Genomic DNA, 220,830 nt, shown 5'->3' with positions numbered 1-220,830 from the left:
CGAAGGAGAAAGAAGCCTGCTGAAAGAGGACAAGATGGATTTCAGCTTTGTGTAATAATCCTCGGGGTCAATCATTAAAATATGACCCCAATTGCAAAAAAGTCAAAATCCTGCATAAAACATAAACTTTTTGTTTTATGGTGTTCTTATGTTTATGTTTTAAACATTTATAGCATTCATAATTGAACATTAGAATAAAATGCAAAACAGCAGTCTAAAGTGAGACATTGTACAATTTTAAGAAAAATCCATCCATCCATTCGCTCCCGCTTATCCTTTTCATGTCACGAGGGGTGCTGGAGCCTATCCCAGCTGTCATAGGGCGAGAGGCATGGTACACCCGGCATGTCTTTGGACGGTGGGAGGAAGCCAGAGTACCTGGAGGGAACCCACGCAAACACAGGGAAAACATGCAAACTCCACACAGAAAGACCCTGGCCTAATGGTGGAATTGAACTCAGCACCTTCTTGCGGTGCGGCAACAGTGCTAACGCACCTATTTCAAGAAAAAATGCAGTCATTTTCAATTTGACACATCATTTACAGCACATTGTATGATGACTAGATTTTGTGAATCTGGAGAAATCTCTGTGTGCAAGGGACAAGGCTGAAAATCTATACTGGACACCAATGATTTTCAGGCCACACTGCATTTAAAATATATATGGAAATCACTGCACGAGCTCAGAACACTTCAAGACATCACTGTCTGTGAAAACAGTTTACTGTGCCATCCACAAATGCAGGTTCAATTATGTAAAGAATGCCAAATATGATAAAGACAACTTTGAGAGCAACTTTGGAAACCAGGAACTTCTGATTTAACCAGAATATCCATCTTTTGCTTTTTGCACAGACTGTCTACCTGCATGCAAACAAAACCAGCTCAAATATGATTAGCCGAGAAAATGTTTGGTGCCAAAAACTTGCTCTTTGCCTGAAAATTGCGCACGCTCATATGCACACATCTGCATTTGGTATAGTAAAGAGATTTTGTTCACATCTATCTGTAACTGGAACCGTTATAATCACAGACTGCACAGACTGTAAACGCATGAACTCTAACTCACTCAACAGCTTTTATTGGAGTTTTCAACCCATCCCACTTTCCTCATCAGCAGATGGAGTTTGCACAGCTGCTCTTACCATTAAAACTACTGTTCTTGACATGTAAGTTTCAAAGTTTGATGTAAATTTGATGTAAATTTACTTGCTAATTTTTGAGTTAATTGGAATTTATGAATCAATTTTCAAGCTTATTTAGAAAATTGCTCAGATGCAGTTTATCATAGAGCTTCAGGTAAACATGTTTCATTCGCGTTCCTGTCTCCTTCATCATTATACAAATTGGCTAACAAGTAATTCTAATGTCTTTCCTTGTTGGATTTCCGCTTCTCCCCCTTTTTTCTATATTCCTGAGGAATCGATGTCTTGATGGATAACAAGCATGGCACATCTCACCTTCCTCTTTAGGGAAGGGTGACAGAATCAGTCCCAGCGCTGCCATTTCCATCTACCAGCCCTCGAACACACGCTGACACACAGTGAGGTGTGGTCAGGGCACACACACAGCATAGCTGCAATCTATAAGAGCCCTGAGCCTTAGGCGACCTTGAGACACTCCACTCACGCTGGCCTTGCCAATAGCATAAGTGGAGGTGTGTCTGTGTGCATGTGCGTATATTTGTATATGTGTTAAGCACGTCTCACCTGCATACATTCATTTCTCGTGCACTTACTCCCCCTTACCTCTTTGATATAAAACTCTTCTAGCTGATGTACATGCTAATTCTCTTCATATGGTATTTAAAGTGGGAGTCAAACACTTGAACAAGGTCTCCCCCTCTCCATCCCACCCCCCTTCTCTTCCCTTTCCTCTCTCAGGCCCGCAGGGACATTAGCATTATCGATGAGCTCACCCCATCACCTCAGACACGGGCTCTTAAAAGAGAATAATTTCATGCAAATGAGATATTGATGAGCTAATGATTAATTGGCTGCCTGACTGTGTTAATATGCAATAGCTGTCGTGTAATATGCATTTCTAATGACTCTGTCTCAGAGTGTTCAAACAAATGGGCGACTTTGATCATTGGGGTACTCAGAGGCTTTCCAGCATGTTAGCTGTGGGATAAAGCTTTGCCAGAGGGGTTTGTGCAAACTGCCATGGGAATGCAGCCATGGAGAAAGGGGAAGTTCTCTTTCTTTGAGTGGTGGAAAATTAAGTTGTAGAGCTTGATTGATGTAAGAACGACTGTCCTCGAAAGTGTATGGACAACCCCGACCACATTCATTCATTCCATACTCCAGCTATATCACAGATTTTACAAACGCTTTCTCGAAATCTGAAAATTTACAATTTACCCAAAAGGAGAGAATATGAAGCAAACCCTCTTTCAGATTTTTCCACTATTTTGTTAGCAGTTATTAAACTGCAAGTTTACAGTAAAAATAGAAATATGATACTGACACTGGCTACACTGCACTTTCTATTGCCGTACAAAGTAAATCAGTGCAGTACTGGCCATTCCACATTAAAAGTGCCAAAACTGAAGCAAAATGTATTGTTTGTGTACATGGATACAGCTTGTTCTACATTTCATGGCAGGTGACATTTAAAACTAATTAATTTTAATTGACAGTACATTTTGTGTGAGCACCGTGTATGCTGGTGAAAAATAAAAAATAAAATAATGCTTTGAAAAGGGGTGATTGTGGTGTTTTAGCACAAACTGACGTGCAAATTTCCATTTTAAACTGCACCCTGGTTTTATATTAAAGCAGGTTTTCATGGATAATGCCAAGTAGTTCTTTCGATGTCTATGTGACATAAAACTGTGAATAAAAAAAATGCTAAGTGTAGAAAGAAAGTGTAAAAAAGTGTATGAAGGCAAAATTTTATAAACCATTTTCACAGAACCTAAAATTTAAAAAAAATCCACATATTTAAAGAAGAAAACTGGTAACCCTGTTTGGTTGCATGTTGGTGAACTATGAACTAAAATACCACTCTTATATCTGATCTTTAAGCCTGTTGGATTAATAATACGAGCATGAACTAACCCAAACTGTGAATTATTCATACCAAAATGAATTTCCAGACTACTCCATCCCATCCCCTCATTTGATCTACCACAGATCAACAGCCACTAATGAAGAGGGTTTTAAAAAATCCTGAATAGATGTGTGCGAGGTTACTGACACACATCTATTCACCTTTCAATAGCAAGTGCCATGGTTCCTGAGAATATTATGTCAGGTCAATTTGTGTGTGCTTGTGTGTGTGTAAATTGCTGCAATGACCCATGAGTGGGCCTAATCACACTCACTGCCGTTGCCCTTGGGGACCTGCATGGATCTGTCCAATTGTCATTCAGGCGCTTGCCTGGTCTGTTTTTCGGTTAGGAGCAGAAAAGGGTGTGTATGCATTTCACCAACTGCAATACGGCAAAAAAGGATTCAGGTAACGTGGTTAATGTAAGACCTAAAGACAGGTGGTGAGACAGGGCTGGACAGGCAGTGGAACAGGCAAACATGTGGCCAGACCTGTCAACAGAGATAGGCCTGCTGACACCTGCAAGTGTGTGTGTTTCTGTGTATGCGTGTGTCCAGAATGGCAGTTGATGGCTGCCACTCAGACAACTAATCTGCCATCAGCTGAGTGACAGGGGACTGTGCTGTTGCCCTGTCCTGCTCATTTAATCACCAAGTGTCCAACGAGGTTTCCTACATTGTTAGCTGTAAACATCTCAGGATGTGCACTCAGAGAGGGTGTGTGTATGTGTTTGTCAATGTTCAACTTAATAATGCTGTAATGGCTCTGAGTTCAGGTCATTGTGCTACAACTTTGAGTGTTTACGGGATGTTTGGCTGTGTGGGATGTGTGCTTTTGTGTGCGCATGGTTTTCCTGCCAAAGCTCCCATTGGTTACTGTTTGGCAAATTTGCCTTTGGGGACACCCCAGTCAATATTTTTGGTTCTGTGTGCCTGTCGTTTTTCAGATCAATTAAAAAGAAGCTAATGAAAATCTAAATCATCACCTGAAGGTAGCCAATGGCTTTGAGATTGCAGTTCAGCTGTTGAATTCCCTCTTTTGTTCTCCACACGGACTTCAAAGCAACCAAAATGAAGCATGAATGGTCAGTACTAGTCAGCACAAGGGGAGTACAAATGGAAACCAGAAAGCTTTCGATACCAAAAGTCTTGTTTTGCTTTGAGATTTTAAAAATCTGGAAATTACTTAATTAATAATCTGCATATATCTATTTAAGCAACGGTTTTAGAGAAGGGCAAAAACTTGCATTAAATGAGTGATCAGCAACTGACACTAAAAATGTACATTGTGGCTGTTTTATTCATTGTTGTTATTATATCACAAGCTGGTGTGTGTCATTGTCTTCTACACGTTATAAAGGATCAATGGTATCTCCCCCAGCAAAGGTATCTCCCACGCTGCCACTGTAAAAGCACATAGGGAGTGCTGGACATCATCAGCGCTGAAAAATCTGAACAGTGTTGGACAGATAAGAGCAGCAGTGAGTTTCCCAGCTGTGATATATCCTCTGGTCAGACAGCACTCCTATTTCCCCTCTTTCATAAATGGGCATTTTTATTGAATTTACTCACTGATAAATAAATGGACTGCCACAGACTCGTCTAAGCCTGCCCCGAGGAGGATACTTGGCAGGAGTTTACACAGTCAGCTTTCTTTCTCACTCTTTCTTTCTCTTGTGATAGTGATTTTGTTAGAGATCAGAGAGAGTCGCGTATTGATAGATATTGAGAAAGGCAGACAGACACAGAAATATCGATAAATGTTGGATATATGTGAAAACAATCTCAGAGCACATTAGCTTTTTGAAGGAGCTGCAAAACAACAGATACTACATATGGACCCATGGAGTAGAACAACAAGTCCTCCAGCCTGAACAGCCATGTGTCACAGGTCTTTGGAAAGGTCTTTGAAAGGAAAATGAGATACTAGATTACAAAATGGGAACTGAAAGGTTCATAACATCAAAAGATATATATATATATATTCCCAGTCCAGCCCTGTATGCAGCTCATCTGCAGTTTGGTGTTACCTATATCTTCCTACTCGGAAGGCAGAATTTCCGAGTTCCGAGTACAATCAAAAGCACCACGACTGCAGTTTTCGTGTTGGATGTAAAATAGTGCACGTGACACTGTGACGTAGGCTAGAATCATGGTGGCAGTCAACGACAGTCCAGGCATGGGATTTCTCTCGTGGAAATATGCAGATTATTTTTTCCTTTCTATTGGTAGGTGGCACACTGCACTTGTGGCAAGTAAGCAAGCTAGAAGACTGGCAATCTTGCTGGGTATCCAGTTACGGAAGCAACACATTAACAAGAGAATTCTGAGTAAAACCAAAGTTACATCCCTAGTAACTAGTTACTCTGAAAGTAACGAGTAACTTGAAGTAACTGAGTTACTTTTGATAGAAGTAACTAGTGATGTAACTAAGTTACTAAATTAAAGTAACTTACCCAACACTGGTACTAACACTATGGCACAGTGAAACTGTATTATTATCACAGTCAATTTTTGTCCTTAAACGAATCCCTTTAATCTTACAGATATACAGCACTACAGTATTGATACTGATTAAAACTAAAATGGCCAATCAGTTTCAATGCTAATAACACCAAATGCTGGAGAGCCACAAAGCTGGAACGACTGCCAACCTGGTTGGTGTGTCCAAATCAAGAACTCAAGCTTGATAATTTTGCGCTGAAACCACAGTAAACCTTATTTCATGACATGTTTGGACACCTGATGTTTGTGCAAATAAGTGCTTGACACACAGTCAAATGTCCATGTGTCGGTCAGGTCTGATCAAGCCAGAGATCCATTAGGTTAGTATGCAAATGTATGTATATTAGGGTCATTGATCGGTGTGAGCGGGCCATTTTTAAAGCTTGGTGATGCTAATGAGGAAAGAAGGGTTGGCATGACCTGTCTGGGTCTAACTCAATACAGTGTCACATTACAGCACAACTCAATCACTTACATTTCTGAGTGGACCAGGTAATAATGTCACTTCCTATTGGACCAGAGAGCATCACAAGATGACTCTGACCTCTACAAACCTATGGAGTGATGGTGATGTCACAGCTTCAACTGGGTATAAATCTACTTTAATGTTTCCCTTCATATTGGGACTCAGATACTTGTAGATACCAAATGTCAGTGGATCGCCTCAGTTATTCTGAATCTGTTCCAAGAAGCATTTTGCAATTATGGAAATAGGGGCATAACACAGAAGCAATGTTTTTGTAGTAGAAATTTGACATGATCAAATCAGGAGATTGTGTTATATTTTGTTATTGCTATAAAATCAGTTCAACATAGATCAAAGGATCAAAATTTAATTTCTATATTATATTTTTAAATGAAAATGTAATTCCATTTTACTCTAAGTATTAACAAAATATTTAGTTCATCAACATGAACTTATCTAGGAAGTAATTAAATAATGATTTTAAGAAGTTAAATAACTGCAGAGAGTGACGATTTGCCTGAAAAATAGTTCACAATGAAACTTTTAACTGGAACCCTGCATAAAAACTTGCGATATTAAATTTTATTAAATTTTTAAAAATTTAAGGTTTTATAAGGCAGGGCTGCTCATCTTATAAAGGGAAATAGGAGCCAGTGGGCCAGTTCCTGGACACTTAATGCAGTTTTGTGTGTGTGTGTGTGTGTGTGTGTGTGTGTGTGTGTGTGTGTGTGTGTGTGTGTGTGTGTGTGTGTGTGTGTGTGTGTGTGTGTGTGTGTGTGCGTGCGCGCGCGCGTGTGTGTGTGTGTTTCCTGGCTTTCCCTCAATTTTATCATTATGATCATCATCAGGTCTCATGCAGCGTATGCACAAAGCTGATGTTTTCACTGCAGATGATTCTGGGCGAAACCCATCTGTAAAATCCACTCCAAAGTTCATTAAGTGATGAGTGGCAACATCAATTTATCTGGTGCATGGAGCACCATAGTAAATGGTTGAGCATTACATGGATTGTACTATAGGGCTATGGGACTGCATTTGTAGGACAGTTATGAGGAAGCTACTGAAGATGTCCAAAACATCAGGCAGCATGGACAGATGCCCAAAGTTAGTTCTCCATAAACAGCAGTGCTAATGAAATCCTGGGTTGCAGCTCCTGAGATTTTCAGCTGTGTTACTGACTAACTGTTGTCAAATATAAACAAAGTGAAATACTCTGATGAAACCCTGCATGACACTTGACCACCTGAAAAAGATGCTGCTTATATTCCAGGCTGAAGCAACCAAACATGACTCGTCCTCCATCACATCATACTGGACAGGACACTGTGGAATTTATGTTCAAGTTTGTGGATTTACTGGTCTTAGAAATGGTGACGTTAAACTAGAAGCTGATTACTATTGAGCCTTAGATGCTGGAGTCAGACATGCTCTATGAAAAAAATGCTAAAAGTCTAAGCACTGCATCTATCACGTCTCAGCTCTGTGTGTTCCATTGTCTAGTTTCTAAGATCTCAGTTACATTGAAGAAATTATGGATATTTCTCAAACAAAACAAGCATCAGGGTTAAAATTTTGTCTTTTTTGTTATCTGCTGAACAAACTGGGGTAACAGGGGTAACTGGATACTGAGAGGGAGGCTGTTCATCATTGCAATATAGATACAACTAACTACACTTGCACATCTACAGTTATGTGCAAAAGAATATACACTGTTGCTCCTTTCATTGGTAAATAGCAGCTCGACGCTGCTAAGCAGTTTGAACAAATATGGATTGTTTAGAAGGACATGGCTGCACAGCTGGACAAACCACATGTTTCTGGAATAATATCCTTTGCACTGATGAAACCAAAGTTGATATGTTTGACCAGAAAACACAGCACCACTTTTAAAGAAAACCAAACTTAGAAGATCAGCACAAACACCTTATTACAGCTATCAAGCACAGGAGCTGGTGATGCCCTGGGCACCTGAGTCTGGACACTTAGTCCAGAAATCAACATGTCTGAAATGCTGTAGTGGGACCTTAAGAGGCTTAAATAAATCAATTAATATTACAAAGAGGGCTACTGAATCAGGGGTTCTACTTTTCTCACTTTAGGTTCTATTTTTAAGCACAACTGCAAACAGTGAAAACAGGATCATCCAGGGAAAACTTAGGTATGTGCAGAGAAAGCACGCAAACTTCACACCGAAGCCCCACAGCTGGCCAGCTCAAACAATGAACTTTCTTACTCTGTTGCAAAAAGGTGCTATCACTACACCATAGTTAGCTGATAATGAAAAATACGTGTTAAAAATGATGTGCACTTTAGTTTATTGTAAAATGTACTTAGAAAATACTGGTATTTTGCTTTTGCAGAGCTAAAATTGTGTTGAATCTAACAGAAGCACTTTTCAGTTACTTTAAACCTATCTAAAATCACTAGGATGGAGTGCATCCGTTCTGAAAAATGTCACTTTTGTCATTCACAGAGATTTATGATTTCAAAAGAGACAGAGCATGTACTCATGCCTAGATTTTCTTACCTAATGCTGTTAGCAAGACAAATTACAAAGCCCACAATTCTGGGACAGAAACCAGAAGTTACTGATGAGGTAAAAACTCTCTGTGGACAGGGAACCTTATATCAGCCATACATACAGTATGTATACTGTGTCAGAATCTATTGTGGGTGAGGGGCCTATGTGTACGTGCACATGTGTATGTGTATGTGTGAGGCTATACCATCCGCAATAACGAGCTTTGACAGCTCCCACACCCCTCAGTGCAGTGTGTGTCTATGGGCTCATTCAGAGTGACAGTGTAGATTAGGGGTGTAATCCTCGCAGAGCTACAGGGGATCTATCAGTACCCTGGGCCCCAGACACACACACATATGCACACAGACACACACACAGACACACACACATATGCACACAGACACACACACAAACACACACACATGCACACAGACACAGACACACACACACACTGCAAAATTAATTGAAATGTTAATGGAGATGAAGACTCAATTCTTAATTGCTTGGTGCTGGATTAGGACAAGATCGTTTATGAAGAGACATTAAATCAGGATCCAGGCAATCTTGGTTGTAAAAAGGTTCCAGGCATGTGCAGGGGGGTCATAAACGAGTGCTGGTTATCACAACACACAAACTGTGACTGACACAGTGTTTTTGTTTCCAGGTCATGTTAGCAAATTGAATGGGATGATTAGTTAACGATATGTACTCAAAGAAAGTTCACTGTATTTGTCTTTTTTTTTCCCAAAATGAAATATCTGAGGTGGCAGAAAAATAAAAGCAGTGTTTTGAGTTTTCCCCGGATGTGTCGAGGAAAAACACTTAGAGGGAAGCTTTGATCTTGGTTTTAATTAGCTCCTATTCCCCTCTAGTATTCCTCTTTTCTGTATTTGCAAGAAAGCGTACGAACAATGCTCACAACGAACGCTCTTCTGCCGATATCAGCATTTTACTTAACTTTCCCTCTTAACTTGTTTTTTTTCTCTCTTTACTTCTCAAAGTGTACCCCCACTCCCTGAAAATGTCATCACGGGTAGGAACAGCAAAAAAAAAAGTTATTCTTTACTCAGTCCATCGCATCCTACTCATTCTCTTTGCCTTTAAGATGTATCAAATATACCAAGTACATAATAAATTTATCATGTGGATGTTTCTAAATCAATATTAATTTCAGGCCTTTCATGAAGGCAAATCAATAGCGGCATCACTAAGAGGCTCCTTTGCATGTTGAGCACCTTGTCTCTGCCAGTGAATGGAGATGTGATGAGAGGTGAGAGAGCAACCATGGTGGTGCCAGCGGGGAGGCCCAAACTCACTCATTATCTCCCCTCAATTAGACCTTCTCGCTTTGCCACCGTGGGCCTCCACAGAGCCAGTGTGTGTGTGTGTGTGTGTGTGTGTGTGTGTGTGTGTGTGTGTGTGTGTGTGTGTGTGTGTGTGTGTTTCTATGTGCTTTTCACCCCGCTGAGTTCATCATACAGACAACTGAAGAGTGTTTCCGCTGAAAATCTCTCTCACTGATCACTTAGACATAATTGGACAGGCCAACTTTTTCTCTCTCTCTCTTCCTCTCACTGTGTGTGTGTGTGTGCGTGTGTGTGCGTGCGTGTGTGTGCGCGTGTGTGTGTGTGTGCCCCACAAATAGCAATACATAGCTTTAGAGGGATTTGCTTGCATGGCGCAGTAGCAGCAGTAGCACAACCAACAAATGTTGAGTTCAGCCCTGCTGCATTTAGGCCTTTTTTAAAAACAAAACAAACAAACAGAGAAAAACGATTAAGTATTCATATCAAGTTGATGACACACACATAATAATATCCTAACCATAACATTATAAACCAAATGCAAAAAATGGACATAACCACCACCTACTGATGAGTAAAGTTCCATCTTGAAGACTGCAGCTGAGTGTTTTTGCCGTTGCTAACAAGATTTGGTAAGTGTGGGGTGGATCTGATTCCTGGGGTCACTGCAGGCTTGTGACTCGTTAATCACAACAAAGGCCTGCACAAAAGCATACCCTGCTTTATTGTCTTTTTTTACTATAATATTGACCATAAGTTTAAAAAAAGTATCATGTTGCATTCATTACAGCTTGAAACTAGCAACTGAGACCATGAAATAATGAGGACGGTGCTTACTGAGGCTAAGGTCTGATTTGACTAGAGGAATCACCCCCTCCTGGCTTTTAGAAAGAATGCAGGTTTCAACCATTTCCACATTGGCTTCACTTTTAAGTCCAGGAAGCTACGTTCATTTGGATCTTAATGCAGGTTAACAACCTGCATAAAATTGAAACAAAGAATAGCAGGCTATAGAAGAGGATAGCTACTGCCTTTGTGTGTATAGAGCTGCAAAAAATCCTGTTGGAGATGACAGACAAAGAGGAGACAGTATGCACGATACAAAACTCCCAAATTACAAATTGGCTTGCAGGTTTGGGGCTTTTTTGCATACTGTAAAAAGAAAGGATGTTAACAGATGCCTAAGTATACATTAAGTACTCAGTAAGTAGTATCCTTAAGGAGGGTACAGTACTATCAAACTGTTCTTCTGGATCCTTTGCCTGAATAGTCCAGCACCAGAGACGAAGGGGTCACTTGATCTGTTTTGTTTGGTTATTAATTTACACATTACAGTCACAAAGTCAACTGATTCAGAAAGGGCAAGAAACACATGGTGTCAGATGTTTCTAACTTTCAGACTAGCCAGTTTTTTTAAAAAGATGTTTCCATCTTTTCGTATTCCTTAATTTTTTAGTGCCACTGCAGATAATCTTAACCCCTTATGGGCGTAGCGTTTTCGGTGCGAGAAATGCTTCGTCACTCATCCAAGTGACTTCTTCAGTCTCAGTCTCCATTCCTTACCTGGATGATTGCGCATGCATCAAGACATCGTAACCTCTTATGTTTCTGCCACCTATAGTTTTTCTCAGATTCATGTAACTATTAAACATGTTTTGCATTGCTTTTTTCAACATTATTGTGCTTACATGCAGTTTTAGACTTACACTGTCAGACCTGCATCAGGTCGATGTATCCACATCGTCCAATAAAAATTAATACATTTCCATAATATTCCTTCATAGTTTATATATATTTATATACATATTAACACGCTTAAATTCAAACTGTTCTGTTGTGAGACATTGCAGGTCTCATTCTGTACTTGCGCAAGCTGTGCATGTGTGATTTGGGGCTGTAATGTATCCCAGCAGCACTCTGGTTCAATTGTTAGGCTGAGTGAGAGTGTCTGTAGCACAGCAGAGGGACTCCAATCCAACATTTATGAGGTCTGTGTGTCTGTGTGCAACTCTCTGGCCTCTTGTAGTCTCAAAACACAGGTTATAACACGGGAAGAGTTACACACATGGCTGTTAGTGCTCTTGAAAGCACATTTGCCAGACCTGCTTTACAACATGCACTTAAAAAAACACAAAAAACCCCAGACAGATGCACACACAGACACTGCGGGGATAGCAAGAACAGTGAGCTGGACTCTAACGAACTAATCAGTCCGTGCGTCGTTGTATACCTGTCTTTGTGTGTGTGGATAGGGACAGAAATAAATGGGCCGAGGTCAATTTGTGGAATGGAGAGTTTTGCAGAGGGAGCATCAGGAGACAGAAAGTGAGAGAAGGCAATGGATAAAACGTGAGAAGTTGAAGTGTGTATAATCTTTGAGCAAAGTGAGGAGTAGCTGCAGAAGTTTTGTCTCTCCATCAGTAGTCCAGTTCCTAGTCCCTTGGTGCGCCTTTCTACCCCCCAGAGGGCCTGTTGTTTAGGGCTGCAGAGCCACCTAGGCCTTGATGAATTTCTCCCCGTCAACAAATTAAGAGTTGCTATTGTTGCTGTGACAACAAGGCATCCCGGCCGCCGTGGGGAGCACCATGGAGACCAGTGACAGAACTCCAGAAGTCTCCTAATCATCCCCAGCTGTCAGGAAGCACCTGGCCTGACACCTCTGCTTAAAACCTGTCTCCCAGGCATAAGATAATTACAAGTGCCAGCAGAGAAAGAGAGAGAAGGCAGGGAGAAGGAGAACTGGTGGGAGAGGAGAGAAAGAGAGAATTCTTTCTTATAAGTGGCTGTGTGAGGAATGGAGTGCAGGAGCTTTTTTATACAAGTTCTCATTGAAGTAGTGGAAGTGTTCAAAGGCAGAAGTGGAGTTGAGTGTGGGGAGGTGTCTGGGGTGTCTCCCCTCTTCCCTACAGAGAAGGCCTGGGAGGAGGTCCCTAGATAGCGCTGTGGGGGACAGGTGAGGGACGGAGCTGTCACTGGGCCCACATTCACATACATTTAAAAGACAGGGACTGTTTGACTGGTCCAGTACAAATGCTTCACGGATTGCACCACATTTGGGAACTAGCTCCTTTTTTCAATATTGTTTAAGAAAAGTTACACTAAAGTTGTAGAAGCTCTGGTGTGCTGTACATACAGGATAGTTTCAGGGGTAAATAGAGTAATGACTTGGAGAAAGTGTGCACAGAGCTTACAAAACAAAAACCTCGCTGCTGACATGCCAAACTGCCTCTCTGTTTCTGACAAAAAGGAAAAACACACTGAGGAACAGCAGCGCATTTCACCCACACGTACACACTCACACGGAGACACGTGCACGCTTACGTTTCATTACAGCCTCTCATTTCTCAAGCAGCGGGGCCTTCCTTCAGAATAACACTCCTGTCATCCCAGCCACAGGAGGCTAAATTATTCAAATACTCTAATTCTTCCCTTCTTCCTCCCACCCACCCTCTCTCTCTTTCCAGCACTCTGCCACTCATAATTTGTCTTTTCATTGTTGCCAATTTAGAGGCAATCCCTCCCATTAATGATGCCAACTGTTCTAAATGGTGTCGGAGCTGAGTGAACGCAGGAGAAGGAGGAGGAGGAGGAGGGAGATGTCAGCGAGAAGGAAGCAGTGCACGTGTGGCAAGGACAATGCTTGGGATTTTACAAGCTGCTGTGCAGATATAAATGGATGATATACCGACTTCTACCCATCTCTCTCTCCTGCCCTCCCACACGCTCTGATTGTTAAACAGCCTTTGTTTTATTAACTGTTTAAATGTACATATGTGGCTTTATTTGCCTGTCACTAGTAAGCATATTTTGGGAGATTATGAAATATATCTACATCTGTTTTCTGTGCAAGCTGTACTCGGATGCATAAAACTCCGGAATATATTTTCACTACGAATCAATTAGATCATATACTTTTATGGTTGTGCCTTTGTATTGGCAAGTGGCGAGCTATCTAGAAGCCACTTCCTTTTTTGTATCGACTGAATGAAAAGCACAATAAAACTGAATACATCAGCAGGGACATTGATGATGCAGCAAAATGGTACTTAGAAAATTGTTATTGTCTTTTTATGTGTTCTCCGGAGACTCGCTGCATCTACAGAAATATATAGAAAATTACATTTGAATCATGAATATTTGAAGTTGAGAAATAATTTATTCACTTTCATCAATCAGTGTTATGAACAGAAGAAATGATGTCAATATTTCATCTTTGAAAAATTATGCTAAGATAGATGGTACCGTCTCTCAAAGCTGAATCTGCACGTTTAAGGACAAAAAACAAGCAAAAAAAGCAAAATAACACACTTGAAAGTGAACTGCATTGTTCTCAGATTTTTTTTATTTTCAGATACATACATATATATATATATATATATATATATATATATATATATATATATATATGTATGTATGTATAGAAAAATATAATTTTTATCTCCAGCAGGTGACGTATGGAACATCTGACCTTGTCTAAATAAATCAAAATTATAGTAAATAAATTACTTGTTGGCTGAAGGATGATGGATCAATGTATGAAGCTCATTAATGTTTTTTTCATAATACCGCTCTTCAGTATTCACCTGTGAAATATTACGATATTCTTTGTTACAAACACCACATATTAATTTTGAGTTTGTTTTTTAAGACATATTGCAGTTGCTACACTTTTTTTTTTCTCTTCACGCTGAGACCAAGGCAGAAGTATTTTCAAATCGTGCTCAGACGTGACCAAAAGATCACAATCAGAGTAAATAAAGAGCGAAGGTGTAGATACAGGAAGAGAGAGAGACAGAGCGAGAGAGAAAGTGTGAGGAAATATTGATTGGTATGAGAAAGATGAGGCAGAGACAGAGAGAGTGGGTGAGAGAGGCTTGGTACAGCTGTGTGATGGAACTGGGTTGCTATCTTAAATGAGGAATCCCATATGAAGGTCTGGATTAACCAAATTTAATCCCTCATCAAACAGACAATAACAGTGCAGCCTAATCCCCCCCAATTCTCAGATTAGTGCGCTCCTGCTCTCGTCTTGGCAGCGCAGTGGGGACCGGTGCCGGCCCGTTGAGCTCTCCTCCACAATGACCTCTGGATGAGAACAGGCTTACAAGCTGTACGCCTGAAGCTTCATCGCAGCGACTGGTAGTCAACAAAGTTTCACCAGATGAACGGTTATAGGGAGACTTTCACAAGAGATGGGAGGGTGAAAGACAGGACATTTAGGAGTTTACCTAAAAATTTTTTAAAGAGAGCTGTTCTCAAAGTGTGCAAAGAGGTTTGTACAAAATGTTAGGTTATGGAACATGATTAACAGCAAATTATATTAAATAAAGCTCATAAAAAGGTGTTTCATTGCAAGTGACTTTGAGGACCTTGATTGTACTACAAAACCTGTAATTAGAGGTTGAGATATGGGGGGATGTAATTACCTCCAAGAGCGAGGACCCTGGAGTAAACAAATATGTTCGTCAAGCAAATAAAGGATTACTGCGTATGTGCTCACTTCACTTCTTAACCCATCTGATTCATCTGGGAAATGCAAAGCACAACATAAGGCAAGAGGATGAGAGAGACGGAGAGAAACAGTGAAAACAAGAAAAGAGAGAACGGACCAAAACTGCTGACGCCCGCTCTTCTGTGCCGGCTGGATGAGTCTTTTCCTCAGATAAAACATAAATAGGCAAATTCTCGTTGGGAATATGTGTTTAGTTGAGAAATATTTATTTATGTTTTTGTTTACTTTTACTTTGAAATTTGTGAAGTACCCCCAAACAATTTGATCCCACGTTTTCGCTTATTTATACATTCATATGCTCCAGAATAATTTAAAGGAGTTGACCATATTTGAAGCTTGAAGATAATAATGCAAGGCTCAAGTCAAGGGCTTGTTAACTAGTTTAGTTTTGCTGATGAAATCTTCCACCACAAGTTCAAGCACACAGCTTATATTTTGATTTAAACCTCTGTTGACTGTCTCCAGCATTTTCTGTCGCTCGTGCAAATGCTGAGTTTTAGTTTCTCTCTTCTAATTAAGGTAATTGTGATTGAAGTGTGGCCTGTTTTACTGTAGCCTTGAGGCAGAAAAGGTTGTGTTTTTGCAGCGCTAAGCTGATAGTTGGTGGAGGTTGGTGGAGGTACCAGGTCAAGCCTGAGACCCTCCACCACCAGGAGACAGAGAATGGAATCTCAGATGACCTGTGGACAATAAAGATGCGGAAAGACAAACTGAGACATCTCTGTCAACAAGCTGGCGTACCTGAGAGGGAAACATGAAGAAGCAGAGCACATGGATGCTGTTTGAAATAAGATCTCATACTGTACAGATAAGACAGCAGATATACTGCTAGTTACTATTGTATAGCAAAAAATAAACAATAAAAATAAGCATCATGCTTAATTTTTATATTACCTCCAAACTGATGATGTGTCTTTGAACTACAATGTCAGCCTTTCCTTTTTTTTCTCTGTCTTCCATTTGTACCCATGTACAGTTATGTGTGTTTTTCCTTTTAATGTTCAAATGGTGTGCCTTACATTTTAAGGAATTTTCACTGGAATTTGAATAAATAACCAGCTAGCTCTACCAGCATTAAACTGTTTTTCATGGAAGTACCTGTAATCCACAACAACAGTCAGAATGTGAGCTAAAAACCTGCATAAAGTGATGTCACTTCTTTGTTTACTGGCACTGTTTCATTCTGTGTGTGTGTGTGTGTGTGTGTGTGTGTGTGTGTGTGTGTGTGTGTGTGTGTGTGTGTGTGTGTGTGTGTGTGTGTGTGTGTGTGTGTAAGCATTCTTTGGAGCAGGACCAGTGCAGTAGTTATGGAGCTCAAGCGGCCAAATGTTGTACCGCTGCCAAAAACAGTAAAGCAGCCCCCACTGATATCAGTTATTAATATTTAACTGTCCACTATTAAAGTTTAAGGCAGTTGAGATGGAGCTGGGGGGAAAAGAGGCTACTTCATGATCACTGTCCGCACAGCACTGTAAACATGTTCACTAAAAAACCCCTGACAGTGTTACAGTGTGGATTTAGGTAGTGGGAGGCAAAAGTGCACAAGGCTGTAGCTGTTCTGTGTGTGTGTATGTGTGTGTGTGTGTGTGTGTGTGCATACAGTATGTGAGGATAAGACACTGGACATGATTAATGCATTTATTTCTTGCATGATCCTGATTGTAAAAAGTCTTAGCATGACAAGCAGAGGAATATAAGCACGCTGGCAAACCGGGGGCCACCGTCAACAGCGTGCATGTCTTGTAATACAAATGAATAGATGCGGTGAGCAAAAGTCATGTTCAGAGGTTACAGTCTTGGCTGCTGATGGTCATATTTACTGTCCTCAGTCATCAGGGTGCAGCGAGCCTCGTGCCATTTCCTTTGTCATAAAACACCTTTAGATTTACTTTTATTTGTCACCGTAAACCTGCGCCAGAAAACAAATAAAAACGCCATATGGTTTATTGTGTTTTATATTCAGGACACAGCAATAAATACATGGCTGAATATAAAAACATATATGAAAATATAACACATCTGACAGACGTGTGTGCATATTACACATTGATCAAAAATGGTTTTCAGAGCTATTTCTCAATAAATGTTTCTTTTGGTGTAAATTCATTTTAGAGAATCGTGTTAGTCTACTGTATACAGAGTGAAAATAATTTTGTAAAACTTGTTGCCCCCGTCACAACATGCTGTTTTTAGTTTTTAGAGGGTTTTTTTTTTTTGTCTTCTGAGGGGCTCGAGCGTGACCTCCTCTTGACGTACCGAGGTAAACAAGTCAAACCAAGGTTAAAACAGGAAGAAATGCAGCGTGAGATTCAGCGATGTTCCAACTTGCTCATGAAGAGGTTCTAAAAAAGAATAGGCTGGCTGGCTAAAAGTGAGCATGAAAAATACCCCACCTCCACGTTGACCCATATCATCCATTATGTGTGGTGATTATGAGAATAGAACTGCCTTATGGGTAGCCACAGTTCCAGGAACCAATAGCTCACTGTCAGGCTGTGTTTTAACCGTAGGGTGACCAGGTTTGTTACAGTTTGCTTTATTGAAGCCTCACTGAAGTCACAGCAGACGTGGTTAATCTGATTGCGTGGCTGAACTGCTGGATCAGTCGGTGACCTGCTTCAATTTATATTCAGATAAATGGACCAACAATTGTACCACACACAGGCATCTTCAAAGAGGTCATGACCACAAAGAGAGCACAGCTGTACATGGGGCCTGCGCATGATGCTGGATCATACACGCGCTCTTTTCTCTCATATAAATCAAGGGCTTGAAATAAAAGGTGTGTCTCTCCCTAAACTGCTTTATGTCACAGTGCTTCTCATGCATAATGCATTCATTCAAATGGCAATGGTCTGCTTTAAGAAATAACAGGAGAACCTAAATCTTTGCAAAAATTAGGCTTTTAATGAAATTTCCATGAATGCAAATGCAGGCCAGGTTTCAGCGTAATTCTGCCCAGGAATTAAACTAAGTTGGCCCGGTTTATCTTAATAGCTGATCTCGGCCCAGTGGGGCTGGTATTAAGTCTGTCGGTCGCAGCACAGTGCTCAACGCAATCACAGCTTTGCCTTCTCTTGCGTAGCTTCCTCCAGTGACCAGCACAGAATTTACATGTGCGTGGACATGCACTCACACACACATACGCACTCACCCCGGCGCATACACAATTGCACACACACACGCCTCACTGGATTCCAATATGATGTTCTTCCATTGATATTACGGATGTAATTATGCTGTGTTGATTATTAAAAGAGATTTGTCTGTGGACTATACAGTATTGTTTAGGAAGCGACGATCAGTTTCAGCCACAGTTCAAACTTCTGTTTTTGTGTTTAATTATTTTAGTTGTCATTAATTAATAAAATGTTTACGGTGGTTTGGGAATTTTACCTTTCTTAAGTTAGTACCAGTATATCGTCTTTTTTCTTTATATTTTATGTAAAATCTTAAAATGAAAATGAGCGGACAACAAAGGTAATTGATTTCAGATTCATCACAGGACTGTATTCATGCTAAATATTAGTGTAATTATGGAGCTTGCGTGTGCGCACGTCTAAACTGCTGCTTTAGTTATGTGACATTTACTCAAAATAAGTGGGATCAGAACTTCAGTATCAGACCATTTGAATTCAAACTGATTAGAATATTAAGGTGTGCAAGACAGACAAATGTCTCACTGATTAATGCACTGAGATCACAGTTTGTGGTCTGTGATGGTAAGCGTGAGCATGTGTGCACGTGTGTGTGATCTGCATGTATATACAGTCATTTCGCTCCATCTACTCGCACAGATCCTTCACAGGTTTTCCGTCTTTGTTGTCCACGAGTATTGTCCTTCACAGTTTTCACTGAGTGCATGAAGTGGATCTCTGTGCTGACATAAAGTGTCGTAATGGTTCTCCTCACTGAGCCATTGTGTGTTTGGTATATAGCTTCCAGTGAGAAGTGAAAAACCACTGGTGCCTTTACTCTATTCTAGCACAAAGTGACTCGGAGTAACTGCCAATGATAACTAGTAATTACATCCATTTAAAATGTGCATTATTTTACCCCTGTACTGAATAAACTAGTGAGGCAGAAAATTGTCCAGTTTTATCCTCTCTCTTATAAACACGCATTTTTCAAAGGAGGCATTTATTTTTGACAGGTTTTATCCTTGAGTGAGGCTAAACATTCTTCAGGAGTTTTCATACTAATATTCACTGTGACAGACTGACAGACACCAGGACAGACATACATTTAGTCACAGTAAAGTACCATGGGTCAAAATTAATGTCTCCAGTTCACTAAAGTGACTCTTACTCTGAGCCATTGAACTTTGATAGAGGATTCATCTTTTGAACTTGAGGCATTTTGACAAAAAATATTATTTGCACCAGTCCACAAAGAGAACATGATTTCCTGGGTGGAAATGTACTTGAATGGACATGTGCTGTCTATTCACTGAGGGAACTTTCTCTTAATACCAGTCTGGCTCTGTCCCTATATGTGTGGACTCATTGTATGCATGTGGCACAAAGAGTGATAGGAGTCTTTAGAAAAGAGCGAAGCTCTCCACAGATTAGACTCCATTAGCATTTAAGGTACTGTCATAAATTCCTCCCAAAGTGAAGGGGAGAGGCAGGACAAATGAAGTAGGATTAATAGGGGCCCGAGCCTGACCGATAGTGGGGATTGTGAGGCAGGGTCACCTTGGGATAGAGGGGCAGGGTGGCAAATGTGTACGGGGGAGACTAGTAGAGGTAAAGTTAAGATGGACTTAGACATACAAGACTGACATATGAAATGTTCTGAACAGCTGAATTTTGATAAAAGAAGAAAGAGCATGGAAGGTAAAAGGTAAAAGGAGGAGATATGAGTTAACAGTGCAGAGGAACAGAGCCAGAGTTTGTTAGGTCTCTGACCTTCCCTGCAGCTGACCCCCCAGATAGGTAATGAGGTCAACATAAGGAGACAGATAGCTGCTATGTGTCAGGAGGGATGAAGGTGAGGGTGAACGGCTGTAAATGCACACTTGTTAGTGCTTTCTTACTTATCAACAGCCCAACTTGTTCCCATGTGTTCAAAACAAGTTTCAAAAGTTGATCTTTGTAAGTCTAGAACCTAAAGTTTTATGTAAACCTACAATATTATTAGCCTCACTTAGTAGCAATAACAAAAACATAGAGCTGTCACCATTCTATGCACAGATACACAGATTCTCACTAACTGATATCATGCATTTAGTTGTTGGCATGTTGTTACATAGAGTTACATACACAAAGGGTGCAATGTGGAAGAGTAATGTTTGTATAATAACAAATTTAATTTAAGAATCAGATGGCTGTTGATATTAATTTGGTCGTTAGGGTTTGTTTTTTTTTGAGTATGTTGCACATTGTGCAAATATTTCATGTGTTAAACTGCTGATTGTTTATGTGGATCTGATGAAGATGACCTTAGCTTAGTAGTGTCTGTATGCTAATGCTAACATGAAAATTGATATATTGCTGAAAACTTACTTTTTTTTTCATAATTTCTGTTAGTTCGTTTCGTCGAACTATTTTGAGACGGTCCCTAACTGCAGCTTTTCCTGTCTTCTGCGGTGTTTGGCGCTACATCAGCCAAACTTTCCTCGGTGATCTAACGTGAAATCCTCGACAACCACAGTACCTTATTAAACCAAGGTAGGCTACACAGCTGTGTTTGGAGCCTTAATAATCTAGTTGTGCTACTTTAGTTATTTTGTAGTGACATACCACAATCACCTGGAAAACCAAGACTAAATAAGAATTTTACATCTGGGATTCCAACAATGTGACAAAGAGTGATTTTCAGTAACTGCAGTAAGGTATGTCTGACTGTTGGTTTTTATGACTTTATAGCGGCAGTGATGTATCTCTGGTGGTCTGGGGAACTCGTGGCCAGTGAAGTACGTTTGCTCTTGTTTTACTTGTACACGACCGCAGCTACAGAAAACGCTTTGGGCGCAAAAAGGAGCTGCTATAGGTTCCATGAGTAAAGTCAGGTCAGCATCACCATTTTAAGTCTAAAAATAGTTGAACGCACTTTGTGTCACTGCAGCTTAAAACCACACTGATGAAAGGAGTCCAAGTTCAGAGTTCATTTGTGGTCCAAAACAAAATGCTGAAAGACACTTAACCTTTCAGACAAGGTCAGAGGAACAGCAAAGATGGAGGCCTGCAGTAGAAAGCAGGAAGGCAGCCACGTTTTACAGGTTTACATCTCCATAGTTTTGGCGCTGACCAAGTCAGGTCTGGAGCCATGAAACTAATGAAACACCAATTTGTTCTCTGGAAAATAGCATCTCTATTCCTGGAAGATTCTTTCTTATTCATGCTTAATGAGCATCAGTAAGAATATACTGCAGATTCTTGGCAACTTCTAAACAACTTTATCCTTTCCTTTTTTTTCCGTTGGCTACAAACAATTTCAGTTTCCAAGTTTGAAAGTTCTAAAAGAACCAATATGGTTATGCAATCGGACACCTATTTGTGCTTGTGGATCTTATATCAAATTTCTAAGTAGACTAAAACTATATTTTAATGCATTTTTTTTAAATTCTTTACTCTCAAACAAGGATCAGCAAAAAAAAATAATCCTGAAACACATGCAAACAGATGAATAATAGAGTACATATCTGTAGTATGGTATGTCTTAATGATAGAGGTTAGATCCTGACAAAACTATTGACTTACACATTCAGTTACCAGATTTCCATTCTGGCTCCAGATTGTCCAGAAAGGAAAGCCAGCAACCTAGATAAAGAAAAAAAAAAAGAAAAGACGTCCTCAGTGTATTGAACTTTCTTCATAGTCAGGACCCCAGCTCACAGTTATTAATATACTAGGTCTTTTTTAGTGTTACTTGCCCAAAGCACCCAAAGCATAAACACATATAAACAGCCTGAGATGTGGGGCAAATTTTATGTACAACACTTTTCCTATCACACAAACACACTCACAGACTGCAAATTTTTCTGGCATAGCTTTGTTGCAGTATTGTGTTTAAAGTTGTATTTATATTTTTCTAATATTATAGTTTGATCTTGTCTTGATGCATGCTCAGTCATCTAGGTAAGTAGATCCCAAAAAGTGGATTCTCTTCATCAACGTAGCGTGAAACAGCTAGTTTCATCTTCTTTATAAGCTCTTTCTTTTTATAGTCGCTCTGCTGCCAGTAGATGTGTTTCTGTTTGTGATTGGCCAGATGCTTCCAGCAAGGATGCCTTTCATATTAAGGCACTTGCAGCCAGATTGGAAAACCCCGGATTTACTTATAGACTTGATAATGAATGTTCATGTAACCGTTTAGCCTCACTGCCGATGTAAACCCAGGTAAAGAAAATCTATCCTCGGTATGTTGAACTTGCTTCATAGTACAGCGCATTTCTGCACATGGTACCATTCTGTGTTGGCCACTAGATGTTGAAGCTTCTAAAAAAAGTAGTCTTTCCTTTTTCATTGATTGTAGATGCTCTGAAGTAAAGATGACTTGACTCTTTTTGAAGTTAGGTGTAATTCTGCAGTAAGCCAAAGTTGTTTTAAGGCCTTTAAATACATCGTCTCTCTTTTTCCTGTTGCTTTGTTAAGCAAAACAAAAAAAATAGTTGTCTGTCTCTGGGAGCTAAATTGAAACGAAGAAAAGAAGACAACACATGTTGTGCTGTACAATATTGATTTGACAAGCTATGATTAAACTCTACTTACTGGGTTCCCATCCATTTTAGGTTGCAACTGAAACCACAATTAGACTAGATGCTGAATCACTGACTTGCAGCAAGTCTGTAACAAAGTTTCCCCCCTTCTCTGATCTGCAGTTTGAATTGACTTTCAGCCAGCCAAGGAGGTGAGGGTGAATGTCTGCCTTTATGCAGCTTAACTCCCAACCTTTACAGTAGCAGGGACAAGGTGACTTACAGGTAATCTATAAGAATAAGGAGCCAGGCAGGCGCCCTGGGCTTTTATTAGATCTCCAATACTCCCCGGCCCCAACCCCAGTCCCAGGCTCGGCCCCAGATTGGCACTTGCTGGCTCCACCTAGAGAAGGGCTACGTCGCAAATTACTCCAGACAGCCACAATGACATCCACCTAAAAACCACCTTTCCTTTAACAGGGCGGCTAGGGCGGCAGAGGATAGAAGATGTCAGTGTCTCCTCGTATTCAACTGTGGAGAAAGTGAAAGAAAGGCAGAGAAGGAGTAGAGGGGTCTATCTGTCAGATCTTAAGGAGTTTTCTAACAGTACATTGACCTTGAGTGGTTGCCATTGATTTCCAGTAACGCCTCCCAAACTGCGTTGCGAACCCCGTCGAGCACTGCGGGACCCTGATTGGGAACAGATTTCCCAAATTCCGATAGCGTGCCACCTGCCCAGGATGATGGATAGTCCTCCTGTATCCCATCAATCCTCACCTGCTGCCGAGGAGGTGACACCTGGGCCAGATTTATCATCATATACGACATCAAGGCTAGGAGCCAATCAGGGAGAGGTATACTAAACTGAGGCCCCTCCCCCACGGAGGGCTCCATTATGTTTGAAACAGATTTATTCCTGCAAAGTAAAAAGAGGAGGAGAGAAAGGAAGAAGAGAAGAGAGGGAAAGGGCAGAGAGATGACTCTCTGGGATAAACAGACGTAGAGTAAATGATGCTTTAAGGGCGTAGTATGCTATTGAGTATTGCACATTCTTAAACTTGAGGGAATCACCAAAATGAAGGATCTGAGGCAGCTATATAAGACTTTTAAAACAGCTTACCAAAATAAAAGTTTCTTTTCTTTTTAAAAAGCATCATCTTCAGTGGTTTACAGCTGTTTCTGTACAACCGTGGTATAGATTCACTTTAAGTCTTCAAATTCTGAGGAATGGCCCTTTAAAAATAAAGCCAGCAGACACTGATCCTGTCATTGCTGTCGTGTAGCCTACTAATATTGATATGTGTGATACGTGAAATGTTTTTGTCAGTATCGCTTTAGGACCAACTAAAACACGGTTTATCGCATGATGAACTGATCTAATTCCATCGCTCAGAAATGGTCATCGAAGCAGAAGAGGTGATCACGGGACCATGAATGCGCTAATCCAATTAATATCCTCCTGTTCCTGCCACTGATTTTACGACTAGTTAAAAACCTTCTGCTGCTTTTATGGCTATTAGAAGCTAAGTGTGAGCTATCTTCTACTCCACTCTGTTTTTTTCTCCCCACCAGCATTTGGTGACCCTAAAAATTAAGAGCCTGTAGGGAGCGGAGGGTTCAACAGAGGCCAACCACCTCTGGTTCACTGCAACAGAAATCTAAAAAACTATCCAGAATGAGACCTGACAGTTGTGATAATGGTCCTTGAATTGCCAGGAGTTTTCGCCTCTACAATTAACCTACCCTCTCCCTCCCCACCCCCAACCCTTTCTTTGCCCTCTTCTGCTCTATAAACCCCTCGTCCTTTTCCATCCTTCCCTCCCTTTTACTTGGCGGAGCTACAGCGGTTTCTCCAAGGCTCACCAGGCACAGTGCTTTAGCCCTGTGTAATCCTGCCAACCCTATTCCATTAGCCACGCGGACTAAAGAGCTTAACAACACAGCCCCATCGCAGTAGAGGGAAAGAGAGAGAGAGAAAAAAAAACAACACAACACAAATTCCTCAGAATACATGGCTGCTCAGTCAGTATTTACACTTTCTCTCTCTCCGCACGCCTTGCCATACCTCTTCCTCTGTCCCTTCATCTCCATGTTGCAAAGAAGCCCAGAATGGATTAGAGATGGCATCAATGGGATGAGACGTATTACCAATCGATTTGGAAAGAGCGTGGTGTGTTCTTATGAGTGGAAAACTTTGGATCTGGCCATTGTGCTGATGCCAAATGCAGCTGATTTGAAGATGAAGTTGTGGCTCTCTCACTCTCTCTCCCTCTATTGCACTCTTCTGTCTCATTTCATCCAAAGCTACTGTTTCTGTTTAATCACTGAAGTCACTAAGAACTGTTTTGTGGTTCCACTGTATTGCCAAGGAGAAACGTGTTTGGTTTAAGAGGCTGTAAAGTAGCTTTGTACTGTTCTAAGGAGAAAGGAGGATAAACAAGCAGATTGGGAGAAACCTGATCAGTATTAATGGCGAAGGTTTAGTCTTTTGTCTTTCACTGACGCTTTGTACCTGACAGCCAAAAACGCCATTCTACTGATTAGATGGCTCTACTGAAAGAGTAAGACAGGCACGAGTCTCAGTCATGCTCGTGTGTTTTTTCTTCTTCTGTAGGATGATTGTGAACATTAAAATTTATTTAAGTTATGTCAAATCATTCTTAAACGTTATAACACATAAACACTTATCAGATGAGGGTCCTCCACCCCCAGCTCAGAGATTATCGCGGTACGGCTGATAGCAGCATTGGATGAGGGGCTGTAGGAAACAGGGGGGACCACCGAGGGGTCTGGGCAGGTTGTCAGCTAAGGGCAGAGGGTGTGGGGAACAGGGGCAGAAGCTGCTGCCATATTTCTTCATGAAGGCGACAGTGACAGAGGAGCGACAAAACGAATGGCCTGTCAAAAGAAATGAGAACAAATAGTTCTTGCACTACATAGTAAGAAGACCCTTCAAGCATCAAGGGCTGGTTTGTTTGGAGGCAGAAACCAGAACCCAGACTACAACTAGCATAACTGCTGGCTATTTTGAATCCTGAGTCTTACTATAGTAATGCTCAACAGTGATGAGGCCTTTAGCAGTGAATTAAACGTTTAGAAGTTTTTTTTAGTCAAATTACATGGATGATATCTCGGCACCAGAGTCGGAAAACAAGTGCAAATATGAAACTTATGATGGCTGAACTTTCTTATGTTTGGCCAACATCTATTGCTCCTGTTTCTGAAGCCTCTGGTGTCTCGGAGATGTGCACAAGTATCCATTACTTTTGGTGCTGTGGTACAGTAGCAGCAGCAGCAAAAACATCAACACTTTATCTATTATTTAAAAAAAAAAAAAAGTCAAAATATGCTCTGAAAAGGGCAACGTGGTTGTTAACATTTGGTTTATAAAAAAAGGGTCCTATGCTCCAACCCTGACAGGCCCTGTTTGTGTGGCGTTTGTGTGTTTTCTACATGCCCGTGTGGGTTTTCTGTATGCATGTGTAAGTGTACAGGACCGACAGGACATTCATCTTTCAGATTATTCTCCATCACCTAAGATAAAGTGGTCCTCTAAATACTGAAACATCTAATTCAGCCTGATCTTCTGTCAGAAATGGTGACCCATTAACTCTGAACAATCTTCAATGATAAACAGAGTTAAACTGAATATGCCTTTGGTGTAAAGTGGATAAAAATAAAGTGGATAAAAAATATATCAGCCCTGCGTCAAATTGACAACCTGTCCAGGGTCTGCCGGCCAAAAATATATATTTGAAAATTTGCGATAATGATACAACTGACGCGAGATAAAATACTTTACAACTCCACAACTTTATTAGTGCAAAAAATAAATGAAAGGCAAACCAGTTCCACACCTCTGAAGTTGCAGCATTTTTACAAACCAATTCTGGTTCATCTGTTTCATTCAACAATCCGCTTTCGCCTTTCTCATTCTGCGTCGCCGCCATGCTTTTTTCGCCATGTGGGTATGACTACAAAGGCACTGCGCATGCGCGTTTTACCCATATTCTATCGCGATATTTGATTTTCTTATCATTGCCTAACATTATACCGGTATTACCGTGAACGGTATGACATGGCCCAGCCCTAGTTGGATGGATCGATTTTTATGTCAAATAAAGAAAGATTTGACCAAGTACAGAAGATAAAAAAAGAACTCGGAATGAAACAATGAAACAGGAATATTTAAATGTACATGTCATATATAAATGTGTCTGAAAGACGGATGCCTGGTGTACATGTGAATGTTCTATGCCAATATTAATCAGCTCTTAGTCAAATTTGATCATTTTTGCCCCCTCCCCAAAAACGATACATTTATTTACTTCTGTCAGACCACATTTCCTGGTTTGTAAGTAATGATCTACCTGGACCGCTGGACATGAAAAGGTGGGCCCTCCATTAGAGATTTAGTGTTCTGACCATGACCTTTTTTGTGTCACTGTCTGAACAATGTTTGCTGGACTCTTGAATTAATAATTAGTAATTTGATAAAGCGTCAGTTTGTGCATATTGCACATTATCTATTTGGCACAACAAACTGTCCTTTGAATGTGCTGTCACTCCATTTTCTATTTGTCTTTATGTCTTTCTCCCCTCATAACATGACTGTCTTTTGCCAAATTGCAGCTTCTCTCCTGGCTGTTTTTTTTTTTAAATATATATTCTTTCCTCCGTCTGCCTCTCGCCACTTCTTTTTCTGTTTCATCATTAGGCTGTCCCACGTTGAGAGGAGAGTAATCTGAACTATGTGTCCCAGGGGCCCATTCCTTTACTTCCTGCTGTAGGAATAAGCGACCTATTGATTAGTTATCAGCCCGTACTTGGGCTGCGATCTCTCTCGCCCTCAGATATCCCCTAGATATATGACACTCCTGACAGCCTGAGAGGTGGGTGAGGAGGCAGGGGGTGAGCAGTGGCGAGGGTTTCCTCCTGCCTGCCTGCCAACACTTTACTCAACAAAATGCCTTCTTGACCGCGTAGATGCCAATTGCAGCCCACTTCTCTTCTTGCGAAGGGATTTTCAACATCATGCCAGGGAAAGATTATTCAATCTTTCAAATTGTACAGCCAGCAAGAGGTCCAGCAGGATTTTATGCTCTGTGTTAACTATGAGCACCCATTTTTGCCATTTTCTCATAGGAATAAACTCTGAAACTGTAATCAGAGTTTTAAAATGAAAATGGTGCGGCTTACTGAGAAAGAAACTTATATAAGCTCAGAGTAAGTACACCATTCGCATGTGGATAATTGCCTGTGAGGGATTTCAATACAAATTGAGGCTCAGGAAGCGGATAAGCAACAGGAAGGGTGTCTCTGCTCCTGTGTAAGCATCCAAATCTACTGTGAGTGTGCAAAGAACCATGACTAACTCTGACTAAGTCTGTTTGTGCGTTTTTAGGGAAAGCTTAAAGATACTTTCCTCTCTTCTTCATCTCGCTTCTTCTAGCTGTCATAACCTCCTTTTTCCCTCTCTAAAAATAAGTAAATAAATCATCTGTCGCTCTTAGGATCTCTTTCTGTTTGAGTGTTAAGTGTATGTATTACTCGCCACATGCTCCCACATTTTCCAGTCATTTCCCTGAAGTGTTAATTGTGAGTGTTTGTGAGCGTCATCAGAGTTTACAGAGCACCTGTTCCACTGGGTTCTCCAGACAGACACAACATGTCAAACCCTCCATTTAGCAGGGAGATTAAAGCTTATCACTGCCCTCCCCCTGCTCCCTCGCTCCTCCCGTCTCTTCCTCAAAACCACATCTGATAAACATCTCATTTCCACACTCAATATTGCCATAATCAAAAGCCCACCTATTACATGAGGCTTGTTCATCATCTCGCCTCACTCGCCCTCAGTCCAGTAACGGTCAACCCTTTTCCCCCCTCCGTTCCCCTTCCCCATCCCTGCCCTCCCCCAGAGAAGAGAATATCCCAGTGGAAGTGCATTTGTCTCGTGGCATTAATCTAGTGGAGATGTAAAGGATTGCTGTATGAGGCCATGGTGCACTGTGGGCTGTATTGTCTCTGCAGCTTCCTCTGTGACAGAGTGCAGAATAACGCAGAAGGATGTGAGTTTAGTTTGCCTGCACACTCACACACACTCCTCCGCTCCAAATTATTCTTCAATTTCTGGGGGACGGATGAGGGGATTATCACAGCGAATTTAAAATTAATATTTGCATTCATCTGCAATAATCTTAAATCACACTGTACGCAGAGGTGTTTATATTCTCATCTCTCTTTTTTTGTCTGAATCTTTAAATACTCTCTAGAAGAGTCTCTCTGGAGAAAAGAGGTTTGTGTGGGAAGACTTGGGTCATGTGATCTGTTGTATCTGTAATGTACTTCACATCTGTCTGTTATGGCTGCTCCCTGATGTACACAGAGGTCTGTGTACATCAGCCTCTTGGAAGCTGTCTGTATGTGTGTGCGTGCAAGACTGAGAGTACCACTGCAGCCTGTAGTCATCTTCTTTCTTTTCTTTATATTTGTGACTAAGCTTTTGTTTTGTTTTTTTCCAGTTAGATTTACCATAGTTACCATGGCACATAGCGTTTACTTCCACATTCTGGTCCTTATATATCAGCACTTAATTTCTTTTTTCTAACTTTACACTATTCTTTTATATAATCTAACTCAGGGTGGCACAGTGGCTAGCACTGGCACCACAGAGCAAGATGGGTTCAAATCCAATCTGGGGGTCTTTGTGTGTGCAGTTTGCGTATGTGGGTTCTGTGCGGGCTTCCCCCCACAGTCCAAAGATGTGCAGGAGGTTAGGGCAACTGGTGATTCTAAGTTGACCACGTGTGAGTGAATACTTGTTTTTCTCTATGTTTTGGTCCTGCAACAGATTGGCCTGTCCAGGGCGTACCCCACCTTTCACGTTGTGATAGCTAGGATAGGCTCCAGCACCCCGCCCTACCCCCTTGATCCTGAATTGGAGAAGCAGAACAAACTGTGCTTTAATATCAGGGATATACAGTATATGCATGGAACAAGTGCAACATTTTACAGAATTTTAATTAGTTTAAATTATTTATGTTTACATTGCCAACCAGCTTAATCTTTAAACAGTCTATCAGCACCATGGTAACATCATTACAGCACTTTTGTCTGACAAAAATAAATATATATTTAATTTACACTGATGTAAAACACAGAAAATCCTCACATTTCAGGCGTCGTCAGTGACCGTTCTGGGCTCTGCTGCTTAATAATGAACTTAAAGAAATGATTATTTATTTAAAAATGTTTTTTTAATTATTTTTCTTTCAATTCTTTCTACACACACATGCACACTTTGAGTGTGCATGTGTGTGAAGATGAGGAGGGGGGGGGGGGGGGAAGGAGGACTCTTTGCAACTCATCTATGTATGATGGCACAGTTGCACTCTGACTAATGGGGAAACTCTTTATGTATATGAGTCACATTAATAACAACACGGAGTGGACAGTGTGGACATTAATAACAGTGTACAGTTGCAGAGAGCATATAGCGCAGTACATATACTAGAACAGCCACATCAATAATAACTCATAATCTCCAACTAGAACATGAATCATCATGCCATGTGGACACTGGAAGTCACACAGGCAAACCCTGTGTTCATGTAAACACCTAAAAATAGAAAATCACAGTCATTTGCCGCAAAAGGCTAAAATTGTCCCAGTGTGTCTCTCTCAGTTCAGCAGACTATTAGAAACCATTAGCTTTAAGGGGAAATGAATAGCTCATGCACACTGTATTGTTTTTGTTATTTACCTGCTTCTCCACATGCTGGGTGATGCACGGTGGGGCTAGTTAATGAGGCCAATAATGTAGCAGTGTGTGCCTAATGAGAGAAGATGAGCCCAGGTTCCATACAATTCACATTTAATTTTTGTGTATCTGTGTGTAAACATTATTACATTCCTGAACCAGGACTGTTGAATCCACAATTAACTACTTCACAGAAAACCTGCTACGTCCGGCGTCACGTATTTGTGTGCTGAAAAAGCCTTTAAAAATCATCAGCGCACAGACTGCGCTGTCGGCACACTACCGATATCCTACTCAAACTGCACTTGACATTTTGCTGTTTTTTTTTAACATATATGATAGAAGTGTATCCCATGTTGCACAGAGCCAGAGAGCTGATGAGACCGCTTAGACGACGCCTGTGATGTCCACCTGCTGTGAGAGACAATAACCAGATGTGAAGAGGAGAGTTTGACACATGCAAGTCTGCTCATTGTGGCTAATTACCAGGCTGAAGCATCTTTCTGTCAGCCACAGAGCCACACAGAAAGGGTGCTACAGTACACGCTGCTTTTTTCCCCCCCCCTAATCAAATTCATCCACCCGGGTGAAGCCGAAACTCGTGTTTACTTGTGCTGGATTCTCAAAAATCTTCACCGCCATCTGAGTTCAAACAGCAGAAATAGACTGAAGAAAAACAACAAAGCAACCTCACTTATATCAGGATGCCCTGTCTGTCTTGATATAACAAACTCACTTGTTGAGGGCCTGCTTCTTCACGATCAACCTGGAATATTTTTTTAGCTTATCAAATCCCCGCACTAACCAACAGTTATAGCAGCTATCTGCTTCCTGAGCAGGTAAGTGAATTGAAAGGGTTGTAAAAGTCTGATTAACTCAGGGCTGGGGAGCTGGGTAGTCAGATAGTGGGTGGGGAAATGGCGACCGAGACCGTTCTGTCAGATGTTCCTCTTTGCAAATGTGCCACCGTGTTTCTGTGATGTGGAAGCTTATTATCTTATTAAGCATTCTTTTATTTCCCCCTATAAAACACTGGCAAAGGGAAGCGTGGAGCTCTTCTTGCTTCTCCTTGTAATAGCTTCTCACGGCTCCTCATTCTATTACAAAAGATACAACGGTTAGTTAAGACCCCACGAAACATTTCATTTTCTTTCCCTCTAATTAAATGTGTCTCAGATGAGCCCACTGAGCCCACTTGTCGGGTTGTCCTCCATTTGGAGTGCCACCAGAGTTTAATATATGGCATTAAACAGGGATTGAGGATGAAAATGAAGCCTACCTCCCATTGGGAATGTAATGGATGATTAGAAGACATAATCTTAGTAATACAGAAATCCTTTAGTTTCTGTCATTTTATTTAAGTTACTGTCTTTTAAATGTGGTAATGACTTTGGCTATTTTTGGCACAGTTAAAATTTCAACACTGAGGTTATAAAATTCATATTTTGAAAATGCATAGAGTGCATGTAATGAGTTTCTCCCCCCCAAATTTCTCATTTAAATGAATATACTGCAGGGGTTTTGTACATGGTTTTTCTATGTGTTGTGTGAAAATGATGTTTTTGCATGATATTTTGGAGACACAACTAGCCTCGTCTTCTCCAAATAGGTACAGCTGAGCAAGCATATAAGCAAACCATTTCTACTGTAGCAAAGCACGAAACAACCACATGAACATTATCTGTAAATGCAGAACGGGAAGGAACCTCAGAGGCAAACAAAAGGTTAACGTGCTGAAAATAAAAAGTGAGGTCTATTGCAACATGCACATAAGTCATACTGTAATGAGGATGTTTTAAATAGATGTAACAATTAGTAAAGTCACTGTACCAGTAAATCATAAGGAAGTCCTGGAGCACTGGCTATCAGTTACCCAGAATGCCTCAGTGTTCTCCTGGGGTTAAACTCTGAAAGGTCAGACGTTGTCTCATTTACAGTTTCTGTAGCTTCCAAATGTAGGCGACGGACAATTAACACGAAGCTGGGTTGTAAACGTTAGGCTGCGACAATGGCATTTGTAACACACACAAAAATGTTTTGTAAAAGCCTCCGAGAGTTCAATGTTTCATTCTTTAATGTATTTAAAGCTATTGATGAGGTTTAAGCATTTCATGCTCTCAGTGGGACACTTAAACTTTGACTGGAAGGAGACACTTGTGTTCATTTTATCTGCACTTAATTCATTTGGAGAAACATTTCTAGTAGGAGCCAATCCTGTAGTGTGTTTTTATTATTCTATAGTCAAACATGGGATTACGGTATAACGTTTAAATTCATGTGCTCTTAACTTCCCTCTCCACTTACACTGTGTGCAAAGCAATCTTTTATGATATACACTTATGTGGACCCCCTGTATTGTGTGTGTGTGTGATGTAACAAAGACGGCAGTAAACTTCGTGTGTATGAAACTCCAAAGGGAGGCAGAAAGTGATGCACACAGGACTATTAGCCCTCAGTAATGCAGTTGATGCATTGGCTCTAGTCTTCTTGGCAGCACTGTATGCCTCCTGGTCCGGGGACCAGGAGGCATACAGTGCTACCAGGGCCAACCTGAGACGAGGCATCAAGACTGCCAAGCAGCAGCACAGGAGGCGTATCGAGGCCAGGTTTGAGAACAACACAAACCCAAGGCAGGTCTGGGAGGGCATCAGGGCTATCACGGACTACAAAAGAAGAACACCATCACCCTCAGCCGACAGTTCTACTCTGGCTGAGGATCTAAATCTCTTTTATGCCCGTTTTGACAGGGAGAACACCGACCCTGTCCTGTCCCCTCTCCCCTCAACCGACCCTGCTCCGGTCCTGAGCACTCATGAGCTGAGGCGTGTGTTCCGGAGCATTAACACCAGGAAGGCGGCCGGGCCGGATGGAGTGCTGGGCCGGGTGCTAAAAGACTGTGCTGCGGACCTGGCGGACGTCTTCACCTCTATATATAACACCTCGTTGTCCTGTTCACTGGTACCATCCTGTTTCAAAGCAGCAACCATCGTTCCCATCCCAAAACAGTCAAATGTCACATGTCTGAACGATTTCAGACCTGTGGCACTCACCCCCATTCCCGCCAAATGCCTGGAGAGACTGGTCATTAAACACATCAGAGCTGCTTTTCCACCATCCCTGGACTCGCACCAGTTTGCATACAGGGAGAACCGGTCAACCGAGGATGCGATCGCCACAGTGCTGCACACATTACTGAAGCACTTGGAACACAGGAACACCTATGCACGGCTCCTCTTTGTAGACTACAGCTCGGCTTTTAATACCATCCGGCCATACAAACTCCGTCCCAAACTCCACCAACTGGGACTTAACTCCTCTCTGTGCAACTGGATTGTGGACTTCCTCACTAACCGTAGACAGAGTGTCAGAGTGGGTAAGAACACCTCTTCCACCCTTGTGGTCAACACCGGTGCCCCTCAGGGGTGTGTTCTGAGCCCTCTGCTATACACTCTCTTCACCCATGACTGTATTTCCTCCTGCGCGTCCAATCTCATTGTTAAGTTTGCAGATGACACTACAGTGCTCGGACTTATATCCAACAATGATGAGACAAACTATAGGACAGAGGTGCAACAACTAGAGTCATGGTGCCATGACAATAACTTGGTCTTAAACACCAAAAAGACCAAGGAGATCATTGTAGATTTCCGGAAGAGAGGTCATAACAACCATCTGCCTCTCTTCATTGGCAGTGAGGCGGTGGAGAGGGTGAGCAGTTTTAAATTCTTGGGGGTAACTGTGACCGAGGACCTGTCCTGGGGCAACCATATCACCTCAGTTGTACGGAAGGCCCAACAGCGCCTCTACTACCTGAGGAGACTGCGGAGTGCACACATTCCCAGATCTCTGATGTTGAACTTCTACAACTGTGCCATCAGCAGCGTTCTGACGTATGGATTTCTAGTGTGGTTCCCCAGCTGCACCAAGGCCGATCAGCAAGCACTCCAGCGGGTGGTGAAAGAAGCTGGCAGAATTATTGGAACAAGTCTGCCAGAGATCAGTAATATCTTCCCCACTCGCTGTCTGAGGAGGGTGCACAGTATCCTGCGGGACCAACATCACCCTGCGCGCCACCTTTTCCATCTGCTGCCCTCAGGGAGAAGGTACAGGTCTATACAGGCCAGAACATCCAGACTGGCCAACAGCCTGTATCCACAGGCTGTGAGGCTCCTGAACTCTCTGCCCCCCTCTCACGGACAATAACCATATCCAACTTCTTAATAGCAATGAACTGGTCTGCATTGGTGCATCATATCTTTATTCTCTTCCCCCTCCTGCCCCCCCCCTCTTTCTTAAATAGATAACTATCATATCTGATATCATATCTCACAGTACAATAATATTGAATGGGTTGCATTGTTGTATTTTGTCATGTTTCTCAGGTCTTTGTCTGAATTTCTACGAACATTATTGCTAAGGATTGTCTTATTGCATTGGAGTCACACTGGGTTAAATATGTACACTTGGGTTTTAAGGGGTATTTATTATTTTCTTCTTTTTTTGGGGGTTGTATGGAAGCCCCAAACGCAATTTCATTGTTCTTGACAATGACAATAAATAAATAAATACTAAATACTAACCCTTGAGACTCCAGGCAGATAAATCCTGGTTTAAGAGATCTGGCAAACCCAGAGCTCACGCAGCAACTTGTGTCTACTGTTGCATCAACTACAGATCTGCCCAGACTCGTATATGACTGGAGCAGCTCTCTGTAACCACACATATTTTGAGCATTCAAGCTTATCTTAAATGCAAAATTCTAATTTTTATTCACTGCCTCATTTTGAACTTTCTTACAACCCTTGATTGTAAGATCGTTTTCTACATAGCTACTATTCTATAGGACACTGAGAGGGTGTAATGCCATTACAGTGGTTCAAAGACCTAAAAATGGCTTCACCTTAAACATAAAAGCAAATATTCATTGTTGTTAATTTAATGTTTGCTTCCTGTACGGTCCTGCCAGTCTGAAATTTACACTCAAGCAGCAAAAGCATGTAGCAGCATCAGATGGGACATCTCATCTAGCTAATATTTATTCAAAAGCATCAGAAGGGCCCCTGATGTGTGCTGTAATGAATAAAACACGATGTTTATCCTTCCTGTTTAACGTTAAGTCCCCATGAACAGTCACGGGGACCAAGAGAATATTTACTTGTGTTGGGACACCGGGGAGTTGGATTATCTGCTGGCGGCTTTGTAGTTTTCTGAAGTTTCCCCGTGTGACATGTTCCAGGGAGAGTGCTCTTATTTACTCTCCGGTCCTGTGTGTATAGCCCTGCTCATTGTTTGTTCTTATGTGCCACCACTCCTGAGGACTGCGCTTCAGGAGAGAAAGAGGCGTACAAAGAGATAGAGAAAGGCCCGCTAATGCTGTGATCATTACATGGGAGGACACAGATGAAGATGTTGTCATTGCAGACTGTTTCACAAGAAAAGGATTTGATATTGACTTGCATTTAGTGTAAATGCTTTATCGCTTGACATGTATAAGAAAATGGGTTTACACCGCCTGATAAGAGTCGCCTGCAGTATCTTTTTGCACCGAATGGTGGCGACATTGGGTTTCCAAACAGTGTAGACGAGCCAGACCCGTGCCGTGCTCTTTTCAAACTGTTTCGCCTTCTTACTCAACCTCCCGATTCGTGTCATCTATTTCTGCGATTAGACTAAGAAAAGAGTGTGAACAATTAACGTGACGCTCATTTTGCAAATGTTTTTTTTTTCCATACAATTACTTTGTGTTTGAGCTGAGAGTTAAAACGGTAGGTAGTGTGTAAGAAGAGTTGGAGATTTATTCGCTTATTAACAAGAAACCTGTGAAATAAATGGGATAAATAACTAATTCAAAAGTCTATACAAGGTTTTACATGCGGCCAGGGTCAAGAAGGTTTGTCTAATTAGTGTTTAAGAAGAGAGGCTGTAATAAATCTGACATAATTCGACTTGAAATATTTAAGTTGGTTAAGTGAAAAAATGAAAAAATAACTTAAATGTCAAAAATGCGCTACAGACCAGTTTAATTTATCGTTAAACTCTTAAGCGTAATTTGTTTTCTTTTGCTTGCTTTATTTTCATACGCATGCTAGAAAAAAACATTAAAATGAATATCAGGTTTCGTGTGTAAATTTGTGTATGGACTTGGACGGTCCGAAAACTTCGTTTCTTTACTATTATGCTAATTACGTCCCGGGATCGCGCTGCTCATTGGCTGAGTCTCAGTCAATTTCATATTTCAGTCCTGACGTCAGGGCGCCTATAAAACTAAGCAATGCTTTTTAACTCGTCGGCTGACTGATCCCTTAGAAAAAAAAAATCTATCAATCCTTGGGTGGAGTTTTTTCCCCCGTCTCCACAAGGCAACTATTTGCCCGGGACACGAACGTGAACCTCCTCAAATTGGCGCACTAATCCTAAAAGGAGCCATGAAGTGTTAAACGGTAGAAACGGAGAGAGCGGCGCTCAGATACCCGCACGCTGGGAGAGAGGGAGGAAACAGCGCTGCTCCAATGCGTCTGTGCAACACAGACTGAAGAGAGAGAGAAAAAAAAAAAAACTTATCGACTCACAAAACCTGAACCTGCGCTGCGCAATTAGTGCGAGAAAATTCACTTTTTCCTCCGGTTTTGAAGAAAATAAATAAAGAAATCAAGCTGGCTCAGTGCGTGTCTCAGCAGCCCACTTTGACAGGTGCTCCTCACCCCCTTTGGAGGACTGTCAACAGCAAGAGGATGGCATCAGAGCTGGCAATGAGCAACTCCGACCTGCCCACCAGTCCCCTGGCCATGGAATATGTTAATGACTTCGATCTGATGAAGTTTGAAGTGAAAAAGGAGCCGGTGGAGCCCGATCGCAGCATCAACCAGTGCAGCCGCCTGGTCGCCGGGGGATCCCTATCTTCCACCCCGATGAGCACGCCTTGCAGCTCGGTTCCCCCTTCTCCAAGCTTCTCGGCGCCCAGTCCGGGATCAGGGAGCGAACAGAAGGCGCACTTGGAGGATTTCTACTGGATGACCGGGTACCAACAGCAGTTGAACCCCGAAGCTCTGGGTTTTAGCCCGGAGGACGCCGTAGAGGCGCTGATCAGCAGCAGTCATCAGCTCCAGACCTTCGATGGCTATGCCAGAGGGCAGCAGTTCGGCGGCGCAGCCGGCGCGGGGGGCGCAATGGCCGGGGAGGAGATGGGATCAGCGGCCGCAGTGGTGTCCGCGGTTATCGCTGCAGCCGCAGCTCAGAACGGGGCTCCCCACCACCACCACCATCATCACCACCACCACCACACAGGGGCACACCACCCCTCCTCCGGGTCTCAGTCCAGCGGCGGCCCGGGGGGAAACCACCAACACCTGCGCTTGGAAGACCGGTTCACGGACGAGCAGCTGGTGACCATGTCGGTGCGGGAACTGAACCGGCAGCTGCGGGGGGTCAGCAAGGAAGAGGTGATCCGTCTGAAACAGAAGAGGAGGACGCTAAAGAACAGAGGCTATGCCCAGTCCTGTCGGTACAAGCGGGTCCAGCAGCGGCACGTTCTGGAGGGAGAGAAGACGCAACTCATGCAGCAGGTGGACCACCTCAAGCAGGAGATCTCCCGGCTGGCCAGGGAGAGGGACGCCTACAAGGAGAAATACGAGAAGCTGATCAGCACCGGCTTCAGAGAAAACGGAGGATCCAGCAGCGACAACAACCCTTCTTCCCCGGAGTTTTTCATGTGAGTCCCGGCGCTGAAAAGTTTTAATAAGCGAACCTCACCAAAAAAAAAAGAAAAAGAAAAGAAAAAGAGTTTGCGCGCAGCTAAAATAGGTTTTGTGTGATTGTGTTGAAGCTGCTTTTAGTTAAAGACTAAACCAGTTTTTCCCAATTTGTGTCATTTTAAAAGTATATTGTTTCAGAAACCCAGATTTGTTTTGTTTTGTTTGTTTTTTACTTTCTAAAGAATACAAATTAGGAAAGGACTCTGGTTAAAAATACAGTACCCATACATTTTTTTAAAAGGATTTTTCTCCACTTTGTGATGTTTGCCTTTATAGACACTGCATAAACTTACCATCCTGCTGCGACCCATCGCATAGCCTTCCTCCTGCGCCTCATCCATCCTGTTCCCTTTAAACCCATATTTGTTTTGTGAATTAAAACAAAGAACTTTTCAGACTCAACAGCTTTATTTGATGTGATTTTGATTTTGTTTGGTTGTTTAAAGTCACTCTGTTTTAATATGCTTTACTTCATTTCATGTCATTCATCCTGTCTGGTGAAAAATATCCAAACTGCGCCAAAGTTTGGAGAGACTTGTGTGAGTTAAATGAAGCCATGCATGCTGGTCATGTACGGATTGTTTGTTTGTTTTTTCTTCTTTTTCTGTTTTTGTTTTTTTGTTTTTTTATTCTACCTTTTTGTGAACTTGTGTATAATTGTATTATACCGTGACTGCATTGCTCAGTTTCACTATCATTTTGATTTTTTTTAAATATGTAAAACAAGTGAACAGGGCTATTTATGCGCCTCTTTTCTTTAATGAAAGTTCACCGCGTTTTCGACCCTTTCAACATTTTATTGGCTTCTTTTGGAGCCTTGTGTGTGGGGGGGGGGGAGTGAAAGGGGACTTCATGTAAAGCAACAATGTGCTCAGTATTGATTTTTTCTGTTAGGCAATATGGCATCAAGATGAGCAGCATCTGCATATTTATTATAAGCAATAATTATAACATTTCCAACACTAGCACTAAAATTATTGCGATCAACAAGTGGAGCTGAAGATAAAAACAAAGCAGATTTCCTGAAAATATGTGGAGGACGGGCTACTTTATGCAACAAATGATCTTTGTCTTGTAGAAGTTCACTGTTCATGTGTTTTCCTTTCATTTAAGGAGGCTGATTAAGTTCACTCGGAGCCCTATGGGTCTTTTTTCCTCTTTATTTTCTGATAAACACACTGTGAACTGTTTGGAAATTGAAGTTTAAGGTTCCCCCGGTGTTGCAGAATATTTAAGGAAAAGCATCAAGCAGCCATTCGTCTTTTTGTGACGCCCTGATTATCTGTTCTGTTAGAAACTGAACAGGACAGGTAAAAGGCACACGCCCTGTTCACTTTAAAAAGCTGAATCTAATGTTACCATTCGTCAATAAACCTCCATGAATGGAAACAAATGCACCTTCCTGATGATGTTCGTTTTTGTTCTGTTCAGTTTTACTGCTTGTTTGTCTCTGTGTCTTTGATGCGACGCCACACACTGAGGCTTGTAACGAATCCGAATTTCCTCTGCGGGATTGCAATAACAAAAGCATCTCTTTCATAAACGTGTTGTTTGCTTGGAAGCCGTGTAATTATCGCAGCTCCCAAACATCAAGTAGACTGCGTATATTCCAACTTTGTGATCTGGTTCAGTTTATCCATGTGTTTTCCTCTAAATGCGGTTTTATCTTTTTTAATTTTTATTATTTTTAAATTATCTTGGCAAATAATTTTAAGGGGTTTCTTTTAATGGCTTTTGCTTTTTTTTTTGCTTTTTTTCTTTGCTTTTTTTCTTTTTTTTTTTTTTTTTAGAAAAAAATGACGGCCTTCACCTGTTGCGTATTTAAAGACAAAATCTTCTTGTTCTTTTTAAGCGTGTGTGAAAATGAAAAAATAGCGCTCAGTTTTTCTTATATAATTTTTCGTTTTTCGCCCTGTGGCCTGATATCTGTGCTGCAGGTCACCTGCAAACGCTCAGTTAATGATTGATTTTAGAGTAAACTTGCACTTTTCACTCGGTACATGTGCACTTGTTGAACATTGCCTGTGGAAGGGTTTTAATTCAGATCGACCGCAGATAAAGCGCTGCGTGGCAAACGTGATGCATTTAGTCGTGTGTGCAGGCAAATGTGCGATTGAACACAAACATGTCGCAATTTTTTTCTCTGACGTGTCATTTGCCAGTCCACAATAATTCCGCAGTTTTGCATATTTTTCTTTTCTTTTTGGAAATCAAATCACGCCTCATATTTTTAACCAAACACATTTTTTTTGAAATGCCTCACTTTCATTTCTCTGAAAAAAAAATCCCTCGACTTATGACATAAAAATGCTGAAAAGATTGAATTAAAGGCACAGGAGACACCCGGGGGGTAATTTGATTTGCTAGCGAGTGACAGGTCTTGTAGCCCTCCAACCTGCCGGCAAATGTGGCCTGGGACGCCTTTCCTTCCCGATGAAGTCGGTGCATCCCTAAGGAGTATGGCTGCTATAAAAGCTGCATGGGGTCTGGTTCAGGCTCCCATACAAGGTCACTACAATGCATACTGCTGGAAATCTTTGTGGTTGTGTGTGTGTGCATGTGTGTGTGTGTGTTTGCGCATGGGTGTATGTAGAGAAGTGCTACTGGGTTGTCCCTCTGAGGGACCTTTTGACAGAGTGTGTGCAGACTAGGAAAAGTGTCCATCTCGTGGAAACCTTAAAATGCACCACAGTGGTGAATTTTTCAGTGTCGGGCTGAAAACAAAGACTGTGGACTGTGTATTTGGTTCTAAGTCTCACTTGTACAACAGTGACACTGTCACCTGGCTCATATGGATTCCATGAAAGCCTGGAGTGAGGGACAAGATGGCAAAGCATGATCCACTCATGCCTGAAGGAAGGATTTTCTCTGTGATTAAAAGAGAGTGAGAGACAGGGATGGGGCCCAAGGAGGAGAGAGAGAGAGAGAGAGCAATACAGAGGAGAGGGAGGAGAGAGAGAGAGAGAGAGAGAGAGAGAGATATGCTGGCTGTCTTCCTGCTCCTTTCAGATGATAAACGATCAGAGATGCATCCTAGCTGAGAGGAGACGGCCTTTTAGTGAGCATGTGTCCACTAATTTATGGCCCTCCTATCTGATTAGGTCAATATAGTGTGCTATTTAATTACATTTGTGTTATAACCTAGAACTGGAGATACTATACTTCTTTCATGTCACCCCTTTCTTATGTGAGCCTGATAGGATTAGCGAGGTTTCCTCTGGACTTTGCTCAGGACGGCTCTACCTGTTTGTACAACAACAGTTTTGTGAATTTGTTAAGTAGCAGATCGAGGGCCGCTTTTGTGTCACGGTTCGCAGGCTTCTAGGGTTTGTGCTCCGGCATCAATGCGTAAGAAGGATAAAACGGAAAATTGCTGATCGTTGTAGGGCTGTGGAAATTGTGTGGGATGCCGGTTGTTTGTGGGTGTGTTTTGACCTCTAGACACACCGAGGGGCTGCGGGATTTAGTAGTACTGATTCACTTCCTGTTTTGGAGGAGGACAGAATGCACAGGAAACAACAATTCAGGGCTTCCTTCTCACTTCTCAGCAGCCGTAATCACTGCTTCTTTCGCTGTGTTTTGCTTCCTCTGTTATTTGCACAGCATGAAAAAGTGTGTACACGCACCATATAGACACTCCACGTTATTAATCTTATCAGTATGAACTGTAATTCTGTTCTCTGGCCCAGCATATTGACTTCTTCACTGTGATCATTTGCAGTCTGTCCAATGATTAGGTTATTAAAGATAATGTAGTTGTCTGCTGTCACAATATTGGACTCTCTTTCAGGTCAACTATGGGAAATCACTCTGAAATTTATCAGTATTGACATTTAAATCATCATCATGTACTTTGCTTTAATGTCTCAGAATTAATAGGACAAAAGGATATGCACAGTGGTTAGTGTCTGTTCGTGTGAGTGCTCAATAACCTGCCTGCATTGTCTTTTATGTGACCTTGTTGCGGAAGCGTGTATGTATGCTTTAAGTAAATCTGTAAGAATGAGTCGTTGTGTCATGAAATTCAGATATTTGTAGTCTTCATTGTGTAATGCTAAAAATAAGAAGCTATGCATTTAATCTTTTTTTGTAGTAAAATAAAATTGCAATTAATTTAAGAACAACACAGTTAAAGTTCAAGCCCTTGCAGTAGATCTTTACAGTTGTACCTGTGTTTGTTTTTCATAATGTAAAAATATATGTTATCATTTCATTCAGAGCTATCACCAACCACTGACTTAAAACAAACAAAAAAGCTGCTCTTTTACTAAAATAATGTTAGGATTGCATGTCTCTGCATGTCTCATTCATTCAGCACAGCAACACGGCAGTTTTTACGTGTGCACGTTCATTCTCTGTCATTCCCCTGCGAACGCTTCCTTCCCAAGCGTGGCAAACCCCTGAAAAGGGTTAAAAACATTTTCGCATTCACAAGAGGAAACAATTTCAATCTCTCCTACTCATTCCGCATCTGCATCACTCCACACGATAAACATTTACATTTAAAGTGATTTAAATCGGCTGCCTTTATGCTCCTCTGTGGTCCGTCCATCATCTAGACCCGCAGTGCCCGAGCTTCTCTTCCTCTCTCACCCTCTCGCAGTGTCCTGAGTTATGTCATTTATTTAAAAAGCTTAATAATTTAACTTGTCCGTCCTGTCACAGCTATGCATGTGGTAAAAAAGCAACGGCTGTAAAACGTTGGTGGTGTTTCCTGTGAATGTTTCTGATTGGCTTTGCATGCTTGTATTTTTTTCCACAGGCCAAATACAATCATGGGCAGAGTGACTGAAATGTGATTGTGTGGATCCAAATCTACAGTGTTGCGCGTTAAATTGAGACAGCTTTAAATGCAGAGATGCAAAAGAATGTGCTTATAGACACTGGAGTAGATTTGCATTTGCTTATGGAGGAAGCTGTCCTCAGAATGCATAACTAAAGGGCAATAGATGAAAGCTAATTATGATTTAATTATAGGGGATCACAATATTCTGACTTGCAGATAAACATAACTGAGGCTGTGTTGATGTTTTCAACAGTGAGTTGAGTTTCAGGGCACAGAGTCAGTGAAGTGGTGTGTTTTGGACCGCGGCGAACGTGGTTTCGGGGAGGGGGGGTGTTTGACAAGTGAGTGCATTATGCGACTGTGTGGGTGGGTGTGTGAGAAGCTGTCTGTGTGCATGTTTAGGTCTGGCTATGCATGAGTTTGTTTTATGCAGGGTGGAGCTGGAGCCGAGCCCGACCCCTGTGTGTTTTACCTGCATCTCAATGAAGCAAGAGGTGATTTACCCTTCTGCTGCAGCCACTTCTCTGTCTGTCTCTCTCTCCCTGTCAGTCCAGCAGACATTGATCTCTTTGCCAAGCAAGGTGACCGACAGTGTTTTCAGCTCTTCCAAACTCTCTGCTTTCCCTTTCATTTGTACCTGGGAAAGGCCTTGACCCCACACGTTGCCGCTATGTGTGTTGCCTTCTGCACATGGACCTCCCTTGTACAAAGCCCTGTTTGCATGTGTGTGTCAGTGCGTGTCTGTTTGAGTTGGAAAGTGGACGTGCATGTCGACGCTATGTGTCTACGTGTTTCTGACCCTGTGCCTAACCAGCTCTGTGTTTACTTTCATGAACAGGTGCATGCAGTTCTTTGCAGATTCACCCAGATGTACAGCAGTTTATTTAAACTGCTGTACATCTGGGAGTCTCTCCATACTTTGGTGCTTTTTAAGGTCTTCTCTGTGCTGCAGGTCTATAACTGGGAGCTGCTTCATACCCGAACGCGTCAGAGTTCATTTGGTGCCAGTGTGAATCGGATTACAGGGAAATGAATGGCTTTCATTGTTGCTTAAAGATGGATTGAGGGGCATTAAACATCCTTCTTTTGCCTCATTTCTCACTCTCAGAAGCAAAAAGTTTTTTTTTAGTTTTTTTTTAGTGTGATTCATTACTCAGGTTTCCTTTATTCACCCTCATCGCTGCCGTGTCTTCATATAATGTCCACAGGTGTGCAGATCATGCATGCATATGTTTGCAAAAATACGCAAATACCCTGCTGTGGGACACCTATAAACACTGATGAATGTAAGCATGACCTAATGTAGGATTTTATCGTTTATGATACATCTAATTATATTCTAATGAAATTATTTGCAAAAAAAGAAGCCTAAATTTGGATAGTTTTATGAAGAATGGAGTAGAAATTAAATTATAGGAGATTACAAAATAGTTTGAAAAATATTATAACAATGTGAACTGCAGTGATTTCCTTTTTGTATTAAACTGTTCTGTGCATACAGTTTTTTTTTTTGTATATGTTATTAAAATAATTAAGTTACGTCTCATTGTCAGCATATTTGAATGCATCGGTCTGTATCCATGGTTTAGTAAACGAGCTGGATAAAAACTGCTTGAATTTAAACCTTTTATTCAAATCTACTCCTGATGTTTAACTGATCAAAATATCCCTGCATTTAACACATTAAATACAAATAAAAAAACTAATATGAATAAAAATTAGCTCAGAATCACTTGATATTATTTTAGTAACATAACAGGTTGGTTTTGGGGAACTGTACGAGCACCTCATATTCATTATTCAGTCACAGCATTACCGGTTTTCTAAGCCGACTGAAATTACCCCTGACTTTTACAGTCATTGCCAGTTTTGGGAACTAGATAGCCATTACTTAATGTCGGAAATATGTTGTGTTTACATCAGTGTGCACTTCTGTTTCATCAAAAAAGTGTGTTAATGTTTCGTCCTGTTTTGTTTTTTGCAGGACGTCAAGAAAATTCCTCCATCTGTGATAGAGAGCTGTGCCCTCTCGGCCCCGCCACCCTGGAGTCTGAGGTAACTTGATGCTCATCTTTGACACTTTCAACAAAAACAACATCTTTAAAACATTTTTTGCTGTTTTTGATGCAAGGTGAAAATAAAATTTAAATTTAAATTTTAATGATTGGTGGCACTGGAGACTAAATCCTCCTGCAGATATAAACTAAATACAGACCATGTTCTTACTAAGATTTTAATGATACAGCTTTCAGTAGCCATTAAATATCCGCAGCAATAATTAGTTATTGTCCAAATTCTAGAGTTATACAAAAAGGTCTCAGGATTAATCTCCTTTACTCACAGGTTTCAGCACAAAACAAAATAGATTTAAAATGAAAAGAAATGCATCAAGTAAAACATTAATTATAAACAATAACCATACTAGAGAGCTGCTTATGCATTGTTTTAACTCCTGAAAGCTCTTTATGTTTTATTACATTATTGTAGAGAAGTAGAAAAGTTGAAAGCTACTATAATATTTCTGTTACCTGCTTTGTGCTCTTAATTGAAGCACTTTAAATACAGACAGGATCTCCTGATAAAAACTATTGAAACTTCAAATCTTTAGATCTGATCAGTATTTTGATAATCAATATTTCAGTTCATCTAAAAGGTTCATCTTTGCATCAGATATTAGGTAAAATGATTTGCTTTAACAAGGAAAGCAGACACCTGCTGATTATCATTATTTCTCACTTCACAACCAAACTCATCACTCTCTCACAGCATCCATTGCATGCAATGTTTGGCATCACTGTGTTGGGGCTCTGACAGTGCTGCTTGAATGACGGAGGGGTGACATGCACCGAACTCATGGGATGAGACCAAAACCTTTCACCTCTGTCTTGACCCCCTGACTTCCTGTGTCCCCCTCTGCTCACTCTGCAGAGACAGACACTATACAGTATTTTTGTTTTGTTTTGTTTTATTTCTGGCAGATACACAGATGGAGGGATGTGGGATTGATGGAGTGAGTGAGGGATAGCGAAGACTAGATTTTATACTGTGACACTTGTAGTAGGAAAACAGAGGCTATAAAAGCAAAAAAAAAAGGAAGGATGGATGAAAGGAACTGAGAAAAACTTAAGACTGAAGGTAAGAAACTGTGGAAAGTGTGGCGCCTGCTTTTGAATGCAGACACACACGCCGGGACGAGAGGACAGAAGGAGGTTAGGAGGCGAGGTAAGGGAGGAACGCATGGCGGGAGGGCTCCTGGTCGTGGATGCAGACAGACAGGCAGGGAAACCAGAGGAAGGCGGTGACCTTCTCTGCTGCTGGAGGATCGAAGGCTTTATTTAAAGGCCTGGTCAATGCTGGGTGCTGCTGAGGTATCAGCCTCGCAGCCAGGCGACTCATCACCACTGTAATACAACTCTCTAATGCTAACCCCCCCTCCCACTCTCTCTCTCACTCACACACACACACACACACACACACACACACACACACGCACACGCACAGGACGGGACACTCTCTGGACACCTCAGGTTTTACCCTGTACAATCAGGAGGCTGGACAGAGGAAACTACCGCATCAGCATCAGCTAATTTTACCATGCAGCAGGCAGCACACTCTACTTTCTTCATGTGCTCAGCATTGTGAAGCGCACGCCAGCTTTGCTTTTGACACACTCTCCATCACCGCCTGTTATTTTGCTCTTGACTGATAACGGCCGATGTGAACATTTTTAAATGTGAAAGCATGGCCGTAGCGTGGATGCAGGCGGGGAAAGAGTTAAAAGCTGACAGAATGCAGCCTGCTAAGGCAGGACTCGTGCATCTGTTGGTGTGAGCGGAGCACGTGTTTGCGTTTGCGCATGTGTGTGTGGCTGCAGCGCGAGGACACCTGCGTGCTTCAGCACTTTCTGGCTGTCGGGAGCTCTGAGGTCACAGGCAGAGGGAGTGGAGAGGGCACATTAGAGTAAGCTTCAGAGCCCCCACCCACACACCACGCCTCTGCCGTTTCTTCCCTCCCACCACTTCAACCCTCACTTTTCCTCCTTCTTCCCCCTGTTATCCCCTCTCCCCGTCATCCCTCCTCCTCTCCTCTTCCCGCTCACTCCGGCTCGCCTTCTCCTCATGGTGACGGGGTGAGTCAGCCACTCGGGGGGGAGGGGCCGCATAGGGGCAAGGTGCCTCTGTGGCTGACAGCAGGCAGGTCAGGTTTTTGTAGACATGGCAGAGGAGGAAGGACACGTGTGCACGCGGAAGCTTTAAGGTGCGAGTTTACGGTGAGGTAGTGAGCACATCTTTAAATGGACATATGGGGTGCATACGTAAAAACCCGAAAAGCTTTTGCAAAAGATGGTGGATATTACCAGTAAGGTTATAAAATAAGGTTGGCTGTTTATGAGAAAAATTAAATCGGTACATGGGCACAAAAAGTGATATGTTGTATCTCCTGATAACTATTCAATATTTTGCAGCACATATAGTAAAACCTGAAATCAAATCACCTTTTTCAGCTTCTCAGAAAACATTCTGGAGGAAATCTGTATTGAATTTTAAATTTAGATTAAGCACAACTTAATTTAAAGTTCAGGTGATTAACAGTGCAGTTCACTGTATGCCCCAACACTGAAGTGTCATTTATGAAACACTGAAGTTGTGTTGCACTCATTTGTCATCAGCAGCAAACGGGATTTTTTTTTTCCATCCACAGTTTGACACACTTCACTATCCTTCACTGCCTTGGATATATATAACTACTAGCTGCCTATAGTGAGACTCATTACAGTGTTAGAGTTTCGGTAGTGACACAGACGTCATCGCTCCATCCAGAAAATCCAAATGACAGTGAGGATATGAACAGGATGTATGCTCATTATTAGGCCTGGTCTGAAAAGAGAAGGGACCAAGTGGAACTGGGTCGGTGTTAGAAATAACAAAAAGACGAGAAATTTCACTCCGTGCAGTTGTAAAGACACACAAGACGAACACAGAATAGCCGTGTTTTAGATTCGGATTGTTTTTTCTAAAGCGTGTTTTTATTTCTAAGCCACAGATTAGATGCTACTTGATCAGGATAAAGTTTCACCCCCGAGCCAAACCTCTGAACATCAAGCCACTTTTCTTTTCAACTAACATTAATATATGAATTTTTTCTCCTTTGTTTCAGCTGTTTAAGCCTGATTTGTGTTGTTTTATTCAAACATAATTAGTTGTAAAGCTGTTACTGCTGCACGCATGTTTGTGTTTGAGCCTCAGAGCCACTGTTGTCCTCTGGTTGTTACTGTGTGTTCACAGCATGATTGAGAGTGGAACTTGCGATGAGCCGGAGGTTAGTGTGATATAATGTATTCCCCTGAATCACCGCAGCCAGCAGCCCAGGGCCTTCCTCTTGCCCGCAGCCTCCTTTTGCTTACACACACACCTTCCACACTCCCCTCGCATCACCGTCCTCTCCCTTTCTTCCCTGCGGTGACTACCCAGTGTTAGCTGCTTAGCACTGCACGCAGTGTCTAATTGAATTCCAACGCTTAGGCGTTAGCTCCTGATGCTATGTTAACACAGCACAATACTAACAATCCTCAGGACGTGTTCAACACTCTTCTTTTAATGAGAAAATTAGTGCTAAGCTCATTTTGGCAACACATGATTTATTCAAAGCTCCAAACTGTGTCTTCTGTATCCCCTAAAGGATCATTTTTATAGCCATCAGCAAATCAGCACTTCATATACACACATCGAGAACATGCAGAATATGTCTTGTGGATACGCCGCTGGTACACTTGTGTGTGCGTCTCCTCCTGCTTCTCATGCTTCCACTTGAGTGTATCCATTGTCGCTTATATAAATGTGTCTGCTGGTCTTTCTGCATCCATATTGCTGGCGATGCCGCCCATCCCCTCTCCCTGACACCTTCACTGTTATTCCCTGGCTCTCAAACATTAGCTCTGGGCTTTAATGGCACATATTTCCTGGGCCCGGCTGAAACGGGATGCATCTTCTCCTTGTTAGCTTGATAAATAACCAGGCTGCTGCGAAAGTGCTGAATTTTAGCTTTCAGCCTCTATTTTCTGCTGGATGACATTAATTTTAAGTGCTGAGAAGGAGCTAACTAATACAGACAAATAAATAAGGAGGTGGGAGGGAAGGTGCAGAGGTGCTGGAGTCAGTGCTGTCCCTCCCTTCCCCCCCTTTACCTGTTTACACACAGGCATTCATAGACGCAATATGCAAACCTGCAAAAATATACCATACACACAAATGGTGCAAAGTCAAGCAAGCGCACACACTCGGTTTCTCAATAGGCGCCTCTGTTGTTGCCCAAACTGTAAAATCAGCTTGTCCTGTTATAAGCACAGCTCCGGCAAAGTCAAATGTTTGACATATTGGAAGCAGATAGTTGGTCAGTCAATCAGTAAGGAAGATTGGCTTCATTCATCTCTATTTATTATTTGCATTTCTTATTTTCTCTTTCAGTGTTACTGATTTTTTTTGCAATATGGTGGGAAAGCTCCATCTGGAGCACAATGATCTGGATTAAACTGTATTTATGTGTATTCAGAGACAACAAAGCAGAATAATTAAGTAGTAATTTTTTTTAATTTTCTTTTTTAGAAAAGACCCCCAAAAATGGTTTCTAGCTTTAGTAGTTGGTACCGATGAGTTTTAAACTGTATCTTTTTATATCCCCTCTTGCTCTCTCAATTCCCATTATTAATGGATTGATCTGTACTGTTTGTTTTCATGATTGTTCTCTTGACATACAGCTATACACCTCAGTGTCAGTTGAACCTTTGTTAGCTATACCTGGTTTGCTCCTGAGAAGGTTAGAATAAAAGGTTAAAGATGAATCTAGTCATGTTTTACTTTTATCCTGATGCCTGTCCATTTTTTCTTCTTTTTTTTGCCGTCCTTTATTCTTTATAATTATTTTTAGCATTACATTTCCAGTTTTGCAATTTATGATGCAAAACTTCACTTTTGGAAAAACACACAACACAGGCATGGCATAAAGGTGTTTTACACCTGATTTATAAACAAAAAGCAAAGAGACATCAACCAAACACATGAGCCAGAAAAGCTTTAACGTGCAAAATTATTCGCATGTATTATATGTTTATCTTAAATGTTTTACTAGGAGGTTTTTTTCCCCCCCAAAATCGGTTTAAGCTGAGCACACACACACACACACATACACACATGCACACACCATGAAGTGGCTGTGGCTTAGACACCTCATACATTATTTTAACAATGTATAGTGCAGTGAATAAAAAGGTCAGTGGTTGGGAACTAGCTTCATGTAACAATAAGATGCATGGACAGAGCGCTGCAGACCCTTCAGTCAGCATCTTGCAGCTGAGCGCTGTGAGGATGACACACATGCAAACTGGAGTGACAGATTCAACTCTAGGCTGTGTGTGTGTGTGTGTGTGTGTGTGTGTGTGTTCACCTAGTGTTGATGGGTGGCCACAATGAAACACTTTAAAACAATAAAGATGTGTGGGCTGTCAATGCTGATTGCACAAATTTCCCTTTTGCCCTTTGTATCACTTTGATAAATGTCTTTTATTATGGCATTTTAAAGCAAAAGAGGAGCAAAGATTTAGGGTTTTTTTTAAATATATTTATTTATTTATTGTTAAGTGGTGCTTTTATTAGACCATTTCTATTTTTGTCACTATCAAAACACACTCTGTCCCTCTCTAGATGCAATGCAAGCAGTGCATGTTTCTGTTTGCAACGCAGGGCCTAATCTTAAGGGTGTATTTATCACATGCTGTCATGTTGTGGTCACATGACCACACGAACCACTGCCAGCAATTAAGGCTGATAAATCACTCATTTACAGCGAGCGAAGGAGGGACAGAGTTGGGTAAAGCGGAAACAAGAGAGTGATAAGAGAGAGGCAGAGGAATAATGGATCGCCTGTACCACTTCACAGAGATTTTCCTCTTTCATTTCTTTAACAGCATTGAATGTTTTTGTGTTCGGGCGTTGTATAAACTCTTGCCAGTGAGGCTCATTGACTCATACAGGCAGAGACAAAGAGGCAGATGGTAGTTTGTGGGGTTTACTGTAATTCTGACCTGACTGCACTGCTTTATTTATTTGTGTTCATGTGTGCAGCTGTGTGCATGCCTGCACGAGCAAATGCAATAGTGTCATGACAGAGAAAGAGATTCAGAGAGCACGAACGCAGAACTGTCAGTTCACCCATAGTTAAAACTTTGGCATGCTTTGATTTTTACATCTTTGTGACCTCACCTTATAGAAATTGTGCACATAAGCTCAAGCTTAGGTCTGTTCCTGGATGTGAATGTGCTCTAAGCTGCGTAGCATCTGTATAAGTTACATCAGAAAGTGTGTTTCAGCAGCAAGGGTCAGCGCTATGCTGACAGTCAGCCTGCGCACTCACTTGAAAAGGCTGATTAAAGATTCATGACAAAACAAAATAAAAGAAGAAACAGCCCTCTTTTAATGGGCTGAAGATAGGAGAGGAGAAGAAGAGAGGAGACAAGCTGTGGTTTCTCTGCCGACAGTCGGAGCTCTCATTCATTAAAGACAGCAATCGCTAATTGGCTAAAGTCTTTACAATGTGACCATTGAGAGTCAGTTGAGTCTGTCAGGTTTCCTGCTACAGAGTGAGTGTTGCAGCAGAAGATTAGGATTCAGCAGTTGCTGTGTGTGAGTGTGTGACTATGTTTTTGTTGTTTAAAGAGTTACAACTTTTTCAAATCAACTGCCTGTTTGTGTACTGTGCAGAAAGACCTCTATGGTATAGTGTGCGTTTGTGTGTATGTGTTAACGCTGCATTCAACAGAGGCAGGGAGGGCCCTGCTGTCTGTGGCTTTACCAGTAGAGTGATTCTGAAAGCTGGTTCCTGCGACAAAAGTAGCTCTTCTGGGGAGAAAAATAATCTGTGTACACATTAACTGTACCAGAATACAAAGTCAACACTGAGTGTGTGTTTGGGGGTGTGCGTGTGTTTGTACTTGTGCAGTAAGTAAAGTATTGCCAAAGACTGTGAAGCATACTAAAATCTTCCAAAGCAGAGGACAGATATGTGAGTCGCTTCATTCTCTTTGACTTGTTTTCTAGTTTTGGCAGAAATGCCTTTTAATATGTTTATATTACCGTGGTTTTATACCATAATGTTTGTGTGTGTGTGTGTGCGTGTGTGTGTGTGTGTGTGTGTGTGCGTGTGTGTGTGTGTGTGTGTGTGTGTGTGTGTGTGTGTGTGTGTGTGTGTGTGTGTGTGTTTTTTCAAATATATATTAATAAAATGACTGAACGTAGGCGGAAGGATTAGCATGTGCAGGGGATTTCTTGTGCTTTAAACACCAACATCCTCCACATTTCACATCATATACATATAAATCCACGCACGCGCACACACTCGAGCATACTCGTGTGACATAGGAAGAGTGCTGACCGCTTTCTCACTCTCTTCGTCTTCCTCATCTGCTCTGGTTCAAGGTTGAGACACATTTGAGTACAAAAAGGGGAGGAGACGCAAGGGAAGGAGGAGCCAACGGGCTAGAGAGGCACAAGCACGCTCACTTTTGGCACGTTTGAACATATTGTCCTACCTATATAAACCACCACCTCTCCACTGCCCTCTTTTTACATTCAAACGCTACTATGTGAAAGTGCTAGTGACCTCTTTGTCTTCTCAGAGGTTATTTACCTCTTATATACCTCCGTGTGAAGTCTTAGAGGCGCTTTATTCATAATTAGTGCGTAATAAAGAAATAAATGAATGTAAGGGAAGTTCAAACTTGCATCTCTGACCGTGTTTCCCTGATCCGGATAGGTGCAGCAGTGTATCCTATACTGTATATTTTATGTGGTTTTATCTCGAGTGAATTAAAGGGCTTGTAAAGAGTGGAACGTTATTAGCGTCAGACCACCTGGGGTGAACATCTGCAGTCTCAAACGGCAGACCCAACATACATCACTGTTCCTCCTCTCCATATTCACTGTCAAATATGTGCACGCACACACACACGCGCACACACACACGTGCGCACATGCACACAGCTCTCCTTTCAGATGACTCGTGTTTTGGTGACATACACATGCAGTTGCCCATTTCTGCAGCGATGCATGCTGTTTATTAAAGAACCTACACTGTCACAAGTTAAATGCATGTTCTGTGCCTCTCGTCAGCCAGAGGTCAAAGGTCAGCAAGTTCACGTCAGAGCCTAGCTCACAAATGGTCAAACTTTAGGTTCATTCGCGGAGCTCTGAAGCACTCTTCTGCGTTATTCTGCAGAGTGTTTGCATTAAACCTTTTTATTTGTTTATCTTATTTTTGTTGTGTTATTCCTACAGTAACTAATCTCCTTTGAATAATTAGATGTTCGTTTCATGTTCTATTAGGACTGTTTTTCTTCACGTCTCTGCTCGAACACTATATTTTCATCTTCAAAGTGAAAGCTAAAATAGGGCGATCATTGCAATTTAATTACTACAAATCCCTTTGTGAATTTGCTCTTGTGTTTGTTTACATGCATAGATTTGCCAGCTTCTGCACTTTTGTGCGCGTTTGTGTATGCTTCAGTGGATGCCTTTACGTTCCTGTGTCGTTCCGTATATGCCCCTTTATTTTTAGTGTGTGTGAGTGTGTGCAAATGAGGTCGCAGTGGGGTTTATTTAAATAGATATGATGGTGTTTTATTCCCAATCAGAGGAATCTCCTGTCGCATTTCAGTCTCTTCATAATAACCTCCAGCATTGCTCCACAACCCCCTGACACACATGCACATGTGCACATACACACACACACACACACACAGTATTGCAGATGCTGCAGTTTTTTCTCTCTCTGGGGTAAAAGGCTTTGATAAATGAAAATAAATACTTTTCTTCATATGAGTAACAGGAAGGGAAAGAAGCAAATAGCTGAAATGACAGGAGGCCTCTGACAGTTTGATGCCTCAGTACAAGCAAATATATGACAAAGAAACATTTTCCAGAAGTGTGTATGAGTGTGTGTGTGACACACTGTGTGAGTGTGATGCAGTTGAGCACTAAAACACAGGTGCACCCCTTAGTCACTGAAATAAAAGAGAAAGGGAAAGTGATTCAGGGATGTGGGCCGAGGAGAAGGGAGATTCAGCAACTGGCATGTAGGCTGACATGTTAATTGAGTAACAGTAAGAGGGGAAAACACAGCACAACACATGATTTAGAGGAAACCGGTTCTCCTCTTCAGTTTGTTTCTCTCACTGCAAGGTCATGTAGGAGCCTCCCGATTTCTCTCTCTCCACCTTTGTTTCCCTCTGCTCCTCCGGACCTCATTTCATTCAACACTCCCGAACCTCCGACAGCTCCATAACTATAACTCTCTCCTCGCCGTCTTCTCCTCCTCTCTTCTCTTCATCCACAGCTAAATGACTCTGTCAGAAATAAAGAACGCTTATCTTATCTACTGCCTCCACTCTGCTGTCTCTTTCCCTGCCAGTGTCACACACAAAAATAGGCACACACAAAGAAAAAAATAACATCGAATGGGCAAAAAATAAAACAGCCAAAAATTTTTAAATGCACTTTGAACAATTTTTAATATTTTATGAAGCATCTTAATTATTCCTCTGAGATGGAAGTTTCACTCTTGTTCAGCAGCATTCAGCTGGTTGCACTGACTCAGTTTTCACCCGCATGCCAGAAAGAAAGATTTACAGCCCACAGTGTGGCAGACAGGTAGATGGAGGCTTGACAGAGGACAGGTGTCCACTCATTCTGTTCTGCACAATGAGTGGAAACCCCACTCCAACACACACACACACACACACACACACACACACACACACACACACACACACACACACTCTTCCTCTTCTTCTTTTCCTGTCACTCCCTTCTTCTCTCTTCCCCGTGGTGTGGAGTAGAGAGAGGGATCTACAGCTATATGCAGCCTGTGGAGGGCTTACTGTCTGTTTTTGTCTTTGTGTGTGTGTGTGTGTGTGTGTGTGTGTGTGTGTGTGTGTGTGTGTGTGTGTGTGTGTGTGTGTGTGTGTGTGTGTGTGTGTGTGTGTGTGTGTGTGTGTGTGTGTGTAAGCCACCTACCAGCCACTCAGTAGGGGGCCACATAGGGCTGAGGATAGAAAGAAAGATGAGGGGGTGGGAAAGAGTGTGATAAGGATAAAACTCTCAGCAAGAACAAACACATGGTAACAAACAGAGAGAGAGAGAGACACACACACACACACACAGCTCAGCACGTGCTCCAGCAATCTGTTAGGTCTCCCTGAGCACTCCATCACTAATAGTCACGATACAGAGTGCAACATGGATTTTAATCAGCATGTATTGTGATGACTTTGCCTTTCTGTTGCCTAAAAATGCGCACACAGACACAAAGTTGGCCTACAAACAGTCTATAGTTCAGAGGGATCAAAGGTTATGAGTATGCATCGACTGGTGCGCACGTATGTCGAGGTTATGCATATGTTTATTGAACCTCGTCCAGTTCGGCCACCTTAGTCGAGTAAATTAGCTTCGTGTGCTCTATATTATTCAGGATCGTCCTTTGTTCGCTGTTCTGGGAGCTTGTGCAGCAAGAAAACGACAGAGGAAAGGAAAGAATGAAAGGGAACACGCTCGCACCAAACAAACAGCAGATAAGTCTGTATGCAAGGATGTGTGAGAGACGGAGAGATGAAAAGAGTGATAATTCCTCTGCTACCCTGAGGCCTCTTGCAGCCTCGCGGGCTCCCTATAGGTCCCCTGACACATGCCTGAGCAGAAAGCTGGGGCCCGCTAATTGGCCCCTGTGATAACACCAGAGACAAAGGTAAAGTGTGTGTGGAGACGTTTTCATATTACAGCAGTGCTGAAAGCTCACATTTTCTACAAGTAATACATTGTTGGTTTGTTATTCTGCTTTGAAGGGTGTTTGATTTGTAAGCTCTGAGTACATTTAAGATCTGCTAGCTTACTGAAGTCGGAAGGCACCGAACGACAATTAAAGCATATACACTAGTTCAAAGCGCAGCTCCAGCCTTTAAACGGCTTGTTTCTCTAATTGTTTCATTATCTCAGTATGCTTATTAAATGTGCGATAATTGTTAATTACCACATGAGGATTTGTAAAGGATTTGTCTTGAGTATCAAAACAAATTAATTAAACTGAACACATTTAAAACAACAGCAATGATAACAGCAGGTGCAGTGTTTGTGTGTCTGTGTGTGTCTGTGTTATTTTAGATGCTGCGCTTGTTTGTTTGAATCTCTGTTTAATTGAGATTCATAGGAGGAATTTAAATAAGATTCAAATGAGATTCATAGCTAAGTGTAGCAGCACAGGTAATATGCAGATTGGTTTAATGATGATTCAGTGTATCTTGCAGTCTAACGAGAGTTAGATTAGACCATTGGAAGACGTTGGCTGAAATCATTACTGTGGTTGGAGGGAAAAGCAGTGGAAGAAAAGGAACTGTTGTTAAAAGGCATTTAAATGTAAATGGAATTAAAGTAGTCTGAAAGGCAGATTTCTCAAAGATATTCTGTAATGTGATTTAGGGAAATCCATGCTTAAATACAGCGTGTGTCAGAAAGCAACAAAAAAGCAGTTTATATCTAAATGCCTTTAAAAACAAAAAGCAGTTTCAAAATGAATACAGTCTGTAAAAGAAAAAATAAGACTTGGATCATGTAAAATTTCAGGCTGTGAAGCTGTGCATGGTTTTTGTTTTGTTTTGTCTAAATTGTTGTCAGGGATAAATTCCTCTGGTTGTTTATCTGACAGCAAAGACACTGAAGGCTACTGTACATCTGATTTCATACACTTACCAGTTTAATCTGTGTAACATCCAGATGCTCACGACAGCTGGGACATTATAACTAAATAAAACGTGGCTCCTGAGCTTGCACATACAGGCATGCACACACGTCAACACTTATTCCTCGGTTGCCTTCCAGACATGCGCAACGAGTTGTTTCTTTTCCCTTCTCCTGCTGTACATACGCCTGGACAGATGTGCACTGCTGGATACTTTATATTTATCTATAGTGGGCTCACCATAATTAAATTGATGGGAAAAGGCGTTACTAGTGTGTGTGTGTGTGTGTGTGTGTGTGTGTGTGTGTGTGTGTGTAAAGGAATATATCTGACTCTGTGATCGGCACAAATACTCATAATTCTCTTCTATGGGATGTAATCAAATGCATTCACTATTATATATACGTAATCTTGAACTTTAATATAACAAATATCAAATGTATTGTATTAATTACTAAATAATATTCATGATATTACACTGAGACAGTGTGACACTTGTGTGACCATTTTCACAAAGTAAACAGTATAATAACAAAAAAATATATAGATATTGACACCATTTGCTTATCTAAGTGTTCATTCTGGTTCATCTTGCTTGCTTAACCACAGATTTTAAATAGGAGGCTAATGCAAAAGAAGTAAGCACTTAGATGCTGAAGGACTAAATAAGGAAACAAGTATTCTGAGGGACTGGTTAAGGCACAGCAGTAGGCATGAGACTCTCTCTGCTGTACAACTGCAGTATTGATATATGCTGCAGAGCCTGAGCTTACCGTCCCACTTTATTTCAATTAGCTCACAGGAAGCAGGAAATAACCTGCAAATCAATTGTCATTTCTATGGGACTGGGGCTGGAGGCTGAGATTCACTTTGTCCACCAATAAAAGATGATGTAGCCGTGAAGAAGATTAAAGGGAATTTCCTCTTCACATACCCTCACGCCGTTGTACAGTATATCATTAGCGTGTGATGTGTAGTGCTTCAAGGTTGTTATGGTTTTTCTCTGAAGTGCGGAAATTATTTTTCATGGTACAGATTCTCTAAAATAGCCTGGCCTCCTCAAATAGTAAGTGATCTTTTACATAACCCAGAGTGCTACTCTACAGCCAAAACATGTTGCAAGTCAAAATGCAAATGTTGCTCGATTGCACTTTGGTCTTTTGAGCATCGTTAAGAAGATGTTTCAACACAGGACTTCTCCGGGGCCTGGGGGCCCAATTTAAAGAATGTATATAATAACCAGTGTTGGGCAAGTTATTTTGAAAAAGTTTTTTTACTGTAACAACCACAAACACATTTAATGAATCATATTTCATAACTTTAAATGCAAATATAAATTGCCAAATCATATGCACAAGTTTTGCAAACAAAGTTATTTGCAGCCACCTTTTACCCTTTTTTAAGTAACCATTTCAAACTATTTACAGAACAACCAGCTGTTCTGCATTCAATAAGATGCCACACAAATTATTTGTGCCACTCCAAAAAAATAATTTCTGACCACTATAAAGGAGAACATCACAGCCTGATACCTGCAGGTCGATCACTGCAGCAGGTGTATCACTCCTTTTTCTACCTGGAGACAGCAGTCGCCTCATTGTTCTGACACACAACACAAAACTATCCACAACACTACACACTAACTACACAAGACAACACATTAACTACACACTCCAAACACGCTAAACGTCACAAATCTCTCACATCTCAAAACTCGCTCTCTTTTTTTTCTGCTCTCTCTCTCTCGCCATCACTCCTAAAACTTCCCCCTCTTTCTAAACAACCAAATGTCATGTTGCCATATCATTGTTTTGATTGATCGACATGGTACATTTTTCCACCAACATGACAGGGCTGGGGGTTTTTTGCTCATAAGCAGAGAGTGCTTGCTAGCACTGTCCTTAGACAGTAAACGTGACAAAAGTATTCAGGAAAAACATGCATATATTGTTTATCATGACTCTGGTTTTACGTGGCCTATCAACACAATTTAAAAACTGGTTTATATCACCTTGTTGCTTTGTCATCTTGAAGTGGTCATGTGATTGGCTTACCACGACTACTTTATTCTTCCTCAGTCAAACAGCAGCACTCATGTGATTGTTTTGCCCCTGTGCTCGAAAGTGATCGTCGGGCAGAAAGTGATTGCCGCACACGGGAGCGCGCGCAGCTGCTTAAAGCTGTAGCGCCCAGATTACTTACAGCTACTTCCGTGCAACTGATATGAACGCAGCTTCAACCGTCTGTTTGTTGAAAAATAGTAACGCGACCACACAGCATTTTCTTGTTAGTAACGGTAACGGCGTTGTAACGATTGGAATAGTAATTAGTTAGATTAGTCGTTACTGAAAAAAGTAACGCCATTTGTAACGCTGTTATTCCCATCACTGATAATAACAATATGAAAGATTAAAGTGCTACTTTCAGTGCAACTCTTATTTTTACACTGCTCAGTGGAAGCTCTGACCACTTGCCTTCTTGTTTTTAAATTCACCGTAGACTTCAAACTTGCAGATGAAACCTCTCCTTTCTTGTCAAGGATTACCGCTGGTTGGAGTTGGGTTTCTATCTATGATCCGAGACCAAAAAGCAGAGTTTAGTGAAGAGTTTTATAGTGCCAAGCCCGAAGCCAGCTCATAAGGTGAGGAGTGTTGTGTTTTTTTAAGCAGTCACTGTGTTGTACATTGTGTATTTATCTATCTGACTGTCAACTTGCAGTTAGAACCTTAGAATATTTGCACACCCCATAGGAGCTCCACCACTTATGGGGGTTATGCAAGTCTGTGGGTCATTCTCAGAGATGGGCAGTAATGTAATCCAATTACTTTTTTCAAGTAACAAGTAAAGTAAGAGATTACTATTGCAAAAAAGGTAATTAGATTACTGTTACTTTCCCAGCACTCTGCGTTACTGCGTTACTAAAACCGTGATTTTTTTGATGATGTCTCATGACAGTGACGTAAGCAAGTGCAACGTTGGTGACAACAGCTGTGTGCAGATCAACAATGGATAATATATCGAGTGCGGGAGAGAGTATGAGCGTGCAGCGTTTAAAGCGTGGAAGTACTGACCTTATTTTAAGTTTGATTCCATAAAAAGTGACAAAAACATTAGCATCCGTTGTGCTTTGGAAGAAAACTTCTTTTTACAGTGAAAAAAAACCCCTAAACTTCCAAGCAAGCGCCGAGTGCGCTACGACGTAATGGGAAATTCACAGAGAAACTCGCGGATTCTTCACCTGCACCAGGGTAAACCTCCGCCTAGCCTACTCCTGCTTTACTGGTGAAAATAGAGCAAAAGGACCACTGAGTCTTTGACTTTATTTATTTTCTGCTGTGTTTTACTTGCATCTATTTGAAAGAGTGAGTGTAAACACAAAAAAAATTATTTTATGTGCTGGAATGTGCAGAAAATAGGTTTAAATATTAAACAAATTTCTTCCGGTCAGAGAATGTTGCATATAATTAAATTTTTGCTTGATGCATAAAGTTAAAAGATTAAAACTGATAAAACAAGTTTTAAAAAGAGACTTTTCCATTTGATTACATTTTGTATGATGGATTATGTAGAAAAAGTAGAATTGGGTTGTAAATAATGTTTTTAAAAAGTAACTAAGTAACTAATTACTACTGAAAATAAGTAATCAGTAAAGTAACAGGATTACCTTTCGGGAAGTAATCAGTAATTAGTTACTGATTACTTTTTTCAAGTAACTTGACCAACACTGCCCATTCTTGAAAGCGCAGCTGGAAGAGATCCAGCGCTGACCAGTGAGAGAACCTTGAAGGTGGAATTTAAAGTGGATGTGATTCGGTTTTTTGTTAATAGGCAGAGTTTTGAAACTTTATGATTGCACCTCTTCCCAGTGAGAAATGGCAAAGGGTTGAAAGTTGTTTTTTTCAACATGGGGTATTCAGTAGAAATACACCACTAACATTTCATCCCAGTAGCTTTCTCATTCATAAAAACATTTTTGTTTTTATGATATAAAGACAATCTATCTTTGTGATGGATAGTAGCGCTTACATTAAATCAGACTTGGAATCACACCACCAAATGAATGATGAATGCTGACGTGTGCTTTTAATGACCAAGCACAAAACTGTGCAGTGACAGAAAGCGGAGGAGCAGGAAACTGAATATGCTCCGTGAAACACACTGGAAAGCTTTTAGCGACGGAGGTGGGGAAAGGGAGGTCAGTATGGATTTGCAGCTGAGCAAGATATAGAAGGTTATATGGTGTATGATCATATCAGAAAACACAGTTATGTATGCACCCCACTTTACACCGTGTCACACACACAAACCAGAAAACACTGGGACGCACCACCGAGTGATTTGTTTCTGTTGTTGGTGCAGTGGACTGAAGCTATGGAGGTAGTAACTGTTTGATGGTAGGCTTTATGGAGACACTATATAATGCCTGTGACAGTTTATTCAGTGCATGTCAGGATGCGGGGATTTGTGACACTACAATGGTTGGAACACTCCTGCAGCCTTATGCACTTATGCACCCTCCATTCACAGCTCCAGTGGGAAAAATGAGGGAAGGATATGTGAATCTGTTTGCATGTTAAATGCTGTAGAACCGTGCGCTGTGCGACGCTGAAACAAGGCTGTATTTCTAAAATAAAACAAGCACTAAAGTCAGATGCTGTGGAAAATGACAGAAATATCTCTTATTTCATTTAAGTTTCTGATTTGAATGGAACATAATATCCATCCCTCTGACACACTCGAGTAGACATAAATGTCTGAAACAGTTTAAAGAGAGATTTTTTTCCTCTGCTTTTCAGCTCCGGTGGCAGGCGATTGCAAACCAGACAAGATCGTTAGACGGTACATTTTCTTTAGAGGAAAAAAAAACATCTCCCTTTTTTTTCTTTTTTTTTTTGCACTAACTTTTTGTCCAGCTAGTTATTCCCAAAGGTCCATTAGCAGAGTTCTCATTGGTTCTACTCTTGGCTGGATGCTATTAGCCCTGTGATTGGGTATTGAATTAGCCTGCTGATTTTGTATTGAAGGAGTGAAGACTGATGAGAGGATTTGGCTAAGCTTTCTTTTCTAAACCTCATTACTCACACTCAAAGAGAGCAGAACTGGAAGACACACACAGAGACACACACACCACTCACAAAGACATGTACACACAGAGGTTTCTTTCCTACTTAAATTCACGCTTTTCTATCGAAGCTTTAACAGTTTAAACCACGGCCTGCTCTCTGTTGCCTCCAGGTAGAGGAGGATTTCTTTTTTTCAAAAATACACCTGCATTGCTTTCTAAACTCACCTTTCACATCTGCTGTAGATAAAACAGAGTCAAAACCACCAAACTAATGTGTCGTGCATGTATGAGCAAGTGCTGCAGAGGCTCGAGACACTGGGAGACAACCTGTCAGCACTGAAAAGAAAGCCTTCAACGGCCCAAGAGAGTGCTGCATGCAATTGGAGGCTGCTAAGGAGAGCGATGTGTGAAAGACTTTGTGCTGATTTATGCTGTGTTTCATCCCACAATAAAGATTATGGATGATGATATTGATTTAGCCGGGGCTATGGCCATGACTGGACTCGGGCTCTCAGGTTGGAAAGAAGAGAGAATTTAGCTCATTAACATTCTCAGACATAGTGAGGAAGCCTTCTGTCGGTGATTGTGTGCAGATGAATGTCTGTGTCTGTGTGTGTGCACGAGACTTAGATCATCCTCTGTATTAGCGGCACGACTCTTCCCTCCTTTAGTGTTTGTGAAAGTGATGAACCCCATCCTGTCCTCCTCTTTCCTGAGCCCGAGAGTGAGCAGCAGGCGTTCCCAGTAGCACGGCGCAGCAAACCAGGAGGGAGGGATGAAGTTATTGACTCCACTTTGATTTAACCTCTCCTGCCTGATCCTCAGAAGCTCGCAGACACATGCAGATTTGGGAATTCTCAGAATACCAGCTGCCTTCTAAGAGATGAGCATGTTAAAGATGCCATTCAGAATATACTACTGGCTTCAGATCCTTTTTATTTTGATGAAAGTGGCTATACCACAGTGTAGAAATCAAGACACTGCTTTGAAAAATTTACAAGTATACACGTTTGTAGCTAATAATCAAAAGTGGCAATGCTTTATTGTGCAAATTCTTTTAATTTATAACATTTTACTTTGTTGACAAATGCATAAATAAATGTTTATATTTACTTACAATTACATTATGTTTACTTAGTCATTCAGAAAGTGTTTAGGATGTCACCATTTCAGAAGTTATATTATTTATAGCGATGGGGAAGTCACCTCAAATATAGACTCAGTTACCTGTTTTATTGCTTTGCAGTGAAACAAAATCCTTGAAATATCTGTTTCATTACTTTTGTTAGGTTGATGTTTAACAACTCCAAAGCCTCTGTTGTTATGTTGTAAAAATAGAAAACACTATATTACAGTACATCCAGGTCAGGGTAGCGACAAGCAGGGGTTAAAATGGGCCAGAATGGGCACCTCCAGTTAATGAGCAATTAAATAAGGAACACGCTCCATTCTCTCTCTTTTTAAGCAATTATTTTTCCCATGCTGCACTGCTACAGCTGATCTCATCTGCCAAATCCCATTTTAAACCCCTGGAAATAGGCTAATACAGACTGGTTTCAAGTTGAAGGAAAACCAACACAAAGTGGACACTGTCAAACAGCCAGTGCAGCAAGTCTGTACTGCAGGGATGAAAACCTTCCAGAAGGCATTCGCTCATTTGCTGTGGTAGTAGAAAAGCCATAAAGTTTTTTGTTGAAAAACGTGCTGGGGGACTAGAGAAGCAGAAAGTAACTGAAGCAAGTGCTCTTGAGCAAATTAGCTTGTACAAGTCTGGTGTAAACGTGTTTCGTAACTTGCACATATATACTGTACACTATGCTTGTAAGTATGTATGTTTCTCTGCACGTGTTGGCTCGGCTAAATGCTTCTGCACAGTGCTTAAATATCCGCAATTTGAGACCATTTCAGACTGAAACAACAGCTAATAATTAGGAGTAATATCACTGAGTGCTGCTATGCTGAACACTGTTAGAGTTGTTGAACAGGACAATGGCGCCAAAGTGCACTTCTCTTTAATTAATTACCCGCTTTTGTTTCTGGAGGCAATACACAAACACACACACATGCACACACATGCACAGACACTCAGAAAGAGGCAAGAGTTTGGTTTTTAGAGGAAAAAGGAGGAAACGAGGGAGAGAGGAAGAGGGTAATATCAGCAGGCTATCTATCCTCTCTTCCACTGTGCATCCCAATCCTCTTTGGAAATAACAAATGCATAAAGGAGCCACAACACAAATATATCTGCCTGGCTCAGATAGATAGTGCTATGCTAGAGTTTAATACCCTTATGTAAACCAGTAACAATCAAGCCCTAACACACACCCCCACATCACCACTAAGGGGACAATAAGGAACACGCTCCATTCTCTCTCTCCAGATATGAACAGTGAGGAGTGATTGTGTGTTTGTGTGTAAGAAAGAGAGAGAGAGCGAGAGACCAAGCTGGGTTTTTTTTTCCTTCAGCAGATAGTGAACAATGCCGTAGCCCAGATTGGTTGGCTCCCCGATGCTTCTTGTGGTGGTTGTTGTTTCAGAAGCAGAGTGATATACGCCCTGACCTCAGAGACCACAGCACGTCTGAAACTCTATTTCATTCATCCCTCACCATCCACTCTTTTGATATCTCACTTTATCCCTCTGTGCCAATTTGTTTTTATACTTTGCCTCCTCTCTCATCCTCCTGCTTCTCCCTCTCTCTTTTTTTTTTCCTCCTCGCTAAAACTGACAATTCAGTAGACAAAGAGAGGAGTGACGCTAAAACCGAGGAGCCCATTTGTCTAAAAATGTTGCACTGACAAGCAATCTAAACCAAGGAAAATACTTGAGGACTTACACATTTATCAAATTAATTTGTGTAAAATATACTGCACCTATGGCAGGTTTACTTACTTTGGGATGTTCGTGGAGGGGAAAAAAAAGTGATCTGACAACTGTAATATATCTTGACTTCCTAAATAAAATATGAGACAATTTTGCATCATTTCCTGACAACTCACATGCACATTTTGACCAAGAGGGAGAAAAACAACACAGTGTCTCTAGAGGTGGATCAATATGATTAGTATGCCACGCATGTATGTGTGAGTCTAAGTGTGTGAGTGGGGGGTGGTATAGACAGGACTTACAATAGCAAAGGTTAATATCATATATCAACTGCCATCTGCATACAGCTCCGAGGGAGAAAAACACTCTTTGTCTCTCTGCTTGTAGGGTTGATCACTCTAGGATTATTGCCGGTTGACATTTCACACTTGAAAAATTTGGACAGTTTCTTGTAGGGCTGTGGAGAGGGCAGCCATCGCAGTTCTGCAGTTTAATGCCACGTATTGTCCAAGAAAAAGTCATTGTTAACTCATTTGTTAACACTGTTCCTAACAACCATTTTTGGCAGACTAAGAGCTAAAGGAAACTACTTTTCTTGTATTGCATTATCAAAACTTTGCAGAGGCTTTCTAATGCTTGCAGCCTCTGCATACAATCAAAGCATTTTCTACAGTTTCTGTCAAACAATAACAAGTTGCAGTGCGCAACTGGCCGTGGTCTCAAAGATGTAAAGAATCTCTCTTTTCACTGCAAGCTCAGCGAGACATGAGCAACATCTGTAAGCCAAGCACACGCCGAAAGTGAAACCCAATGCAGACGCAGACAGACAGAGAAGTCTGGATCGCATATATGTGTGTGCGCGCATTGCCGTTAATGTGTCTGCATGTGTGAAAGCATGCCTTGAAGTTTTCCCTGATCGTCAGCCTTAATGCTGCACTCCCTTGCCATATAGGACCCTGCTAGGAAACCATCAAATATTTATACAACATTATCCACGATCCTATAGGCTGTAAGTACAGCAAACACTCTGGAGTAGCATTACATATGTTCGGTATTCAAGCTCCGGCCTTGGTTTGGAGCCGTTACAGATTCACTTTGGCTTTCATCCACCACCAGGTTTTCTTCGGGGACCCTTGGCTGGTTATGCTGAGGACCCACTGGGTAAATTACACAGTGACAGTCACAAATACAGTTTATAGCTCTCACTGCTGGATTTGTGACAGCTTTTTTTTCTTTTTTGATCTAGTGATTCAAAAACAGGATGGCTGAGAAATAAAGAGGGACAAAGCGAGAGCGTATTAATTCTACATCCCAGACGCTGAATGGCTGCTGCTATTCTGAAGGTTGTTTTATGGAGCAGAAACAGCCACATCTTTGTGTTGTTTTCTCCTTGATTGATTGCAGTGGCCCGAGGCTCCTCGGAGCACGCTGGATTTTGTCTGAGTATTTACTAGAATGTTGGGAGGATAAAAATCACAACCCTAGACATCACACTACAGAGGCAGAGTGGCAAATACAAACAGAGAGGCAGAGGAAGCCCACACAGACAGATAAAGGGGAGCGCAGGAGAAAAGATGCAACATACGGCGCACTTGCAGCACGTGTCGCTGCAAGCATCCTGCTTCTGTTCTGCGATTAAAGAAATTTAGAGCACTTTTCTTTAAACCATTAGTTCAGAAAGCTATTACCGGTAAATATATCCGTCTTCAAATAATATATGAATCATGCTTTCCTGAAATTGAACCATTTGCAAATAAATTAGATTTAAAGGCCTCGTTGTTCACAGCAAGTATCTATAGCTGGAGAATTACAACCTATGACTTTATCAGGTGGTGGAGCATTTTGATCCGTGGCCCCGCCAGAAGCATCAGTGGGCCAGTTGCTGTACTGTAAGTTACCCCGTTGTGTTATTAGTGCGTTTGCGAAATAGTGAATTCGTAGAACTCCAGAGGTCAAAAGGTGATGCCGAATGCCAGCCACAACAGCAATGAGGGGGGCCGTCTGATTTCAGTCAACGATCTGTGCTGATTGTTGAGTCTAAATGAAAGGACAGTTATTTCAGCAACACAAAAGAACCATAAATGTCAGCAGAAGCATAAAAGAAACCTTATATTTGTGACTAACAAACCACAGCTTACCTTTCATCATCTTCTTTGATCTTTTTCCCATTTACCAGGTCAACAGTGTTTGTTATCTTCAAGTTCTTCTATGCAGATAAAAAAAATGCTGTGACAGTCACAGTGCTTTCAAATAGGTGCATCTAGAAGACACTGGGAGAATATATGTGACAAACATGCATTATAAAATATAAATAGAAGATGGAAAAGATGTTTATTTTAACCAGGACAACTGTACTTACTTTCAAATATAAGAAATGTAGGATTATTCCATCCATATTCACTCAGATTGACTCATCATTGACACTCATTATAAACATCTTCTGGAAATTTCATGTTTTATGTTTCGTGACAATTACAGACATGCAAAATTCTCCACGACAGCTCAGGCTGATACGCCAACACTTATTCTACATCCAGTTGGTTTCTGTGTGCATATACAGTAGGTGATGAAAGAGGGAGGTGGCCTGTTGGAGCTAAACTGGCACTCAGTGTGCAGGCTGTGATATGCTGTGGACAGGACAGCCCTTGGCTCTGTCTGTCAGCGGGTGAAGCCCCTGTGTGCAGCAGGGTGGATGAAGCTCTTTAGGGTTCCCCGCTGTTGGAGGCCTGTCATGATGACAGAGACAGGCTGACACAGAGGGGCAGAGAGAGGCTGCAGCCCTCCAGTTTTCTCTTTTTATACCCATCCATTCATGTTTCTCTGGTCTTCTCGTGCAGCGTCCAACAGTCTCTCGCCTTCCCCGCTTTGTCTCGGAAGCTGCGATGGAAACAAACTGTGGGTGTTGTGAAATTAGTAATGTTTGTTTTTCATTACTTCCTGCTCTAACTGATGTGGTTATACTAAAAAACTTATTTCATGCCGTCTCCGTTCGTATCGTACTCATCCTACGCTTAATTCAAATCAAAGTGATCTGTAACTAGTTCTGTTTCATTTTTTTGTTCCACGTTATGAAACGTTTTGTGAAACTAAGTGTTGCACTTTTATAAAAGACAGAAAAAAAATTCTGAAAATCTTAGAAAAGTGCACAAAGAAACTGCGCGTAAAGTGTGTCAGCCCCAGATGCTATACTGGCGTCAGCATTAAATGCATGTGCGTGAGTTTGTGTGTGTTTCCATTGTATGTCAAGCAGTGTGATTTACTGTGGGAGGGGAGCTGATTGCGTAATCTTACAAACATCAAAATGGTGCTGCTCAGATGAGGATCTGCCCACACTGCAGATTACTGCTCAGATTAACACAGGATGAACACTGGGAGGGTGTCAGAGGAAACAACCCCAATTTCTACATCTCAGTGTTTCCTCAGTGTCTCAATGTGTCATTGAAAATTTATTCTGAAATGTGTCAATATGTTTTGTGCGCTACTATAGCTGTTTGTGTGTGTGTGTGTGTATGTGCACGTGTGTTTGTATCGCTGCTCCTGTCTGTCTGTGGTGTGAGGGAACACACACACACGCTCACACACCTCCTCCTATAGCCTGAGGGGTCTAGCAGCTTATTATGAGTCCTTAGTGGGAGAGTGAAGAGAGAACAAGAGGCCGACTACACTTAAGTGGCAGCACAGAGCACAGACAGGGAGATTTACTTCTCTTATTCCAGCACACAAAGATTTAAAGGAGCTCAGTATGTGATTAAGAGAAACTACTTCTATAATACAAAAATGCTTGAATGTCTGCTGGCGAATGTAATGATTAAGAGTGTGTGTGTGTGTGTGTGTGTGTGTGTGTGTGTGTGTGTGTGTGTGTGTGGTAACATTTCCTCCAAGAGGCTGAATATTAGTGGGAATCTGCAAACAGCTGCATTTGTGGCTGCTGTGATTGTTTCCATTTGATGAATGCCAAATTTCTCTCTGCTCGTGTCTTTTTTCCGGTCTGGCCCCTGTCTGCTGTCTTTTCTCCCCATCCCCATTCTGTCAGCAGCCACGCTGAGAGTGTGTGTATATGTGTGTGTGTGTGTGTGTGTGTGTGTGTGTGTGTGTGTGTGTGTGTGTGTGTGTCCATTCCCACTCTGTCAGGTTTATTTCTGTTATGTTTCTTAATTAGCTAATAAAGGTCATGGCATCTCTCAGTCGGGGGGGCCGGCGCATGCAAATGAGCCAGAAGGTCAGATGGATTAGTGACCGCCTCACACCGGCCAAATATAGACACAACCGTGCTGCCATACAAATACCTGCAGCTATTAAAGCATCGTGCCTGTACCAACACGGTCCCAGACACACATACTGATATAAATCTGACTGGTTTACTCAACTGTGTTTATAAGTAGACAGCGTTAGTGCGGATGTAGTCTTGGCAACTGTAAGTGTTTGGGGGTTTATTTTGTTTGTTTTTTTCTAGGTCACTGTGTTTCACCAGAAAAACAGTGATCCTTAAACAAACTATTTAGATATTTATTTAGCAATGACACCATGTGGCAGTGCAGCTTGGAACAGGCATCAAGAAGTGCAAGAAGTCTTCTGCAAAGTTTGTTTGTAATACTGAACATTTCTAACATTACATGTCACAATCAGCATCCCTTACTATGTCACATTAATGCTAAATGTGCATTGTATCATAGGAATTCTTATAGTCGCGGTTTATAACGTTTGCGTAAAACTGGATCTTTGCTGCTTCTATTTGCCCAGCAGTCAGGTGGTTCTTTAACCATGGCACAAGTTTTCCCAGCTAAACTATTTGAACATTTTTGCACTGGAAGATACAAACTATTATTTTTCTAGCCCATTTGACCGGAAACAGGTTTTGTTCCACAATTTAAAAAAAAAACTTAGTGGTATTTTTAGTTATAATAATGGATTGGATTTATATAGCGCTTTTCAAGGCACCCAAAGCGCTTTACAATACCACTATTCATTCACACACTGGTGGAGGCAGCTACAGTTGTAGCCACAGCTGCCCTGGGTCAGACTGACAGAAGTGAGGCTGCCATATCGCGCCATCGGCCCCTCTGGCCAACACCAGTAGGGTAAAGTGTCTTGCCCAAGGACACAACGACCAGGACAGAGAGCCCAGGGATCGAACCGGCGACCTTCCGGTTACAGATGCGATTCCCAACCCCCTGAGCCACGGTCACCCAGTTATATACATAAATGCTTAAATGCTTTCATTTGTGTGTGTGTGTGTATGTGTGTGTGTGTGTGTGTGTGTTATCATTTCATTCTGATGCACAAGATAAGCACGTGCTTACTGCTTTTACTTGAAAGCGCCTCTCTCGCGCTCTCTCTCTCCTTAACAGTGGAGTGCTCTCGTGATGCACTTGTCTTCATAACATGTGGTGCATGAATGCTTGCGTAGATAAGATAAGAGAGGAGGTGCAGATGCTGACACAGTCGGCGCTGTAGTGTTGCAGTGGATCTGTTACACCTCTAGGTCTATCACCTTTCGCAGCAGAGCTCGTCTCAGTGTCCTTTAGCCCTAAATCACCGGGCTGTCTCAATGTGTGAAAGCTCTCTCTCTCTCTCTCTCTCTGTCCCCCCTCAGGTCTGTAACTCATCCTGTCTGTCTCGTCGCTCTCTTCCTCCCTCTCGCTCTGCCTTTCCCATAAGTCACTGGGTTTCTCTTCATTTCTAACCTGCTCGCTCACTGCTCCCTCATAGCCATTCATAGTTATATCTTTGTACCACTTGGCTCCTCTTTCTCTTTTCCTTGCTCTCGCTCGTCTCGACGAAATTTTCATATCCGCTGAAGATCTGAAAAGACTCTTGTTGTGCACTTCCTCCAAATCCCGCCATTCATCTCTTTCTCTCCTGTGGGAGGTTGTCTGGCTGCCTGCCTGACTTACAGCAAGCTGAGTGATGGACATGAGCCGAGACCCAGTGCATTACGCTCCTCTGCAGCAAAGCACAACAGAGACCAGACACTACTGTATAATACTGTGCTGAATACAGAACGACGCACACAGGAGGATGATAGACAAAAACTGAACTCAAGTAGTGAAGGAGTGATAAACAACTTGTCACTCTGAGGGGAAGAAGGGTGGTGGGATCTTAGGTCTTTGAGCTCATTATGTTAATGAGCCAAGATAAACGCAGCGCGAGAAGAAACTCTAATAACAGAGATGAGTATTAATGCCAAACTTTCACACGCATGATGAAAACAGATGTGAGAAAGAACACCTACTATCTTGAGTTGCAGGCTGTTTGGCCTGCAGCATTAAAAGTGCAGCTAAGAGAGTCAAACTGTCAGCATCATATCTTGTGCTGAGCAGACCTTTGTAGGAGATGATAGAGAGAATGGGACTTTCTTTGTTTATATCCTTTCCTCCTTCACCACCACCTCCTCCTCCTCCTTTTCTTTCCCTCGGCGTTTATCCCAAATCCAGCTGTTGTTTCCAACACATCCTCCGAGCCTTAGCTGCCCTAAAGTTAAGAAACAAAACACATTCATTCTGCAACACCTCCTGCAACATACACATATCCAGTATAAAGAATGCACTGCTCCAGGACTGCATATTACAGACGCTCCATCGAACCCTTCTCACTCTTTAAAAGTCCAGCATTTTTTTGACGCTCTCCGCGATATTAGATCCCCCTGAATATTTTAACAACCCTTGCTTCCCGTTTGTCATTTCGCTCCCTTTTTATCTTTGAATATGCCAGTTATTTCACACCCGTGACCCCTACTCCCTTAAACCAGAAGTCATTCTTTCCCCAAAGCCCTCTCTGACTTTGTCTCTCTTCTCTTTTCCTTCTCATGATTTTCAAAATTCAAGCGTGTCTCCCCGTCTTCTAAACGTGTCTGTACACCCTCGGGGCGCGTAAGATTTAAAGCCATTTTCTGAGGAGTTGAAAAAGGTCCGATCCATAATCACCAAAAGTACCTCTGCCTTCTGCAGAATTACAATAGCAAGCATTTAAATGACCGACATCCATATCTGTATCTCCCGTATATCACTGCCCGTCATGACTCATATACTGCGGGCCGAGCCGAACCACACGCTTGGTTTCAGTTTCACGTTAATATCCTTCAGATTAAGTGGTGGGGTGGCCACTCCATCGCTGCGCAGCATGTTCTCTTCTTGTTTTCCATGCAGACACAATGGAATATAATTAGTCGATAGCTGCTTTGCACTCAGGCCTCTGCATGTTGCTAATAAATGCTAACAACAGAGAGTGAAGCCATATGTCATTTGCTGCATTAGCCACTGTACAGTTTTGTCAGGGAGACTGCTTGCAAGTACATTACATACATTAGCAACATTTCCAGTCTCTATCAGTCCTCTGATTACAATAAATGCTCCCTCGCATTGTAACGATGGGCTTCACAATAATGGGCCATAAATTAATACAGTGCTCAGCAGTAAATACTATTATGCTGTTAGTGTTTACAGCATACCCATGTATATGTAACTGAATCGGTGGATAATCACTATTCACAGAGGCGGTCCTTCCAACACAGCAGACACTTACTGTCCATTTGCTGGGACAGTGCCCCTAAATGTCACTGATTTCAACAAGGGACTGATAAGTGCATCACAAGCTGAGCCTTACGACTGTTATGATACACCAGCAGTACACCGGATCTCTTTTTTTTTTTTAATCTTACAGAACAGGGGGCAGCTGTGAAAAGCTTGTTAAGGTATAATTCACTGCTCTGTCTGTGTCATTTGGGCCTTGTATTATCACTGAGATCATTCCCACACGCACAGGAGCGCGGAAGCCCTGTGAGTGAATGGCAAGCAAGCAAGCATGTATGTGTGTTGGGGGTGCTTCCATATGAAATGTACACGAGGGTGAATCTCAGTGGTGTTAATGGCTTTTTAAATGTCAGGGAAAGTCAGGGAATGATAAAAGAGAGATCTGTTATCCATGTCCTCATGATCACCACGGAGCACGCCGCTGTTCTCACCTCGCTGAGGAGCCTTCAGCTTGTGTGTGTGTGCGTGTGTGCAGGAGTAGTCCAACTTCAATCCCTGCTGATGCCAGCATGATTTATGCACCAATCAGATTAGCTCTGAGAGAGAGGGCGAGACAGTGCGAGAAAGGGAGTGGGACATTAGATATTCGGCGACTTTCTGGTTTATAGTGATTTTCGTTGGGTATTTGGCCGAATACAGACTTTGAACAGCTAAAAATCAATTCATTAATAAATTTTTATTCTTCTGCTCGCATTGCTGTGCATTCATCACTGTGTTAATTTTTTGCTCAATACAGATGGATACAGTAAAGACGAGGTATTGTGCCTGGAGGAAAGTATTTATGCTTTTGTGCTGAGTAACGACCCAGCTGAATTGGGGGGGAAATTAAATCAGTAGGTTTATTGTTCATAAAATATATCTATATCCAGATGTAAAATTAAATGACTTAGAAGAAGCTACATTCAGCTGATCCCTTATTCGTAAGAGGTAGCTCCACATGTGTGATTTGCCGATCTTTTTATGCAGGAAGGCCAGCCTGATTCAACTTGGAATCAAACCAGAGAACCTTTGCTTAATAATATCTTAAAGGGTCCATAACAGATAATTGTTTCATAACTTTTTAAGTGCTCTAGGTTTATGGTGGACATTCAGGTGAAAGAAGCTCAAAAAGATTTTACAGAAATGGTAATAATGAGTGCAAAATGACATACACGGGAAAAAGTAAGTGTAAATAAAGGAGTCTAAATGATGGTCAAAGTTAAAATACAATTTTTAAAAGCTAAAATAAAATTTCTTGGTTTGTTTTATTGAATAGTGTTTCACTTTTAACTTTATGAAACAAAACATATTTTTACAATGTTGCAAACTGATAAATAAATGATAAATCCATCATTCAGGCATAAAAAAGACACATGAAACTTCAGTTTGGAATTTTAAAATTTTAGTTGTAGATCTTTTCAGTTTTAAGTACACAAATAAACACATAAAACACAAATAAAGGTAGAAAGTAGTGCAGTAGCCTTCTGCTGTCGATGCAACAGATTTAATGCATCATTAGGGCCACCATTGTTTCCTTTCTCCCCTCGCTCTGGCTCTTTCATGGAGACAAAATCAGTTTTCGCTCAGTATCTCGAATCCTCATTAAAATCAACACAAACCATGCTCTCTAAAATTAAATCTTTGTATACGTGTGTGTGTGTGTGTGTGTGTGTGTGTGTGTGTGTGTGTGTGTGTGTGTGTGTGTGTGTGTGCGGTTTGCACAGCACCCTGGCCTGCTCTAACAGAGGGTTGAGTGATGTCACAGCAGACTGCATTTTAATAGAGAGGGAAGCAATTAGAGAGGGGACAGGCCGAGAGGTGGAGAGATGGAGAGGCTGTCTGTGTGACACGCAGTGCGCTCAGTTCACACACACACTCATTACTAAGGATGAGTTAATTAATTGCACAGTGATTCACGGTACTTGTAATTAATCTCGTAGATATGTGAGTGTGTTTTTGAGAGGTGACTCTTCTCCCTTCCATTTATAATTTACACACACACACACACACACACACACACACACACACACACACACACACACACACACACACACACACAGAGGTACAGACAAGTCTTCCTTAAGGCTACAACACAAAAATTCTATTATCTGCTTATTAGAGTTGTTGTTATTATTGATTATATTGTTCTTAAATATATTTATGGCCAATAAAACCTATTCAATCAGTGAGCTGACATATTTTGATACTTGACACAGGGTTTGGTATGATTTGTTACTTTTCTAATTGTTTAGTAACTTAAAACCTATGCACTTTCTTTTTCTAGTGTTTTCAAAATAGTGTATACCTCTCACTGTGTAATAAATGCTGAAAAAAAACATAATAAGACATTTTATATGTAATTAAAGGAGTCGGATATGTCTGAATAGAAGGTTTCCAGAAATGCTGTCTTTGTTTTTTTTGGTTAAAATACTTTTCAATCACGTATCTGATATTGCTGTGCTGCTGCTTTCACACAAAGTATCTTTGCAGTTTGTATATCAAGTTGTTGTGATGCAAAGCTTTAGGATTTAGAGGGAAAATAATTTACAATACCCCACGAGGCAGTATAAGGATGAACATGAATAGTTCAAACACGAGGTTGCAGTTGTTTTGAAACCTAAAGTAAGTCAAAAGTTGAACTGTTGTGTTGAGTTTTCCGTTGTAGATTGTCGTGATATCACATCGTGCAGTGATTGAAAGAGAGCAAAGCATCATGTTATCATTTATTTACCTTGTAGCGCTCGCCTTCATCGTGTCCCTGCAGAAATAGCCCTCACAGTCCTGTCCCTCTCTCTTTTTTCATTTCTTGGGAGGAGATTATACAGTTAAGAAATTAACTGTATTAATCTTGCTCTCGTCTCTACCCATGATCCTTTGCATTCATCAGCAGGAGTGGGAGTGGTGGAGCAATCGCATTTGGAAATTAAACAAATAAAAAAAGTTGAAGATAGCTGAGTGAGTGATGAAGCCAGCCAATTGCTAGCAGCATAAATCTCCCCCTGTCACCACCCCACCTCTGCCTACACACATTTGGATATTGTTATGATTTTACCGTGTTTGCATATATGAGCCTAATTTATTAGAATCAAACACCATCAAGATTATTTACAAGCAACTGCTGGTCTGCTGCCAATAAGCCCATTAAGTGCATTGTTGGAGAGTGGTTATATGATCAAATACACAATAGTAATTGTGAGTGGAGAGAGGCCAGAGTGATTCTCAATGAGGTGATTATCTGCGTGCAGGTTATTGTGCTATTTCAGCATGACATGTAAATCTGCATCGTTCCATCAATCACAGAGCCGGCTGTCAGCAGAGTGATGTGTGAAAATGACAATGACAACCCCAAAGGATGAAGATGGAAAAATCTGAATGACTAGTGCTCAAAAACGAATTCATTTTTATGTTTCAAAGAAAGACAAGAGTTTTCTATACTGGATACAAACTGGGTTCCAGTGTCTTTGTCCTTCTGTTGGCCATTTATTAGTACATCACAATGTAACTTGTAAAAATGCATGCAAAAAAAAAACGCTACGAAATACAGAAACACACCGACCAGCTGTGATGGCAATGCTTCAAGGGGGCAACAAACAAATGATATAACAATAGCTGAGACATGCTTGTTACTATGGCTGTTTTGGTGGTGTTGAGGTTATGTACATATTTGTTTTTCTTAGCTTTAATGGCATGATTCATATATTGGTTTAGTTTAAGTAGTTTTTTTATAGGGACAAGTCTGTTACATGAACCAGGCAGTATACCACAGCCTAAAGCAGTTTGCACTGCCCGATTGTCTCGCTTGTCTTTAAGAGCCATTTAAAGATATGATATTTTTAAATGACCCCTGTGCTTATTTAATAGGTAACTAGTAAACAAATCAAGTAAATTATGCGGTTCCTAAGAGTAGCTAAAAAAGTAAAAGCCTGTTCCACAGTTAAATATGCAATAGTAAACGAGCTAATAATAATAATAATAAACCATTCCTAACAGCAATGAATAATACAAAAGAAAAATCAGTAACTTCCAAAAGTTGTATAGACTAATTATTAGTTTTAAAGTTTGTTGATTACAGTATGATGTTCATTTTGCAAATTATGGTCATACGTTGAGTAAAACACATTATATTGAAGTGGGGTATGCTTTAGGGTGGGGCTCCTCTAAGATTGACCACATGAGGAAAAAAAATATAAGCTCGGCTGTTCACAAATCAATGAGTGACATCACAGTGACTGTGACCATCTTTTATATACAGACTGTCACACTTTTTGTCTTTTTGTATTTTGGTGCTTTTGGTTTTTTTGACTGTTGTTGAGCTCAGCTTTCAGGGTTCTCATGCCCACCACTATAGTGCATTACATGTATTTAGCTACAAGGAGATATGAAGGTATTATTGGTGGAAGTCTGTAATATTGTTTTATTAGTCCTTGGATCACATAGTTTCTCGGCATGTGTGAGAAATGTTACCATTTAGAAGACTGCTAAAGAAAACGTTATAATAAAACAACATCTTTTTTTTCCTTTTCCTTTTTTTTTTAAATAAACTAAAAGTTGTAAGAATAGTTAACCGGCTCCCAGCAACTTGAACAAACCTAATGTATTTTTCTTACCCATTTGGGTTTCCAAAAATATTTTGCACTGTTGAGCTGCTTCAGTCATATTCCCATGACTGTACACCAACAACAGGCACTCACACATACAAACACACACACAGCAAGTGAGAAAAAAGTGACATAAAGCAGGGGTCTGGGGCTAAGTAAGCAGTACACCAGGTTATGCGTCATTTACCGCGGCTCAATAACAACCTTTCTCTCTGCCCGACACACCTGGTCACACAAAATGACACATGCTGTCCTTTGAGAATGCTCACAGACACACACACTAAGCATATCTTTTTTCACCCCATGGCGGCCTTAACCAGACACATTACATCCCCACTCAACTATCTGCTCGTGACAGATGTATTTATGTAATGGTTTTGATAGGTATTGATCCACACGGCGGAGCCAGTTAAGAAAGCGAGAAAAATGAGATTTTAAAATCAACATGGCTGAGGGGGGTGTTTGGTGGAGATGATAGCTAAACAAGAAGATGAGTGACATGAGTGAGAGAGAAAAAAATCATGTCAAAAGTAAAGCGAGGAAAGTCGTGCCAGCGAAACCTTCAGAGGAAGACGCTCAGGTGGAAAGCGCTCACGAATTTGATTCACAAAAAGAAAGCTCTAAGAAACATGCACAGTGTCTCTGCAAGTGTGTGTGTGTTTGCAATGGCATGATCGTGTGTGTGTGTGTGTGTGTGTGTGTGTGTGTGTGTGTGTGTGTGTGTGTGTGTGTGTGTGTGTGTGTGTGTGTGTGTGTGTGTGTGTGTGTGTGTGACCTTGGCTTGGCCCGGTGGTAAAGTGGGGCGTCAAGAGAGTCAGTGTGTGAGCAGTCAAGCGTTCTCCCTCAGATTAGCAGGCTTTATTACTGCCACCAACCACTGGCCTGACAAATCCTCTTATTTCATTTTACCTTCCTCTACCTCTGCCTTGTTCTTTTCCTCTCACTCTTTTATTTCACCTAAAACCTCCTCCCTCTCTTTCCTTCCAGCCCTGCATACGCTAGCTTTGCATGCTTCACCTTGCACCTCTCCTGGCTCCCTCGCAAGTTTTCCCTCACAGCATAACAGCCCTATTTTCTATTTCCTCCCTCTTTTCTCCTCATTGTCTTTCCGTCTTCCGCACGGCTCTGCTGAAAGCTACACATTTCTTTTTCTACCTTTCTCCACTCCACCTCTTGCTCTGCTCCTCCCTCTATCTCCTTCCCACTCCCTGGCTCTCTATAGTGTGATGAATCTGTAGACAGGGGCTAATAATTGTACTTCAGCCCAAGTGCTCATTTTTCTTTGTGTTTGAAAGCTGTGACAGGCAGGAGCTCCTTTTTCTTTTTTTTTTCCCCTCCACCCCCCTGTCCCTTGTCTCCCCCTTTCTCTTTCCCTTTTCTTCCTATCCTCACACAATGGGTGAGTAAAATAACTCAGGGTTTACAAGGTCATGCTGTCTAGCGGTGAGGACTCGCTGGGGATTTGGGAGTGGAAGGATTTCCTCAAAGGTGCCGTGTTGAGACTTCAATAAAAAACAGAAAGTTATAGATTGCACAAGCAGATCTACAGGGGGAAATAAGTGCATTTGATAGTGAACAAGCTCAGTAAACTTGGATTCAAATGTTACCATGACTATGAGTCTTCATGGAAGAATAAATGATGAACTGAAGCATTGCCATGGATTAAAAACATCTACTTTTGCATGCATGTTACACATATTTTTTTTTAATCATTTAAAAGAGAACTCACCTTAAAATGCTCCACTTCCTGCCATATGTGGCAGTTGCATGATCTTTACAATGCATTCTTTTAATAATAATAATAATAATAATAATGTGCCCAAAAAATAACTCTTTTTTTTACTGCTTTTTATTCATTTCATCTCAGAAATCAATGGTACAGTAATGGCATGGAGAGACTGGGGGAAAAATGTCTGTTTTTGTAATACTGAAACAGAATTAAAGTATTTCTTTAAGAATCTGCAAACAAGACATAAAAAACATTTTGACAGGCAAATTTTTATATTAAAGTGGGCTAATTAAGTGGAAAGGAGCCTGGGGAAATAATCTTTTAATTTTAAAATATATATAATTTAAGACTCTATCAAAAAAGCAGCCTGCAAGCAATCCAAATCGTGAGATATTGAAAGAAAATCGTATTTCCATTGACTCTGCTGTGGTACTTTATGAAAACTGATCAACAGTTTTCATCCTAATGCCATCCTCAAAAGAGAGAGATTAAAAGAGAGCAGTGGGGAGGGAGGATAACACAGAGTAAGACTTTATTGCCTGCTGTAGTTAGATGGTAAATTTCCTCCTGGCAGATATTTATTGGGTTAGTTGAGTCTAGAGAGAGCTTTAACATTGATTGTGATCATTAAATATATCCGCTCGAAATGGCAACATGGCATTCCTTCGGTCGATGGAGCCAATAGGAGCAGAACAAAGGCATAATCAAATCAATCCTCTCATAATTATTCTTTGAGAGGTGAAATTAATCACAAGAAGAAATAAAAACAATAATGGAAAATGAAATGATCAGTCGTAAACAATTACTGCCCAAATTGAAATGAACTCAGTGAAGGGGGAAAAAACTCAACTGTAAATCCGACTAATTAAAATAACATTCTAATGTATATCGGTTATTTGCTTTACACGGGCTTTCAGTTATTACATTGTTGGGTGTCGTTATTCTAAGAATTGGAATAAAGAGAAAAAGAAATGAAGGGAAACAGACTGTGACTGTGTGTGTGTGCGTCTGTGTGTGTCGAGCCTTAACTGTTGGGTCAAAGGATCAAGGTCCTCCTCTTGCGAGAGTCGTGCTTCTCCTTCTTCTCTGCTCGCTGAGAGGAAGTGTAGCATATTGATTAGCTATCAGATGATTCCGATAGGGCCCGATCGATAAGACTTTGCATGAAAGCCAGGCAGGACCCTCCCACTTCACTCAGGCACACACCCACTGATCTGCCACTGCAGTGCACACCCGCATACAAGTCTAGTTGTTTGTAATTCTCCTGAAGATTCTCCTTTGAGTTCTGAATCTGGCCCTTCTGTCAAAGGCTTTCTTATATGCTCAGCTTACATAGAATTGCGACTGATAGACTAAGCCTGCACTTTTAGTCGAGAGCGGCGATATCTGTAGGCCACAAATGGTCTACGTTACATGATCGCACGTGTATAAAGTGCTTTAGCTGGTGTCAGACTGTGATAATATAAAATTTGCAGCACTTCTGAGATGTATCAGTCAAACTGATGTGTTTCCAGCATACAGCCTTCATCATTAGTACCAGTTTCTTGATATATAGTCATAAACAGCATTATGGTTATTTTATTCTGAGTTTCTCCTCCAGCAGAGAGGTTGGGGAAAGCGGGCTAACATTACAGAAGTCCCAGGTGTAGAATTACACTCTTTAAGATCATTTCAGGAGGCTATAAGAGCCTACAATAACATAACTATTTGAACAAGTCAGAATCCCTTTGAATAAGATTATATTTCAGTAGTGGTGAAGTGTGAGAACAAGAAGTGAGACCTAATTTTTAGAGACCCAATAGAGCAAAAAAAAAAAACCCAAACAATTTTAATAAACCACATATGAAGTCAACAAAGACAAAACAACGGAACACATCAGGACAGACAAACTAAATCAAAATAAAACAGAGGGAAACTAAACAGCTGACGTGCTTAACACACTGGCGAGTACGTCTGCTCACGACTTGATCAGTCACACACTCGGGAAGGGAAAACGTCTCTCACAGAGGCTCATGTCAGCACATACACAAAATGCTCTGTAACTGATTGGCAAGTAGGCGAATTCTCATGTTTGCCAAAGTATGACCATGAAAGGGCCTGAGCCTTATCAGCACCATGGACAGCAGCTGGGAACATCCTTTATTAGTGTTCAACTCCTCGTCTGTTTATGACAGATTTCTGTATTTTTAGTTTTTTCAGACACAAACAATTTTTAAACACACGTTATTTATACCGTTTGTTCAATCTGATGCAAAATAAAGAGGCAAAAAGATTCTGGACAGTTTAATAAAATGTTGTTTTGCTTGCTGTACTGTGCATGCGGGTTGCTGACTGTTCCTGCTCTGTGTGTGTGTGCATGTGAGTGTTTGTACTGCATCTCTGTTCCAGGTGTGTGCAGTGCTGTGAAAGGACAGCGATAAGACACCTGTACTCTGGGTACAGAACAGATTATAACAGCAGTATCAGTTTCTGTGCAGGGCACAGCATGTTTCTGAATGTTCTGTCTGTTCCTGTGCTTTTTTTTTTTTTTCTTCTCTTCAGTATGTCTGCCAGGAAGGGAAGAAAAGAAACAATACGTGAACAATGTGTGAGAGTAAATTATATTAAGTATAACTGTGGTGCTGTGTCATTCTGATGATTCTCTACAGAAGGAAACACAATGAGGATTCATGTGTGAGGGTGCTGGTCAAACGTACGATTGCATTGATTGATCTGTTCTTTGAATACATGATGAGTGCATTTCCTGTTCTGTCAGAGGGGAAAAAATACTGTAAAAACAGCTTTTAACTCTGTGATGTTCATACCTGGTTAGTACACTCTGGAAAACTGGAAACTGTCGTACTTAGACTTGTTGCGTACTTCTCAGCTCCCCACACAAATATCCCACCTAATGGTCTTCAGACTTCTATAGAAGGAATTCACATATTTCTGTACAACAGATTTTTATTGACTTGTTTCTCTTTGTGTGTGTTTTTTGCAGATATCATGACACTGGAATGCTGTTTCAAGACCAACCTACGGCATCCGGACTGCCATAAAGCACAATGTCTCAAAAGCGTCCCACCCCCTGTGGCTTCAGGGCAACCAATCCACAGCAAATCCAAAGCCGGAGTTCAATACTAAAGCGGATGATTTAAACAAAAAAAAAAAAAAAGAAAAAAAAAGGGAGAACTGAAGAAATTAAAGATCCTGGACTCTGTAAATAAAATTCTCCACCTTCTGTATTTGTCATTCAAATGGACAAAGATTAACCCGTAAATATCTCCAAATTGTAACTTACCAGAGCATAGATTGTCAATACTTAGGTTGAGTAAAATAGCAGAAAAAAATATGATGTCCACCCCCCTTTAGCACATGGCCAGAAATCAGGATGTTGTAAATACTGTACAGAAAACAAATAGGGACGTTGATAAGAAATATAAGTATTGCAAAATTGTGTACATAGCCATTAGAATCACACCTCTACTGGGTTTGTAATTCAATAAGTTTCACATGCCCATTACTATTTATTTCTTCTTGCCCAAAAAGATTTAGCACAACGATTAGCAAGCGCTCTGTATCAGAATAGGAAACATAAACACCAACATAGAACTAGACAAGAGGATATTGAACTTAGAGACATTAATTGGGAAGACATTATATTTGCTGATAGCCCACTATTGCTGGAATCAGATGCATATGCCGTAGAGTGTATGCTTACTAGTTAAACCTTGTATTGTTATCAAAACAGGTCATTTGCATTTTGTTTACATCTAATTTAAGTAGACGTTTGAGAAAAAAAGGACTTTAGAGCTTAAAAAGGTTACAGAGAGAAACAGACAAAGAACAAACTGTGACAGGTTCGGCTCAGATCTTCACCTTTCCCCCCACTCCCGGTTTTAAAATACTACAGCAGAGCTTAACTTCACTTAAACTTTAACTAATTCAATAGATTGTATATGAAATCCCCTCCTGTGCTGTATATTTAGTGTTTTAGACGCTGTAGTGATGTGACATATCCAGATGGGCTTCCATGGTTTGGCAGCTCTTACAGTTAGTCCACACCTAACGAAACATCAGCTGTTTCCTTTCTGATTCCTCTTTGGCTAGTTGCCCTCCTCTTCCTCTTCGTCTTCTGTCCATTAGAGGGCCTGTATGCCCACTGACCTCTCTGCGACCAGGCGCTCGCTCAGCTCCCACAGGCTCGTAGCACTGCTCGGATCCTGGGCCTGGGCGGATGTCTGGCAGCGGAAGCAGTTGTTGAAGTACATGCCGCCCAGCCCTTCCAGCTCCGGTGCTACCGCACAGTACACTGTGGTGGCCGCCCCTTGTTGCTGTGGACAGACAAAAAAAAAAAAAAAAAAGAAGAAGAAGAAGAATCAGTGGACGAATCACGACGCTGAGACAGCAAGGCGGCGTCGGCCTGCAGGAGCAGACAAAATATGGAGAACTCGTCTAACGACACGCAGACTTTAGGATGTGTGCTGTATGGAGGAAAAGACAGAGGACATAAAGCAGACTCTGACCACATTCCTTTGTCCTCTGTGAGACCCACACACACATAGACAGACACACGCATACACACACAGACAAAAAGAGACAGCAGGACTGTGTCTACAGGGGGGGAAAAAAGACTCGTGCACACACCGTCTCTCCCCTCTCCCTGCATCCCGATGACTGGGTCATATAACTCCTTACTGTATATATATTTATATACATATATTTATTTATTTATTTCTCAGCCAGGTGTGTATAGGACATCTCGCTATGTGGGACCGTGTGAATGCTACAGATGTATAGACTCACAGAGGATAAGGCGGGAACAAAAATATTACACCAGCTCCTGTCTGGATGGGAGTCACCAGGGAAACTACAGCTCTGATGTGCGATGTGTGAACAGCAGGTTTCAATGCCATGATTATCAATATGTATATTTTTCACGTGATGTTTATTAATATTCAAGTGCTGGAAAATACAAGTACAACTAAGTATTTAAATCAAAAGTTTTTTGGTTGTTGCGTACAACACACAAACACGTCGCACGGTTTTCCCTCCAGTTCTTTCTCAGTAATTCTCTCAAGGCAAGTTTAAACCTGAAGATCACTCAGCCCGGAAAACTCACTCTGTTACACGTCGTCTCAAGCCGAGACGCGCTGTAAAAGTGAAACAGTATTTTTACGCAACCTGCTAAGTTCTCTAATACACCCCATCCCATCAGTCAGTAATTAGCAAGGATATTCACGGAGAGAGATTTCTGTGACATTTGAAAATGAAAGCTGAAACTGCGGCAGAATAAACACGTCAGAGAGAATTACACACATAACCCGACCGCTCAAAGAGGGATCTTTCATGCTGCAGCTCCAGCTAAAAGCTGCTGTGACAGCTTCCCTGCAAACTCCAGGGCTGGAGACGACTTCTATGCGGCCACATGAAATGGCTCGCCTCTTTATCTCCTGATGTGAGGGAGCGAGAGTGAGACGGGGGTGGGGGCAGAAAGAATGAGAGGGAACACTGATGTGATGACTGAAGGCTAGTGTTTAGCACAGAGCACTGGCACACACTGAGACAACCACGTATATGCAGTAGTCAAACGCGGGCAACACACACAAACGTACACACATGCGTAATGGAGGCACATTACAGGCCAACTGTTTGAACAGATTCCCAAAGCACAGGCCAGCACACTAAAAGTGGCAAGATCCTATGTCATCTAAAGCTTTCACAGCCTAGTACAAAAATATGCACCAAAATGCAAATGCTACGAACACAAAAACACACACGCATAAAGCAGATTCCAGGAAATGTTTCTCTCATCGACACACGCAAACCAAAACGGGCACCCACACACAACTCCCTCTAAGCTCTGAGTAAAGTTCCACCAGGAGGAGCCCTGGTGTGTAACGTCGCAGAAGCAGATTGAGCGTGTTTGAAGTGCTCCGTGATGAGAGAGCTCGTAAACAGCAGATGAAAAAGGCAGCATCTCTCTGTGTGCCGCTGTCTGTCTCACCTGCCAGTGAGGCGATAACTTCATCCACATCACATGTCGCCATATCAAAGACCGACAAATGCCAAGCAGTGTCTCTGAGTTGCAGGTTCACACGCACTCAGTTCAACTCATCTCTCTCACTTAGGGCATCTGATTTAGCTCGCCTGAAAGCCAAATGCCTTTTAAACTTCACTGAAGATTTCAGCGCCGCCGGCTCTGACTCCCTGACACCACCTTGAACTTGGCTGACTTTCAGACAAGTTTGTTTGCGTCCAATTACCAGACAGTTGGGTTTAAATATTGATATAAAAAAAACAACTTTCATGTTCAGAATCCAGATTTATGTGGCTGAAATCTGAAAGGTATTTCTATTCTTTAGAAAAAGCTTCTCTGCTGGCTGCCACGCATGCAGTTAGTGACAAACGGAGCAGTACATGGGCTGTTTGTGCGGTGTGCCCAGCAATGTGCTATCTTATTGGTGTTTAGCTCATCCCCCTCGCCACTTGACCTTGTGACCTCTGTAAAAGATAAGGCTGATGAGATTAGGCATTAACATGCTCAACCACCCACCACAGCCATTTATCACTGTGTGTGTGCGCGTGTGTGTGTTTGCAGATACCAGGCAAGTAGGTGGCGGGCAAGGATTTCGCTACACTTACAGTTACACGCTGCCTGAACACAAGAGCGTATCTGCGCACAAGCACGAACAGATACACATATGAACAACCCGCACGGAAGGTAATGTCACTAAACCAGTGTGCATCGAACACATCTGTGCCGTCCAAAGATGATTTCTAATCCGAGTTAAACTGTAGATTAAGTCTGTAAATTAAGCTGTCTACAAAATGATGGGTGTGTGTCTTTCTATACTGTGCACCTTAATGTGAAGCATTACCTTGACTACAGTAGTTTTATTATCAGAGACATCTATGGTACCCAGAGCTACAACGTCTGCCCAGAGAAGCTGACTTGACACTGACTTAAGCTCCAAAAAATAAGACTTGTCCTTGGATACTCTTTCGGAATTGGCCTCTTCAGGCATTTTAGTCCAAAAAATAAAAAGTGAGACAAGTATAGGAATGCAGTTACAAATCTAACTTTAAATGCTTTGAGAGGGAAACTCTTTAAATCCTTTAGACGACCATCTTGCAATTCCACTTTAGACTTAAGCATGACTTCTTTGGATGACTTCAGACTTCACTTTCACATTCCCGAAAACAAAACTAGCTCTGTTACCACCACACTGATTCTAGGAGGGAGGGAGGGAGAGAGGAAGGGGACAGACAAGGAGGATCCAAACCAACCAAAACATCTCCAAACCGAAAATTTTTCTCTATGCTAAAAATAAAATGCAAAGATCTCAGCAATATGATAAACCAATGCCAAGTGCAGAAGCAGGTTTTATAGATTACGTGTGTGTAGATCTTCCTTTGTGGGTAATAAAAATAAACATAAACACTGAGGAAAGACTTACAAAACACCCTGCAATAAGCTGACTGCTGATAAGTGGCAATAAGCCTGTACTTAGCCTGGGATTCAACACTACGGTTCTGGAACTGCTCTGGGACCAGATCCAAGTCTTCCAATCTCAGCATTGACTCAATACCCAAGGACCTCATGGACTTGCAATAGAAATGTCCTTGTATAGTGTTACGCAATAACCCGTTGTTGAGAACATCTTACTGAGCGTATCAAAAGCAAAAAGGGTACGTGGGGGAGATGTGATGTTGAATTAACAGTATTGTTACTTTGCCGTGTTCTGTTTTGTGTCTTCATCGTCCGAGTTGTATAAGCTTTCTCTGACCCTGTGCATGTGACCCTTTGACCCCCACATCTGTAGTTACGTCATTGACCTCTCCCTCTGACCTGGATGTAAATAACCCAGTACTGTAGAGCAGTCTGTTTTTGGCCCATCCCTGTACATACAAACCTGTAAATACTAATGGCTATGCATGCTGAACACCTAGCAATTCTTTCAGGTACTTTTATAATCCCCAAATTCTCATATGGCATGTGCTATAAAAAATAATATAAAAAAAGTAGAAAAAGTAAAAGATTCAAATAAAAAAAAGTTTAAAATAAATGCGTTGGTAATATTGTCAGGCAATATCCTCTCTTGGACAGTGTGTGTAGAGTCTTCCTGTTTTCTTACTCCTGTGGGTGGTTCTCTCCCTTTGCCTGTCCTGTGTTTCTGCTCACCATCTGTGTCAGTTGTTGTCAGTTGGCATTTGTACAGCAGCGAGGGTTGAGGCAGAGAATAGAAGAGAGGAGGAGTGTCCACCAGCTGACCTCTGTGATGGCACTCCAATTCAGCAGCAGTGCTAAGTTTTGGCAAAGCGCTTTGCGCCTGGGACACAATTTAAAAAGTTTGTGCCTGGCCCGAAGCACACATACTGTACAGCATACTGTAAATCAGTGTTTGCAGTGTGAAGGCCCTCTATATATGTGCAAAGGTACAAATTTTTTTTTCCTAAGTTTAATAATCTGGAGAACCTACTATTTTTAGCCCATTTTAGACAGTCGCATTTTAGGAAAACTGACATGTTTTCTGTCCTCATTTGTAACTAGTAAAACATCTGGATTCTAAAGACAAGTACTTTGAGAAAAGTCGTTTTTAACCATCCAGTGTCATAAGGCTACGGCACTCAATTGGAAAAGTATTTCCTGGCTTGTAGTCTTAGTAAAGAGGAGGAGTGCAGTTTTTGCCTCAGCCCTCTGCCACGCCTCGTGGAGTAACTATCCTGAAAAGTGGGACTCCAAACTGATTGTGATTCTGTTCCAGGAATGTTTTTCTTTTTTTTCCACCCTGAACCTGTGATGTTTAAAATAGATGGAGGTGTCTGATTTTTAATCTGTGCTAAAGATATTTTACATTTAATAAATAACCATTGAAATCAAAGCTTGGTTTTTGTGCAGTTTATGTGTGTACGACGGTGTGCGTTCAGAGCCATCTTTGCCCTCAGCTGTAGTAACCTCTGCGAGCTGACAGCTCAGCTGAGCGTGCCCGGCCCAGCTGTAGAGGGAATCCTGGGTAATGCGGTCCCCACAGATAAACAAGCTGCCCTTCTATTCAGCTTGAGCACTCAACCAAGATGAGAAGAGATTAGCACCTAAAACACCCCAGTGCACACTTCAGAAAGCACCCTGACACTCACAACCATGAATCCGAGGTGGCCTCCGTCACCCTGACTGAGGTAACGTTAGATAACCAAAAGTCAAAAGTGCTCTGTTCTTTAAAAAAAAAAAAAACATAAAGAAAACTCTATTATGTATAAACTGAGAGCCTGGTTAGATCCCCAGAGAAGATCAGATCTTCGCATCATGGTTCGTTCCAGTGACTAGTGTACTTCTGGTCATCTGTATGCACTAAACGCTATTTCATAATGTCGATTAGCGCACAGGCTGATGGCTAATACTCACCTACAGGCATCGTGCTCCCCTGAGGGGCATTAAGGATTGGATGGAGGGACCGGCTTCCCCCCTCCCTGCTTCACATTCCCTTCCTTTATCCTACCTCCTCATTCTCTGTGTCTATCTGCCTTACCCCCTGCTTCTTTCTCAGCCCTATCTTCTCCATCAACCGTGTGTAGATCCTTATTCCCCTGCAACTTCATCCTCCTCCATCCCCATAACTCACTGAAGTGGGCGTACAGACCCACTGTAACTGAGGCCTCACGGGTAAATGGTCATAGTAGGACCTCTTGGAGGTAAAAGGATCTCTTTCCCTGGAGCCCTGAATCACAGATGAGCACTGTCAACGGTCTTTCTTTCTGTAATACAGTGAAGCATGTGAAGGCAAACAGAAAAAGGAGCAGAGGGGTAAACTGCAGGAGTGACAGAACACAACACAAAGCGCAGCAAAACCCCCAATGCCTCTGCACTATTTCTCTCTCCTTTTTCTCCACGGCCCTCCCTTTACCCCTTTTGCGCCAGATAAGATCAACCAAGTGTCAGTCATCAACAGCCTCCTGTCACACAGTGATTGTTCAACTGTTATATGCTTGTGTAAATGTGCAGTCCAACGCGACATCGCTGCATACATTTAATGCTCCCATGTTCAAGGGAACAATAGAAGAGGAGGTAAGAAACGAAGTGCAGGGAATGCAAAGGACAAGGAGGGGAGGGGAGGGCATAAAGAAGTAAGGAGAGACCGGTATGAGTAGGAAACGAAGCAGGAGGAGGAGATGAAGGAGCTAGGACACAATGCATCCAAGGGGAAAACGACGGGGAGTCAGAAGGACTTGCGCAGCGACTGTGAAACTATCTCATTTTTATCTTGTGAGAGGACTTCCGAAGTGATCCGCACAACCTAATTATTTTCCCCTAATAAAAGCAACATATGCTAAGACAATAAAAGGCCTTATTGGACACCTATTCATTAAAAAGGAGCAGTAAAAGGTGTAGGACTCTGGCGCAGGGATTAGCTTTTAACAGGGGTTTTTCTCTGGCTCGAAATAGCCTTAGTCTTCCTTTAGCATGTCCATATGGGTGCATTGCCCACCATAAAAAAATCTGAATTATACATGAAGAGGCCTGGCCGCTTTATTGGCTGTGATCTTCCTTTTCACTCTCACCTAATTGCATCAGTGCATGATACCTGCAACTCTGGACTCAATCCCTCTGTGATTTCGCCTACTGCACATGAGTGCGACAAGGCATGCAGATGCACTTTAATGTGAGGAACTGCGCAGAAATAAAGTACATATAGCTAAAGACAACCAGCCAGATAAGCTGTAATTCACACAAGTTTGTTAAGTTGGTAATAAGTTAGTTGGCATAACGCATGCTAGTGAGTCACGTCTGACAGTTTGACACAGTGAAGCCATAATTCCATATGGTCAACGTACTGTAAGTGTCAGTATGTTTCTATTATGAGCAGAGCAATGCTGTCTGTCCGTATGTGATTGTGTGATGAGCTGGTGTAACAGGGCCACACACAGGTGTGTGTATGCTCACCTTCCCACTGATGCACCAGCTAATTGGTCTCCTGCGGCAACCTGACATATTCACACACTCCAACGCACGCACACATACACGCAATGTAGCTTGCAATAGTCATACTCACGTGTGAACTGACTGTGCAAATGCGCACATGTGTGTGAACACAACTATGCATGTGTCTACATTCACAGGCAGCCTGCAGAGTGGACCTCCACATCAACTCATTATCACAGTGCTGACTGAGTGAAGAATGACACCTGAGCAGATACTGCTTATAATGTACGCTCTCCTGCTTAAAAGTACAGCAAAAGAAAATGAAAACCACAGACTACAACACTATACGGTAAAACATACAAGTCAAGATACTCCTCAACAAAAAGAAGGCAACTGCCCTCTAACACATAAAAGACAATGCAAGCCAGTAGCAGCAGCTAATTTTCCAGTCATCCCTAAAATCCAGTACGACAACACAGAAATCCCAAATCTTACTGTAACAGTGTTCTGTGTTGTCGTGTTTGTTTATCCTTCGAATCAAAATGAGAATTAGAATACTTGAATATTCCCTGATTCTGAGTCTAAATATTATGTTATCTTGCTGTCAAACTCGAATTAACCTTAAATCTCCTTCGACTGTGGCTTAAAGAAAAATCATCTGGACCTATTGTCTGTCTTGTTCAGTTAGTCATTTCCTCTAACCGATTCTCCAACCACCCCCTTCCCTTGTGGTGGAGGTAGAGAGAGAGGGATGTTCTGTTTTAAATAAGAAGGCAGCACTGGCCCATTAAACTCTGATAGTAATGATATTAATTTGGCAGGAACGTGTCATTTTCACAGGAGAGCAACTAGCTGAACTGTCATTATACACACACACACACACACACACACACACACACACACACACACACACACACACACACAGAGGGAAAGCATTGTCTCATTCACACTGTGTCTGCACACACACACACACACACACGTGCACAAACTCCTCCTGTGTGTCTCACACACACACACACACACACACACACACACACACACAAACCAAGAACATGTCACAGGAGAGCAGCTAGCAGTAACATTATGAGAGAGTCAGAGAGATCTGCTAATGGGATAGATTAGCGTGCCCTTGGTCACAACGGCTACAATTGAGCAACTGGAGCTGTGACTTATATCCATGTCCCCCATCGACTCCATGCACCCTCTTTACTCTTACACTTTCCTCATTTTCTCATCCACTGATGACTTCTTCATCTTCTTTTTTTCTTCCTTGTCTTCTTCTTTTTCATCCTTCCCGTTCCCGTTCTTCTTCTTCTACTTCCTCCTCTTTTTCCTCTCTCAGCTTCACATTTTACTCGGCCTACTTTGCATTCCCGGGTTCACGAGGTTCATGGAGTTCATGACCGCCTAGCGGAAACTTGTCAAACACAAAGGCTGCAGTGTCTAGGGAAGAATGGCAGAGGTGTTTGTGTTGCAACCTGACTGAAAAGCATGAGATATTATCAAAATTGTCTTATTGCATTAATGATTTTGCTAATTGAGCATAATGAGCACAGAGGGATGGCAATCTTTAAGTGTTAGCAGTGTGCCACTCTCTCGACCCATCAGCCTGTCTGATGAATTGGCTTTTGAGGACAAAGGTCACTTTTGGGGGGGGCTTCTGGTAGCCATGATACCTGATATCCCCTGCAATACTTCCTGTTCAGTCTATTGGTCATTGTTGGCAAAATAAAAATTTAATTAAATTAAAAAGTTGATGCTAGCTGATGGTTTCAAGGCTGTTTTTTTTTTTTTTAATGTAATCATGCTTTTACTGTCTTATCGGTCAGTAGAAGACGGACTAGAATCAGAGTATAAACAGAAACTGGAAAGCGTCTGGTACCCAGAAGCAAACACAGAGAAGCTGCACTTTTCTTGGAAAAGGATGGCAGTGTTGTTTGTATTGTAACCAGGCTGAGAAATAGGGACACACAGCAAAATTTAAAAAGGCATCATTTTTAAGGAAGCCTCGTGACTACAGAGGAGCTTACTAATCAGCGTGTGAATTACATTGCTGGGAATCTTGAAGTGTTAGCCATTTAGTGAATGAGAAGCTATCACAATCTACAATATTACATTCAAATACTTTATTATTATTACATGGCAATTATTACTGATAGTATTCATCTTCTCCTCATTTGATGGGCTTTTATTCAAAAAACAAAATATGTGGAAGTTTTATCTGTGAATATGTATATACTCTACATGCATTCACTGGATACTTTATTAGTACAGCTCTTCAAGGGGGGAGAAAAGTGATTTTGACTTTAAATGTGGTAGAGTTGTTGCTGCCAGACAGACTGCTATGAGTATTTCAGAAATTGCGGATCTACTGAGATTTTTCCACAATCATCTCCAGGGTTTACAAAAAGAGAGACTCTGAAAACTTCACCTGGTCTAATGACTCCTGATTTCTTCTGGAACACTGCGAACACTATAGCCTACCTGTGTATTCTCGTGGACCACGTCCATCACTTTCTGACCACAGTGTATCCCTCCTCTGAAACAGAGCTCAAATCATTTCAGACGTGTTTCATTAATGTTACAGTCAGGTCACTGTACTCAAGTGACCACCTCGGTCAACAGATCTCAATTCAATGGAGCACCTTTGCGATGTGGTGGAACTGGAGAGTCAATTTGCAGATGTGCAGCTGACAAATATGCAGCAACTGTGTGAAGCTGCCATTTCAACATGTTTGAATATTTGCAGCACGTTGTTGAATCCACGCCACAAAGAATTAAAGCAGTTCTGAAGCTAAAAGGGGTTCAATTCAGTGCTGGCAAGGTGTACCTAATGAAGTGGTTGGTGAGTATTTATGCTTTTATAGCAGCGCAAGCCTACAATCATTCTGCAGCAGCTAAGCAGACCTGTCCAGCACCTGTCTCGATAACACCGCTAAATATACTCTCTCTCTCACACACACTTTTTTGCACACACACACACACACACACAACCACAGAGTGTCTGGAACACACAGGTCAGGCACACATGCCTGCATACACTCAAACACGCAGTGACCCTTAAAGCAGCAAACACACTACAGAGGGATTGTGTGTGCATTGTGCTACTTAAAAGAATCATATTTACCTATTTTTACTGGTATGTTGATCCATGTGCATGGGTGTGTGTTTGTAAGGCAGGGTGAGAGTGTGCATGTGTGCATGCCAATATGTTCTTGAGAGAGAGACAGAGAGTGTGTGTATGTGTGTGTGGGTGCCTTCTGCGTGTCCACGCTGACCCCATCTCGGCACTCCTGACCGGTTGAATGCAGGCTGCATAAATTAGTGCTGATGCTCTGCGATGTAATTATGCTGCTGTCAGGATGGCCCCTCTACTCAAATTCATTTTAATAAAGTTGGTCTCCAAGGTTACCAACCCGGGGTCACCTTCGGTGTCATTCCCTATGGATCGCATTCTGAAAGTCTCAGGCCGGAGTACAGTAACACCTTCACACTCGTGGCCCCAGCATCACAACACAAACACACCTCTCACTGAATCGCTCAGGGCAGAGAAAGACAGGAAGCAGAGAATAAGAAAGAGGAAACAAGAAGCGCAGAAGAGACAAAGAGGAGGATCAAAGTGTAGTAATGTCATATAGAAAATACAAGGAACACAGAGGGAGGGTTGTAGGCTGAAATGAGTAGGTGGGAGCGTGAAGGAATAAAAATGAGATGAAAGGAATAAAAGGAGAGAAGGGACAAGGGTAGAGGGACAAGGAGAGGGCAAGGGAGTGTCTCTCTTGGGCAGATGGCGGGGTGTATTCTCATTTGTCCTGTTACGGTGTGTGTGTGCCAACACTAACCTCCAGGGCAGCACAGAACACGCTCTCAATTAGCCAACAACACAGACTTGCACATACAGCCAGGAGAGAGGGAGGCACAGCTTTGTCTTGACACAAGAAATAGTTAAACATACAGAAACAGTGGACACAGCTACAACAGCAGCCCATCGAGAACCCACATAAATTAAACATATTTCTAATTACCTCAAACGCCATTTTATCATTAACATAATAGTCTGAGTATGATCTGTTTTCTCTTAGCTTATGAGAGAAGACGATGATGCACCATTTGCAGTACAAAAGAAGTGGACGCATTTTGAAATTCAGTGCTGGAGAAATTCACAGATATCCTCTAAGGCTGTAACTATATATTATTTATCATAATATTTATCATAATTTGGTTTTCATTGTAGATTGTTATTTCATCCTCATATTTCAGGAAGGATTTGCTTTTGAAATCATCATTTGCAAAGGTTGATGGGCTGAGTTGTTCTTCTTCTACAATGATATTAATTCGAAAGGTTATTAACGTACACACATTTATGTTTAAGCTGTGTACAAAGACCAGTAACAATAATAATTGTGTCAGTTTAATTTTATAGTAGCAAAGAGATAAGGTGAATATAGTTTTGCTGCCACGCTCTGTATTATTAGCTTTTACCATCTCTGTTTGACGTTGTATGAGAATATTGACACTTCAGTGAGAGACTGGCCACGTTCACACAAACACTCTCCCTGCACTTTCATACACTGTGTGAGATGGTGTAACCTAGCAGTGTGGGCCGGGGTGACTTTGACTGCCTGTTTAATAGTTACAGCATCACGCTTTGTTAGCTGCAGGTAATTTATGGTTGAACTGGCCTGATAGTCTGATACGATCGAATGCCCTGACTGTCGTTACCAGCCAGCCCCAAAGACACAGAAGAAGCCTCTATCTAAGCGCAGGTAAGAGAGAGACACAGAGGGAAAGAAATGAAGACGGCAGACTGCGGGGTGACTTGAACTGTTGCTACAAGAAGAAGAAATCAGGATTTACCCTGCAGAGAAATAAAAAAGTAAAAATGAGCATGACAAAAGCATACCGGGGAATAAGTAATGCGGATAAAAGGCGTCGACGGGCGGGGGCGCGGGGGAATTAAAGAGTTGCAGAGCAGTTAAGTTCTCAGCTTTCTCTCTTGAGGTGTGCTGAGAATGAGATTGCATTAAATACTGACGGTCTATTCATCTGAACCGCACCAAGAAGGAACATTTAGTTAATTGAATGATTAATAAATTCAGCTCAGTCACACATTTCACTCGGGTGTTTGCTTTGGATAAAAATGTCTGCCAAATGGGAGGAGTCATTACCAGCAGCAGCAGCAAGGCTGGCATTGTTTTCACCTTTAGCGTCTGTGTGCTTTTTTGTTTCTTTGCCTGGTCCTGGAGGCACACTGTGGAAGGACCTATGACAAAGATGGTTTTGTGCTTTGAAAGGAGACTTTCTTTACAACCGTGCAAAACGATTCACCGCGATTTACACGTGTGACGTTCAGAGTAAAGTTTGGTGGCTCTTGGTGGTCAGATTAAAGCCTGTTGTGCACGGCTGTAAGAAGGATTTGGAAATTAGTGAGGTCCAGTATCATATTTAAGGTCTAACACCTGCACTTCAATGATCTGCTGCAATCCAGCTTTCACTGGTTAGCCGAATGTGTAAACCACTACACTACAAAACTATGAAATATGAAAAAATAGCAAAATAGTACACAGAATTATTCCCTCACTTGAAATACAAATATCACAAGGTGAAAAGGTTGGTTACTACTAGAGCATCACACTGATTCATGCCAATTTTTACGGTATTGTTTAGAAGGAAAATTTCCGAAGTCCAAACCTCAGTGACCCCCGTCAGCATACTGTTGGGGAAAGGGTCCCAGAAATATAACCTTTTACACCTCTGCTCTACATCCTTTTTCATTTGTGATGTATTTGTATGACACGCATTTATCTAATAAGAGTATAAACATACACAGCATCATAAAATGGGCTCATACTCATCCCTTTATCTTGACTTGTACGAAGCATAAATATAACTCAAACAAGTTTGACCCCAGCAGTACAGTGACTGCTCCTTGTGCTCTGGTGGTCTGTCTGTCTCCCTCTCGGTTTCATCAGTACGAGACGTTGTTTCGGCATGCAAAGTTTCCTGTTGCTGGATCATCGTTACGTCTGTCTGTGAGACACAGGCTCTTCAGCTCAAACCGAAGCCCAAATGGGAAACCGACCTGCACCTGTCTCTCTAATATGAACGGGCATACGGCTCTCCACGCCCACTTTGCTACACCTGTTTCTCCTAATAAAGACAGGCAGAGACCCTTGCTCTACATACACCTTTCCCTCACCCCCTCTCCTAATCCAGTTAGGCAGGAACATCCTCGCCCTCTCCCCTCCGACACTCCTCCTTCTCCGGGATCGGCAACTATAATCTAGTCTGTCAGGCCGACCAGGTCCGGGACTGCCATTCTCCTTTCATCTGCCATCTTCAAACAGAATGAGCAAGCTTTCATATCACTGTTTGAGTGACAGGTAGGGGAGTCAGGTGGAGACAGGCCCGTGATATGGACAGGCACTTTGTCCTGTTTAAATACACTAATGGAGGATAAGAGGCCTGTCATAGAGACGGGTGGAGATAGGATGGGACAGAAGACACAGACACTTGTCTAAAGGATGATTTGTAAATGCAGTGAAGGGGATGTGCAGTGTGTTACATCAGATCACAGAGGATGAGGTAGAGGGCAAACACCTCTGGTCTCACCTTACTTTGGGTTCATTTCACTTTTAGAAGACAGTCTGAATTTCCAAAACAAAATTCAAGTTTTTTGCCTTTAGAGAAGAAAAAAGAAAGCTTGTTGGTTAGTCACAATACAACTGACTAATGTTGGCAAACAAAAGGAGTCCAAGAACAGTGCTTCTCTTATTCCTGCATGGACTACTCCAATTTCAGTGTTACATTACCGCACAAATCACTGGTGAACACACACAAGCACACACACAAACACTCATCTGAATCACAGCTTACACACTCAGCCTTTTGGATGGATGGTACCTGCATACAGGAGGAGGGGGCACACAAATAGGATTCGAAAGTGGTATGGGGGTGTGCAGCGGCAGTGGGGTGGGGTGGGACTGAGTCCATAAATAGGATTGTGTAGGAAGCAGGGCGAGCTAAATAGGATTGTAATGTACAGGAAAGGATGTATAAATAGGATATGAGAGTCAGAGCTGTGTTCTCACTAGTTTTGCGTCCCTGTGGTATAAGAGTTCTGTAGGACTGGCTTGCAGCATGTATGTATGCGTGTGTGTGTGTGTGTGTGTGTGTGTGTGTGTGTGTGTGTGTGTGTGTGAGAGAGAGAGAGAGAGCGTTTGTGTGTGTGAGAGAGAGAGAGAGCGTTTGTGTGTGTGAGCAAGTAAAGGCTATTAATGTGGAGGCTAATCTTAAGGCACCTGTCTCCTCAGGCAGAGTATGACCTCCACTAGCCAGGTTCACCCATGTTTGTCCTCCCATCTCATTTCTCACTTCCTCCCCCTCTCTCCCTCTCCTCAATCTTCACCTCCCTTTCTTTTTGCCCAAGCCACTACTCATATAATATAAAAGCACCGCTGACTTATTTGAACAGGTAAACTGTTCAACTCATGCTGAGTGTGTGCTGTTCCCTTCCAAGAGAGGTCGACAGTCAAATCTGTCTACCTCTGTCTGCGGCTTTCTCTCTCTCTCTCTGTTTTTGGGGTCAGTGGGCTTTGGGAGCTGTCAGCGCAGTCCTGGTGTCTGGTGCTTGACAAACTAAGGTTAAAGGTCAGGGGTCAAGAGTTAGAGGCCAGGACGTGACCCTAAAGACAAACAGCGTGGGGAGAGGGTCATACCCTCGAAAGAGCTTGTCATTCTCCACGCAGGGGGTGATGTAGCGTGAGCATACATAGACTGTGTGCATAAAAATGTGGATCTCCGCTGTTTACATGTTGATGCCCTCTCTCTTTGTAGACACACACACCTGTCCTTAAAGCGCCGTCTGTGACATACGCTGTGACGTGACGTGCGATATGTGTCATGTTTGCATGGCCTGCTTAGCCTGTTTATGGGTCCTTGTCAGTATTGCTCCTCTCCTTCACTTATGGTTACTTTACAAACCTGTTTACACAGCCAAGGTCACAATGGACCGCTATGAAAACATCATCTTCTATATAAGCCAAGGCAACAATGCATAAGAAACTGACAATGACACAGGCAGTCACACAAGGTGAGTAATACTCTCACAGTCATATCATCATATTTTAAGCGCATGGCGAGTGTGTGTGTGTGTGTGTGTGTGTGTGTGTGTGTGTGTGTGTGTGTGTGTGTGTGTGTGTGTGTATTTGTGTGCAAGGCACAAGAGAGCACACTGCCTCCTCAGATGGGTAATGGATGGTCGGACTGAAAGAGACTGAGGGGAATTAAGATAAACACACTCTGATAAAACCAACCTGCCTGGCTGCACTGCTGTCTGCTTACCATGAATTAAAACATATCACATGTGCTGCGTGCACATGCACGCATGCAGGCGTGTGCACATAAACACTGATACACTGAACCTACCTTCATGCATGCAAACACACTCATGGTTCACACTTAGGATTTGATGATGGATTTATACACAAAGGCATGCTTAAACAGTAGAATAAATGTTTGGACAGTGGTGGCTCTTTGAGTAATTGACCTATGAATCACACACAAGAGATCTTGTAAATTATGAATACAAATAAACTCTCCATATATCAAACTCCTATTATAAATTCTTAAGCAGATTTAAACAGAAATGTATCTGCTTAGACAAGGGCATTTATTTGTGGCTCCGAGGTGTCCTGCATACAGATTATGCAGCCTAACCCGGTAACAATCATCCTGAGTTCATTGCCAAGCTTGAGACGGAGAAAGAATAAAATTGGTCACAAAGCTGAACAAATGAATATGTCTCTGCTATCGAGCACTTATTAGTGCAGTCTCTTTCCATATTAAGGCATAGAACACAGCCTGTCAGTGTGCCATATAGTTTTATTAGGTATCAATACAGTTTTGGTTCACTGAAAACGTCCCAAAAGAAAACAGTAATGCCCATCGGTCTCATATGCAAGGAGAGAGTTGCAGCCAAAAGTTGTTATAGCCACACACTCCCTAGTGAAAATATGCTTCATACATGCACGAACACTTTCCAAGTTTATGCACCAATGATTTAAGTACATAATGAAGTGTGACATATCAAGCAAAGGTGCTAATGGGGTGTGAAGTCATTAGTGAACTCTCTCTCTCACACGCACAAAAAAACCTTGCATGTTCATAACAACAGATCTGTTCTTTCAGTCTACACTTGTGAGGTGTAATAAGCCTGTTAAGCAATCCCGACTCCTGGGTAATATTAGCGAACTGCACTTTTACTGCGCGGCCTCTCAAAAACAGATTTCCACGGCACGAATGTATCACACACGTTTGTGTTAAAACAAGCTTTATTGTGTGCACAAATTAGGTGGAATGTGTGGGTGAGAGAAATAAGAGCCGACGCAGTTTGCAGGGTTTCTCTCGTGTAGCTGGCACTCGTGCACCTGACAGTCGCAGGCTTCTAACAAACACGTGTGTGTGTTAAGCTGACATAACTGACATAGTGTTGTCTGACATACTCCACATTTACAGCTGGAACATGAATGAGAGAGGAAGAGAAAGAGAGAGGAAGGGGGAGAGACTCTAAAAGCTTGTCAGTCCCTCTTAATTATTCTAATTGCTGAGCTCAAGCATCATGCCAAGACTTAGGCATTCCCCTGGCACAACAACAGAAGCCCCCCTATCACACATGCACGTCAACACACACAGACACACACACACACGCATGATTCAGCCACCGGATTGCCTTGAAACCTCTCCTCGCTCCTCATTTTGTCCTCTCCCCCTCATCTCCATACAGAACTCACCCATCTCTCTCGTTTCCTCAGCTCCCTCTATCAGCATTCCTCCACCCTCAGAGCACTCTCTTATTCCTCCACTCCTCCTCCTCTCCTCCCATCACAACAGACCCTTCTGCTTCCTCTCCCCAACCACTCCTCTCCTCCACCCCTCCGTTCCTCCGACTGGATTAAAAGTACTTTTCATTACCCGTGCGGGAGATATGGCACTTAAAAATCACCCCATTATCATTTTTCACCCAGCAAACAGCACACACTCTCACAGAGACATAATTACCACACCCTGTCATACCAGGGAGATGGAGGCTGCTGATTTCCAGCCAGGCCGTGTGTGTCACTCTGTGTGTATGTGTGAGAGTGTGTGTGTGTGTGTGTGTGTGTGTAAGAAACTGCTGCCTGTCCGCCTGCCTGCCTGCTTCTCTTATTGATATTAAAAGCGCTGCATAAACGAGTGTTTAAAATGGCTGTCAGAGGGGGAGAGAGAGAGGATCCACTCCAATCACAAACTGCAGCACACATCACTGGATCTCTTTCCCAGCCTGGCACATGGTAATGGCCTGGAATAACAGAATACTGCTGGATGATTCCCATTCCCACTTTTCCAAGTCGTGTGAGGCTACAGCGGAGGCAGCTGGAGTGTGAGTCGGTGAGTGATAGAGCTGGCTTTAACCAGTCAACACTTAACACATAATGAATTGGGAGTCATATGATGAATTGGATTTGTTAATACCTGAAGTGCTTAAATTGTGAAGCTGGAGAGGGACGAGGGACTAGACTCATTCACACAAATACTCATTTAGGAAGAGGGTCCGCATGTAAGAGTTACACCGGTTCTGCAGGGGCCATGCCTTCACTTACAGCAATCACAAGAGGGTGTAAAGTATATACATGTTTAAAACACTCCCCGCACCACTAACACATTCATCACAGTGACAACGCTGCATGGCGGCCTCCCAATATCACTCCGCAGGGGCCTGGCGTTGGCCTGTCAGAGGAATGGGTGTCTATAATTATGCCTGTAGATAAAGTAGGAATAAACGTAGGTCCTGCATGATTAACTGGGTGGCTGTTTGATCACATTTGACTAATTTGTGGCATAAATCTTCAGGCAGGCACCCCTGCTAGAAACCATTAGCCATGACACTGATACCCCTGATACTCACACACACGCAGGAGCAAAACTTATGCGGTACCTTTTAGAGGAGCTACAAAAACCTCTCAGTGTCACTGTGTTGGTGGAGAAAACAAAATACAGACGCTCGCTAACAGTTTCTGTTAACATAAACTCCAAATCTCTATCAGCATGAGGTCAAGGGGGGGGACTGGGGGTGTTGTTGCAGCTGATGGTACACCGATGCACTATGGAGAGAGAAATGCAGGTGTACTAGATTATAATATTAAGCAAACATGAGCTCTGAGGTCTAATTATGACACAGGGGAGGTTAGAGTGCGAGAGAGGGAGACGTTCATTGCTGTGTGGTGAAGTGGATGCTGAAGCCAGCAGAACCAGCCTGGTCATTTGTAAACAGGTAACGATGCAGACCAGGTGTATGAGCATATGTACCAATGAGCAGGGGAGGAGATTGGGGGGGGAGATGGAGGAAGAGAGTGGGAGGAGAAGAGGGAGGATCTAATTAGGGTGAATTTACAGTGCCCCGTGCCAAACAGCTAAAATGGCCAACTGGGCACAGAGATTTATTACTGGGTTAAATTAGGTTGTCTGGTGAGGGTTGGTAAGACCACCTGCAGCTGTCAGTTGTCACAGTGATTATTATAACTGTGGGGAAAGAAAATAGTGAAGCAACATCAGTTACACAAACACACAACAAGTGCAGCTCGTGCAGAGGAACTAATATTCTTCTGGGTTTAGGACAATATCAATTAAATAAAGTGAGTGATTAATAATGATGCCTGAACCCATTTAGCATGAATCAATGAACCTCTGGACATAAGGTTTCCAGAGCAAGGAGCCTTTGCCTCCATTTGCATCAGTATCCTTGATCAAATCTGCAAGGTAAACAGGTTTAAAACCTGATGGGGGAAATTAAACTTGCAGATTGAGCCTGACTCGCCCTCCCCAGGCTTGTCTGGAGCTCGGGGCTGGAGTTTGGGTCTCTGAATTTGACTAGCTGCTGAGAGCAAGGACGTGGCACAGGCAAGCCAGCCCTGAGCGGCCATACTTTCATGGTCGGTTTCCATTTAAATATCTGACTGACAGGGAACATGGCACCATTAAGGCATCCCGAGGGCCCAGCACGAGAGGAGGAAATGGGCAGATAAAACCCCCCCAGGGGAGAGGAGGGGGTGAGCGAAGGGCCACGCTGCCTACAAAGCCTTTAACAGCGGGATGTGCTCTTAAAACTGTATAGGCACCACTCCATTCATCCAATCCTCTCTCCATCTGCACCCAAAACAACCTTGTCTCTCTGGTACAAAAGCAGGATTTATCTAGCATGACTTACAGCCCCTACCTGACTTTCTTCCTCTGCCGGCAGTAAGAGGTCATTTAGCATGTGTGAGTGTGTCTGTGTGTTCACATAAAACAGCATAAGCCCCCACAGCAGATTCTCAAACATCGAATCCACACAGTGCTGCACCTAAATGGCACGAGACCACAACATTAACACAACGTTAACATGTTGCACACAAGGTTCAGTAGACCAGGGGGATGGCGTTGTCTTTCGCTTGGTCTGGAACTTCTTTTTTCATTGACTATAACGAATGTTTGTGTATCGCTTGTGCAACAACCAGCACTAGCAGCACTCCAGCAGTTTGGTAATTTCCTGACCTTGAAACTGGCTTTCTGCTCTGTGGTATGTTGCCAAATGTACACAGGTGGGAAGTTTAATCAACCTGCAGCACAGTTGTTCCTATTTTGGTGAAACGAGTGTCTTCGGCAGATAGAGGCCTCAAAATACATCTGTTTCTAACACGTCAATCTGCTGCCACCCACTTTAGTGATTTTTGTCAACAACAGGAAATGAATACCACAGCAATGACTGGAAAATGCTTGAACTGCACCATCCAGACAACAACAAGCAAATATTTCTGTCTGTTGAGCAGCTGTCGTCATGCTTCACCATGATTGGCAGAGCCGTTTCAGATCCGATGATGTGACTTTATATTTAACTTCACTGAGCCCTTTTGTACATTGTGCTGCTGCACTTATGGTACATGAGCTATAGCTGTGCTGCATGGAGGCCCCATACATCTGCAGACCAACAACTTTAAAGCAGTAGGCAGTTAAAATAGTTCAGATAGTCTCGCCTTTGTTGTTTTGGATCTCTGTCTGGATTCAAAATGATCGAATCTTGGCTACAACAGTGGTGCTGATTAAGCTGAGCTTCAGTTCATTGGGTCAAGAACCTTAATTGTGGATACTTCCAGACCTGGAGGTTAAGTGGCTGTCACAGTGGGTGAAACACAGCAGCGAGTGGCTCTGACACAAATGAGCTAAGCCAGAAAGCCAGAAGGCCGACCGGCTAGGCAAGACAGCCGCATCATGAAGACACTTATCCAGACTGAGAGAGAAAGAGAGGAAGAGATAGAGTCTGCCAGTGATACACTTTCACCCATTCACTTTCCACAATTCAGCTTTCAGATGGTGGACTCTCACCCCTCCTTCCTCCCTCCGTGCCACTGTCCATACTGCCTGGCCCAATAAGGGTCAAGTCCCTGCTTTCCTCTTAAGGAGCTCATTTGCATCCCCCCGGCAAACAGCCAGTCAGGGCTTGTTCAAAGAGCCCCCTAATCCAATCAGATTGCCCAACTGTGAGGCCTTATCGCCACAGACACCAGCATCTGCAGAAACAACATCACAGGGCATCACGGAGCTGCTGGTTACGACTGGTGGAGACAGAGAGTCAGGGGGAAGTAGGCATCACACGGCTTCAGCACGGCTCGAAGTTAGTAGGGAGTGACAGTCGGAGAGCGGGAAAGGCTTAAGCATTTCCCATGTTATAACGGCTGCCGCAGGAACGGCAGAGATGCATATTGGGTGTGAAATACAAATTAGACTGGTACAATTTCATCTTTATCTACTGTGGAGCATATAGCGTGGAAACTATGTGTTTAATATGGTAGATAAATGCCAAAAAAAACATATTGCAACAAACCTTTATGAGTATATTTCAGGTTCAATAGCAAAACAACAATAAACTAAAGTTAAATAATTAGAAAAAAAAAGTTCAGATGAATTATTTGAAAAAGAAGGCACCTTGAAAACACACAAAAGGCCCAATATAGAACAAATGAATGGGTATAAGAACTGTTCTATACCCTTCATGCCCCAGGGAGGCAGAAAAACCTTGCTTGTGTAGGTTAATGTCTAACTTTCAACACATATATACACAGAGCTGTATCGTCAGTACAACTGCAGCCACAGGAGTAAAAACACAGCTTGCTCATTCAGTATTACAAGCTACAGAGGTGATCTGAGCTAAGGCAGTGACTTTGCATCCAGAGACACATGGCGGGGGACACAAAGGTACAAGGGGATGGAGAAACCAACTTGGCCGTCCTTGCACACAATCCCACAGAGACCCGAGTCTCATCCGTCTCTCCTTCTCCTGCATTTCTGCTCCCAGTAATTTTTTTGTTCTTCCAGCTCTCCCCTCATCTCTGCCCTCCTCCTCTCTTGTTCCTTCCTCCCTTCCCACTTCTTGCAGTGCACTCCCAGGCACCTAACCTCTATTGTCTCACCCTCACGCGTGCTCTCGACCCCACTAGTGTCACTATTAGCAGCATCATACTAGGATCACATGGCTGCTGAGGTATGGAGGCTGAGTCAATGGAGCATGACACACAAAGACATCCCATCGCCACCGCTTCCTCCTACTCCCTTCTCTTAATAATTCTTTCTCCCGCCCTTTCCCATCCCTTCCTGATCATTACCTTGGAATACAGCCAGATTGGATTTAACCAGAGAGAGCGACTGTTTCTATCCTGAGCAAAAGCTCATGAAACTCAAAAGTAAAAAATAAATAGATGAACATAATGTATCCTGAGCCATCATTTTAAAAACAGAGGCAACATTATCAGTTAACAAAACCCCAGTTTGTCAGTTATGTGACCTGCTCTTTGTCCCAGTCTTGGCAGACTATTAGGCCTGGAGCAAGGAGTCAGAGAGGTGAGACAGGTGAGAGTAGGAGGCAGAGGTGGATCTATAACAGCTCTCCAAACTGAGTGCTGCTCCAGGAGAGGCAGCTATGGATTCAACCCATCCCTCTCTTTTCTCTTACCCTCTCCTTTTGTGTCCAAGTGTACAAGGCTGCATGTGTGAAGCGTGTTTGCGAGAGGCAAAGAGTGTATGTGTGTGTGCGTCTGCAGCCTGTGCATGTGATAAGCCTGTGGTAGTAGTGGTCCTGTGAGGGACCTAAGGCCCTGTTCTCCTGATTAGTCATTTATCAGGCCTGGCAGCCAAGACCCACCATAATCACTCTTCTCTTACCCCCTCCTCCTTTTTCTTTGCTGATCTCCCTCTATCCCTCCAGATCTCCCCTGTATCCACCCCTACAACAATGCCTTCCATCCCCCAACCAAAGTGTACATGGCGGTGCATGTACACATATATCCAACCTCTACCTGCCTCTATCCAAGCTGACCCATTCCACCAACCTCACCCTCTTGTCACTCCTTTCTGTCCTCTTGTCACAAGCTGCCTCTCCTTCATAAGACCAATCCAATTTCCCCTCTTGTCTCACTGCATGTAGTGCATGAGCTAAAGAGCCAAGCTGCAGTTAAAGACAAAATTTCCAATTTGTCTGTAGGAATTTTGTGAGCTGGAGCTGCTTAACGTTGAGGAAAGAATAGAGGGGTACATGATGAGAGGAAGATGGGAGGGCATGTGTCTACCAGAGCGGCAGGAGGACCTCCCTATCAACCAGTGCCACACTCCCTCATCCCGCCATGTCAACAGACAGGGATTAGGGCACCGGATGCATTGAGGATGGCAAAATAAGCTAATGCAGTTAACCAGCAACGTCTTCTCAACCTGTCTTCCTTCTGCCTGGGAGAAATTGGAAAAGCTGTCTAACCAAAGAGAAGGAATGTAATCTGGACTATGCAGACCAGAGGATACGGCCACATGAAAGACTAGCCTTCCTGCTTCCCGTGCCTCTTTTCTCTTTCCTTAAACCTTCCTTACCATCATTCCTACTCGCTTTTTTCCTGTTTCGTTTAGAAAGTGAAGGATGTAGAAAGAGGAGGGGGGGGGATGCAGACAGAAAAATGAACATGTGCAGAGGAGGCTGAACTGAAGACAGGGTTAAAAGACAGAAAATAAGGAAATTTCACAAAGCTGAGGATAAAAGGGGGTGTACAGATATTGAAAAGAAAACAACGTAAGTGTACGTGTGTGTTATTGGAGTGCATGACAGCTGTTTGAACCCCCAGGGAGAGAACAGCTGGGGCTCAACCACGAACACACACTTCTTAACATATCCCACTTCATTTCTTCTTAACCATCTCCATATCCCTCCTTCCCCAGACTCATCTTTTCCTCCCGCTTCTTCTCCTATCCATTTAATTTTGAATCTCCTCCGTCACTGGTCTTACATTTTTCATTTTTTTCCCTCTTTGTATCTATTTGTGTCTCACAAGCAGCCTATTATTATTTAGAAGACTTCTTTGTCTTTGTGTAAAACTGTGTGTAAAGCCAGTGAAATGCAGCAGAATGGTGTTGTATGCCTTCAATAATGTAAGAAAAACTCTTCAAGAATAACATTAACGAACAAGTCCTTGCTGACATCTTTTCCAGGTTAAAAAAAATCATTTTGAGATCTTTATTAAATCTATATGTAAACAAAACTGGCATTGGATTAAGAGAATTTAAACAGAGGGTGTCACGCTCCAATTACAAACCAGGCTTTTAACCACACCTCTCCCCCGCTGACTGTGTCCCTTTATAGAGCAGTCTGTGTAATAGCAGCTCTCTTATAAAACACAGCGCCGTGTCACACACACATTACTCAGCCCACCGCCCCTTTAAATGATCCAAAGATGTATGAGGCCATCTGTGGGCTGCAATTAAATACCAACCCCTTTAATTCAGCTGCATGCTACATTACCGCCCTCTGTCCAAAACCCTGTAGACCAGTCATACAACTGGGTAAAGTTACACAAACTACGCTGCACAAATTGTCAATATTAACATGTCATTTTGAGCTTCAAAGTCTTTTTTTCCCTTGTAATTCATATGAATCTGAATTTTTTCTTTTTTAAATATGTTTGATAGCAGCAGCAAATAGAGGAGAGGACATGAGGAACATGATGGGCAATGACTTTACAAAGACTCTTTGTATGCACTGCAAAGCAGAAGGCACCTTGTCTGAAGGGGTGATCGCAAATCCACATATTTAGTGAGTAACAGCTGCAAAACTGTAAAGTCAAAGTGAACAACGTTTGGTTCTGTGGGTGTGAGAGAACAGCTATCTGAAATCCTTTTGATTATTATCAGTCTAGAGCAGGGGTAGGCAACTCCAGGCCTCGAGTGCCGGTGTCCTGCAGGTTTTAGATATGTCCATGATCCATCACAGCTGATTTAAAGAGCTAAATGACTCCTCAGCATTTCTGAAGTTCTCCAGAGGCCTGGTAATGAACTAATCATTTGATTCAGGTGTGTTAACCCAGGGCGCGATCTAAAACCTGCAGGACACCGGCCCTCGAGGCCTGGAGTTGCCTACCCCTGGTCTAGAGTGCATTTTGAAAAAGGACCATCACATGTTGACAAAAAATAAAACCATGAATCAGTGACTTTATTAAATCTGATGCAAAAGTGTGAAGCACAACAAATCCCGCATCCAGTTTAAGCTGCAGTAGTAGTTCTGTAGGTGGTGCTTTCTGTGTTTTGCCAGTCTACAACAGTGCCAGAAGACTATTCTGCTCATTTTCAGAAAAAGTCAGCCAAGTTTAAATGACTAATCATTGCTGATGTTTCCTACTACACATATGAGCGTGTTACCCATCAATCAGTTTTCTTCCAAAGCTTCTTCACTTCAGTCTTCCACATGCAATCAGTGAAGGAGGTTCATGAAATTAGTCTGCTGTTGAACACATGCTCCATGTTTCTTATTTCATATTACTCCTGATTGCCTTTCATTGTCAGACCCATAAAAGTCTCCCTCTCCTCCTCCCGTATCTCATCTGGCTTGCTACAAATTTGAAAAGACCATTCCTCGACTATCTGGCTGTCTCTCCTTCATTTTTCTCTCTTTCTTCCTCACAATGTATTCCTCGGCTAAATTGTCTCTCACCGCATTGCCATTCCTCGTCCATTGAGTGCACTGGCCTTGTCTCTGAGCGCTAATTGTCTCATTCTGAGGACTTAAGGATGCTAGATGAGCGCTAGATGTGTTAAAGAGACGGACTGTAAAACCAGTGTGTGAATGGCAAATTACATCCTTGGCCTTTCTATGGTTGGCAAAGGCACTTAATAAGCTCTCAATGTGTTCAACAGCTAGGTGAATAGTTCACTGGCTTCACAGTTGAATTTGAATAGCTCTGAAAGATGCTGCACAGAGAGCACACTCCCGAATGTATGTTTGTGTGTAGGTGTGCGCGTGTAGTAAGGCGCTGTTTGTATTCTCGATGCAGTCGACCTCGCGTTCTTCTCAGTGACAGGATCGGGGTAGATCAGTGCTCACTTACAGAACAACTCACCTGAGGAAAAACTCCCCTCTCGGCACGTCGCCCTTTTCTCTTTCTGCCTTTCTCCTCCTTCGTTCTTTCTCGCCTTCTCTCTCTGACTCTTCTGTCTCTGACCCAGACAGAGATCCCCCCAAGCTACTGTACTCAGCTCTCCCTCTCCCCTTTCTTTCTCGGTTTTTCGTTCTCTAACCCTATCTGTCTCTTTTTATATCATGCTCTCTGTAAAGATACCCTGTGGGAGGGCAGTATGCAATAAACACAACCGCACACTCTGACTGTACACACTGACATGTATACGAGTGAGCACTCACACACAAACACTTGCTTGGACACATGCAGTATATGCATCACTTGTAACACTACTTTGCACCACACTTTTCACTTAGACTGGTGACAATAATAAAAGACTCTCTCACTCTTTCCCCCTTGTCCCTCCAACTACAAACGCACACGCCTGCGCACACACACAGATGAGAACGCCACCAAATGCTCTATTTTCTGCCGTTGTGTGGTGATTTATGAAAGGTGTTTCTCACAGCAGGCAGATCGTGCTGTTTGGAATGCTTTATTTCATAAATCTATTCTCCATTCTCCTCTCTCTGCATCCCCTCCTTTGCCTCGTCTCTCATATTTCCTCTTTTCTCCCCTGTGCAGGACTCCCTCGGTCTTTGTTGACACATACAGTATAGTGTATGTGTGTGATTGTATGTGTGTACAAGTGATTGTATGGATAGGGAGGGGAAAGAGAGACATAAGTAGGCTTTGTCTGCAGTCGGGGTAATGATGCAGGAACAACCAAAGCCCCTGCAAAAACCCTGTTCTCCTGGGGTCTCCCTCTCTGCCTCTCGCTCGGGCTCTGACCTTACTCTCTCTCTCTTTGCTTTCTGACTCCCACACACACTCACGCATCCACACACATGCGGGTATGCCTACCACAGAGCCAAGCAGCGTTAAGTTGTGTAAACAAAAGTGAGACATCACTGAGATCCAACTCCCCAGTGAAGCTGCAAATCTAGTAAACACAAACATTAATAACTTGACTTCATATAGCACCTTGATCTCACACACACACACGCACACACACACACACACACACACACACACACACACACACACACACACACAAAAGACAGGAATGGTTAAGAAGTTAAGAAAACAATAAAGGGGTTTTATGTGTGGGAAATACGAAACATGTGAACACACAGAAAGTGAAGTGGTGTGTGTTAATCCTCCCAGGTCTAAGTTTTGTTTAAAAATGTCATAGTTTTTAGTGTGTAAGAATGTTTTTTTACCCCTTTAAATGAACTGTTCACTTATAATTCGTGCTTGCATTTAACTTGTGGGAAATGGTGTTACTGGCATAAAAAGCATTTAGAGAATGCAAACATCTTCTCCGTCTTTCTGGGCAGTATTTACATTTTAGGGAATCATATAGTTTTTTTCTATGTATTCTTAAACATACTTTAAGAAGTTTGTCACATGGTAAAAACAAGTGTAAAGTATGTTTTTGGTTTTTTTTACCCTGTGTAAATCCATTTTAGTATACTTAAATTATTTCTTTAATTTTTTAATTTATTCATTTCATTGTTTAGTAAATTTGTTAAGATTTTTAGTAGTAAATATCAAGTGAAAAACGTTTTCGATCACATGTTTATTTTGTTTTTCAAAAATATTATACTTCTTCAGAGACACTGTACACATATTCAAATGATTACGTGTTTAAATGGTCATAACCTGTTACTGTAATTTAACATACTTCATCATTCCATCCCATCGTTTCCTTTATATGTTATCAACACAAACAATAAAAGTAAAAAAACATTATCACCTTAACCTTTAGATCAATCAATTGACTGTGAAGGAGAGGTCAAAGGTCAACTGTGGCATGATGTTTTAAATCTTTATATAATTCTGTTATATGTTGACAATAAACACCACATTTCAAAGAAACCTACTTTCTAAGATATAAGACTGTTTTCTGTTAATATTTAACCAATAAATCTTTAAGTTGACCTTCAAGACAGATTATGAACAAAACCTTTTGAGCTACTGTGTTTGCAGACATAATAATGACACACACATGTTACCAAAAACAGAGTTTTCTTGGCGTGGGTAATGAATAATATGTCAGAGATGTTACTGGGGATTTGTGCTTCAGCGAGAAATCTACACTGTGGCTATGTTGTACCTGCAAACCTCTTTGAAACCCTACGCTGCAAGTTACAGCATAACCTGACGCATATTCGGTTTGGCTCGTTCTTGCTTTTTATCAGTGAGAGAAACAATCATCATCTCAGTATAAGGAATAATATTCATAACATCAATAAAAGGACTCACAAATGTCAGCAGCAAATTCCTGGAGGGAGACTGCTGAAACTATCAGAATGGACATGAGGGAATGTGAAAAGAAGTGGAAAAACTGGAGAGAAAAATATGTCTGTGCCTGAATTAAAAATGACCATAACAAAGAGCAGGGACCCAGGAAGGAAAAAGCCCCATCATTTTTATTTATTTATGTTCCACATATAAATAGTGGGACATAATCACATGGCAATTAACACATAATGCACCAGCAAAAGCATAAATGCCGGCAACAGTGTCGGCCACTTAACTAAGTTACATCGTAAGTTCTACAAAGATTCTCGCAGAAGTCTAAATCAGGCCTAACTAACCTTACTCACTCAACCTATTCTCGAGGATATGTTCCAAAGCTAGGTTTACAGTGACAGTCAAAGAAAGTTTTCACAGGACTCTATGCAGCTTTATCAGCTTCCATTATGGTTGTGGAGGGATTTTGCCCCACTCTTTGAGGTTTGTAGGCATTTGTTTTTGCACAGGTCTCTTAAGATCTCACCACAGTGTTTCAATCAGGTTGAGATATGGTCCTGACTGGCACATTGCAAAACCTTGATTTCTTGACTGTAAAATCAAAGGACCCTTCACCGCTGTGCTTGATACTTGATATGAGGTGATTGTGTGCTGTGTTTGGTTTTTCCCAGACATGGTGCTTTGTGTTTCGGCTAAACGTCTCCACTTTGTTCATCCTTCCAAATGACATCGTTCCAGAAGTCTTGTAGTTTGTAGTAACTTTGGACACCAAATCTGTGCTCCCATATTCTTTTTAGAGAGAAGTGGCTTTCTCCTGGCTACCATTTCAAACATGCCATACTTGCCCAGTCTTTTTCTGACTTTACTGTCATGAAATAAAACATGCAAACTGAGATATGGAGTCTGAGATGTAGCTCTTTTTTCTAGGAATCATTCATTGGGGTGAAATTTCTGGAATGTCCCCTCCTAAAAAGACCGGCAGCTGTCTTGAATGTTTTTCACTTGTGAATAATCATTTTAACTTGAACCTTTATAGACTTGATCACACTTACTGATGATCAGTTAATCAAGTGCATTTGATTAGCAGCACCTAGCTGCTACTTACTATCTTCCTATGGAAGCAATAAAGGTATACTTGTGTTTTTTTTTTCCATTCTCGAACAGCCAAATTCATCATGTTTTTACTCATTTCACAAAATCACAAAATCTACTAAATACACAGAGAAATAAAGTAATAATCAGACTAACTAGCAAAAAGAAAGCAACATCAGACAGAGTATCCAAGACATGTATTGTTCCTCTCTATGTAAATCCACATACGTTTGTCTACATATTTCTGGTGCCTTTTTAAGAATGAGCACTTAGTGTATTATAAATAATGACCAAACTACTTAGATAGTTTTTATTTTGGTGTGCAGCTTGAGTCTGACACCAGTATTAATGGGTAATTTGTTTGTATTAGAGAATTTAAGACAGTTAAGACTAAAACCTGTCCATCTATATGTGGGCACAGGGTTGTGAGTGCCTGTGGGTCATCAGACAGCAGCAATGGTAAACATTGGGGGAAACACTACTTAAATGCACCACTCTACATCTGCTGCAGCAGAAATGTGTGAGAAGAAGAAGAAGAAAGAGGAGGAGAGGAAAGAAGAGAGAGAGCGAGATGGGGGCCACAGAGTAGATAAGGCAGTCTTGTTCCTTATTTATGTCTTATTATAGCTACAGCGGGGCCAGGCCACAGACACAGTCACCGGGGACACAATGATGAACTACTCGACAAGACAGCCTGCTCACTCCTGGGAAGACACACTCCCTCTATTCCCCACTCCTCCACTCCTTTGCTTTCTTCTTTAACACTCCCTTCTCCTTCCCTCTCCTTCTCCTGCTTGTTTTTAACCCTTTTCCTGTGTTGCTTTCAACAACCTCATTCTGTCTCTGTCCCCACCCCGCCCCCGTCCACAACCCTTTCGACTACATCCTGAATTATCTCAGCTCGTCTTCTGCTTTCCCATCATCCAATTCCTGGAGCGCACGGAGCACAGAGGCTTGCACAGTAGTGTAAACAGGGAGTAACCCAAAGGTGCTGCAGTCGAGTGGAACAGCAGGCAGGTGAAATAATTAAGACATCCCTTTTCTCCCTCATGCGCACACAGAGTACCTCTTTCCTGCAACACTTCCTCTGTTGTTTCTAATCCTCTCTCCCTCCCTTTCTCTCTCTCGTGGGGTGACCTGCAGAGGTGGATGTGACTGAGCTCATTACCTGCCTTAATGAGAAGACAGCACCACAGAGACAGCAGCTGCAACTTACCTGAACGCTGCAGACACACGCTCACAGGAGAGTGCATGTTAATACCTGCTACTAACTACTGACACAAGCAAATACACTTGATAACGCCTGAGCGAGACAAAGACTGAAAGTGAGAGTTAGTGAGATGAAGGAGGGAAATGTGTAGAGTCTCCAAGGCTTGCTGTTGATAATGCCTGACTCTCTGCTGTATCTTAGCTGTTGTTTTATAGAATTACCCTTGTACTAACATGCTCTTCCTGTGAGTAAAGCTCTTTTTTTTTTTTTTTTTTTTGCCTGGTTCAGGAAAATTAATGTCTATGAGCGCAATACAATCCATCATAGGCTGAAAGCAGAGGTCATTCAGGAAATGATAGCAGGCAAGATAGGCTTCTCCTTCATGTACACACACATACACACAGTCGAAGAAAAAGAGTGTGTGTAAGGAGTAGAGAGAAGCACGGGGGGCATAGGATCCTTCAATGGCTAAACCTTTTTCCCATTTTACTCTTTGACTTTGCTAAGTTGCAGAAAGTAAGAAAGGTGTGTACTCAAGGATGAAGATTCTGGGTATTGTTTAAATGTTTTTGCTAGTGTCGTTACAACACTGGTATTTTGGTACCAACACAAAACAGCCCGTGTTTGATGTGTCAACCTGTAATAGCACATGCCTGCTTCTCACCCAGCATGTCATGTCTTTAGAAAAGTTTGCTTCAATCACACTCGCTTTGAGCCCAGCATCTCGGGCAGTATACCATCACTTCCCCTTCTTCTGTTGGTATGACAGTTTAAAAGTCCAAACGGTCTGTGACAATGGTGGCATTTAATTTCAAAGCATCCTGTGGAGTTTCTGAACACCAGTAACATTACTAGAGTTCCAAAAGCAGTTCCACATGGGAGCTGCCACCCAGATTTGTTAAGCTTCATGGCCAGTGAATCCCTTGCTTGAACCTTGAATTCGTGTTGTCTATTAAGGCTCTTCCCCTTTCATCACTGGTGCTATAGATGATGATTTACACAAGAATGTGACACCTGAGTGACGCTGTTGAAGACAAACTAAGTAAGTCGCCTGAAATGCTCCAAAGTCGTCAAAACAAAAAAAACAGAAAATTTGAAGTTAATATCAATGAGTTCAAAATTTAACAATCATCTATAACATTAACCTCCTAAGACCCGAACTCTTTCATGGCATGAATTTTTAATTTCTCTTTGCTATTTGGGCTGATTGGGACCTGATGAATGTAAAAACAAAGAATTACCAGATTTTTCTTTTTTTACTTGATTTTTGTTTCTGAGAAAAATTAGAGCCACATATGAGGACATTCGTTTTACATTTTGATAGAACAGTGGCAATACAATGTCCTTGTAAGTGGATATCAGGTTCTTTATAGAGCAATATTTAGTATTTTGGTCTAAACAACCAAAAATGTGATGTCCACACATGTGGACGCCAGGTCCTAGGAGGTTTATGTAAGCGCATGAGTGCTTGACGTCAGTCTGCAAAATTCTGTTTAGAAAACAGTGAACGTCAAATATCAGCAAGTTATTTAACTGATATTCTGAATAATACAGCAAGAAGGGTTTGAATCCACCATCTGGCTTGTGTCCTTTCTGTGTCGAATTGCAGGTTTGCCCTGTGTCTGCGTACATTACCTTAATTGGGGTTAGTTTAACTAGTGAATCTAAATTGCCCATAGGTGTGAATGTGAGTGCGAATGGATGTCTGTCTCCCTGTGTTGGCACACACAGACACACTGCCGACCTGTCCAGGGTGTACCTCACCTCTCACCCAACGGCAGCTGGAATAGAATCCAGCACCCCGATGACCCTGAATTAGCTCAGAGGAAGAAGATGGTTGGATGGATGAGTGCATGGATGGATGGAGGTGGCTCTATGCCAAAACATTGGCAGGATACTGAACACCAAGTTGCTCTCTGATGCATTCATTGGAGTATGAATTTGTGTGAATCTTAGAAAGCACTTAGGCCTAGAAAAAAAGTGCTTGTATGAATAGCCGTGAATTGTTGTAGGGGCTCTAGAAAGCAGCGGTCGCCAACCCCCGGGCCACGGACCGGTACCGGTCCGCGAGTCGTTTGGTACCGGGTCGCGAGTAGATAATCCAGGTGGTCGAGAGTTGAAGCTCGGGTGTGAAATTCATGGTTTTCGGTGTTTTTATTGGTTTTTAGCATTTTTTTTTTTAGCGTTTTTATTGTTAACTCGTTTTCCCTGGGTTTTTTCCTGTGTTATGAATGAATCTTCTTTTTTTTGGTACCGGTACTGTTTTTTTTTTTTGTTGTTGTTGTATTTATCCAAGGCACCTTAAAGGCTGCTCTGTGAAAATATTGTCGGACATAAACCGGTCCGTGGTGCAAAAAAAGGTTGGGGACCGCTGCTATAAAGCACTCTGAGTACTCCAGTAGAGTAGAAAAGCGCTACATAGTAACCAGCTGATGTACCATGGATATATATGGTTTTACTATACTGTGTTTCCCTCATTCTCAGCAGCTGTTTTCCTTCACACGACAGGGTTAATTAGTGTGACAATCCCGTGATAACTGATAAAAAGCATCAACCTTTCAGTTACACTTTTTCTTACACACAGTTACAATTTGTTACCACTTCAAGCAAATCAAAACAATAGAGTGGCACATTCACTCTCTACCAAACAACTACTTAAAAAGATTTTAAACTGGATCATTTCAAAGCCCATTAATGACCACATGGGAGAAACGCTGACCTGTTTTACTGTCAGGTGCAAATGAACACACATGAGCACACAAATGACAACTGACACGACAGGAAATATTCCAATACTCAAAATCTTTTCAATTTCCTTCCTTTTATTAAGGAGGAAATCCTCGTAATTCATTCTTCTAGTCTGCGTACCTTTGTGAAGATATTAATTTGACTCCCAGCCACACATGTGACATTGTTTTTGAATGCATTTCCATGTTAGCTGGTACAACACGTGTACCAGCTAACATGTAAGTGCTGTAATAAAGTTCCAAAGCTTTTTCTCTTACAGAGAATCAAGGGGTCAAGGTCGCACATATTCAAGCACACACCCACACACACAATACCAGCACGACGCCCTTTTCATTCTTGCTCACTTGTAAAGTTGTTTACAGATTAATCACATGCATTAATTATTGACAGTAACTTCATTGTGAAAAGCAAACATCAGTCACCCTCACCCTATTTGAAATCATTTATACCTTCCCTATACAGATAATCATATGGTTATTGATTACAATATTTAGAGCACAAGGGCATATTGATAGCATATACGTGCGCACAGCCTTACATTCAAGATGAGCTCGAGGATCAAGAAAGGAAGGAACTGAAATCCATCTAAAAGCAAACATCTGAGCATCTACGAAGCACATAAATCCCTGTGTGCGTGTTTTTTGCAAAGAGAAACTGAAGAAGAAGAGAGACGACGACATGGTTAAAAAGTACATGTTGATATAAAAAGATAGAGACAGACCGAGACAGCTTAGACTTGTCCTGAAAGTCGACAGGTGAAGGCCTCAGTGTCTTTTTCCTGCTCTCTCTTACCCTCTGTCCCTCACTCACTTTCAGAGATGGAGAGAGGGGGCTTTATCTCTCTGACAGAGTGAAGGATGTGTGGTCAGGTTCTACTCTGATGCTCCTGTCCTTTTAGTAAATCAGCCTTCACTTTTGTCACCTGGCCAACCTACGGTCACACATGACAGATGTCACCCTTACATGATGTCAAAACCCCAACCCCCACCACCCACACCCGCAGACACAAATCCCAGATTCAGATCAGACCCTTACTTAAGCAAATGACATGATGGCAGATGAACCTAAGTGACCAAGTGAAAAACCACAGAAAAAAACATGAACGTTAGGAGAAAAGAGAACAGCAGCCAATCATTTACACTTAAAAATGTATTTCTGGGTTTGTTAATACTTTCCACTTAACCGTAACAGAAGGTGGAGTCAGCACCAGAAGCTATGAATAAAAACACCACCTGGATGGTCTACTGTACTCACAGTTTTCCTGCTCATATCTGTGTAAAAACCAAGTAATCACCCAAAACCCTTTTTTGTTTTAGCTTAAAAAAAAATAATCAAATAAACTGAAAAGTTAATAAATGAAACACAACAATTTAGGGATTATTTTGAGCTTTAACCTGGGATAACAAAACCTCTGCAAGTGTCCCCCCAGACATCAGTAAACTATCCATGCTGCAGATAATCACAAAGGTGGGAGGAGGTAGAGGGATCAATACGAAACCTCCCACAAGATCTACAGCCTTCTGATCGATTTCTCATTCTGATCAACCTCTCTGAGATCAACCGCACTTCCTGTTTTGATGGTAGTGCAGTTTGAAGAGAGGTAAGGTGAGGAAGGAGTAATAATGACTTCCTCTTGCTGCTTTATGACATCATCTGTCATTACACCATCACCAGTGTGGCAAGTGAATCCTGGTCTTTCTCTTCGGCATATTACTGTTACTGTGGAAAATATACACGAACTTGAAGAATTTGTGCAGTTAAGAATATTTTAGGATTAACGTGTGCGTATATCTGAGACTGGTTCTGGTCTTGAATGTGTTCAAAGTGGGACGTTAACCCTTTTTGATCAGGGGCTCTTTAAAAGAGACCGTAAATCGTGATAGAGAGAAAATTGAAACAGTCTGAGAAAGAAGAGAAGACGAGCTTTATGGGCATATTTGGTGTATTATGGTAGATCAAACTATTCATGAGGTACTGCTGTCAGAACACAAACAGAAAAATCTGCTTTGCCGTTACCATAACTCCTCAACCATTTTGGACCAGAGAGAAAATTCAATTTTTTTGGGCATTATCTTTCCTATTTTCCTATATATATATTTTTTTTTACATTTTCATATTTCCTTTAAAACACACTCTGTATCTGTGTTTCTAATGTGAGAGGTAAAGATGTGCGAGCTGTTTAAACACATTAAACTATCCTAAAAGATCAAATATATAATTTTATAAGCTCATTCTTAAAGTATTTAGCTGCGCATGAATATATGTTAATTTCACCAGATGAACAAAAACTTGGAAAACATGTACAAGCATTAAAAAGCCAGCAAATGACAAGCAATTCCAATTTTTATAAAATGATAATGGACGTAAAAATCAATAAATCGTGACCAATCAAATTAGCTATTTGCAGTTTGCTTTCTAAACTCTACGCTAACCTGTAGTATAATTTTAACTGAAACAAGTGAAAGATATTAAATAAAAGGTCATTACTGTACCTATTTTAAAAACGGCAACCGGTAGAACAGGGTGGAACCAGTTACCAATCTTACTTTTCTCATATGCATCATGCACGACGCAGTTTTATATACATCCCAGCCATCTCCCCCTCCTTTTCCCCTGGGCTCTCCTCTGTGATTGGAATGAAAGGTAATGGTCCTGAAAGAGGAAGAAAGGAGACTTTCCTCCACTCTTATCTCTTAACACCAACAGTCGGTGGAGCAAACTCACACACAGGCAGTCACAGAGGCATCCCTGTGTGCGCGCACACACATACACAAACCATGTATCCACTGCAGGATGATGGTAGAAATAACATTGGTTTAATCGTGAAGCACATCAAAGGCAAAATACATCTCGCATGAGGCATCTCAGAGGATGAAAGAGTATAGTAATAGTAACAGTTTTGTCTCTTTGAGAGAATATACACGCACAAAAAAATCCGGAAAGATGTAATGCTAAACAGATACAAAGTAATTTAATAGGGATTTTAAAATATTCATAAATATTGAATTAATCATTTATAATAGATCTTAAATTAACTGCCGTCCTTGAAGTATTAGATGTGAGGAGAGAAGCAAGAGAGAGAGTCTGCGATACAGAAAGAGAACGATAAAGAATGAGCCCTCTAGACATTTTTCCTTCCCTGTGCCAACATCTCCTCAGTCTGATGAATGAATATTCATGTTTGATCCAGACACTGCTGCTCAACAAAGGCTGGGAAAACCCTGAAACAGATATTGCTCTACTTTTGATGTAGCAACCCACTCAGAGAGGCTCCCTACTGATGAGTGGAGATCAGGCCAATAATTACCTAACATCTGTGTGTACTGTGTGTATGATGATGGTATCAGTAATGATAAACGCAGGTATATGTGGGAAACACATTATGCTTCATGGCATCTGGTGTTCCTCTGTGCATGTTTTTGTGTGTGGGAATCAGTGCGGGGACAGTCTGCAGAGTTAAGGACAGTGTAGGCTGCTCTGATCACATCCTCACTGCTGTTTCCCCGCTGACGCAGCATCCTGATACTGGAATCTAGCTGGTGACCTGAAACTATTCACTTACTTCCCCTGAAATCCCCCTGCATTAGGGGAACATGTGCACGAGTGTGTGTTTGTGTGTGTGAGAATAAGGGCTGAGTTGGCGTTCTGCGAGTCTCTCAGAGATAGCAGTGTCTTACAGTAGATTACAGTGGATCCAATCCATACGCCAGCTAGGCTCAACTGGACCAGCTCTCTATTCCCGTCTATCCCACAGCATGAGACGGATAATAACGCGGAAAAAACGCACACCACAAATACAGGCGCGGATGCTCCAAAATAAGGATGCCAATATAGGGTGAACTCGCTAACAAGTGGCGTTGGAGCAATGCTGTGGCAGTGTGTAGCGGCAGATGAATATTAGATCAGTTGTCAGTGTTGTGGCTGTCAGTCTAAATGTGTACTGCATTCATCACCGGTACGTGGAGGTAGAATCCTTCATCTCACACGCATAAAGATGTCGCACACCTCTCTTCCTCACATTACAAAGACATGAATTGCATTCCTACAGAAGGCTGTTCACTACTGGCAGTAATATAAAGATCAGCTGTTGTGGTCAAGCATGCATTATGAGTTACAGGGGAAAAGTTGTGATTTGGTTTGTCAGTTGCTTAATTTGTGCATTTTTTTATTTTTTAGTTAAAGTATTTAAAAGTACAAGTAAAATCAATTACTTTTTTTTTTTCTTTTGGTCTGACTTTTCTTACTCAGCTGCCTGTTACTCTTTTTTCTTTCCTCAGCTTCACCGGCCTCGTGTGTCACACCTTTATCCTGACAAGAACAAGAAATGAAAGGCAGCTTTCAAGATTTTAGGTAATTGTTACAGATTTATTTTTGTTTCTGCAAGTAAGCAAACGGAAGAGAAACTCTGATGTCTTATTCCTAGACAAATGTGAGGCGTGTGGCCATGACAGGAGAGGAGAGGTGAAGCTCAAGAGCTCAAGTTTGTTTTAGATATACATCCAGTTCATCTGAGAGTGTGAAAAAAACAGAGTGAGGAAAGAGGGGTGAGGGCAGAGGGGTTAATAAGACAGTGGGAATAATACAGTGTGGTGTGTCACCGGCTTCTAGCCCTCTGAAAGAGCAGGACGGACACACACACACACACACACACACACACACACACACACACACACACACACACAGCAGGAGAGAAGGACACAGACTGCTCAGTATGCAGCCCTGACATTGTCCACATCTGATACGGGACATTAGCCCCTAACTCCCTCCATACACCACTGCCCTTCACTTTATATTACTTTATGTTAATAGAAAAATATTACATACAACATCATTTGTCTTTGTTACCACGGCACCCCACAACTGATTTAAATGCATGTGTTTACCTCCACAGACAGGTGAAGACAGGGGGAAGGGTGGGTGACTGACTGTGAGTGCCGATGTGTGTGTGTGTGTGTATCTCAATGCATAAGGTAATGTACGTGCGTGTGTGTTTGTAATAGGGGAGGGTATAAATGCACGCATCTCGTTCAGATTTATCGATCTCACCCCCTCTCACAAGGGCCAATGCTGTAACCTATATATGGGTACAGACAAGTGTGTTGCTGTAAATATGAGTGTTGAGAGCAGGACCCTGACATCAACCTGCCATCACCCACAATTCTGGTTCTCTACTGACCACTGGTTCAACTCTGAGGCAAAGAAAGCTGCAAAAATAATACAATTTCAAAGACTCACATCATAAAGCTAGACAGGATTTTTTAAATAGCTTATTTTAGAAGCTTTTGCATGTATATTACCATTCTACACACAAAAGAAAATGTAAAAGTCCCAGTCTGATCTCTTGCAAAAAAGCATTTGTAGTTTCACCACAGACCTTCAAATTATGCAGAGAGTACACAGAGTCAGGGGCTTAGCCAGGAGGATGTGTGTGAATTGTTTTGCATTGTGAATTTATTCCTCACATAAATACAACAGTTACCCGTTAACTACTCTACTTGCCAGATATGGCCTCCGCATCCTGTTCTGGGATGAAGCGGACAGCAGAAGGAAGGAAAAACAGCCAACAAGTGCTCAGCATATTGTGGGAACAGATAACATGATGGGGATTAGACATCTGACAGACAAGTCGATGTCATAGTGCCTGACACCACAACATCTCACCCCAGATGTCCTGTCTGACCTGATGGGCTGACCTTGATGATGCTCAGAGGTCACCTAAAACTGCCGCTTTGTGTGTGTGTGTGTGTGAGTGTGCGTGCGTGCGTGCGTGCGTGCGTGTGTCTGTGTGTGCGTTTGGACTATTTGTCATTACCACATTCTCTGTGGGCTATCATCAGTGTTCCCATGAATCCATAAGTCAATGGATCAATGTTGGGTTGAAACTAAGACTGAAAGCTCTCAGCTATATCGACCTGTCATTTAAAACCCCAATGATCACTTGGACTTTAATGTAAATGCCACCTTAACATCAGTCAAACTAACAATTTACATATATGGTGTCTATCCACGTACATTAAAGGAGGGGGAATCTTCTGCCACGGATGGAGATGAAGGTTATTATTATTTTGACCTTTGTTTTAGTGGCTGCTTGGTTTGCAGGCGCAAGGACTTGGACTTTATACAAGAGCTATAACATGCATAACATATAGTACGGCACGGATATGGCTCTCACACGTTGGTACATTGTCATGCATGTAAATGGTATGGTATCAACAGAGTGCAAGGGCCTTCTACTATAAACAACCCTGCACTTTGTCATCTCTGGGGTGTCAAAGCTCATTCGTTACAATGTTAAAAGACCCCCATAACTCTAACACCCGATGCAAATGCTGCAGCACACTAATATGTACATGAGCGTGGGCTTGCATGTGCTGTGCATGTATGCGCTATGTGTTTGCGTGTGTTATAGTATATATTGCTCAATCCCTTTAGTGCTGATTATGAAGGTGCAGATTGATAGTTGGTCTTGACATGGTGTTCAATCATATTGGCATTCCAAAGCAAAGAAAAATGGCAGTTGCTTTGAATTAGCAGTGACTTCATGTAGGGTCATTCATTAACAGCGGTTCTGGAAATGAAAAGAGGCACAAGGAATTGGAAAGTGTTTGAGAAAATAACCCATCCCTAATCCTGTCATTGGATTCTAACCAAGGAAATATAATCAAGTAGACACTGTGAGTCTTTTTCAAAAGTGGCACAGTATTAGTCGTACAACACTTGGGGCCTTTCACAACCTGCTGGGCATGTCCCCACTAATATGGGCTTCTGCAAGTGCTTGCTACTCACATGGAAACAGAAGGAATCCATGTCTCCCACACCGCTATGCACAAATAATAAATGAAACAGGAAGAAGGCAGAGACGATGAGATGGTGGGAGAAAAGTATAAGAGCTTATACTCATTACAATCAATTAGGGTCAAGTTGGGAGCAAAGTCAGGTGGTGAGCGGGGGAAAAGGAGCCAGAGGAAGGACAAGGGTAGCGGGTGGCATCATGGCAAATATGGAAAGAGGGCCAATTAAATCAAAAGCAAAGGGAAGTATGAATAATTTAGCTGTTAGACACACATGGGGAGATACATGCAGTATGTACGTAAAAGCAAAAATGCTTTAAATATAGTGTCAAGCTCAGTGTTATCCTATTTGGGCTACTTATTATCTCAGACATTAACTCAAGATAATAACTAAACAATAATGAAGAAGCAGCCTACATGAAACTATCTTTAAGCCTCCCGTATGAACACCATGAGCTCTGCAGCCTTCCTATCACACACTTATAGGAGTTTACATATTATGAGAATTTCATAATCAAGATAGGAACCATTTTATTAGATTAAGGACGAGAGAGGAATCTCACCATCTTTAGCAACTGAGCTAGATTTCCAATTACCTGGATTAAATGACTTGGACAAGAGTTTAAGATGGAGCTCCTCTAATGGCTGCTAGATTCAAAACAAAACTTCAATTAGCAAGCTTTTTACCGTCTCACAAATGTTTTCCACTAAAAGTAAGCAATCAGAAGATTGATCAGTCTGTCTACTTTCCACAGAGGTTTTCTGGCATGCATGCTTTGACTAAATACAGCATATAATGTGCTCTCAGCTGCCACATTATACCAGCTACCCGAGCTCCTCAATAAGTTTGTGGACTCTACACAATGCATGGTTTCCATGAAACATTAAGAAGCTTAATATTGAATTTGACAAAACTATATATAGGTTAGAGAAATCTGCCAAACAATTACGCAGTCATCTTACTTTATAATATCTAATATCTCTCATTATTAACTTTGCTAATAACCGAAGTGATGACATTCAAATGCCATCACAACAGCAGAACAGACTGCATGCCTGAAAGACTCATGATGCCGATTTGTTTAGAGAGTGCTCAAGCGTATTTGCCTTGCCTCCAATTTATAATGCAGGCTTTGTGCTTAAACCTAAGGCCCAAATCCAGCTGATACTAACTGATGATATCAAGGATATTTTCTCAGACTTTAGAAAGCTCCATCAAGAAGACATTGACCAACTGCTTTCTTAGGGTCAGCAGTACTCCTTGAGATTAATAGCTGAACTTTAATCAGTGGAGTGACTCTAAACAAATGATAATCGTGCCTAGTTTTAAAGTCTTGGCTTTCTTCCGGTAGTGGCTTTAAAGATGATTTTGTACTATCTGTAAGTCCAACTCGGATATGATCTGAACTTTCGGCACCAAGTTTCACAGAGCAGTCAGATTGTTAGAAAACACAAGGTGCAGCCAAATCGACGGCTCGAAAAGCTGTTAGAGGAATAACCCCGAGTGTGAAAACCCGGTGACTTAAAGAAAACAGGACACGTAACCCCTAAATAAATAAGCACTCACCCACATGCACCTCTTTCCCTCTCCCACGCTTACTTACACACACTGACAAACACACCCACATAGAGTGCAGGACTATGTGTGTTTGAGTCATCTAAGTGAGATAATCCAGTTTTCCGGATGAATTCGCCTTTGTGTCCCGAGGGCAGAGATTAAGATAAAGATATTAAACAAACAAGAAGCCCTACTCTTCCCTCTTCCCCCAGCTGCCCATTTCTCCCTCCGTATCAGCCGCTGCCCTCCTATAGCACATCCTCCCCTTGTGGCCAGGCTTGTTGCTTCACTTTTCCACTACACTGAGGCTCAGTGAGGCCAGTATGTCTGACACTATTTGTTCCAGGGCAGTGCAGGTCCATACCAGTAAATCGGTTAGGTAGGGAGAGAGGGAGGAGAGCTCCTGCTTCCTTCATTTGCTCTGCTTTTGAAACAGCAGTGACTTTATTTTGGAAGAATTTCTTAAAAACATGTTAAAGGCATTTTCAGCAGCACAACAGCTATGATTGTGAGAGGGAGAGGGACAGACTAGCTGTCTCCATCTGCTGTCTTAAAGGCTACGTGGCCCCATCCCGACAATAGCAAGGAGCAGATATTTTGAGCACTGTGAACAAACAGAAACTGAGAAAGACATTAAGTGAGCACAGACTGAGCGGCTACAGCTCGCTCATTTATAAAAGTCATCACTGTAAATGGAAACAACTGTTAATATAACTGTTATACTGCCCGCAGTGCAACCGTGGCAAAAAGTATGTTTAAAAGTTAAAATAAAAGATAAAATCTTTCTTTAATGGTTCTCAATTTAAATTAGGATTAAATTACAGCTTATCACTGGTCAACATTTGGATTTTTCTTCAGTTATAGTGTACCATGATTTGCAGTGTTTCAGATCAACAAGAACTTCATGCAAATAGACAAAAACTAAAACAGGCAATATTCTGACATGAGAACGCAGAGGATCATGACAATGTACCAATGCTTATTTTCTAAAAGCATTACTGAATTAAGGACTTACTTCTGGAGACTGTTGAACTAGCTGGAGTACTAATTAAAGCTTACTTTTTCACCACAGACATCCCTAAATATATAAATATATCCTAAATGGAGTGTGTGACTAAATAGAGGTGTAAGCTCATTCCTTCATATTTTGCGTTTTTTTTGCCAGAGCTTCTTGTAATTCCTAGGTGGTCTTAAGCAGTAATTCTCCAGGGTTTCTATAGGGGGTTTTTTGGATACTTTTTTCTGCATCGGCTCCTCCTGTTTGCAGAAGCCTCATCCAAAATGGTCAAGTGGAAGGGTGGCTGTCAAGAAGCCTTTCTTAAGAAAGGGAAACAGAAAATGTTGAGGTATGACAAATTACACAAGGCCTGGAGTGAAAATCAGTGGCAACAGGTCTTACAGAGTGATGAATCCAAATTTGAAGTTTTGGGTTCAAGTTGGCGAGAAGAGAAGTACGGTGAGGCACAGCATAGACGTTGCAGTTCAGCCAGTGGGGTTTGGGATCTTGTTAAAACTGACTGAATCATGAACGCAGAAGTACTGTCGGATTTTGATCCAACACGCAATACCATCTGGAAAGCATCTGACTGACAATGGCTTCATTTTTCAGTATGACAATAATTCCAGACACACTGCCAGTGCAGTAAAAGCATAACTGGATAGAAAAACACACAATGGATCACTATCAGAGTCCGGGCCTCTACATTATTGAAGCAGTGTGGAAATATGATGATCGAGAAGGGAACAAACGGCAGCTAATATCCAAAGAAGCGCTTCAAGAAACCTGGAGAACTGTTCCTGAAGACTAGGTAAAGAAAATGAGAAGCTTGTGTAAGAGTGCAGAGTACTTTATATATGAAAATGTAAGCGCTGTAAAACATGCACCGAATTGTTGGTTTTAACAATAGAGCAAATGTGAATTAAAATTTGGGCTCTGGGTCAGACTTTGAATTGTTGAATTCCTTGAGAGAGAGAAAAGGAGTTCTGCCTTATTGCACTCATGTGTAGGAGGCAAGAGGGGAGAAAGAGAGAGATGGGGTTTGAGGGGAGAAAGTCTTTGCTGAAAATCTCTCTCCCTCCCTTCTCTTTTCTCTCTCCACAGGAAGACATCAAACAAACACACCTGCTCCCCAGACCAATCCCCTCAGCACTGCCCCAACTTTCCCTGCCTCCGCCGTACACTCACATGCTCCCATTCCTCATTACACACAAACACACACAAAACACATAAATGCACACACACTCACACATGCGCACACGCGGTCCCATTCCTCATTACACACAGCGAGAGCAGAGCAGTGAGAGATCGTGGAGAGTGAACAGGAGCGGTGCTTTGGTGTAATGGGAGGAAATGTTGGTGTTTCATCTGGAATTGATGAAGTCTTGTTTCAGCGGCTCTCCCCGGAGCAGGGCCGCTGTGCGCTGGCTGTGTAAATGAAAGGAGCAACTGAGACTGGACCAGAGGAGCAGAGAGCCAGTCAATAGAGCTACTGGAGAGTCATACTGAGACACAGCTTTAGGAATAGGTGAGGGCTGTTTCTCACACACACTCACACACATACACAAAACCCACTGGTATTAGTAACTTACTAGCAGGACTGATAGAGCAGCTGTTACGTTTAAAAAGAAAAAGGATGAAAAAGGTAAAAAAGAAATGCTGCCGCTTTAATTTATTAGGAGTACCGTTTATGAGCGACGGGCTTGCTCTCTAACAGAATCTGATTTTATTACTCTACCAAACATTATCTTAAAAATATAAACCCTGAGGCTACAATAAAAAACAATACAGTTAATGATAAAACAGAAAACAGAGAAACAGGGCGATGAAGTCCAAAAAAGTTTCAGTATACAGTCGACCCCCGCCTAGTCACGGTTCAGTGTTCGCCGATTTTTCTGAGGAACGTAACTCCAAATCATTACTTGACTATTTGCATATTTTTTTTATAGAGCATATCTACAATATTGGCTAATTATTTTCATTGGGATGATAATTTAAGGTACACTTGGTGTTTGAACTATTAAAACAGGCAGCTATAAGCGTTTTTAGAGGGGTCTGAAGTTTTTGCGGATTTCAGCTATTCGCCAAAGACTTCATATAAATATTTATATTATTTATAGTATAGTGTATATAGTTTTATATAGTCTTAATTGTTTTAAATGCAGGATTTAGATTTTAAAGAAATTTGAGGGTTTGGGAGACTCGTCATCTAATTATTTACAAAAATGAGAAACATTACCCAAAGTGACCTGATTTTTCCCCTTTGTAAATTTTTTATAGTCTTGTCTGAAGAAACGGTTAATCAAACGAAACAAAAAGTGGTCAGTAAAGCATGAGCAAAAGAAAACTGGCGGATGAGCATGTATTTCGCATGATGTAAGAGCTCTTAGATCCAATAAAGCCGATGTAGAGGCTGATGTAAATGCTTGTTCCAATAAAACCTTAGTGTTAGGGGGTGTGAAGAAGTAGATTTAAGTGCTCGTTATAATCAGGATCAACTTGGTGTGCCTGTACTCTCCAGTCAGAGAGCGTTGTCTCAGGTTAAGCAGACAGAGATGAAAGGAGGAGGCGGAGGTCACCTCTACAGACAGACTGTAATCTAGAATATTAAGTACTGCATAGACAGAACATACAGACGCATGTTTCACTGTGACAACCATGTAAAATCCTGTTTATCTTAAATTTAATGCGTTTAACCAACTAGGTAAAGGGTTTTTGCACTTTTCTGGTTTAAGAAGACAACAAAATGGTTTACAATGAAAGACTGAAGAACCACAGAAACACAAACAGCATCTTCTGCCAGACTGCTAAAAAATACTTTGCAGAAAGGGTCAAACAACTTGACAGAGAACTTCTTAAGGTACCGCTGCAGCCATGAAGCTCCCCAGATTCGAATCTGATCAAGCATCAATGGGATATAATGAAACAAGCCCAATCCACAGGCCCCAACTTGTAACACAAAGGAATCCAGAAAGAATCATGGCCAACACAGAGACATCACAGGACACCCCGAGATGTTTGGTATCCATAACCTGACAGGTCAGAGCTTTTCTGGCAACAAGACGAGGGCAGACACATTGTTAGGCAGTTAATGTGGAGGTTAATCAGTTTAGGAAAACAGCATCAAATAAATGAAAAGTTGCAAGTACGTATGTATTTCCCCACAGCTACCTTCATTAGGTGCACTTGTTCAGCAGCTGGTTAATGCAAATATCTAATTAGCCAATCACATGGCAGCAAATCGATGCATTTAGGCAAGTAGACAACGGTAACTCAAATAACCACTCGTCACAAGCAAGAGAATCTTGGTTGAACCTCGAAGCAGAAGACCACACCAGATTTCATTCTGGTCAACTAAGAACAGGAAATCAAGGCTATAATTAACACCAGATCAATAAAATTGTATAACAGAAAACTAGAAAGATGCTGCCTGATCTGATGAGTCTCAATTTGTGTTATAACCTATAGATGGTAAGGTCAGAATTTAGTGTTTTACCACCACCGCCTACCTGATTATTGATGCTGACCATGTCATCTCCATCCCTTTATGGCCACAGCGTACCTGATGGCTACATCCACCATGTCAAAAAGCTCAAATCATCTCAAACTGGTTTTTTGAGCATGACATTAAGTTCACTGTACTCCAGTGACCTGCACCATCGTTGGAGAACTGTGAACCCAATCCAGCAGAGCACCTTAGGTAATTGGTGAAACAGGAGATTCAAATCATAGATGTGCCGCTGACAAATCGGCATATCAATATAGACTAATATCTCTAAGGAACGTTTCCAGCACCTTTCTGAATCTGTGACATGAACAATTAAAGCAGTTCTGACAGCAAAAGGAGCTCCAACCTGATAACAGTAACATGTAACTAATGAAGTTGAACTTGAATTAATAATAGAGCATTAAGTTGCAGCTTAATCAAGCAGAAAGCTTGTCTGCATAAAATGAAGCTATTCAGAGAAGAGAACAGCATTTGATAGAGGATAACTGATTAAATTAAATAGCAGTTCAATGCTGTTCTCACACATGGTCTCATTCTGGATTATTATGAAGTCTGCCAAAACGTTAACACATACAAACCCATGATTCCTCATTCATGACTCATGACATTCAAGTCACCAAAAAAGGAAAAGCGCATCAGTCTCTACACTGATCACATGGCAGATGTACAGTAACAGGGCCATCTCAGCCTGACTGGGCTAAGAGAGACGAGATTAATTAACATTTTTATGTAAATGAGACGTTTGTGTCTAATTATTTCTGTTATTCCAGCAGCAGCAGGCTTTGATGTGCCAGCGGTGGATTTAAATAGAGGGAGATTTCCATCACATCCTCCCTCTGCGTCAGAGCCAGGCAGGAGACAGACACAGCAGAGATAACACACTCCTCTGGGACACAAACACACACATTCACACTGTTATGTTACCTCAGAGGAAAAGTCCTTTTTGCCGCTGCTCACACTGACGGCGTCACGTGTTCACAAACTCACACTTGCCCCTCCCACTCCTCCCAGTTAAGGCAGTCAAGTGTTGGAGATGAGCAACGCTTAATTGGCAGAGCGTTCATTAGTGTGTTATCTATCTGAGGGAGAGAGCCTCCATGGCCTGTTTGGTGCTAGTTTATGCGCTGATATTAAAGGATGTTAAAGTACATAAAGGGGATAAACTTTAACAACCTGAACTCACAGCTGGAAATACGGTGTCGTAAAGGGCCGAAGTACACGCTGCTCAAAATGCACCGCCAGGTCAAAGAGTCTCCGGTAACTCTGGAATATCTGTGAGAAACGGGTCTGCTTTATGTTGACAGCGTTCATAAAAACAACAAAGATCTTATAACACAAGAACAAAATGTTACCATAGTCGCCAACATTTTTGTTAAAGCTGCAAACACATCAAATTCTGAAAGGATTACTTTAGATGTTTATGTTAAATCAGAATTTTTTTTCCTATAAGACAACTGAACTCCAATTCTTGTCAGACTCTTTCCCAAAGTATGAGATTAAAACCCGTAAACAAATGCTAAACACATCTTTAAATAGCAATATTATTGATTTAAGAAATAGTTGATGCATTTAGATGGTTGCAAACATCCCAGGCTCCAAATATATAGGTAACACTATATTTTCCATGCCATTACACACCAATCAGCAATACCCTTCACTCCCATTGGTTGTTGCTCTAATCGACTGTTTCAAAGCTGAGAGTGGTTTAACTCCACCACATTGGATTTCACAATTTCACCACATTGCTGGTAGTCTCTTCTTGCGTACACCCCTTTATTCTGGAATTTCTAGCATTCCCTATTTGCTTTTAGCCAGTACCAAAAAAGGGAAGTAACAACACTGTATCATCTGATTAATGAGCGGGACGCAGGGTTTTCGAGAGTGACATAAGACAGCAAAAAAAAAAAAAAAAGGAAAGACAGACATAAAGAGGAACAAAAGTGCTGTGACAGCGGGGGCAAACACATTTAATAACTGTGTCCAAACAGATCAGAGGGGCAGAAAAATGAGGACTATCCCTGAAGGAGCTTTTGTGTCTAATCCTACAAATGTTCCCTACATGCTTGCTGGAATAATGTGAAGGCTTGAAACAAATATTGTGATAACACTGTGACAGTGTATTCTGTCACTCTGAGCCTGGGGGAGCCAAAAATACCAGGGAACCTTTGCTTTCGCAACTCCTGACACCTGACAAGGTTTAGTCTGCTCCTGAGTTCTCACAGCTTGACTAACTGGCAATGCACACTTAAACACACATACGCACACACACATTCCTGCATGTACCAGCGTGTGAGTTTTCATGCATTTCAACCGTATTTTTAAGATATCTATTCTATTCGAAACATCCTGCAATGCAGGGGAAGTTATATTCTCCGTTGAGTTCACAGATAAGTGCCTCACTTCAATTACATGTAGTGAAGCCAGCAGGGTCTAATCTGCATGTTAGTATGAGGATAACTAGCTTCCTCTCTCTGTCCAAACTCCCCCTTTTTTCTTTTCCGTCTAACACTTCATGTAGTGCTGATAAGGATCACTGAGTGTATTATCACAGAGAGTATGGGCTGTGCTATCAAAGTGTAAAGTATTACTGGCTGTCTGTGCATGCGTGCACACTTGCCATGTGGATGTGTGTTTGTGAGGGTAATAATAACATTTTGAAAAAACTATCCACATCTTTTAAGCAGCCCAAAAATTCTTGATCTGATCACTGCTCCCTGTAGTTTTGGCTTTGCAGACACACAGGTTTATGGTGAGTCCACTCACAGCTCTTTGTTGTCACATAGTATTTTGGGGGAAATATGTCTTGTTAAAGGTCTTTCCAGTGAAATATCTGCAGAGATTATGTGTGCTTTTTTTCATATGATGCAGAGGGATTGCAAATAGGGCAGAGCAACATGAAAACTGTCTCATGAGAATAAATGTAATGCAAATGAAAATCCAGATGTGCTAAGTTTTCTTCACGATGCTCTCTCTGGAGTGACAGGCTAACTGCTCATTATGTTATATGTTCGGCTTCTCTGAATGGACCATTTTCCATTTCCAGTGTTGAAGTCTGCTCATAGAGGCCATTGATCCAAAGACAAGCTGCGTTGACTGATTGCTGGGAGGAAACGCTGGCATTATGGGCATCTGTGTGTGTGTGTGTGTGTGTGTACAGAAGGAGGCAAAAGCGGGTATTAGTCTGATGAAGTCATACAGGAAATCAATGTCGTATTGAAAGAAGAAAAATGCTCTGCCCAGGGGTGGCTGCACACGGGCCCACACAAAAACACACATACACATTTAACAATGAGACAAACTGCGATGCTCTATGAGCAAAAAAAAAGACAAAAGGCTTGATACTGGAAAAATGAGCCGGTGATATGTCAAGCTCAAGTGCAATGTTAAGGAGAGGGAAAGCAGAGTGCCGGGGCTTTCAGATACGCCCACTCAGGTCCAGTTTCATTCCTCCAGTTTTGTTGGTTTTAGTTGCTTATTAGTGGTGCTGTACACACACTTTAGACAATAGGTATTTCTGTGTATTGTGTATTGCAAAAGGCACAGGGCAGGCTCCAGGAGTGTAAGTGTTTAATAATTTATGAGACCCTAAGACAGGATACTATAGACAACGACGGACTGAGGTACTGAAATATCAAGACACACACAGATCTGTGCACACGTAAAAACAGAACCAAATGCATACATAAACCATCCTACATCTTGTTCCCACAAACATAAAGATACACGGCCACATTTCTCTTGATCTCGACTCCAGTCACATCAATTGTTAATAAAGCGAGGGCCCTGGCTGATTACTAAAGATTATTCCACTGTTCATTCTGATCAATAGAGAATTTCTATTCCTGCAGGCTCTCGTGGACATGTTTGAAGGTGTGAGCGAGGGAGGGAACCAAAGAAGGAAAGACAGTGAGAGAAAGAGCTGGGTCTATATCTTAACGACTTCAGTAGCAGCGGTGTCTACAGTGCCAGCTGGAGCTCACAGCTCAGAGCGCAGAGGGGAAGTTGAGTAGATCTTAGCCGTGGGCTACAGCTTACAATTCCTACCAGCAACTTCAGGCTCAGAGCCCGGCTTAGCATGGAGTGGATATTAATTTCACTGACCAAGTGGCAGACAGAGGTGCTCCATAAGACCATCCGTCACCAGCTTTGAGCTACTCAGCAGCTATTACTATGGTAATCTATACCCTTGGTGCGCGCATGTGTGTGTGTATATATACATATACATGTTTTGTGTATATATGTATGAGAGGGACGGCGAACAACAGCAAGGTGTTGAGCAACTACTGCAAGTGCGTATCAACACTCATTAACAGAGACACACAATTACGTCGTCCCACACTTATGTTTCTGTTCAGCCGGCATATGATGTTCACAGAGTAATTAATCATAAAAGGCGGAGAGGGGGAGGAGATGAGGAAAGAGGGAGGGGGGGAGGAGGATGGAACAACATTATGAGTCTGGGTAATTGTCTAATTTTCCTTCACAGAGCCCAACAAGGAATTAAAAAACAAACTGCTAGTGCTCCTTTCCAAGGTTGGAAAAAAGAGGAAGGTTGCTGAAGCATTCACCATTCACTAAAAGTCCCAAACATTAAAAAAATATACGCTAGTTGAAAAAGTTGCTGCTTTTCTGCATCACTACTAGTGATTCAATGAACACTGAAATAGCATAAATGCTCAACCCTGGGCTGTCTCTAGGTGTGGAGAAGGGTGTCATTGTTTGCCGGTGATATAAAAAGAAAAAAACTAAAATAACAAAACCTTGAGCTCACTCATCTACCTGCTCAGCCAAAGCACACGGGGATAGGACTACACTCCCTGGAAGAGACCCAAATAGGGCAGATATACCTACACACGTGTGTGCACCAGGGGATATCTTCGCCCATGCATGTACAGCAGCTCATATAGATGTCATATAGGTGTGCGAACACAAGTACTCTTAAAGGCAACACTACAACATAGTGAATTCTCTATCGCTTCATGGGAAAAAGGAAATTATCAGGGATCAGAGGCATTAGCAGTAATCCACCATTGCTGCAAGGATAGACAAGATTGAATAGGATGGGCCTAAAAGTGACAAATCAGTCAGACATACATTCAGACAGACTGGCACTAACTTGTTAGCCTTCCGGTCACCAATACCCAGTTCTGCTAAGGATAGCACTTTACTTTAAAGCTCTCTTTTCAGCAGGATAAAATAACAAGGTAAAAGTGTGAAAACAACTTAAAGTTACCTGCACTTCAGTAAAAGCTGTTTCTCCCCCCCGAAATTAATTGCTTCTTACTGGGGACATTGAGTGCACATGACAGTGAAAGTCAAAGAGGTAAGAAGGCATCGCCTCAGTCCTCCTTTGTTCGGTAAATGACTAAATATTTAATGTTCCAGGGCTCTTAAGATTAAAGGTAACATGTTGTCAGTAATAGTGCAGCTACTTCAAAGGATGTAAATTATGCATTTCTTCCTTTAGCAGAGAAATCAAAGCAGGTAATGAAGATTAAAGTTTGTGGACCTCCACTCTCCGGTTGAGGAGAAAGGAGGGGAGGAGACGGAGAGAGAGGGAAAAGGACCTGAGTTAAGGAAGGTTAATCTATTCGGTGCATGGGTTATCTGATTAAAGAATCATTGTGTTCATTTAATCTGTTTCAGCGAAGCGGCATTATGGAAGTGGGAGATAGCGGTGAGGCAAAGGCCTAACAACCACTGTCAGGAGCTGCTGGAGCCAGCTAAGGTGACAATCAAAGAAGTGCATGACTCTGGGGAGATTGGGATATGCACACAAACCGGCTACATTACAGTTGTTCTCAATTCTGCTTATTTGAAGTAGACAGGTTGGAAATTGTCGGTGTGAAAACAGAAAGAGCCTCCAGATACAGCAGCACTCAAAGTGCTGGGTAGTTCTTACTCAAAACAGGAAATTTGACCAGTATTGTTCATCAGTGCACTAGAAAGAGTGCCAACAGTGAACACTGAAGTAAAGATATATGTTTGCAACTAAAGCGCGTGACATAAGTATAAACAACCCTCTTGCAAACAGGTTCCATAAAGTGTGCATGCTGTGCGTGATTAACAAATGAAAGGGGGAAAAAAACTAATTTAAAAAAAAAAAACACAGCTGGTTTAAACTGACCTAATCTCCCTTTTCAGGTTATCTTCTTGTGCACCTCTGGATCACTTCCACTGTGGATACTAAAATTTAGATCCATCTGTGCCCTGTTCTGATCTCTGGTTGATATTCTCCACAGTTCACTATTCCACTGTTGCCAACTGCCTAATTCGAATGCCTTATGATGACCATTTTCAATTGAATTTAATTAACTTAAATTGAACTTAAGTATGCTGGTTATATATGCATGACTATTACACAAATGTGGTCTCTTTGTGCTGTATGATGTCAGATGTTAAAATAGAAAATCAGAGGAGATGAGTTTACCGTCAATGTCAATGCTCCTGACTTGATGCACAACTTTGGATAGTACGGACCAGTGTTAATTTGGTTGGCCAATAATTTTCGTCATGGTCAACAACCTTTTTGTTCGGGCAGAAATAAAAACTAATAAACGAAGAGAACAAAAACACATGATGTCATTGGCACTTGAATCAATGAATAAAAACAAGATGAAGAAGGGACGGCGACCAATCAAAACTAATCAGGTTGTGTAGAAAGTCGCGACGAGTTTGAAAGTGACCCAATCACAAGTAATCTCCTTGTGCAGATCTCCTTTTTTTTTTTTTTTTTTAAATGATATAAATACCTCCCATCCTCCCAGTTTCTCAACAAAACGCAAAAATGTCAAGACTTGGGAAAAAGAGAAGAGTAGAAATATGGGCCCAGTTCACATCTGAGGTCAAGGAAAATTCTCACCAGTAAAAACACAAAAACATTTACACTTTAGATTTCAGCTGACTGAATTAACTTTAGATTTATTCTACTACTATCTTATCAATTCCAGTCTAAAAACAATTAACTGAATTTAGATGTATATATTTTGACTACGTGTTGACTAAAATTAAAAGACATCTTTAAAATTTAATCAAAATTTGCTCTGAAAATTAAGACTGGTTTGGACGCTATGGAGCATCTGACTGAAAATTGCTTCTTGGACATTCAAATAAGGCCAGCTGTACACACAACAGTGGCTTGCATATGTCATAAAATCACAGAGCATGGATCCAAAAGTTCACAACAGGACGGAGACTTGTAAAGCAATGGAAGTGGACTAAAGTTTGAAAAGGCAGAGTTGCAGAACATTTGATTGCACCTATTGGACAATGAGACAATGCAGCTACCAGTCCAAGTTTTATAAATGGATCATCAAAAAGTTTCACCAGATCTCTTTAACCTTTTACTTCCTCTGATGCATCCAAACACTTTACTGTTCCCATCAGTTCAGGGTATTTTTTGAAGTCCCCCTCAAGGCTAGGTTTTACTCTTCTTCCTTTTTAAGACAGCTAATGATTTCACTGGTTTTCAGAAACATTTGACATTTAGAAACACATTTTTTGCTCCCTAACACTCTGCACTCTTCCAGGAGAAATTGGGGGGAAAGGAATGATGTGCTTAACCCTGTCTTTACATTCATCCAAAATGAGGCGGGTATCATTTAGGGTATCCCACAATGCATCACCTACAGGTCCAAACTGAGGTGTCAGACCCATTGTGCATCACTAATCATCATGTTCCACTACAGCTAGTGGAAATGTGGTGGCTCTAATGCCCACATTGAAGAACTCACAAAACAGAGGCACACATGAATTATGTAATAAATTACTACATGAGTGCATTCCAAAACTTTGGAATCAGTATCCACATTTCCTCTCACACCCGTTACCTATCCAAAGCAGAACAGCAGCGACTCTTTCTACTGTTTTTAAGGTGCAAACGGCGCTCTTGTGAAGCTGAGACAGTGTCGAGAGAGCCACAAATGCAAAGTGAACAAAGCTCTGTGTTATTCTATTGGAATCAAATTCCTCTTTAACTGAACATAGACTTATTGATCACGTGAAACAACACAAGAGCGGCTTCCAATGAAGGAACGAGTGCGTGAGAGAGGAGTGAGTGAGACACACACACATACAGAGAGAGAGAGAGAGAATGGGGTAAATAACATCTTCATCTCCACTCGTGTCTCCAGCCAGTCAGTCAGGCATCATTAATCCAGTGAGGAGCTTCATCCGTTGTGTATTGGTTCATTTTACAACACTACAGTACTGTCTAAATATTGACAAAGCTCTGCTGTCTGGGCAATTGACTGTGATCAGAATGCTCCCCTTCAGAGGAGAGTATAAAAAGGTTCTTAGAATCTGATCCGCCCGTGTGCGTGCATAGGTGCATGTGTGAGTCAGTGCACTAGGTTATGCGCTGCTGTCTTCGCATTGGCAGCGCAGCTTAGAGCCCACAAAAAGAGAAAACACATACACAGTGCTTCCAAATGCAAAAACAATATAAAGACATGTGCGTGCATTATAAACACAATATCAATATGGGTCAATATCAAAATATGGGTGCATAAGATCTTGTACAACGACAAGTGTTGTCGTTTTGTCTCTGTACAACAGCTCAACAGCATTTTAACACATATAATCAAGATGTGACTGAAGCACAGACATGATTACAGCCATTTTTATACGTAGTCCCCCATTTTCAGAGTCTGAAATTAATAATTCTTCAAGTCTCCACGTGGTTCTGTGTGACATAAATCTGCCTGTGCCTGAATGCTGGCAGCCAAAAGGACTGTTGGAGGCTGTCTGCAATGGCAACATGTACCCACAAATTTAAATTATGGATTGGATGGACTGGTATTTATATAGCAATTTATACTTGTCTTATTGGCCACTCAAAGCAATTTAAAGTACAAGCTATAGATACACATCTACACCCAAAGTATCAGAAGGTGAACATTATGCATCCACTTCCCAAAACTCCATTAGGTTTGGACGGGTGCAAGCTGGCTGTCTTCTCAACTAGAGTCTTCGGAAACTCTTAGGTTGCTTTTGTAGCATGCTTTGCACCATTAAGTTCTACCCGCTTAGTTTGGCATCATTTGGCTAAATCGGAGCAGAGACGAGACGCTAACTACCTCGAGAGCACTCAACTCAGATGTTGTAAAGGGTTTTTCATCCCCTAGGAAAGAATTCTCTGATCACTCTGATTTCCTGTTTAATTCTCATCTGTGGTCTTTCCAGCCTTTTAGGGTTTCTGAGCTGGTCAGGGCATTCCTTCTCTTTAAGAATGCACCAGATTGTTGATTTGAAACCACTTTTTGTCATCTCTCAGCTCTGTTTTGGGTTTGCAGCCTAATGATAGCCTGCTTCACTTGCATCTTCTCTGTGGACCTCATAATGAGAGTTAAAGTGAAAAGCTACCCATGAGCTCAACACTTTCAATGGAGTCCACTCCAGCTCTTTTATCTGCTTAATGTGCCAGACAATAATGAGGAAACTGATCTCACCTGGCCATGAAAGGGTTTATTATCAATTGTAAATTATCTAGTTAATTTTGAGCTTCTGAAAATGCACAGTATATAAAAATGGATATAATCCCTAAACAATCACATATTGATTGTTTAATTTAAAATCCACTGTAGTGATGTAATTCATGGACTTCAATGTATTCCTTTTGCAATTTGCTTGATGATAACATTAAATATCAAAATATGCAAATGCACTGAACAGATTTAAATCTTCCTCACAAGAGGCTCGACTTCATGCCTCCTCACGATGGTGCTTACAAAATAAATGATCAGAAAGTAAATGGAAGTTAACCAACTTACTGTGGAGACTTAGAAACTCAGAGGTAAATGGCAGAAAACAGGGTAAAACTAATTAATTATCACATTCTTAAAACCGAATAATAAAGAGAGGCCGATGCAACAACACGGTGAATAGATGTGTAACAGTTATTTTTAAGGCAATTCTTTGTTTTTTAGATATTTATGTGTTACAATGTAGAACAATAACACGACAGCGCTGTTACTTGTCATGACAGTATCCTATCTTCAGTTACTCCAGGATTCCCCAGGCTTGTTGTAAACAAACACACAAAAAAAACCACACATGATCCTGGATGCACAAAGAAGAACTGCAGCTTCACTCATCTTGGTTGTCCTCTTGGTTGTTCACTCACCTCATACTGTACTTGATTTCTATGTAAATAATGCAGTGGAGAAAAATACAGCAGTTGAATTAAATCCAAAACACATTTGGTCAAAAATCAATTCTTCTTGTGCTTCGCCGATCCGGACAGACAAGCTACTCTTCGCTCTCCCTATCCCCACAGCACACACTCCTGCACAGGTGATAAATATTAATTTTTTCTGTTATGTTACAGAAAAGGGCTGTGATGGGCAAAAATAGGAAAGCCTTCCCAACAAGGCCTTCTGCAACACACACGTGCATCCAGAAATGAGAACACACTCACTGAGAGTTTACAAAAGCCTCCATCAGATAACAGATGTGATTCTACATCATCACTGAATGGAGTATAAATTACACTAGATTTATAATATGATTCAACTGTGTTTTACTTTAAACAGATTATGACCTCTGGGATGACATGGTGCTTTTAAAGTCCTCCCACAGCTTTCCACACTGTGGGCCAAAAAGAAAAAAACAGAAAGAAAAACCACGAATCTCCTAACGCCACTTGAGCATTCTCTCTTTCCAAAGAAAGATGGTAATTACTTGACAAATCACTGCCTCTTTTAAGAGTCAGATGAAAAAGTGTAAATGGGAGGAAATACGCGGGAAATAAAATAAAATCCTTTTTTTTCTGTTCCCAGTTAAGTGGCCAGCGAGGGAGAACGAGAGATATTTAATGTTGCTTAAATATGCAGTGTGATTCTAGCCGCTGATTAAATTATAGCAGATGAGATCTTCTGTTGGCTGGAAACTTGAAAAAGTCCAGAGCTGTTTAAAAATGCATCAAACATGCTGTTGGATTAGCTCTCTGTCTCTGTCTTTCACTGTCTCGCTGAGGGGAGAGAGGGGAGGGCCCGGCCATGTCAGGGAGGGATGAGGGTGGAGGCGGGGGTGGGCTGAATCAACTCTTTCACAAATGAGACTAACGCTACTGTATTAGACACAGAACAAATATAATGAAGCCAAAGTGCACTTAATAATCAAATGAGTGGAAAAGAAAATATTGGAATTAAGTCAACCCACTGAAAAATGTGGCAGTGTCTCTGTGTGAGTTTGCATTTGTGCGTTGTTAATTAGCGTGTATGCCGAGTGGTCCAAGTGAGAGCCCACTGGGTCCTGTGCTCTGCACTTTTTACCCTCTTCCTGCTCCCTCTCTCTCTCCCTCCCTCTCCAGAGCAGAGATGTGCATATGTTTTGGGCTGCTTAAATTTCTCCGCTCATAATTGGGCTGAACCGCAGGGAGCCCTCATCCGCTGGGACAACACTGTAAACATGAGTTTACTCTCACCATCTTTCTCTCTGGGTGGGAGAGCTGCTCTCAGTTCTCCCTCTCTCTCTCTCTTCCTCACACACACACACACAAACACACACGATCTGAAAACACAATAGGGCAGGCTGATCAAACAAATAAACTACAATCCAAGACGACAAGAAATGGGACTTTACTCTGACCCTCTATTCCCAGTGATGAACAAAGAAACACAAACCGCTCGGAGCACTGCTCCCGCTCAGTCAATGACAGGAAAAATAAATAAATAATCGAGCGCAAGAGAAACCGTTTGAAGAGTCAGAGGCTTCCAGCACACCACATTGCATCAGAGGGCCAGTAGACATAGCGTACTTTCCTGCAGCGATGGGTAATGAAGGCGGGTGGGAAGTTATTCATAAAAATCTGACCATGTAAGCACTTGTGTAAAGACATGATGTTTAATTTTTAGTTTGAGCAAAAGAAGTTTTCAAGTCCAGCTGCATATACAGGCTCAATAATGTCACACTTGACTGGGCAAACAGGTCAAACCACCTCCATTGTGCTCCTTCGTGAGCAGCCGAAATACAGCGTGGGACTCCGGCACACCGAGGGTTAACAGAGTGAATGAGCTTTGGAGCGGTAATAGGTTGACCAAAAATGTACTGCTTATCTTATACAGCATACTTCCATAATTTGGATGCTGTTTGCGCATCTGTGTGTGCATGCTCCCCATTTGTTTGTGTAGGTGTGCTGTATGTGTATTAAGCATGCTGCTGCCCGTGTATGTGCTCCCGTCTGCATGTGCACATGCTGTATGTGTGTCGCCATGCTCCCGAGTTCAGAGGTAGTGACAGCTTTGACAGCTATACCTGCCAATGGCCAGATCCTGGCGATAACCCTTGCTGTCGCCACAAAGCTGTCAGAAAGGCTCCAATTTCCCTCCCAGACACTAGGCCAGTCTGTGGAGGCAGTAGGGGGGTAGAGAGACAACCTGCAGCCATTCTCCACAATACACTCTCCTCATTCCACCCCACTAACACATGAATGGGTATCCAATTGATTCTTTTTCACCCTAGTCCATTTTCCCACCCGGCCTGACACAGAGAGAGGATTTTGTGCTCATCTGCCCTTCCTTGTGTACTTCATATCGGGGAGAAGACTTATAGAAAGGGAAGGTAAAAAGGGGGGGGGATCTTTATCAGAAAGCGAATTAACGCTCAAAGTGCTCCATTTGGAAGGTATATCAGGCCAATCCATTAAAAGGGCCTTCAGAAAAGAGCCGGCACGGAGGACACCTTGAGAATGAACAGAAGACCTTGCTGAAACAGCACTCTTCACACACACACACACACACACACACATACAGAGAGAGAGAGGAAGAGAGAGACAAGTTTGTGCCACGTGGGGCTGCATAATCACCTACAAAATAATGCTTTTATTTGTACCAGAAAAAGACGATAAAAAAATACATAAGCTTTCTTATGAACTGCCAAAGCCACTTGTGCAAGTCTGTTATAAAAGAAATTAAACTGATGCCTTTTTACTTTAGATAAGTATCATTATTTATGAATATTAAAACTATGTAACCAAAAATTGGTAACTTTTGCTTTATTTTTTCACTGTTACACTCTCAAGCCTTCCTGCATTTCCTCTCTCTTTCTCGCTCATGTGCTGCATCAACACATACACGCACTCATATACACACCTGCTCCAGCAGGGAGCTCCATTAATCTTCTCCTGGGCCCCTGTCCTCTGTGGGCTGACCCAGGTGAGGGAGGGGGAGGCTGGGGTCAAAGGCTAGAGGAGAGCCCCTGTCTGGATGGGGGTCTCCTGAACATTAGCCCCTGGTCAGTGGGGTGGGGTCGTGGAGGGACCACCCCATACTGGACTGAGAGAGGTCAGCGATTAGGAAAAAAGTAAAAGTCTCTAATGGTGGAAAATGCTGAATAGAAATATTTTTTGACTATTAGCAATGTATGATAATTAAAAAAACAAAATCACATATTTCATGCACAACCAAACAAGTGTGCCGTGTCACATGAGTGCGTTGCAGGAAAATGGGAAAAGAAACGCAGATCAGCTTTTGGTTATCAGTCAAACACATTCTCAGTTCAAAGAGAAGTGTGAAAAGTTATACATATATAAATAAACAAGCCACATCTATAGTTTTGAATTCTGCAAGTGTCCACATGGGTCTGTGTGATGTAAATCTGCCCTTGTCCATCTGCTAGCAGCCAAAAAGACTGCGCACAATGTGCGATGACAACATGTAGCCACAAATTCAAATTATGGACTGGATGTGGCACTTATATAGCACTTTTCTAGTCTTACTGGCCACTCAAGGTGCTTTATAGTCCAAGCAACAGATACACATACATCCAAAATATTACAAGGTGAACAGTCTGCATCCCTTTCATTAGGTTCTGTCTTCTCAACTTCCATTCATAACTTAAAATCTACTTCAGATCTATCTATCTATCTATCTATCTATCTATCTATCTATCTATCTATACTCAGTTTATTTAAATCCAGGTTGAAGACTCACCTATTCTCAGCTGCATTTGAATAAAGCACCAAATCCACACTTTTAAGCTTAAATTTCAAAACTTACATTTAACTACTGATTTTATCTACTGTTCTGATTTTATCTGTTTTGATTTTATATACTGTTTTGTTTGTTTGTTTGTTTGTTTGTTTGTTATTAGTTTGTTTGTTTGTTTGCTTGTTTTAATCAATTTTAAATCATGCTTTTTATTTGTTTTCATTTCTAATGTCTCTGTAAAGCACTTTGAATCACCTTGTTGTTGAATTGTGCTATACAAATAAACTTGCCTTGCCTATGATTTTTGTGAGACAGTAAATGCCCCAGCATATTTTTGTTAAACCATCACTGATGCACACTTCCACTCAGTGGTGATGTGTTATTTAAAATTGCTCACACCTATACACCATAAAAGATTCATCTGATTTAAAGAAGCATTATAGCTTTTGACAAGTAGCTTGGTGATAGACGCTGATCGATGAGAACTAGAATTGCAGCATACTTTACTTTTTTTTTAAATCAGTGATCATTTAAAAGATCATTTAAAGGATATTGATTGGCTTTGTAATGCACTTTGCTGATCAGCTTGTGACACTCCTGCCCATCTGTACGTAGTAATAAAGCACCAAGACTGAGTAAAAACAAAAAGTCTAGGTATACAGACACAGTCAATCATCATAAATGTCTTACACTGAAAAGACAGAGTGGCAACTTTCCAGATACAGTAAGAGGGAAGATGTGGTTTTGGCATCTGCAGACTCAGGCAGCGCCATCGTACAGATCACCCCAAAGCTGACCTCATCCCAGTCTGCTGATGGGAGAACAGAGGTAAGGCCCCAGGGGTGAGACCGCCTTTTTGTGCCTACTCTACCCCCTCACCTCTCATGGGGGAAGACCCTGAACAAGTAGGCCCACTGTCTCGAGCACCTACAAGGAACAGAGGCTCAATTCTTCATCTGGCATTATCAAACAGCTCATTGAACAACGAGCGCTCACAAAAGTTAGAGAATGGGTTGTGAGAGTAAAGAGAACGCAGGAAGAGGGACGGGCAGGATTTTGACATGCAGTAAAGCCTCTTCTGTCCCTCACCTCTTCAGTTTGACAGCATCATCCTACAATCCCAAAATCGCTTGACGTTAACGCTTTTGAACTTTGAAGTTGTAGCACTAAAAAGAAAAAAAAAGGCCTCCTCAAAATTTTGACTCAAAGCCTGAAGTTAAAAGACAATATTGTGAAAGAAATACAGAAACTTAAAAACACGCACTCATCTGTTCCTAACTACCACATCCCCTCCCACACAGGAGCGCACACACATACACCCTCAGACTTGAAAGCGTCTGATATGCGAGGCGTGTTGACTCTGTTTATAATGGCGAGTTTCCTGGTGTAAGCGGTTGGTCTCCCCTGGCATTGGTCTCCCTCTTCTCTCCAGCCCCTCATCTCTAATGCATGAGTCAGCCGGAGAGACCGCGGAGGCCAAAGAACGAGCAAAAGCGAGGGAGCGAGAGCAGACGGAGGGAGAGGCTAACCATGGCACTGCGGCGCAACACTTTCATATTCTAATAAACCCAACATGAATACACGCATATACAGAAAGGGAGGAAATTGCATTTCTAAAACTCTCTCTGTATCAAAGGGCATTCCACTGAACATCCCTCACACACACACACGCACAGACACACACAAACATGCAGTCCGGCATTTTCCAACCCAGAAAAAAAAAATGGACTAACGCAAACACACACACGCAGGGATGGCTCAGAGGGATTACAGTCTGCTGACGACAGCAGATGAATACACACACAGGCATAAAAACAGAAAACTTCTTATGGGAAGTTCTGTTTGAGGAAGTTTTAACTAGATGTCTGGAAAGAGCAGCAACCGATTTCTCCGATCATAACGTCGCAACACTGAGAAAACACGGGAAAAACAAAGGAGGGAGGTAACAAAAAGAAAGAGACGGAGCGGATCAGAATCCAAAGAGGCAAATATTGTGCAAAACACGTACGCTGAACTCCAGCCCAAACAGGTGCCTCATTTCTGGCCTCATCTCCTTTAGAGCAAGCCATTTAATTTCAGGCCACTGATACCCATCCCTCCTTTCACAAGAGTTAATATCCCATTCTCCCTCCTCCTCTCTGCTAGTGTGTGATGGAGTCTCAGTGACAGCCTGTAATGCAGGCCTGTATGCATTGATTATATGACACCCTCCATTCAGGTGTGCTATTAAAGTTCCCCTCCTCTCTTCCTTTCTGCTCTGCCAGTGGAATAATGTCCAATAATAAGAGGAGCAGGTGACTGCAGCTGAGACAGGAGTCAGGCTCTCAGACAGAAACACTAGTTCACCGGCAGGACTAGATGAAGATACGCCCCTGTTATTCACCCCAGCACGAAGAAACGGGGTGGGGGAATGTATAATTGCATTTAAATTACATGAAGGATGCTTCGACACCCCCTTGTCTAGCTGCCAATCCCCCTGCATATCTGCGCCCATGTAAAATCAACCCACCCTCTCTACCTCCCTTCCCCCATATAGTCAGTAAGGACGCCCACATTTCAGTCCCACACATGAGCACTCACTAAAACAGGATGGAGAGAATATGCCTTTAATTAGTGCTTGGTGCAGAGTGGATCTCTTTGCACTATAAGGTGGAACAAAAAGTCACGATGTAGAAGACTAAGTGAATTTTTTTGTATGTGGTCATTTTTGTGAGCAAACAATCAAAAAATTATTTTTTATATAAAAAAATAGACAGGACCACGTGCAATTCCATTAAATACAAACATTAAATACAAAACTTTCTTTAAGTGTAAAAGTTACTTTACAAACAATACAGTTCACAAGAAATCCCATAAAGCCTGCTACCTAGATATTAATCTGAAAATTCAGATTTGTGGAAAGCAGTAGCAGCAACATCAAGGGCGTGTCCCACTGTGGCTTTGTACTAGCCAAAGGCCAAAATGAAAACCTTGATGGGCAAGTGAGACGGAACCTAAAAGTGAGTGACGCCAACAGAGGATTCAATTATGTGCGGCAGCTTGGTAAAGCAAAGCAAGCGTACCGTGGAGAAACAAGCAGCAGATGCCCACCATAGACAGAGTGTGCTTCAAAGGTCTGACATTGTGATGCTGTACATCATCTTTGCACTAATGCCAAGTATCAGTGTTTTTTGATTTTTTAACTAAAAACTGATCGAAGCTTGAAGGACAGATATTTTTATCAATGAAGAAACAACCTTTAGACTAAGAGAGAAAAGCGACGCTGATAATTTAAGATATGACAAAGTTATTGTCCATCTACCCACCAAAAATCCACCACAGCAAAGGACATTCACACTTCTCTAATCACATATCTGCATATCTCTACACATATGCATGGCAAAAAAATCTAAGCTTATAAAAGTTGGCACTTTCTTCTTTTGATTTTTTCTTTTTCATGCTTCTAACCTCTGCAGGTTTTCTGTTTGCTTTATCATAATGTCTATTAGTTTACTTTCATGTAGACATTATTTTCTGTATGCAATTCATGTTTCTAAACAGTATTTAGGCAGATGCTTCAAGTAAGTCAGCTCGGCGTTCTGCCTTACCGTACACTTTAAATTAACTCATCTTTTTTATGAATCTTTTAAATTCTGCGACACTAGAAAAAAAATCCAGCTACAACAATTCTAATTTGAAAAGGTTTAACTTTTTAATCTGTGGTGAATCGGACTCCATAGTGGAGTGCTTAACACATTTGACTTACACCTGAAAGATCTCCAGGTGAAGAACAGGAGGAGACACAAACCCAAGTGGGTGTAGGTGCAAGTCTGGATAAATGGGAGCTGTGGCAGCTGTCGGATAGAACAAGTCAGCCAAACGTTCCTTTTAGCATTTGTATCTACATTAAGTTCTTAGATTCAGGTTGTTATATATATATATATTAGGGGTGCAACAATACACAAAATTCACGGTTCGGTTCGATACTTTGGTGTCACGGTTCGATATTTTTTCGATACAAAAAAAATGTTCATGCCTTTTTAATTTGTGATTTATTAAATTTTCACGGCACAATCCGCACCACATCTCTGTGCGTCCATCATTTGTTTGAAGCCAGCTCACCTCCTGCAACTACTTTTCCGAGAATACGCGCTTCTTTTGTGGTTCGGACTCCTGACATTTCTTTGGAGGTGGAGGAACATCACAGTAATTGCTTAAAGGAGCTTGCTTCTTCGACATCTTTAAGAGTTCTAAACAAATGTCTGTCCTCCTCCTGAAAATCTTATGTATGTAAACACGCGTTGCAACTTCTTATCTTGTGCCCGTTTTTTATTTTGACAGCGAATGCGCACCTGCGGACCACTTATGTGCAGCCCTGGTTATTTAGCTTGTCATATTACAGCCACAGAAATTCTTTTGTCCATGAAACCATAAAGCTGCACTTTCTTTTTGCCTTATAGCCTGATTTGTCATAACTTCTCCGTTTTGTGGTAAGCTTTTCTTTGGCTGTCACTTCTTCACCCTGACCTGTCTTATTTGGCTCAGCAGAACTAAAATATTGTGGTGAGCTCAGACAAGGAGGAGACGGAGGTATCGTTTGGTCTTGCTTCCCGTGAGCTAGCCAGGGAGCACAGCCGTTTATTGACATCTGCAGAAGAACACTGCCGCTAGCTAACTGCTCAGCGCGGCAACAGCACAGCAACAACAACAACAACACACAGGACGCCCTCTGACCCCGGAAAGACACACCGTCGCAGCGAGAGGGCGTCACCCGTCACTATGGCAACATAAACAAAACATAACTGTACAAACAGAACCCCGAACAGCCCTGACCCGCTACATAGCCCCCACCTAAGGGGTCAGTCGTCCCCGATGACCCCATTACCCCACACAAAGTCCTGCAAATGTCCAGGTGCCTTCTTTTGGCGCACCGGCCGGTCACGACCGGCGGGGGAAAAGTCACTCGGGTCAGAACATGGGGTGCCACCATCATGCCACTTCTGACACCAATGTGGCGAGCTCAGACAAGGAGGAGACGGAGGTGTCGTTTGGTCTTGCTTCCCGTGAGCTAGCCAGGGAGCACAGCCGTTTATTGACATCTGCAGAAGAACACTGCCGCTAGCTAACTGCTCAGCGCCGCAACCGCACAGCAACAACAACAACAACAACAACACCACCACCACCACACAGGGCGCCCTCTGACCCCGGAAGGACACACCGTCGCAGCGAGAGGGCGTCACCCGTCACTATGGCAACATAAACAAAACATAACTGTACAAACAGAACCCCGAACAGCCCTGACCCGCTACAGTATGTATCCTGCTGCTTTTACACACACACTCACATAATGCTCAGCGATTCTCTGGGCGATCAACCTCTCACATGTTTAAGCTTGCTGCTGGAGATTTCACTTGTCATGTTTGCATAGTAAGCTAACGATTGATAAGATGATGTCAGAGGAATTGGTGCGCAAATTATCATCACTCACCAATCAGTGCTGTCGCTGTCACATATTGACAGTGGCTCACCGATGCCAATGACATAATTACCCAGCTACATTTCCGAAAGAATGCAAAAGCATTGACATATATTTTTCCTTCCTACAATAGCCCGACGGGCAGGGCAGAGATAGATTTTGGTAGCCCAACTGGAAAAATCGCTAGCCCCAGGACGTTGGGCAGGCGATTTTGCGAGCCCTGTATCTGATTGAGGAATCACTCATCTTTGGAAAAGAGAGTTTATTACAGAGAAATGGCTCTTTCCAAAATAAAAGCTATACTATACGCTTCTTCTGGGCTATATTCTCAGCAGCATATTAAACATATCAGGTCCCCATAAGGAGAATCATGTGCTAACGGCTGTCTAAATGACTCGGGTAAAGTTTGTAGCATGCGTGTTTGTTGTTTTTGTCTGCTTCCACTTGTCTTTGCACTAGGATGATGTCGGTGTAAATGTGCAGTCATATTTGTTATGTTCCCACTAGTGCTGTCAGCGTAAATCTCGTTGAAGTGATGTTAACGCCACAACACGGCAAATCTCCGTTAACGAGCTACTGCAGATCGCCCTGCATGGGGCTGGACGGCAAACACGTTAATGAGCTAACTCCGCTAACACACTAGCTCCCACCCATGTAATTGAGCATTGCGTGGCACATCCAACATACTGTTTTACTTTAGTCCATGACGCGCTTACCTTCAGGGTCATACATCACATGAAAACCAAAATAGTTCCAAATGCCAGATCTGAATGAGGGTGGGGGAAGGTTCAATTTGCCATGTTGCAAGGAGAGCTTAACTTCTGTCTTGCTAGCTTGCCCTGCGCTCAGTGAATCTGCGTTCGACTACTCCGCCTAGGCTGCACTGTCGAGCGCAGATCCACTGAGCGCTCAACACAGACAGCATCGTCAGAAGGAAAGTTGATAAAATAAATTAAACATGTATTTTGTATTGTTCGATACATATGCGTACTGAACCGAAAGCACTGTATCGAACGGTTCAATATCGACACGAGTATCGTTGCACCCCTAATATATATATATATATATATATATATATATATATATATATATATATATATATATATATATATATATATATATATATATATATATATATATATATATATAAACACCCAGCACGTTTATCCTTCAAGCTCGGGTCCTCTACCAGAGGCCTGGGAGCTTGAGGGTCCTGCGCAGTATCATATATATATCATATATATATATGATATATATCATATCTATCTATATATCTCTCTATATCTATCTATCTCTATATCTATCTATCTATCTATCTATCTATCTATATATATATATATATATATATATATATATAAAGGAATTTCTTTATTTAACCAAGTAAAGTCAAATTCTTGAGATTATACGGGTCTTTGCCAGTGTTACTCCAGGGTGATCATACATCGAGCATCAGAAATTTCCAAAGAAAATCCGAACAGACACTTGGAGAACAAACCCCACACAGAAGGACCATACTGGGTTTGAACCCAGGACCCCTCACTGTGAGGCAACAGTGTTAGCCACTGAGCCACGATGGCGTAAAACTACTTTAAATTTAGTAGGGAAATCGACTGGAGATTTATAGACTATCCTATACGCTAAGCTTTAGGTGGCTGCACAAATCCATTACAGCACCTAAAATGGGGTCATGTTATCGTACCTGTACCAACCCTTAGACCGACAACATCTTTAAGCCCTCTGCTCTCACCCACACAGTGTTCTCGTTGTACAGCACAGCAGGCTACTTTTAGCATCCCTGCCTACTCTTTCTGTCTTTCTGGGAAGCTCCAGGCCCAGAATAGAGCTCAGAGCTCCACGGTTTACATAAATCACAATACGTCCTCAGCTTGGAAGGGGGAAGAAAGACACAAGCATCTGTTTTTGTTTGCATTTTATTTCAAAACATCAAATTGAATCAATCTTTTAATACTCCGGATTGTATAAACATGGGAGAGAACTGCTTGAATAAATATCAAGAATGAAAATGGATTTCTCGTCGACGACTATTATCTCTGTGGTTTATTTATGAATACCACAGCTGGTGCCAAAATAGGCAAAACATAAAAATACAGAGATAATGTGTTTAGCCCTTTTTCATTTTCTTCTCTTAAAGTGAAAGAATAAATATTGGGATTTACATCACATTTACATTTTTATCAAAATCAAGTTGGGAGCCACTAAAGCCGCGGGCACCGTTTTCCTCCATGGTTTCCAGGACAACTGTGAAAATAACAAAAGCAACATGACACCGACATCTTTAACAGGAAAATCATTAAAACCAACACGAGGGGCCAGATGATGCCGTCTGTCTCGCAGTCGGTGTGTGACTGATAAACACCGCGCAGGATCCATAAATAGACTAATAGCTCTTTCTCTGCTCCCACTAAAATGCACTCAGTCATGGTGGTTAGTGGGTGTTTTTGTAAGAAATGATAAAATCCCCTCCATCTCAGGTGCTCGTGCTATGTGATATCACACAAAGTGGGAGATGCAAACACATGCATGCATATCCGAGGGCCATCTACTGCTGGCCACACAACACCCAGCAATCCTCAACTACTTCTCATGCACACATATATTCATAAGGTATTATGCAGAATAACAGTTTTATGGATTTTAAATGGCATTCATTTACGAACAGTGTGGCTAGCCATCACATGGAAAGGCGATTTAATTCCCTCTTAATGTAGATCAGTCTTCTAGGGTGAGATGCAGAGGGAGGTCCGGGACATTAGAGAAGTGGAATCTGTCTTCAGCTACTGATTAAACATTGGGCCAGGGTGAAGGAATAGAAAGGGATTGCATCAACTGGGACAGATACACAAATGTATAATGGAACCATCACATGAAGGCTTCGCCGCCGTTAATATCTTTTGAGAGCGACTGCTCCAGATAACGAGAAGCTTCCTACATCCAAGTTTGTTTGTTTTTTTTACCTGAAGATTTTTACGAGCAGCGCTGTGTTTATTACACGCAGAGAACCAAACTTCACACAACCACACTGAGAACCCCAGCAGATCCTCCACAGCCGGAGAGATGACTTTCTATAGTCTGTGCACGCTCCGCTGTGTGTGTATGTATGTGTGTGACAGGTTTATAGGAGTCATTTATCCTGCTCAGCGGGCTAGTGTAGTGCGGAATGGTGGCCTGAGTGCCAGGCGTAGCTTATTGTTGTGTAGCCTTTATGGGCTACATTAAGTACAGCTGAGTGAGAGGGAAACATACAGTACAATACCCTGAGCTCACACATGTCATACACACAGAGATTAAGTACCTCCCTGGGCCCAGGGCAGGCCTACATTCACTCAGCACAAGACCCTGGCACACTCACTCCAACTGCAGATGTGTTTGAAGGTGTGCGTGTGTGTGTGAGAACGTGCACTGGCACTGAACCCCAAGATCGTCTAAGGAGGAGACATGACAGGAAATGAATATTAAACAGAAAATTCCATAACATGATAGTAGCTCCACCATGCTGCAGCCAAACAAGGAGCCATGTGAAGCAATCATATTGCATGAGCTTTATCACTATTTAAACTGCAGATCTAACTCATACTAAAGATGCGGAAGTGAATTAGCATGACATTTCCTGAAGTTCCCCGAGGCACTGATCACATCACCTTAACTTTCTTCCTTTTTTTAAACTCCTCATCAAACTTTGAACGTTTCTTTTTTGTAAAGTAAATATAACTGCAGGTTCCATGCATGCTGTTTTTTTAAGGTTCCAGAGAACATTGAAATAAAGGTTATGGCTCTCCCACCAGTCATTTAGATAGGTGCTGGGTCTTGTTAGCCAAAAAAAGCACCTGGAGGCATTGCTGAGATGGCTGCAGAGTGGCATGAGCTGCTTCTAGAAGGACTTAGCTGAAACTAATTAGAGAAAAGTTAAAGGAAACATTTAATCCGCATTTGAAGGACTGACAAAAAGGTGACGCACTGAAACAAGATCGCATATTTCACTTCTGAATCACTTATTAATATTTGGCAGATTTTTCTCTAAAATGGATGAGGGAATATTTCAGTTTGAGGTACTACAATCCAAACTGTGAGAGATGAGATTAGGTCATTAAAGGCCCTCTTTTCCCCACGTCATTGATCACTTTGAGCAATAAAAACAAAATGGATTACACATCAGAGCCATACTGCTTTTTCTTGGCTTTGTTAATAAAAAAAAGAAAAACCAGAGACAGAAATATGTGTACTCACTCACACACACAAACACATATGCACACTTGCTCTCAGACACACTGGCACAGACAAACGGGTCCAACAATCAGGCGATTTGAAAAGCAGCTTTATTCTCTCACTTACCCACTTATAACGCCCCCCCGACTTGCGTGTCTGCTTTTTTGAAAGCTTCATAAGCGTCGCCTCTTCAACTGTGTTCCACAGTGTAAAAATAGAGGCCATTATATTGCCTAATGCTTACCTGCCAGCCCTCTACTCTCCCCCCACCCCTGTACACGAAGGCTTTTACATGATGAGGTGGCTGACATGTTCCACACACACCATCCATTACCATATGTACACTGGATGAGACTCAGCCTGCGCAACTTATACTAATGCATGTCTGGTATGCCCTGTGGGGGTGGGAGACACACGCGCATATGTACACACACTCACACACACATAACGCTGCTTGAACAAAAAGATGTGCAAACTCTCTCCCATACAAATATTATGGCAGCATTGTGATATGGCACTTGTATTAACAGCAGGATGCTTTTAAAGTAAATAAAAACATTATAGCCGTCTCCCTAGTGGAGGCAAGGTCCAGCTTCTCAGGTGTGTGTGCGTGTGTGTGCATGTGTGTAAGTGAGGCTGAAAGAGGGGGGCAAACCTCTGTGCTGGGGTGGTGGTTCCTCTCTAATTGCCCCTCTAGGTGCCTGTGTGCTGGAGAGCAGAACTGAGGGTAAACACAGATCTAGAGATGATTAATAGCCAGAGGTCAGGGTGGCGCAAAAAAAAAAAAAAAAGAAGGCAGAGAGACTGAGACCTCACTCCAGCCTACCTGGACACAATAACTCACTTACTTTTTTCAATAGTACATCTCTACATGTACACACACATAAAAACCAAAACCGATCTACTGAATCCAGATTCCACTCAGTGGAACAGTTCAATTTAGACAGTAGATAAACAAAGGAGTTGTACAGCAGGTCAATCAGGGGTGAGGGTGAAAGGTAAAGTTGAAGGGTGAAGGTCAAAATGTCCACGGCAGAAGTCCTTAACAAGCGATAATCAATACGTGACCGGGACGATCCGAGCGCCTCGTTTCTGCTTCATACCTATGCATCTGTAGGTGGTCTTGCAAACATTTTACACTGTAGCGCAGAGAGACGCATCCTGCTTCTATTACTGGCCCACTTTGTCTTCTCTGTCCCTTGACAAACGCACACGCACAGTTTTCTTCCCTACAGTACGTCCCATGCACACATTTCTATCTGTCGCACCAATCTTCACACACACACACACAAACACACACAGAGCACATCCACAGTTGAATGGAGTCAGGTTGGGCGGCCCTTCATTCTTCATGCAAACGGTAATTTAGTGAGACTGCCTATTGATTGAGCGCCGCTTGTCTCCCAAACAATGCCACTTCAATCAGCGGCCCGTCGGGGAGGGGGGAGGTGGGTTGGGGGACAGGGAGGAGATGGAGGGGTGGTGGAGGGGGGAGAGAAGGGAGGGCTGCCGATAGCTGCAGTGACTGATTTAAGAGATGGATAAAAAGCAGATACGTCCCCCGCCCCTGTACTGATTAATGACAGTGGCCAGAGCAGCCCTGGACTATGCATCATGATTTAACCACCAGCCCCTCATCTAAAGATTAGCGTGCACGCAAACACACACACATACTGTAAAAGCGCCCGCATACACAGCGGGTACTGTACCTCACAGAGAGACGAGACATGGAAGGTGCGAGAGGGGAAAAAAGGGAAGTGAAGCAGGGAGAAAGATGAGTGAAAGGTGGATGCTAAGGTGGGCGCAAGGAGGATTATACTGATTTTGTTTTAGTGAACCATTTCAGTCCAGGACACAGAGCATATGGGTAGGTGCAAAGCCACACACATGGTCACATATCAGTAACCAATTAGCATCTTGAAACTCAAAACATTCAGCTTTAAGCAGTAAGGACCAGGAAGACTTGATATCCACATAATTTTCATTCACTGTGCCTTGTACAGCTAAAACTTGGTAGACAGACTCCCATTCTGAGTCGTACAGATGTCTAGTCAAAAATGCTGATTAAATGATTAAATGAAAAGCAGAACATGCTTCATCTTGTGGTAATGCACACAAACAACTGTCCAACTTAATAAAATTAAAGGAAAAATGTAAACTGTTTTGTTTTTTTTAAACAGCATCAATGATGTATGATTTTATGGTTTTTTAAAAAAATGACAAAGTGCCACATTTGTTCGGAGACAGTAAGGTGAGCTGGAAACAAGAGGTCTCTCTCAGTCTAATGCAAATCTCAGTCCTAATTTGGCTCTTCACCAGATTCAGCAGAGTGTAGCCAAACAGCTACGCAAATGGACACCATAAATCTGCCTCAACTCCAACATTAATTTACCCAGAGGCGCAGCATCATGTAGGTGTGGCTTATAGTGTGATGTTACTACCAAGTAGGCGTGTCCTGTAGTAGGTGTGTCTTGTAGTTGTGCAGCTAGAGACTGTTGATACAGAAAGCACTTACTACACTTCAGCTGTACACTCTCACCTTGTACCTTCTCCAGCCTCTTAAAACTCGTAGCCTAATCAAACCAGAGTCCGTGTGCACAAAACGCAGAGTACAATGCTAAGTTGTGCAAAGGGAAACACTGACTCTGGTCCATTAGTTGTGTTGGATGCTGGGGAAGAGGGCTGGAGCCCCTCCCTGCGGCTGCTAAAATATTCATCAGACTCCCTGAGAGCATGTCTGCTAATAGTTACACATGGAGCAGGAGAAAGAAGTGAGAAGGAGGAGGAGGCGGCGAGGGGTAGGCACAAGGCAAGAGGAGGAGAAATTGGGGAGATGAGCGATGCTCCCTGTGTGCATGTCAGCTAATAGTCAAACATGAAGAGCTGTGAGGGAGGGGGAAAAAAGCAGGAGAAGAAATAGGAGGAAGTGAAGTGAGGGGCTGTTTAAATACTCTGTGGCTGAAATCACAGGGGATGGACCATGTAGAAAAGCAAAAGTGAAGGGACGAGAGAGGAACAGGAGGGAGGGAGGGAGAGAGAGAAGTGGAACAAAGAGAAAGGGAACAAGAGATAAAGATTGAGAGGGAGTAATCAGTCCTTTTCTTCCTCCACTGCCATCACTTGCCCCTCCGAGCTGCATTCCAGATTGATTAAAAGCTCCTCTTGTAATTGTCAGATCTTGTAGGAACCATCTCTGTGTTTGAGGAGTGAGTGCGGGGGTTTAGTGTGTGAGCAGGGCAGAAGAGAAACCCAATTTCAATCACGTCAACCAGTGTAACAATAGTCACTTCAATAGCCACCAGTCGCTATCGCATCAATCAGAAACTCCCCTACTCAAACAAAAATATATGTTGTTTTGTCTTTATGGACGGCAACCCAGGTAGCTCAGTCCTACATTTGCATCCTTCTGAATGAAAAATGTGCGTGTGTGTGTGGATAAAAACACACACACACACACACACACACACACACACACGTCATTAAAATGAGAAACAGCCGATGGTGTAGGAGCTGTTGAAATACCATTAAGAAATGGAGATAAATGCAGTGGATCCCGGCCTACTACAGCAGCCTCACTACAGTAAATCAGACAGTGACGAATATTACACGGGCCACGCTGCGTGCATAAGAACACACAAATGCACACACAGACAACACACACTCGTGGGTTTACACACAGCCATCCACACACAAACCGCACAAACAATCTGTGAGGCACCTTGCAAAAAGAAGGGGAAAAAAAGCCCTTTCGGTGGATTAATGAGTAATTATCCTAATTAAATGTTTCCTGATCACCCGTTATGATATATGGATGATTATTATGTTCGGAGCTGATTAAATGATAGTATAACAGAGGAGTCTGATATCATTTCAAAGAATTAATGAGCGTTTGTACAGAGGAACCATGTGGAAGTAAGGCGTAAATTAAATATTGGATTAACTTAGATTGAATCAATTCAAGACTAATTGTGAGCCGCAATAATAACAAACTTTCTGCCATTTAATCACAGGTGAAGAGTTATGTTGCTACTTTTTTTAAATTATTTAAATATAGAACAAACTGATGAGCCCAAAAAGTTATTTTTTTAATTCATTTTAAAATGCAGTCAGTGGCATCGGGTTAAAAACTACTAGATATTATACAGGTCTTTTGTCTGACCTGTATAATTTTTTATGTGTGTGTTTGTGCCCTAAAAGGTGAACTTACAAGCAGAGAGTGGGAGAAAAAAACAACTTCTTCTGATCTTCTTGAGACATAACTGCTCTTATGACCAGTTGATTGTGTCACTCAGCCTAAAGTAAACCAATAAATGAGGCTAACCTCGTAACAGAGGGTCATTGCTTATTTAAAAGCTCATTGATTAACAGTTGTGATTATCGATCACACCATGTGGTCCAGACAGAATTGACACATCTGATATGTCCGACATACAGAGAGAAAGGCTGGTCGGTCGCTGGATGCGACGGTCACGACGATTTGAGCGCACACTACTCCTCTTCTCCATCACGTTCTAACTCGAAGAGATTATTTGGAGTCTCAACTTAATATCCGCGGAATATTTGAACCGCTTCAATATTGGGCACTGACCCTGTGTTTCTCGCTCTAGCGTCTGATTCACTTTTCCCATACAGTCGCTGCAGAGCAGTTGCATGTGAAGGAGATAGTACGCAGTAATATTCAATTATTGTATGCACGGCGTCCCCGTCCCACCCTAAATTGATTTCTTTCAGAACGGGAAGCATCGCTCAGCACTGACACACAGCCATGTTTCCCCCATCTACATCCCACGCAAATTACTCCTCCATCTGCTCTCCCTCTCTGCGTCGTGCATTTACCCCCTCACCTCTCCTCTTTCCTCTCCTCCTCCCCTCTTCCTCCTCTCTTCTCTTCTTTCCTCTCGTCTCATCATCTCCTCATCTTCTCCTTTTCCCTGTCAGGACCGCGCCGCTATCGGCGGTTGACACAGGCCCCAGCTCCCATACAGTACGTTTAATCTGCCTTTAATCTCTTTGCAGCGTAATGGGAAATGGTTTTGTGTTTTATTATTTGATTGAAGCCACGAGCCCACCCCTCACCACCGCGGGACACTGTGTTTAGGAGTGGGAGGTGTTTTCAATTTTTGCCCTCGCTCAAATTATCTTCTATCAAAGAATTCGTATCAGTAATATCATTCTACATATTAACCATGCTGTTTGTAAGTGGCCTAATAGAAGGAGGAGACGAGTGGAGAAAAAAAAATCAAGCCAGAGAGAAAAATGAAAGAGGCTTCCAATCGGAGAAAACATTACTCTGGATTACACGCAGGCTGAAAATGTCAACATTTTTATTGTCGCAGTTGAGAAACGATTAAAGCGAGAGTTGCTCATCTGCAAAAAGAGTGTCTTTTATTTTTATTTTGTCATCTGGAGGTAGCCCACTGTAGTTGTGAAAGTTTTCTCCCATCAGGTTATACCATCATCATAAAGACCTAAACAACTGTACCTTTAATAAAGCCACACAGAGAGGGAGCAGGTCTAATCAATACTTCATATAGCGGGGATTATTGTTTGTTCAGCGTTGACATAGATTCAAAACATCTAGGCTCAATAGTCATGTAAAGCTAGAATTGATTTGTTCATAAAAGCAGTGAAATTTTTTAAGTTGGTGTCACATTTATGATTTTCTTTCTTTCTTTCTTTTTCCCAGCGTCATATTTTTGGTTTTGGTTTTTTTCCTCCATACATTTTAAAAGAACGGGCCTGCTGTTAACGCTGAATGGCATTTATAGTCTATGATGGCTAAAATCAACAAAGAAATCTGAACATACAAATAAATGCACGCATACACATGCACAGGTATTCACAGACACACACACACACAGCCTCTTCTCTCTCCTTTTCTAATTAAAGGGACCTCTCTGCCCTGGGTGTGTGTGTGATATTGACACTTAGCTCCGTACAATAAACTTTATTGGCAAGCCCTGCTTGATTACAGCACTAAACTAGAATAACAAGGAATATGGGAGGAGGGAACGTGGATTATATACTAAACAGACATTAGCAGCCTCTATTCCAATATCTGGTGCATTTTAATAGGAAGCTCTGAAAGGCCTCTCTTTCTCTCTCTCGCTGTTGGAAACTGGAATGAGCTCGAGCTCGGCACAAATAAAGAATGACATGGATGAAATATAGTAAAGGTAGAAAAATACGAAGAGAGGAAAGGAGAGATATATATTGAATGATGGGGGGAAGGAAAGAGAGATAGATTTTCCGTCATTAATGATCTATGGAAAAATACTCTGTCTATTTTCAGATATACTGTTAATGGCTGCTTGCTGCCATTAAAATCGTTGCCGTCCTGAACTCAGCTATTCAAATATTGGCTGCTGCTTCATCTAATATTCATCTACTGGAGGTCAATGGCAGCAGTGGCATGCTTAATTTGTATACATAAATTAAGGGTGGATACCAAGAGTTTAGATTGGTCAAAAAGAGAGTTTATATGTTATTACACCTTCAAGTTTTCAGCATTACAAGTCACTTCTATTGTCTTTACATTCAGACACTATCTGCAGACAGAACTGTGTAATTTACTTTAAGAAATATTCATTTGCATGCAGACAGAAACCAGGATTTTTGTTTCCTCTTAGCCCTGGTGAAAGAAAACAAGTGACTCTGCAATTATTTCTCAACACTGGTGTCTCCAACAATACCTGCAGGCAAAGACTTCACAGAGGCTTCCTCATCCTGGACATTAAATTACCAGCTCAAGTGCTGAATCAATTAGGCTGCATCGGCATGCGAAGCAGAAGGTGGTGTCTTGGTTTTTTTGGGGTGCATGCCTCATTTCTGGTATTTTCATGTAAACAGGCACTGAGCTCTCTGTCAGTAGTAACAGTACTGACCCCAGATCACCTGCAAAGATTACCGCAAGTAAAAGGCATCCGATTATTATCAAAAAGTGCAGCACAATATAAATATATATGTGTTTTTTAATAAATGTGCATGAGAGCCCATGACAGCAGAGTTGCGTTTGCAAATGAACCGCAGATGCAACAATCACTGATCAGACTTCTCTGCTCAGTCAGTTGAACTACAATGACCCCTACTGGCCTAAAATGGTACTGGGTCAGTGCAATCTTCACAAAGAGCCTGTGTGGAACTTGTGGCGTTGCAATAGTTTGGGACCTTTAAAGCAAATAAATACACAAGTATGGTGAGGACCTCAAAACAAAAAAATTATTATGTTATCCCTCTGTGACGCATATCCTGCATATTCTCCTTCAAACTTCACACCACCAGTTGTTCTGTTTCTTGCTTTTTTTACCTCATTTCTTCCCCCATTCGCTTCAATCATCTCCTCCCAAATCAAACCTTCTCATCTTCCCCTTTTTCCCCTCTCTTGAGGCCTTGGCACCCTTGGCAGGGTCTCTCCCACTGGGTGTGTTGGCAGAGAAGCTGTCTCTGATTCACCCACAGCGTGCCCTCTGGCTTACCAGGCTGGCACAAGGACGCAGAGCAGAGCTGAGAGAGGAGGGCAGGGCGGTAAGCACGGAGCTCTCCAATGATAGGGCCATTTATTACAGAGAAAAGATGGCGCGGCATTAGTTAAGTTATTTAAGGTGCAGACGGTGGATTTAGGCCTTTGGTTTCTGTGAGCACGGCAGAAAATGTGAGATTGGAGCGGCAGGAACAACTGCTGCTTGCCTGTGTGTCTGGAGAAGAACACCAGAGAAAGAGAGAGAGACACACATGCAGTCTCACCTTGAAGAACCACTGACCCCACACACCTTTATTGCATCGCCAATTAGAAGTGAGGGAGGGAGGAAGGGAGAGTTACAAAAAGGGAGAGGTGGAAAGAGTGAAAGAAAGAGGGGGAGAGATGTATTTCATAAATGTAGTTCCATAAAGAGCACTGACCCAAATGGCATTCAGTAATTCTTCCCTGTGCCAGAGGAGGCTGGATAATCAGAAACTTCATCAAGCTCGCCCCTTCCTTCCCTCTTTCCCTGCGTCTGCAACACCTCCTACCGTCCCACCCTCAGCTGGAACCTCTTAAACAAAAATCGTGAGTAATATAACTGAATAACGTATACGGTGCATCCAGAGCACGCATCAAAGAACATCCCTCTATCCCCCGCCCCCCTTCATCACTTCATTTTAATTAAACAAGTTTCCTCCACTCGCCATCTCTCATCTCTTTGATCTGTTCCCATCCAACTCGCTGGAAAAGAATCAGTCCGACTCCACTTTGAGGAAGTTGTACGTGTTTGATTGCGGCAGCACAGCATTGATTCAAGCTACACCAAAAGGCATCGGAGCACTTACCAAAAAAGAAAAAAAGTTACAGAAAACATAAAGAAACAGTCCGTTTGTCAAACACTCCACTATAACTACATCCCCCTTTTAGTCCATATGGGTTTACAAATAAAAGCTGAACAAATCCCTTTTTGAAAATGTTCAATAAATTCATATCTGTCTTCATGACACTGACTGCAATACATATCAAATCTGTCACCGCTGCACTGAGATGGATGTAGGAGGACAGAAATCTGAAAGAAAACAACACAATTAAAGTGTGTCTCAAGCAGCAAGCTCCCATTGATCTATCTGCTCTCTTTTCCAATGCACTATGGACTTAACATGGACTTATTCTTTCTTATGCACAACTGGGACCACTCCCTCCCCCCTGGGGTGCAGCGCTCACACAATGCTTCAAAAGAACATTTTGTTTATATGTTCAATACCAAAACATCAATAAAGTTATCCATTCATTAATTTCCTATTCAATACAAATTTAATGCAGAACCACGGAGTAGCCAGCTCATATCCAATAAGGACATCTATCCCCGATCACTCAGCCCGGTGCTTCACATCCCACACGCACAGGCACGCACGCACGCACGCACACATCAATAGGGCTGTCCCTAAAACAGCTATTCCTCACTGACTGACTCAATACTGTAGACAGGGGTGTGGAAGAAGGAAAACAGCACAAAACAGGAGGAAGGGAGTGGAAAAAAGAGGAGGACTTAGTGTATGATTACTTACAAACAACTTGCCAAGGTGAAAGAATAATAACTGATGGCTGCATAGAGCCAACAGAGAGAATTTCTCACTTTAGTTTACTGTGTATGCATTTGCAAAGTGTGGCTTGGTCACACCTAAACGAGGTGGGAGAAGTGTGCACAAAATAAGGTAAGAGTTGAAACACTGAAAATAAAGTATTTAAAGATTTACTCACGATACTGTCTCAAAAGTGCTCAACGTGCAGCAGAAGTTTCCCTGTCAGGGTTATGATTTTATATTTTATATTAGTGGATGTTTCAACAGTTGGGAATGAAGTGTAGGCTTTGTAAAGATACTAACACTCTTCATCTGTGTTTAAACCTAGCGACCCATGGCCACATTAGCAAAGAGAGTAAAAACATCCGTATAACTGAGCAAACTCTTTTTGGGTAATATAGGCACCAAGGGAGTCTTTACTGTGGGTCTTTAAATATTGTAGAGGTACAATGCTAAATCAGCGGGGTACTCTTTAACCACCTGAATGCTGCTGAGCAATTTAATCCTGGCAATTTATCACATTTTATTTACTAATCATTTGTTTTGTGTGTAAAAAGCTTAATTTTCAGCATAACTTGCTTCTCTAGTAGCTGTCAGAGCTGTATAAAACAGCATGCCACAGACAGTAAAATATAAGACCGAACTAAAGAGTACACATGTTCAGTGGTTAAGGAGGAGTATACTGAGCAGCTACAACATTAAACCCACTGACGAGTGACGGCAAGTAAACCTGTCCCTCTAGTTCTTGATGAGAAATCCCGGGACTCTAGCATTCATATGGATTTTACTTTGACACAGTGCAGCAAACTACACATCATAGCAGACCCGACAACCCCACTTCCCCCCTCCCCCCGAGGCAGCAGTGCTCCCTTACTACAGCAGCAGCCTCCCCAAACACAACACCTGCCCTGCAAAAGCTGTTGAGGAAGGGCTCGAGGAAAACGACAAAGAGCCCAAGGCATTGACCCTGCCTCCAAACTCTCCAGGTCCCAAACCAACAGCACCACTGTGCAATGCGCTGGAAAAGCCCAATCTACGGAAGCCTGCTTGTGATTCCCTCAGCAACAGCATGATATCACCAGTGCAAGGAGGGACTGAAGAGTGTTTTCACACTTGCTTGCACTGTTTCAAGCTCATTCATGTTAACTTTTGAGATCAGTGTTCCAACAGTAATGTGCTCGATGATACAATCTATAGCTCTCTGTTGCATGTGATTAGGAAATGCATGGAAATGGGCAGTATTGAATATGATACAGGTAGTGAACCCATCTGAATCGCGCCTCCCATAACCCTAACATAATACATATCAGATGGAGCTGTGAGCTGCATGTGCTTTTAACACGTTAGAGCTGGCCACATGACACGAGAGCCAGGGTCCACGGGTCAAGTAGAGTCAAACCAGGTAGGCGATTGGCTGATCAGGTCTGAGTGTAATGATTAATCAATGGTTGAATGCATTAGCCTAATCTAATGGGCCAGGTGGGAGAGGACAACGGTAGACGCATGGAACTCGTGATTGAGCACAACATGCAACAGCAGTGCAATCAATAGCATATAGAGTGGTCTAACCTCAGTGTGTGGTGGTGGCGACGGTGGGAGAGGAGGGCGTCCAACCACAGGCATTTAGGATGTGCTCTATACGTGTGCGAGCGTAAATATGTATGGTTGGTTGGTTCCTTTTGGACAAAAAAGGAACCGAGCTGTGTTAGTCTGACTGAGTGGATCATGATATGATCTGGGGGAAATCAGAGCTCCCGTTTTTGGCCAGCACCTCACACACCTGAGTGAGTAGATACTGTTTGTTTCTACTCTGCAGAGAAAAAGAGGGCAAAAAAATGAGACCACACTAGAAACAGTGAAAAAATAACTAAAAGACTGACACGGAAGAAAGGCTCCTCCCTTCTGTGTTTTACCCAATCTTCCACACTTCTCATTTATAGCATATTAGCCTGCTTGACACTAGTCGGTACACTGAATGCAGTGACTAAAAAGGTGACAAAACACTGATCAATGCATGAGGAGATCAACCATGAAGGGATCCACTATGAAAAGAACAAAAAGGCAGACAGGAAGAAAGAGAATGCAAGAGAGAGAGAGAGAGATGACAACTTAGGGACAAGAGCCAGTCAGAGCAGAGGACAGGTCTGGGTCAATACTCGCACCACATACTGCTGACACTGCACCACTCAACACGCGCACACATGCATGCCACACAAACACGCACATTGTCACAGACAGACAGACATCAGACCAATCAGTCAGCCGGTGTCAATGTTTCAAGAGGAAGACGGAGAAAAGAAGAGTGTGAAGGTATGTAGCTGTACAAAAAACAAAGTCAGACATGCCGGATATCCACTGCGTTCAAGGACATTTAACAGAGTGAACTAAGTCACTGTGAGCCCCGTCCAGCTTTCTTACAGCTGTCTATATATTAAGGAAAAACAGCAGACCCAGTATTTAAAGGGTCAGTTCACCCAAAAATTGAATAAAACAGTTTCATTTAAATTCTCAGCTGTTTCCAGGCACATTCCTTGTTGTGCTTCTAACTTAAAATTTTAATACAAATCAAGTTGAACTTAACTTTTTTCCTTTTCCATTTTTTTTTTACATCATGTTTTGATTTTTTTCAAATAATATTTACCAGCTGATCAATCAAAATAGCAGAAAACTAATTAGAAAATATCTAAATCAGTTAAGTTAACAGCAAGCAGTCGCTCAATCTTCAGCGTGAATATTTCATGGCTTTCTTCCCAGATAGCAATTTTTTTTTCCGGATGACTGGAGAACACAAAACATTTGAAGACATCAGATTTATCTCAGTCTTTTATTTATTTACATTTTTCCATTTCATAGACCGTATGACTATGCGGTTGATTTAGGGATAATCATCAGATTCCCCAATAATGAAAGAAATAATAATGAACTGAAGCCTTTACCTCATTGCACATGCAGCATACATATAGAAAACATCAAAAAATATATTTTAATGTGATGTATTAGTCATCCAAAACTCTTCTTTGCTGCATCCTGTTAGATTAGCTTTTGTTTTTTTTTTGTTTATTCGGTCATGTGCTTTAGCTTTTTAGTATGTGCATATGTGTTTGAGTGTGAGTGCGTGTGTGTGTGTGTGTGTGTGTGTGCGATTATCGCAAAAGAGAGGTCTCTCCATCTTTGAAATGAATTAGCGTGTGGTGCCTTATTGAGTGAGGTGCAGTGTTTAAGTGAAACTGATGAGAGATGTGTGAGCAGCGAGGACTGGGCTATAAGTATGTGACTGAGGTCACAGGTTAATCCCTATTGATTTACTCCACCGTCTGCATACAGCAGCACGGGAAGACAAGAAAGGGGAGGCCTGCCTTACCAGCTACCACACAGAACAAATGCAGTATTTAAAACAAAAAAAACATCTCACACCTGCACCTCTGCACACATGTTAAGTGGGGTAAAGACAAGAAAATTAAGCATCATTTAATCCCTATAAAGTTAGTCGAACGCCATCTACTTCTAAATAAGCATCAATGAGCAATATGATCATTGATTCAATTAAAACATGCTCACATCCTCGTTTCATTGTTTTAAACAAAATAAATAAAAACAAAATATGCATGTTTGCAATGCGTGTATTTGTTAGACAAAGAGAAGCAGATTTTTTTTTTTTTGCAGGTGAACTGAGCAGGTGAACTCACAGCGACCCCAGGCAGAGACCGCCGGGCCCGAGTACGTTTGAAAAGAAACCAGAATGAAACCTAAACAGAGCTGTATTTACAGTACAAACAGCATCCTCACAATCTCATCCCACAGAAGGACAGGTGAAATATTACATTAATATGAACAACTATTAATAATAACGCCCCCCACCCCCTCCTCCTGCACCACCTCTTGCCCCATCACTCCTTCTCTCTCTCTCTCTCTCCGCCTCTAATCCTATCATGCGGGCAATAAGTGTATGCACCATGAGCACATTTAATTTCTGCGGTTGGTTTTCAGCGAGCCCAGAGGTGAGCCTTAATAAGGATCAATGGCACTTTATCTGGGACAGCACCCACTTCACAGCATGCAAATTACACAGCAACCCTTAAAAAAAGAAATGGATTTAATTAAAAAATGTAGAACCACGGGCTCTGGAAATTCAATTAAAGGATTTATGCAAAGGTTGGCTAGCTTTTTGTGTTGCAGTTCCTGCTTATATAATGAGCTTTTCATATTAAAAATCAATAGGTAATCTGGGCTAGGGGATCGGCTGCTTATGTACATTTTTGAAATCAATTTGAAAAATAGTCCATCAGCTCTGTGTGACAACAAAGAAGGGAGGGAGTGGTGCGTGCATGTGTGTGTGCGTGTGTCAAGTTGTGAGGGTCAGCAACAGGAAAACGGTACCAGTGGATGAGTGAAAAAGAGGTGATAGGTTACATCTCTCCTCTCTGAGGGTTACAGGAGAAAAGCTCTGAAGCTCTAAAGCTATGAGAGACCAAGGGTGAAGGAGGCGATGTGGAAGAGTAGAGGGTAAGTGAGTAAGGATGTCTCTCTGGCCAGGTCACTTTCTGGCTCTTTGGCCTGTTCTGATCCCTTCTATTAGAGAGAGTGTCCCTTGGCAGTCAGGGTCTAGCTGGTTCTGACCTGTAGCTCTTGGGTAATTTAGCCCAGCCCCAACTCAGACTCAGCCCCGACTCAGACAACCCCAGCTGGGGAGCCGTCCTAATGGTCTCCCTGAGGTGTCTGGAGCTGGAGGAGCAGAGGATGTGGTTGATTCTTTAAATGATGTTTCTTCACAAACAAATCTTAGCCAGTCACAGAAACACGTCTTAGAAAGAGGTACATGCAGAACTCATGCACGCAAAAAAAAAAAAGTGACAATCTTTTGCAGACTTAAGCTTTTTTTTGTTTGTTTCATTGTTGAAAAATTACTTCTTTTCTTCTTAAACTTCTTCTGTTTTCAACAGGGATATTGTTCATCCTTCCTTCACACTCATGTTGTATAACTGTACGCAGGCATAAGGGGTGAATGACTGACTGCATACAGCAGCAGACTGTCAGCATTTGATTGGTTCTTTATTGATCCAGACACGCTTTCCATCACATCAACTCATCCACAATAAACCATTTACACAGTTTCCCTGTGCAATGGAGCACATAACCAGGCCTCAGGCCATCTCTGTGCACCAACTGGGCGTGCGTGTGTGTGTGTGCGTGTGCCTGTGTGTGCCTGTGTGTGTGTGTGTGTGCCTGAGCATTTGTGTGTTTTCTTTAATGAAATGGTATCTCCATGGCCAATAATCCCAGTAACAGGATTGGGCAGAACACACATGTCAATACAGGCAAATAGGATTGTATGCTTTTATCATGCCACACCAACACATCTTGTTTCTCACTGCCTGCTGATGTCTCTCTCTACGTAGTGCAGCAGCACGGCAGGATACGTCTCGCAGGAATATCACATTGATTATATCTAGTTCTTCAAAAATGGTCTAAAACATGGCCTCTAAAGGAAATCTGAATCATGACAGCGTGTGAACCTCATGCCAGTTGGCATAATATGTAATATTCTTTCTACCCCACTAAAGAGAAACCTACACAGTGTTTCCAGTCAGGCTGGAGCTGACCCCCTCCTGTGTAGCCCCTAATCATCCAAGAGGACTCTATTACAACGGCCTGGCAGCTCATCTAACCTCACAGTGAAGAAGGGTGGGGGGGGGGGCGGGCGAGGAGATTGGGACCTCTGCTCCTCTTTCTTTCCACATGGTTGAGCAGCACACACACATACACACAGGCTTCCTAGGTGTACAGCAAAGCTGCCCGCCTCTTTGGGCTACACCAGATAGGAGATGGAGCATCTGACCTTATGTCTGGCTGCAGGAGAGAAACCGATACCGAAGTAACAGTGCCTGCTGTACTCACACATAGCACCAACCAGCCATTCTACGGTGTGTCTGCTAAATGGTAATGCTGATGTCTCTCTTGCAGGATTTGTCTCTTGGGTTAACCCCCAAGCTGCAGGATTGAGCTCCTGGTCACATTAGGCAAGGCTCAGCTGAGAAGGAGGCAACGCCAGTCCCACATCTCGTGCCTGAACCACTGACTGCTGGTGCCTGGTCAAAAGTTCAGCTTGTGCATATGTAAAAAGGTGGCTGGGTGCCCGAGGCAGGATCTTGGGTAAAATAATCATGCAAAAACGCTAAGAAGCATGGGACTAGGCGTGAGCGCTGATGAAACCGGCCTCTGGGAGAATCGAGGCGTCTGATTGGACCAGTAGAGCCTCTTAGGCCTGTGCCCACAGCACCCCTCCCCTCTCTTTACCCATTATAGTGGATGATGTACTGGAGCCACTGCCCACACACTGGTCTCCATTCAGCTCAGCACTGTCTCTGCCTATAGTTAAGGTATATACTTGATGGGTATAGGCTGAGCCCAGCTGCTCAGAGCCTGAGGGTATACCGATCTTGAGGGAGCAATCAGTCAGTCAACAAAATGTCACAGGGTCAGCGATCCAGCATGACAGGACGGTGACAACTTCACAAAGGTTACAGCCAAATTAATAACTGCAACAGTCACTGAAATTCATTATGTGCTGTTTAAAAGTGTGCCCAGAGTTCAGATTCAAAGGAAACCATCTACAATCTAGAAAGACCCACAAATCCTACAATGTTTGATCAAATAAATCGACCAAGATCTGCATCAATCAAACTTTTCTGCATTAAATTGCTCTAACTAAATCACTTGATAGCAGATGTTTTTTTGCCTCTCTCGCTCTCTCTTAGGTCTCTCTCTCTGTCACACACACACATACACACACAGACACACACACAACTTCAGGCCAGATCATTTGGTGCTGATAATCACACCAAAGGACACAGGCAAAACTCCCACACTAAACACGCTGAATTAAAGAAACAGGAGTTACAGGCCTGGTTGCACAATCTCTGATAAGTAGATCAAGGCACAGGGAGGGGAACATGATGTTAGTGAGAGATAGTTTGGCTGATTAAAATGGCATGGCTCTTTATAGATGTCTTTCTCAACTCAGCAAAATTGAATCAGTTCTGTGCATCAATAGCAGAGTGGGCTGGGGCTCCCTGCTAATAGAGAAGTTTCTTTCTCTTAAGTTCAAACCACAACACAAGGAATGCAAAAGCGAGGAAGTCACACATGTTTTGATTAGACGTGACCAAAGTACGGCAACAAGAAAAGAGACAAAAAAAGCGTGCAAGTTCAAAGATAACATAAAAGAGCAGGAAACAATTAATAAGGGGCGAAAACATGGGTGTGATTAAATGACCGACCACGGCACATATAGCCCTACATGACATTTGATCACCTTTACAATAGCAGTCAATTAATGACTTGGGATCACATGTAGCTCCAGGTGTTCCAGCCGTCTCTGTGTTGCGAATTCATGCGTGTGCTTGTCCATGTGTGTCTGTTCGTGTTGAAAAGCTCTATTTTACCCCACCTGTGCTCATATAAATCAAACCTGTGCTTTAAATGAGGGGCTGGTTATTTGCGCAAGAACACACATGGGGGCTTTGTGATTGTTTTTTGGAGTCAACATTCTGCTTATGTTTGCATCCCAGAACAATCTCCATGGATCCCGCAAGCGTACGCAAGCAATTAAAGCGATAGCATCTTCATATCCCTGCAACCAATAACTGAAATAATATCACTGTTTTATTAAGCCCTTAATGTGGGGGCAGAAGGAGTGAGGAGTGGGATTTTAAAGAGGATACACTTTCAGGGGCCTTATCAAGCCCAGATTTAAATAAGAGCAAATGCTCAGCTTAGGGGTGCGTCTGTGTATCTGTGTGAGTCTGTGCGTAAGGCTGTGTGTCTGCGTGTGGCCTTTATCAGACATTAGTTTTAGCTAATCGCTGTGTCAGCACACCAGAATTTAATTACTAGCTCTACCTTTGTCCTTTAATATTTACTAACATCTACACTTCATTAAATTAATGACATATAAAATTTAAAAAAAGAAAAAGAAAACCCTCTGCTAATTGGTTATGTGTGCTTGCTCCTAAAATGTTAGCACCCATTCCTTAAGATACATGAAAAAATACACAGAAGTATCATCCAGACTAGGGTAGCATTCCAAATAATGTGATTAGAAGGAATGCTGGACAAACTTTGGCTTTTACGAATGAAACACGGGACGAAGTGATTAAAAAATTAATTCTAAAATAAAGAGACTGGACGCAAAAGAGTGCTTTGTGACAGAAAAAGTCAAACTGAGGAAATATTCAGCCTGGCATTTTGCAAAAAGGTGCTGAGGAGCCGTTCCTCTCATCTCTCATCCTATGTCACATGGCGGAGAGACAAATGACGGCCCGAGGCCTTGCGTCTGTCAAACATGATGGATCAGAACAACGCTTCACTAAAACTCCACCACGCTGCCTTTCAACATCACATTTTCACTTCAGTGCAAACACTAAATTGATAAAGTATGAAGAACAGCTAATGGAAAGATGTAATAGTCAAACTAAAGCATATATTAGGAGGCTATGGAGCCTAAAGGGTAGAGTGCTGCTATCCATTGAAAAGTCTTAGAGAGCACAGGACACAATATGGACTGAAATAAATCACGGTGCTGGATTTTATCGTTCATATCTAAAGCGTGTGAGGACGTTAACCTCAGGCACCTTATATCATCTCGTGCGCACACACATATGTGCTATTAAAACGTTCCCACACATACAAATCATGCAGATGCTTACACATTCACAACAGTTGGTGTCTGAGCCACACTGTAAAGGTTAAACCCTTCACGGGAGTTTAGCTGTAAGTTGTCCGATATCTTATGATCCAACCAGATGCCACAGCGGATGCTGTATGCATGTGTGTATAGCTGAAGTAGTGCTGGGCAGCTTCATTACTGTAATCCCCAAAAAAGACACTGTATCACAAAAGTGCTGAGCCAAACTCAAAATCCTTCCTTAATGCCATCCTTCCAAAACTGGGTAGGAGTTCTCAGATCAGCCACAACTCAGGTACAGATGCTAGAGGTTCTCCTATACTGTGCGCTTGTGTCTGTAAAACAGCAGTGGCCTTGCAATGGCACCCCACACAAAACTATACCCATCCAAAATATACTGATTGGTCGGGGAAACTTAAATCACTGCAACAACAAAGAGCTGCCACATTCAGTAAAAATGTATTAGGCACAGAACTTTTTTTATTTTAGTACTTAACTGCATAGGAGCTAGGGCTGGGATTAGGCATTAACAGCAGCCTATAATAGTCGCGGTTCTCTGGAATAGAGTACTGAGAGGATAGAAAACTGTCTTTCAGGGTTAAACAAACAGTGCCATGCAGAAGAGGAAAACAAACCACAAATATCTCTCTATCTATTAAACCCAGACTCTTTCCCTGATCCTTCAGCAGATCTACCCCTCTCCATCCTGTTCCTGTCCTCTCTCCCAGAAATGTGCCAAGACAAATACGCCGGCTCTGTAAGCGCTATATGAGAGTCACAAATTCACAGACTGGCTTTGCATTTAGAAAAATATAACTAGCTGCAGAATTACTCCAGCGCAATGAAAAGTAATGTCAAATGTTAACCAGTTTCAGCGAGCCTTCAGGCAGGCTGAGCTACAGCCTGCGCACTCGTGAGGTAATATAACACTTTCTCCAAGCTTCTTTTCTCGCTTACCATAGACTTTGTGAAAGGTCTGGCCAGTGTGAAGAGAAAGGTCATCAGCCACCAGCTCCGGTGTATGGAGGTGTACATCATGTTCCCAGGATGCAATGCATTGGAGGTGACACCGTAAGGCGAAAGCCGCCGGTGGAGCTCGTTGCTGAAGAGGATGTTGCAGAGTTTGGCGCGGTTGTAAGCCAGCATGGACCAATAGTCCTTCTTTGAGGGGGACAGCAGCACAAGGTCCACTTTGCCACATGAGTCTAGGAGGTCTGTGAACCTGAAAGATAGTTTGCATTAAGAGTAGTTAGTGTGAGTCTGCCTCGGCCTGCGCGTAGGCTTTCCGCCGGCAGATGTGTGGCGCTTTCTGCATACAAATCAAAGACGTGACATGATGTTCTTTAATTGCCTGCGACAGAGCTGTTAAAATCCAGATGTTTGACAAGGCCCCTTAAACATTACACTACTCGTTGTGTTATTACACGCTCACACAAAAATCTCAATACACGAAAACTACACTGTGTATTTATGCGTCTGTGTGTGTACGTATGTGTGAGAGGCGCGGGATGAGGCTCCAAACCAGCGGAACACATCCTACATATTAATCCAGTCATTAGAAAACAACCAATCAAAATGTCACCTGGTTTCCTTGTTGTGATTTTACAAGCTCGCTGCCTCTTGTTTACTGTCGCCTTCCGCAACATCCTTGCTTGGCTAAATTACAACATCTGCAGGCTTTTCATTTCATGTGCTGCAACTTCGTAACTACTTCAGCAAGTAGAGGTTAATAAATCAATTGCCTCGACGCTAAAGCCTTTTTTTTTTTTTGTAAATCAAAATTTGTTTGCACGACAAGCCGAAGCTGTGCCTCGTTACAATTGAATGAGGTCTCGCAGTGATATTAATGTCGAGATTTTGGTTTTCAAACATGTCGTTTACTGTCTCTGAGCTGCAGCTTAGATATTTCAGAGGTAATTTCATTAAGGATATGATCTCTCGTTTGACCAGATCTGATGTAGTACTAGAGTAAAGTAAACCTGTATTGGGTCAATTCCACAGTAAGCCCCTGTGGTGGAAACTGATAAAGTGTCCAGCCATTACTCCTGCGTCCATCTTTTCCATTCCTGTCCCTTACAGGTCACTGCTTTACCAAGCGGACAAGGGGCTTAGGGAATACAATATACTGCCAGGTCATGGGTCACCCACTGCCTGTGAGGGGAGGCTAAGTAAGTAAACATGAAATCAGCGGAAAGTGAAAATAACACAAGCAAAAAAGGGAGGGACTTCAGTGGATGTAATATAGGTCTGGAATGAGGTGGACAGAATGGAAGATGCAATATGAGATATTGTCTACTTTTGCTCCTTTATTCCTTCTCTCTAGTCTGTGTTAGTGTGTAACTGACTCTCTCTGGTTCTGCTTTAGCCTGCTTTGAAGGGGTTAAAGCCACTGCTGATTGTTGAGGACAGAAGGAGAGAGGCAGTGTTTGTGAGGCAGAAAAGGAGAGCAAACTGTAGGGTGAAGAGTAAGGAGAATACCTGTGCATTCTTACCACTGCAAATACATAAAAATAGTACACATCTTCCTTATTCTAACCCGACAGTTTTTACACAATCAAAACTTGCCTGTACCCACTTTTCTTACTGCTTTAGCAAGTTTTGTGTCAATCACATGTCAATATTCCCTTCACGGCAACCTTTCCTTCCATGAGCTTTTCCTACTCCGTCTTCCTCCGACTTTTCCTACAGCTTGTAATAGCAAAGTGACCCCAAGTGAATCTGAGTGTCAAACCATCCCCTCTGCTGCTCCTGCCCAATCATGCATGGCAGCCTGTATAACATAACTCATATGAGGGCCCCTGTAATAGTGCTGCTGTTTGATCTGCTAGAATAACTCTGCGTATGTTCGCGTTGTCTCAGGTCACTCTGCCGAGCTCCAATCAATCACTGCTTGGCCGTCTGACTGACTGAAGCCACGATCAATGCTGCACACAGACAGGGACTGGCTCTAAAATACATGGCTTGGGGTCTGGGCTTACAGATTACTGCAAGACTCTGCGCTTGTCTGCTGCATAACAGAAAAACTTGAGCCTTTGGAGTTCCTTGAGAAAAAAAAATGGAGGAAAGGGCTGAGTCAGGGGGGTCAGACATAAAAGAGCAGATACTTGATCAAAGTAAATTTTAGCTGATAAGGCCATCCATCATGCTGATGATACGTTTAATTCACAGTGACAGCATGCGGAAAGGAATGAGTTTGAGTGAGTGAGGCTGTCATGTTTGACAATACGCATAAAGTCTTATCTGTCAACTCGTCGGGAAAACTAGCCAGTGCAGCGGCTTTAAGTGCACGACTGGCGATGAACTCCTGAAGACTAGACAGGCTAGTTCTGGGCAATTATCAACGTGACTTTAATATGGAAAGACCTCACTGATACAGACAGCAACCTCTCGACAAACAATCAAACATATTTATACTCACTAACACAAAACTAGTCAATCTTCCTTTTCTTTACCTATGTGACTCAGAGGAAACCACCACGACACGTGCTGGGGCTGAACGACGCAGCACGTCTTGTAGACATTGCACTAGCAGGAAGTGACCCAGATGGCAGATCTGGAAGGTGGACTCCAGCTTGTCTTCAGTCAGCATATAGGGCTGAGTGCACACTGCTGCGTTACACACCAGAATGTGCAGCGGCCTATGGGAGGAAGAAAACAGAAAAACAAAACATGTTTGACTGATTGTGAAGTGAAAACAAACGGCCAAGGAAAAAGATTTCCTACCATATCAGGATGAAGAAGATGTAATGAGAGACAGAGGGAGGATTTTTTTTTAAAAGAGGAGAATTAGAGAAAAATGAAAGCAGAGAGAGGAAACGGGGTTTCTTATTCCAAAGTGCGGTAGACTTTAGAGGTCTCCAGAGACAGAGCATCAGTAATGCTGATATGATACAGAGGTTTCCAGTGCAACTCCCTATGGATACACAGCTACTGTAGATACCGAATACAGCTGGCTGGGATCCAAGAGCAACACCACAATGAAAAGCAATCTCAAACAGTTTCAACACACAGGGGTGGTGAAAGTAATGGATGTTGATACTGGCTCTGTGGAAGCACTTTGAGTAACCAAACCTACCAACACATCGACTCAGAAAGGCCAAGCAGAAGAAAACAGATCAAAGAAAAACCACGCGCTAAGTCATGGAATAAAAAAGGAGCTGGCATTATTAAAAAGGTCCAGTGAGAAAGCATATGTTTTAGGAGACGGAGACATGCAAAGCATTTTTATTCTTGCAGAATCCGTGTGGGCGACTGAGCAACGCTTCCCGCTCACACGGAAAGGGAAGGAGATTGCTGGATTGGTCAGGGCAGCGAGAGATCCTTGTCGGTGACAGCGTCGCTCCAGCGAGCTCAAAACCACAGTAACACAGTCGAACAATCCAAACACACCCCACCAATTTTTAATTTCTTCCATTAGAATTAATTATGAGGCCGAAGGCAATTTGTGTACCCTGTGTTTAAGACTGCCTACTGGATTAATTAAAAACTGGATGCTGGAAAATTAATGTGTGAATTGTTATGCCTTGCTATAATGAGCCATCCCATGCTATTACATAGTAGTGTACTGTACGATCACCTTCAGGCCTCTGAACACACAAGGTTCATTAAAGAGCACCAACCTAGGCACAAGTCAACTTAAAGAACGCCGACCTCAGCGCTTTATCGGCAACGCACACACTAGGAATGTGAGATATTTAAATTTTCGCCCAAAATAAAACAATTGAGGAAGACTCACTTAATTAAAAGAACATTCATAAATAAACAACCTCTGCGACCTGAGTTTAATCCTGATAACACGAGATAGGAGAGTAAAAGTTGCTGTAATGCTCAGAAATTTGCTCAGAAATCGCTCTAAGCTTAAAAGTAGGCAAAAAAAAAAAAAGACTGGTTGTTTTTGCCCCAGTGTTCACATGTCTAATAGAGTGTGAAGTACAGTAACAGTGTGCAAACCTCTTGGCTCCATCCCTAATTTAGTGGCTAGGGGCAGTAATATCACAGACACAAAGCCCGACCTCCTCAACCTTTCACTGCAGCTGTTGATTTAAACTAACGCTTACGGCACTTACACCTCTTTAGCATTGCATGTTATGACCTGTAAAGGCAAAAGAAAAACAAAGCATCACAAATTGGTGATCAAAAAACTCCACAAATAAACAACTTTCCTCTGGTCAGTGCAGCGATTTCTCCCATGCAGCTCAGATGGGCCTCTGGTGAGTCTGCTTGTAATGTAAAAGGCCTGTTAATTCGACTGCCCACCAGTTAGTCCCTCTCTCATAAGCGCAGGTCTAATGAATGTCTTTAATAGGCCTACTGCTGCACACCACATTCCCTCTGTCCACATTAAGACCTCACACAACACTGTGTGCACCGTGCAATCTCAGCGCTGGTCAAACGAGGGTGTTAACTACCGAACGGGGAGACATCAGTTTATATATTTACTTTAAATAACCCCCCTGGGTATGACCCCTGACCTCTATGATAATGTAGGCCAGCAGGAAGAGATTGCCTGTGTGAGCTTGGCTCGTACTGCTGGTCGTTAACGATGCACTTTGCTCCAAACACATATACAGTGGATATGAGAGCGCCACTCATTTTGACCCACATTTAAACTCGCACTACAGAAGCAACATAATAAGGGAGCAAGAAAATAATCCAACCCTTACAAGAGTATAAATGAATGGAAGAATTGTGGACGAAGGTTGTCTGGTTTGTATATAATTTTTAGTTATATTCATTTGTTTGTTTAGTTTTTAAAAATCCTCTATTACATTTTAAATGCTTGAAATTAAAACTGAACTCAGTAAAAACAAATCAGAGGTGAAAACAAATTCCACGTGTTAATTACGGACCGTTCAGTAGAAATTATATTAGGGCCTTCTGTCAGTGCCGTCCTCCATCAATTACATCCCAATGAAACTGCGCCACATTCAACAATATCAATATCCAGGTAATTTCATTTCAATGGACAGGCAATTAAAGCAGAATCGGGGTCAATGGAACACAAAGCAGCGTGAAAGCCACTGACTAAAGCACTTAAAAGCAAGAGAGTGAGAAACGAGAGAAGGAAAAGAAAAAGACTCTGATTACATTTCACCTGTCAATGACACGCTGCAGGAGCATTATTGTGCATGTGCGTATGAGCATGTGTGTGTGTTTGTGTCTGTTTGTCTCTGTGTGTTTACAAGTGTGTGTGTGTGTGTGTGTGTGCCCGCGTATGTCTGTATGCACATATTTGTGCGTGCTGTGTTTGCCGCTCCTGTGCATGTTATGCCTGAAGACATACGTGCAGTAATAGAGTGGTGGTAGACTCAGACAGCTGCCCAGTGCCATTCACAGCTCAGAGCTCCCAGCCTCCACTCTGCTCTGTTCGCCTTCTGATGAGAATTAATGTACTCTAACGTCCCCTGGGAGTCCCGCACTCCCCCCCCAACAGCACGGCTAATGAAGAAATACAACCTTGCCAAAATACTGAGGTGGAGAGAGAACGACACAGACGTAGAGACGACACGAGAGAACGGGAAAGAAAGAGAAACTAAGGCAGATAAAACATTTGTAAACAGTGATATGAAAAAAAAACTAAAGTGTGAGAGGACTGAGGAGTTGAAAGGAGGCCAGCATAACTTGAGTGTGGGTGGGAGGGATATATGTAAGCGCAGGGAGGGAACTATAGGACACAGAGTGAGGGAAGCCACCGTGAGGTTTGGCTGTGACCCAAGACACGTGTCCTGGATGGCCATAACCTGCCTTAGGGCTGCTACGGGCGATGACTGCCCGGCCTCTCCCCAAGGGGCTCCCTTGACACCAACACCCCCTGCGCACACACAAAAACACACTCCCCTGCCTAGAGACCTGCGGGTGGATGAGCCGTATGGATGATAGAAATTATGACCCCAAAATAGCAACCGTACGAGCGGCCACGGGACGCAAGACACATGCTATAAAAGCTGACCACCACAAAATAAGTGCCATAAAGTGTGTTCGACCAATGTCAAGCAAATCGACACAAATAGACACACTCACTCCTGGGGCCTTCCCCATATGGTGTCCATCAGTAACATTTTAGATGTCCTTTCAGTATGGCATAATAAAAGAGATAAATAGTTGCTAGTCCTAAATAAAAGACGCTATTTAGTCCCCACAGTTTTAAACTTAACTGTTTATTTATTCCTGCTTTTAGACTAAAAATAAGTCTGAGCAACTAATAGGAAATGCCATGATTTTTTTTAGTTGGGCACGCTGCCATAACTTTAATTAACAAATCAGTTTTAAACCAGCTCTTCTCCTGTGTTTTTCACACTGGAGATTCTCCATGTTGTTTGATTGTCCAGGTCCAACATCACGCAGGGCAATTTTCCATATGCAGGGCACCTGCATGAGCATCACCATTTACTGTGTGGTTTTGTGGGACCAATGCCAGCTGAATTCAGTTGTGACCAGCTCAAAGGCAAGAGTAAGAGGAGACAAAATTTATAAACGGCATCTATTACACCACGCCTGCTTGATCCTAAAAAAACACACAACCTGCATTTCCAAAACAAGGAAGGGATGAAAATGAACAACATTGTGTTTAATACTTACAGCTTCATTGCTTTGAAAGATTCAGCAAATTCCCTGACGCTGCGCAGAGAAGCCAGGTTGCACATCATTGCTTCAACTCTCGCTTTGTGCTGTTGAGAAAGAGAAAACAATATGATCAGAAAAATACAGACGTAACAGCAAATTAAAAGACATTTCAAAGACTTTTTTTTAGTTTTTTGCCCATTTTAATCGTTGTTGTCAAAGGAAATAGTGATCACAAGTAGAGGCTGAATGTTTGCATTCTGTTTTATTTCACAGGACAATGCAGTGATTCAAGTCCTGGAAGAGTGATCGCTCTTTGCTTGTAGTCCCCATGTTTTCCCCACTTTTACTTTGATGAGAATCCAGGTTTCCAGTTACCGTCCTGTCTAAAGACTCTTAAGAAACTCATAAGTAGTGACAGTGTCCTCTCCCTGCATGTTTGGGTGTGGCTCATCTCACACCATATGTTGGCAGACAGATAGCAGAGAAGAAGAAAAAGATAAATGACTTGAGAAGTGAATGCATAGCTGCATTTGCACACTGCTGAAGACAGGCTAAATATTCATCATCCCCTCCATCCTACTGTAGCATTGTGCTGCAGGGCAAAGGCCTCAGCAAAAATGCATGCAAGGACCATATCTGTTTAATAAAATCATACAACGGGGTTCATCAAGTCTGTCAACTCACAGTCTTTCCATGCCTTTCTGTCTCTCCCCACTCTTCCCTTTATCTGCTGAGGCCCTCGACCAAAAAAGCCAGATTCGGTCTACCTGCCCATATGAGCTCACATGGGACTCTGGCATATGTTAGCACGAGTGCGTGCCGCATGAATTGAGATGGAGCATGTAGATTCCAGACTCCAGAGCATCCCTCATGCTCTGGTCTCTGGGCACAGTAGCACCAGGTATTCCTCCTTCCTCTCACCCGCCATCCCAGGGGAACACTGTCAGCTCAGATTACACCCGGAAAGGCGTTCAGCTCGCCATCCGCCACCACTGGTGTTGCTCCCCTGCATCCCCTCTGATCTGATCTCCTGTCTCTGGGTGTCATATGGGAACGTCTTTCCTCAGCGTGTCTGTCTCAGCACAGCTAAGTACACATGACACTCACAGCAAGGACGCTCCATGGAGCAGTGAGCACAAAGAAAACAATAAAGGGTTAAGAGCATCTTCTGATGGAAATGTGATTCTTCAGGCATTTTACAGACACCTTAACTGCCCCAGGGTGTGTTTATACATGCATACAGAGGCACACGCACACCCGCACACGCACACAACAAATTCAATGTTGTGACTCAAGGGTAAAACCACGCTATCACACCATTATCTATGCCTGAATTATTCTCTTGATGCCACTCTATGCCATTATATGGATGCTATTACAGAGCATTAAAGGGCTGATTATGGCTATTATAGATATGATTATAGGGTACCTGCTTATATGATCTGTACACAGCAGTAATCACAGGTGAGAGGAGACAACTGTCTGATTTAATTGCTTATATGTGCATTTATACTCTTTGCCACTTTCACAAGGTATACATGCACATAAATGCAGGTGGATTGAAAAGTAATATTTGGTCACCAAAGTAACAATATAGTAGGAAAACCTCATTTGTAACACATATGTTTAAAAAAAATCATCTTCAGTTGTTCATTTTACTGTGAGAAAAATGAGGCATTACCTCCGAACAAGGTCAGAAGAGACAGCAGTGTGATAATTAACAGGTCACTATAAGGCCTCCTCAACAGGATAGCTCTCTATGTGTGTATGACCAGCAGAGAAGATGAGAGCAGGTGTCAGCTTGACGAACACATATCCTCTTCTCTAGAGACATGGAGGGAAAGGAAAGGAGAGATGGAGTAATGGGAGACCAGAGGGAGGATAGAGGGGGGGGGTTGAAGAGGGGCCACTGGAGCAAATCCAGCAGGGAGAAGGTGAGCAGCCTGCCTGCCCGCCCGCCTACCCTCCCCCTGCAGATTGAAGTCTTGCGAAGAAAATAAAGTTTATTGCCTGGAAAGAGGGGGAAAAAGCATGTAAAAAGCATTAAAGCGATGGAGGTGAACAATTAGACAGATGGCCAGGTTTTGGAAGGAGAAGAAGAAAAAAAGGAGTAGAAAAAGACGGAGAACACATAGACGCAATCGTTCAGGGTTTTTATGAGGACCCTGACAACTCCTGGTCTCTTCAAGGGCGAAGGAAAAGTGAGAGGCAGCGAAGCCTCTCTGGTTAACTCTGGAGCAATCGCTGAGTAGGCAACACCACAGAGCTCGGCTCAGGGTGACAGTGCTTACCGCCCCCCAGCTACACACAACCTATCGCTACAACTAAAACAGAAAGGCTAATTCTGAGAGAAACGCGGTAAATAAGCTCCAAAAATGAGAAACCGCTGCAAAGTGAGCGTCCTCGTGTCTACGCGTTCGCAAAACAGGCACGTGTTCAGGACAGAAATCGGCAAGGTCACCGTGAAGATAACATCACCTGATGCCTCAGACTACCGCTGCTGCCAACACCTCTCACCTGTCACCTGCCATCAAACCCAGAAGACGAGCTATCTGTAACAAGACAATGACCTTTAGGACTTTCACCATAAGGAAGGAGAGAAGGAAGGACTAAGAGCAAGGATGGAGGCAAACAGTTAAACTTTTCCTCGGTGAATACAGAAAGTTGGCAACTGCAGAGGTTCTCCTTCTCTATCCTGCTCTTTTCCGCGGCGTACCCAGGAATGACATGTGATCACTGCTGAAAGAAAGATGGAGAAGGAGGAGAGGATAGATGGGGAAGCGCTCTAATACAATTATAACCGGGGCCATCCAATCCAATAAAATGAAGAAGTATTAGAGCAGGGGAGTCCCATCCTGTTCAATAAGATACTGGACCACTTTACTAACTCTTAAAACACACACACACGTGTGGGCACACACAGGTGCACACACTTCGCTGACCCCTTTAATAGCACAGAAGCCACCCCTAATGGACGCAAGCAAGTGGAACCACCAAATAATACACTGTCTTAATGCACTAGACTCAATCTCATCCCCCTCTCCCCTTATCCTTCTCAGCCTTCACTCTCATACTTTAACCCCTGCTTCCATCTTCCCTCACCTTGTGCTGCTCACCACCTCAGCGCCTCTTATAGATCACCAATGCAGAGGCAACACTTAAGGAATCAGAAAAACCCCTATATATACACAAAACACTTAGCCCGCAGACCCCGGTTAACGCTTCAGACGAGGAGAAGAAGCGAGTAAAGGAAGACAACGCAGTGTCGAATTCCTGTGGTTTGAAGTATCACTCCTGAATATGAGATTCGTAATATTAATATAAAGCAACAGCAGTATAATATGGACATATCCTAACCAGCAGGTGCAGAGGTAAGGTGTTGTAATGGCGATGAAAGTGAATGAGCAGGGAAGACACCATGTGAAAAGGGCACCTTATAAAAGCAATTAGAGAAATGAAATGACTTTGAGCCCCTCTTCTTGCTCTGTAGATTAGAACAGGCCTCGGAGGGAGGAACACCAAGGAACTCAGATCTCTATGACCTTGGCCGCAACACACCATACTAAATTGGCCATCAGCTTTTAAGACTCATATCATAGATATATATTTTTAGCAAAAAGAAAAAGAGAGAAGGAAGGAGGGGGGGGGGGGGGGACTGTGGAATGTGCAGGTCATATATCATCCTGTCACAATTATGACGTTTGTTCATAAATACCAACCAATCTCCTCTCCACCTGGCTAAGTCACATGCACTTGTGCCTATGCATGCGCTATACACCGACAAAGAAATTAGACGCACACACACACACACCCCACGTGTGGAGAACGCACATGCACATCGCAAATAAAGAAAAGGACACATCTGGCTGGGTGCCCTACCACGGGTCTGAGAACTGACCTCCACACACAGACAAAAAGACTGAATACACACTCAGGTAACGACATGCATTCGAGCACCTAACGCACAAATGAAAGCACGCGTTCTGCACATTACAAACACTAAACACACACAAACAAACAAAATGCACGCCCGCACGCGCGCGCACACACATCCACTTACTCACTGGCATGCACGCACACTGCAATTAATAGGGAGGCAGGTCTCTGGTGAGGAAGAGAAAGTGCCTGTTCAGCACATACAGGCAGAATATGCAATTTCCTCCAGTTAAGTCTGTATTAAATTGATTTCTTCTTTCTCTGACACGGACTGGGTTTTTCCCCTCTAATGAAAGCTGGATAATCTACAGGTTTTCCCTTTCCTGAAATCAAGTTACAAATCAAGCAATTGCAGGGGCAGATATGGGAAAGGTGAAGGAAGGACATGGGATGATTTTCCAGATGAGAAACATGAAGAATGAGGCGCCCACGTGCCGCTGCTCGTAACGTGGGCATCAGGGGCACCTGACACGCGCGCGGGGAGCAAAAAGGCCAGGCCTCGGTTAAGTACTCAGTTGACATTTCTGGTCAGCGACGGCCGTGCCATGTTAGTAAGCGCGGCTCTAATAACTGTAATTAATTAAATGCGTGAATTAGTAAGCACCTCAATGAGCTAATCATTCATTCAAACCTGTCAGGAAGTCACATGGAGGCGGAAAGCTGGAGAAAAGCGCGCTGAGCAGAAAATGACTTTAAAAGAACTTAAAGATGAACAGTAAAACAAAAGGTATTTAGTTACTTTAATGGGTAAAAGCAGCAGTACAAAAATATACGAATAATTAAATTCAATCTTTTTTAGCAGCAATGTGTAATTTAAATAAACCAAAAGTAGTCATTACAGAGGCAACGTTACATAATTACTTTTTATAACACCTATTAACTAATGTGTAAGCAGAATTTTAATGGTATAGCTGGTAGAGGTGAAGCAGTTTTAAGTACTTTATATGCTGGTGTAATTTAATTTTACTGAATAGTGAGGCGTTACATTTTATACGCTCATTACAGGTTTTCAAAATCTTTAACTTTAACTGTCAAATAAATTTAGTGAAGTAAAAAGTGCAATATTTCCCTCTAATGTAGTAAAGCGGGAGTATAGAACAGCTTCTGTAATGCATACAATGCATTATAATACAGCATAATATGATTCAGCAAAAACTGTCTTAGAATATGCTGTCATTTTTAGAAAGTGATTCCAAAAATCTAAATTAACGTGCAACCAGATAAAACCAAATTCACACAACAATATATAAGAAATTATGCAGGGAATTATTGGGGTTTGGCTTTTTGGGGGGGTTACTGCTAGTAAACATGAACAATGGCCATGTAAATATACAGATGAGCAACTTTTTGGAGGCTATCTGTGAGGTGAACGGACTGCACACACAGAAAAAGAGCGAGATGATTTTGCATTGAAACTTGAGGTGATCGAGCTTGGCGTTATTTTATAGCTATTGAGACTTTGGCTACCTTTCCAAAGAGACAGACAGGTCAGACAAGAGGAAAAATAAAGACAGAGAGAGGGGAAGGCATAAGAGCAGACAACGAGAGAGGGAGAGAGAGGGACAGCGATGGGAAATGAAAAGGACAGGGCGGTCATCATAATTGCAGAGTTTGCTTTTCGGATGCAGACAGACCAGGGCCATGGGGCCTGAGGCAGATATCGGATTGCACACAAACACACACATAAAGCACGCACGTACAAGCTGACACGTGCACCCATATATACAAACATGCACATTAAAAATATTTCACCACAGTGGAAGTGTTGTTTCATTAAGTAGAAAAAAAAGACGGTTAATATAAAATCGTTTTGGTTTTTGTTTATGTTTCATAAAGAATCAAGTGTGAAGTCAGATAGCAACATCCAGCTTTCAATCCTAACGGTGTTTTATCATAAAGCTTTCTGTGTCAGTGTGCGTGTCTCCATTTCTGCCTCTACTTCCCTTCTCCCCTCCTTCATCCAGGGCACAGCCTGATCAGATTTACATTAAAAAGTGATGGAGATTTAAATAATGTGTCTATGTTCTCAGAAAGACATCAAGAGATTTTCATCTTACTCTTCTCTTCTTCTGTCTCTTCTTCTCCATTTCCTCACCCTCTCCTGCTCCTATCTCCCCCCTCATCTTACCCCCTCTATCTCCGCCAGATTCGCAGACAGTGCACATTTTCCTGCATGTCTTCAATGTAACCGATACCCCTAACAACCAGGATTTTAATGCGTTCCATATTGCTCCCTAATATTTCAGATCTCAGAATAAGCACTGGCAATTACATATTTACACCCAACTTATTTTGCAATTCTGCACAGGGACTTTAGTGTCTGGCTGAACAGCGCACGCAGACTTAGCTGCTGATTATGTTGTGGTTAGATAACAAAAGAGATGGAGAAAAACTCCTAGGCCCTGTGCATTTATATTGTATATACAACTTTCTGTTTGGGCGTGTCAGCAATAAAGCTCCGTTCGCTCAAGTACAAAATAATGCGTTCTTTTCAAGTGCGACAGTAATGTGATTGCTTTATCTAAACCTGCTAGTTTTACTCTGTTTAATTTCTCCTGAAACGCTCGTGCTTTGTGCCATCTCAGTATCCAGAGGCCTGGTAAAGCACCAAAACCATTTACACAAATGTATACTGTTGTAGTGAACACACATCGGCTGTTCAGAGATAATAAATTAAGCCCCTTTGATTTAGTTATCCGAGCCTCCTTTTTTGTATCAGCGTTATAAAAACATAAGCATAACATAATTGAATAAGAAAAGAATCTTGCAATTAAGGAACGTGTAGGCCTTTGATGTGAGTAAGTGTATAATAGGCCTTTTGATGAGGGAATGTTTTATACTCCGCAGGGTCTGGTATGCACTTTGATTAAAAGCTCTTTTGTTCGGCAATATTCTAAACTGCTTACCATTTTCCACTGTCACAATAGTTTAGTCTGGAAAGACAGGAGATGGTGCCTTTTGCTCTTTCTCTCTGGGATAGAAAATCTTGCCCTTTCTCGTATGAAATCACACGGTAGAGATACTCTGTTATCACCACGAGTGCAACAAACGGGGAATGTAAGAGTGACCTTTTAGCAAAGGGATAAAAGGGAGGCACCATCTGACATCAGAGTGTTTGTTTTTACTATTAACATTAATTCAATTTCCAAAGTCAGGAGCACGTTCATCAGCAACCCACAAATGCAGGTGCTGAAGCACGATTTACATGATCTGTCCTGTCTGCTGATAAGGGTAGTTTTGCATTCAGTGAAAATGCTTGGCAGATTTGAATAATAGGATTCTCATCATGTATCTTTAGCCCCTTGTCGCCTGATAATAGCCTAAAAGACTCTGGTTGAAAAATATAATAAGTGCGTCATGTGACCTCAGCAGAGGTCGAGGGTCAGCGAGCCACGGATCGTCAACAGAACACTGGCGTGACAGAGAATAAATGATGCCTTGTAAACAAATTGAATTATTGCTTTAATTCATGCAGTCTGATTCAATTTGCAGGAGGAGCGATCCTACACAGGGGAACGGAGGAGTGAAGGAGTGACAGCGAGCAAGAAGGAAAGAAGAGGACGACGTGGACGCACACCTTCCCCTCCATCACTCCATCCCACGATGTCTTTGGCTCCACTGAAGAAAAGTAACTGCATTAAGAGTCCCGATCATCTCGCAAGACTGCGTGCTGCTTTCTGTAGACGGCGCGTCTTCCTTTTGTCTCTCAGCTAAATGTATTAAGGTTGTGTCAAATTAAGTTCGAGCTGGGACCACTGGGTTGACTTTCTGCCCTGGCGCTAAATGAGTGACAATATCTGAATTTTATAAACTGGTGCACCCAGAGCATGTTGATGAAGAGGTTTCTTCTTTTAGATGTGGATGCGATGGAAAAAAGGAGAGCTAAAATCTGAAGAAATCTGCTTATTGTGATTGGCAAACAGGAAAGCCCATCCTCCTATGGTACAACCCATGAACCTAAAAAACCCCGTCTAAACCATCAGTATTACTTTCGTCTATCACCCAAAGCTACATTAGGTCTCTCCTCAGTTTGCTCCTTAATTCCATCAGAGTAATCCCACATTATTGCCCTCTAACAGTACCCTAAACGGAGAATAAAAAGTTTGCTCCCCTCTAGCAGTGTATTACCAGGAAACAACAGGCCCTCTCCTCATTAAGTTATAGATATAAATGCTCCAAAGCATGAAATTACCCCCGAGCCTCCCTCTCCAAATAACCTGGTTTGCAAACAAATGATCCGAGCACAAGCAGTAAAAGGCAGATTATTAAAATAATAGGAGGGATTTAAATTTGCATCCACAGAACAATTCGGCAAAGGACTATGCAATTACTCCCCCTCTCCTCCTCCCCTGTTCATTCCACCTCTCTATACCGGCAAGCCTAGAGTCCCTCACACTTTATAGTGTCCATCTGTTCTGTCTAAGAAACAGGAGAACATTCTGGTCTCTTCAGGTGCATCTGCACTTGTGTTGATGTAGCTAAATGCAGGGATGTGTGAGCTAACTTGGTAGTTTGTGGAGCTTTTGTCGAGTCAAAACCACGATCAATTCCCATACTCAGCCCTAGCCAAGTATTTCTCTCCTTCTATGATAAATATCTAACTTTATCCCGAGACGATAACAGTGCCTCCTCCTATGCTGGGGTAAATGGGGAGCGATGAGAGAGTGAGGTAAGCAAGAACGGACAAGGCAAAGGGTGCTCAGATCTGCATTACCTCTGAGTTATGGCCTCCATTTGCATCTCAATCAGCCTCTTTGGAGAGCCTAGCACCTTGGTAACACCCCCATCACACCACAGCCACCCCAGGTAATCAGCGAGATTTAGTGGGACTGGCAGTCTACCATGGGCACCCCCTGGCTGGGGCTCGCTGCTCATTCCCAGCCCCTGGTTTCGCTAAGGGCCCTCTGGGCCACATCCAAACACCGGAGAATGGCAGCACTTAACAAGACTGAGGAAGACCAAAATAGACGAGCAGCAAGAACAGGCCATAAAAAAAGAAGGAAAACAAAGCACCCATGTGATCGTAATACATCTTCCCGCATAGATGTCTGCATAGTGCTCTGAATTGCTGCCTCATTATAGCAGGGGGGTAAAGAAAAAAAAAAAAAGAAAACAAATGTGAACTTGTGACCTCAGGTGAGAACATTTTGTCTCCGAGCTGATGATGACACTGACATCGCCGCGCTGCACCCCTGCAGCAACATCAGGCTCTTTCTAACGTGTAATGGGAGTATGCGCACCCACAAACAAGCACACACGCACACAGCCACATGGTGCGATTTGCAGATAGTGAATGCTCCACTTGAGACTTGCCTCTCTAGTTAGCACTGTCTCATGGCTGGACCCTGCTAAGGCATTATTACCTACAGTCAGCCCTATTGATATTGTGACTCCAGCATCTGTTCACCTCCTTGTTACTGCATGGACCCCAGCACACTGTCCTATCTGACTGTGTGCATGGTTTGTGTGTGTGTGTGTGTGCGCATCTTAGACCTCTGGCCATGAGAGTAGTCACTTTGCACAGTAGAAGACGAGAGGCTGAGGAGGCTAATAGAGAACCACTGAACACACCAGGGGCCTAATCAAGTGCGAAGGACACATACCCACAGCTCCAAAGCTCTCTCTTAAACAAACACTCTGGCCTTTCTTTCTCACTCTAATCTCACGGATGCTCACAGATACCGATGCCACATCACACAAACTCTTTGTAAGCAAAACAAAAATATAACGAAGAGGGGCGAGACCGAACTTTATCTGCAAATACAGATGGCTCGGGTGACCATGGCAAAAAATAAATAAAAAAAGAGGGAAACAAAAGGCAAACAGGAGGGGTGCAAGGAGTGAAGATGGAAAGACTAAGAATGAGGAGCTGAGTTTCAGTTATCAGAATCAAATGTTAGTGGGGAAAAAATGGGGAGTGGGCAACATTAATCAAAGTGTTCACCTAGTGGGCAGCCATATGGCAGATCAGCACGCCAACAGTGCAAACTTGCTGATCTTCAGTAACGGAGTGCAATTAATTCCACTAGCTGCATTCATCTCTCCCTCACACGCTGAAGGAAGGGAGGTAGAAAAGAAGGGGAGAGAACAGAGGAGGGTTTGTTATGACTCTTTACTCTTCCTTCTAAACTCTTTTTTCCCCCCCAATCTCTCTCAAAGCAGAGGAATCAAACCTTGGTGATGAATGAGGTGGACACAAGGGCCTCAGGTAGCTCCTGTGGCGATGGTGGGGGGGGAGCGACGAGGGGTGAGTCAAGAAAAAGCGAGTAATTAGGAAGCGGAGAGGAAACAATGGTGGTGAGGGATTAGCTTATTGTAACATTTGTTCAAGGCATTTGTAAGACCTTGAAATCTATATTTATGTGTCTCGTTTTCCTTCAAAGACTTATTTTTCCTAATGAACACAACCTAGTTTAAAAATCTGAAAAATCCCACTGCATTTACTGAAAGTTTATAAGGCAAACGGTACCAACAGCATCACCAAAATGACTAAATTAGAATGCAACTCTATTTGCAAAGCATCGTAATGAGTGTAAGGCACGCACAATACCACTGGTCAAAAAATAAAGCCTCATAAACACGATGTAAATCCTATTATCCAGCCCGCATAATAGCTTTTTTACACAAGACTGTGCAAATAAAACATTGTGTCTATTAACGTTTTCCAACTCTCCCAAAAATTTATAGTGGTGCTCATAAAATCCTTTGAAAAAAAGGCCGAAAACTTTTTTGTAATTTGCCTGCATTTGTCAGAGAGCAGGAATTAAAGTTTGCCCTCTTAACAAGTGAGGCACAAAAATGCAGATTAACCTCAAAACTCAATCTCAATACATCTACACTGAAGTCTTTCTCCGCAAGATTAAACCAAATACGATGTGTTTTTTTTTCTTTATCATAAATCAATTCATTAAAATGTAAATTAAAAGAGAAAAATGATAATGATAAGTAATGTCATTCTCAATCACATCTTCTTCTTTTTCAGCTGGGTAGATAAAGCAAATAACGAAAAAAGATGGCAGAACAAAGTAAACACAACCTGACCACACACACACCCATTTCAAACCTCTTTTGGTTTTATGTAAAATTACCGTCTCCCCCGGCTCTTAACACAAGCTCATCTCCATTAGCCGCAACCTAGTAAAACTGACTCCCCCAAATGAGTTGTGAATATGCATTCCCCCGGCCCAACTCTCCCATCCATACAAAAATACTGCATCCGCTCACTTACATCCATATCTCTTGTAAGTCAGCTCATCCCATAGGCCTAGTCACCATACTACCCATACCAATATCATAAATGACTGTGGGGGAAGCCTTCATTAGGGCAGCAATGCCCCTCCACCCGCCTAATCAGGGCATTTTCCTCGAGCACATTGGGATGGTGGTTTATGGCCCAAACGGGGTTCTGTTAATGAGGAAGTATACATGTCTCCATTTCCTGTCTAGCCAGGTCGGCAGTTCCTGTAGTTGAGTCTATTATAATTCTATTGCTTTTTTTAATGAGTTATATTCATCTTGGTAAAGCGTCAGGCACCATAAAAGCAAATAATAACAATAAATGCACATAATACAAATCTACTTCTGCTAAATGCTGTTATAGTCACACAGTAGTGAATGTTTTTTCCTCTCTCATACAAACACTGTCGAGCGATCCACTGCACTCCAAGCAACGTGGCTTTAAACCCGTATGATGACAGCTGAATTACTGCAAATGCCACAGCAAATTCTGTTACAGTGTTCCCACAAACGCTCGGCTTTTTCTGCTCATTCTTCTCAATCTCCCTCTCTACACCTCTGCTCTCTCGCTGCCCAGGTCTTTCTTTCTCTCCATCATCCCCTCTTCACTCCCAGGCTTCGCTGACATTAACCTGGAGCACTCACTTTTTCCCATGGTTCTCCCATGTTGCTCTCCACATGTCAGCGCGGGAGGCTTTATGGCCCACATCCATCAGCATCACGTGCCAGGATTTATGGGAGATGGAGTCCAAACCCAATAGCTCTGAATCCGTCTTGCTGAAGCTGACCCCTGGGCTCCTGTGCGATGTAATAGATGAGCATCCTTGCACCCTACCCCCACGTAACCACACCTCACTCCTCCATGCTTCCCTTTCTTCACCCCATCTTCCTCTCTTCCCTTTACTTTCATGACTTTTTCCCTCCCTTTGCACATAAGTCCAGTCTTCTACACTGCCCTAGTTGGCTCTTGTTGATCATTCATTCAAGCCCTAATAGAGATTTGGTTTCCAAAAAATTAATGGAGCAAACTGATCCAAGGAAATATCCAAGTACACATGGCCCCTACACTCACACTTGAGTTATATATCCATTGAGTTGCAATTGGGTTAAAATGTAGAAGTGCCCTTCACAGGATAAACGAGAGGCAGCAATTATCTCTACTCACCGTTCGCTCCCACAAACAGACCTGTAGGAATGACAAAGGGCTGTCATATCATTATGTCCTGTAGCAGAAGATGAGAAGCTAAATTAGACAAAAGTTACAGCTGTTCTAGCACAGCTCACGTGCAGCTCACAATGACCCTAAAGAAAGATTTAACACAAAGTTACATCAGATGAAGCGAGACAAAAGCAGACTTTCACATTTCTAGTTTTCCAACCAGCCTGATCTCACAGAAATATGTTAAATGACTTAAGAGCACATTATGCTGTGCTGTCAGGTAATCTGTTAATATACCAAGTCTGCATCATAAAACAACAACAACAACAAAAAGTTCCTCGGGAGGTTTGGAGTGGTGGCTGGTGCCAGCAGCCCTACAGATCGGCAAAGCAGATTTAGAGCTGGTTTTTGTTTTAGAGGCTGAAATAAAACACAAAAGTCTCAGTCAGGAGACTCTGGTTATATGTCACCACCCTCAATCACTACAGTAACCTGAATCTCATGGGTTCTTTTTGTATCATAACTCATGCATAGACAAACTTCTGGTTTAAAGACTTGAGAAGAGGAATGTCCCGATTTCCACTTTTTAGATGGTCGCCATTCTCATTGAGTCTTCTTCAATTTACTTAAATTAACCTACCGTGACACATAGTGGTTAATTTTACTGTAGTCTCTGAGTTATAAATGGATCACCACTATTTGAGAGAAAGGTTTCACAGTTTCCTTAATACACTTTATTAGATGGAACAGAAAAGTTTCAAGCCAAAGTCTGAGACACATACTTCCTCCTCATGGTCCACAGCAGAATTAATCAGCAGAGCTTCATGTGGTCTACATATAGCACTGTGACCGAGGGAGCTGGAGTTCAAAGGTCAAACTGTGTTCACTGGTTTACAGCGGGTTTTTATTACAGAGTTATTTGATATATTTACCAAACCTGTTCACCTTCTAGCCTCCTCCTATATAGAGCTGGTTATCTAAAAAGTTGCACAGAAAACACACTCTCTCTTTCTCACACACACACACACACCTCAATTGGAACACATGAAATAATATTGCCCTGCGGCCCCCCAAACAGGTCTGGACCCTAATAAATGCTTTACACTTTGAAAGAACAGCAAGGTAGCTCAGACACCTTTGAGCCTCCCTCAACGTACAAACGCACACACACACACACACACACACAGACAGACAAACACACACACAGGCTATGCCTGGTCACAGGTCAGGAGCGCTTGTAGTTCTCTGAGGTAAAGGAAAGCATAGCCGCTTGAACTTGTAATATGCTCCTCTCTCCCCTGGTGCCACTTGTTGGGGGTTTTAGTGCAGGGGGAAATTACACTAGCTCCCCGTGTGTCAGACTCATGCTGAAAATCAGGGCTACACACCCACAAACACAGACACACATGACCAAACAGCTAAGCCTCAGCGTGGCTGAGACAATGGCTGTATGACAGATGAAGCGGTGGTGAATGTGTGGGTGTTACCTTTATTGCAGAGCATCACTAATAACTTTTTTTTTTAAACAGAGGTAAGTCTGAGCAGTCCAAATGTTAGATGCTAATCATCTAACATTCCCATTGGATGCAGAGAGCAAAGGACATAACCTGACTTTTTCCAGTGAACAGCACACAAACAATGCCATACAATTAATCTGGTAAAGCTGTAGTGTAGGCCTAATCACACGCACGTATGTAGGCATAATCGTGCGTCACAATGTTGGCTCTTTCCTCACCAAAATGAACTCAACATATAACGTAGACCACGAGTCAGATGTGAGCTGAGAGATAATCGTTGATATGGGGCAAGAGAGAATGAAACTAATAAAAAGGCAGTGTATCAAAGTATCGCAGCTGAGCATTAGTCACGTGAGGGCAACTACGCCACAACTCTGGTGTTCTCTAAATGAATCCCCCTCGTCCCGCGCTTGATTTATGGACCTGTAAAAACACACGTTGTTTTTAATCTACTGCTGCCTGAATCTGCCTCTCTAATGAAATGTGGATCTGTGTGTGTGTCTGTGTATGTGTTGAAGGGCATGCATGTGTGGGTGGGTGTGTGTTTGATAATGATGTATGGGCTAAGGTCTAATTCTTTGAGCATGAATTTTCTCTCTGATAAATATGCATCCAGTTACACAGACTGATTAAGCTGTAAACCAGTGTTAACTCCGTGTCACAGCACATACAAACACGCAGACATACATACTTACATGTGCACATGCACACATGCACACAAACAACTTCCCAGAAAATAATGATAGCTGTGCCTGGGGCAGGATTATTCGGATGCCTGAAGCAGTTCACTGGTATCATTCCATGAGACCAGACTGCAGAATATACCCTATAAACACAACCATATAAGCAGAAAACACTTTGCACAGTCAAAAAAGATGACACGCAGAGTTCAGCATCAAAATCCAACTGCATATATTGACTGTGGAGAAATTAAATAACAGAGCTGCAGGTATGTATTGCTTTTTAAAGGCACATCTTTAAAAGGTTCCAGTCTCATCCAGCTGTAATAACGTCATCCTTTTATTTCGGAGTGCTTTGTGGAAAGTGGAGATGGACGACCAGCCTGACTTTGAAATTTGTAACTTACAGCGTCAGAACAGTCGGATATCCCAGCAGTTGACGTGTTATGACACACTTGTCTGTTCATTAGTGAACAAATCCCAATGTCCTTCTCAACCGACACACGCTACTAACATTTACAATCTCCTTCTTCTCCGTTTTCACCCCCTCCTCTGTCTCATATGCGAAATGCAACCAGACATTGTAGGGCACAGAATACACTCATCAGGTTCCCATCTCATGATGACAAGAGACAGCATCCGACAATTTCAATCTCACAGAGACATCAAACACAGAATTACATGTAATTAGCCTACTGCATCGCCTATGAACTTTATCTCGGGATCTGAGAGCCTATGCTAATTTCAAACTGTGCTAAAATGCTAAAAAAGCTCAGGGTAATGGCAGATAAATGTTACAGGCCGTTGCCAGATGGCTCCTGCACTCGACATTACTATGCTTGCTTGTTTGGCAGACGTCAACTAAGCCTCGGTCTATTTGACTGCAGTCTATTACAATTGGCTCATCTCTTGATTTAAAACAGAGTGTGTGCTGGACGTGTCTCTCTGTGGTCAGCACTTCTCAGACTTCAATAATAACATTCTCTGCTGGCAGACAGAAAAAGAGAGAGAGAGAAAGAGGGAAAGAGATCCAGGCAACCTCTCACCTCTCTCATCATAAGAAGCCCTCATCCCAGGGCAATGGGTCCTCCTTCAGAGGGAAAAGTGAAAGAGAGAAGGATGAAAATCTGTCAGGTTCAAACAACAAAGAGGTGCTGCCTTACACATCCTTCCTGAACCCGTCCCCTTCAGTGGCAGTGACATCATTTAAATCATTTAAATCCTCCCCAACATGACCTATGGCAAGTGACCCATCATTCTAACGCTCACACCTCCTTGTGAGACGCCCGCTGAAGTGCTTATTTAGCAGAAAATATCAACCGGCTAACTACGTGATTTATTCAAAATTATTCCTCCATGGTGCTCCCTCACACAAAGCATTTGCCCATAGTTCACTGTGGTCCAGGCAATTAGGAGCAGGCCACACCTCTTCAGGAGACAGAGCACCTGGCTACGGCAGACAGACATAAGGAGGAACAGAGCTGAGCGGCACACAGCTTTTCACGGTGGGCTGGAATAACTAAGCAGAGCGCTGAGGGAGAGAGAGGGAGAGAGTGAGGAATGCAAGCCAGGCACTTTAGGATTCATTTAGGTTCCCCATCTCCCTGGTCACTTTATTAGCAGTCTGGGAAGAGTGATGCATGTCCCAAAGCTATGCAAAATGCATAATTAAGCATTTAAATACACACCATGCAAATGTGTGTGTGTGCACTGTTCATGTGAGGGCACATACATACTGAACCTGAGGAGCGTATTGCAAAGATGCACAATCACACACTGGTCTACTGTAAAACTTCAAGATATTCAACTCTTAAGGTTGTTGTACTAATAGTCTCTACTACACAAAGCCTCCTTTAGTATTCCCACAAGCTAAACTAGAACCATCACCTGTGTAATGCAAAGAAATCCTCAGTGGTATATTACAGTAACTCTTATTGCTGTTCCTTAGCCCTGTGTGGTCACTTGCTGGGGAATAAATTTGAGTTAAAAAGGGGGGGTCTCCTCATCAAATTTACATATCATGGGTGCACCTTCATTCAATCCATCCTTTCTGCTCTTAAGCTAGAGTAGAAAGTAGTTAAAGGCAGGGAACTGGGGATCCTAATTCGCAGGCAGCGCTCAAGTAGAAAACAAGCAAATAAGCAAATAAAGAGAGATGAGAAGTTCTCCCTGGAGAGGCAGATTCATGCTGCTAATATGCAAAGAAACAGAACGATTTGTACAATCCTGGAAATAAAAGAGAACCACCTCTACCTCGGTGATTTAGTGGATGCACCTGAGGAGACGATTGGATGAGCAGAGGGAGGTGCAGGTGTAATGTTGCTGTGGTCCGGAGACAACCTAAGGGGCTATTTAAGTACAAGTCTTGACATCACCAGCAACAATCTCCGTTGGATTTATCTGAGCTCCAACAGTGATATGTAAGCAAAACCCCACACTGAAGAAATTGCCTCATTTCTAGATGAGAAAGAAAATGAGTATCTCCCAGTGTTACACACACATATTGAAAGAATGGGGCAGGAGATGACAGACAGATTGGTGCAGCATCTCCAGGGATGCAGATGCTGTGGATTGTGGTGAAAAGTTCATTTCCTGGTCCATCTACATTTCTACCATCACGAATAGCTATGAGCTGTGGATACAGACTGATAGAATAAGTGGTGGATATGAGCTTCCTCCAAAGGTGTCTGAGCTCACCCTGAGAGATACGGTGAGGATCTCAGCATTTCAGGAGAAGCTCAGAGTAAAGCCTTATACATCAAAGGGAGCCAGCTGAGGGGGCATCTGTCATAAGGGCTTCCCAGGTGAGGTCTTTTGGGCATCTAAAAGCAGGAGGAGAGCCAGGACAGACAGGACAAGCTGGAGGAATTAGGTCTCCCAGCTGCTGGCACTGGTTGGGAAGGTCATGATTTTCTATTTCTGTCTTTAATTTTTTTTTTTAAACATATTTTGCAACTACTTCTTTTCCTCAAATATTTTGCATTACTTTTTTTAAATCAACATGTGGTCATATTGCTTTACAACCTATAAGCTAACCTTTGAATAACAAAAAAAGTAGAAGGACATGTTGTTAACAACCACAGTTATAAATTTGTATTTCTTATTAATATTATTTAATTTTTATTTTTAATTCAGTTTAGTTTCAGTTAGTTTCCATCTTTTTTTAAGTTGTAGTTTGTTTTTTTTATTTGTTTTTCATATCTAGTTTAACTTAAACTAAGTATAATAATAACCCTGCTAACAATCTAACCAGTAAAACGTGTGTTGTGCGGTGAGATTTCATGCTTTTTACAAATTGAATAAACTTTCAAATGCGAAGACCACTACAGGTGCACAGAACTCCTTCAGTAAAAAAAATAAAATAAAATAAAATAAAGTCCACTTGGCAAAATTAGGTAAAACTAGCAAAGTGCACACATCTATACATGTTGTAGCTCCCCAGAAAAAAAAGAAAATATATATGAGCAGTATTTTTGCTTGATATGTTCATCTTTAATCGGCATCCTCCCCGAAGAGGTTGATGTGGGGATACCAGTGTACCAGTGTGAACTCGCATCTGCAAGATAGAGGATTTGAAAATGATTAATTATGATATACTGGTTACTCTGGGAGCAGAAGAGAGTGCTCCAGCCCTGCTCACTGACCTGGGAAATGGGCTGCAATTTCCTTAATCATTTAGGAAGATAAAAGAGGAGGAAAAACTGGTAGGGGTCTGAAAGGTGAGTGAGAAGGGACTTTTGAGGCCCTTCTAAAAGAAGGGAAAATAAAGGAATGATGAAGTGAGGGGAGAAGTGAGGAACACTGACTAAAAGAGCAGCATCCTAAGGCGCTGGAGGGTCTGCGACGGACCAGGTCAGCATTTCACAAGTGTCAGTTCATGTTGGCCCAAAGAGAGAAGCCGGGCTATAGCGTGGCATGTCATGGTGGCCAGCGGGGCACAGGGCCTGTCAGACTGACACAGGAGGTTATGCACTGAGCAAATGGACACACGGAGGCACGCACACAAATTTCCAAACCGGTGTGATTCAGGTTAAAGGTAGAGTGGGGGTGACGGCAAAGGGTTTGAAAACCCTGCATGTATCCCAACACACAGAGTCATGCAGGGAAGATTTCTAGAACAAACGTGGGACTCGTGTAGAACTTTGCCACCTCATACTGCCGTATGTAGGCCATGACGCATAAACATGTGGCATTATCTTATAAATCATAAGCCACCAGCAGGAAGAAGCCAGTGTGCCTCGGTAAGATGGCGCATCGGGAAGTCATGGGAACACAGCATTATGTACTCACATCAAGGTTGGACTGCCTTCTTCCTGTCTGCCTTTTAAAACATTTTCCATTTCCACTTTGTTAAAAAAACAAAAAATTCAGTTATTCCACCTGAAATAGCTGGTGCTTGGAAAGGAACATTCTGTGCCATTGATTCGGATCTTAATTTATCCTACAGCAGCCCGCAAAAAAAAAGGCATATATACATATATATCTATAGATCTTAAGGACTGATAACAATGGCAAAGATAGCACTCCATGGTAGAGGGTAGAGGGGTACGAGTGCATTCTCTGCCTGATTTTCATATTCAGTGAAGGACTGTCTGTGTTTTAGGCTGTCTGCCTGTCTGTATAAATGACCGCTGCTTATCAGCTCTCTGCCTGTCTTGCTCTTCCTCTCTGGCCTGTGTTAATGTTGCTGTTTGACATTGCAAGCAGCAGGCTTTTTTTTCTCCCAGCAGCCTCAGTGGACACTAGGCTTTAGCCTAATTGGTTCCAGAGCAGACCCTGACAGAACCTCTCCTCAGCGGCACACAGCCATATTAACACCCCACCACCCCAACCCCTCCCATCCTGACGCGCACACACAACAAAAACAAGCACAGCAATCAGTGACTAACTCGCTAATTAACGCCCTTACAAAGCATCTCATTAGCATGTTTTGTAGAGAGGGGCAATGGGGGAAATGAGCATTTTAGATTTTAAAAAAAAAGGAAAGAAGTTACAAAAAAGGACCTAGGCGCACGTGTGTGTATGTTATATTCTACTCAGGGGCCGAGGGCCTTGGTTGGCCCACCAAGCAGTGGTCTACATCTCAGGGGAGTCCATTACAGCTCTCTGAGGGAGACGCTGGAATCAAAGATAAGCATAAATTTAAAGGCAATCAGGAAAAATACATCTCTGGTATGCAGACAACACTTTGGTTGTTAACCAGCAACTTAACCTGCTTTACACTGTGAGGGGAATAGGAGATGGGTAGGTAAAAGGCTATTGAAAAGAATGCATATAGTTAAAGCGTCAGGCAAAGGCCAAGAGCTGCAGTGCTTAAAAATCTGAACGAGGCTCCCTGGAGAAACTTAGATGACAATACTAGGAAATTAATGTGGATGTGCCAAAAATTGCAGTTCCACCAACGGCCTCTTGGGGCTGAATCTCAAAAGAAAATAAATTCCCAGTGATTAAATCTCAAATTTTACACCTGAAGAAACATATTTAAACCCTGGCACAATATATATATATATATATATATATATATATATATATATATATATATATATATATATATATATATGTATATGTGTGTGTGTGTGTGTGTGTGTGTGTGTGTGTGTGTGTGTGTGTGTGTGTGTGTGTGTGTGTCAGTGTTTGAAGCCATTTTCCTCCATAGTGATAACATTATAGTTTTTTTTTGTTGGGTTTGTTGTTTATTCAGTTTATGATTTTATATTCTATTCCAGACATCCAGGCATTATTAGGAGAGATTCTGCTTGGAAAGACAAGTATGGACGGTTATCTTAGCCTTCAGTTATAGTAAAAGACACTCTAAGTAGGTGGATGTTTAGCAATGTTCCCCCTAAGCTGTGCACGTGCGCAATTGCGCACTGCTGGCACGGTCTCTGCGCACACAAAATCTGCATTGCGCACAAAAAAAAACAAAAACCTGAATTGAAATTAAAATTAATACTTTAACAATTCTGTATTGCAGTGTTAGCCAGTAATTAGCCATTGTCCAGCCAATAATGCGATTCACATTCGCAACTAATCAACGTCTTGACAGGCTACGACAGCGTCCTTATGTGCCGACACCGGTGTTTTAGCTAGCAAAGCGGCGTAGCTGATGTGGAGTGAAGCCACGTTAATGACAACGTGTACAACCATTGGAGATGTGAGCAGGACAGCCGGAACAACTGACGGAAAAAGTGTGGACTTTATACCAGTTTGGATTTTGTGTTGATAGGCCACGTAAAACCAGAGTTATGATAAAAAAAATATGCAATGTTTGGTTTTCTTCCTGAATACTATCGTTGTTTATGTTTACTGCGGGAAGAAATGGTAGAAACGGCGTTTTATAAGGAAAACACTTGAAAGCGCTCTCCACCTGCAAGCAAAAACGAAACCAAAAACCCCACCCTTTCCTATTGATCGAAAAAAGTACCATGTTGACCAATCAAACAATGATATGGCAACGTGGCATCTAGTTGTTAAGAAACGGGGGAAAGTTTTAGGAGTGACGGCGGTGTTTTGAGATGTGAGAGATTTGAGACGTTTAGCGCAAATCTTGTGAAGTGAGTGTGTAGTGTAGTCAAAAGTTTTTTTGTGTGTGTCAGAACAATGAGGCGACTGCTGAATGTTACAGGTTTTACAGGAGTGATACATCTCCTGTTGTCAAGCCTGCAGGTATCAGGCTTGTGTTGTTCTCCTTTATCTCATAGTGGACAGAAATTATTTTTTCGAGTGGCACAAATAATTTGTGTGGCATCAAATTTAATGCAGAACAGCTGATTGTTCTGTAAATAGTTTGAAATGTTTGTTGAAAAGCGCATTGGCTGCATTTAAAAAAAACTTTGCAGCTACAAGACCACATACTCATACTCATACTACAAGTCAGAGCATGCATATATATATATATATATATATATGTATATATATATATATTAGGGGTGCAACGATATTCGTATCGATATTGAACCGTTCGATACAGTGCTTTCGGTTCAGTACGCATATGTATCGAACAATACAAAATTTTTAATTTATTTTATCAACTTTCCTTCTGACGATGCTGTCTGTGTTGAGCGCTCAGTGAATCTGCGTTCGACTACTCCGCCTAGGCTTGACAGTGCAGCCTAGGCGGAGTAGTCGAACGCAGATTCACTGAGCGCTCAACACAGACAGCATCGTCAGAAGGAAGAGCGCAGGGCAAGCTAGCGAGACAGAAGTTAAGCTCTCCTTACAACATGGACCTCCCCCACCCTCATTCAGATCTGGCGTTTGGAATTATTTTTGGTTTTCATGTGACGTATGACCCTGAAGGTAAGCGAGTCATGCACTAAAGTAAAACAGTATGTTGGATGTGCCATGCAATGCTCAATTACATGGGTGGGAACTAGTGTGTTAGCGCAGTTAGCTCGTTAACGTGTTGGCCGTCTAGCCCCATGCACGGGGCGATCGGCGGTAGCTCGTTAACGGAGATTTGCCGTGCTGTGGCGTTAAGGTCATTTCAACGAGATTAACCTGAAAGCACTAGTGGGAACACAACGAATATGACTGCACATTTACACCGACATCATCCTAGTGCAAAGACAAGTGGAAGCAGAAAAAAAACAAGCAAGCATGCTACTAACTTTAGCCGAGTCATTTAGACAGCTGTTTAATATGCTGCTGAGAATATAGCCCAGAAGAAGCGGATAGTATAGCTTTTATTTTGGAAAGAGACATTTCTCTGTAATAAACTCTCTTTTCCAAAGATGAGTGATTCCTCAATCAGATACAGGGCTTGCAATATCGCTAGCCCGACGTCCCGGGGCTAGCGATCTTTTCAGTCGGGCTACCAAAATCTATCTCTGCCCTGCCCGTCGGGCTATTGTAGGAAGGAAAAATATATGTCAATGCTTTTGCATTCTTTCAGAAATGTAGCTGGGTAATTATGTCATTGGCATCGGTGAGCCACTGTCAATATGTGACATATTGAAATCGCGTTTGAATTTGCGCTTGTTTTTTTGCTTTCACTTTGCAATGACAGCACTGATCTGTGAGTGATGATAATTTGTGCACCAATTCCTCTGACATCGTCTTATTAATTGGTAGCTTACTATGCAAACATGACAAGTGAAATCTCCCGCAGCAAGCTTAAACATGTGAGAGGTTGATCGCGCAGAGAATCGCTGAGCGTTATGTGAGTGCGTGTGTAAAAGCAGCAGGATATATATTTGACTACGATGACCTTCACAGACAGATATATATTTTAGTTCTGCTGAGCCAAATAAGACAGGTCAGGGTGAAGAAGTGACAGCCAAAGAAAAGCTTACCACAAAACGGAGAAGTTATGACAAATCAGACTATAAGGCAAAAAGAAAGTGCAGCTTTATGGTTTCATGGACAAAAGAATTTCTGTGGCTGCAATATGACGAGCTATATAACCAGGGCTGCACATAAGTGGTCCGCAGGTGCGCATTCGCTGTCAAAATAAAAAACACGCACAAGGGTTAGGGTTAAATTTAAAAACTGTACTTTTGAGTTAAAACATATATTTATAATTTTAATAAATGACAAATTAAAAAGGCATGAACATTTTTTTGTATCGAAAAAATATCGAACCGTGACACCAAAGTATCGAACCGAACCGAACCGTGAATTTTGTGTATCGTTGCACCCCTAATATATATATATATATATATATAAAGTTAAAAAGTTCAAGTTATTTTTACTTCCAATAGTGTTAACACAGGAGGAACAATGCGGTTTTCGTCCTGGTCGCGGAACACTGGACCAGCTCTTTATCCTCTCAAAGATACTTGAGGGTGCATGGGAGTTTGCCCAACCAGGCTACATGTGTTTTGTGGACTTGGAGAAGGCATTCGACCGTGTCCCTCGGGGTGTCCTGTGGGAGGTGTTGCGGGAGTATGGGGTGTCTGGCCCATTACTACGGGCCATTCGATCCCTATACAACCGTTGCAAGAGCTTGGTTCGCATTGCCGGCAATAAGTCAGACTCGTTCCCGGTGGGTGATGGGCTCCGCCAGGGCTGCCCTTTGTCTCCGGTTCTGTTCATAATTTTTATGGACAGGATTTCTAGGCGCAGCCAAGTGGCGGAGGGCTTTCGCTTTGGTGGCCTCAGAATCTCATCTCTGATTTTTGCAGATGATGTGGTTCTGTTGGCTTCATCGGATGAGGGCCTCCAGCTCGCACTGGAACGGTTCGCAGCCGAGTGTGAAGCAGCGGGAATGAGAATCAGCACCTCCAAATCTGAGGCCATGGTTCTCAGCCGGAAAAGGGTGGAGTGCCCACTCCGAGTCGAGGATGAGTTCCTGCCCCAAGTGGAGGAGTTCAAGTATCTCGGGGTCTTGTTCGCGAGTGATGGGAGAAGGGAGCCGGAGACGAACAGACGGATTGGGGCTGCAGCTGCAGTAATGCAGACGCTGCACCGGTCCGTCGTGGTGAAGAGGGAGCTGAGTGTAAAAGCGAAGCTCTCAATTTACCGGTCGATCTACGTCCCTACCCTCACCTATGGCCACGAGCTGTGGGTAGTGACCGAAAGAACGAGATCGCGGATACAAGCGGCAGAAATGAGCTTCCTCCGAAGGGTGGCTGGCCTCTCCCTTAGAGATAGGGTGAGAAGTTTGGCCATCCGGGTGGGGCTCAGAGTAGAGCCGCTGCTGCTCCACATCGAAAGGAGCCAGCTGAGGTGGTTCGGGCATCTGACAAGGATGCCCCCTGGGCGCCTCCTGGGTGAGGTGTTCCAGGCATGTCCCACCGGGAGGAGGCCCCGGGGCAGACCCAGGACACGCTGGAGAGATTATATCTCTCGGCTGGCCTGGGAACGCCTTGGTATTCCCCCGGATAAGCTGGAGGAGGTGGCTGGGGAGAGGGAGGTCTGGGCCTCTTTGCTTAGGCTGCTGCCCCCGCGACCCGGCCTCGGATAAAGCGGATGAAGATGGATGGATGGATAGTGTTAACATACTACACAAGTCAATGACTAGATTTTTTTACATTTTCATTGTAAGTGGGCTAAAGCAGTTAATTAAAAGTAGTCTAACATAAACATAAATGTAAATGCTGTAATTTGATTATTTTAATAAACCATGTAACTTGGATGGATTAGATGGTGGCGTGACCACAGTGCACACGTCTGATGTCGCTCACAGTGGTCCAAGGGATCGCTCAGGGAGTTTGTGTGTTCGCTCAGACACATTAAAAATTAGAGGGACGATTGATGTTTAGTCTATTCTGTAAATATATTCTTTTTAAACTTGTTTTTAATCAGACTTACCATCCTATTTAATATTACTGTCAATTACGTATGCTCACTATAGCAACAATGTCAAATCCAGTTTTAAAAGCAGCAACAACAACAACAAGATTCCAGACTCAAAGCTCCAAAAGAGTAGTTTGAATGGGTGGGTGGCATCATAGTGTCTACATGCACTAGTGTGCATGACTCAAACGATTTTGGCACCACAAATATAACTGTTGATGCATATCTTTATTATCATGCTTAACTCTTGTGCATTTTCTCCTTCTGCCTTCCCATGTCCTTCTGTTCTACCTCCAGCTCCCATCTGCTGCTTATTCCCTTGGTTTTACTGTGGCTTCATCACAGTAAAGACAGCCCCCTTTGAACCCTATAAAGGCAACCAGCATCAGGCTTATTGTAAAACACAATCATAAGGTAAATGTTTATCCCCTCTCTGCCACTCTAAACTCCCCTAATGAGCCTGCTGGAGGGGTTTCACCTCACAGCTCAAATAGAGGCAGAGAAAACAGCACATTCAACTCGGATTAGGACTGCATAGGAGACGCCGCTAAAGTCTAATCGGGAAAACAGTAACGAGCAATAACAAAGTTTAAAAAAAGAAAAAGAAACGAAAGAAAGAAAACTAATAAAAAAGAAAGTAGGAAAAAAACAAGCAATATAATCACTAAAGTGCCAAACAAGCTCTACAACATAAAGCATTAATGACTGAAGAGTTAAATATGAAGCAGAAGTTCAGGAGCCACTCTTGGGAGAATACACTATGATTGGCTGGGAAGGATGAGCCCTCCGACCCTGCTCTTCCTGCCTGTTCTGACCTGCCCCATTATCCATCAGCGACCCCACTATTATACCTACTGTCGATACACGGCGCCACGCTGAACCACACCACCCTGCGCTGCGAGCGAGCCATCACTCTCACCCCTGAACAGCAACGCGAGCCCACACGCAGAGAAAGAGAAAGTACAGCGTAATAGTAAGCAGGTAGTTAGAGGTCAGAGGTGCTGCGCAATCGGGACAGCAGTTCCACTCCTGGCAGCCAGAGCGGAACTCTGAGAGGGACCTGGAAGTAGATATGATGACCTTTTGTACAGAGGACCCCAAAATATACCCTCTTATCAAAATGACCTTAACATAGGAGCATGGGAAGGTAAGCACAGCCCATCCATCATCTTAAAGATTAATCCTCCTCTCTATTCTTCTCCTGAATCTATTAATAATGTCGCCAGAGGGGGGAATTTGCAGCAAAGATTTATTCTGATATTGTGACTTTTATTCATTAGCCTATAACAAGGGGGATTCCTTGAAAAGGAAATATAGAGTGGGCTTAGGGAATGCTAATTCTCCATTCCAGCTCTATTTGAACTATACCAACCCCTATTAACTCAGTCATTAATTTTGCTGACAATCTGCATATGCTACATGCCAATGTACAACCAAAAAAGAAGGAAGATTAGCATTTATGGCACATAGGTCACAGCTGTTTATTCTTTAAAAGCAATTTAAAAGCGTCCATTTGTTAATTTACTAACATGGATAACTCTGTGGCAGGTGTGAAGCTTTAAAAAAAAATCAATTTGACAACAAAATCTGGTGCTTGGGTCAGAGCTTTTCCTCACTCATTTAGTCAAAGTACTGGATTTCACAGAGTGGAGCAGCACTGACAGCCCCAGGGGCATACTTCAATTAGAGACTTTGGTGAGTTTAAACACTGCAGATCTACTCCCGCTCAAAGGCATTTGTCTCCCTCCCCCTCGCTTTTCCTCTCTCTCCCTCGTTTCCTCCTTCTCTCTTCATATCTACGCTGAGCACCCACTCTCCGTCTTCTTCAAGTCCTGCTCTCTGTAATCAACTCAGTGCTAATGGCTTATTCTTTCTGCTCCAGCACCCACATTTCACTTGTTTATTTTCCCACACTCGTAAATCTGGGGACATGTCACAAGCGCAGCGATATTAGAGCAATAATCTCAGGTAATTATCAGATGCCCTCTCACTTTTTCTCCCTCTCCCTCTTTCCATTTAACACTCTCTCTACTGCTTTAAAGAGAGACTCATTCAGAAGTTTATTTGACTGCTCCTTTATGCCCGACATTATTTTCACGGACCGGCCTTTAAGGTGTCGCGGATAAATACAACAAAATAAAACTATTACCGGTACCGAAAAAAAGAAGATTTATTCATAACACGTGAAAAAACCCAGGAAAACTGAGTTAACGATAAAAACAATAACAAAATAACGCTGAAAACCGATAAAAACCCTGAAAACCATACATTTCACACCTGAGCCTCAACTCTCGCGGCCCGGTACCAAACGACTCACGGACCGGTACCGGTCCGAGGCCCGGGGGTTGGGGACCGCTGCTTTAAAGCACACTCTTATAAAATAAAAGGCCTCTATTTGTAGCAGAGCCCTAAACAGGTAGGTTATGCAGTAATCTAAATTATAAATGTTATGCTTGTCCCGTATTTGTTTGAGCTTTATAATCTAAAACATCCAGTTAACACAAACACTCTTTAAACTATTATGTCACAAAAACAGTACATTCCACAAACCACAGCAAAAAGTAACCCATGGTTCAAGACCGGGAGGCGGCTCATATCCGCGGGATACGTGGGGCTGTGTCAGGAAGGACATCAGAGGTAAAAATTTGTGCCAAATCAAACATGCGGGTCCAGCCACTGAGGCAATCTCTTAAGAATAAGGGAAGAGCCAAAATAAGTTTTATAGTCAACGAAAAATTTCAATGTTTTATTTTCTTTAAATGTGTTTCAGTGTTATTATTGTATGAACTCCACAGAAAATGACAACATGTATTATTGAACATCATCCTGCTGCTCCCTGCCACACATTGTGCAAAATTGTACATTTATTAAGTTATTTATATTTTACTATATCTTAGTACTTTTAAAAAAAATAATTTTAGTATTTGTTCTAGTTATTTCTACTGTTTTATCTACTGTTTAGTCATATTCTGCATATACCGAGACCCCAAAAAATTGCTTTGCTTATATCACATCAAATGTTTTATAAAAATTAAGCTCAGTCTGAAAATGTAGTGTCGGTGTAACAACAATAGGTTTTTTGGTTTGGGACCATTTTTTTTCCACGGACAAGCCCTTTTTGGTGTGCTTCGGACTGTTTTGATCCCCATCCCGGGAAGCCTGAAATATCAAGTGTACATGGCCAAGATACTGAAGCTGAAGTTGTATCCATTGCGGAGGGAGTGCAACTGCGATTTGTGTGTGAATGGGTGAGAATTTGGTTTAAATTTGGTAAAAAAGTGCTTTAAGTGATTGGTAAGGCCAGAAAAGCACTACAGAAATCCCAGTCCATGTATGCTCACTAATACACGAGTGTGGCTCACTGATGTTTAACAGCTTATTCTGTCTAAACCTCAATAAGGAAGTTACTATAAGTCGGTTTATTGTTGGCGTCTTTTTATAGGATTTGTTTTTGTTTGAGAAAGATGTTGTAACTTAACCACACTTTCCAGCTTTTAGAGCTCCAAGAAAACAGGGGATTACTTAGACTGTCACTTACCCACTCTTCCTGAATGAGGCTCACCGCCTTGTTGGCACGGGTCAGGTTTCGACAAGCCAGGATCACATGGGCGCCATGAAGAGCAAAAGACCTGGCTGTCTCAAAGCCTGAGATGGGAGACAGACGGACAGGAAGACAGGGAGATATAGACATGAGAAAAAGTCTACAGGCAAGCAATGCCTCAAAGATGAGGGTTTTTTTTTTCTAAAGATAACTTCAGATCCCCATCAATTTTTTCATATAATTTATTTCATTGAGTAACCCAGTCTAGTGGAGTTAATCATTTCTCTCTGAAGTGATGAAACTGATTGAATTATTGTGGTTCGCGACTTCTTCCTCTCGTCTTAGATAAAGTTTTGGATCTGACCGCCAACTCTCAATGAGGTATCGCCGCTCGCATAGAGTCAGAAAAACGGAGGCTGTTGTTAATTACGTTAAAAATTACGGCAGTAATTATGAAAACACGGGTCGTAACTGAACTAAATGAGCAATCGAACAGACATGACATTCACACTGAACCTTGGCGTGATATTTCAGGCACATCAAAGGGCCTCTGATAAGGACATTTCTCCCATGAAACGAGGTCCGCCGATATGTGCAGAATTTATCAGTCCAAGACTACTTCATGGCTCCATCCAAATCATGTAGTCACGATAAAACTGACAAAAACTGAAGATAGAGGGAGAGAAGTTCATTTCTAAATTACAAGTCTAAATGGGTCATTTCATCCCGTAGGTTGAATTAATTTATGAGATTAACTTTCTTTCCTTCACCGTATTTTTATTTCCTTTGACATTTACTACCCTTCATGTGTCACAGAAAAGTTCAAGAGCACAGAGTCATGTCATATTTTTAATCCTACTTCTATATACAAACCTGTGTGTATGTATATACATATATACACACACACACACACACAAGCACTTATCCACATGCAGTATGAGAGTCCTGACTGACAAAGTGAAAGGCTCAATAACTGATTGTGGCAAGAGGGTCTGAGTGGCAGAGCAGTAGGCAGAGTGTATCGGGTGGTGGATTAATATGGACTGTAATTAGATTATATGTCTTAATCTGATTTTCATTAAGAGCAAAACTGGGAGGCCTAATTGTGAGGAGAGCATTAAGGACTAATATCTATTAAAACTCAAAATTGGAGTGGGATTGGAAGCCCTTTCTGACAAGTGAAGCATGGAATGAAATTATATGACACCTTATTAGGTGTAATGGAGGGGACTGTGACTGTGAGCGGAGATCATTTCACTCACAGGAAATGGAAATGAAAATAAAAACAGCATGACAGAAATAACAAGCAGAGTGACTGGTGGGGTAAAAATAGGCTTTGAATCCAAATGAGCGGCGGCGGGCTTTAGAAAATAAATGTTAGCGTAACTTCTGAGTGTCACGCAAAGTGTCTGCGTTTTCACTTCGGCATAATCTGAACACTGCTTTTAAAATTGATAAAAATCATACGGATGTGTGCGAAATGATTTTTATATTTTTTTTCCCCACAAACGCAGCTTCATTTAAAGGCATTTTTTCCGGTCTTTATAAATTGGACAAGACTACTGGCTTCTGGTAAACAACAACACCTCACACCGACTGGTTGTGTGTACAAAGCATGAAAGTGAAATTAATCGACACCAGTGTTTTCCATAATGGGGAACAAATTAGAATATGGCAGCGACAACAGCAGCAGCGCCGATGCCATGTATTTGCAATGACAAATAACAAGGGCTTGACATTAATTGTGAAATAACGAGTGTGGCGTTGCTGTAACAGAGACTCCCCGCCCTCTTGCCCGTGTTACCGGTGGAGAGGGCCGCGACGAAATTAGTTCCTGGTCAGGTGTACAACAAAGGGAGCCTGTTTCAGCATTGTATGCTGATGGTGGAACATGACAAGAGGTCAGACAGGGGTTTCTTTTGCGCTGGTGGATCGACAAACGCCATAAGCTGTTTTACAGCGCGCGGCAGGCCCGCTTGGATGTGATGCTCACCCAGATTTTTCTGTCTAAACAGATGTAGTAGCTGCAGAGGTTTACAGAGAAGAGTCTGTAGATGGGGGGGGGAAGTTTCTTTGAATATGTTTATGTTCAATCTCAAGCTTTATAAAGTAGCAAGAATGCACTACATGGCTCAGCTATTGTTGAAAATGTGTTTTACTGTAATGTATAAAATGCATAAAAATGTGTAAAATGTCCATTAAGCTGTGAATGCTCTTCATGGTACATTAGGATCCTGGCCCTACTGATATCCCCCAATAATGAGTGTGATTTAGTGATTTCACGCTTTGTTTGTCCTCCCTGGCCCACTGCCCCTCTCTGGATCCCCCTCGTACACAGGTGTATTGGCTCAATGTAATGAGATCATTACCAGCCTCGTCAGTAAACGTGTTTATTTGGCAAACGCCTGCTCCTTCCCTCTCTTGATCTGCATCCAAAGAGGCATTTAACTAAAATAAGCTCTGCAGTACAATTGGGCAAACAGAAGTCGGTTCAGATCATTACAAGACCTGTGGGTAAACATGTCGGGTTCCCACAATCCCCTTTTCCAGAGCTGCTCGAAAGACCATGAGAGAGAAAAAACATGATTATGAACAGAGTACATATCGCCCAAACTCATCATTGAGTTACAAGGTGTTTTTAACTGAAATTGCATTTGGGCTATTTATGAGGCAATTAATAAACATAATAAGTATGGTTTTTATTATTATGTTTATTGCTGTTTATTTCTGTCTTCTGTTTGATTTATTTTAGTTGGTAAAGCGTTTAGAAATTTGTAGATTTTGTAACAACTTGCCACAATCACCTTCATGTGACCCGACACTGCACTGTTACACGGCTTTATCCCACGTGCCCATCTCATCCCAGTTACTATAGATATTATATAACACATGCAGTATGTTTCTAAAAACAATAAGTTAATAAGCGCCATCTATTTCACTTTTCAACATAACTGTGATATACATAAACAGATATTCATATTCTATATTTCACACATTTTATTCTATTTTTCACAGTGAGGTGAATTCCTTAGTTAAAAAAAAGAAAAAGTAGTATTTGATAAACAACAGAAAAATTATTTGACTGTCAACTAATTATTTGAGCTCTAGTCCAAATATTAGTCCAAAACAAATCTTTAACCTCCTAGAACCTGGCGTCCACATACGTGGACATCACATTTTGGGTTATTTAGACCAAAATACTCAATTTTGCTCTACAAGGGCCTGATATCCACTTACGAGGACATTATACTGCTTTTGTTCTATCAAAATTGTAAATGAATATCCTCATATGTGGCTCTCATTTTTCTCAGACACAAAAATTAGGTAAAAAGAAAAAAAAAATCTGGTAATTCTTTGTTTTTACATTCATCGGGTCCCAATCAGCCCAAATATCAAAGAGAAATTAAAAATGCATGCCGTGAAACAGTTCGGGTCTTAGGAGGTTAATATATGCATGTGTATCTAAGAAAGCAAAGAGTGGTCAGATTTGAGAGACATCTTCAAACTCCTGACCATCTCTGATGTGATGAGTGCACCTGTTCCTGCGGTTACCGTGTATTTCTTGCCCAAGAAGTGAAGAAGGGGACAACTCCCCCGCTCTTTCTGACTTTTAAGATCCCCTCTAATTCCCCTCCATTAGTCCAAGAGGAGGGAGATGTCACCCCAAAAGTGGAATGTATGGTTAGTAATTACAGCCCAAGGTTGAGCTGTTCCAGGTGAGAGCACTGGAGTGGTTCTATTACCCCTCCCTATCCCCTCCTGGCTCCCCCACCACCCCCACTACCACCTCACCAGCCCGCCTACCCACCCACCCAGCCACCAACCCCCCTTTTCTTTCTCTGACCCTCTGTGTCAACCTCCAACTCCCAACACAATCTTTCATCATGGCCTCACAACACACTGGACACCCCTGGTCCTCCAGCAGTCAGCCTCACAGAGCGAGGAAGGAGGACAGTACAGCTGATAAACACATAGCGCACCAAATCACAAACGTGTACAATGATAAACACAAACCCCAGAGGCCTGCTCATGCACACATAGCTGCTGAGCATTAGGGCTATTTTCATCACTGTCATCAAAATCCCCCCCGCATTCCCCCGTCATGTAACTTTCATCCCCCTCATCATGTGCAGACTGTAAACTCGATAGGTCTATAAACTACTTGACTACACACAATAACCCAATGCCCCTTCATTTTATTTTACCTACAGCCTTTAAGCACATATATGTATTCCATCCTCTCTTTCTCTAACCACTTCAGTTCCATTATATTAGAGCTGTAATCATTATTGAACCCTGCTAGCCTCCAGCATTATACTCTCTGCACGTTACACCAGTTTGGGTCTGCATAGCAAATTTCATCTAAGGTTAATAAAGTTGAATAATTTGACTAACCAACCGGAACTGCTTCTTATTACGTAGCCAATAAACACATTCATCAGTGAGAACATGAAATGCCCGATGAAAAAAAAAATAAATAAAACTTCCCTTTGATTTCCTCGGCGGTTCAGTTCACAAGTTGATACGGAGAAGGCAGCGCAGGACACTGGCCGGCCATTCACCCGGTGGACACACACACACACACACAATGAAGACTTAATATAAATACAGATGCACTCTGGATGTCATCTAAACCACACGTAGTCACTGAGAGATGCTCAGAGACAAAAAAACACACACACACACACACACACACACAGACGCCACACACCATCCTCACCAGGAACATCTTTTTATCCATCTAATTCCTCCCACTATGAATAATGCATTTCCCTCCTTACTGAGGCTTGGGTTTAACGCATCACTGCACGGGTCTTTAAGGAGGTCCTTATTCATAAACAGTAGTGCAGTAAATACCAGAGCTTTGCAACCAATTTAATGGCAGTTATGCTTAACAAATCTGCCTCAATCTAATGATCAGCCACAAAGCTAGGCTATGGGTTTAATCTGCACACAGAGGCTCCCGCAGCTCTGCGACTCACTGAATATGCTTAGGGATCTCTCCATCCAGAGAGAGGAGAGCACCAGCCTGACACTTAATCCTCACAACACAACACTGGGATCAACACAACTATGGAACATTGTTAGTCTTTCATGAATAAGAATAACATTGAAAGTCCTAAAACACTGCAGAGACAATGCATAGAGAGACTAAAACATTACGAAGCGCTCCTTTTTTAAATCCATGCTATTCCCCGTCTGGACATCCTAAGTCTTTTCTGCTTCTTATTCCTACATTGACCCTGCGCCTTAACAAGAAGACCACGCGGAATTTAGTGCATGCATTTAGACTGAGTAAAGCTTTGCAACTGTATGCACTGCTCAACAGCAAGACTCTCCACAGAAGGTGCAAAAAGTTCAGATATGAAACACGTCAACACTGAAAAGCAGAATAAATAAAAACTTAATTTCAAACTCATAATTTCACTTACTGAATAAAAAATTATAATCTGTGAGAACTTTTTGAAAAATAAAGAGATCTGCATAAGTAAAAACCACACTTGAATAAGTGTTTTCTTTCTTTTGTGCACCACACATGCTGAGCTGGACTAATTTAAAAAAAAAGCAGGACCATTTGAGTTGAGTAAGACAGGAGGCGGATATGTTATTTCTGACCACTATTAAACATATGTCAACAAGTCACCTGAGAGACTGATGACCCTCCCCAGGTATTTGGACACATAAATGTCCATAAAAACAGTTCCCAAAGGAGCTGTCACTGGGTAAATAAGACCACGTGTCCTGAGAGGGAAAATAGAAATACATTTTTGTGCAATGTTGTGCAGTTTTATATTTAAAAAGCAAGTATCCTCATTCTGAACCCAGTGGGGGCTAGAGACATCAGGACAATGGCCCTTTAAGGACAACTGTTCCATGGACCCCTGGCCAGTAAATAACCTGAGAGTTAGTTGATAGGGGCGAATTAGAGCCAGAGCAGTACTGTGTAATGGGGATGGATAGGAGGCTCAGGCTTGGGTCAAAGCCGCTTAGGAATCAATGCAGAGGTACAGGTGTACAACCACAGGTCTATACGAGTAAGAAAACCTTTAAAAAGAAGGAGGAGGGAGGGAGACGGAGACGAGCGGAGGGAGGGAGACGGAGACGAGCGGAGGGGGGGGAAACAAACTACAATCATTCATTTCCATTATCACAATTAAAAATTGCCATTCGGGTTGGTACTGGTTTTTAATTTACAAAAGAAAGCAGAGAGAGGAAGACTAATGTTGTAAAGCGAGCGCAGTGATCACACTGGCAAGACAAACTGCATCACTGTCTCGCCTCCCAGCACTATTGCAGTGGAGCTTGAAGACTGGTCACAAAAACAGGAGGCGGTAATATTTCATGCATAAATAATGTTATATATGTGGTTTTCATGTTTATGTGCATTTGAAACTAAATTAAAATATTTTAATGTAAATTTTTGGAATTAATTAATATCCTACCATTACTAATAAAAATGTCACATTTCCTGTGGAGGAATTAAGCACTACAGGAATTGGAAATAGCCTTGACACTTGGATTAAAACACTACTGATGCCATTAAAATGCTAAGTGGGTCCAACCAATTGGCATAACCACATTTCACTAAAGGAATGTCAAAGGAGTACATGAGAAGTAGCAATTACTATTAGAATACTGTTAATTATAGCTGCTGCATATTTAATATGAGCAAAATAAAGGTTATGTTAATATGGGTTCTAATAAGTGTTCATGCACTATATAGTGTCAGTGTATTACCACTACTTGATGCAGTCTTTTGTGAAAAACTGCATTTTTTCCAGCATTTTTTTTAATTAAATATATCACAACAAATGTTGAATGAGGATTATCTTTTTCATTATATAGTGTTTTTTTTTAATTAAGGAAAAAATAAGTACATGTAAAACAGCTAATATGATAACATTTTTTAATATCAATAGCATGCACATCACAGACCTCCTGTGCCCTCTTGTGGAGAAAGCTATTAGTAATTTTCTCCATTCATCCTATACAATTATCGCTCAGGCCAAATATCGGATGTATTTTAGAACTAATCCTCTATCCGCGTCTAGTGAAAGCAATACATTTGGAATGAGAGGCTTATGCACTTTTAACCTCTGATGCCTACAGTCGTTCTGCAGCCATACATCTTCACGTTTTCTTTATTTTGATAATTATCCTTTAGTATCTGACTCACACTACACTTTGTTCTGGTAATCATAGGCATTCCCATTTTAATGTTGGCGTTTTTCAGTTCATTACACTTGTTCTGGGTACAGATTTTCTGCATTTCACATGTTCATGTGCATTTTCCTTTGACAGATTTCATAGTAAAATTATTACTTTTTTAACTATATGTAGAAGTAATCCTAACCCAAAACATTTAAAAATAATAATTTCTTGGTAATAATGTTTTGATGGATGTCAGTTATATTTTTAATTGATGTTTGTTGTGAGTCTTTTAATTCAGAGACAAAGAAAAAGAAAAATAGGTTGAACAGATCTTGGTTTAGTGACGGTCACAGGTTTAATGGAAATACAGTCATCAGAGGTCATTTGATACAAGCCAATTATTATTATTATTATTATTATTATTATTAAGTGCTGAAACTGCCTATTGATCAGCTAACGAGTGTCTATTGTGTGTGGCAAGAATCTGAACCTCTTGAGACCTGAGCTATTTTTAATTTCCCCTAAATTTGGGGCATTAGCTGGACCCAGTAAGTATAAAAACTAAGCATCATCTTTGAACAGAAACTCTTTTAATTAAGAAAAAAACTGTATGCCCTCATACGGGTGCAATGGGTTTATATTACAGAGAAACACAATAAAGTCACCATTGTTTAAAAAAACGTATAAAACACTTTTTAAGTATAAAGTGCAGTGTCCACATGAGGACGCACAGTCCCAGGAAACTAAACAATAAATCATTTTCATTTGTGTTACTTTTTAAAAACTGTGTTCTCTTAATGTGTGTAAAGATAAAAGACAGAAGAACATCAGGGTCAGGCAGGCATTTAAGTTCACAAGCTTCTTCCCTCAGTGAAGGTCCCCAGGCTGCTGTAAATCTATGTAATACAGTGCTGCCTTGCTACATCTCATATCACACACATACACAGATACACAGAGTCACACACTCCCACACACAGTGCAATTACATTGCAGGGACTTTCGTTGGGACAAAGAATTTGAATATAAAGACAATTAACGATTTTATGTTTATTTGATTTTCCTCATGCTGTCATTATCTATCTCGAACAAAGAAGCGAGTCTGAACAAATGGCCAGGACTTGTGCTAATTTAAACTAAAGGAAAGAGGAAATAAATTTGTTTCCAGACCATTATATAGTGAGCCATGCATTTGCTGGGTACAAATGGACACCATTCATTACAGTTAACAATGACATCCAATTCAGCCCTGCTAATGAACTTCAATACAGTCATGTTCGGTATTAAGGAGTGATTTGTTGAGTCTAAGTGTATCATTTTGGAGGCTAATGTTGATGAATGCCCCGTTGTGAAGAGATGGGGACATGCAAGGAGTAGAGACAGTCTTGGCAAGCACCCTTCTGTTATAGCATAATACCATATCACCACCTAGTGGTGTCATCACAGAAACACACATTACTGCAGATTGATGGTTCCAACTTTTCAGAACGTTTGTCAGACAAAAGAAAAAGATAAATAAACATTAAGCTCACCAATGCCCACATTGCCTCCGGTAATGAGGACAACCTTGTCAGAGAGGTCACGACCCTGCAGGATCTCGAGAGCAGCAGTGTTTCCATCGTACCGCTTCGGCTTCACCACCACATCCTCTACTGTAAATGCATGACGTGGATCAAAATATGTGCTCCGCTTGTTAATGTGACTGAAAATGACAGAGGAAAGCAGGAATGAAAGCAGCAACGTAGTTTTATTGCAGTCAAACATTTCCACAAATATAAGGGGTTTGATCATAAGTCTTCTTACTCAATGTAAATTATCTGTCCTTTTTCATCAGTTTCCTGCTCCCAACCATATGGTAAGTCTGTAGAAAAAGACAGAGATTTATTATTCTTTAATGGAAAAAGTTTGTAAAAAAAAAAAAAAAAAAAGTGTATATACATTTCAAGCCAAAACTGAATTCTATGTCCTGTTTCATTAATTTTTTAACTGACTGCTTAGCTACTGGCCACTGCATAAAAGTTGTGTGGTTGACAATACTCCAAATAACCAAGTCCAAGTTAGAGAAATATCAAATAATCTCAGCTTTGCATACATGTGAACAATTCTCCAGGGAAAACACAAGTGAGTAAAGCAAACCTCCAGCACAACGTTTCTTCTTTCCTGTCTTGGGGTGTTCCCACTGTGTCTTCATCTCATCATGACTGTTGGCACAAACAGAGATTAAGAGTGAATGAAAAAAAATAATTTTCTTTACAATATACAGCTGTGGTCAATAGTGTATTTACACTCATCATGGGCATGAATGTCATGGAAATTTAGGGATTTTAATTATTTCTTTGAACTATTTTTTTTCCAGGGTGGACTAATTATACAGTATGCATCTTTAATGCCTTTTTATATACAGGATGTATATCCTTTGCCAAAGTCTGGAAATAGACCCAAACTGTTACCCTCAATGAGATAAAATTTGTTAGAATAATCAGGACCAACCCAGGAACCACCAAGTCAAGTCAAGTCATCTTTATTTATATAGCACATTTAAAAGACATCAAGTGTCGGCCAAAGTGCTGAACAGAGGGATAATATAATAAAAAGAATTAAAATAGATAAGATGAAAATATTATAGAAACCTTGTGAGACATCCATATATGTTTGTAAAAAATATGTGTACATGCAAATATGCACATACATATACAAAAATGTACACATTCACACACAAGCACACATACGTGAACATAAAATACATGTATACGTGTATACACATGCAAACACAAAGACTAAAGCATGCCATGTACTGGAACCTGCTGGTACACCAGCATCACTGTCCACAGTGAAGTGAGTTTTACATCACCGTGGCCCAAGAGGGTGCCAACCAAGAAAGAAGCCACTGCTCCAGAATCGATAAGCCAATTGCCTTCTGGATAAAAGAGACAAAGATTGAGCGTTTTGATCACAATGACCAGAGGTATATTTTGAGCAGTAAATGTGGTGCTTTTAAACCTGAGAGCACTGTACCAGCTGTCACGCATGGTAGTGGTAGTATCATGTTCTGGGGCAGTTTTTTTGCCAATGGTGCTGGTACAGAGGTTGGATAAACTCATCAGGAAGGTTCTGCGATGTCCCCTGGACCCAGTGCAGGTGGTGGGAGACAGAAGGAGTCTGGCCAAAATAACATCTCTGATGGTCAGCGTCTCCCACCCCATGCATGTAAATGTTGCTGAACTGCAGAGCTCCTTCAGTGACAGACTGCTGCATAGGGCTGTCGATATAACGATATATATCGGATTATGATATAAAAACATCTATGTTTCATTTTACGCTATCGTTTGTTTCGTGGTGTCGCAAAATACACTGTTTACATATTTTTTCATCGTTTTGATGGTCACTGTAGTGGCTATATTAATTTCTTAAAGTTCTCTCTTTCTCTTATATTTTATATAACCACACTTCAGACGGACAAGCGCCTGCTTTTATGCGTTGTCGTTAGCAACAACCACGGTAACAGCATCGCGCGTCCGCTTGTTTATGTTCCACATAAACCTTTCACAATAAAGCTCAAGATCCTGTTGAGACTTTTCAAAATAACCTGAATCACGTGAAAGAGCAGATTGTTTACGGATGGGAATTAAAAAAGAGCCGCCAGGTGCTAAAAAATAAACCTTAGAATAAAACGTTAGAACAGGCTTTTCCCCGCAGCACGCCGTGTAATAAATACTCACAAAGAAAACGGCGGCCGTTACAACTTATGTCTAAAAATGTATAGTTTCATGCATTGGTTAAAACACTCGACTCCAGCTACATGACGCGCAGCTGGAAACACTTCCCGCAAGACGAGCTGCCCGAGATTCACAGAATTTACAGAAAATGTTACATTTGTGTGATTTATATCGTTATTTTTTTTTATAGAATTCTTATATCGGGATATGAGATTTTGGTCATATCGCACAGCCCTACTGCTGCATCCTAGATGCATGAAGGAGCATTTCTGCAGGTCCTCCCTCCCTACAGCTGTCAGATTGTACAATCAAAACTGCTCCCAACAAACATAGAAGTTTACATCAGCGCTGTAACTTGCACTATTTTATCAACATATTCACACTACAACCTGGGTTTGCCTCTCATCTGTAATTAAATTAATTACATTAATTTAATTTTAACAACTGTACAGTACTCTGTTTTTGGTCAACTATTGTCCTTGATGTAAATATGTAAAAAAAAAAAAAAAATGTATAGGGCCTATATGTGTTTTTCTTGCTGCTGTTACAACAAAATTTCCCCTTTTGGGACAATTAAAGGATTGTTCTATTCTATTTTACACTCCACAAAGTGGACTGAATAATGAAGAAATACTAAATCCAAATTTTTCAACTTCATGTCAAACCAGCCATTGCTCCCAAACACATCAAAACGTGTTTTTTTAAGAGATAAACCAGGCTAACACTAAGGCTCTAGAATGACATTCCCAAAGCCTGACCACTAATCTACTTAAAATTTGTAGACTATGTTTAAAAGCCAGGTCTGTGCAAGGAAGCTAACCAATTTAAATGAACTCTACCAATTCTGCCAAGAAGAGTGGTCAAGTATCCAGACAGGATCTTGTTGACAGCTACCAAAAGTATGTCATTGAGCTGTTACTTGCTAAGTTTTATATATTGAACATATTTGAACCAGGAAGTAGATTTTTGACCTTGTGTGGATTTGAGAAAATCCTAAATAAATTCAAACAGTTCAAAGAAATCAGCAAAAGCCCCACATTGACTCCATGACTCCTTATGTCCAAGATGAGTGGAGATTCTGGTCGATATTGTCATGATAGCATCACAGCATCAGACAGTTGCTATAGATTTTTCAGCTGCACATCCAAAATGTACATTTCTAATGCATTATCCCATTACTGAGGAGGGTTGTGATTTTATATTTCAGCGTAAGTTTACAGCATGGCAGCTAGTGGATAGTGACACTACAGCAGGATAATTCGAGATGACAAACTCACAGACTTATCAAAGACTAACAACAATTAGCACAAACCCTACAGTGAAATAAGGACGGCACACTTTATAACACAGACTTTACAGTGTAGCTAGCAGGCTGTGTTAGCCAGGTGCTAATAGAAATGGCATGGCCCTGATGTCAGTAAGTGTTAGGACTTATACTCATACACAGACATGCTTGCTGATAGCGTTAATGGTGAGATCTCACTTACTTTGCATAGTAGACCCAACCATCTTTAGTAGACCTCTCCTCCCATCCAGGTGGTAACTCATCCTCACTATCTGTATCGTCCATACCGGCGTACTTCAGAGCTGCCATAGCTTCCAGTGAATGACGAAAATCAGAGAGAAATATCTGCTCTGGAGAATGAATGCAGATGTCAGAGAGCGCAGAAACACGGACACGGCGATCTTCCAGCACTTCCGCAACAACACGATGACGACTGCCGAACTGCATTTTGGGACATTGAGGCGGTAGACCATATGCTGAAGGATCCGGCTTTTTGTGATTCAAATGTTTCCGAAAAAAAGATGGCAGCCAGAAGCCAGAACTAAGTCGAAATTTCGAGTTACTGTCTCAAGTTTAATATCGTTGGGGTTTGTTTTTTTCATAAGCTTAAAGGCTTTATGTTAGAGAACACTGGCTGGGTTTTCTCTCAGCCTTTGATCTGGGTATATAAATTTTAAAGCTAGTAGGAGAATAATGTTGGGAGATGTTGGAAGTGGGCAGATAGAGCTGCTGATTTATGTAATCAGATAACTCAGGCCCACTGAGTTATCTACACAGCTAAAGTTTTCTGATTTTTTTTTAATCTCCTCCAAATCCTTTTATTCTACACTAATTAATCACCTTTCCTGTCATAACTACGCTTCTGTACACTTTTCAGACATCTATCAACCAAAGAGGTCACCATGCAGTTGGGCATGTTTTACCAGTTTTACCTTTCCTGTCTATTGTAATAGAAAAGTAGCCTACAGACTATCCAAGAGGGCCAGAGGAAATCTGAACAGATGACAGCCCTAAACCTATTGGGGACAAAGGTAGCATTAAACCACCTCATTAACTAGTCAACACAGTGGAATGACACGTAACAACTAACAAAAGCGAATTAGTTAGAGCTATTCCGCCTCTAAATGTTCACATGTTTAAATAAAAACAATAAATGAGATATAAACAGGTTTCAGATATAGTTAAATTAAAAGAAATTAGTTGTGTTCTGTGTTTTTTTTCCATGCCTTGAAATTCGACAACTGCCAATGTGACCTAACCAGTACAGCTGTTCCCATCAGCTCAGTAGCTCTTTTTTATGCAAAATCTGTGGCCGTCTCTTGCTTCTCTTATTCCTGCCACTTGACCTGCCTGTTGTGTCTGTTAACCAGTTTGTGCACTTGTTACATGTGTCTTGTCCATCTGCAGAGTCTGTGTTTTCCATAGAATGGCTGCGAAATTTCTGTGGAATAGCGCACTGTTGAACTGATAATAAAAATGTAAAACAGCACAATAATCACAGTGATGTACTGAACTGTGGGATGACGTAATCTAATTTCATAAAGGATGATCCAGTACATCTTATACAAAAGGAGATAAAGAAAAGGAAACACTAAAACACTTGATCCCTAAAGGATTTAGCGGGACTGTGCCTCAAAGTCTGTGGATATGGAGATAGGGATTAGGCCATATAGACTCAGAACAAGGTGTTTAATTCCTGTTTCAAGTTTCAATATGTTTTGGTCAAGCTCTGGTGCCACTCCAACAACAGCACCAAGAGCAACAATTAGGATTTATAAGGAGCTATTGGCAGGGAAAGAGAGATTTTGTATGCTCATTGCATGAAACGCTGCAGTTTGGAAGGAGGCCTGTGTTGCCCTAGCCCAGACTGCACCACCCAAAGAATGTCTTGAAAACAGTTCCAGGCAGCCTGCCTCTAACAAAGATTCAGGTCAGAAAATGTGGTTGTTCTCAAATCAAATCAAATCAAATCACTTTTATTGTCACATCACATGTGCAGGCACACTTCTCTGATAATATCTAGATGAAACTTCCCAGGACCATTTTAAGAGACCATCACCCATCTTTCAGTGTTTCCCAGTTAAAACATAGATCATGTAGTGCACTGTTCCCTGTTTCCAAATCCTTCCACCTGATTGTTTCATAATTTGCCTTCACTGTCCAATGTCGGATGTGCACTGCCACAGCCACTACTCAGTGGAAGGGGTAGTGACCATGGCCAACTTATCTTAGTTGCCAGCCAGTCATTGCCATCTTCAGCATCATTCACTAATGTGTTTCCCCCTGCGTGGCAGCTCTATATTCAAAATCGTTTGTCCGATAAATCCACACAGCCACACTCCTATCTGTATACTCTCTGCTCCACTCAGCCACTTGGTTATTCACTCCCCATTGCTTTCCGCCTTCCACCTCCCAGAGAACTTGATAGGTTTGTAGCTTAAACTTATTCGCTGGAACGTTGAAGACAATTTAATTACACAGCAAAAGCAAGACACGAGTAGGCAAAGTTCTTTATGTTTCTCGTGCACGGGAGAGAACTGGACAAACGCCGTCCCTTCACTTGACCCCAGTTGCTCTCGTCCGCTCCCCCGTAACACTGCTCTTTTATTGAGGTTACATAAATATAAATAGGATCTTTAACATATGACGTCTTCATACACACGAAGAGTACCTTTGCCTGTGCGTTGTGTAAGTATGTGTGTGTGTGTGTGTGTGTGTGTGTGTGGGGGGGGGTGTCAGTGTGTGACCCCATAAACGACTTCCCTGAACCTGCTGGTCTGGAAGTCCAGCAGTTCATCTAAACAAAAGGCACTTAGACATAGACAGATATACGTGTGTTTGCTATACCATATATCAGTAAGAGCAGATATAACCTCTCTCCTGACCTTAAGTTGTGTGTGCATGCCAGAGTGCTCTGGGAGGCACACAGAGTTTCCACAGACTACTAAGGATCAAACCTCTACCAACATGACATTGATTATTAAACTCTAAGCATATATGAGTAGATATTTCTAAGCATAAATGACAATCCACTATACAAACCTGACAGAACTCCTACTCCCTCTCGCACCTACTCCATTACATTCTCCTCCTTAAAATAAAAATAAAAATA

The 220,830-nt window shown here is 42.0% G+C and overlaps 2 protein-coding genes across 4 annotated transcripts; one reads left to right on the top strand and one right to left on the bottom strand.

Annotated features, from left to right (window-relative positions):
* Window positions 1-37,074: 37,074 nt before the first annotated feature.
* On the top strand, window positions 37,075-85,565 carry mafb (MAF bZIP transcription factor b). Of its 3 annotated transcripts, none has more exons than XM_085359148.1 (3): window positions 37,075-38,471; window positions 45,285-45,355; window positions 81,783-85,565. In XM_085359148.1, exons 1-2 carry the CDS (start codon window positions 37,495-37,497, stop codon window positions 45,310-45,312), a joined length of 1,005 nt encoding a protein of 334 aa, XP_085215274.1. In that variant the 5' UTR covers window positions 37,075-37,494; the 3' UTR covers window positions 45,313-45,355; window positions 81,783-85,565. The 3 variants fall into 3 exon arrangements, with proteins under 3 accessions (XP_085215274.1, XP_085215275.1, XP_085215273.1); XM_085359149.1 differs by lacking the exon at window positions 81,783-85,565 and adding an exon at window positions 55,817-56,162; XM_085359147.1 differs by lacking the exons at window positions 45,285-45,355; window positions 81,783-85,565 and adding an exon at window positions 38,791-38,909.
* wwox (WW domain containing oxidoreductase) lies at window positions 82,289-218,118 on the bottom strand. Its single transcript, XM_085359146.1, has 9 exons — window positions 217,921-218,118; window positions 214,854-214,918; window positions 214,521-214,578; window positions 214,250-214,419; window positions 205,566-205,672; window positions 177,276-177,364; window positions 173,150-173,335; window positions 170,655-170,919; window positions 82,289-83,115 (listed from the first exon to the last, which is right to left on the bottom strand). Exons 1-9 carry the CDS (start codon window positions 218,025-218,027, stop codon window positions 82,924-82,926), a joined length of 1,239 nt encoding a protein of 412 aa, XP_085215272.1. The 5' UTR covers window positions 218,028-218,118; the 3' UTR covers window positions 82,289-82,923.
* Window positions 218,119-220,830: the final 2,712 nt, after the last annotated feature.

This window comes from Diplotaxodon limnothrissa, linkage group LG7, assembly GCF_057381915.1.
Source record: "Diplotaxodon limnothrissa isolate DT_005_m linkage group LG7, D_limnothrissa_male_GT1.1, whole genome shotgun sequence".
Taxonomy (NCBI): domain Eukaryota; kingdom Metazoa; phylum Chordata; class Actinopteri; order Cichliformes; family Cichlidae; genus Diplotaxodon; species Diplotaxodon limnothrissa.
Note: the sequence above shows the minus strand (reverse complement) of the source record. Positions and strands in the feature narration are given on the sequence as shown.

Excerpts from the sequence above, each read along its gene's own strand:
- wwox (XM_085359146.1), bottom strand. The coding sequence starts at position 218,027 with ATGGCAGCTCTGAAGTACGCCGGTATGGACGATACAGATAGTGAGGAT. Across the intron at positions 214,919-217,920 it reads GGTTGGGTCTACTATGCAAA|TCATGATGAGATGAAGACAC; the intron begins GTAAGTGAGATC and ends TTGTGCCAACAG. Across the intron at positions 214,420-214,520 it reads GGACAGATAATTTACATTGA|TCACATTAACAAGCGGAGCA; the intron begins GTAAGAAGACTT and ends TGTCATTTTCAG.
- mafb (XM_085359147.1), top strand. The coding sequence starts at position 37,495 with ATGGCATCAGAGCTGGCAATGAGCAACTCCGACCTGCCCACCAGTCCC. Across the intron at positions 38,472-38,790 it reads TCTTCCCCGGAGTTTTTCAT|ACACTGCATAAACTTACCAT; the intron begins GTGAGTCCCGGC and ends TTGCCTTTATAG.